Genomic DNA, 241,984 nt, shown 5'->3' on the forward strand with positions numbered 1-241,984 from the left:
GATTCCTGTGAATTTTAAATAAGGTAATTCAGTGTCCACAGCCTCTCGTCACAGGGACAGGCACCTAGTCCCTGAGAGGCCACATGGCTTCCTTCAAGCACACAACTGGTGAGTGGCACCTCTGGAATTAGGGTAAGACTCCCAACACCACGTCCACTTGTCACTCAGCCAAACCTGCAGTAAACTTCCTACTTTTAGTCAGTAAGTAGAGCACATTTATATCATATCCAGGCCGTAACTTTAAGTCTTAAAAGCCAATCTAGTACTTTTAATAATAAAGAATGACATATATATATATATATATAATACTAAAATGATTTAGAGTTCTTTATTTTCATGATATTGAGATCCTTCATGTTCCTCTTGCACAATTTTGCTGATCACAATATGAGCCTGGAATATTATTGCTTGCATTATTCATGCAATAGTAACTTGTCCTTAATTCATAAAGTAGGTATGTAAGACATGTTTACTGTTCCTACAGAAAAAAAAAAAAGTTTGTCTTAAAAAAAAATTCTAATGATTCACTAACTTGATCCTGCATGAAGGCAAATTTGTACTGCCAGATATTTTAGGAACCATTTAGGTTCAAACTATTGCTCCAACAGTCTCACAGGAAATGCATTATAATTAATAATAATCAACCACAGTCTATTCGATTTTGTTAATGTCCAGCTTCATTGCAGAATTCTCACATGGGGTACCAGTCAATGAGCATTTGAAATCACCAGGAAAACTTGAGAAACACAAGAACAAGATAAACATGCAGCCAGCTACCAGGGTTGACTGTGGAGATCCTGACCTGCCCTGAACTCTGCAGACACCATAGAAGCCCTCATTTCTAAAGGGTGGTCCATGAACGTGGTCAGCAAAGACAGTGCTCTGAGATTAGACAGACTGGGATACAAGTTCCAGATGTGCCACTTAGTAGTTGTGTGACCTTCAGCAAGTAGACATGTAAATGTCTCTAGTCGTTGTTGGGGGTACCATGAGGACTGGATAAGACAGTACTGGATACCATTTAGGAATCATGCAGCATGTGGTAAATGCTCAAGGAATGCCATGGCCTATGATGTGATGGTCTGTTTGTCTACACAGCTGTTTGGTGCCAAGTTGATTATTTATCCAGCTGACACACTCAGGAAACACAGATGTAATGGCCTCCAATCATCTTGTCTGGGTAGCTGGACATAACATAGTTAAATCTGGTCAAACCCTTTGGTGAATTTTTGCTAGCATTGTGAGAAGCAGCACTGGAGCATATGCACAGGACTTCCTAATTCAGACTACTGCCACAGATGAATTATAAAAGACATGGTGACCCTAGGTCTGGGCATGTGAACTGCACCACCACTGTAAGAAATCTAATCCCTAACCTATTTGGGACTAGCTAGGGAGAGGCTGTCTGAGTCGCCAGTCCTGTTTTCAGAATCAACACAGCACCAGGATACACTCCCACAGTGCAGAGCCTGGGGACCAGCAGAACCCATTGGAAATGGTACTTATAGGAAGCAAATGCAGTCATTTGCTGTAGCCCTAGAATCAACTAAATTTCCTTTAAAACTCCTTCAGCATCCAGGAAAATAATCATCTGAAAAGAAAAGCTACTCCTTATACCATGGAAAAATGCCATTTTCTATTACTGATGGGGTGGGAAGGCCTTGCACTACATAAAAGATGTTCCCATGTTCACAGCTTGCTTTAATTTGATGCTCAGCAGTGTCTGTTTTGACCACAGGAGGTTTCTCCTCTTCTCTCCTTTCCATGCTGCCAGGAAGGAGATGAAGTTCTTTGGAGAAATATTGTGTTGAGATTTTCTTGATACATGAGGCAGAAATGTCTTATTGAATTTTGCAACACCATAAAACCTGAATTAAAGTGTGAGTACTACCTGCTTACTAACTAATCCATCTTTCTGAAGCAGCACAGCATTTTTCTTGGTTATTTCAAAAGTCTTCTGTTTTGCCTACAATCTAATTTGGAAGCAGCAATTGTAAACAATCAGTAATAACTGGGTCTTTGTGATTCTGGGTCCAGCCACATGCTCATAGCTCACTCTGGCAGCGCAGCATCCATCAAATGAAGACTGTGAAAAAGTGGCCATTAACTGCCACAAGGATTCCTTCTCTATAACTTTCCACTCCTGGCACTAATGCCTTGGTTCAGGATATGTTATGAGGCCAGTAGAAATACCAGACAACCACTACAGGGTGTGTGTGGATTGTGTCCAATGGTAAAGCACCACGCCCTCACTAGAAAGGTGGAGTAAAAGGTCACCTAGAAGCTGTAAAAGTTATGCAATTTGGCAAATATGTGATGATTACCTTCTAGAACTACTCTGCTACCACCACCCACCCTTCCCAAGCTCCCATTGGAGATCATACAACCTAACACTAGATCTCCTTATAAGGTTCTTGTGTGGGTTAAATGAAATAATACATGTGCATAAATTAATATTTTAAGTTTTTAGATTTATGCTTGGCACGTGGCACATATTAAGTGCTGTATAAATGTTCGCTCATTTAAAAATATTTAGTCTACTGTCAGATACTTAGAAAGTGCTCAATAAATGGCGATGTTTCTGTCAATGTCATTGTCACCATCATGATGACAGGCACTATGCTAGGTGTAATGAGGGGCAAGCAAAGATTTAAAATAGAGTTACTCTTCTCAGGGACGCTTCAGTAGAGGAGAGAAACAACCACGGAGGAATGCACACCACTGGTCACTGATGTGGGGAGTAGATCCAGAAATTCTGAGAGCCCCTGCCTAGTCCTGTTATCCCACGGTCCTTCAAACAGCCCACTGAAGAACAAACACATTATCCATGTATCCTGATGATAACAGGAACACAACATCGATGGACATGTAAGGGGAAAACATTAACACTAAATGGCATTATTAGTAGATGCTTCACTGGAGAGGGAATATTTAAGAGAGTCCTTGGATGTGAGAAAAACGCAACATACACGCAAACACACAAACTGTTGTGCTATGTCTTCTGTTTCTAGCTATGATGGCATGATAGGCCTTGGATTAGGACTCCCACTGAGAACAACAATAAACATGAAGCAATTGTTTACACAGCCAGTGAAGCTACATGGTTCCTGAGGAAAGGAAAACTCATGAGGTAAGTCTTACAATGATCTCAGTCAGCCACTGGGGAATAACTTCCTGACTGCTGCACAGTGAGCCAGGGTCCAAGCAAAGCATGGCAATCCTACTGAGCTAATGAGAAAGAGATCCTTACAGATCCCAGACTCGAGGGCTGTGCAGAAGGAGCCTCCAAAATCCTGCTGAGGAGTTTCCAACAAGCCTTTGGCTGAGGCCTGGGCTCTCACGGAAGAGGGTGGGCAGCAGAAGCCTTGTTAGCTACTAGAGAGTTGAAATCAGAACAAAGACAACAGAGGTCAAGCAGGGCTATGTAATTTCAGTCTAGTCTGAAAGGATAAAACACAATAGTAACCCATTCACATCCCAGAAATCCTACTGAGACACCGAAAGATTGAACCTAAGGAGTAAGGACTACTCTACAATACACTACGTTCTGGACCTACTCTAGCAAAGCCTAACCCATGACTAGAACTGGAAAGAGATGTAAAGTCTAGATGCTGAGTCTCACCAACTTAGAATGGTCAGAGAGACAAATCTGGGATTCCACAGATCCAGCCTGAGGAAAGCATAAAACCAAGTCCACACAGGTTGAAGGTCAGTAAGTAAAATGCTTAGTGGAATAAAAACTAACACTCTTCAGAAAATAGGACAAGTGTGTTTCTTAAAGGCATACTGATTACATCTAGCATCCAATCAAAAATTACTGGAGAGAGAGAGAGAGAGAGAGAGAGAGAGAGAGAGACATCAATAAAAACCAAGTTTAGAAGTTGGATTCAGCAAAAATGTTAAATAACTTAGGATAAGTATGTTTAAATAACTAAATAAAGTTATGGTTAAAGAATTAAGCAGTATTTTAAAGCATAAATGAAGAGAAAATATCATTAGAGAAATAAAAATTATACAGTATAAAACTAAATAGTACACTAATCAAATGAATGCTTTCACTAGATGAGCTTAACAATATATTGAAGATGGCAAAGGGGAAATGACTCAGCTAACTCAAACACTGAGCAATAAAAAATATTCAACATGAAAACAAAGAGGAAAACAATCAGGAAAGTGATTATAGAATCGAGAATCTTTGGAAATCATCTAATTTATGGGTAATAAGAATCCATGAGAGTGAAGAATGAGGGCAAAATCTTTTAAGAAATAATATAGAAATATTCCTAAATTTTATTTTTAAAATCAATTTATAGCTCTGAGAATCTCAGCAAACTCCTAAATATATAAATGCAAAACAAAAATCACATCCAGGCACTTCATAGTACCAACATGCACACACACAATAAATAAATAAATAAAGAGAAAATATTGAAAGCAATTGGGGGAGGGGGGAGGCAGAAGACGATCATAAAAGAAAAGTACATGAACACTGACTTCTCAGAAACAATGGGCAATGGAGGCCTGAAATCAATTAACAACATCGTTAAAGTAGTAAAATAAAACAAAAAGCCAACAAATAGCTCCATATTCAGATAAAATGGCTAAGTGCTTGGGCCCCTGAACCTACCTGGGAGACCAGGGGGAGGCTTCTGACTCCTGGCTTCAGCCTAGCCCAGCCCCAGCTGTTGCAGCCATTTGGGGAGTGAACCAGCAGATGAAGACCTCACTCTGTCTCTCCTTTCGTCTTTCTGTAACTCTGCCATTCAGGTAAATAAGTAAATCTTTATTCACGCAAAAAAATAGAAGGAAAACTTGGATTTCCCATTTTAAAACTTAATGAAACTAAAGTATTCTGCTGCCCTGGCAGCAGAATAAAGTATCCAGAAATAAATCCATATACTTCTGGTCAATTGATTCTGAATAAAGGAGCCAAAAGCAATCATTGGGGAAAAATTAATCTCATCAATGAATGGCATTGTGACAACTGGACATCTGCATCTAAAGAATGAAACTGGGGGCCGGCCCTGTGGCATTTGGGTGCCAGTTCAAGTCCTGACTGCTCCACTTCCAATCCAGCTCTCTGCTATGGCCGGGGAAAGCAGCAGAAGATGGCCCAAGTCCTTGGGCCCTGCACCCACATGGGAGACTCGGAAGAAACTTCTGGCTCCTGGCTTCGGATCTGCGCAGCTCTGGTTGTTGCAGCCATTTGGAGAGTGAACCACTGGATGGAAGACCTCTCTCTCTCTCTCTTTCTCTCTCTCTCTGCCTTTCAAATAAATAAATCTTTAAAAAAAAAAAGAAACTGAATCTCCACCTCACACTGTATATAAAAATTTAAATTAAAATGAATGACAGACCTAAGTAAGAAAGAATTATACAAACTCTTAAGAGAAAATAAAGGAGTAAATATTCACAATGTTGGATTTTTCAATGATTTCTTATGAACACCATAAGAACAAAACCATAAACAGAAGATAAAACAGATAAATTGGACTACATCAAAATTAAAAGTTTTTGTGCATCAAATGACGTTATCAGGAAAATGAAAAGGCAAACTATTCAATGAGAAGAAACTACTTGCAAATTATACATCACATAAAGGTCCAGAATGCAATTTTAAAATCTTACAACTCTACAACAAGACACTCCAACTTTTTAAAAATGGACAAAAAGGTCTTCAACAGACATTTCTCTGCAGAAAATACACACGTGGCCAACAAGCACATGAAAAGAAACTCAAAACCATTAGTCATTAGAGAAAAGCAAATTAAAAACACAGTGTGATATTGGCAAAAGAATAGACTCATAGGTGAACTGAACAGACTACAGCCCGGAAATAGACCCACACAGAAACAATCAACTGATCTTTGACAAAGGAGCAAAGACAATTCAATGGAAATAGCATAATCTTTCCAATAATGATGCTGAAATGGTTGGATACCCACATGCAAACAAACGAACCTAGACATGGACATTATAGTTTTAACAAAAATTAGTTAAAAATGGATCACAAACCTAGATGTACATTGAAGATTTATAAAATGTTTTGCAAAAAAACAAATAAACTTTAGGAAACCTTGAGTTTGGTCATAATTTTAAGAGACAACACTAAAAGTATGATTCATCAAAGAAAAAAGTAAGTGGAGTCTACTAGAATTATAACTTTCTGTGTTGTGAAAGGTATGTAAGAGAATCAAAAGAAAAGCCAAAAACTGTATAAAAGTTTTCAAATTATAGTATCTAGAGAAGGATTTATATCCATAATGAACATGAGACTCTTACAAGTCCACAATTAGAAAACAACCAAACTGCCGGCGCCGTGGCTTAACAGGCTAATCCTCTGCCTTGCGGCGCCGGCACACCGGGTTCTAGTCCCGGTCGGGGCACCGATCCTGTCCCGGTTGCCCCTCTTCCAGGCCAGCTCTCTGCAGTGGAGTGCAGTGGAGGATGGCCCAAGTCCTTGGGCCCTGCACCCCATGGGAGACCAGGATAAGCACCTGGCTCCTGCCATCGGAACGGCGCGGTGCGCCGGCCGCAGCATGCCTACCGCAGTGGCCATTGGAGGGTGAACCAACGGCAAAAAGGAGGACCTTTCTCTCTGTCTCCCTCTACTGTCCACTCTCCCTGTCAAAAATAAAAAAAATAAATAAATAAATAAAAAAGAAAAAAACAACCAAACTAAAAGTGGGCAAAAGTTCTAAACAAACACCTCACTAAAGAAAATATACAGGTGGAAAATATCATTAAAAAGATGTTCAACATTCTATGTCATTACGGTATTACAAATTAAACCATGGCAATTTTTTTAAAACATACAACACCAACAGCTGCCAAGGATGTGGAATAAAGCAACTTCCATCAGTTAGTGAGCATGGTGACTAGGATCAATAAGAATGTATACTTGAAATTGCTAAGAGTAGACTGCAATTGTTCTGTCAAAAAAAGATAATTGTCTGAAATATGTGTATGTTAATTTGCTTTTTTGTGATCACATCATAATGTATTTATATTTCAAAAACATCATGTCATACATTATAAACACATGCAAATTTGTCAGTTATACTTCAACAAACCCAAGGAATAAATAGACCATAATGTAGCTCCAAAAGCTATTGTATTTTTCCTTTATAAATTGTAGTTTTTAGGGACCAGCACTGTGGCGTAGCGGGTAAAGCCACCGCCTGCAGTGCCAGCATCCCATATGGGCGCCAGTTTGAGTCCTGGCTGCTCCACCCTGATCCAGCTCACTGCTATGGCCTGGAAAAGCAACAGAAGATGGCCCAAGTCCTTGGGCCCCTACACCCTCCTGGGAGAGCCAGAGAAGCTCCTGGCTCCTGGCTTCAGATCAGTGCAGCCCCGCCCATCTGGAGCGTGAACCAGAAGATAGCAGACACCTCTCTCTCTTTCTCTTTCTCCCTCCCCCTTTTTCCCTCTCTCCCTCTCTCCCTCTTTCCCCCTCCCTCCTTCCCTCCCTCTCTGCCTCTCTGTAACTCTGCCTTTCAAATAAATAAATCTTTTTAAAAATTGTAGTTTTTAGAAAAAGGAATTATTGGCCGGCACCGTGGCTCACTTGGCTAATCCTCCACCTGCAGCGCTGGCACCCTGGGATTCTAGTCCTGACTGGGGCACCGGGTTCTAGTCCCAGTTGCTCCTCTTCCAGTCCAGCTCTCTGCTGTGGCTCAGGAGGGCAGTGGAGGATGGCCCAAGTGCTTGGGTCCCTGCACTCGCATGGGAGACTGGGAGGAAGTACCCAGCTACTGGCTTCAGATTGGCACAGCACCGGCCGTAGCGGCCATTAGGGGACTGAACCAACGGAGGGAAGACCTTTCTCTCTGTTTCTCTCTCACTGTCTACAACTCTCTCTGTCTCTCTCATTGTCTAACTCTGCCTGGCGAAAAAAAAAAAAAAAAGGAATTATCATTCATTATTGATGGCAAATCAAAATTGCAAAGCACTTTAGAAGACAATTTGGCTACTTCCTACAAAGCTAAACATAGCTTTACTATACAATCAGTGCTCATACTTCTAGTTTACCAAACTGACTTGTAACATAAATGCAAATGAAAACTGTACATAATGATGTATGGTAGTCTTATACTCTCCTTAATCGGGAAGCAACCATAAAGTTCTTCAGCAGGTGAAAGGATAGAGAAACAGGCACACCCATACAATGGAACATTATTCAACAACAAAAAGAAATGAATGATCACTTTATAAGAAAAACACAGTTGAGTCTCAAGTGTATGTTAGTAAATGAAAGGATTCAGTCTGAAAAGGCACATACTAGATGATTCCAATTAAATGGCATTCTGGGTAAAGCAAAATAATAGTAATGACACATATCACTGATTATGGGGGTACAAGGGAGGAGTAAGGCTAATAGGTGAAGCAGAGAGGATGTGTTAGCTAAGTGAAACTGTTCTGTATCACACCGCTATCATGGATACCTGACTATACATTCATAATGCTACAGCACAGAGTGAACCTTAACACATGCACATTTTAAAAATCAGTTAGGAAATTGGGAGATGCCAAGATGAAATGCAAACAAAATAATTAACTCTCTTCTAAACATATGAAACAACCTCACTGAAAAGGTTGGAAGGTAAAAGATGTTGACTTGGGGCCAGTGTTGTGGTGCAGTGGATTAAAGCTCCGGCCTGCAGTGCCATCCCACATAGGTACCGGTTTGAGTCCCAGCTGCTCCACTTCCAATCCAGCTCTCTGCTATGGCCTGGGAAAGCATTAGAAGATGGTCCAAGTCCTTGGACCCCTGCACCCACATGGGAGACCCAGAAGAAGCTCCTGGCTCCTGGCTTTGGATCAGTTCAGCTCTGGCCATTGCTCACTCTCTCGCTCTCTCTCTCTCTCTCTGGCTCTACCTCTTTATGTAACTCTGTCTTTCAAATAAATAAAATAAATCTTTAAAAAAAAGGTGTTGACCTAATTGAAATGTATGAAATATATAAGAAAATAGATCTTGGTAAAAATTAAGAGTGGGAGTAGGAAAGGGAGGAGGAAGAAGGGTGGGAGCATGGGTGGGAGGCACAGCAGAGTGCAAAGCATCACTATGTTCCTAAATTTGTACATATGAAATTTGTATACCCCAAATAAAATTTTTTTAAATATTTTTAAAATTAAAGAGGAATATTTCCACTAAAAAAAGACTACAGGCAAAGGAAGCTGTATGTAAGCACTGCTCCAGTAGATAAAGCTGCTCGCCATGGGAGTATAGGTTAACAGTTCTGTTACTGCTATATGTGGATGGTGGAATCAAATAATTCAGTTAACAGCTGGTAGGTGGTAGGATCCAAGTTTCTCATGGCTGGAGTGATGGACTACAGACAAGCAAGGGATAGAGAAGAGAATAATGTATGTTTCCATGAATGAGAGTTTGAGATACAAGTATGAGCTCAACTGAGTTACAGATGGCCATATAGAGAAATTCTTATAGGCATGTATAAATATTATATATATATATATATATATATATACACATACACATGCATTTCCATACTGTCTGCTGACAGAACCTAAAAATAGGAATATCTGGTAGCAAAAAGCATACCTTGTAATCAGATCTTAGTGTTTAATACCATTCTCCGAGCAAAGGAACCAGTGCCATTTGGACAAATGACTGACTCTACATCTGAGAAAGGAAATATATAAGGTGAGCCTTGAGCACTTCATAGAGGCCCAAAGTAAGGAATAGATTTAAAAAAAAGGGTGGACAATGATGCAGATGTCAAATGTGTCAAAGGGATGCACAGGGTGACAAACAGAGCCCCCAATGCCCAAGCCTATAAAACTTAAAGTAACATGATAAGTGATGCAGTACTAGATTAGCCCAAAGGAAAGGTAAATACACCCATACTGAAATAAATGATTAAATATATCAGTGGAACAAGAGAAAAATCTCCTATGAAGTATAATTCCAAATAATTAACAGAGATCCTTCACCCTCAAGGAAGTGGAGTATAAATCCCAACTCCTTAGGAGTGGCGCTGCATACTGTGATTTTATTTTGAACACCAAATGTGACGCTGAGGGAATGGCAGGGAGGAGAAAGCTGGCACACACCACCTCAATCATGATCAGGCTTGACATCAAGGGGCAGCTTGTAGCACAGCAGGTTAAGCCACCACCTGAAATGCCAGCATCCCACATGAGCACCAGCTTGAGTCCCAGCTGCTCCACTTCCAATCCAGCTCCTTGCTAATGCAGCAGGCCCTTGCAACCATATGAGAGACTCAGATGGAGTCCTGTTTCTTGGCTTCAGCCTGAGGTAGCCCCAGCCATTTAGGTCCTTTGGCAAGTTAAACAGCCGATGGGCACATGGACAATCTCTCTCTGTCTCTCCCTCTCTCTGTAACCCAGCCTTTCAAATAAATAAATATTTTTTAAAAATTGACAGCCAAGATGGCAGAATAGTGAGGACACACACTGATGGTCCAGGAAAAGATAGGTTAATAAAAGTGGAGTTACCGGCTGGTGCCGTGGCTCACTAGGCTAATCCTCCACCTTGCGGCACCGGCACACCAGGTTCTAGTCCCGGTCGGGGCACCGGATTCTGTCCCCGTTGCCCCTCTTCCAGGCCAGCTCTCTGCTGTGGCCAGGGAGTGCAGTGGAGGATGGCCCAAGTCCTTGGGCCCTGCACCCCATGGGAGACCAGGATAAGCCCCTGGCTCCTGCCATAGGATCAGCGCGGTGCGCCGGCCGCAGCGCGCCAGCCGCAGCGGCCATTGGAGGGTGAACCAACGGCAAAAGGAAGACCTTTCTCTCTGTCTCTCTCTCTGTCCACTCTGCCTGTCAAAAAAAAAAAAAGAAATATTAAAAAAAAAAAGTGGAGTTACAGTAATCTCAGGGAAAGGCTCGGGGAAAAAATTGCAGAGGAAACTCTTCCAGATCTAGTGGATGTGACACAGACGACCTGCAGGGAGAGCAAGGATGCCCATGGCTCGGAAGCCCAACAGTGGAGTCTACACATCTGCGCTGGAAGGGGACGGGAACTCAGTAACCCGAGACATCGGTGGGGAAACAGCTTGAAGCCCCGCTGGGGAAAATTCACCAGACTAACTACAGGAGAGAGGAAAAAAAAAAGGGATCAGTATGGTCTCTCTCCACCCACCTCACAAAGGCGAGCAGGAGAGGAAGAGCAGGCACCATTTTGGACATACGTAAAAGGTATGCCACCTCAGGGCTGTGTGCAACCTCAGAGCTGCGTCCACCCTCAGTCAGACAGAAAAACCTGACTCTGGGGGAGTGAAATAACGGGAGATTAGGACTTAGTGAATGGGTGGAGCTAATGAACTGAGGCGGTGAAAAAAAGAGACAGTGGGCAAGAGAATTCACGGAGTTCACGTGAACTCCGTGAGTTCTCTCTAGAGATGCTACAATTCTGTAACCTTGGCAACCCAGTGGGAGACTGCAGGAGAATTTGAGCCCACACTGAGGACAGCATAGATTCTTTGTGTGGTCCTTGGGAAGAAGCAGACGAATGATATACCCACAGAAGACAGAGATCAGAAGCTGACTACCTTCAATTCCGCTCAGCTATGCAGTATTACTTCTCTCCTGAATCAAATAAATAAATAAAGAAAGAAGAGAGAGAGAGAGAGAGAGAGAGAGAGAGAGAGAGAGAGATTGATTTACCAAGCCTAACCTGAGTATGTCACCTTTGGCACACCCTTAACCATGAAGAACCAAGCAGAGCTCTCTGGCCACACCCATCTCAAACCTCAAGCCTCAAGCCTCTAAGGCTCCTCCAAAAGCAGACAATCCACTTAACACAGTCATAGTATAACAAGAAAAAAAACCACAGTGAGGGAAGAAGAATTCAAAGAATATCTCCACAATGCCAAGCAACAAACACAGAAACTGAGGGAAGAAGAACAAGGAAGACATTATGATGCCCCCAAATGAACAAGACACCCAAGCCAAGATTATGAAGATGATGAGATAGAAGAAATGCAAGATATAGATTTCATAAAATTTATGATAAGAACATTCAGAAGTTTTCAAAAACAAATTCTTGAACTTCAGAAATCCTTACTGGACAGGAAAGAAAATCTCTCTCACACAGCAGACGCATAGAATGGCAAATGCCCAAAACAGCACTCCTGCCTCAGAATCAACCCTTGGAACATTCGGATCTGGCTAAAAGGTCCATGAGAGTCTCACAGGCATGGAAAGCCATGACACGGTGGCAAAAAACAATCTAAATGAAAGATTCTGGTGAACAAGACCCCAGCAGAAGGAACAGGCCATCAAGGAGAGAGGCAGCTTTCTCTGAAGGGAGGAAGGAACCTCCACTGTGACACGGCCTTGACTAAACAAGTTCAGAGTCGGTGAACTCAAGGGACTTCCATAGCCTAGACAGCTCATAGCAAGAGTCTCGGGTGATTGCTGACGTCATAAATAAGAGTGCCAATTGTGAAATCAACAACGGGAGTCACTGGGTACATGCTCCCCATGTAGGATCTCTGTCCTTAATGTGTTTTACTATGAAACTTAAAAACACTACTAATGGAACAATACCCTATACCTTGTGTGGTTGTGTGAATGCAGCCTGTTGAAATCCTTCCTTAGTATATTCTAAGTTGATCTTTAGTATATGAAGGTAATTGAAAATGAAACTCAATAAAGGGCGGGATGGGAGAGGGACAGGGGAGGGCCACGGGAGGGAGGGAGGTTGGGGGGGAAGCCACAACAGTACAAAAGTTGCACTTTGTAAATTCACATTTATGAAATAAAAAATAAAAAAATTTTAAAAAAAGAAAAACTCTCTTGTGAAAATGAAATATTAAGGAGGAATCAAAATGAAATGAAACAACTAGTAGAACAAGAAACTGTGATAGTGACGAGAAATCAAAATGAAATGAAGAATTCAATAGATCAAATGACAAACACATTAGAGAGCCTTAAAAACAGAGTCAGTGAGACAGAAGAGAGAATATTGGACTTAGAAGACAGAGCACAGGAAAGTATACAGTCAAACCAAATAAAAGAAGAGGAAATTAGAAATCTAAAAAATATGGTTGGGAATCTACAGGATACTATTAAAAAAACCAACATTCAAGTTCTAGGAGTTCCTGATGGCATGGAGAGAGATAAAGGATTAGAAGGCCTTTTTAGAGAAACTTGCAGAGAACTTCCTGGGTTTGGAGAAGGACAGAGACATCCTAGTACAGGAAGCTCACAGAACCCCTAATAAACATGACTAAAAGAGATCCTCACCACAACACGTTGTAATCAAACTCACCACAGTGAAACATAAAGAAAAGATCCTAAAATGCGCAAGAGAGAAACGTCATATTACTCTCAGAAGATCTCCAATTAGACTCACAGCAGATTTCTCATCAGAAACCCTACAGGCTAGGAGGGAATGGCAAGACATAGCCCACACGGTAAGAGAGAAACACTGCCAGCCCAGAATATTATATCCTGCAAAGCTCTCATTTGTGAATGAAGGTGAAATAAAGACTTCTCATAGCAAACAGAAATTGAAAGAATTTGTCGCCACTCGTCCAGCCCTGCAAAAGATACTTAAAGATGTGTTACACACAGAAACACAGAAACACAGTCATCAATATGAAAGAAGGTAAAGGAAGGAAACCCATCTATTTGCTGCTTACAAGAAACACATCTTTCCAACAAAGATGCATACAGACTGAAAGTGAAAGGCTGGAAAAAGATATACCATGCCAACAGAAATTTAAAAAGCATGGGCGTAGCCATCTTAATATCAGACAAAATAAACTTTAACACAAAAACTGTTAAGAGAGACAAAGAGGGGCATTATATAATGATTAAGGGATCAATTCAACAGGAAGATATAACGATTAGCAATGTATATGCACCTAATTACAGGGCACTGGTTTATTTAAAAGATATGTTAAGGGACTTAAAGGAAGACTTAGATTCCAATACAATAGTATTGGGGAACTTCAATACTCCACTCTCAGAAAAAGACAGATCAACCAGACAGAAGATCAACAAGGAAACAGTAGATTTAAACGACACTATTGCCCAAATGGATCTAACAGATATCTACAGAACTTTTCATCCTACACAGAAAGAATTTACATTCTTCTCAGCAGTACATGGAACCTTCTCTAGGATTGACCACATAATAGGCCATAAAGCAAATCTCAGCAAATTCAAAAGAATTAGAATCATACCATGCAGCTTCTCAGACCACAGTGGAATGAAGGTGGAAATTAGCAACTCAGGAATCCCTAGAGAGTATGCAAACACATGGAGATTGAACAACATGCTCCTGAATGAACACTGGGTCATAGAAGAAATCAAAAGAGAAATCAAAAACTTTATGGAACTAAATGAGGATAACAACACAACATATCAAAACTTATGGGATTTGGCAAAAGCAGTGTTAAGAGGAAAGTTTATATCAATAGGTGCCTACATCAAGAAATTGGAAAGGCACCAAATAAATGAGCTTTTAACACATCTCAAGGATTTAGAAAAACTGCAGCAAACCAGACCCAAATCTAGTAGAAGAGAAATAATTAAAATCAGAGAAGAAATCAACAGGATTGAATAAAAAAAAATTACAAAAAATCAGCCAAACGAGGAGTCAGTTTTTTGAAAAAAATAAACAAAATTGACACCCCATTGGCCCAACTAACGAAAAAAAGAAAAGACCCAAATCAATAGAATCAGAGATGAAAAAGGAAATGTAACGACACTACAGAAATAAAAAGAATCATCAGAAATTACTACAAGGACTTGTATGCCAGCAAACAGGGAAATCCAATAGAAATGGATAGATTCCTGGACACATACAACCTACCTAAACTGAACCAGGAAGACATAGAAAACCTAAATAGACCCATAACTAAGAAAGAAATTGAAACAGTAATAAAGGCCCTCCCAACAAAGAAAAGCCCAGGACCAGATGGATTCACTGCTGAATTCTACCAGACATTTAAAGAAGAACTAACTCCATTTCTTCTCAAACTATTCAGAACAATCGAAAAAGATGGAATCCTCCCAAATTCTTTCTATGAAGCCACCATCACCTTAATTCCTAAGCCAGAGAAAGATGAAGCATTGAAAGAAAATTACAGACCAATATCCCTGATGAACATAGATGCAAAAATCCTCAATAAAATTCTGGCCAATAGAATACAATAATACATCAGAAAGATCATCCACCCAGACCAAGTGGGATTTATCCCTGGTATGCAGGGATGGTTCAATGTTTGCAAAACAATCAATGTGATATAACACATTAACAAACTGCAGAAGAAAAACCATATGATTATCTCAACAGATGCAGAGAAAGCATTCGATAAAATTCAACACCCTTTCATGATGAAAACTCTAAGCAAATTGGGTATAGAAGGAACATTCCTTAATACAATCAAAGCAATTTATGAAAAACCCACGGCCAGCATCCTACTGAATGGAGAAAAGTTGGAAGCGTTTCCACTGAGATATGGTACCAGAGAGAGATGCCCACTCTCACCACTGCTATTCAATATAGTTCTGGAAGTTTTAGCCAGAGCCATCAGGCAAGAAAAAGAAATTAAAGAGATACAAATTGGGAAGGTAGAAGTCAAACTATCCCTCTTTGCAGACGATGTGATTCTTTATTTAGGGGATCCAAAAACTCTACTAAGAGACTATTGGAACTCATAGAAGAGTTTGGTAAAGTAGCAGGATATAAAATCACTGCACAAAAATCAACAGCCTTTGTATACACAGGCAATGCCATGGCTGAGAAAGAACTGCTAAGATCAATCCCATTCACAATAGCCACAAAACAATCAAATACCTTGGAATAAACCTAACCAAGGATGTTAAAAATCCCTACGATGAGAATTACAAAATTTTAAAGAAAGAAAAAGGATACCAAAAAATGGAAAAATCTTCCATGCTCATGGATTGGAAGAATCAACATCATCAAAATGTCCATTCTCCCAAAAGCAATTTATAGATTCAATGCAATACCAATCAAAATACCAAAGACATTCTTCTCAGATCTAGAAAAAATGATGCTGAAATTCATATGGAGAAACAGGAGATCTCGACTAGCTAAAGCTATCTTGTACAAAAAAAACAAAGCCAGAGGCATCACAATACCAGATTTACAGGGCAGTTGTATTCAAAACAGCATGATACTGGTACAGAAACAGATGGACAGACCAATGGAACAGAATAGAAACAGGAGAAATCATTCCAAATATCTACAGCCAACTTATATTTGATCAAGGATCCAAAATCAATCCCTGGCGTAATGAAAGCAATAAATGGTGATAGGAAAATTGGATTTCCATGTGCAGAAGCATGAAGCAAGACCCCTACCTTTCACCTTACACAAAAATCCACTCAACATGGATTAAAGACTTAAATCTACGACCCGACACCATCAAATTATTAGAGAACATTGGAGAAACCCTGCAAGATATAGGCACAGGCAAAGACTTCTTGGAAAAGACCCCGGAAGCACAGGCTGTCAAAGCCAAAATTAACATTTGGGATTGCATCAAATTGAGAAGTTTCTGTACTTCAAAAGAAACAGTCAGGAAAGTGAAGAGGCAACCGACAGAATGGGAAAAAATATTTGCAAACTATGCAACAGATAAAGGGTTGATAACCAGAATCTACAAAGAGATCGAGAAACTCCACAACAACAAAACAAATAACCCACTTAAGAGATGGGCCAAGGACCTCAACAGACATTTTTCAAAAGAGGAAATCCAAATGGCCAACAGACACATGAAAAAATGTTCAGGATCACTAGCCATCAGGGAAATGCAAATCAAAACTACAATGAGGTTTCACCTCACCCCGGTGAGAATGGCTCACATTCAGAAATCTACCAATAACAGATGCTGGCAAGCATGTGGGGGAAAAGGGACACTGACCCACTGTTGGTGGGAATGCAAACTGGTTAAGCCACTATAGAAGGCAGTCTGGAGATTCCTCAGAAACCTGAATATAACCCCACCATTCAACCCAGCCATCCCACTCCTTGGAATTTACCCAAAGGAAATTAAATTGGCAAACAAAAAAGCAGTCTGCACATTAATGTTTATTGCAGCTCAGTTCACAATAGCTAAGACCTGGAACCAACCCAAATGCCCATCAACAGTAGACTGGATAAAAAAATTATGGACATGTACTCTATAGAATACTATACAGCAGTCAGAAACAATGAAATCCAGTCATTTGCAACAAGATGGAGGAATCTGGAAAACATCATGCTGAGTGAATTAAGCCAGTCCCAAAGGGACAAATATCATATGTTCTCCCTGATCGGTGACAACTGACCAAGCACCAAAAAGGAAACCTGGTGAAGTGAAATGGACACTATGAGAAACAGTGACTTGATCAGCCCTTATCATCACTGTTGATGTACAATTTAATACTATATCCCTTTTAGTATTTTTGTTTGTTCTACTTAATACCATTGGTTGAGCTATGTAATTAACACACAGTTATTCTTAGGTGTTTAAAGTTAACTGAAAAGTGATCTCTGTTAAATATAAGAGTGGGAATAAGAGAGGGAGGGGATGTACAATTTGGGACATGCTCAAGCTGACTTGCCCCAAATGGTGGAGTTACAAATGTGCCAGGGGATTCCAATACAATCCCATCAAGGTTGCATGTACCAATGCCATCTCACCAGTCCAAGTGATCAATTTCAGGTCACAATAGACAATAATGATAGGTCTAAGAGTCAAAGGGATCACACAAACAAGACTAGTGTCTGCTAATACTAACTGATAGAATCAAAAAGGGAGAGAATGATCCAACATGGGAAGCAGGATACACAGCAGACTGGCAGATGCCCTAAACAGCACTCTGGTCTCAGAATCAGCCCTTAAGGCATTCGGATCTGGCTGAAGAGCCCATGAGAGTATTTTAGGCATGCAAAGCCAAGACACTCCAGCAAAAAACAAAACAAAACAAAACAAAAAACCCTAAATGAACGATCTCTGCGAGTGAGATCCCAGTGGAAAGAATGGGCCATCAAAGAAGGAGGTACCTCTCTCTGAAGGGAGGAGAGAACTCCGACTTTGACTATGGCCTTGTCGAAATAAGATCAAAGTCGGCAAGCTCAGGGGGCTTCCATGGCCTTGGCAACTCATGACTAGAGCCTGGGGAGATTGCTGACACCTTAAACAAGTGTGTTAATTTGTTAAGTCAACAACAGGAGTCACTGTGCACTTATTCCCCATGTAGGATCTCTGTCCTTAATGTGTAGTTCAATGTGAATTAATGATATGACTAGTGCTCAAACAGTATTTGGCACTTTGTGCTCTGTGTGGGGGCAAACTGATGAAATCTTTACTTAATATGTACTAAATTGATCTTCTGTATATAAAGATAATCGAAAATGAATCTTGATGTGAATGGAATGGGAGAGGGAGTGGGAGATGGGAGGGTTGCAGGTGGGAGGGAATTTATAGGGAGGAAAAAGTCATTGTAATCCATAAACTGTACTTTGGAAATGTGTATCTACTAAATAAAAGTTTTTTAAAAAAGAAAATATATTATTAAAATTAAAAAAAAATGTGACAGAGTTATAAGTCAGTTGCTTGGCTATGTGTGAGCTTGATGAGGCATGATGAACGTGGAATGCACCTCCATGGTCTGCTTTAGAAGAAGGAATCCCAGTCTGCTTGTGAGAAAAGCACTGCACAGATCTCAATGGAGGGACATTCTACAAATTACTTGACCATTGTTTATCAAAACTATCAAAGGCATTAAAATAAGGTAAACTGCATAGCTGTTACAGACAAGAAAGTCAAAGCTGGACCATTACCACTCATATATTGCAATGTGGGATCCTGGACTGGAACCTGGGACAAAAGGAGGATTTTATGTAAAACAAAAGGAATCCGAATGAAGTGTGGATTTCAGCTAATAGTGTATCCAACTGTTTTACTATTTATAAGGAATGTAAAAAGTTAATAACCTTGGAAACTGGAATGACATATATGGGAACTCACTGACCTATCTTTGTAATATTTCAGTAACTCCAAAACTGTCCTGAAATAAAACATTTTAAAAATGCAATACAATTTATAATAGTGCCAAAAACCACAAAATTTTTAGGAGTAAGTTCAACGAAAGAAGTATAACACCTCTCCTCTAAAAACTAAAACTCATTTCTATAGAAGTTTACCTATACAATTAATCATCTGATTCCAATCTAAATGTTATCAAAATTTTTAAAAATAGAAATTGTCCAGTTGATTTGTCTAAAACTAATATGCAAATTTAAAGAACATAGAATTCTAACCCTATTCTGAATAAGAACAAAATTAGAGGACTTTTACTATCTGATTTCAGGACTTTTGTAAGGCCACAATAATCACAAAACTGTGGTGTTTGTGGTGTCAGTGGAGCCAAGTAGATAGCCCACAGACCTACATGTATGTGAATATGGTAAGTTGCTCTATTTATCCATGTGCCAATCTAATTTAGTAGGGAAAGGGCAGCCCAGAAAAGAGAAAGAAACATCAATCCTTACCTCACACCACACACACAAAAACAAATTCAAAATGAATCACATATCTAAACTAAAAATGAGAACTTTAAAATTTCAGAAATGAAACAAATGAAAAAATATTCACCAAACAGAGGTCCTCAGGAATATTTTAAATAAGACACAGAACATTAATAAGAACATAAATAGAAGTGGATATTTGGTGCAGGGGTTAAAATGACACTTGTGAAGCTGCGTCGATTATCCAGTTGCCTGCATTTGAGTCCCAGCTGTGCACCCCAACTGCAACTTCTTGGTAATGTGAGCCCTGGAAAGCATCAGTTGTGGCTCAAGCAGTTGGATCTGTGCCACCCAAATGGGAAACCTAAGTCGAGTTTCAAGCTCCTAGTCTCAAGCCTGACCAAGCACCAACTGTTGTAAATATCAGGGGAGTATACAAGTACATGAAAATCAGTTTCTCTCTCTCTCTCTCTCTCTCTCTCCCCCTTTCAAAGAAATAAGCAGAACTTTTTAAAAATAATAATAAAATGTGCAATTCAAGGATTTAAGAAAAAGAAAAAATGAGACAAAGAACCCAATAAAATATGGGTAAAATTATTTGCAGACATATTACAAAAGAAGATATACAGACAATAAATGCATGAAAAGATTTCATTTCTACAGTCACAAGAGGCACCACTACACACTAGTTAAATAACTATAAATGGACTGATAGTACCAAGTGTTGGCAAAGTCACAGAGTAACTACATTTCTTACATATTGATAGAGGACATGGAAAATGAAACAGTCACTTCAGGAGCAATTTGCCTGCTTCTTGGAAAGCTAAACTGACACTTACTCTGTGACCCGGAAATTATTCCAGATATTTCTCTTAAGAAATATGAAAATGTGTGCCAGGAAAAAAAACCAATACAACAATATTTATAGCATCTTTATCCATAATAGCCCCAAACTGGCAGAACCCAGAAGTCCATCAATGGGTGTACAGTTAAGAAAAATGGAGTATATTTATGCAATGGAATCTTACTCAACAAATAAACTCACAATATAGATGACTTTACACACATTATGCCGAATGTAACAAACAGTACATACTGTGTGATTTCACTTACGTGAAGTTTAGATCCAGCAAACCTCATCCTTCAAGATAGGTGAGAGACAAGCACTTCTTGATAAGGGGAGTAACGGACTAAATGTAAAATGAACCAGCAAAGGGGAAACTTCCTGGAGTGTTTAAAATGTTCTACAGCTTACTGGATGGCAGTTACACTGATGGGTGCATTTTTCAAAACTCATACGCTTACAATGTATATACTTTATTGTTGGTAAATTATACCTAAAGGATTGACAAATAAATATGTAGAAAATTACTGTGCTGTTAGGAGAGACAAAGTGGTGACACACTCTGAGGCCCAGGGAATGCATGGAGCCAACCCTTGCCTCCTGCATCTCGTGTACTCTGCAAGGGACTTTCAAATAAATAAATAAATCTTACAAAAAAGAGAGAGACACAGAGTCTGTGAGAGAAAATCGAACACAGTCCTGCCCTCACTGACACCCCCAGAGAGTGAAGTGAGCACATAATCCAACATACTGAGGAAGATGCTCTGATAGGACTTGTCTAGGTATTAGGGGAACTCCACTCTGCCAGTGGGAGGGCTTCAAAGGAGAGGTGACAGTCTGGCTTTCCAAGGAAAAACATCAGATATGCAAATGAAGGAAGAATGCCAAGGGCAAGGAGGACACTGCAGGCAGAAGCCAAGGACAGAAAGCCTAGAAGCAAGTCCCAAGGCAGTTGTCTCTCTCCACCTGGAACTTGTCCTAACACCTCAGTCTCCTTCAGCCATTGAAAACTGCAATCTCCCAAATCCAGCAATGGAGCCAATAACCAGTCCCGAGCCTCACTGCGATTAGAAGGGAAGAGCCACACGTCTGTGCGCCAGCTCAGTCACACTCCCCTTCACAGCCAATGGACCTGGCTGCAGGTTCACCAGTGCCCCACACGAGTACTGCCTGCCTTTCTACAGTGTGTAGCACGTGAAATCCTCGTCTGTGACCCCACCCCTCACTCTTTCTTCACAGTTGACTGAAATGCCTGTTGCACATTGTAGCTGTGCATGAAGCTGCACCTTACACCTCGTCTTGCTGTTCGTTCTCCCCCATGAAAGAGCCCAGGCCGGCTCTCTTCACCTTCATGAGATCCAGACTGCAAAGCCACATCCTTCTATGCTACCTCTGGTGGCAGCCTGGATGGGCGGCTTTGTCCTTCCTGCCACAGCGTGTTTAACTACTCATATGAAAACATAGGTGGGGCGCTCACTCTGCATATGTAGGAGAAGCAAATGACCCCAGCAGTCCCTCCAGTGAGAGTCAGGAGAGTGAAGAAACAATCCAGGTTTATTGGAGGAGAGCGTGGAAGCAATCCCACCTCCAGCTTTCAAGAATTCACCCATCCAAGACAAAATCATGGAGCCCTACAGTGTCCTGGGCTCTGTGCAGTGTCCTGGGGGAACAGAGGGGGTGAGCAGAAGGCAGTTGCCACATGCCCATCAGAGCTCTCTGATGGTACTTCTCTGCCCTGGCAGAATGAGGATCTGGCTGGGCCCCAGGGGCATGGTAGGGCAGCACCTGCTGCATGCCCTGGGACTCAGAGTGCAGGCTCTCATCTCAGAGATTCTGATGTTCCGGTGCATTGACTTTGGGGGGCAGAGAGTCTTCTGCTCCTAGGAACTGCAGAGGAGATGGACTACTAACCCTGAGGCCAAAGGCCAAAAAGAGCGTGGACACGCTGACATGCCTTTTACCTCCCCTGCAGGGGGGCCTCCTTCCGCCTAGAGCGCATGCTCTCTGTCTCTCTCTGTCCAGGTTCTTAATCTGCTCAGATCCAGCTCCAACGGCACCTTCTCCACAAAGCCCTCCTGATAACCCAAAGCACACTGAGATGCTCCATCCTTAATGCGCTCACAGTTCTTTTATGTCACAGAGGAGATGACACTGTGCCTGGGCTGAAAGTGTGGGCTGGAATCTGGCAGCACTGTGCATACAAGATGCAAAGAAGGCTTGTCACAGTGAAGGCTGGAGGATGACGTGCGCACTCGCCTATTCATTCAACACACACTACTGAGCTCAAACTAGGTGCTAACTCAGAGCTCACAGTGCAAATTCAGTTGGGACCTTGGTAGATATGATTCTGGCCTGCAAAGAGAGGTGGGCTAGTGGCCAGTGCTGGTCTGTCACGTGTACACAGCAGTCTGCAGCATTGGCAACTGCAGCATCGGTGTCTTCCCGCCTTGCTGCTTCAGACTCAGCAAGAGCTGGGATTTTGTAGCAGATTAGTGGCTAAGCTCTTCACGTATTTGTATAAAGAAGAGAGACCACAATCTCTACCCTATTTTTATATATAAATAGGGTATTTTCTTTTCTGTTCTTACTAGAGACCAGATAAGAATCTGCTTAGAATCTGTAACCCTCTGCAGCAAATGGGATGCATTTTTCTGTATTGTGTTCCATTGCATTCTCTACACAAAGAAACATTTGTTTCTAGAAGAAAATCTAATGTCCTGATCAGTAAAGTGAACTATGACAACAGAGGTGAGCTGCATACTCTGACCAGGTTGAATTGCACGTATTAATCCCAGGGAAAGAACCAGAGAGTTTGGTTGTGGGATCACTTTGAAAATGAGTCCAGAGGGCCGGCGCTGTGGCTCACTTGGTTAATCCTCCGCCTGAAGCGCCAGCATCCCATATGGGCACCGGGTTCTAGTCCTGGTTGCTCCTCTTCCAGTCCAGCTCTCTGCTGTGGCCCAGGAGGGCAGTGGAGGATGGCCCAAGTGCTTTGGCCTCTGCACCAGCATGGGAGACCAGGAGGAAGCACCTGGCTCCTGGCTTCAGATCAGTACAGCATTGGCCGTGGCGGCCATTTGGGGAGTGAACCAACGGAAGGAAGACCTTTTTCTCTCTGTCTCTCTCTCACTGTCTGTAACTCTGCCTGTCAAATAAATAATTTTAAAAAAAAGAAAAGAAAGAAAACGAGTCCAGAAATTTGGAAGGGCTGGTGCTGCGGAGTAGCAGGTAAAGTCTCTGTCTGTGGCACCGGGCATCACATATGGAAACCAGTTCGAGGCCTGGCTACTTCACTTCTGATCTAGCTCCCTGCTAAAGTGCCTGGGAAAGAAGTGGAAGATGGCCCAAGTCCCTGCATACATGTGAAGAGACCCAGAAGAAGCTCCCAGCTCCTGGTTTTGGACTGGCTCAACTTGGGCCACTGCAGCCATTTGGGGAGTGAACCAGCAGATGGAAGATCTCGCACTCTGTCTGTGTCTCCCTCTCTCTCTCTCTGCAAGTGCCTTTCAAATAAATAAATAAATCTTAAAAAGAGAAAAGAAAGAAAACTTGGAGAAGGAATGTCATTTATTCATATCAATTCCTAGGCCTATGGTCTCCCAAATTTGGGTGCTTTTGTCCTCTGCCTGGTTTGCTATAGTTGTTTTCAGCCTCCTACTCAATGATTTATACATCTTCAAATACATCCCCTAATGTAGCTGTCTTAGGGATTAGTATGCGATACCTTCTGAAATAACAGCTGTTCCCTGGAGGGTCTCAGAATTGTCCTGGGGTGGAGGCCGTGGATCTAGGAGTTCAGAAGCCCCACCCAGTCAGCTGTGCTTAAGGCAAAGCTCAGTATCCACTGCCTGCTCAGCTTACGGAAACCCTCAGCTCTCAACCCATTTTGAGAGGCTGGGAGGCCATGGGCTCCAACTGGGAACAAAAACATGCCCTTGCTGATACAGGTGACAGCCAAGGACCTGCAAGACCTCAGATGTGCTGAGGGCCATGGGGAAGTGAACACAGATCCAGGGGATGGGGAAGGGAAGGAGCACCCACCCCAGCCCCAGGGAGGAGGGGGAGGGGCAGTGAAAAGAAGGAAGAGGGGAAAGGTGGGTAAATATCAATGGGGAGGTGTGAGTGGGCTTGAAGAGCCGGGCTACGGCAGAGCAGCAAGAAGAAACAGCATCTGCAAAACCACGGGGTGTGGACAGTTCACACTGCAAGCTGCAGATCACTCTGCTCCGCTGTGGTTAGTGGGGCATACACAGGAAAGAAAGGGCCCTGACCCTATTGTGAGTACCTGTTAAACCCTATGTTTAATGTTTACCAGAACTCAACTACCAACCAACACTGAAGTCTTCCTGGGAGGTCCTGAGTAACTCACTTCACTTTGATGAGCCTCAGTCTCCTCTGCAGAACAGGGCTAAGCAGCTGTGCCTGCCACACAGAGTGCTGAGTGCAACGGTGACCACAGCACACACGGCCTCCCACACAGAGTGCTGAGTGTGACAGTGACCACAGCACACACGGCCTGCCACACAGAGTGCTGAGTGCAACGGTGACCACAGCACGCACGGCCTCCCACACAGAGTGCTGAGTGTGACAGTGACCACAGCACGCACGGCCTGCCACACAGAGTGCTGAGTGTGACAGTGACCACAGCACACACGGCCTGCCACACAGAGTGCTGAGTGCGACGGTGACCACAGCACACACGGCCTGCCACACAGAGTGCAGAGTGCGACAGTGACCACAGCACGCACGGCCTGCCACGCAGAGCGCCGAGTGCGACAGTGACCACAGCACACACGGCCTGCCACACAGAGTGCTGAGTGTGACAGTGACCACAGCACGCACGGCCTGCCACGCAGAGCGCCGAGTGCGACACTGACCACAGCACGCACGGCCTCCCACACAGAGTGCTGAGTGTGACAGTGACCACAGCACACACGGCCTGCCACACAGAGTGCTGAGTGTGACAGTGACCACAGCACACACGGCCTGCCACACAGAGTGCTGAGTGCGACGGTGACCACAGCACACACGGCCTGCCACACAGAGTGCAGAGTGCGACAGTGACCACAGCACGCACGGCCTGCCACGCAGAGCGCCGAGTGCGACAGTGACCACAGCACACACGGCCTGCCACACAGAGTGCTGAGTGTGACAGTGACCACAGCACGCACGGCCTGCCACGCAGAGCGCCGAGTGCGACACTGACCACAGCACGCACGGCCTCCCACACAGAGTGCTGAGTGTGACAGTGACCACAGCACGCACGGCCTGCCACGCAGAGCGCCGAGTGCGACGGTGACCACAGCACGCATGGCCTGCCACACAGAGTGCAGAGTGCGACAGTGACCACAGCACACACGACCTCCCACACAGAGTGCTGAGTGTGACAGTGACCACAGCACACACGGCCTGCCATGCAGAGGGCTGAGTGCGACAGTGACCACAGCACGCACGGCCTCCCATGCAGAGTGCTGAGTGCGACAGTGACCACAGCACACACGGCCTCCCACACAGAGCGCTGAGTGCGACAGTGACCACAGCACACACGGCCTGCCACACAGAGCGCTGAGTGCGACAGTGACCACAGCACACACGGCCTGCCACACAGAGCGCTGAGTGCGACAGTGACCACAACACACACGGCCTCCCACACAGAGCGCCGAGTGCAACAGTGACCACAGCACGCATGGCCTGCCACGCAGAGCGCCGAGTGCGACAGTGACCACAGCACGCATGGCCTGCCACACAGAGTGCTGAGTGTGACAGTGAACACAACACACATGCTCTGTCCTCACAGAGAGCAGCAGAACGTAATTTGCTTGGCCCAGTGACTACTCAGAGTACACTTACAAGATACTACAACCGTTTCTGTCCTTTAGCTGTTCCTATTACTCTTGAGCTTTTCTCAACAGAGATTGTTCTTCCTATCAATCTGCATTACTTCGAGACTCAAAAAATAATGCTATGTAAAAGCCAATCAGATGACTCGGGCTTTCCTAATTTTTGCCCCAGTATAAAGATATTGCCTTTTGTGACTATTTTAGTGATAATGAGAAAGCACAATTATTGCCCTTTTAATTAGTAAGTTAAAGACATCCCATAGAAAAAAACACAAACACCACAGAAGAGTGAAACTATCTGCACAAGGAAACTGACCTCTAAATTAACAAGGAAATTAAATGGACTGGAAAGAACTTTTCATGCTTTCTGGAGTTTTAAGGAAATGGTCTGTCCAGACGATATTAACCAAAGTCATAAATAAAATACTAACAAATGGAATCAGCAATGGTTTTCAAGAATGACAACTGCTCTCAGTGCCAGAATGACCCCACATTAGGAAATGTATTAAAGTCGTTAATTACAACGATATATGGAGAGAAAAGGAGATGACTGTTTTGATAATGCCAGAGCAGTTTCCATTGAGTGGCAAGGCAACAGCTCTGAGTACCATGCGCCCAAGAGTGAATCAAACAAAGAATTGGAGACAGCAATTACAGGGGAGCTTCTCAATGAACACAGGATAGAGATGTGGAGGGAGCTTGAGACAAGCTCACAGATACAATGGAGAATGAGGGAGGGAGAGTCCAATATTAGACCACACTGATGGCCTGCAAGGAAGGGCTAATGTAAGGGTAGAGGTAAGTGTTAAGGAAGAAGGTGAACTCCCAAGCGGTAGGGAAATCCCGTAAGTGGCTAAGAGCAGGGACCATGACGCCAGGCTGACGGGCTTGCTGACTGTCTCCACCATTTTCTGGTGGTGTGACCCTGGGCAGATTACCTAACCTCTCTGTGCTTTATGCCCTCACCTATAAAAATGAAAATGATAATGGTACCTTCCTCATAGAGTTGCCATAAGGATTAAATGAATTTATATTGGGAAGGTGCTTAGACCAGTCTCTGGCAACGTCTATTATTGTCTTCTAAAGAGTATTTGATACCACTGCTACTTAGTACTACTAGATAGAGAAAAGCATCTATTACATGACATGATATCATAGAACAGATGTCATTCCTTTCCTACTGGGTACACAGAGAAGGGTGAAAGCACAGAGAAAGCCAGATGGGTAGAGGCAAAGCTGAGACCAAGAGTCGCTGATGTCACCTACAATCATCACCAAAAAGAGGGTCTTAGAGTGTTGAACATGAAGACTCACACAGAAACCCCCACACCCCATTTTGCCCCAACATCACCTTGGCTGTTACAACAAGACAAGAAAAAAGCCTAAGGGGAGTGGGAGCCACAACAAACTAAAGCAGGCACCAGGTGAGGACAGCCCAGAACAGCAATTAAACACAAGCCTTAAGGCCAGCAATGTGGCGTGGCAGGTTAAGCTGCTGCCTGCGGCGCCAGCATCCCATATGGGCACCAGTTCAAGTCCTGGCTGCTCCATTTCCAATCCTGCTCCCTGCTAATGCACCTGGGAAAGCAGCAGAAGATGGCCCAGTACTTGGGTCCCTGCATTCTCATGGAAGACTGAGATGAGGCTCCTGGCTTCAAACCAGCTCAGGCCTGGCCATTGCAGCCATCTGGGGAGTGAACAGTGGACAAAAGAAGATTTCTCTCTCTCTCTCTCTCTCTCTCTCTCTCTCTCTCTCTCTCTCTCTCTCCCTCTCTCTCTCTCTTTCTCTCTGACTCTTCCTAATAAATAATGTTAAAAACAAAAAACCACACACACACACACACACACACAAAGCCTTCTTATTTTCCTAAAGACAAGGGCACTGCAGAAAGTTCACGGACGATGGAATTAAAAGAAAACATGAATTTGCACAAACTTTCGAGTCCCTTTATACTTCAATAGTATTTAATCTACGACAAGGAGAGTGTTAACATGATGTTTTGGTAATTAAAAGATCATCAAGTGTAAGAGTTTCCAGCCATGAAAACTGTGTGTATGTGTTTGTGTGTGTGTGTGTGCAGTGAAACACAAGGGAGAGGTTGGCAAACGGTCTTTTGATAGCCTGCGCCTCTTTGCCTTGATCCGTGGTCTTTACACCGTTTTGCAGTTCAGAATCCTGGTACTGTCAGCGTGCTGAGAACTGACTGCTCTCATAAGTGGACACACAGAAGCCAAGTTCACAATGATGACAAATGAGCACAGGAAGCCAGCACAGCCTGGTCGCTACTATGTGTTTTGTTAAAAGGCAGTTTTGAGTTCACCCCTCACTTACTAGCTATGTGGCTTTGGGAATTCATCTCAGAGACCTCTCTGGGCCCCTGTTTCTCCATCTGTAATAATTAAAATATAATAGAACCATTTTATCCGGAAGATGAAAGACCTCAGGGTAAGTATGATGGATTGAGTACATTAATGTCCACTTCCTCCCAAAACTTTATTAAAATAATAATTATGGAATAAAGGATGCATGATATGAAAGGCCAAAGAGTAGACAACAGAGAGAGGAAGACAGATATCAGTAGTACTCTCAGTGCACAGAAAACTGTTGAAAGAAAGTAACAGTCCAGCAAGTTAAAAATCTGAAAGTGTGTATTCAGCCTTCCTTGAAAAAAATCATGGTAGGGGCCGGCACTGTGGCGCAGTGGGTTAAAGCCCTGGCCTGAAGCACTGGCATCCCATATGGGCAGCGGTTCAAGACCTGGCTGCTCCACTTCCGATCCAGCTCTCTGTTGTGGCCTGGGAAAGCAGTAGAAGATGGCCCAGGTCCTTGGGCCCCTGCACCCATGTGGGAGACCTGCAGGAAGCTCCTGGCTTCTGGCTTCAGATCGGCGCAGCTCCGGCCGTTGTGGCCAACTTGGGAGCAAACCATCAGATGGAAGACTTTTCTCTCTCTCTCTGCCTCTCCTTCTCTGTGTAACTCTGACTTCCAAATAAATAAATAAACCTTTTTAAAATAATTACAGTAGAAGAACCAAGAGGAATTCTAGCATTCAAGATTCTGTTTTGAAAAATGGGAAACTAAGACCCCAAAAGGACAGCAACTTGTCCAGGGAGACAGACCAGTGAGTGGCAGAGCCTGGAAGGACCCCACTTCCTGACTCAGAGCCTAAGCTGTGGCATCTAAGTGGGAGCTTCAGGGATTTCTATTTTTCTGAGTCTCAGGCTCTAGGGACCTGGAGGCAAAAACCAGAAGGTGACTGAGATGTGAAGGGGCGAAAGGGTCCTAGGAATATGGAGGAACCCAGGGCACTTCTGTAGCCGCACAGCATCTTGGTCATCTGTCTGACTTTTCCACGTTGCATCTGCAAAGGCAGAGAGGTGCTGCAGACGACAGCAACATGGAGGAGGCCGTTATCCACTTTCTGAAGCCAGTGTAAGTTGAAAACAAATTTGCTGCTTCGCAGGTCCCAGGTGATGGCACTGCTGGCAGCCTGAATGAAGTTCGGCATTAATCTTGCATATTTTATGGGTCCTGAATGCTGAATACACAGCACTCAGCATCGCAGATGTTGATTACCACTCTGCGAGTGCAGGGAGGCAGGGGGGTTGTTTGATGATGGATTCAATTATGGATAACCCTTATATTCAGAATCACACAGCACTTGGCTGTAAACCAGATCTTGATAGGTGTGCAAGCTATCAAAGGCCAAGGGCTGCCCAACACATGCTTTTAATTTAAAGGTGAGGAGAGAATAGTTTTGTGTGCCTTCCATTCAGCCCTGACCCCAATGAGGATCGGGAGTGACACAGAAATGGAATTGCTGCCTGTGTGTTCTGGCTCCTACTTGGAATAAGGGGCATTTTAACACTTTATTTGGTATGCAAGTTGGGGAAATGACCCAGCAGTCAGGGCACTCTCAAGATGAATTCTCTGTGCTATACAACAGATTACTGGCCTCCACAGGTGACAGGGTGGACCCCAGAAACAGAGGGAGGGGCTGCAGGGAGACAGAGGGAGTGAGGCTGCACTGCTGAGCAGACCTGGGGCACTGAAAGTCATGTGGGCGTGGCCAGGGGCATGGCTCTGCGCATCTCCATCTGAGAGACACCAGGTGCGGCAGCCACTGAAGGCCTGCAGCATCACCTTGGGAAAGGAGCAGGGGCTGATTCTGACCTTCATTTCACTGGGGGGAAACTGGGGTGGGGCAGGGTCTTCCTCAAAGTCACAGGAATTAGCATCTCACCTCAGACCAAAACCAGGCCACAGGGCTCCAGGTCCAAGACTGAGCTGCAAAGCCTTTTATGTGTATATTCTTCCTGGGTCCTCACCTCAGAATATCGGAGGTGGCAAATGTATGTGAACTTGTCCCTGCGGTCACCACACCTTCCTGCTCCTACACTGTCCACCACATCCCATCTTGAAGAAAGCCACGATGTTAGGTTCTACTTTTCTTTCGAAGACCTGGCAGCCAGCCCTGTGGCGCCTGTGCCCCACGAACGCTGGCTTGCAGTACAGTGAAGTGGCAGACAGCCAGCCCCACCACTGCCCAGCATGGGGCAATGAACAGGGCACACGCTTCTCTCTTCGACTGTACTTGCATGGGTCTGACCCCGAGCACAGCAGTATGAAACGCTCTTAGCACTGTCTTCTGTCCAAGGGGTGCTCTCTGCATTTTTCCATTCCAGAGGCCTGGCATGAGTCCCACATATTTTGATTTTTATGAAGAGAAACAATCTATTGTTGAGATTTGTGGGAATCCCCATAGAAACCGGGAGTCCACATCCTCCCCAGCTTGTGACTAAGAACAAGGTTACTGCTTTGTAATATGCAAATGACTACAGAGTATAAACCCCACTTAAACAAAGTCCTGTAGCAAAGTCTCAATACTTTCTCCAAGCTCTTCCTGTCGCAGCTTCTTGTCTGTCCAGACATAACTGCCTCTTCCGCCCAGCCTCGGCTTGGTGATGACCGTGTCATCCCACCTTTTGGGCAAGGGCCCTACGCCTTCTAATTCCTCACAACACAGCACTGATGTTAAGACAGCCAAGACCAGAGAACACAGTTCCTCCAAAAGGGAAACCATATTCACCTGGAACTGGCCATTCGGAAGCCCTGGATTCTGCCTCATAGGGTGTATGGATAGAGCAACTTGTCCCTGCCCCTCTCCCAGTCTGTCCCAGATGGCAAGGCCCCACTTGCAGCCTGCACCAGGATGCTCCAGGCATCTTCATGTCCTCAGTTCCCCAAGCCCTCTTCACTCTTGGCCCCAGATTAAGGACAAAGTCCCTCTATGCTCCCATCAATGCCAGCATCTTCCTTCTCCAGAATCAACTTCTTTCCAGGCAGTGGAAGCATCTACTTCCTCAGGGAAGACACCTGCCACTAAACATCAGAGAAGAAAGTCGTAATTGCCAAGAGTAAGTTTAGTAACATCTGGTCGCTTGTTACAGTAAATAACAGCACAAGAGCCAGCCCAAATCGCTCAGTCTGCCCTGTGTCAGCAGTGCTTCTTGCTGATCTTTCCTCCCCAGAAAGAGATGAGCTGAGGCCTGTGCTCCTTCTGCCCTTGTCTGCTCCTAGCTTCCTTTAAGTGAGCAGATGCCAGAGGGAGAAGACTCCAGTGTTTTCCAAGAACAGGCCTAGGCAGCCCAAACCCAGAGGTGAGAGCCAAACAAGACTCAGCAAAGCAGGTCCCCGACTCTGATGGGACACACTGCCAGTGGCATCAGCTGAAGTACTTCCATTTTGCTCTTTGCTATACACAGGAGCTTCCTCGGGAAAAATGAGGGAGTTACATCACCCTGTACCTCCAAGACTTTCAGAGTCTCCACCAAAGGGCTATGCCTCCCAGAAATTTAGGAAGTTCTGCCTACTTTTTGCAAGACAAATTACAGTGATCATTCAGAAATGCTGGCAGCGCCTCCAGCTCTGCAAATGGCATTATTTCCGTCTTCTAAAACAATGCAGTGTCCCAGACCTCCTGCTGCCTTTAGATGACACTCTCAGTGCTGTTCACCGCACAAATGATTTGCTGAAAACGCAGCTCTGTTTTCAAAACTGGAGTGCGATGGCAGGGCCACAGCAGGAGCAAGTGTTGGAGTACAGTCTTCAGTAAGTCGAAGCCTTTAAAGATAAATGCTGTCATAACCATGATGGCCCAATTTAGCACACCAGTTCCTTGAAAACGCTTTATCATTTTTTTTTTCTCCAAATAAAGAAAGAGACTTCTGGAGCTAAATTAATAGGAGAAAAAAAACGAATATTCTCCATTATGTGGACAGCTGAGAAGACAAGGGTCCCAATGCAACACTGCCCCAGATGTGGAGAAGGCCCTTGAGGTAGTTTGGACATTGGTTTGGTGCCCCCAGCAGCCCATGTGTTAGGAGCTTGGGCTCCCAAGTCTTATGATAATGGTTAATGTGGTTAATGGGTAAAGCATGGAGAATTAATTTGATTGTGGTAACAGAGGTATGGTAAGAAAAGGACGTGGTTGGACCAGACTGAGATGCCCACAACTGAATGGTGATTTTATAAAGAAACACAATGAAATTTCAAACCTGTGACCCAAAATAAGCCTTCTTCCTTCCTAAGTGGCTCCACTCGGGTAATTGGTATAGTGGCGAAAAGCTGACCAGCACAGCTCTCAGGTGCTTTAAAGGCAAACGGGAGTAGATTCGTTCCATCGGGAACGTGACACCCTGTGACTTGAGCTGAGAACCACCTCTCCACTTCTACTCTGTGACTTGAGCTGAGCTCCACTTCTTCCACTTCCACTTCCCTTAAGGCATCACGTTTCCCACAGGTGGCACCATGTTTCTGCACATGGCCTAGCTCGGCCCCTGCGGCCACTTCTAAGGGGATGCTTCTGTGTGGGAGGTCCTTTGGACACTCAGACTGGCCCAATGGTTATGACTGGGCCCAGGGAGTGGGGCTGGCTCCACTTGCTCTCAGAGGTGGTCCAGAACAGTGCTCCTTGGTCACCTCCTTTACACTCATCTCTAGCTCCCTGCTCACCCCAGAATTTAGTCACACATCAAATGGAGGCACAAGGCAAAAGACAAAAAAGGGAGAAGACCTTTTCACTTCAAGGTTATACTGCATGATTCCTTTAGGACGACTTTACTCTGAGACACTGGGCTGGTTGACCACCTGATCCGACTGGTAAGAGTCTGATGCACAGTGGGCATTAAGCTTGTGTGGCCCAGACATATGTAGGATACACCAGCTTGGAGGGAAAAGTGCCTGTGTTTGCCCTTGCAGCCATGCACACTGGCCTCCCACTTCCCATTTTAGGACCCACTGTTACCTCAGGACAGGGCAGCCGCTGGCTGAATGGACTGTTCTCTAGTGGTGCAGTTCAGAACTCGGCACCCAGGATCGTGTTCAAGAGGGCTGGCTGCCGGAACACCCGTTCTCCCAGCCGCTGGGATTGCTCAGGGCTCTACAGAGGAGATAACAACTGCTCGTTCCTCCCTTCCCCACTGACTCTCTGTGGGCCACTGTTTATGTGGGTGGCTGTCTCAGAAAGAGCTGAAAGGGGTCCTTCAAGTAGCAAACCCAGAGTGATGCCTGACACATAATAGGCCCTGACCCAAACACAGTCATTCAGACAGAAAGCTTTAGAATGCCTTAAGTCCCCACTGCTACCTTAGATTGCAAAAACCACCAGAGGCAAAACTTCACAAATCTCATACAGGTAACTATCAGGAAGACAGCTTCAGCAGAATATTCTCCTTGGCCCCAGAAGCAGCCACTCCCCTGGACATGTCGTTTTAGAGCCAGCTTTTCCTTTTTCTTGGGTGAATTTAACTTTGTTTCTTTTGTTGATGGCTTCTGGGTGCCCTACGGTTCTGCCTGAGTTGAGAAGGAAGTAGGCTAAGGGTGTAATCTTCCAATAAAGAGAGCACATATGGGAACATATGCTGGCTCTGTAAACCCACAGTCTCCATCGTGAGCATTAAGTGATTATTTTCTATATTTCCTTAAATGCTCCATGGGGAAGCTACCAACACGAGTGACAGGGTGTGAGGGTGGAAATCAGACCCAAGGCAAAGCAAATACTCTCCCTTCCCTCATTTGCCAATGTCACTGCATTTATTGATGGCATAATTGGAAAGTTGGGCTCTTTGCCAAGAGTTGGTATCTGAATGAGGGGCAGATAGTGGAGGAGCTATAAAACGCTGATTGCTCTAAAGCAAGTTCAGGGCCACCTGCCCCATGCTCCTATGCCATATCACTCATCACACCCACTAGCCGTCCCAAGCAATGGGGCTTCACCAGTACGAGGTATAATAAACACTGACTTCCTCAGGTGTCTGCAGCTCCTGCTTGCACGGTTAGCATTTGAAGTATGAGCTTTAAATCATTTCCAACAGTCTGGAAACTCCACTCCGCAGAGTGAGAAACTAGGGGTCCCTCTGTCCCTGAGAGTACGGAATGAAGCAGTACCTTGGACTGCCAAGCCAATGGTTCCACAAAGACAGACCCCAGTCCCTGCCCTGGCCATCTGTCACCACTGAATACTTCATCCACAACACAGAGAGAAGCTCAATAAGCACCCACGGCTACTTTCCTCTGACTGCTACCATCACTTCTCCCCCACCCCCAACACACACACACACACACACACAGCTGCACATGAAGACTCAGCCAGACAACTCTGTGACCATGCTTCAAAAAATTCGTGGAAAAATGGAAAGAAAAGATAAGTTAGAGAAGCAGCCTTGTGGCTCAGTGCCACAGTGTGACAGCAGCAGCCCAATACCAGAATGAGGGTTTGAGTCCTGGCTGCTCTGCTGCTGATCCAATTTCATTCTAATGCACCTGGAAAAGCAGTGGAAAATGGGCAAGTACTTGGGCCCCTGTTACCCATATGGGAGACCTGAATGGAGTTCCTGATTCCTGGCTTTGGCCTGGCCCAATCGCAGGTATTGAGACCATTTGAGAAGTGAACCAGCAGAGAGGAGATTGATCTCTCTCTCTTTTTCTCTCTGTCACTATGCCTTTTAGAAATAAAGGCTTCTAAAAATGAAAAATAAAAGAAGATTGTTTTGGTGCAAAAAGTAAAATCCATGCACAGTTATTTTATAACATACATTTTCCATAATCTTTTTGAAGACCTCATGTATGAAAAGAGTTCAAAAATTCTTTGGAATCTTTTAATTCCATTTTCCACAAATTTCTTGAAGTACTCCTGCAGATATAGGCACATGTAAACATGCACGTGCACATAACCCAAACACAAACATCCTTCCCTAACTAAGACTGGGGCTCAAATTTCCATAATTTCATTCAACAGTTTGACACCGCACTTTGCTGGTAAGAATACAGCAGTTTACACCAAAGGGGATTATTGTGTTTCACTAATTTCCCAGTTAAATCACAAGAGCCCTTAGAGTTTTCTAGGCCAATCTCTTCATTTAAAGGCCGGAACACTAAGTCCCCCATGGGGAGAAGAATTGCTGAAATGAATTCGAGATTGTCAGGAATGAATCCGATTCTAGGTTTCCTAAGTGAAGCCGTCCTGAGTTCCTTCCATAGAGGACTTCTCAGCCACAACACCCACCATGGTTAACATGATGATGGAAGGGATGGCCATTGCTGGGCATGGGCCTTTACCACACATTCTGTCTAATCTCAGTGCCAATACTGCAGGTTTTATAGCATTACCTGCATCTGAGAATGGAAAAACCAAGGTTTGCAGAGGAAAAATATCCAATTGAATCACATGCAATTAACACTATTCAAGCATATTTGTCTAAGAAATATGGCACATTACTGATTTTCCACAAGCCTCAAAGCAGGTGGGTAGCTGAGCCATGCTAAGCCTGCAGAGCCTTCTCCTCTCCTACAGTCTCCGTGAGAGCACAGCCCAGGGCCCAGGCCCTCTGCTCGCCAGGAGACAGGCCTTCCTCTCCATCACCTCACCTTGGCTGGCTCTGCTCACCTGCTTTACCACAGGAGCCCTGCACCCTGCACCCTGCACCCAGTCTCCATCGCAGCTGTCCCTGTGGTTTCCAACCACGGCTCTCTTTGTGCGGCACTCCTCTCTCATCAGGCCTCTGACCATCTCTGTGACTCCCTGATGCTGGAGGACCCTTGTGCCCACACTGACCCTCACATCTTTGAAGTTTGTGTGGAGTTTTAAAAACGCATCCACAATGTTTAGCTGCTCCAGCCTCAAGAGGTGAAGCTTCACTTCCCTCCTCCTAAGTATAGCCTGGACTCAGGGATTCACCTCTTTTTACTTATTTTTTTAATTTCTCTTTACTTCATTTTACCTAAGAGACAGTGAAAGAGGGAGAGGGAGAAGGAAGGAGAAGATGTGGGGGAGGGGAAGGGAGAGAAGGAGAGGGAGACAGAGTGAGATGGAGAAAGAGGGAGGGAAAGAGAGAGGGAGATGAAGGCAGAAAGAGGAAGAGCGAGCAATCCCATCTGCTGGTTCACGTCCTGATGTCCTGGAGCCAGGAACTCCATGTGAGTCTCCCACATGGGTGGCAGGGACCCAACTACTTGAGTCATTACTGCTGCTCCCAAAGGTACACATCAGCAGGACGCTGGAATTGCGAACAGAACCAGATTCAAATCCATGCACTCCAATATGGAATGTAGGCATCCACTCAGTGGTTTAACCACTGTGCCAAATGTCATGTGTGACAAAAACAATATAGCAGAGTGATGGTCCACAGCTCCCAAGATCAGGTGAGGAAAAGACCGTGGCTTCTGGATTCCCTCTCACATCACCTGCCCGGGAGGAAGCCAGATCATATACAGCTCTGTGGAGAAGCCCACATGTGAGGCACTAAATATTTTTGCTAATAGCCACATGAGTGACCTTGGACAAGGAACCTCCAGCCCAGTAGAGCCTCATCAACTATAGTCTGGCCAACAGCATGACTTACCAGAGACTAAGTCAGAACCCCCAGATAATTTGCTCCTGCATTCCTGACCCACAAAAACGGTAGGATAGTAAATGTTTTAAGTAACTAAGGTTTCAGTAATGGAATAACTAACAAAGGCCCCTTTGACCTTAATTGGCCGACACTCATGTGGTGGAGATGGGCTTCCTTATCAACTTTCCCTCGTCATTCTCCACACAACCTCAGCAGCTGAAAACTGGCATATCCATGCCTCTCCCCAGGATTCTTCTGCCAGGTGCCTACTGCTTCTAAGATCCAAGCTAATGAATATTTTCAGTACAACTTGTTTTCAGTTCCAATTACCTCAAAAGCAAGCAAAGTAATGAAAAAATGAAACTACAATAGTAAAATTCCAAGAGATAGGAATCTGGTATGTGTAAGCTGCTTCAAAATTACTTACATGGCTACAGCACCACTCAAATACAGCATCTTGCTGCTTTGTGCTTGTTCTGAGATTTGGAGCTACAAGATGAGGATTATCCAGCCCACTGAAATGCATGCTGACATTAAAAATGTGTCAGAGTGGGGACAGCTACACAAGACTTGAATGTCATAAAACTGAGTTTAATTCTCAAGAGTGTGCACCTTGGCTTTGTGTGAACAAATTATTTGGGACATTAATGTAGGGACAAAATCTCACAGCTATGACTGTGTAAGTCCCTCTGGGTTATCTGGCGGCCATGGAATTCTATTGACTAGAAGTTGACTTAATGTAAGCAGACTTTGAAGCCCTGTGAGAACTGAGAGACGTTTGCTGTTGTTGTTTTTAATCGCAGGAGTGCTGCTGTTAGGCAGCTTGTTCTGTCTTTAGGACACTCAGCTGGACACACATGGAATTTTCTTCTCATTCCTTACATTTCCTTTTGTTCCATTCCTGGTTCAGACGCCCTTTGCTGGATGTTAAGTCAATTCTAGTCTTTTCTGAAGAGTTAGGAACAAGTTTTATTACTTGTGGCAGGTCTATAACCGTGAAATCCAAGGTGCTAACCTTTCCTTGTTTGTGGCATGCGTATTAGGTCTTTAAATTGATGGGAAACAGACAAGAAAATCAAGTGGAGGTGTAAAGCTATTTTGAAAATAGTTCATAGCAAATAGGTTTGATTGTGGGCCCCATCAATTCTGTCTTGATTTCACTGCCCAGCTCTGCCTGCTCCAAGTGAACAGTTAACATCATGTGCATCTTCAGGAATCCAGGACATTGGGGGAGGGCTAGTGTTGAAGATCTACTCCTCCTTGAAGCCACCAGGCCTAAATCACTTCTCATCATAGCAGTCCCCTGAGAACATTTCCAGCTTCAAAGTTAAATTCTCCAGTGTGTCAGGCCTCAGGCTCATGGCAACCAAGATGGAAGATTATCTTACAGAAGAGGTGACATCGTTTAAGGTAAGACATGGCTAGAAGAGGCCACATGAAGCAGATAAAAGCAAACCTTAATTAGAGACAAAATAGGCCCTGTTGGCTTTGATTCTGGAATTACAGATAACAGAATGTCAAAGCACAGTTAGTATGGGCCTCTTCCACTCATCGATTCCACTCACTAAATGGATTTCTGAAGCAGCCAACTGGAAATGTAATCTGTATTTCAAGAAAGCAAAATCAGCTTTCATCATTCAAATTTGATGATTGAGTGTCACCATTCATGCTACAGCATGAAAAAGAACAAAACAATTTGAGATCAAATCCTGAAAGCATGCAGACGGCCAGAATAAAAAGCCACTAGGTCCACACCAGGGAGGCCATTTATTGTTCCAACTGTCAACAAATTCTGAGACTTCAGTTTTGTTACATACCCTCCCCGTGCCACAGTTTCATCACCAGTAAAATGGAGATACTGACAAGCTGCTTCAGAGGGCTGTTGTGAGAATGGAATAGGAATAAGATCATACATTAGAACAAACTCCTGTCATGTATGAAGCGCACAATATCAGCTACTACTGTTGGTGTTACCTAGGTTAACATTCCACTCTAACTCTGCTGGCAGGGAGGGCCACGTGGGAGAGCCACATGGTACTGCTAGGTGGGAATGGGGTCTGCACATTAGGATGAATCCAGCGTTTAATGGCATTAGCCAAGAAGGCCTGGTGCCCCCGTGTATGTTATATGAGGAAGGTTTTATCAGTAAGGCCAGGATATTCCACGTCTGTCACTGGAAGCCTCTTCTATTCTGGTCAGATGAACACTATCTGTGCATCTTTTTGTCTCTCTCCTCTTCCTTTCTTCCTTTTTAATAAATCAAACCCTCTAGACAGTCTTTCTGAATGGAGACCCACGGTTTCTCCTTCAGCTCTCAATCTTTCCATTAGGACCAACTTGCATGAATCTTAATATTTTCCCCTTAAGGAGCTCTCTCCTTTCCTTCACTTCCTATTTCCTGAAGACAAATCTCATAATCACAAAAAAAATTTTGAAATATGTAGAATTATCCAAAATATTCAATTTAAATACTTTACAGGTTATCCACGATCTGGTAAAATATCCTCTTTTCTGAATTTAGTGGAAGCAACTTGCCTTGAGCTTCAATACTGTTGTTCATATCCACTTAAAGTGGAGTGAGGAGGATATCATCCACAATGCCTTATTTCTGAGGAGAAGTGAAAATACTGTCATTATTATATGTTATCCTACTAGCGTTTAGGTTGGCTGTGGGCATTACAGCACAACAAGGAAACATATGTGAGATCAGTAAAAGCAACTGAGCAACACCCATAGTAACAGTGTTTATTAATTTTTAGTGATATTTTTCATTATTTTTTAAATCTGTCCTTGTAAATAAATAAATGATTCCACTTAATTGTATCCAAGGGATACTTCAAGCCTGATTAGACTCTCATATCAGTTGTAAACAATGAATCCAATTTCTCTGGAATGGCAACCTAACATTGCTGACCTGGTCAAAGGGTCTTGGCTAATAACAGACGAGAACTCTGCACGTGCCTTGTACTCTGTATGTACTGCACCAATCCGTCTGCACAGCAAACCTTTGAGCTAGGTATTAGACAGATGAGACAGGGGCCTATTCATTTAACCAAGCACTTGGATGTGCAAGAGAGTGGGGATTTTTCTTTTTGAGACATAATTCGATCTGAAAAGCAGAAGCCATTGTAAGTACTTCAAATAGAGAAGGATTTAGTACACAGAATTAAATTATGAAACTGTTGGGAGGCCTGGAGGAGCAAAAGAGGGTCATGGCGTGACCTGAAGAAGAGGAATGACAGGGAATCACTGCTCCACTCCAGAGCCTGCCCTTTTCTGCTCTACGCCCCTTGGCCATTGCACTGCCAGTGTGGCTGCCACAGGCCTCAAGCCTGTGCTGTTACAGCTGTCTGTCGGTGCCACTGCTGCAGCACTCGACGAAGTTCATTCCTCCCTGCCTGCACCAAAGTGTCCAAGCCTTATCCCATTAGAACTCAGATAAGATCCCTGAAGAAAAGACAGTTTGCAAGACAGTTTGTGGTACACTGGGCCAAAGGGCTTGTAGATAGAATTCAGGGGGCTCATGCATTTAGATGAGGAAAAATAATGACATCACCAATTTCACCAACTTCTTGCTGAAATTTAGCATATACTGCAATTATGAATGTAGGCATCTACACACAGAATTAACATTTTTGCCAATAAAAGCTGCAGATAACCATTAATAAAGAAGCATACATATTTCTATATCACAAATTTAGTTTTATCTATTCTCCTAGCCAGTATAACTAGTTTCCTATGAAAACTTACAAATTTTATTTTATTCTGTTAAAAACATTACTCTTAAAAGAGTCCACAGGCTCCATCTGATGTGGAAAGATCTGTGGCACAGAAACATTAATTACTCTCCGTCTGGAAGGATGGGGATGATTCTGAGGCCTAACACACAGAATCCAAGATCTGAACCCCTTCCTGTAAGACTCCAGAAACTGTGCTTTAATCATCATACTCTACTGTGCTCTGAGAGTTAGTGTAATTAATCCTATTAGGTTTTCTGGATGCCATCAAAAACCCCAGTGTCTCCAGCTTGCTTGGCGATGACGTGGCCTCTGGTGCCCCCAGCGAACACTGCAGGAGTACTTCTTTCATCCAGATGATCACTCCTTTTTGAGAAGTGGGGAGGAGCATCACTTTCATCATTCTTAGAGAATTCCACTCTACTTCCCCACACATTCATGGCCTTTCTGTTTGCAAGGTGTCTACTGCACAGACTTCGTTAAGACACCTCAGAACTATGTAGCGGGCTGCTTTTCAACAGGCAGACTAATGATGTACAAAAAGATTGAATGTTAGATGTGCTCAAAAGATGAGATAAAGGTGCTATCCCAAGACTTTTTCTATGAGGTATCCACCTCAACATGCATGTGTGTAGTATTTTCCTCCCTGTTGTCTTCAATCTGCAAGTGTGGCTAAAAATATAGATCTGTTTGTTCTCATGCATCTGAGAAGGACAGAGAAGACATCTCATTTAACAGATAAAAACATCAATAGAATTACTGTAGTAGGTAAGCACTCAACTGTAGACTCAAATGGACTTGGGTTTGAACACTTAGTTTGTTCACACAATTTGTGTGACAGGGGGTTCTCACTGGGTTCATCTCTGGGTTAGCTGGTTAGACATGGGTTCAACTATGAAATGGTGAGAACTTACTTGTCAAGGTATTTTCTTTTTTGAGGATAAATGAGGTAAAATATGTGAGATGCACGCACACATAGTGCACACATAGTTCACACATAGTGAATATTATTAGCACAGAGTCAAGGCTACTAACGGTCTCCGATTCAGGAATTCTGTTTATTTCCACATGTTCTTTTCTGCACAAAGATCTCGTATTGGACAGCTTTCTTTCCTCGAGGACTTAGCTGGACATCTGGTAAACTGCCAGACCCCTTTCTAGATTGTGTCCAGCAAAGGAAATAAAGAAAAACAGCATGTTTATATAATAAGCAAAGTCCCCACAAACAAGACTGGCTTCTTTAATCATCAGAAATTAAAGAATAATAGATCAGCTGAAGACACGTCAAGGGAGCTTTTCATCCTGCACCTGCCAGCAATCTGATTTTCTGGACCTGATGCTCCCTCTGATACACTGGTTGTTCTCTCCTCACATCTCCATCACCCATCTGTGGCATATACTCAGTCAGTGCTTCCACTCAAATCATAATCATCTTTGGCAAATTCATTTCCAGGTGATTCAGCAGGCCCCGAGAGATAACATTTCTAAAGTCACCCTGTCACTTGGGGCTCACTATCCCACCCACTTAGCTGAGCTGGCTCAAAGGGGAGCGTACTGGGCAGAGTTCGTGCGTTCAGGGATCTCACAGGGCAGAGGACAGTAGAGGCAGACAGGCTGCCATGGACAAACCCAGGATTCAAGAGGAGTATATGGCAGCAGGGCTGATCTGAATGGAAGAGGCAGTCAGGGAAATCACTTATACAAAGAAGCAGTTCTGCAACTGAAGAAAAAGAAGAAGAAAGTCCAGACAAGAAACAAAATATTCCAAGCCCCAGAAATGAAATGGGTAGAGTGGAAATGAAAAATGAAGAAAAAAAAAAAAAGAAAATGACGATGAGTGTAGACACTGAGGAGAAAGAAACTTTAAGGCCAGAAGTAGATGGAAGGAAGAGCCACAGGATGTCAGCTAAAGGTCTGGACTTTCTCCTTAGGGCAAGGGGACGCCACTATCAGGCATGAGCAGGGAAAATGCCAGCCTTAAGGGAAAGAGAGGTATGAAAGAGAAGAGCTCCAAGCTTGAGCTGATCTAGATTGCAAGGCCAACCAAACAGAGCACTTGGGACACTTCTGGTGGATTTGATCTGGCAGGTCAAATGTCCATCAGTCTCTCATTTCACTCTCAGCTCTATTCTTCCTTCCACTGAACCATAAAGGTATCTCCTGGTCACCTAATGTCCTCAGCACATTGGCTCTCTCTTTTCCTGACACCCTCAATGGTTCCCTGTTAGAAAGCAAAGATCTGGGCCTGCAGGGCCAATAAGACCATCTACTCGGTCCCAACCTCCTTTTGAATCTTTTTTTAGCTCATGAATAACAAGGTCTCACAAAACTCATGTTCTCTTGCTTCTGGTCTCCATGTCTTTATCCCTGCACTCCCTTCCTGGGAAAAACTCCAGTGCTCTAATACCTGGGCCATTCTTACTCATCTGTCAAGACTAGCTCAGAGTCCATCTCCCACGAAGTCTGTATGCGTCCTTCTCTAAATCTACACACTTCAGTTAATGTTTCATCACTATAATGAAATAAACATCTGAGGAAGCCTAACTTTGTAGAGGAGAGTTTATTTTCATACACAATCGTAGAGGTCCACCCTCCAATACTGGGCATGCTCTATTGGCTTGGGCCTTGGTGATGGTGTTCTCACTGGGAGAGTCACAAAAGCAGTGCAGAGCATCACATGGCAAGAGACAGGAAGTGTGCTTGCTGCTTATGTCATGTGGTCTCCTATGAAGCCACCAGGATTTAATCATGGGGGTTCTACCCTAATGACACATTCCAATCCAATCATGCTCCATAGACCCCATCCACAATCACCATAACTGGATTGAGTTTCTACCCTTTTAGCATCATTACCAGAGACTCTGGCAGCTAGCCTTTAACACATACCCCTTTGGGAGAAACTAAACATTCAAGCTACTATCCAAACCATAGCACTGCAGAAGCATTAACCTGGACCTCTCCAGCAGCATTCATCATGTTCTACCTTGTATACTTATTCACACCTTGCTTTTCTGTCCCCTGGAAAATAACTAATTCCTTAACACTAAAGCCATGTCTTTCAGATCAAAAATATTTTTTAATCTTACCCAAACCTTGGAGAGAATAGATACTCTGCCAAATCAAAGTTTTAATTCTGTGAGATTCTAGGTCTTGCAAACATTCAATAAAATCACATTTTGGACTAAGAAGGCTTTTGTTTTATGCTACATGGCCATGGAACCAGCCATTTTCGTGGTGAAAGGTCATGCTGTGGACTTCGAGCTCACAGCTGAGCCAGTGACGAAGGGCACCACCAGCCACTGGGGTTTGTGCTGAGACCTAGCAAGGAGCTCTGGCTAGCCCTGACAGCTGGAAGGGCCTCGCTGTACCTTTATCACTCAGAAAGAATGGAGGGGAAAGACAGCACTTTCACTGATGGTGCCCCCAAAAGACTCCCTGCTGGAGGGTTTTTTCTTTCTTTTTTTAAAGATGTTATTTATTTATTTATTTATTTAAGAGGAAGAGTTACATACAGTAAGAGGGAGAGACAGAGGGAAAGGTCCTCCTCCCACTGCTTCACTTCCCAGATGGCCGCAATGGCTGGAGCTGCGCCAATCCAAAGCCAGGAGCCAAGTGCTTCTTCCCAGTCTCTCATGCAGGTGCAGGGGTCCAAGGACTTGGGGCATCTTCTACTGCCTTCCCAGGCCATAGCAGAGAGCTGGAATGGAAGAGGGGCAGCTGGGACTAGAACTGGCACCCATATGGGATGCTGGCGCCACAGGCAGAGGATGAACCTACTCCACCACAGCACCAGCCCCACCAGCTAGAGGATTTCAATAAATGTGGAATTGGATTTCAACTCAGCCATTCCCTTATTCTCTCTCACACTCCTGACTGCTGAAGGCAAGAAACATATGATTTTGTTGATTTAGCCTCGGATGTCAATTAGTTCAGTATTCCTGTGACTCAGGGCTTTAGGGAACATGAGAATTCTGGCGCTAAATCAGAAAAGTGACAGACAAACCAAGACGAGTTGGTCACCATACTTCCGTCCAAGACAAATGCACTACTCTGTGCTGGGCATTAGGCTAGACCCCATGGCCATGGAAATGGGAAAGTAGAGCTCCTGTCTTCAAGAATTTCATAGTATAATGGAAAACACAAATGAGCAACCAAAACAAATGCTGACACTTCCATGCAGTCCTATCTTAAGTGATGAGTTCAAAGAAGGCCAACAATTAAAAGCAATCACAATATAATTTTAATTCTGTGTGTCTCAAAGAATATCAAAGGGATCCAGTTCATCACCCACATTCTCTTTTTTGAATCCTTTTATAAATCTCTCATCCACTAGTTACTAGGACCTTCCTTCCTTCTCTTCTTCCTGAACATGAATACCATATCCCTACTAGAATTACCTGCAGGGACGATCAGCTCCCTGGGTCATTCCAGAAAGAATGGGGCCCAGCAACTCCACAGCCCAGTCTCCCTCCAGCCCAGAGAGAAACCTCTGGGAAGTAAGTTTTTTCTTTACTGTGACTGCTTTTCTTGCAAGAAATTATTTCCCTCATTTCACTTGCATAAGAAGACCTTTTCAAATGGCTCTGTCAAGTGCCTTGATGGGGATAATGTGTGCACATGGAGGTGAATAGCTGCAGAAGCGAGCAGGTAGCTTGAGAACAAAGCAGACACTTGGTCACTGGAACTAGAGTGGGCTGTGCCCGACAGATTTGGGTTTCTCCCCATTCAAGACCCATAGGAGCTCTAACTACAGAGAAGGACGGCCCTAAAGACTCCACTTACCCAACTCACAAGCAAATGAACTTGAAAACAAAGTGAAATGCACGAATCAAGCTCATGGTGCTCTATCTTCTGGACCACTCAAGAAAAACAGCTCATTAAAGGGAAACCCCCTGAAGCTGCAGGAGATCGGCCTTTGGTCACTAGAACTGTGGATTAACTCTATCACTGAAGTAACGCAAGAAATTGCCACAGTAAGTGATAGCAACATTTCAGCCAGCCAGGGCAGGGAGGTACATTCCGCCTTAGAGTTCATATCTATACTTTCTTTCTTTTTTTTTTTTTTTTTTTTTTTTTACAGGCAGAGTGGACAGTGAGAGAGAGACAGAGAGAAAGGTCTTCCTTTACTGTTGGTTCACCCTCCAATGGCCACTGCAGCCGGCGCGCTGCGGCCGGCGCACCGCGCTGATTCAAAGGCAGGAGCCAGGTGCTTCTCTTGGTCTCCCATGGGGTGCAGGGCCCAAGCACTTGGGCCATCCTCCACTGCACTCCCAGGCCATAGCAGAGAGCTGGCCTGGAAGAGGGGCAACTGGGACAGAATCCGGTCCCCGGCCGGGACTAGAACCCAATGTGCCAGCACCGCAAAGTGGAGGATTAGCCTATTGAGCCACGGCACCGGCCCATATCTATACTTTCATAGCCCTTCACTGGTGTGCTTTGTGAAACATTATTATCACCATAAGATTGTACAGCTAAGATGGAGCCAGACTGCCTGGATGCGAATCCACTGCCTGGCTGTGAGATCTTAAACAAGTTATTTCCCTTCTCTGAGCTTCAGTTTCTATCTCCAGAAAATCAACAAAATAAGGCTATCTACTTCATAAGGTTACTTAGCATAAGGTCACTTGGATTAAATGAGGTGTTGTTACCCACCATCTACTTAGAAAAGTTTCTGGTACATGGTGAGCACCATATAAATGCTGGTTAAGTGACTTTACCATTTTAAATATCATTTCATGTGCAATTACTCTGAACCTAGCACTACACTCACCAAAGTTCTAAAAGGCAGGCAGGAGCTTAAAATCATCTCTGGCTCACAGTCAAGGAAACTAAGGCGTGGAGAAGGAGGTAACTCTCCCAGGTCACAGGGATGACCCGATGGCAAAGCTGAGGACGAAGTCCAGCTTGGTCTGTCTTCCAAGCCCTTGGTTCTTCTGCCACTCTGACTTCCCTCCACGAGTTTCTGAGAACTACCCTTGGAGAGCTTGTCTGATATCTCCACCTAGTACCTGTCTCCCCGTGAAGTTCCTCAAAAATCAAAGAACCTCCGGAAGTTACAGAGTGTCTAAGGAAGGACACACCCCCGGGGTCAACTGGCCTTCACCTGGATCCTTGCAGGGCAAGGCTCGGGCCAGACCCGTTGCCTGTTTATCAGCATAAGCCCCTAGCAGAGCATACAGGTGGGAGCCAGCAATGTCAATTCTGCTCCCAGTGTCAGTTCAGCAGTCTGTCACCTTCCAGCCACCCTGAGCACCACAAGAGTACCTCCATGGTAACATACTGCCCACCTTCACTGTCTCTCTGAGGACCAACAAGAAGGGTAGTAAATAGAATAACAAATGTGATGCTGACCCAGGAACTGACATGAGTCCAGGTGAATACAGGGTGCTATCTGAGCCACTTTCAGGTGTCACTCCATAGCCTCCTCATAGCAGCCCTCAAACACTACTAATAACCCCACTGACAACATGAATGAAAGCCAGAAAGGAGAGGTCACATAATGAAGTACCCACAGCCAGTGAGCAGCAGAGCAGGGATGAAGGCCCAGGTCTCTGACCCAAGTCTTCAAGTCCCTCCTCCCTGCTCCAAGATACCTAGCCTGAAGCATCCACCAGCCCATTTCCCCCTAGTTCTATGGATCCAACTTGTCAGCAAAACGTTTTGTTTCATTGCTCCACCCTCATGCCCCAACCCATGTCTTCCTGGCCTTGTTGAAATGGACCAAGAATTCTCTAGAGTGCATCTCACCAAAGCAAGGACTACCCAATGCAAATAATGTTTCAGAGATAATTTACATGAGCAGATGGATCTGCTCCAAGGTCACAGACCGTATTACAGCTTCTCATGGGGAACATTAGCCTGGCTTTGCAAGCTCAGCAGTCCAGCAGAATCCCACTGCTCTGTAAAATGCCTGCTTTCCTCCTTAAGTGACTTTGGCTGTGATCCAAACTGCCTCACTAGGGCTTCCGCACTCAGCCCTGGGCCCTGGGCTGAGAGGTGTGTCGCTGGGGCCACTTGTATTCTCTGTGTTCTCATACACAGCCTCTGAGACTGCTGGGGACTTCTCTGCTCCACTCTGAGAATCTGCCCAGGGCTCTCCTGGGGATACTGAGGCAGGGTAGCAGGAGTTTCCATGACAACTGGCCCCTCTCAGTGCAACATTTGGAGCTGGATGGTGCAACTCAGTCCCACAATCCACCTTGTCGGCAGTGACCACGTGTGGCTGTTTATAATAGGTTGGATAGAGCCTCTGAAATAAGGAGGAGTCCACTAGCAGACGAGAACCAATCTTCGCCAAAGACATCCCAGCAGATGAATAGACAGTTACACTCCCAGCACAGCCACCTCCTTTCCCCTGGAGCTGATGCTCCAATTCTTAACTCACTTTCCCTGGATGCCCCAGGGTTGGGTCATGCATGGTTACAAGCAAGGGTTTTGAAACTAGACAGTCACACCTGACTCCAACTAGCCCCCAGGTTGGTCCTGTCACAGCAAACAGGTTGTTCGGCCTCTCTGAACCTTTATTTCTTCATCTGAAAAAGGGAGCCAATACTGGCGCTCTCTTCATTGAGCTGTTACAGTGTTAAGTACCTTAATGCACAGTAAGTTTAGCACAAAACTGGAACAGAAGAAGCATTTAGATGTGTTGATTGGCAACTGCTCAAAAACCAGCTTCCTCTTCCAGGATGATGGCTCTCAAGTCTGTAGCTCCATCACTTCTTGCTCCTGGGTCTCTAACTGGGAATATACAGGTACCACAGCCTCAAATTATTCACAAGGGCACTCTCCACGTTTTACCAAGCTGGCATAATACATAAGATATCTCCCAGGTTGGTATGCGCCTGCCCTGCTACACATAGCTTCAACTGTCACTGTTCAGGGTCAGCTACACTCCTTGCCACGCACACTCAAAATGATGGCTCATGCCATCTCTTGCCTGGCTTCTTGGGATAACTCAACCCTATTTTTTTCCCATTCAATCATCACTTTGTCTGAAAGCCTCACCAAAACTCCCTCCCACCCCAATCTGGATCAAGTGATGTCTTATGAGCATCCACAGCCCTTGTCCTCCCATCATGGTCTATATCACATATAGACCTAACCTAATAGAGCTAACATTAGTTAATTAAGTTAACTAAGACTTTCTCAGCCAATGTGGACTCTACCATAGTCCTCACAGCTTCCCTAGCTTGAGCCTGGGATCTGAGGGTCTCATACAGTGTTGTGGCATCAGTGGAGTATGAAGAGAAACGAGCCATCTGTTCCTCAGCTGTCATCATTAACTTATGCCAGCATTTACTGAGACACAGCCCACCCTCTAATCCTCTATATCAATCTACAGAGATCTTAGTCTGCCCCAAGATCTGCCTCTCCAAGTCCAGCATTATCTTTGGTTACTTTTATGTCTGTATGGGTGCAGAAAAATCATTTACCTGTTCTCCATGCAATGCTGAACTCAAGGAGATGTCTCAAGGCCATCCACCCTAGACACTCTGCATACGCATCTCCACTGTCCCATTGTGTCAGGATAACCAAATTACAACTCAACGGGTCCTATCACCTGCCCAAGCTCCACCCATGAATTCAGATGCAGACACCTTCCTGCTTACCGACCTGAATATGCTCTCGATTCCCTCACAGCACATCCCTGAGAGTCACAGGACCATTTCTAAAGGAATAGTCCCAAAGTGTATTTCTTTTGCTTTCCTCTCAACTCATCACCACTATTGACTCAGGAAATATCTTAGGGAAGAAGAAAACAAATAACAAAACAAAACAATTGTCCAACTGATCTTATATTCTCTAGACCCTGGATTCCTTCAAGGCCAAGATTTTTGGAATCCCAGGTCCCTAAGCTCTTGAATTTCAAGTCTTTTTTTTTTTTTTTTGAATGATCTTATTTATTTATTTGAGATGTTGAGTTACAATGACAGGGAGAGACAGAGAAAAAGGTTTTATGTCGGCTGGTTCATTCCCCAAATGGCCACAATGGCCGGAGCTGCACCAATCCAAAGCCAGGAGCCAGGAGCTTCTTCCGGTCTCCCATGCAGGTGCAGGGGCCCAAGGACTTGAGCCACCTTCTACTGATTTCCAAAGCCATAGCAGAGAGCTAGACTGGAAGAAGAGCATCCAGGACTAGAACCGGCGCCTATATGGGATGCCAGCACCACAGGTGGAGGATTAACCTACTGCGCCACAGCGCCAGCCCCTCAAATCTTTTCTTTCAAACTGCTGTCTGTCCCCCAAGTTTTCAAACACATTTTGGAACTCAAAATCCAAGACCTGACTTTTGTATCTTTCTGTGTTCTGCTGTAACACCCCTTTCCTGAGGCAAACAACTCCTCAAGGAACAGCAATGAGGGGGAAGAGGAAATGTAGGAACTCGAGAGCTCAAGAGTAGTAAATACAGTGAAATGGTATCTTACTGCTTCTGTCAACTTGTCTGATTCTCCAACAGACTAAACTCTGTGAAAGTGACCATTGATTTACTGGGGATTACCATGTGCTCATTGAATGTCAGTTGAAAATAAATATATGAAACATTTTTACTCATTAAATAGTCACAGCAACTACTAAATGGGATTTGGATGAATACAACAAAGAGAACAAAGCTCCTTGAAAAAGCTATTAAGAAAGTGAAGGCTTCAGGCCGGCGCTGTGGTGTAGTGGGTAAAGCCTCCGCCTGCAGTGCCAGCATCCCATATGGGTACCAGTTGGAGATCTGACTGTTCCACTTCTGGTCTGGCTCTCTGCTGTGGCCTGGGAAAGCAGTGGAAGATGGTCCAGGTGCTTGGGCCCCTGCACCCACGTGGGAGACCCAGAAGGAGCTTCTGGCTCCTGGATTCCGATCGGTGCAACTCTGGCCACGGCAGCCATTTGGGGAGTAAACCAGCAGGTGGAAGATTCTCTCTTTGCCTCTACCTCTCTGTAACTCTTCCTTTCAAATAAATAAACAAATCTTTTTAAAAAAATAAAATAAAGATGGTGAAGGCAACAGATTGACTACTCTTGATTCTTCTACAAGACTTTTTTCCTTTTGGAAGCATTTCCTAAGCAATTACCAAATTACCATGAATCAGACACTTTAGATGCTTTACATACCTTATCTCATCCAATTCCCATCTTAGAAGAAAATGGAATCTCCTGAGAACAAGTCTCCTTGTCTTAGGGGCCCACTTTACCGTGAAATGAGAGGACACTCTTCCCACAGAATGGCTTCCCCACTCAGAGCTCATCAGCTCAGGTAGTGATAGAGGGGCAGATGGGAAGTCTCTGGCACTGAGCATCCTTCCCAGCATCTGTGGCACTGACCTCATTAGATCTTCAAATGAAAAACCTGAGAACATATTTATCATTGCATTTCCTGTTGTTATGATCGACTTCTGCACTGAGCTAAATTCAGAGGTTAATATGGAGAAACTGATCATGATTTCAGGAAGACTCGTGGAAACCTCATATTGCAATTGCCCTGAGGCTCATAATTTGACTTTCAATCAACACAGCTAAAATACGTGGCATGAAAATTTTATAGCAAAAGGAAAATCTGTGTGCCAGAAGGTAACCTCCTTTATGAGTTAATCATTTACTTTTAAAGGGAAAATATCCCAATGTAAATTACAGGTGCATCATTTCTTGTTTTCCGCCTACAGTCTGAGAATGGCTATGCTCTCTAAAACCACATACAGTCATTTATTCAGATTCATTCCAGAGCTACTGCTGTCCAGCTATCTCAACAAACTGGAAACTAAGAAAGAGGCTACTGGGTGCAGGGAAATGACTATTAGACTTGGCCCCAAGATTCGAATTCCAAAGGACTCCCCCCTCCTCACCTGATAAGCCAATGAGTGATCTGAACTGGTCTTAGCCCTGGAGCTAACACTGACCCTTCCTATAGCACACGGTGTGGCTGATGCATGTGGACAGCATGTGCACACTGTGAGATGGCCCGCCCATGTGAAAGGAGGGAAGGCAGCTGACTGCCAGGCTTGCCCTCCCTGTCCCTCTTACACAAAAAAGAAAACAACACCTGACACTTCTGTGTGCTCTTCTTATACCAGCACTACTCTACATAGTTACAAATAGTAACTCATTTAATCCTCAAACAATCCTGAAGTGCAGTTACTATTATTATTCCCATCTTACAGATAAGGAAACTAAGTCACAGAGAGGCTAAGACACTTGCCCAAAATAGCACCCTAAAAATCTGGATTCTAACCCAGGCCATATGGCTCCAGAATCTCTGTTCCCAATGCCCTGAGTGAGGATGACTTCTACCCCACCTTCCAGCCTCCCCTGAGGTCAACTGTAAAGCCAGACTTCTTGGGCCGTAAAAGAGCTGACAGAAGTACCTCTCTCCAGAAGAGGGTCCACCATGGGTCTGGTACCACTGCCCAACTTAAAACTGAACCTAAACATCCTACAGAGGCACAGCACCTGGTAGCTGATCCACCCTCCGCCCTCTGGGGTCATGCAGAGCAGCTAAGTACCTCAAGGGGCGGGTCAAATACTGAAGATGATCCCTCAATTACCTGTAGGGCTGGCTCTGTGGCACAGTGGGTTAAACCACCATCTGCAGTGCCTGCATCCCATATGGGCACTGGTTCGAGTCCCAGATAGTCCACTTCTGATCCAGCTCCCTGCTTATGAGCCTGGAAAAGCAGCAGAAGATGGCCCCAGTCCGTGGGCCCCTACACACAGGTGAAGACCTGGAAGAAGCTCCCGGATCCTGGCTTTCGCCTGGCTCAGCATGGCTGCTGTGGCCATTTGGGGCAGAAGATCTCTCTCTGTGTCTCCTTCTCCCTTTCTCTGTAACTCTGCCTTTCAAACAAATAAACAAATCTTTTAAAAATAAACATCCCAGGCCGGCGCCGTGGCTTAACAGGCTAATCCTCCACCTTGCGGCGCCGGCACACCGGGTTCTAGTCCCGGTCGGGGTGCCGCATTCTATCCCGGTTGCCCCTCTTCCAGGCCAGCTCTCTGCTGTGGCCCGGGAAGGCAGTGGAGGATGGCCCAAGTCCTTGGGCCCTGCACCCCATGGGAGACCAGGAGAAGCACCTGGCTCCTGGCTTCGGATCAGCGAGATGCGCCGGCCGCAGCGGCCATTGGAGGGTGAACCAACAGCAAAAAGGAAGACCTTTCTCTCTGTCTCTCTCTCTCTCACTATCCACTCTGCCTGTCAAAAAAATTAAAAATTAAAAAAATTTAAAAAAATAAACATCCCAGACTTCTCGATTTTTTTATCCCATGGGATGTTCCTAGGACTCTTCCGGATGCTCACCACCCACCACATGTGCCTCTGCCTTTGTCCCTAGAATGGACTACATGTGATTGGACATTCAAGCACAAAGGCAGGCTGTCCAGGACAGAGGCTAGCACAGCCATTTCCTGTAGCAGGCTGTGCCCCACACCTTCCAAGTACAGCTAAGAGTCAGGCTTGCTTTTGAGTCTCTACATGTCCTTCCAAGCCCAGCTTCCCTCCAAGTCTGGTGTTTGAAGGCTCTAAGATATGGACGCTCCTCCTGGGAGGGAACTATTCTCCATACTGAGGACGGCTCAGCCAGCTCCCTTCACCAGCAGGGGATCAACATGTCTGTATATTATTCTCCCTCTCTCTCCCATAACCACATCGATCTCTCTTCTCACTCTCCTTCCTGTAGACACTGCTGTGTCAGCCTCTCCAGTCATTTGTTGACTCATTCATTCAACAAACATATATGCGGACACCTCCAAAGAAGAAACTGGGGTTAGAAAACATTAGGACTGTTTAAGAGTTCTGAAGAAAGTAAAGAGTCACTATTGGTGTTTAATATTTTGGAGTATCTGCATAAAGATAATTAATCCAGACTGTCTCCCTGCTTATCACAAATAAGGCTCTATCTTTACTGACAGTAGGAGTTCAGGAAGTGCTGGTCCAATTTAAATAAAGGTGTGTATGTGTATGAAGTACATATATATTACACCTTGTAATATTTTCAAATGCCTGGCACAAGGAAGGCAAGGCAGGGGTGCACCCACCTCACTTTGTGGGCTGTACCTTATGTTTTCATCTTGCAACTTTCTCTTGCAGCAGGCTCCCCAACCACCTCTCTGCTTCTCTGATTTTGTCCCTGGGACAAAATTAACAGAGTAACAAATCTGGCAATTATCAAAGAAACATCTCAATAAAGAAAATCATTTGTAGATTTTTTTTTTCTCAAGGACATCCTTTATTCTGGATTTGCTGTTGACTTTGGGGAAATGTTGAGTGCCAAATGGTTTATTTTAATAATAATTGCCTTAGATGAATGGTTTTCTTCTATTTCCTTTGAGTTTGTATCATCTTTCTCTGCAACAAATTATTTAACTCTGAACCAAGAACAAATAGTGAAACTGTTGAGTGAATCTATTCTCTTAAAGAATTATTAAAAATTTTACATCAGCTCTTAGCCTCTCCCTGCATATATCGCATCATGCATCACTTTGAAACTCTGTCTTTGCTGCTGATTCTGTGGGTTGACTGGGATCAATGTGGCTGGGCTGTGTCTGCCCCTCATGGAGTCAGCTGAGATAATTTAGCTTGCAAGAGAAACCCAAGTCTTGTTCAGTGTCGGGGAGCTTGGCACTGGCAACAAGCTGGTGCATCAGTGCCCCTTCTGGTAGCCTCCTCCTCTGTACCTCTCTGGAGCAGGACTTCCTAGATTCCTTCCCACAGTGCATGGGTTATGAGAGCAAAATCAGAAGCCACAAGGGCACTTAGGGGCCTGGACTGGAAAGTTCCAGAACATCACTTCCACTACATTATCTTGGTCAAAGCAAATCACAAGGTCAGTCCAGATTCAAGAGGTGGGGAAATAAAAGCTGCCTCTTGATGGGAAAGAGCAAAGGCAGATTGCAGAGGAGCATAAACACACAAAGGCATAATTCACTGGGTGCTGCTCTGAAGAATCCTCCACACACAGGCATCCCAGGGAAGGTAAGAGCAACTCTCCTCTCCAAATCCTGGGCAGAGGTGATGCGGAGAGCTTTGCCAAGCCAGGGTATGTCCAGCAAGGAGGAACACGTGCCTGCCAGATGTGCTCCGCAAGGCTCGGTTGAGTTCAGTGGAAAGGGGCTAGTGTTCAAGGTCCAGTGCATGGGTTCTGTGGCCAGACTGACCTGGGTTCAAATCCCAGTTTTGCTATTTGCTAGTCCTGGGCAAGTCTTCATCCTCTATTCACCTTTTTCCTCAAGCACAAAATGAGTGAAATATTATTAAAAGCCTCACAAAAGGCTTTGGGAGAATTAAATAAAGTGCTCTGGGGAGACCGTCAGGCTAGTACCTGACAGCGAACAAGTATTTTAATGAATGATGGCTCCCCATTTCCTCTGGAGAGGAAGTTCCTTCTACTGAAAATGCTCCTCCTATCTCAATGGGCCTGCTGAGAGGACACGCTGGGCTTTCCTGTGCCTAGAAGGAAGACAGTCCAAGAATTTAACAACCTGCAACTTTCACTGCCCTGGACCAACCAAGCAGATCTGAAGGAAGTTTTATGGCTGGGGAAGCGTCTGAGGCCTCCTGAACACTGAGCACTAACGCCTGAGTTATTGGATTTGGAGGAAATCCAGGAGATCCTGGGAGACAGGCCAGGGAAGGTGGGGTGGCAGGGGAGCCTGCAACGAGTTTGGAGCCACGACTGTTTAAAGAGATATTTCAGTACTGCAACCCTAAGTACAGCCACGCAGGTGTGGACCACCTAAGCAATAACCCTGACCCAGAACAAGAACTGTCAAGGCCCCTCTTGTACAGGAATTAATTAGTGCAGTCAGGATGAGAGGAGCTCAAATATTACCATTCGAGTGCAAGGAATGGTATTTATAGAACAACTGACACCCAACAATGATTCAAAGCAGGGAACAAAAGTACAATTCTGAAATTTTGTCAGAACACTCTACTGCATCTGATAGCCTAAAATCCAGGAATAGCAGAAAAATAGCAGCCAAGAAACAAGTGAAAACAGGCATGTGAGCAAGCAGGTGAAAAGTGTGCAAAGGTTCTGATATGGACAAAACATAGTAAGGTACAGACACAAAGTACAGCCAGCCCCCTGTGTCCTTGGCCCTAACTGTGGATCTAACATGCTAAAATCTAATAATAATTGCATCTGTACTGAACATGTGTGTTTTTTCCCTGTCATTATTCCCTAATCCATACAGTATAACAACTATTTACATAGCATTCACACTGTATTAGATATTCTAAGTCATTCAGAGATGATATAAAGGATACGGGAGGGTGCACATGGCTCCTATGCAAATATTACACCATTTTATATAAGGGATTTCAGCACCTGTGGATTTTGGCACCCATGGGCACACTGGATCCAATCCCCCATTGATATCAAGGTATGACTGTACCAGAGGCCAGGTCAAATAGGTAGAGCTCCTTAAATTGAGTAAACTGAAGGATCATGGGAGATCTTCAGAAAATGCTCACACAACCATTGCCAAGTGCAGAGGACCAATATCAGTGTTGCAGGGGCCCAAAACCTGGCTGCCTCTGAGCAGCTCTTGTGCTCAGTGACCACAATGCTCACTATCACGCGCCATAAGAGGAGGTCTGGTCTCGGGATAGAAAGGACAAGATGGAGATGCAGACATGATCTCAGCAAGAATACAGTGCATGAGGAAGCTTGCATTAATTAGAGGCCTGGCAAATAGAACAATTTTGCCTGGAATTTGTCAAGCAACTGGGGTAAAAGTCCCATAAGCCCATTCAACAAAGTCCATTTCCCAAGACTACCAGTCGAGATCCTCCACAGTTTGGCTCCAAAATACTTGACCTACATCCCCCACTCCCGAATACGGAACTGCATGGAATGGGACAACGAACGGCAAAGATGGCAAGGGGCAGCTATGAGCACTGAGCTTTAAAAGTGGTGTCCAGGTGAAGCATGAACACAGACCCAGATCCATAATCCACACGTGGTAAATGTTATGATTGTTGCTGTCACCATGTGCAGCTGACCACTGCTCAAAGCTGCTCTGTTGCTCCAAGCCGTGTTCCCATGAGGTGTTCCTGTCCCAAGGGTGCTATTTTCTCATTCTCCAAAAGCACTGTATGGGCTGGCACAGTCCAAATTCCATCATAAAGCTCTGTGAGAGAGGCCAGTGCCATAGCACAGTGGGTTAAAGCCCCGGCCTACAATGCCGGCATCCTACATGGGTGCTGGTTCGAGTCCTGGAAGCTGCACTTCCAATCCAGCTCTCTGCAATGGCCTGGGAAAGCAGTAGAAGATGGCACAAGTCCTTGGGCCCCTGTACCACCATGGGAGACCCGGAAGAAGTTCCTGGCTCCTGGCTTTGGATCAGCTCAGCTCTCCCCACTGAGGCACTTGGTAAGTGAACCAGCAGATGGAAGATCAATCAATCTCTCTCTCTCTCACGCTCGCTCTACCTCTCTCTGTTACTCTTTCAAATAAATAAAAATAAATCTTTTTTAAAAAGTTCTGTGAGAATTAAGTGAGATTATGATTGTATGCTTAGCTCAGTGTCTGACAAAGATCATGTGTCTGACAAATGTTGGCTCTCATTGATTTACTGTTGCTGCTACTGCATCTCCAATTCCTACCCCAAGAAAATGTTCCTTCCTGGCAAACTGGTTTACCCAGTGCCTGCTGAACCCAGTGTATGCTGCCCCTCCAAGCCTGTGCTGGACCTGCTTTGCCCCCTCGGACTTCCTTTTTGGTGGCTGCATGCCTTCCCAACCTCCACAGCCCTCTTCAGTTCCCGCATCCTCTGTAAATCCTTCCCTGACAGCCCTCACCTTCCTCTTTTGAACCCCAAAAGCATCAGCTGTCAGCGTAATTCACTTGGCAGTTAATCAGGCTGCGCCTTGACATGGCTCCCCTGCAGTAGCTGAAGTGCTTCCACCGACTGCATGTGCCCCCACTCCCAATTCTCGGACGCAGAAGTGCTGCAGCACCTAGCCCAAGATGGGGCACCTAAGGCACTAGGTGGATTCATTTGGGGACTCAAATGAGATACAGGAGTGGCTTAAGAGTGAAGAGCAAAGTGCCTATGGAAGGTGCTGGGAAGGTTATTAAGGAATGCCAAAAAAGAGACTTGGTACATTAATTAATGAAAAAATATACTTCAAGGTGACTGTGTAGACAGACTGAGCAAGTGGTTCAGGCCTATGTCTGGCTTATTTTCCCAAGCTACTCTGAAATAAAACGCTGCTCCTGCTGAGCCTCTTTGAACTTCCCAGCACAGCTCCAAGGCTCTGCATGTGAGCTAAGGTACCATGGGGCCTGGGGTCTACTTAGCAATCTGTTTAAAATTGAACAGTGATGAAATCCTACTCCACACCTGCCCGCCCCCCTCGCCTGAGGCCCTATCCATTGAATAAACATGCATGAACCTCTGGCAAGATGAACGAGTTCCACATCCTGACCTGAAGACACAGAATGTGCACCCTTCCCACACCAACAGCAGTTTGTCAGACAGCCCAAAGTGTCAGAGCCCCATCCACCCACAGAAGAGCCAAAAACGGACTACAGCACAGAGAAGACGGATGGTCCAGGAGCCCTCCCACCCCCAAACATACAACATGCTTATCCCTTTCTCCAACAAATCCTCTCCCACCTCCAAGACATCCCCGTCCCACCTTCTTCTGGAGTTTTCCTGGATTTGCCAGCCACAGGGCTCATCCCCCTGTTCTGGTCACTGGGCCCTTTCTGTGGATTCCAAACTGGCTCACGGTACATGGCATGTGATGCTGCCAAGACCCCAACAAGGTTGGCTGCAATTTCACAAAACGCCAAAGTCAATGTGAGTCTAAGAGTGCCACAATAATGTCCTACTTCAAACATTTATATTCGGGGCTGGAACTGTGGCATAGCAGATAAAGCCACTGCCTGCAGTGCCAGCATCCCATATGGGCACTCGTTCAAGTTCCAGCTGCTCCACTTCCAGCTCTCTGCTGTGGCCTGGGAAAGCAGGACAAGATGGCCCAAGTGCTTGGGCCCCTGCACCCACGTAGGAGACCAGGAGGAAGCTCTTGGCTCCTGGCTTCAGATTGGCGCAGTTCCAGCCATTGCAGCCAGTTGGGGAGTGAACCAGCAGATGGAAGACAGACTCTCTGACTCACTCTCTCTCTCTCTCTCTCTCTCTCTCTCTCTGCCTCTCCTTCTCTCTGTGTAACTCCGACTTCCAAATAAATAAAGCTTTAAAACAAACATTTCTGTTCATCAAAGGGGTCACAGAGAGAGACTATCTTCATAAATGAATGGTATAAACACGAATGTAAAATCAACCTGTATTAACCAAAGTCCACTTCCTCTGTTTTAAAATATGGGCAAGTGGGGCCAGCGCTGTGGCGGCTATGGCTGAAGCACTGGCATTCCATATGGGCACCGGTTCTGGTCCCAGCTGTTCCTCTTCTAATCCATCTCTCTTCTATGACCTGGGAAATCAACAGAAGATGCTCTAAGTTCTTGGACCCCTGCACCTGTGTGGGAGACCCAGAGGAAGCTCCTGGATCCTGACTTCAGATCAGCTCAGTTCCAGCCATTGTGGTCATTTGGGGAGGGAACCAGCAGATGTAAGACCTCTCTCTCTCTCCCTCTCTACTTTTATCTCTCTCTATAATTTTACCTCTGAAATAAAAAGAAATCTTTTTTAAAAAGTGTATAGTCTGTTTGAAAATGAGTTCCACTACCAAAAGCAATACAAAACAATACAAGTTTGATAAAGACCTACTTCCTGACTGGGAGTTAGCCCTGAATGTCTTGAAGAATTTCTGACACTGTTGGATTTTCAATACATCATGGCCAATAGTGTTAATTATTAATTATGGTGGGTTTTATATTTTAAAATATTCTGGAAAATTGGTTCCCATTCCAGAAGCAGCAGGGAGCCAAAGCTGTGGGTCCTGTCATTCACAGACAGTAGTTTAAGTTCTCTCCACTTTCCCCTAACTAGGGAAACTGGACCTGCTCACTTCAGAGGGGTGTGCACAGGAGGTGGGAAACAGAGCCTCTCTGCTCTTTCCCCAATCCTTCTTGACACTCATCAAATCAGTTATCCCCAAGGGGCCACTGGGGTCCCCTCCCCTGGCTGAGAGGGCTCTTCCTAATCCGGCACTGGTACAGATCCTCTTCTCCTAAAAGCCTACAGTCTGTTTTGCAGACTCCCTCTGAGAACGGTTGGGGGTTGTGGCCATAAGAGTCCTTTCATGCAACAACAGATCAAGCCCCACTGGCTGCCATGATCTGTTTCTGGGTATGTTTCAAGTCATTTAACACCAGAAATGCAGTAGTACATGCTGAAATACTAGAAGGTAATTTAGCATAGAAGGTAAGCACATGCTGGAGTCAGACTGATTCTTATTCCCTATTTCTCCACTGACTTGCTGCATGACCTTGGGAAAATGCCTTAACCTCTTTGAGGTTCAGCTTCCCCATTTTCTAAAAGGATAATATGAATACCTGCCTCTCAGGAATTCTGATGATTAATTAGAACAATATATGCAAAGCACTCAGAGTATCTGGCACTCAATAAATGTTAGCTATTATTTTTCATTAGTGAAGTTTACAAATTATTTGCTTTCATAAAGTTAACAAGGCATCACTGTCACTGACTCACTTTCTAGAAAGACAGGGAAAGGTTAAAATTATGGTTAGGCTAGGGAAACTGCTCATCTCAGAAATACCAAGCAGAGTCCAGGCACATGCAAACATCATTCAGCATGTGCTGGTGGGAAGGGGCTTCAGACCAGCTCCCCTGGGGAGAGCCAGGGACTTTTCTTCAGAGGGAATCCCCAAGGCCTAGTGCTAATTTATTTTCCTCTCCCTTCCTACCTCCATTCCCTCCTTTCTCTCTTCTTTCAAATCAATCCTCTCTCCCTTCCTTATTTTTTTTTATTTTTCATTTGTTTTATTTATTCATTTATTTGAGAGATGGAACACACTGAGAGTGAGCAACAGACACAGACAGACAGCTCCTATTTGCTGGTTTACTCCTCAAATGCCTATAACAGAGTCAGGCAGAAGCCAGAGTCCAGAAGTCAGTGTGGGTTTCCCACATGGAGGGCAGGGACTCAAGTACTCAGCATATCGCCTGTGACCTCCCAAGGTGTACAGTACAGGAGGAAGCTGGACTCTGGCATGGAGCTGGGACTTGAACCTAGGTCCTCCCACATGGGACGTTAGGCCAAACACTAGCCTGTTCTTTTTTTTAAAGGACACTATATCTAGAGTCCAAAAACGTCAAAATGCTCACACAAGAAGACACAAGTTTTGGAGTCAGAGATATGGGTCAGAATCCAGTTTCATGGCAAACCACGTAACCACAGACAAGTTCTCATTTTTTTCCTTCTGTGAATGAGTCAACATAGACCTTGGTGAATTGCTATCAAAATTAAATCAAAATACATAAAGCACTTAAGCTGGCTTTTTTTTTCTCTTGTATGATACTTAGCAAAATAACTCCTCTGTACAGCCATTTCCTTATAAACATAAGAATTAAAATAACCCGTTGGGGTTTTTTCAATACTTTTATTGAGTCCTAATTGGCATAGGACAGACTTTTATCTGTTTAATGTGTGAATGTGTGAGTTGTGATATATCTGCACCCATGAAACCAGCACCAGAGTCAAAATAAGGAGCATATGTCCATCACCCCCAAAGTTGCCTCCTGCATCTTTGCAATTCTTATTTCCCACTCCTCTCCATCCTACTCTCACCTATGAATTCAGATTCTGATGAATTGATTTGTGTAATTATATACTTTCCTAGAATTTTAGATAAATGATAGCATATGATGTCTTACTCTTTTCACTCAGGATAATTATTTCAATAATCATCCAAACGTCTACCTACAGTTTGAATTTTTATTGCTGAGTAGTATTCCCTGGTATGGACATAGTACCAGCAGCTTATTTTTGCCTGTTCATTATATTTGGATTGCAGCTATTCCAACTAAAGTTGCTTTAAACATTTGCACAGATGTCTGGCTGGACCTGGGCTTTCATTCCTCTTGCATAAATTCCACTCCTAAGGGCAAAATGCTGCACCGCAGAGTCTAGGTGATGGTTAACTTATTAAAAAAAAAAAAAAAAAAAAAAAAAACCTTCTTTCTGAGGTGGTTTTATCATTTTACATTCATGCCAGCAGTGCCTGATAGTTCCAGCTCTTCTACCTCCTCACCAACATCAGATACAGTCATTCATATTCATTTTATCCATTGCAGGGATCAACATTGTGGCATGGCAGGTTAAGCCTCTGCTCACAAAGCCACCATCCCATATGGATGCTGGTTCAAGTCCCAGCTGTTCCATTTCCAAGCCAGCTCCCCGCTAATGTGCCTGGGAAAGCAGTTGAAGGTGGCCCATGTGCTTGGGCCCCTGCACTCGCATGGGAGAGTCAGAGGAAGCTCCAGGCTCCTAGCTTCAGCCTGGTCCAGCCCCTGCTATTGCAGACATTTGGGCAATCAACCAACAGATCAAAGATCTCTCTCTCTCTGTTTCTCCTCTCTCTATAACTCTGCCTTTGAAATAAATAAAAAATAAATATTTTTTTAAAATGTATCCACTGTAATCAGTGCATAGTAGTCTCTCATCATTGTAGTCTTTCCTGCATTTCCCTAATAACTGAACTCATGGCTCAGCTTTCCCAGCACTCATTTGCCAACGTGTCTTCATGGGAGTGGATGATCACACCTTTGTGCCCATGTTGTTGTTGGGTGATTTGTTTTCTTATTTGTAAGGCTTCAGAGTTTTTCTGAGATTCTGAATACAAGCACTTTATTAGATACAGGTTTTGCATGTACGGTGTTCTCAGACTTTTACTTCTCCTTTCTTTCTCCTAAAGTGTTTTTCAATGAGCAGAAATTTTCATTTTGATGAAATGCAGTTTGTCATTGTTTTTATTTTATGGATCATGCTTTTGGTATCTTATTTAAAATATGTTCCATTTAATAGAAGTTCACAAAGGTTTCCAAGTATATTTTCTCCTATAACCTTTATAGATTTAGATTTTATTTTTAGGTTCCTGATCCATTTTCAGTTAATGTTTTGTATGTGGTGTGAGACAGAATCAAAGTCTCTCTTTTGTTTTCACACTGGGATGTCAATGTGTTCTAGCACCTTTGTTGGAAAGACTACTGTTCCTTCACAGAACTGCTTTTGCACTTTTGTGAAAAATTAGTTCTTCATATATGTGCAGGTCTAATTCTGGATTCTCTGTTCTGTCCCATTTTTCCACTTGTCTGTCTTTGCAATGATCCCATACAGCAGCTTCACAATGTCTGAAAAGAGTAGCACATTTTCCACTGGATTTTCTACAAAGTTAAAAATGTTATCTGTGAATAAAGATGATTTTATTTTTTTTCTAATATGGATGTTTTTTACCTCTTCCTCTTGCCTGTTTGCATTGGCTAGAACAACTAGCACAATGCTGAAAATGCATGAGAAGAGTAGACATCTTTGCCATGTTCCTGTCATCACAGAGAAAACCCTCAGTCTTTCTCTGCTAAGTATGTGCTGGTTGTAGGTATTTTGTGGTTACATTTTCAGTTGAGGAAGTTCTACCATGTTCTATTCCTACTGTGATGAAATCATTTTCAGCAAAAATAGATTTTGGATTTTATCAAATGTGTCTGTTTACTCACATAGTGAATAGATCATTTCCTTTTTCAGTTTTAGTTTATTAATACAACAAAATACATTAACTAATTTTTGAGCATTAAACCAATTTTGAATCCCTGGGAAAAAGTCCACTTGGTTACAATAGGTTATTCTTTTTATATACTGTTGGGTACACCATGATCAAATTTTCTTTATAATACCTATGTGCATAATCATAAAGGATATCAGTCTGTAATTTTCTTTCCTTGTAATGTTTTCATTGATTTTTGCTCTCAAATTAATGCTGGTCCCACAGAACTAGATAGGAAGTACTCCCTCTTCTACAAGTTTACAAAAGAATTTGTGTAAAATGGGTACTATTCTCCTTAACTGTTCAGAAGAATTCACCAGAAACTCATCTGATTATTGATTTTTCTTTAGAGAAAAAGTTTTTAACTAAAAATTCAGTATCTTGGGTAGGGCTACTCAAATTATCTCTTTCTTCTTGAATGAAAATAATTCGAGTCTTAATATCAATTTTCAAATTTATAAACATGAAATTATGAATAATATTTCTGCAGTATCACTGTAATAGCTGTTGAATCTGTACTTCCATCACCTCTCTGACTTCTTATATTAGTAATGTGTGTCTTCTTCCCTTTCACACAAATGGTCCAGCCACAGATTAAATTTCACTGATTTTCTCAAAATATATGCATTTTATCTTTATTTTCCTCTGCTTTTTGTTTGTTTTCAGTTTCAGTAATTTCTGCTTTGAACTTTATTATTTCTTTGCCTTTCCATACTCTCGTTTAATTTGCTCTTCTTTTTCTATTTTTTTTTAAGGTGATAGTTGAGTTCATTCCTTTGTGAGTTTTATTGTTTCCTACTACAGGATTTGAGTGTTACAAATAATACTAAATACTATGTAGCAGAATCTCACAATTTGATACATCGGGTTTTTTTACCTTAACTCATTCAAAATAATTTCTATTTTCTTTTTTGCCTTCTTCCTTGACACATGCATTATTTAGAAATATGTAACTAGGCCGGCATCGAGGCTCACTTGGCTAATCCTCCACCTGCAGCACTGGCACCCTGGGTTCTAGTACTGGTTGGGGTGCCAGATTCTGTCCCAGTTGCTCCTCTTCCAGTCCAGCTCTCTGCTGTGGTCCAGGAGTGCGGTGGAGGATGGCCCAAGTGCTTGGGCCCTGCACCTGCATGGGAGACCAGGAGGAAGCACCTGGCTCCTGGCTTTGGATTGGTGTGGCGTGCCGCGCCGGCCACACATAGCGGCCATTTTGGGGGTTGAACCAATGGAAAAGGAAGACCTTTCTCTCTGTCTCTCTCTCTCACTAATTCTGCCTGTCAAAAAAAAAAAATACATAACTTAATTTCCAGATATTCGGGGACTTGTCAGAGGTCCCTCTGTTACTGATTTCTAACTCAATTCCATTGTGATCAGCAACACAGCAGAATCTTCTTATATTTATTAAGATTTCTTTTATTGCCCAGTGTATAGTTTGTCTTGGTAATTTGTTTTATGTGCACTTGGAAAGAATGTGCATTCTATTCATGTTGGGAGGAAAACTACCAAGCAACTCAGGTCAACTAATAGTGTTGTTCATGATTAATAAATTGTTGCCTATTTATTCTGTCAAATCAATTACTTAGTAGGGTATTAAAAACCCTGGATTTGCTGACATTCTTGCTAATTTTCCCCACAATCCATGTACTTTGAAACTGTGTTATTAGGGTGTATGAGCAGTGAAAACTGTTAGGTTCTTTTACGCATGGGCCACTTTATCATTATGAAATCTTGTTCTTTATTCCAGGTAACATTACTTTCCCTGAAATACATTTTGTCTTATATTAATATTGCCACTCCATCTTTCATTTTATGAGTTACTAAGATGCTTATTTTGCCATTCTTTAACTTTAACCTGTTTGTGCCTTATACTTCATGTAAGTAGCATATTATTGGGTCTTCCTTTTTCCCCAATCTCTGCTTTTTAATTGCAATAATTTCATTTGATGTGATAATTGATAGGTGAGGCTTAAGCTACTTGTTTTCTATTTGTTCCTTTTTTCTTTGTTTCTTTTTCAGCCTTTTCTTGGATTGAGTAATTTTTAACATTTTAATTTCTTTTCTGGCTTATTAGTTATTGCTTCTGTGATTTTAGTAGTTTCTTCAGGGTTTATAGTATTCATTTTTAATGTATCACAGTTTACTTACAACTGAGATAGAGCAATGTACACGTCACACATAGTTTAAGACGCTCAAATAGCAAGCTTCCTATTCTCACATATCAGCTGTCATATTAACATTGACACATTTACATATTTATGTATAAAATTCATTACATATTATTATTATTTCTGCTTAAACAGTCAAATATCTTTTAAAGAGACCTAAATAATAAATACTCTTACATACTTACCTATGTAAATACCATTTGTTGTACTACTTATCCATGGATATACATTCAGATTCTCACCTGGCATCATTATTCTCCTATCTGAACAGTTTCCTTTAACATTTCTTGCTGATGGTGAACTTTTTCAACTTCTATATGCTAGAAATTTCATTATTTTGCCTTCATTTTTGAAGGCTATCTTTACCAGGTATAGAATGCTAGGCTGGTGGTATTTTCCTGTCAGTACCTCAAAGATGTGTTTCCACTCTCTTCTCATTTGCATTGTTTCTGAAAGAAACTGCTTTTGACTTTTTTAACTCTTTTTTTTTTTTCTGTACTCAGTGTCTTCATTTCCTCTGACTTCTTTTTTACTGACTTGGAAAAATATGTTTAGAATTTGCTTTCCTGTAGTTTTATTTATATTTATTTTTCTTGCACTTCATTTAGCTTCTTCGATTTTTGGTTGTCACAGGAGGAACACTTGGTCTGGACATTAAAGTGAGGTCATCATCTCCACAAGCCAGAAGACACTAAATACAAGGCAGCTGCCTGCCAGTCTACTGCCTGCCAGTCTGGCAAAGCTTCCCTTTTAGCCCTCCATGACCAACAGCTAGACTCAGAGATGGTACCTGGCAAATGGGTCAGTGTCTCACAACTTTGATTTTGATCATTTGTGTAGAACAAGGATTCATATTAAAGGAAGACATCTCAAGCAGACAAGACTGGAGAAGTTTCCAAGACAAGTTAGAGAAAAAGACAGAAAACTGCAAATAAAGCAATGCATAAGTCCCAGCAATTTGCTACACTAAAGGCAATTTATCCTACCTTAGATGTCTCAATAATGCATCCCTAGACTGGGCAATTTATCTAATTTTTCCATGAATGTGTTCTGTAGGCTAGTCTTTTCTAAGGGTTTTAGAGTACACAGAAAAAAAAAATCATAAAGCAAAATGAAGGAGAAAGAGAAAGAGAGAAGGATATGGATGGGAGGAGAAAGAAAAAGAAAAGAAAAGTGCAAATATCCAGGCCTGTGACTGCACTCTCAAGTCCTGGTTTCACACATGTGACTACAGGGTACCTCTGTTAGCATTCCTAGTACTTTCACACAAATCTATACTTGGTCCCTTAGAAGAGCTGGAAGTGATTCCCCAGATACATCTGGATAACTAACAGGAAAAAAAAAAGACTTTTAAAAATGCCTATATTGCAGTACAACATAGACTGATGTGGAAATAACAGCACTAGGTCTAAAAGAGGAGAAACAGTAATTTTTATAAATTGTAAAATTTTTATGTGCTTTCTGAGCATGAGGAGCAAAGTTACAAGTAAAGGAGAATGCTAAAAGTATTTCATGAAGAACCCATGGCTGCCTGCTGACAGACACAAGAAATGACCTTGGGCAAAGCAATATGGTTGTGGCAAAGCACTGAATCCTAGGACAGGCAGAATCAACACAGAGGGCAAACTTGGCTTTTGTGACACTGCTGATGCAGGTAGGCTTCCTCCCACTGCAAGGTAAGTGGGAAAGAAAGAAGAGGAAGTCCCCAAGTACCAGCCACAAAGAGGTCAAGCAGAGAAGGGGAAGAGACGGTCACGGTGGCTCAAGGGAAGGCAGCACCAGATACAGATGCTAGGGTCTTGGGATTGGAGTTTTACAACCCACACATGAACTCAGAGCCACACAGGACCTAGCCATTATAGGGATGTTGTGCCCCAGGGGACACAGGGACACAGGATCACACAACACCTCTCCTTCACAGGGATGTAGAATCCCTGCACCTAGTAGTATTGTGTAACTATACCAGATTTTATTCATCCATTCTCCAAATGCCAGGTATTTGAGTTATTTCTGATCTTTATTAATACTGACAGTTTTCCCATGAAAAACCTTAGGTCTCCTGGTGCAATAAAACAAATATGTCTTTACACTCCAGATCTAGGAGTAGAACTGCAAGGTCATGTTTTACAAAATGTAACATTTTCAGATGTTTTCCCTTAGAATAACTGATAGTAGAGCAAAGCCATTTGGTGCCCCTCTTCTGTAATGCACCAGAACACACCAGTTCTGAGTTTTTGAGATGATATTTTGATATTCTAGACATGAATTTGTTAAATATGTACCTTATGAATATGTTCTCATTTTCTTAATATTTGTACTTTACAGTAGTTATGAAGAACAAAATATTTTAATTTTACCACCGTTAATATGGCAATTTTTCCTCAGTAGCTTAGAAATTTGGTTAGCATTGTGAAAATCTTTTCCTACTCTAAGAACACAATATATTTTCCTATATCATGTCGAAAGGTTAAGGATGAATTTTCACCTTAACTTTTGGCTGGATGTTAGGAAAGAATCCAAATATATATAATATGTATTTGAGAGGCAGACACAGAGACAGATAAAGCGATTTCATCTCCTGATCCACTCCTTAAATGTCCTAGATAGCCAGGGCTGACCTAGGCTGAAACTAGGAGCCAAGATTCCAATCCAGATCTCCCACATGGGTGGCAGGAACTAAATTACTTGAGCCAAAACTTTGCTTCTATGTTCTCCATTAGCAGGAAATTGGAGTCAGGAGCCAGAGTCAATAATCATACTCAAGTATTCTACTGTAAGATATGTGTCAAAACCATCGGGCCAATGCCCAACCTCAAGTTTATATTTTTTATATGTAAATCATCCCAACACCATTTCTTGAAATGCTAATCCATTCTCCCACTAACATTAAAATCCTATTTTGCCTGAAGTTAAGCCCTCACATATAAGAAATATATTCACATTTATATCCACATGATTATTGTTCTATTCATATTCCAGTGTTCCATTATTTCATTTCCTTTAGTTTTTAAGTAAATCTTGGGATCTGCTATGCCAACCATGTCTCATATATTTCCTTTGGAAGTTTGTCTATCATTGGCCTTTTGCTCTTCTGAATAAATTTTAGAAGTAATTTAATTCCCTAAACCAAAGAAAACATGTTCTCTATGTGTTCCAAATACATATACACAGAGACACACACAAACACATGCACACAAACTTATTTTTTACATGTTTTAGGCTTAGTAAAGAAAGATAAGTAAAGAAAGTGCTAACAAAAAGGTGATACAATAATGTTAAAATCAAATTAGACGAAGTCAAAACTTATCTTTAGGAATTACACAGGGTGATACTTAATGATGAATAATAAAACTCACCAGGAAAATATGCCAATTTTGATTCAATATAAATGCAATGACACAATCTAAAAATGTGTAAGAAAAATAAGTAAACTATAGGATTATTTATGGAAAAATGGTAGGGCCAAATTATCACTCATCAATAATAAACTTAAATGTAAATGGCCTAAATTTCTCCAATTAAAAGATACAGATTGGGGCCCACACTTTGGCGTAGCAGGTAAAGCCGCCACCCACAGTGCCGGTTCGAGTCCTGGCTGCTCCAGTTCTGATCCAGCTCTCTGCTATGGCTTGGGAAAACAGAAGAATATGGCCCAAGTCCTTAGGCCCCTGCACCCACGTGGGAGACCCAGAAGAAGCTCCTGGCTCTTGGCTTCGGGTTGGCAAAGCTCCAGCAGTTGCAGCCAACTGGAGAATGAACCAGCAGATGAAAGACCTCTCTCTCTCTCTCTGCCTCTGTTTCTCTCTGTGTGTAACTCTGACTTTCAAATAAATAAATAAATCTTTAAAAAATAGATACAGATTGACTGAATGGATGAAAAAATAAGACCCATCTACTACCTACAAGAAACACATCTCAGTAACAAAGATACATGCAGACTTCAAGTAAAAGGATGGAAGATATTCCATGCTAACAGAAAGATACTCCTAAAGAAATATCATACTGAAGAAAAAGATATTCCAGCTAGCAGAGAGCAAAAATGAGCAGGTGTAGCCACCCTAACATCAGACAAAACACAAAAAAAGGGCATTAGGTAATTAATAAGGGATCAATTCAACAGGAAGATGTGGCTGTAATAAACTTATACACCCCCAATGCCAGGGTGTGTGGCTATTTAAAACAAATGTTTATCAATCTAAAGGGAGACAAAGACTCCAATACAACAGTAATGGGCGACTTCAACACGCCACTTTCATCAACAGAAAAATCAACTAGACAGAAAATCAACAAAGAAAAAACAGAGCTAAACTACACTATAGACCAAATAGAAATAACTGAAATCTACAGAACATTTCATCGACAGTTGAAGAATACACATTCTTTTCATCAGCACATGGAGCTTTCTCTAGAACAGATCATATGCTACAGCCATTAAGAAAGTTATCAACAAATTTAAAAAAAATTGAAATCACACCATGTATCTTTTCTGACCACAATGGAATGAAGCTGGGAATTAACAACCTAAGAATCTCTTAAAAATATGCAAACACATCTAGACCAAGCAACACAGTCCTGTTGAACAAAAGAGAAATCAAAAAAATTCCTGGAAGTGTATGAATATGACAATACAACATATCAAAATTTATGATATATGGAAAAGCAGTATTAAGAGGGAAGTATATAGAAATTAGTGTCTACACCAAGAAACTGGAAAGGCATCAAATAAATGAACTATCAGGGCAACTCAAAGACCTAAACAAAAATTAGTAGGAGAGAAATATTTAAAAATAGAGAAGGGGGCCCAGCACTGTGGCGTAGCAGGTAAAGCCACAGCCTGCAGTGCCGACACCCCATATGGGTGCCAGTTTGAGTCCCAGCTGTTCCACTTCCCATCAAGCTCCCTGATGATGTACCTAGGAAAGCAGCAGAAGATGGACAAGGTCCTTGGGTCCATGTACCCACAGGGGAGACCCAGAAGAAGCTCTAGTCTCTTGGCTTTGGATAGGCTCAGCTCTGGCCATTGTGGCCATTTGGGGAGTGAACCAGTGGATGGAAGACCTCCATCTCTCTCTGTCTCTGCCTCTGCCTCTCTATAACATTGCCTTACAATTAAATAAGTAACTCTTTTTTAAAAATTAGAGAATAATAAAATCAAAACCAAAGAAACAATGAAAAAGATAAGTGAAATGAACAGCTTTATTTTTGAAAAAAATAAAAAAAGAGGGAGAAGACTCAAATCAATAAAATCAGAGATGAAAAAGGAAATTTAACAACAGATACCACAGAAATAAAAAGAATAATCAGGAATTACTACAAAGAGCTATATGCCAACAAACTGGAAAATCTAGAGGAAACAGATAGATTCCTGGGCACATACATTCTATCAAACTGACTCATGTGACACAGAAAACCTAAAACTAAACAGACTAATAACAAAGACAGAGATTTAATCAGTAATAACGACCCACCAAATAAAGAAAAGCCCAGGACTAGATGGATTCACTGTGAAATTCTATGAGACATTTAAATAATTAATTCCAATTCTTTTCAAACTATTCAACACAACTGAAAGGGAGGGAATCCTCCAAACTCCTTTTATGATACCAGTAGCACCTTAACTACAAAATCAGAAAAAGATACAACAAAGAAAAAGAACTATAGACCAATATCCCTGATGTACATGGATGCAAAAATCCTCACCAAAATACTAGCTAATTGAATCCAACAACACAGCAGAAAGATCATTCACCCAGATCAAGAGAAATTTATCCCTGGTATGCAGGGATGTTTTAACATGCACAAATCAATGAAAATGATACATCATGGGGCCGGCGCTGTGGCATTGTAGGTTAAGCCTCTGCCTACAGCACAGGCATCATGTATGGGTACCAGTTCAAGTCTTGGCTGCTCAACTTCTGATCCAGCTCCCTGCTGATGGCTTGGTAAAGCAGCGGGAGATGACCCAACTGTTTGAATCCCTGCACCCATGTGGGAGACTCAGAAGAAGCTTCTGGCTCCTGGCTTCAGATTAGCCCAGCTCTGGCCATTGCAGCTATTTGGGGAATGAACCATAGGATGGAAGACCTCTCTCTCTTTCTCTCTCTCTCTCTCTCTCTCTCTCTCTCTTTCACTCACTCACTCACTCACTCACTCTCTGTGTCTGTAACTCTAACTCTGCCTCTCAAGTAAATAAACAAATCTTTTTGAAAAAGTGATGCATCACATTAACAAATTAAAGAATCAAAACCATATGAATACCTCAATAGCTGCAGAGAAAGCATTTGATAATATATAAGATCCTTTCATGATAAAAAAAAAAACTTCAGTAAATTGAGTATATAAGGAACTTTCCTCAACACAATCAAGACAATACATGGTAAACCCACGGCCATCTAGTTGAATGGTGAAAAGTTGGAAGCATTTCCACTAAGATGCAGAACCAGACACGTTGCCCATTCTCACAACTGCTAGTCAATATAGTTCTTGAAGTTTTAGCCAGAACTATTAGATAAGAAAAAAAATCAAAGGGATACAAATTGGAAAGGAGGAGTCAAATTACATCTGTTTGCAGATGACACGATTCTATATACAGGTGAGCCAACAGACTCAACTAAGCGACTATTGAAATTCATAGGAGAGTTTGGTAAAGTTGCAGGATATAAGATCAACCCACAAAAATCAATAGACTTTGTAAACACAGACAATGTTATGGCTTAGAAACAACTTGTAAGATCAGTCCCATTCAAAGTAGCTACAAAAATAACTTTGGATAAATTTAACCAAGGACAGTAAAGGTCTCTACAAAGAAAATTGTAAAACATTAAAGAAATAGATGACACAGAAAATGCAAAAAAAAAAAAAACTTACATGTTCATGGATTGGAAGAATTCATATCATCAAAATGTCCATACTCCCAAAAGTAATTTGCAAATTCAATGCTATCCCAATCAAAATACCAATGACATTCTTCTTAGATCTAGGAAACCATGCCAAAATTCATATGGAAACTCAAGAGATCCCGAATAGCTAAAACAATCTTAAACTACAAAAACAAAGCTGGAGGCATGAAAATATCACCTTTCAAGACATACAACAGGGCAGGTACAATCAAAACATCTTGGTAGCATCACAAAAATACATATACAGATCAATGGAACAGTACAGAAACCCCAGAAATTAATCCACACATCTATAACCAACTAATTTTGACAAAGGAGCTAAAATCAATCCCTTCAACAAATGGTGCTAGGAAAATTGGATCTCTGCATAAAGAAGAATAAAACCAGATCCCTACCTTACACCTTATACAAAAATCAACTCAAAACAGATCAAGGATATAAATCTACTTTCTGATCCCATCAAATTACTAGAGAAGAACCTCAGGGAAACTCTGCAAGACATTGGAATAGGCAAAGATTTCCTGGAAAAGAACCCAGAAGCACAGGCAATAAAAGCAAAAACAGACAAATGGGATTATATTGAGCTAAGAAGTTTTGCATTGCAAAGGAAACACTCAACACAGTGAAGATGCAACTGACAGAATGGGAGAAAATATTTGCAAACTATGCAGCTGATAAAGGATTACTATTCAGACTCTATAAAGAGCTCAAGAAACAATTCAATTAAGAAATGGGCAGGGGCCAGCACTGTGGCGAAGCATATAAAGCCACCTCCTGCAATGCCAGAATCCCATATGGATTCCGGTTTGAGTCCCAGCTGCTCTACTTTTTTTTTTCAACTTTTATTTAATAAATATAAGTTTCCAAAGTACAACTTTTGGATTATAGTGGCTTTTCCCTCCAGAACCTCCCTCTCACCTGCAACTATCCCATCTCCCACTCCCTCTCCCATCCCATTCACATCAAGACTCATTTTCAATTATTTTTATATACAGAAGATCAACTTAGTATCTACTAAGTAAAGATTTCAACAGACTGCACCCACACAGACACACAAAGTATAGAGTACTGAGTAGTAGTTTTATCGTTAATTCGCACAGTACAACACATTAAGAACAGGGATCCTACATGGGGAATAGGTGCACAGTGACTCTGTTGTTGATTTAACAACTGACACTCATATCTATATATATATATATATATATATATATATATATATATGCATGCATACACACACACCATGTAATATTACCCAGTGTTAAAAAAAAAAGAATGAAATCCTATCTTTCATGATAAAAAACAACTTTTCTGGTAAAAATCTCTTTTTCAAAGATCAAGCAATATCAGGAGAAAGCTTGTGATAAAATATATATGTAAGTGGGCAATGCGTTGTGATCAATATTTTCTTTATTTTACTGTATGTCTACCCCATTTTACACCATAACCATCTGCCACTTCTAACATCATAGGCTGAAGGCTAACTACAGAGGGTCATGAATGCCAAGGCTAAACACTAGAATTGCCTGTGTTTCAGTCTCCCACAGAGGCTGATGAACTCTCTGGCAAGAGAAAGTGGATATAATTTTTCACTTTATTCCAAGTGCCTAGACCATAACCTGAGCTTGCAGGGTGCTCAGAAAATGCCTATCCAAGAGAATGAAAGATGACATGAATAAAGGAAGAAGTGGGAAAGAATTTGAATTTTGTGAACCATAAGGTTCATAAACAAGAATGGGATATAAATCAGCCTTTCATATCTCTGGGTTCCTGAGTCATGGTTGACTCAATCAACCATGGATCAAAAATATTCAAAAGAGCAGGCACTGGGCAGAGCAGTAAGATGTCACTTATGAGACATGCATCCCCTATAAGAGTGCCTAGCTGCCGGTGCTGCGGCTCAATAGGCTAATCCTCCGCCTTGTGGCGCCGGCACACCGGGTTCTAGTCCCGGTCAGGGCGCCGGATTCTGTCCTGGTTGCCCCTCTTCCAGGCCAGCTCTCTGCTGTGGCCAGGGAGTGCAGTGGAGGATGGCCCAAGTGCTTGGGCTCTGCATCCCATGGGAGACCAGGATAAGCACCTGGCTCCTGCCTTCAGATCAGCGCGGTGCGCCGGTTGCAGCGCGCCGGCCGCGGCGGCCATTGGAGGGTGAACCAATGGCAAAAAGGAAGACCTTTCTCTCTGTCTCTCTCTCTCTCACTGTACACTCTGCCTGTCAAAAAAAAAAAAAAAAAGAGTGCCTAACTTCAAGTCCTAGTTCTGCTCCTGATTCCAGCTTCTTAATAACGTATAACTTGGGAGCCACAGGCAATGATCCTTGGCTCATGTAGTTGGGACCCTGCCACACATCTGGGAGAACAGACTTGTGTTCCTTGTCCCTGACAGTAGTTTGGCCTATCCTTAGTTACTGTGGACATTTGGGAAGTGAACCAGCAAATGGGAAGGGTCTCCTATCTCTCTGCCTTTCAAGTAATTTACTTAGGAAAGAAACGAAAGAAAGAAACGAAAGAAACGAAAGAAACGAAAGAAAGGAAGGAAGGAAGGAAGGAAGGAAGGAAGGAAGGAAGGAAGGAAGGAAGGAAGGAAGGAAGAAGGAGGGAGGGAGAGATAAGAGAAGGGAAGGGAAGGGAGGAAGGAAGGAAGGATTGATTTAAAAAATAAACTAGGGGCTGGTGCTGTGGCGTATAGAGTAAAGCTGCTGCCTACAGTGCCGGCATCCCATATGGACACCAGTTCCAACCACGGCTGCTCCACTTCTGATCCAGCTCTCTGCTGTGGCCTGGAAATCAGTGGAAGATGGCCCAAGTCCTTGGGCCCCTGTACCCACGTGGGAGACCTGGAAGAAGCTCCCTGCTCCTGGCTTCAGATCGGCTCAGCTCCAGCCACTGCAGCTATATGGGGAGTGAACCAGTGGATGGAAGACTTTGTCTCCCTCCCTCCCTCCCTTTCCCTCCCTCTCTCTCTCTCTCTCTCTCTCTCTCTGCCTCTCTGTTACTCTACCTTCAAATAAATAATCTTTTAAATAAATAAATAAATAAACTCTATTGAACACATAGGCTTTTTCTTGTCATTATTCTAAACACAATTCAATAAAACAGGTAGTAACACAGCATTTACACTGTACTATGTAGTATAAGTAATCTAGACATAGGGAGATGTATGTAGCTTAATATGCAAATAGTATACTATTTTATATAAGGGACTTGAGGATCTACAGATTTGATTTAACACAGGGGCCCTAGCAGCAATCCCAGGATATCAAGGGAACTTAAATGAAAGCATGTAAACAATACACTAGATGAGCAATAATGTGGAGGTGACCCCAAAATATTTTATTTCTTTTCTTCCATTGTTCCTCTATTTTTTCATTTTTGTATGAAAAGTTGTACTTATAAAAAGTTGTACTTATGAAAGTACAACTGATTTTTTAAAAGATTTTATTTATTTATTTATTTATTTGAGAGGCAAAGTTATAGAGAGAAAGGGCTTCCATCCACTAGTTCACTCCCCAAATGGCTGCAAAGGCCAGAGCTGAGCTGATCTGAAGCCAGGAGCCAGGAGCTTCTCCTATGTGGGTGCAGTGGCCAAGCACTGGGGCATCTCCCACTGCTTTCCCAAGCCATAAGCCAAGGGACTGGCAGCCACATGGGACGCCAATGCCACAGGCAGAGGCTCAACCTATAATGCCACAGTGCCTGTCCCAGTACAACTGATTTAAAATAAACTTCAAGTATTTAATTGAGCAATTTCATGAAGTTTAGATGTATGTACATCCCCATTTAACATCATCACAACTAACATAGTGAACATATCCATCACCACCAATAGCTTCCTCCTTGTGCCCCTTTGGAAAGCTTTGAGATGGAAGTCTATGTGCAGGCATGTTTAGTAGCACTCTCAGAACAACACCTGTCTGATGATGAGGGCAGCAGGCCTGCAGAGAGACGGGGTTTCACTGTGATGCTCATACCACAGATGCCCAGCCCACCCTCTATGGAGCTCTGGCACTTTCACAGATCTTCTGAGTGCCCTGCATTAAGACAAATGGATGGAGCCTTTGTACCTCCACATCCACCAGTCATCAGACACCACTATTCCCCTTGGAGAACCTCAATCTTTACAGAGCCCTTTGACCCAAGGCAAATCCTAGGCAAGGACTCAACTACGAACCTCAGAGGGAAACAGCAGCTATAGGAATAAGTACCCGCATCCTAAAGAGAGATCAGGTTGGGCACCACAGCATCCACCTCCCAAGGTCAGGCAAAGAGACCCAGTGGCAGACAGGAGTAGTCCTTGCCCTGGTGAAGTGAAGAAATCAACAGTTTCTCTTTACAAGAGAGAATCCAGTACAAGCAAACAAAAGTTTCTGCCCATGTCCTGCTTCACACTGTACTTTACATTGGTTATCTCACTATGCCCCAGAGCAGCACAGGATGTAACTGAGGCACATAGAGGCCACATGACCAACCAAAGTAACCTGATTTTCTCAGAGGCAACACTCAAAACTGCAGGCAGCTTGGTCCTATACTACATTTCCAACTACTACAATCTACTGCATTTCTGAGCTTGCATTTCCACTGACATTTTCATATTATATTTATATTGCATATGTTATCCTTTTAAAAGGTACTATTTTTGCATGTTATGCTCAAAATGTGAAAATCAGCAGCAAGATACATACTGACTTGATGAATCACTCAATGCTTGTATTAGAAATTACCAAAGTGACATTTGCAAAGTTACGTGATATTTTGTCACCACATTAGGAAAGGCTATCATTATAGCTCATAGTCGTTGATGGAGTGAAAACACCATCCTACAATTAGTCTGACTCAAAGAGATTAGAAATCAGAAAAATACAGATATATGCTAAAAAAAAGGAAGGAAAACTTGCTAGCCTGGGAACACAGCCTCGTTCTTATTTCCCGGGAAATGATCACCTTTTACTGAATTATCCTCACAATTGAGATGTCAAGTTTGAGCTCTGCCAATCAAATGTATTACCTATTGCATCTGACAAAGTTCAATCAGAAAAGCAAAACCACTAAGGCATGTTAGATAGATTAAGAGATGCATACTAGGGGACTGACTTTACACAATTAATGGAGTTAATAAAATAGTCTCTATGAAACTATTCTATGTGCTTCCAGTACTAGAGCCTGAAGTCGACAGACAAGGTCATTAGGAAGAGAAGACGAATTGTGAAATGGGGAAAGAATAACTGGAATATGTGTGGATGAGTCACAAAGGCCTGGTACCTACTTCCTCCAAGCCTCCTACTTCATGATGGAGGCTCCTGCAAGGGAAGCTGGAACCCTTCATACAGAGCCAAGCACATGACTGGTCCAAGAGTAAGAGCAGTGGTCAGAAGAAATGCAGTAGCAGCCTGATGCGAGCCAGCAGAGCAGCTACGACATGGGCAAACGTGCTCTGAACAGCAGCGGCACCACATGCCCTGGCACCAAGAATATGGCTGCTGCTTTACTGGCACCTCCACAGCTCCAGAAAAATGCCCCCTTACAGCCTAATTGACTCAGAATTCTGCAGGGAAAGAAATTCTAAGAAATGTAGTTCTAGCTAAGATGATACAATACAAACCTCCCACAGCTATTCTTGAGGACAGACCTAGCACAGGAGGGGAACAATCAGATGTTCTGCCTAGGAAAATGTTACCTTAGATATGCTCAAAGAAATCATTTATATCATATGGGCAAAGGCACAGGTTTTTCAAAGAACAGTGACCTGACTTTGTGTTAACTGTTTTCTACCCATGACCATCATTAACTCTAATGATCAGTACTATGGTTGTGACCCTTATTTTGGAGGCAAATGAGCTGAAGCTTAGAGGGCAACCAGTTTACTCAAAGCAGCACAGTAAATTGAAAATCTAGAACCTAAGACTCTGATTCCACAACTCTTGCCTGCTATCAGTTCACTGTATTATTAGTGATAAAATGATAAATGACAAATCATTGAAAGTGTACACTGGATGCAGTCATTATTGCAATCACAAAACCTAAGTGCTCCTATGGTATCAGTTACAGAAAATCTGTGAAGGGCTACGCTCTCTTTGGTTGCACTGGTGTAGGCATACTTTTTCTCAGATGGACCCTGAGAGTGAGCCAGAGACACATGTGGAATGAGATGTGGAAAGGAGCCACAATGCTTTATGACCTCCCCCCCCCAAAAAAAGCTGTGTAAAAGAGAATCTAAAGAATCAGGGGAAACATTGAGAGAAGGGCCACAGGTTTCTAAAGGGAATGGCCAGCAAAACTAAGGTGGAAAGAAAGGTAAGTGAGCAGAAGAAGCAAAGTATGCATGCACTGAGCAATGGGTCTGCCAGGGTGATGGACAGTCGAAGACAAGTCAGATGTTTTAGTGAGGCTAGGATAGGATCACTGAGTGAGACCCCAGTACATCTGCATCAGCATGAACCATAGAGCCTTGACTTCTTCCCAATGCCACCCTGTGCCCTTCCCTTTTCTTAGAACTTTAGCATAAAAAAAATTGATTTTATAAATCTTCTCTCCTTCCACTTTGCTTATGGCCTTGTCTAAATACTGATGGAGGAGTTTGCAGATTAAAAAGGCTTCCATAGCCTAGGCAGCTCAAGTCAAGAGCCTCCGGTGATCACTGATGTCATACAAAAGAGTGTTAATTACTAAATTAACAACAAGAGTCACTGTGCACTAACTTCCCACGGAGAACCTCTGCCCTCAAAGAGCTGTATTATAACTATGTCTAAGTGTTCCCAAAAGATGTATCATTCTTGGGTGCTTCGTTAAAGTTAATTAAGTTTCTGGGGCTGGCCTGTGGTGCAGCGGGTTAATGCGCTTGCTTGGAGCACTGGCATCCCACATGGGCACCAGTTCGAGACCCAGCTGCTCCACTTCCAATCCAGCTCTCTGCTATGGCCTGGGAAAGCAGTAAAAGATGGCCCACGTCCTTGGGCCCCTGCACCCATGTGGGAGACACGGAGGAAGCTCCTGGCTCCTGGCTTTGGATCGGCACAGCTCCAGCCGTTGCGGCCAACTGGGGAGTGAACCATTGGATGGGAGATGTATATCTCTCTGCCTCTCCTCTCTCTGTGTAACTCTGACTTTCAAATAAATAAACCTTTAAAAAAAAAGTTAATTAAGTCTCTAGAAAAAAAAAAAAGAAGTGAAATTAACTTCAAGATGCAATGACTTTGAACAGTCTTTGAGAAACAGTTTTTTGCTTTGTTTGTTGTTTTTCTATTCTTGGGGTTTTTTTTCTGTGAAAATTGTTGAACTCTTTACTTACTATACAGTTGGTCTTCTGTGTATAAAGTTAATCAAAAATGGATCTCAGTGGAGAATGGGACTGGGAATGGGAAAAGGAGTAGGAGGAGGGGTGAGAGAGTGGGTGGGAGGTCAGGTATGGCGGGAAGAATTACTACATTCCTAAAGTTGTACTTATGAAATACATGAAGTCTATATTCCTTAAATAGGATTCTTTAGGGGGGAAATAGAAAAATAAAAATAAAAATAAATCTTCTCTCTGTTCCTTTCAGATATAAATCTTTCAAAACATTCATACTGTTATAACCCTACAACATCTTTTTCAAGGATCTGAGGGCTATCCCTTTGAATGAAAATATCAAGGGAGTTAGTGCCCCTACTTTCCAGTTTTCAAGGAAGGACAGAAATCTAAATTCCATGGGACACCAAGCTCCAAGTTGTAAAACTACCTCCTGTCATGAAGATACAGAACATCTTCTTTGGGTAAGCACAGTTAGCAACACAGATGTCCTCGAGTCCCCCATCTCAGCTCTTAGAAACTCCCCAGCCCTTTGTTTCAGCACAGAGCTCTCACTACAACTCTTGACAAGTCCTTGACTGGATTCTGACTCTTCTCCTCTATGACAATAGCCTTGACATAAGTTTTCCTTGCCTGGTGACCTTTATTCAGTGACATTTTTGTTTTGATAGTCATACAAGCCAATGTGCAATGGGAAACCTTTAAGTTTGGTCTACATGTGAGAGAAATATTTATTATGCAAGGAAAGATAATAACATTAACCAGAAAATGAGTAGTACAAGCACATGCACATCCTTACTTAGAGTCACAGTTGTTCACACTTTGCTCTCTCCTATCTGAAAATAAATTGCAGACATCATGCCTAAATTCCTCACTCCCAATGCTTCAGCATCCATTTCTAGAAAATAAAGACATTTCTTGCATGACTTAAATGCATCATCACCCTACAGCATTCGGCAATATCATAAGTTATGTACTCCACATCTAAATTCCTGCAGCTATTCTCAAAATGTCAGTTATTATTTTATATTGTCATCTGATCCAGGGTCCACTCAATGCTTATACTTCTCTTGATTATTCTGCCTCTTTCATCCTTTTAAATCTAGGCAAGTCTACATGGATTTGTAGATTAAGTTCTTTTTTTTTAATAATAATGACTTTTTTAAAGACTTCAGGCCAATTATTCAGTAGAATAAGTCATATTGTAGATATGCCTGTTACTTTATTATTAGATTAAGGTTTCTCAGTAGCTTTACAACACACATTCTGTTTTTATTAAAGATTTATTTGTTTTGTTTGAAAGGCAAAGTGACAGAGAAAGGAAAAAACCATCATCTCCCACCTCCCTGATACATGAGCAAGAAGCTGATGGGAAGTGCGGAGCAGCCAGGATTTGAACCAGCACCTGGATACGGAATGAAGGTATCCCAAGCAGTGGCATAACCCATAGCACCATGCTGTACACCTCAGAATACACATTCTTTTCAAGTACACACGCAAATCCCCCAATGTAGGCCATAAAACAAGTATCAAAAATGTTAAAGAGCAGAAACGTCACAGAAGATGTCCTCTGACCACATCAGAAATTCACAGAAAGAGCTGGTGTTAAGGCATAGTGGGTTAAGCTGCCTCCTGTGATGCCAGAATTCCAGATGGGTGCCAGTTTGAGTCCCAACTGCTCCAATTCTGATCCAGTTCCTCACTAATGGCCTGGGAAAATCAGCAGAAGATGGCCCAACTGTTTGGGTTCCTGCACCCACATGGGAGACCCAGATGAAGCTCCTTGCTCCAGGCTTCCACCTGGCTCAGCCCTGGCCGTTGCAGCCATCTGAGGAGTAAATCAATAGATGGAAGATGTCTATCTCTTCCTCCTTCTATGTAGTTTTGACTTTCACATAAATAAATGAAGTCTTTATAAAAAAGAAATTAATAGCAATAAGGTATCTAGAAAATCCTCCAGGTTCTTATGAATTAGGCAACACATCTTAATGACCCATAGGTCAAGGAAGAATTATAGAAAGAAAGAAAGAGAGAGAGAGTGAGAGAGAGAGAGAGAGAATAAAGTTAATGAAACTGAAAAACAACTCTCAAAAATCTGTGGCATGCAGATAAATGCTGCTTAAAGGGAAATGCATAATTCTGTATACTTACCAAGGAGGAAAGTCTCAAATCTGTGAGGTAAGTAAGCTATAAGCTAAAACCCAAAGTAAACAGAAAGAAGAAAATAACAAATATGAGAGGGAATCTAAATGACAAAAATTGGCTAAGGTCTGGAAAGGCAGTGAAACATGGCCCAAGTACTTGGGCCCGACACCCATGTGGGTAACCAGGATAGAGTTCCTGGCTCCTGACTTCAGCTTGGCACAGACTTGGTTGTTGCAGACATTTGGGAGTAAATCAGTGAATGGAAAATTGAATGATCTTTCCACTTCTCTCCTTCCCGCCCTCCCTCTGTCTCTCTCCCCAATTTTTATTTAAATAAATACATTTTTTGTAAAGAATAAATGGGTTCAGGTGTGGAACATCAGATCTGCTCATGGCAAAACTATCTTTCCCGTTATCCCAATTGAAACTGAATATGAGAGAAAATCAATAATTAGAAAATTCCTCGACTGGCGCCATGGCTCACTTGGCTAATCCTCCACCTGCGGCGCCGGCACCTCAGGTTCTAGTCCCAGTTGGGGCACCGGATTCTGTCCCAGTTGCTCCTCATCCAGTCCAGCTCTCTGCTGTGGCCCGGGAAGGCAGTGGAGGATGGCTCAAGTGTTTGGGCCCTGCACCCGTGTGGGAGACCAGGAGGAAGCACCCGGCTCCTGGCTTCGGATCGGCGCAGCACGCCGGCCATGGCGGCCATTTGGGGGATGAACCAACGGAAAAGGAAGACCTTTCTCTCTGTCTGTCTCTCTCTCACTGTCTAACTCTGCCTGTCAAAAAAAGAAAGAAAGAAAAGAAAAAGAAAATTCCTAGAGGGAGCATTTAGCCTATGGATTAAGATGCCTATGTCCCACATTAGTGCCTAGGTTGAGCCTGGCTCTGTCTTATGACTCCAGCTTCCTGCAATGCAGGTGCTGAAAGAAACACAGCACCAGTGATGTCGCAAGTGACTGGGTTCCTGCTACCCATCAGGTTCCCAGCTTCAGCCACAGCCCAGAACCAGCTACTGTGGGCATTAGAACCAGTGGACGAGGACACATGCACTCCCTCTTCCTCTCCTTCTCCATTAAATAAATAAATAAATTTTATTACTGAGACTAATTGAGGAAAATAATAAAGAAATACAAATAACCAATATTACGAAGAAAAAGAAATACACTACTAAAAAATTTACCTACGTTAAAAGAATGAAAAGATAGTATTACTAAGGCTTCCTGCTAATTCACCTGGGAGGCAGATGAAGGTCCAAGTACTTGGGTTCCTGCCACCCACACAGAAGACCTGGATGGAATTCCTGCCTCCTGGCTTCAGAATGGCCCAGCTTCAGCTATTGTAGGCATTTGGAGAGGGAACTAGCAGATGGAAGATATCTTTCCACTCCCTCCCATTTTTTCTCTCCCACCCCCAGCACCTTTTCCAATAAATAAATAAATCCTTTTCAAAAAATATTATGAAGAACATTATGCCAATAAATTGGACCACTTCTTGAATGGAAAAGTACTTCAAAAACTACACTAAGCCAACATTTATGTTAAGTATTTAGCAAACATACTACCTGATGACAGGCTGCACTTCTTAGTGCATTTTGTCAAGAAGTTCATATTAGACTATACAACTCTTAGAGACACTAGGTTTGATTACTCAGTTAAGACATGGAACATCAGAGCTGTCCATTGTAACACTGCATTTTCTCTTTTATTGCAAATAACCTCTGGGGTGATACTTTGCAACTGTATAAATATTCTGTTCCCCTAATAGTCTTTTACCTAATGAGTTCAGCATTCACTAGCCATGCTTGTTTGAATCAATTAGTATACTGAGATGGAAAATCTTCATTTTCTAATTATATTATTCCATTTAGCATTATTTTATAAAAACTTTTCTTCTCTGTCTCTCTGCTCTCTTCTCTCACCACTATGAATCATTTTTTCTCAATATGTTAGTTGTAATCAATTATCATCATTCCTTGTGATGTGTAACTTGTCCCAAGCCAGCTTTTGTATTTTTCTTTTTAATGAACCCATTTGTCTCTGTGCACTTACTGCTATTGTGACACGACATTTTTCAGACTTACCTTGTAAATTTCCTGTTCTGGGTCTGGCAATAATCATTTCTCTAAGGAGTTCTTTAGTGGTAGCTGGTATTTACAAATTCAGACGCCTACTGTGTTCTTTTTGCTATTGAAGTGGCACTGCTTCTAAGTCTGCTCAGCAGAACAAGCCAGTACGTATGCGTATGTATCTGTGTTATCTATTTATTCATCTGTCTATGCATGATATGGCCTCACACCTGTGACACCTGTGGCTAGAATCCAACCCTAGGAAAGTAAAACTACTTCCCAAAAACATCAATATGTTTATACATTTGTTCTACCCTATTAAAAATCCACAAAGTAGTTTTAGAATTATACCACCACTATTACTAACAAAAACAAACCTGCTAAGTAAATCTCAATAGTCTTTGACAGTTCTTTTGGCTTTATAATACATTCTATTTAGAGTATATACAGCTCTGTGTTCAAATGTTGCTGGGCTTAATCTTTTTTCTGTGTGATTCTTATCAATCTGATATACAGTTAGGTTATGTTTTCTATCGATATTCACACTTAGTGTCTGCCTTTTCATATTTTATTATACTTCTGAATGTTTAATATATTTACATGTTCAAAATCAAAATTCTTTAAAATGTCTACTAAGAGATATCACATGTATCCCTCTAATCTCTATATCCTCCTTCCACACCCTGTAAGTAATATTTTCATTAATTTCTGGGTTATATTTCCTGTTTCATTTTATAAGAATAACCAATTTCCCCTTCCTTTTTACACAGTAGTATCCTATTATCTGTACTCCATGGCAACTTGTTTTATTTCATTAAGCAATATATCCTGGATTCAAAGAACACTGTCCTATCCTTCCACACGGCTGCATTGTGCTCCATTGTGTGCAGTCCTACAACTAAATCCACTATTCTCCTGTGAGTAACCACTTGCATTCACTGCAATGCTTTGTTATTACAAATTATCACTAATGAATAACTTTGTGCATCTGCTGTTTTATATTTGTGGAGGTGTGTCTTCAAGGCAAATTTCTAGATCAGACTCTGAGTCAGAAACTAAATGCAAATAGAGTTTTGTGACATATTGTGAAAATCCTCCTCAAAAATATTGTATCATCTTTCATCTTACCAGAAAATGTATGAAAGTATCAACTTCCACAGCCTTGGCAGGTGAGTTATCCAGATTTTGAACTTTACATCAATCTAGTAGGTGAGAAAAGGTCTCTCCATGATGTCCTCTTTTGTCTTTTATTATGATTTAAAAGTTGAATATCTTATATTTCTTATACAAAGAGAGAGCAACAGGACACCCTGAAGATTGTCAACAACAGGAAACCACCATTACTTCCCAGCTAACGTATCAAATGGAGAAGGTAATGTTCCTGAAGTCCAAGGTTAAGGGCCACCAAGTACGCTAAAATCATGGTAGTCTACCCAACAAGACTTGAAGCCATAACGGAGCTACAGTTTCTGTCCACACATGGAGAAGAGGATGGAAATGCCTCCTTTCCTTAAGCACACCAGTCTCCCACAGATGAATTCCATTGGCCAATGCCAGACAAAAGCTAATTGATAGTGGAGCATGGAAAATGCATCCTACAGAGTTTAGATCCCTTGCAAGAGAGAACAGAGCTGAGAGGACAGAAGGAGACTGCTCTGAAGGCAAAGGACCAGTACAACACTCAACACAAAACCTATCGGAAATTCTTGACCTTTTATTTAAAACAAATTCCCAGAAGATACCATATAGTAGTAACACTCCAGTAGCCACATGCCTGTAACTAAATTTTTGAAAGGTATACAGTGGTTTGAAGATAGAATGTAACACAGTCTTCTTATTAGTTCAAACAAACAAAATTATCCTGCAAATAATCTGAATCTGTAAATTTTTTTATTATTATTATGTGTGCCTTTTGGATAAAAAAGGATTAAGGAAATCAAGAGTGTAGGGATGGAACTAGGAAGACTAAAGTAAATATTATTAGTCCTGCAGAAACAACCAAAACATTGAGACTGAGATCAAACTGAAAACAACTGAAAAAATAGATTTAAATCTTATTTTACAATAATTAAATAAAAGTGAATTTAAACAGAACAAAGAAAAATAACAAGCCAAACATAATGGATGTAGGCATTTAGACACTCAGAAGAAGCAAAAGTTTCTCTTTTGATACTTATTAACTTCTATAAGTTCTGTATTTTAATATAACAATTTTAGAAACATGAACTTTTTATTAATCTATCATTCTATTTTATATCATAAGAAATCCAGAATGCTATTCAGCATCCTAACCTAGCAAAATCTAAAAATAAACTCAGTGTTGAAAATTTATTATTCAATGCAAAAGATATAAAGGAAATGGTTTGGTTTTTTGAGTAATGATTTATTCCCAGAACTAATCCAATGAGACAAGGTTACTTTTCTGTAAGGAAAATTAATAACATACCTGTTCAATCTTCTAGAAAATCAAGGACTTGAACACCTTGCTAATGTGCGATTCAGATATTCAGGAAAGAACTCTCCAGTTGGAGTAATACTAGGCTCTTCAGCATTCCATTTATTTTTTCTTCTCTTCTTTCCTCTCATCTTCTTCTTGCCAACATCCTCTTCCGCACTGGACAGCATCAACATTTTAGGAAAAAAGAGTCAAAAGAGAAATAAATCAGCTCATGTAACAACATCCTAATACCCACAAGAAAAAAAATAAACACCATAACTGTGTGGGACACCGTCAGTCAGCATCATCCTGCATATACCATCTCCAATAAAAGCATTTTAACCACACACCCTTGGATAATTGGTTCCCATGACTAATACATACCCACTGATCCACAGCCTAGGGAGTGTGAGTGACAAATAATAAAAATGCTTAGGATAATGTGACTGATTGTAATTCCATAATTCCATTTGAAATAAATGTAACAAATGGCAATGATCCATCTAGTTAACCATCCAGCACAACTGTAATTGTTAAGGTTGTTCATTTCATTACACAGTGTCCTTTGTCAAAAAAAAAAAAATCTGCTCATAGTATGAGGAAGTGTTGTCCTCAACTGTCACAAGGTTTCCACCTGTCACTTGGCTTGTTTTTATTGCACTCTGTCTTCTGGAAAAACATGAAACCTGTCTATAGTCGGCAGATTATATATGCATGTTAGCTTAAATCAAGCAGTTTTGTGTCCCTGTCCTTTAATATTGCCCTATTCTTTTTCATTTATTTCTAATTTATTTCACACATTTGTTTTACACACATCTTTAAGCTATCTGTTGGATTCTGAATAAGCTAGTAATAGTTACAGAGATTGAGTCTGAAGCATAAGATGTCTGTTTGTAATCGACACTGGTGACAGTAATAGGGAGGGAGAAGGATTGGGCAGGACAAGAATGCAGGCCTTTTTGAAACTTGGCCAACCTACCAGGATGCTTGGAAGTAAGTATTACTCATTAAGAGTGGCCTGTGTCAAGCCAACATGTCCATCATGCATGACCTTCACCGAGTCCCAAACAAAGGCTGCCCCAGCAAGGATAGGAATTCAGACCAGGTGAATCTCTGGGACTGAGGCAGACTCTGGAGGAACTGAAATACTATCATTGGAGATAGGACCTGGAGCTGAGCAGCAAGTTCTTCCTCAAGGGAAGCTGTATGGCGTATCTCTGGGTCTACCATAGCAAAATCTCAAATACTGAATGGAAGACAATTTCCTCCATACCCAATGTCCTTTCTTCCTGAAGGGAAACTTAGAAAAAATGCCACGTCTAAAGCTGAAGTGAGTCTCAGAGTCCAAACGATACTCATTGTCTCATTCCTTCACTACCCGTTAATCCTAAGCTACTTTTTTTTTTTTTTTTTTTTGACAGGCAGAGTGGACAGTGAGAGAGAGAGAGACAGAGAGAAAGGTCTTCCTTTTGCCGTTGGTTCACCCTCCAATGGCCGCCGCGGCCAGCGTGCTGCGCTGATCCATGGCAGAAGCCAAGTGCTTCTCCTGGTCTCCCATGGGGTGCAGGGCCCAAGGACTTGGGCCATCCTCCACTGCACTCCCGGGCCACAGCAGAGAGCTGGCCTGGAAGAGGGGCAACCGGGACAGAATCCGGCGCCCCGACCGGGACTCAAACCCAGTGTACTGGCACCGCAAGGCGGAGGATTAGCCTGTTGAGCCCCGGCGCCAGCCAACCCTACGCTACTACTTCTGCTGGCCTGGCTGTTTACTTTTCAGTATGACCCAGACCGTTAGCCATGGTCGCCATGCTCTTTGGCTGAAGTCACTGTGCTAGTCACTTTACAGTCATAACTGGGAAAAGGGAGTACTCAGATAGGCCCAAGTAAATCAGCTGAATTCCACAAATTCCTCCCTGTGTCTACTGTGTAACAGCATCACTGCCCCTGTTAATGATCAGTCAAGTATCCTGCCAAGATGGTGACTCCTTGTCTGATTCCTGGACCCATGAATGTCAAAGTGCCCAAATGACAATCAAAGCTTCTAAATCAATGGAACTATTGCTGTGTCCCCTTGAGAATGTGTACCAGTAGACATTGTATACTTTGGTGACTATAACCTCTAATGCAGAAGAACCCAGAATTATGGCAAAAGGGAAATAACGACCTTCAGTGGGCTGCTGGGCGTGATAGTTTTTTACCCCGTGATTCTTGTGTCCATGTACTCTTCCTACTGATGACACAACATCATATAAATGTCATCAATTTGAAACATCTTCTGCATTCTAGAAGATGGTACTCCATCTGTATTACATCAGAGTATTAATACTGAGTCTCCAATGCTAGCAGTTTCTCAGGAGAGCAATATGTGATATAACATGAATGCCAGGGTCACAGGCCAACTCATAAGCCTCCTTTGATATGAAATCAGCTCCTGAGATCACAAGGGCAGGAAAGGCAAACCCATACCCAGAGCACAAGTCCATTCCTATGAGACATATGGAAATAAATCACTAACCCTTCCAGGATGAAATGAGCCCAGTCTAGTCAACCTGACACCTAGAGACTGGCTGGTTTTCTTGAGCACTAATGGCATTTTAACACCAGTCTCTGTTGCTGGCATAATGGATATCAAGCAGTGATCACAGCTAACAGGCAGTCCGGGATGTTATGGTCATGCAAATCTTTCATCACTACTACCATCATTTATGTGGCTGGGGACAGGTTGGCTGATGTCAGCTGGAGAGGTTACTTTGTCTACTTGGTTGATTATTGTCATCTCCCTGCTATTTGGATTGCATTAACATGTGAAACAAAGATCTTCACAATTCATATCCATTTGTATACACTGATTCACATACTTCTTTCCCACTTTCTGGTCATCAAGCTTCCAGTCTTTCTTGCTCCAGGCCCCTGATCAATTGGGCAGGACATTTATCACTATCCATGAGTTTCTGTACAGCTACCTTCAGTTTAGCTCTCTTTCCATACAAAGGGGATGAACAGATCTACCTTTAGGCACATTATAGTCCCTCCCTGTAGAAACCATCCATTTTTCACTTGTCAAATACTAAGCCAACCACTATGTACACAAAGCTCAGGTGTCTTTTCCTCTTCCTTTCACTGATACATTAAATTCTCCATATAACCATAAGTACAAGCTGAACGAGATCCACTGGTATCGCCATAGGGTTTGGAGCCACTTATTTATACTTAAAGCAGCCAGGTCCTCCTAGCACTCAGTCCTAGCCATACTATTTCCATTTTACAATGAATTGTTTCTGGACCCATATGACCATATAACATGATGGATCTGACAGAACCCAGTTCATTATGGACAATTCTAGACATATGATCACTAACGTTCTTAGTTGGGTCCAGTAGCATGCCAGAATTTGCTTTGTAAAAGGCATATACTTCTTCACTACGAATGGCATAACATAGCAAGGCACTGCTCCAGACCCCCACAAAGCTATACTGTGGTTCTTTCAGTGGAAACTGACACAAGTGGTGCACGACATCTTTGTCTACTTCTAATAACCTCCAGCAGTATTTGTTCTGTCAGGTTGTATGATTCTAGCAGCAGGGCTGCTTGCATCACCACCTCATCCTGCTGGAGAGCCTGTTTCAGCTGGGGACTTCACTCAAAGCTTGCAACCTTTCATGCTTCCCAGGATATAAGTTGGGATAGAATACAGATATGTAGTCTTTGCTGTCTCCAGGACCCAAAAATGGCATTGTGCTTCTTTATTTGGGTAGGAGATTGCAAGACACAGTGATTTATCATTTACTTTTGAGGGGATATACCAGAACCCTGCTGATTCCAAACTAAAAATTTTGGACTCAGCAAACCAATAAATCTTCCGTTCTATAAGGTTTTATTCCCTACCTTCTGGAGTACACGTGCCTTACTAAAGACATCCAGCATGCAGACCACCTGTTGCTCATTTGGACGATTCAACATAATATCACCAGTGAAATAACTCACCACAATGTTCTGCAATGTGCCCCGACAGTCCAAATCTCTTTGTACTTTCTTATGACAGAGGGCAGGACATTTAACATAACCTCTTAAAAACGGAATATATACTTTGTTCATTCCACATGAGTGTGAATAATATTTAATTCTCTTTTATGATTAGAATAGAAAATGTTTTCCAAACCAATGACAATACATCTGAGGCCTAGTAATCTATCCAAAGACACTACATCTAGCACAATGGCTATGATCAGAGCTACTATTTGATTGGATTTGGAATAATCTGAAGCCTTGATTCTATGGCCATTGGTTTCTGAAGGTACCAGATGCACCCATTAAGTGAGGATGTCTCAGGGATTATCATCCCTGTGAATTTTCACCTCTGTGATTCAGATTTAGATTTAAATCCCTAAAGGTATCACTAATTCCCATCACTTTCCTTTCCCAACATGCCATAACATCTTTTACTTTAATATCTTGGCTGGGAGGGGATTGCAGTTTAAGAACCTCCTACTTGGTTTTTTCTGACTTTATAATTCTAAGCCCATATTACTAGGATTCGTTGTGGAGGCTGCACCATTAAGTATGCCAAACTCACTTAACATTCTGTGATGAGGACAATTACCATCAAGTTTGTTCATGGATCCAGTGGACCTCTTGTACTTCCAACAATTTCCAGAATTCCATTTATTACCTGGTGGCCATATGTCACTACTCTAACAAGAGGGTAAAGATGAAGCTTTCAGACTCTGACTATTAATGTCAACTCAAACTTGTATTCAGCTGAGCCCCCAAGTGCCCAGACCTTCCCCCTTATCTTTTCCTCAGTGTAAAATTACTCTAATAAATGGCCATAGGACCCAATGGGAAAGGACTAAGGAAATAATCACAAAGGAAAGAACCAAGGAGTTTTTCTCTACAGAACTGCCCCAACCTCTTCAATTAGTTCCAGAAACTGGACCAGATCCAGAAACTGGCCACCGAATCATGATATTTTAAGAATAGACTATATTTTAAAGCAGTTTTAGGTTCACAGCAAAACTGACCACCCCTGTTCCTCCACACAAAGTCTCTGTTATCAACATCACACACCTGAGTGGTATATTGGTTACAACAAATGAACCTACACTGATATATCATTATCACCCAAAGTCCATAATTTATCTTATAGTTCCCTCTTGGCATCGTGTACTGTACAGGTTTTGACAAATGTGTATAATGTATTATATCTACCATTAATTATGGTATAATACAGAATAGTTTTACTGCTCTAAAAATCCTCTGCGTTCCACTTGTCAATCCCTCCCCAACTCCAATGCCTGGCAACCACTAGTTATTCTACTTTTTCCTAGCTTTTCCTTTTCCAGAATATCACATAGGTGGAATCACACAGAATGGCACCTTTTCAGACTGCCTTGTTTCATTTACTAATATGCAATTATGGCCTGAAATGACTTTTTATTGGAGTACCATCCTCAGCCTACCAGCCATTCTTCCTATATTTTTCCACACGCACTAACTGAATAGTATCCTAGACAGCTATTTATCTATTAAGTCCCTAGGAATGCTAAGTTCTATTAACCATTTCTGTAACTCTGTGGTTTGACCCTTTGGGCTCTCTCTTCAGTTTTTCTGCTCATTACAATAATTAGAACAGCTTGGTTTAGGATGTTTAAGCATCACTACCTGCCCTTTATTATTTCAGGGTTGTTTTGTGTCCACTGTTATCAGTGAGTAAAGTTCTACAATAGATTATCCCACTGTCTGCCATGCCATGGCCTACAGAGAACTGAAAAGCTATTCTGGTGATCCTCTGCCCGATGCATTTGCTATGACTTGTTAACATATTGTCCTCCAGTTCCCATGGACATAATTCTCTCATAGGCCTTCTAGCAAAACAGGGAATACTTATTTCAACATCTCCACATTATAAGCCTTTTATCTCGTTCCTCCATCTTCTGTCACAGAACTTCTGTCGCCAAAATAAACATTTATTTTAATTCCCTTGTTCGTGACTTTTTGAAATACCCTCATAAACAATTATTTCATATTGGTTTCTTTTTACTTTTAAAAAATTTTTGATTTATTTATTTAAGAGGTAGAGTTACAGACAGAGAAAAGGATAGACAGAGAGAAAGATCTTCCATCCACTGGTTCACTTCCCAAATGACCACAACAGCTGGAACTAGGGCAATTTGAAGTCAGGAGCCAGGAGCTTCTTCCAGGTTTCCCACATGGGTGGGTGCAGGGGGCCGTGCAGTTGGCCAGGCCATAGCAGAGAGATGGACTGGAAGAAGAGCAGCCAGGACTAGAACTGGTGCCCACATGGGATGCTGGCACGCAGGTGGAGGCTTAGCCCACTATGCTGCAGTGCTGACCCTCCTCTTTATTTTTTAAAGAAACTTTTAATGGGCTACAGGCCAATTATATTTATGGAAATTCTGTAAACGCAAAACCAGTGAAATCCACAAAATTGCAGCCTAAACTGGAAGACCCATAATTTTCCATAAAACATAACTAGGAATAGAATTGACTTAGCATCATTCTGCTCATCACTTTGAGATACAGTGCTATTTCTAGTCTCCCCATGCCTGTTTACATAAACACAATTTTTCATTACTTTACAACAGTCTTGCGCACAGGATTTTTGACGTATCTTGTGTTCATTCTAGACAAGCTTAGCAGTAATATTGACATCAATTAAGATGAGAGAGGGGCCGGCATGTGGCATAGCAGGTTAATGCCCTGGCCTCAAGTGCCGGCATCCCATATGGGTGCCGGTTCGAGTCCTGGCTGCTCCTCTTCCAATCCAGCTCTCTGCTATGGCCTGGGAAAGCAGTACAAGAAGGCCCAAGTCCTTGGGCCCCTACACCCGCGTGGGAGACCCGGAAGAAGCTCCTGACTCCAGATCGGTGCAGCTCCAGCCGTTGCAGCCAGTTGGGGAGTGAACCATCGGATAGAAGACCTCTCTCTCTCTCTCTCTCTGCCTCTCCTCTCTCTATGTAACTCTGACTTTCAAATAAATAAATCTTTAAAAAAAAAAAGATGAGAGAGATTTACTGTTTTTACAGATAGGGCAACACCGTGGCTTCTAGCCATTTCAATTAGCATTTTTTTCTAAGGAAACTGATTTGTACTAATTTTTTTTCCTTTCTTTTTTTCCCATTTTTATTTAGTGAATGAATTTTTACACTGATACAACTTTAGAGATATAATGGTTCTTTCCCTCATACCCCCCCTCCCCTGTAAGCTCCCATCCTACCTCCATACCCTCTCCCATCTTCATTATGGATCATTTTTAGTATGACTTTATATACAGAGGACCAACTCCATGCTAATCATAGATTTCAACAATTTGCACCCATGCCCACAAACAACATATAGAGTATATTTGCAGGGAGAATTTGCAGTCAATTCTCATATTACAATTCAATAGGGACAGAGGTCCTACCTGGGGAGCAAGTGCACAGTGACAACTGACACTTTTTATGATGTCAGTGATCATCCGAGGCTCTTGCCATGGGCTGCCAAGGCTATGGAAGCCTTTTGTGACCATAGACTCCATTGGTATTTGGACACGCCCATAAGCAAAGTGTATGTTCTCTTTTCCCTTCAGAGAAGAGTGTCTCCTTCTTTGATGACCCTTTCTTTCCTCTGAGGTCTCACAGAGATCCTCTGTGTAGGATATTTTTTGGTCAGAGTCTTGTCTTTGCATGCCTGAAATGCTCTCACAGGTTTTTAGCCCGACCAGGAAGCCTTAAGGGGTGATACTTTTTTTTTTTTTTTGACAGGCAGATTTAGACAGTGAGAGAGAGACAGACAGAGAGAAAGGTCTTCCTTCCATTGCTTCACCCCCCAAATGGCCACTACAGCCAGCATGATGCGCCGATCCGAAGCCAGCAGCCAGGTGCTTCCTCCTGCTCTCCCATGCGGGTGCAGGGCCCAAGCACTTGGGCCATACTCCACTGCTCTCCCAGACCACAGCAGAGAGCTGGACTAGAAGAGGAGCAATGGGGACATAATCCGGCACCCCGCCCGGGAATGGAACCCAGGGTGCCGGCGCCACAGGCGGAAGGAAGATTAGCCAAGTGAGCCATGGCACCGGCCAAGGGTTGACTCTAGGGTCAGAGTGTTATTTACTGCAAATGTCATTCTAGGAGTCTGTTGTGTGGACTGCTTCCCATGTTGGTCCTTCCTTCCTTTTTAATTGTTTTTTTTTTTTTTTACCGGATACTTGATGTTATTTATATTATCTCTTTTAAACTTAGACCAATCTATCTGTTGCCTTTAACATTTAATATGATCATTTTAACAGTGAAGATGGCATTTATACCACCGATTCTTATGGATATGGAGCCCCATGACTAGTTCTTAAGCTGTACCCTTAGAGGTAAGTCTACATGACTGTATGCAGAACTAGACTTTTTTACAGTTTAGACTACCTCCTCCATCTCTTATTCCCTCTCTTATTTTTAACTGGGATCTTTTTCCAAAAGCCTTAAAATACATATAATTAACTCTGTGTTACATAGAGAGTTCAGCATACAGTATAAAGTAGAGAAATGAGAAAGAAAAGAAACAAAAAAACAACAAAACAAAACAAAAAGGATATACACAGTAAAAAGTAACAATGGTAAACTGTCCCTCAACAATCAGGTCAAGGATTCTTGAAGGCATTGATTCTAATAGTGACAATTTTGCTTGTATAGCTTTCATTTTAGCTGCGCTATTAATTCTCCCAAATCAGGGAGAACATACGGTGTTTGTCTTTTTGGGACTGGGTTATTTCACTAAGTATGAGGTTTTCCAGCTTGCTCCATTTTGTTGCAAAGGACTGTATTTCACCTTTTTTTTACTGCTGTAGTATTCCATATTATTGTACTAATTTCTGAAGACAAAACTTTAAGAAGCCTGTTTAATATATTTCTATATAGGAGAAAGAGCCAGATCTGTCCAGGTTCCAAAAATGCAGTATATACTATTAAAGAATATTGGGGGGGGGGGAGGCCAGTGTCTCAAAGGATTCATTTATTTGTAATAGATTTTTATACTCATGGCTAAAATAACTTGGTCTTCCAATTGACAAGAGCAGTGTTTCATCAAAGCATCATTTATGAATTAGCAGCACTTGCAGTGTTGGGGGGAAAAGTGCAATTTCTCCAGGAAAGGGTCACCAGGAATTTGTGTTTTTATATTTTTGTCAGACTGGTTAGATGATGCCAGAGCAAAGTCTAAGAACTACAGACTAGTGGTTTATTCACTATTCAGTGACAGAGTGAGCTATTCAGCAACAGTGAAAGCCATCATAGATATATGCTGAGCCCTGACCATGTGCCAGGCACTCCTCTAAGCTCTTTGTCTGAGCTGTCTCATTTTATCCTCACAATAACTCTGTAACAAAATTTAGGGATACATTTGGAGAAAGGAAGATCTGGAGTGAAAACACAGAAAAAAAAAAGTTTGACAGGAAGACATATGCACTCTACTCACCAAAACTCTACTCTGAGCCTTTGTCAGGTTCAGACTGGCAGAAATCAAACCTCAGGACCCTGCACAGAAACCTTGGATGTCTTCTGGTCCAAGAGATGTGAGTCTGCTGAACTTTTACTGTTGGTAGTGAAGACCCAACTTCTTTGTGTTTTATAAATTGAAAACGATGCTTTGAAATGATGCAACAATTTTCACATTACAAGTATTTACCCACTGGTTCAAATGTCTGTGTATGACCCTGTGGACTGGCACCTTCACAAAATATCACCGTCTCCTATCACCTCTGAAGAGTGAGCAGCCTGGCTTGATTCTGACCTATCTTTAATGAATATACCTATGAAATAATTAGCTTATTTCCTTTCTGTGTGTGCCTCTATAAAATTATATACAGTGTTATACATAACATTGTTATATAATTGCTCTATGTATATATAAAGTTAAATATATATAATTGTATTATCATTAACACATTTCTGAAACATGTTTTGGTTTTTCAATGCGTGTTTATCATGAGCAAAACCAAAAACATAGTCCATGTAACAATTTCATGAAACTATGCTCTTAACTATTTATTAAAAACAGAATATAATAAGATTGTGTTCCATTATGATGAACTACAAGCCACAACCCAGCAGTCTCAAGAAAATATTTCATAATTAAGAGTAGCTGACTCTATACTGCTTCACTAATCATGATAATGAGGATCCTAATCAAAAGGATGTTATGAATGTCAGAGTTAATCTTCTAACATTTTGGTTGTATTAGGTACTCACCTCACATATCATATTTTGTTCTATACTTCGGTGTAATACTATCTACTTATTTATTTATTTTAGTGTTATTTGAAAGGCAGAGGGAAGTCTTCCATCTACTGCTTAACTTTCCAAATGCCAGCAGGGCCAGACTGTAGCCAGCAGCCTGGAACTCAGTCTGGGTCTCCCATCTGAACGGCATGGATGTAAGTGCTTGACCCATCACTTTCTGTCTTTCTGCTTCCCAGGATATGCATTAAGATCAAGCTCAGTTGGAAGTGGAAGAGTTTGGACTGAAACCAAGCACTCTAATATGGGAAGCTAGCGCCTCAACTGGCAACTTAACCACTGTGCCAAATGCCTGCCCCACTCAGTATAATACTAAAGACCTCTTCATTCATTAGCATTTTGTTCAAATGAGTTAAACTTCTTTGTTTCTAATTCTAATGAAAAATAAAATTCCCTCATCTTTTAGGACTAAAATGTTTTAAAGGAAAAAGTCTTAATTTTAAGAAATTTTCTTTTAAAGGTACTGTATCCAAAATCAATTAACAACAAATGCTGGCAAGGATGTGGCGGAAAAGGTGCCCTAATACACTGTAGGAATGTAAACTTCCACAGCCCCTGTGGAAGACAACATGGAGTTGCCTTTGCAATCTGAACATAGACCTATCATATGATCTAGCCATCCCACATTTAGAAATTTACCCAAATGAAAAGAAGTCAGCATTTGAAAGAGTTACCTGTATACCCATGTTTACAACAGCCTGATTCACAATAGTTAAGATATGGAATCAACCCAGATGTCCATCAACTGATGACTAGATCAAGAAATTATGGTTTATATACACTAAGGAGTACTACTCAGAAGGGAAAAAATCTTATCTTTTGCAACAAAATGGATGCAACTGGAAACCATAATATTTTAAATAAGCCAGTCCCAAAACCACAAATACTATATGTTTTCCCTGAACCAGAGTAACTAAAAAGAATACAAAAAATGTAATATATTGGAGTGAAATGGACATTTTAAGATTTGATGACAGCTTACAACTCTTGGTTCAACTGTTGAGGAACAGTGTTTTGTTTTTTGTTTGTTTGTTTGTTTGTTTTCATACTATTTGTTGAACTTTACTTAGTGTAGGGTAAACCTTAGGAGTGAAAGTAAACAGAAAACAGATCTTAGCAAAAGTTAAGAGTGGGGACAGGAGAGGGAAGAAGAAGAAGGGTTGGAGTGTGGGAAGGAGGGACAGTAGGATCCGAAGTATCACTATGTTTCTAAATCTGAATGTATAAAATACAAGAAATTTGTACACCTTAAATACAATTTTTAAAATGTGTTTTAAAAAGTACTGCATCCAACAAAGTACAATCATCAATATTGGAAAATTTGTGTAGAGATTACAGGAGTAAAAATTTGGTGTCAACCTTTTTAAAGAGTTTTAACTAGAGATCTACCCTAACTTCCCTTGAATACAGAGAAGAACATTCAAATGTGTCACACATGCCTTAAAGACCAACCTTTTTGGGTGCCTTATTTGATTTTGTTGTTGTTGTTGTTGGTTGTTTTTGTTTTTTGTTGTTGTTGTTTGTTTGTTTGTTTGTTTGGCAGATAAAGTTAGACAGTGAGGGAGAGAGACAGAGAGAAAGGTCTTCCTTCCATTGCTTCACCCCCCAAATGGCCGCTACGGCCGGCGCACTGCACCGATCTGAAGCCAGGAGCTGGGTGCTTCCTCCTGGTCTCCCATGCGGATGCAGGGCCCAAGCACTTGGGCCATTTTCCACTGCCTTCCCCGGCCGCAGCAGAGAGCTGGACTGGAAGAGGAGCAACTGGGACTAGAACTCGGCTCCCATATTGGATGCCGGCGCTGCAGGCAGAGGATTAACCTAGTGAGCCATGGCGCCGGCCCCCTTGGGTGCCTTGTGTATACTGCCTCAATTAATTTTCACCACAACTCCTGGAAAAAGGCATTAGTCATCCCTTTAATTATTCAACATTTACATGTGAAGAGACTGAGATTCCATGAGGTTAAGTATCATATCCAAAGCCACACAGTCAATAAGTGAATCAAAATCCCGGGGTCTTTCCCCACACATATGTTATCTCCAGAGAAAATGCTAGTAGAATATTAATGAACTAATGCAATCTTATTTGCATATAAAACTATAATGGCAGTGTGCAAAATGCATTGTGAGCCAACTCTTTAATCTAAAGTATTGCATTTGCAGTCTTTTTATAGTGTCAATTATTACGCCAAAAGTCGGTTTCAAAGAATAAGCACTCTGATTCACTGTTTAGCAGCCAATGTAAGTCCTGGAAACAATCATGGCTTTTATCTTTGTCAGGCAATATTTCAACTAAGGAGGTTTCCTTACAATGCTGTTTTTTAAACACCTTAGTGTTTAAGAATCATAGACCATTTGGTAATGCAGCAGCTGCTGAGATTCTTGAAGACTGTTGGAGAAACAGCTTTTCACATTGGGAATTTCCTTCAAAAAAAAAAACAGTTGCAAATTCTGGGTAATCCTTTTAAAGTCTTCCTTTATTAATGTCCGACTTGATCTACACAGATGACCTCTTTCTAATTCTAGGCAGTGAAAGTATCACCATGCTCCTAAATCAATATATAGAAATTTGTTCACCTTAAAAATAATAAACAAAATAATAAATTTTTAAAATAAAGGGTAAAGTTAGAAGATGCATTTCTCAAAAGACAAAGTGGGGTGTGGCCTTAAGGCTTAGTAAAGAAAACTACTCTGTCACACTTTGAGCTACTCTGGTTTTAGTTTTCTTCTCAACTCTCTCCTGTAAACACACAAACCCAACAGGTAGAAAACCAACTCATTCCTTGTTTTTCATCTGTTTAAATTGACGAATATTCTACCTCAGGAGCCAGAACACACTGCATTATATAACCTAGGGGTGTATGTGTGTGCGCGTGTGCTGTGCAATATTCTGGGAGTGAGGAGGGGTAGATGGGAATTCCAAGGGGCTAGGGTGAGAAGACAGAATTACTGCCTCCCTTTCAAAGCTACATCTGGCAGAGGGGTGGGGACTGTACCAAGCCATCACCACGCTGTATGCCAGTCTCACACACGGATGCTTCTCCGTCACGTTCTCTGGGAAATTTCCCCCGGATTAGGAAAAGGACCATAACGCGGATCTGCTCTGCAAGGCGAGTTTTTACCCTTGCAGCACAAAGAACAGGGGAGCGCGTTCGCATCTCCGCAACTCCACTCCCTGGACCAGCTCCGCGCTTCAGCACCTCGGAGAGCGGCGCTGCACCGCAGCCGCCCATGGGGAACCGGATTCCCGCGGCCGGGCGCCGGCTTCCGGGCATCTAGAAGGGGACAAGCCTGCGCATTTTACCCTCATGTAAGCAGCTATGACGATTCCTTCTATCGATTTTTCCAGTAGAGGTGGTTTTCTCGCTGAAATACGGAAATAAACTTTTATTTATTAGCCCTCTCTCTCTGGGCTTTGCTTAGATTTTTAGATGTGAGTCAGGATCTGGAAATCTTTCTAATGTGTTGAGTTGCTAGGGAATTTTTTTTTCCTTTTATTGGAGGTTTAAGTTTACAAAGCCATTTAGAAATAGACAACTACTCCTGGTAGTCTAGTCCTTTTGTGCTGTAGTAGTACAGTTTCATTCCTAGAGGAGAGTGTGTGAGTTGTCTCTTTTTTACTAATGACAGCTTTCTAAATGGGTGTTTTCATGGCTGTGTTTATTTTCATATTTAAATATAGAGGTGAGAGGAGGAGGAGAATGGCTATATTCTAATAACAGTCACCATTAAAGAACTACAGGTGGCAAGAAGAGGTTGCTATGTGTCTCTTTTCCTTGTTAAATAATACAGTGTGAGCTATATATTTCCTTTAGATATCCATTTCAAAATATCAGATATGCTCTTTACAAGAGAGATGCAGTCTGGCAGGGCTTTGACATGAGCTTTAAGACTCTGGATAACAGAATCTCTCCTTTAAGTTTAAAGTTGTAAATTCACTTATGTATGATTGAGTAGACAGAACCAAGATCCTATTGCCATTAATTGTAATTTAAAGGCTTAATGGATTCAGGGTAGATTTGAAAAAAGGCAATAATGATTGACTCTGGTGACACTCAAGTGAATTTTTTGCCTGAGAATGCCACCTGCTGGTGGCTCCTATTTCTGAAGCACAGGGCACACATCCGATTTATGAATGAACTCACATTAAATCCAGAATATTCATTATGGATATGATGCAAAAACCATTCTTTGAGATATTTTTAACAATAGCATTGACTCAGTTATTTAATACCTTACCAAGTTTCTATGTCACAATTATAACTTCATAAATGGTTATTTCCAAAACTATTTGTTCCTAAGCTTAGAGGAGACTAGATAATTCCCTTAGGCAGTAATTAACCCAGAAAAAAAATTAGAAATATGTGGGAACTTACTGAGGATAACTGCAGAATGCATGTGGTATCTTGCATGAGCACCTATCAGGAGCTCTTGCTTAGTAAAAGCAACCAGCATCTCCCCCTATATAAAAACTCAGCATGTTACTTTTTTCAATGTTGTCATTTCACAACTTAAGGGCCTCTCTTACTTTGCTGAAATAGATGTTCACTTTCCTCTTTCCTCACAGAGGTCAATGAAATAATCAAAAGGTTACACATATCTATTTTATTCCAAGGCCAATCTTTTTTTTTTTAATGCAACTATTAGAACATGTTTCAGCTCCATCTGGAGCTATACACAACCAGATGCTGACATCCAGTTTCTTAATTCCCCTGTATCAAATAGGCAATGAGAATTTTAAAAGAGAAAAGCAATAGCACACACAAAGCACTAGTTAAATCTAGAAAACATTGAGAATAACTTCTCTAAATGGTATTATTTGGTGGAAAATGAATTACTAAAATAATTATTTAGTAACATTGACTAACACTATATTTTGCAATCCAAGATGCATTGGAAAAAGTATCTCACGTCAGCAGAATTGTTTGTAAAGTGTATCTTAATATAATATATGCTAATGAGTAGCAGAGGGATAGCTTGCTTGTTTCCTTTAGTATCTGACTGGTATGTCATGGGGGTAATTACGTAGTATTTGTGTGTGTGTGTGTGTGTGTGAATACATACATACCTACATACACACATATGTTGGACAAACAAGTTCCTGTCACTAGCTTAGTTGGGAATTTGAATGCCTTAGCCTCACAATTAACAAAGTTGTGATAAACTAAATTTACTATCTTTTGTCAATAAAGCCCTTATTAAGTACTGCTAAGTCATTTATATGCACAATCTCATTTCAACCTCAACAGAATAAGAAAGATGATACTTGGCAAGAAGCTGGATGCTTTTGTAAATATGTAAATTTTTTAGTATTATGAAGCAGTGGGGATGTCTCAATTTTCTGACCCAGTCACTCAAGGGACTTAATATACCATCTGATATTAGCTGTCTCATCTAGCATCTTTTGAGACATCATTCTATTGGAGCTAACTGGAAACTGGTTTTACTCTGCAACTCACGTCTTCTTTCTAAAGTTGTCAGTCAGAAATAGAAAAGAACAGTTGTGGGACAATACAGCTCCTGCACTGATAAAAAGAAGGATTTTGGTAAACGTTAACATCTCTATTTTGCTGATCTTCTTAAATGACCAAGTGAGAACAAGTATTCAAGGAGTAATTAGGCCGGCGCCGTGGCTTAACAGGCTGATCCTCCGCCTTGCGGCGCCGGCACACTGGGTTCTAGTCCCGGTTGGGGTGCCAGATTCTGTCCCGGTTGCCCTTCTTCCAGGCCAGCTCTCTGCTGTGGACCGGGAGTGCAGTGGAGGATGGCCCAAGTGCTTGGGCCCTGCACCCGCATGGGAGACCGGGAGAGGCACCTGGCTCCTGGCTTCGGATCAGCGCGATGCGCCGGCCACAGCGGCCATTGGAGTGTGAATCAACGGCAAAAAGGAAGACCTTTCTATAAAAAAAAAAAAAAAAAAAAAAAAAAAAAAAAAAAAGGAGTAATTAGGTTTATGACTGTGTATCACATATCAGGTCTCAGGGGTATTAGATGCCATTTAAACAAGTCACTCTCCTGCCCTCAAGGATCCTGCATTCTAATGGAACAACTCACAGTCTAAAGAAACTTAGGAAAAAATGCAGGAAGAAAGACAGATAGTGGTGGTATACCAGCCAAAAGCATGGGCTTTGAAATCAAACAGACTAGCCTCCTATACACTCACAAGCTGTGTATCTTCAGAAATTTATCAGTGAATTTATCTGAGCCTCATTTTATCATCCATTAAATGGAAAGTACAATGATACACAATCATGCAGGAGTTTGTGAAAATCTTAAATGGCAACGCATGTAAATCCAGGATAGTGGCAGGCAAGTGGTTAATGTTAATAAATTTTAATCATTATGATTAAAAGAATCATTTAGGAAAATAGCCAAACTTATCACATAATTTATTTAAGAAAATATTTCATATAAAGCACTTAGCACAGGGCCTGGCATATGGCAAATGTATAATGTATGCTAACTATTATTATTATATAATCACTTTTAAAAATAGCTGAGTGTATCAGTATAGAATGAAATGTGGGCCAATTTAAATAATTGTGTACTTAAGTGTATTAATGTGTAAGATTTCATCACTACTGCCATGGACATTTGAGGCTCTCTAGTATCCCAAGTGTCTGGCATAGATTATCAAATCCTCACTGTGGTCCTCAGGAACATGAGGTATGGATTCTATTATTCCCTTTAAATTGATGAAATAACTGAGATTTAGGGGAAGACTCCAAATAACTAACTACTCCATTCTTGTTCCTCTGGACTAACAGTCAGAATAGAAACACTTGGGAGAGGACACGTGGACCAGAGCTGGGTTTTCCTCAGTACTTGATCTGACTCCTGGATTTTGTTTGGTGCTACACACAGTTGAGAAATGTTACAGGCTGAATTGATTTCAGGCTTGGATAATTTCCACAGAGACTTTTGACGCATGTAGCAATCTTAGGAAAAAAAAGACCACAAATATCTCTAAAAAGACATTTGATTAAGTGGCCTTTTCTTCACCAGTAATTAGCCGCAATCCCTGTCTCCAGAAGACCTTATGGTCATGTTCATTTGCAGTCAGATTTAAGGTACAAGATTCATATTTTCATGGATTACTGACATCTGGCTTCCTTCAAACTGGCTGATGCATCTGTAAGAGCAGCTTGGTAAAAATAGAAATGGAGAGATCAAGAGGGAGTTCAATAATCAGTCCTCCTCTCAAATATGGCTTTGTTTTCCCTGGAACCCTTCTTCTCAATGACATGAAATGTCAATGTATGCATTTCTGGAAAATGAAAAACAGTATCCTAATTGAGGTGTTTGATGAGTCTGATCACTCATTATCTCAATAATATATGCAAATAAAAAGGCATTTGCATTCAACGTTCATTTTTAAGAAAAATGCTAAAGTAAGGGCAATCAAATGCCAACTGCATTTTAGGGAGAACTACTTTACTCATTACTGGCCCTAAAACTGTGGTAAGATCACGAGAGCCCAGCAGTGCAACTCTTTGGATTCATGAACATAAGCTCTATCACCAGCTGTTGTGAACCAAATCACTTTATCTTTCTGACACATCATCCTTTGTGGGTTCTTTCCAACTCATGTGATATATATGGCTGGTGTGAATATCTGTAACATAAAAATTAAATGTCAAACATACATGACTAAGTATAATCATAGGTGTATAAATGTTTTAAAAGCCTCATTAAAGGGCTATCAGGGCAACAGGGAGTCAGAGCTAACAAAAAAACCCACAGAGAGATTAAAAGGCTTCCATCAAAGTGAGTGGCTGCAGGATCTCCTGTGGCAACTCCCATGCTGGAAGCAATCTCATTGTGTAGCCTGTCCTGTTACATGCTGCTATGCATACATGACTTGAGGTTCATAAGGCTCCATCTGTAATGCCAAATTCTACCAGTCAAGAAAGGAGCAGAACTGACAATTTTGTAAGCATTTCAATGCATCTCAAAGCTAAGGTTTAAAGACTGAAAGAGAGGCTTGTTTACTTCTTACAGCATCTGGGTGTCTGCTTTCAAGGTCATTCAGAAAAATACATGACAACCGGTAAGGACATTTTAATTTCTGAAAAGTACTAGCCATACAGATATATTTTTCTTTGATAAAACATAATTACAGCAGGAACAACAAGATGTACATAGTGCTCTATCCTCATGCAAAAATTATTTCCCCCACAGCTTAGTCTTCCCATTTCACCAACTTCAGTTTGTTTCTTCACCTGAAAGATGAGAATGCTGATCCCTTGCTTTTCATGTTTTGTTTTTTTAAAGAGGGGAATTAACAAACAATGCTTGTACAACCTTTAAGTTTTTAGGCTGAAGCATCTATATGAACTCTGAATTAAGATTATTTACACGTTCCTTGTGAAATGTTTCTCTGCTGTCTGGGTTTAGTAGTCATTGTATTTCCTTCAAATTAATACCTCCCAAGGCTTGTTGCCATGTAATAGCTGCACACCCTTGACCCTGTGATCTGAACTATTCTCCCTCTTAGGCAGACTTCTACTGGAAAGTGACCTGGAATCCAGCTAAAGTGCCCGCCTCTTCTAGGACTGCTGAGTTTTCATATCTGACAGACTGCTCACACATGCTGTTGAGAGGAAACTGATTTTTCTTGGGTTGCATTGTGATGGCTAAGCCCAGAGAGATGCTTCAGAGAGGGGCAGAAACCTATCAAAGGGCAAGCTGAGTAATTCCACTAGAAAAATTACTAGTCTACTGTGGGCTCAACCTTCACCTATGTGTGGCTGTATCATTGGATCACCTGAAACAAGGTCCTTTGGGCACACAAAGAGAATTACTGCTCAGTTTTCAACTCACTCGTCTCTCCTGAAATCCAGTTAGTAAACCCTTCTCTCCTATAAAGGTTTCTGTGGGATTCCCAATCTATGGTCTACCTTTGGCACCAAAAAGCAGCCACTATCCCTGGAATGATGACAGGGCTGAAAGAAATGGGGCTCATAAAGAGCTCAGGAACTTCAACCCTGACCATCTTTCCTCAGCAATCTTTTCTCAAAGTGCACTTCAGCTTAGTCGCTCTTTTTAAGGACAGAGTCTCTATGAGGATTAATTACTCACAGTTGCTCAGAATTACTCCTTTTAATTTTTTGCAGTTGAAGAAGCTGCTCCCCTGTATAGTTTAGTAGCTGTTCCCATGAGAAGCATGGCTCAGCCCCAGGCTGGATTAAAATACCATGCTCAACTTCCAGTCTTGCATTGCGCCAGAGAACAAGCCTCTTAAAAAGCTTTTAAAATAAAAGGGGTTTGTGCAGGTCAAAGGGTAAAATGAGCAGAAAAACTTAACAGAGACCAAAATTTAAAAATTCAGAGCTCTATGATATGAGATATTTTAAATCTGAAAGCATTAGATTTCATTTACAAGCCTCCTTCTGTGGTTACTTCCGCACTTTTCTTCACACATGGAGATATAACCAAGAACAAAAGACAGTTATATGAGACCATGAAAAATAGTTAAAAACAAATCCTAATGTACTTAATATCATATACTCTCTTGCTAAAATTTATGCCATTCTAATATTATCTGAATAATGTGATAAGGCTAGACTAGAAAAGGCAAGTAGAAAATACACATAGGACCAACTGGAGAATCAGACAAGTTGAACATGTCCAAGCTGGTGAAGGCTTAGGAAACAGCTGGTGCAGGCCCTGTATTTTACAGTTCAGTTATCTGAAACCTAGAAGCTGGTGACCTGCTTAAGGTCTCAAGGCTAGCTGGAGATGGAATATCTATAACTGAGCTCAAATTGCACAATACTTGGCATTCTCTCTCTACTTTCCCATTTAAAAACCTATTTAAACTAAGGTTAGGTAATTTTTCCAGGGTCACAAGTCAGGCATATGATAAAGCCAGGATTTCTACTCCAAGCCTGTTGAATTCAAAACCTGTTTTTCAGCCCCCCTTTCTCTCAGTGTCTTCATCTAAGATGAGGACAGTTACAGGACCTTTCTCATAGGTTCGGTACAAAGAACCAAATAGGTTAATGTTTGTGAAATGCTTATCACATGGCATATAATAGGTACTTAATAAACATTACCTGCTATTATTTGTAGTATTAGTATTAACCTCTACACTATGCCACAGTAGGAAAGGGCAACAAGTTAGAAGCAAATCTGTCATGTAAACTGCCCTATCTCTTCCACCCACATAAAAACTCAGGTTCAATTTAAGAAGTCTTGGCTGAACTCCCTTAGGAGTGCTGATTCCCTAGCAATGACTCTAGAACTCACTCTACCACACTCAACCCTTTAGTTGGTACTTAAACTGCATGAGAATCAGAAAACACAGTCTCCATGAGGAATATCATCAAATGGAGAAACAGTCATTCAGGCATTGCTGAAGTTTTCACCAGTGTGGGAGCTCATTGATGGGGATTCATCGGAATCAAAGGAAGAAATAACTAAAGGCTTGCCACCATATAGCCCTAGGAGAACTGAGCATCACAGGAAGGAAAAGAATAAAACTAACAATGACCAAGTACTTTCCACATGCAACTGACCCCATGTAGACCTCCTACAGACCCTATGGTGCACAAAAAGTTACTCATGTTGTGTGGCTAAGAAAACTAAAGTGAATAGGGATCAAGCAACTTTTTGAAGTTTATGTAAAAGGAAGTAAAACCAACAACCACCTGTCTCACACTTCCCCACTCCCACCTGCCATCACACTCCACCTAAACCAAGAGATGGAGAGGCTGGATAAGGAAGTCAGAGTACATCCAGTTCAAAAACCAGTTCAGGTGATCCAATTTGCCTTAATCACAATGATTCAGACTATGCTCCCTAATCAGGTTCCATAATTTCTTAAAAGGCTCCAATCAAGATATTCTTTTTACTTCAACAATTTTTGCTTGCTCCATGCCTGGGGAGCAACCTGCAGGCCTCTAAGAGAGTAACTGAGTGCCTTTGCCTTGTCACCCGCAGGTTGGGGAGTAGCAACTTCAAAAACATGCAGCGCCGGCATACGACGCTGAGAGAGAAGGGTCGCCGCCAGGCCATCCGAGGTCCTGCCTACATGTTCAACGAGAAGGGCACGAGTCTGACACCCGAGGAGGAGCGGTTCCTGGACTCGGCTGAGTATGGCAACATCCCAGTGGTCCGGAAAATGCTGGAGGAGTCCAAGACCCTCAACTTCAACTGTGTGGACTACATGGGGCAGAACGCACTGCAGCTGGCAGTGGGCAACGAGCATCTAGAGGTCACCGAGCTACTGCTCAAAAAGGAGAACCTGGCGCGAGTGGGGGACGCGCTGCTACTGGCCATCAGCAAAGGCTATGTGCGCATCGTGGAAGCCATCCTCAACCACCCGGCCTTCGCACAGGGCCAGCGCCTAACGCTCAGCCCACTGGAGCAGGAGCTGCGGGACGATGACTTCTATGCCTATGATGAGGATGGCACACGCTTCTCCCACGACATCACGCCCATCATCCTCGCAGCCCATTGCCAGGAGTATGAGATCGTGCACATCCTGCTGCTCAAGGGTGCACGCATTGAGCGGCCCCACGACTACTTCTGTAAATGCAATGAGTGCACTGAGAAGCAGCGCAAGGACTCCTTCAGTCACTCGCGCTCACGCATGAACGCCTACAAGGGCCTGGCAAGCGCTGCCTACTTGTCCCTGTCTAGCGAAGACCCTGTCCTCACCGCACTGGAGCTAAGCAACGAGTTAGCCAGACTAGCCAACATTGAGACTGAATTCAAGGTAACTCCCACTCACCACCTCGTGGGCAGAGTGCCCTGTGGGCTCCTCAGGTGTGTCTAGTCACAAGAGGGTTATCATCCTACAGAATCAAAGGGTGGGTTATTCCTGGAAAGGAAGCAAGGGACATACCTCATTTGTGGTAGATGGAGGCTGAGGGAAAAGCAGCCCATTAGGAGGAATATTCTAGCCTACATAATTGCAGCAAAGAAGTGACTTCAGGACAAATCCATACAGTTAAGAGAAAAGCAACACACAGGCAGAGTTATACTGTAGCTCGGTTGTACATACCTCTGCTCTCCTCCAAGGAGCTTAGTAGTGTTGGGGACATCCAGCCACCTGAGGTCGGTCCCTAGTGCAGATCTAAGCCGTCTTGTTTCACCTGCATGCTTTTGATCTGTCTTGTTCATATCTCTATGCCATCCTGGGCTGTATTGACATTAGATTTAGTCTCAGTCTAAAGCTAGAAAGATTTGGCTGCAGCCTTTCCTAAGCCTGGCAAGCTATTGCTATAGTCCTAAAAATAAGCTGAGGAGGGAGTACATGAAAACAAAAATGAAACTCTCCCAGGAGAATTGAGCTTGTTACCCACCCCCTGCCCCTGCTCCCATAGATAGGCCCAGGGCAAGGTCCTGTAATCAGACACCTTATGATTCCTTGGGAGAGAGCCTCATCTCCAAAGTCCATGCATCAATTGTGATCTTGTGCTCTCCCAATAGAGAAGACTGGGACTTACTGTAGGAAAGTCTTTTGACACCATGTGTAATAATGATAAAAGCAAACACTAAGTGGGCACTTAATGTGCATCAAGCACTAACTGCCTTACCTAAATGATCTTATTTAATATTCTCAACATTCCTATGGCATGATTACTGTCATTACCTCCATTCTATATGTGGGTACAGAGGTAAACAGAGCTCATATATAGCTAACATGAGGCCCTCAGATCCCACAGCCAATTCAACCAGGAAACCAGGAACCAAAGGCCTTGCTTAGGTACTGGCTATTCAGAGTCTCAATTATCTTTATCTGAATGACAAAGGGACTTCTCACCAGAGATGGTGAGGCTGAGAGAGTAGGAACCACAACTGAGATCACTATTTCTCATCCTGCCACCTGACCAGAGACTATATGCCTAGGTGCCATGGCACATACAAATAGATATTACACATGCTTGACACTCAACTGGAGAAAATATGTCATTAGCAAGTGAAACGTCATCATCCAAAAAAGGGATCAGTGCAAGAACTGTCCCTCTAAAGGACATAGGAAAATAGCCAAGGATGGGTACCTACTCCAAGCAAAGGAGAACCCACCCCACCCCTACCCAGGACTTGTTGTTCAGGGAGATCTCAAAGGAGGAGATGGGGTTGAGTTTGGCTTCACTAAGCAAAAGAAACAAGATCGGTGGAAAGAGAGAGGTGAGTATTTGAAAGAGGCAACTGAAGACAAGGTCTAGGATGGCCCAGGGCAGAGAGGAGACGATGAGAAACCCTGTGTGATAAGAACACAGACTCCTCGTGAGGCACACAGGAGAAGACTAAAGATGAATTAGGGGCAGACCTCAGAGGGTCCTGCATGTCAGGCTGAGCACTCTGAATGTTATCTTATAGGAAAAAGAGTATCATTAAAAGATTATGATTTGGGGACTAATGTGATAAAAAGTAGGGTTTGGGAAACTTACTTGACTGGAGATGAACTGGAGTAAGTGAACTGTAAGGAACCGGGACTAAAGAGGGAGAACATTCAGTTGTATATACATGAGGCCATGGAAGTCTCTCTGTGTGCTGAAATCACCCAAAAGCCAGCAACAGAAAGACCAGGCCAACAGGAAGCTGCAGGGTACCACAAACTGTGAATAAAGAATCCTAGAATTAAGCTAATTTTATTTCTTTTGTCCTCCCATCACAGATCCATCCACTAAATTGGAGACACTTTCCTAAACCCATCATTGTTCATGAATTCATCCATAAATTGGTGAACTTGATATATGTAGATGTAAAAATCACCCAGTGGCATTCCCAAGAATGTAGCTGTTCCTCTTGTTTTTGGACAAGAAACCTCATCTATCAACATCATAGCCAATGATGTCCTAGGAAAGTTGGGTGCAACCTTGCTTACTCCCCAGTCTTCAGACTGACTGTTCACAAGCCATATTGAAAGGAACAGCTAAGCCAATTAATTCAGATATTTCTGGCCACGATAAAAAAATTCAAGTGATAAATGTTTTTTGGATCAGATTATGTGGATAATTGTACAATTCTCTACTTATATCAGGGAGCATACCAGCCTTACTAAATAAAACAATGCTAGAAATACATTTAGAAATACATCTGAGCCATTTGTTTCCTTTGCTAAAACCCAAAGTCTGGCATATCTTAGAATATATAACATCTAAAACTAGAAGTTTGTTGAAAGCCTGCCTACACCACTATGATGTTTTAATTTTAAAAAGTAAGTTATGAAAATTGTGGACAATTAAGGATATACTCAACATGAGGACAAATCTTCCCTACAGTCATTTACATAGAATAAGAGTTAAGATAAATACATTTGCTGACTCTTTACATCCCCCAAGTTAGCTCTGTTGGAAATAATGTCTTTCAGATTGTCAACAAATGCTGCATTATAAAAGAACATAACGGTTCCTTCAGAACTTTATCACTTACTCAGCTGTTCTTGTGTATGCATTCCTGACATTATAAATCATCTGAGAGAAGAGAGCAGCATAGCAGGAGAGAAGTCAGATTGTAATAAAAGAATAAAGTGCAAGTGGAAGTGTTCTGATGAGTCTGTACTACTTTCAAGGGACAGGATGCTGCTGCTTATAGCCACATGTTATGGTGACAATCCAGTGTCATCAATTGTATACAAAGCTATCAGAGTCTCACTGGAAATATCATATGTCATCCCCCACATCTTCTAAAATACTCACTTGGGAGTGACTTCCTGCTGAGGAAACATCCATGAAAAAACCTGGATTCAGTTGCCCTGGCTGTTGTTTTCAAGTCCTTTTAATTCATTACCAAAATAGAGTCTAGTCACTAATAAGAAGAGCAGCCAGTGTCAAGGCCTCTAGTAAACTGTGGCAGATGTCTGATGCCTAATAGCAAGTCATTATTTTTGGTGTGGAAATTATATAGCTGTTCAATGATTTCTTATGTCTCTCTAATCTTCTTGGGTTTAGAAAGATATTAAAACTTGATATGGCCACTGGGGCCTCCCTATTACCTTGAATGGTCCCTGCAAAGCTGGTTCACACTCTAGAAATGCCTGATGAAGGGAAGGAGAGAAACCCCAAAAGGACAGTAACTTCAACTGGTGAAGCAAGCGATGATGTTTACCTATTGTGTCAACTCTTCTTACACATATGAACTCAACAGAGGCATTTGACTATGGTTTTGGTTATGGTGAAATGGGGAAGCTCTAAAGAGTGCAGACTGGTTGGAGGAATGAAACCCACACACACTGAAGAACTGCAGATTAGCCATTTGCTAAACTGTACGGTGTATAGAGGCCAGAGTGTGTGTTCTAGATCTTACCCACGGTATCTAAAATGGGGTTTGGGTGCACTGCCAGCCAGTGACATTTTGGTTTACTGGCTTACTGATGTGGTCAGAGCTGGAGAACAGGAAGACTGGTGTGTCCTGTATGATTCAGAGGTGCTTCATTCTGATAGAACAAGCTCTTTCTCTGCAGAAGCACCTAGAGTACCAAAGAAAAATAAAGAATTTGTTGATGTCGGTAGGTAACGGTTCTCACTGCCAAGAATATAATAACATCGCTGCAGCTCTTTTGAATTAGTCTTCTTAGTTTTCTTCACTAATCATCCCTCTGATAAAATTACCTAGGATCCCTTTTATCTCTTTTATTTTGCTGGTTTCTTCCCAAATTCCTCAGCACTGTGTCCATCTGTTGTGAGATGTTTATCATTCTTCCAACTCAGTTATGGCAGCAGCAATGTCTGATGGGTCAGAAAGAGGTTGGGAGAAAAGTATGACAAAGAAATATTGGATACTGAGATTTAGGGCTTTGGAGGAAAAGAGACAGCAGGATAGGAGGAAGGATCCCTTTTCACTGTCTCACTTTTTACTTCAATTTAAAAGCATCCAATATTCCCAAGTCAGAAAACTATAGAAGTCCAACACACATAGCATCTTGGCTATTTAACACTTGGTCTTTCCAGAGAACAGCAAAACTACAACTGAAAGTCTTTTCCTGGTGATACAATGTCAGCATGGAATCTGCCTGTGCTTCAGTTACAAGGAATCTCTACTTACAGGCCTCAGAGGGGGGAGGAAGCAAGAGGGCTGAAGCTGTAAGTTCACCCTACTAAAAGGGTTAATGGTTTTTCTGTTCATCAGTTGGTTGCTACCCAAGTGTATTACGAAAAACAGGTGATGAATTATGTATCAATGTTTATGCTGTCATTTTAAGACCCATAAAAAACTTTCTAGGCCTAAAATATCACAAATTAAAAATGCAAATAATGATAAATCAGACCAATTTGCCACCTGCTGTGATTTCTAGTGAGAACTCATTGTGGAAGGTAAAGCTGTTGAGATGACAGTTTGTAATCTGCTTGCAAACTTATCCAATGGACTGGGAAAGAGGAGGGGAAGAAGAGGAGTGACTTTGTATTGGGGGGCAGGGTGGAGGCTCAGAGCACATTTGCATTCTGGTGGTCTGAAGCCAGGGAGATGGGAAGCTTCAGTGAAGCCCAGCCTGGGTTGGAGGCAGCACTGAAACCCAGAGAAGACTGTTGCTCCCAACTCCCATTGCTACTGTTTGCACCAGTTTCTCATGGGCTTTGAATATTTTCAGGATTTTAAAAATGTATAGATCAACACCGCAGGAAAATACATTGCCTTGCTGTTTGAAAGCTTGGCTGATAGGATAAACAAATGTCTGCTCAACATGCAAGGAATGAGTTGAAAATCGTTTGCTTTTCCATTGGGAAAATATTATTTAAGCTGTGAAGGCTACAGATCTTAAAAGGAAGTTTGTGTGTGTGTGTGTGTGTGAGAGAGAGAGAGAGAGACAGAGACAGAGAGAGAGAAAGGGAAAGAGAGAGAGAGGTGTATGTGTGTGTGTGTAAGAAAATTTGGCAGGCCATTCTTCAAAGCAGGTGTATTGAGCTGTGTCATTCTAGTCCTGTGCCATCAGGTGATTCAGAACATGAGGAGAGGTAAGGAAGATCACAGATACTCAGTGACCCCTCACTAAACATGTGCAGGTGAGCTGCAGTCAGAGCATGTGTGTCTACTGGCAGGTCCACACTAGAACCATGGTTATGGATCACATACCTGAAGGCAAGACCCAGGGACTGGCTTATCTCTGGAAAAGGGACAAAGGTAGTTTCTATCCATGGTATATTTGTCTTTTTCTACTTTTCTGCCTAAGTGAATGGAGGAACACACTTGCCAGAGCACTCATTAGTGAGTCATCACAAGAAAGTAAGCTAATTAATTTGTCCTTTAATGACAATTTTTCATTGGGTCACAAATAATGCCTAAAATCAGATGATATTCCTCTTCCACGGTTTGTGCCAAAGGTATCAGCATTCACAATACAGGGAGATAGCATACACTGTGCGACAGGTATTCAGGTGGCAAACAGGAGGTCATTTTGCTAGAAGAAGATAATGGCAGGGACAGTCTCTGGTAAGCCAGACTTCACTTCAAAGCTAGGGAGAGCACAGCACAGGGTTTGGCCCCAGAATCAGACTGACCTGAGCTCCATGACCTACCAACCATGCAATCTTAGGCATCTATAAGAAGTTAACTTTCGTATTTGAAAAACAAGGGGTAGGAAGGAGGGAATACTTCAGTTGTAATCTGTCCAAACTGAATGCTTGTTTCCCCATCCAAAAATTTGCTCTTGCTCTATCTGTTCATCTCTGTGACATCATGAATCACCAATCTGCTAAAACCTTTCTACATCTCATCCTGTTTTAACCTCCATAAAGTCTAGGTACATATTAAATATTCAGCAAACATTAGCTCAGTAAATAAATGAGTTGCTGAGTGAATTAATGAACAGTGACCTCTCAGAGTCTTAGTGAGATAAAGGATTAAGTAAGATCAAGAATATGAAAACTCTTCACAGGGAATCTGACACAATTAAGCACTATCAAGTTTTCACCAGAGAGCCCAACAGTGATCCCTTTTGGTTTTCCAAAGCCCACTGGATTTTTCAGAGCCACAACTTTTCCTCCCAATAAACACGGCTTAAATTTCAGCACCTCCTGTATTCTGAAAGTCTTGCTGATTTCTACTAAGCTTCTCAACCACTCAGATCTTTCTAGAAGAAAGGAAAAAAAAAAAAAACCCAGGCTGTACATACGAGCTCCATGGTTAAAAACAGACCATGGGAATATTTTCCAATTAGAAAAATGCAGACCACTGAAACTGAGAAGCCAAGAGTTCCACTAAAACTTGACAGTGAAAAGAAGTAACGTGGGCTTGCAAGACAGAGAAGCAGAGGCAGAGGAGGGAGGAAATGGGCAGGCACAGCCCTTGCCAAATAAAGACAGAGATTATGTTTTGAAAAATATCTACGTCACTACACACAAAACAAAATGGAAAAATCATTTCCTACACAAGTACAACTATCAATCAAAAATATCAGAGATACACAGAAAACCAACACAGTTCTCTGAGAAAATTAACCAAGGGGTAGTAGTGCAAATTACATCAAATGGAAATTCAGTGATTTTTCTCTGACAAACTCACAGCATTGTGTAAATTAATCCAGGAGGGTAGCACTCATCAAGCATGCTGTACACACCACCAACATGGAAGCTCTGTTAGCAGCAAGTTCACATTCAGAATGAATGCAGAAAACACATGCCAGCATAGGGAGATGCGGACAGGGTCTGCAGACTCACAAAACAAAGAGCAAGGGGCAGCCTAGTTACGGAACTAACTGGAGATTCAGCACTCATATGACAAATACTTAGTGACCAAGGCTTGGTTTGGGTGCTGAGACAAAATGATGAACATGATAAAGTCCCTGCCTTCCAAGAGCACTTTGTCTTCTGAAAGAGGTCGGCCTTCTTCATATACTCACACACTCAAAAAGGGCAGCATTAAAAATCATGCTAGGAAATAAAAATGCAGCTGCCAAAGGGCTGACTTAGAGGAGCAGCTGTGTGTGTCAGAATACCCCTCAGAGGAAGCCGTGTTTAAACTGAAAGCCATGGGTATAAAAGAGATAAAAAGACAACAGGACATGGGAATAGCAGTTCTAGGCATAGAAATAGCACATGAAAGAAGGTGGTGCAGAGAGGGAGAAGAGAGGCCCAGAGAAATGTGAGTAGCCAAGCACAGGCCATTTGCAGGAATAAGTGTTAGTAAAAATGGCACAGTCTTTTCTGTGGTGTGATTTATGTCCTGGACACCATCCTAGGCTCTAGCCCCCACCGCCATTGCTGGAAGCCTGGTGACCAGATGGCCCAATCACAGGTGTCAGCTCCACCCCCACCTTAATGGGATTTGCTGCTCCTACTTCCCTGCCCCCGACCCAGCAAAGGTTTAACAGGACCTGATTCCTGCACACATGCTCTCTCTCTTGATCTTTTTCTCTGGACCCCTCTCTCTTTCTTCTTCACGTCTTGCCTCTTCCCTTCGGCCTATCAGATTTCCCTCATCAATAAACCCTTTCCCTTACTCTAGTGTTTGGTGTGTTTTGCGCTGGCCTTACCTTGGTGCCAAGACTCAGATCCAGGCTTTCCCATGCCATCAACCGTGCTCTCCCCCCAGGGATTTGAGCTGCTCTGGGATCCTGGATTTCTGCCAGCCACAAAACACACCTTGAATCCTCCTTCCAAACCTCCAAATGCTCAATGATCTCCATCCACTCACCAGACTTTCAAATTCCTGAGGTAAGATGGGGTGGGCAGAGGATCCTTTCAGTGTGACTTTCTATGGATTGTGGTTCTACTTGACTTCACCATGAAGTCCTGGTACCAGGCACTACAACTCCTATGGCCTCGTGCCTCAACAGACTCTGTGTCCAGGCAAAGGTGTGGGTGATGACTCAACACATTTCCCTTCTACAAGCTATGTCCTGAGCTCCAGTGGGTGCATGGATGATGACCTCCACTCTCTCTGTTCCCATATCCTCCCGTTGGACAGCGGTGATCTCGGGGATGCCTGATATCCACCAATCTGACTCCACCGGTCACCATGGGAGCTTCTTCCCACATTCGATCTGATCCTCCTCTCAATGTCAACAACTCAGTCCAAATGTCTGCTTAATGACACACTTAACCCTAACATTATCAGGATCTCAAACACTTCCTTGAGCATTCGGAAAATGAAGATTTCCTATGTCTAAGCCTTTGTCTCCACTAGTGTTCTCCAGCTCAAACTCTCTTATTTCCAAAGCTCTCACTAAAAAGCAAAAACTCCAGCTCTCACAGTCTTGCTCATTGTACCTCCCCTTCCTGCCTGGGAATTCCAACCTTATCTCAGAATTAGCCTTTGCCCACAGTTTACTCCCCCTGCCTTATCCATTATCCTCTCTAACACCCTCTTCTTGGAGAAGCAAAGGCAAGTTTCAGAACAGGCCCTCTCTCCATGTCATCACCCTCTGACCCTTATCCTCCAACTGGTCTTTGCCCTTCTCCCTCCTGTTCCAATTTTACCATAAGAATAGCAAGGGAGTGGTGATTCCATCCTTCTGAGCTCCCAGTTTACTGCAAAACAAAGTAGGTATCCCACCCTTTTGATGGCTCTTTTGTTTTATCATGAGCAAGCCAGACAGGATAATCAGGTCTTTTGATGGGTTTTGTCCCCACCTTAGAACTGACTATCAAGCTGACCTCACCAGGTCTCAATTCTTACAAACTTGATTTCATGGTTCCATTAGGGAGCATTTCCTAGATACTTTGTTCATTAGCTCTGGGTTAACAGCCAAAGCCAACGTTGCCTCTCTCTCTTCCTCAACCTCCCTCCTAACCTAGCCACACTGGCATCTCTCCCACCCTGCACCAAGAGGGCCATAATGCCAGCAATGTTCACATTGAGAGATCTCTCCCAACTTACGTGAAATAATGATCAAGACTACTGGACCTTCAAACCAGCCAACTCACCCAAATACTATTTCCAGACATATCACCTTTTCCCTAATTGTCCTTACTCTCATCTATCAGATTCTCCTTAAAACACTCTCTCCACAGCCAGAAGGGTGTCCATCTACTCAGATGGATGCCCTCTCCCATTAAACCTAACACAATGATAAACAATCTCCAGTGGGCTTCTTGTGGCTGGCACATCAGCCCCTAGCCCACAGTCATCCATGGGAACCATCTGGCCACTGCCTGAACTTTTGTTTCAGATGCAGTCCCAAGTAGCTGACTGCTGACTAGGGCATCATTGGCCTAAGGTGTTCTTTGTGTGTGTGTGTGTGTGTGTGTAAAAAGAAAATTAGACCCAAAATCAATTAAAAGCTAAAAGATGTCTTTGGTAAAGAATAATCTCATGCATGAAAATTTGGATTAGCTGTAGCTGGACATTGGATTTAAAGGAATTTCTCTCTTTGAATCTAGGAACATTATTGCCTTTAAAAGTATTGCTTTGTAACTTACCAAACTTGTTTTGCAATTTTTTTAGCAGGTTTCTGATTATATAGCAATGGGTAATCAGCACTCATTATAGCCCCTAAGTTGGATTTTCTAGTCTCTAGTTTAACATCACTGATTTACAGCTGAAGTTTATAAAAGGAGTAGAATTCCATATGAATGTAATTTTGACCGTAATTCAGATAGAGGTATAGTACAATATAAGCATTGTCAGTCATCCAGGTGTAACTGCTAAATGCAAACTGGGTAAAGCAAATGAGATAATGTGTCTAAATGTAAACTTTGGTACTCTTAGCACCTTATATCCTATGGAGAAACTATTTGGGTTTGCTAACATATTTTCATAAATCGTCCATATGAAAATAGTTCATCACCACTTTAAAGTAACTGAGGTTGAAATTTGATGTGTTATCTTATTTAGAAAATGTTGTCTTCATTTGGAGATTTCTAAACAGCTATTTCAAATGTAAATCAAAGAAATCAGCAGATGGAAAGCAAAAACTATTAGTCTATTTGACATAGAACTAGAATCTGATCCTCTATTAAAGCAATGAGGTTTTATGCAATGTATATATATTAGTAAATATTTTGAAATAGTCTAAAAAATCTGTTTAAAACCTGTAACATCTCCTTTTAATAGTTTTATTTAACTGGTAACTCTGTCAGTTTTCTAGCCAACTCCAGTAAGCTATTTTCTCTTCCCTAGTTCTGACTCTTAAAATTGTTCCAAGTTATGGGATAATTCCATGTGCTAAGTGGGAGGTGATAGGGACGGGGACGAGGATCTCAGCCATGGCCTTACCTGTAATTAGCTGCACTTTGCTATAAAGTGAACAGTCATTGGATGCTTTCAGCAGGTGCATAGGTGACTCTTACCTGAAGTTTGGAAAGATTCACTCCTCCTACTGTCAAAAATGGACTAGAGAGGACAATAATGAAAGGGGTTGGAAGATGACATGTGAATATGAGACCTTCCTAGGAGGGTGAAAGGCCTATGAGTGCAAAAGAACAAGTGCATCTCAACCATAGGTGACTTTTTACAAAAGGAGCCACAGCAGCACTGGCAGGCGGTGACTGATTCCTGTTTCCAGGACAGCTTTCTTCTCAATGAAGAACTTGATTCTCCTATGGCAGAGACAAGAGAGTCAGCTTTTTACCTTCTCCTCCTCCAAAGCAGAAAGTAATCTCAGTGAAACAGGAGGAGGGTAGGGCAGTGATGTGGATTCCATTTGTGTAACCTGACCTTTGGAGGTAGAAAAGGATGTGTCCCAGGCTTGGCCAAATTGATCACTGCAAAGCACCAGCACTAAGGGTTTACTTGGAAATGGGTTTGGAAATGATAACCTCAGAATGGAAAGGATTCCATTGGCTTTTAATCTTCCACTACATTTTCCAGATTTCAGAGACCCATTTCTCCCCCTGTTGGCTGCAGGATCAAGAAAACTTTTCAACAGAGGAGGGGTATCACTGACTCTTAGCTCTGATTTGTACTAAACTGGAGCTTGTTTTCATATAAATAAAGGCTTGGGATAGGTCCCTGCTCCTTCCTTCCCTCCTCCCATTCTTGGGATTTTGAGAATGACAGGCTAAGAAGAGACTAGATGCAGGCAAGGCTTTCCTGGGCTCCCAGAATCCTTCCTGATGGACACCCAATTCAGTCTGGCTGTGTGTCTTGGTTTCTTAGTGCCGCTGTAGTAAGTACTGTGAGCTTGGTGACCTAAGACAACAGAACCTTATTGTCTCAAGTACCAAGGACTAGAAGTCCAAAACCAAGGTGTCAGCAGAGTCATGCACTCGCTGAAGGCTCTACTACAGGAAGATCCTTCCTTGCCACCTCCCAGTTTCTGGCAGTTGCCACTGATCCTTGGATTGCCAACGTCTCACCCCAGTCTCTGCCTTTGTCATCATATGGTAATCTGTGTGCTTTTGTGCCTCTTTGCTTCTTATAGAGACACCAGTTATTTTGGATTAAGAGCCCAACCTGTTCTAGTAGGACTTCATTTTAAAAATTACACCTGTTGGCCAGTGCTGCAGCTCACTAGGCTAATCCTCCACCTGCGGTGCCAGCACCTCAGGTTGTAGTCCCGGTCGGGGTGCCAGATTCTGTCCCGGCTGCTCCTCTTCCAGTCCAGCTCTCTGCTGTGGCCCGGGAAGGCAGTGGAGGATGCCCTAAGTGCTTGGGCCCCACACCCGTATGGGAGACCAGGAGGAAGCACCTGGCTCCTGGCTTTGGATCAGCACAGCGCGCCGGCCATAGTGGCCGTTTGGGGGGGTGAACCAACAGAAGGAAGACCTTTCTCTCTGTCTCTCTCCCTCACTGTCTAACTCTGCCTGTCAAAAAAAAAAAATTACACCTGTAACTACCCTATTTTCCAAAGAGGTTCCAGGAAGGACATGCATTAGGTGTAGCGGAGAGGACACTCTATTCAACCCAGTACAGTGGAGGAGCACCACATAAAGATGAACTGGAGAAGGCTGAGACCAGGAATCCAGGAAGACTCTCAGAGTGGGACAGGATAGAAAACCAGATGTCAGTTATTATGGGAAGCCAAATACAGTCCTAAACCAGGAGGTCAGTCTGGAAGAAAAGAACAGAGTTGATGTTTTCTTTGAAGCACAAGTCAAGCCAGAGATACAAGAATTCCATAAAAGTATCTGTATGTGTATATGTAGTGTCTATGGGAAGCAGATAGGTAACAGGTGAGAGGGTAGCTGATGGAAGCACTCTTTCTCTCAAGTATGAGAAAAATATTTTTGTCTAAGGTGATAAAATGAAACACTACTCATATAATTTTTAAAAAATACAGAAAAGCAAAGGAAATTTAAATAGCATTAATCCTACCATCCAAGAGTAATTCATATTTTGGTGTATTTCCTCCTTTGCCCCTTCTACTCCCAGTCATAAAACTTGGAAGTAATGCTGTAATTCAGTTGATAGAAGATTATCAACCATATCTTTGTTCTCTTTCATGATTTATCACCACTCCAATTCCCCCCTCCTTACTCAAACACCCCACTTCAACATATTTATTGTATTTAGATATATATGTATGATTGTGTGTGTGTGTGTGTGTATCTTTCAAGAAAAACTGTTCCTCAACAGCAAGACAAGGGCTGTTCAAGTCATTGCTTCTCAAAGTCTCAATTTCACTTCTGCAGATTTCTTTTTAGGTACTCTACTAGTTATCATATTTTCCAGATTCATCCATTTTGTTGCAAATGACTGGATTTCATTTTTTAAACTGCTGTATAATATTTCATAGAGTACCTATCCTATAATTTCTTTATCCAGTCTTCTGTTGATAGGCATGTAGGTTGATTCCATGTCTTAGTTACTCTGACTTGAGCTACAATAAACAAGGGGATGAACATAACTCTCTTATTTGCTGACTTCATTTCTCTTGGGTAAATTCCCAGGAGTGAGATGGCTGGGTCACATGGTAGGTCTATATTTAGATTTCTGAAGTATCTCCAAACTGATTTCCATAGATGTTTTATGAGTTTACATTCCCACCAACAGTGGATTAGGGTACATTTCCCCCCACATCCTCACCAGCATTTGTTGTTTATAGAATTCTGTATGAAAGCCATTCTAACTAGGGTGAGGTACAACCTCATTGTGATTTTGATTTGCATTTCCCTGAGGGCTAATGATCCTGCACATTTTTCATGTGTCTACTGGCCACTTGGATTTCCTCTTTTGAAAAAATGTCTATTGAGGTCCTTGGACCATCTCTTAAGTGGGTTGTTTTGTTGTTGTGAAATTTCTTGATCTCTTTGTAGATTCTGGTTATTAATCCTTTATCAGTTGCATTGCTTGCAAATAATTTCTTCCATTCTGTTGGTTGCCTCTTCACTTTCCTGACTGTTTCTTTTCCAGTACAGAAGCTTCTCAATTTGATGTAATCCAATTTGTTAATTTTGGCTTTGACTGACTGTGCCTCTGGGATATTTTCCAAGAACTAGTTGCCTCTGCCAATGTCTTATAGGGTTTCCCCAATGTTCTCTAATAATTTGATGGTATCCGGTCATATATTTAGGTCTTTAATCCATCTGGAATGGATTTTTGTGTAAGGTTGAGGTAGGGGTCTTGCTTTATACTTCTGCATGTGGAAATCCAGTTGTCCCAGCAAAATTTGTTGAAGACTGTCCTTGCTCCATAGACTGATTTTACCTCCTTGGTCAAATAGAAGTTGGTTGTAGAGGCTTGGGTTGATTTCTAGCGTTTCTATTCTGTTACTCTGGTCTATCCATCTGTTTTTGTACCAGTACCAGGCTGTTCTGATTATAACTGCCTTGTAGTATGTCTTTAAATCTGGTATTGTGATGCCTCCAGCTTTGTTTCTGTTGCATAAGATTATTTAGCTAATCGAGATATCCTGTGTTTCCATATGAATTTCAACATCATTTTTTCTAGATCTGAGAATATCTTTGGTATTTTGATTGGTATCACGTTGAATCTGTAAACTGCTTTTGAAAGAATGAACATTTTGATGATATTGATTCTTCCAATCCATGAACATGGAAGATTTTTCCATTTGTTTGTATCTTCTTCTATTTCATTAACATTTTGTAATTGTCATTGTAGAGATCTTTGACATTGCTGGTTAAATTTATTCCAAGGTATTTGATTTTTTTTTCTTTTTGTAGCTACTGAGAACGTGATTGATCTTAGATGGTTTTTCTCAGCCATGGCACTCTCTGTGCATACAAAAGCTGTTGATTTTTGTGTATTGATTTTATATCCTCCAACTTTATCAAACTCATAGTCTATGAGTTTCAAGAGTCTCTTGGTGGAATTTTTTGGATCTCCTATATATAAAATCATATAATCTGCAAGTAGGGATAGTTTGACTTCCTCTTTCCCAAACTTGAATCCCTTTGATTTGTCTGTCCTAATGGTTCAAGCTAACAATTCCAAGACTATATTGAATAGCAATGGCAAGAGTGGACATCCATATCTGGTTCCAGATCTCAATGGGAATGCTTCAACTTTTCCCCATTCAATAGGACGCTGGCCATGGGTTTGTCATAAATCACCTTGATTGTGCTGAGGAATTTTCCTTCTATACCCAATTTGCTTAGTATTTTCATAATGAAAGGGTATTCTATTTTATCAAATGCTTTTTCTTCATCTATTGAGATAATCATGTTTTTTGTTCTTCGGTTTGTTAATGTGATTTTATCACATTGACTGATTTGCGAATGTTGAAACATCCTTGCATACCAGGGATTAATCCAACGGGGTCTGGGTGAATGATCTTTCTGATGTGTTGCTAGATTTGGTTGGCCAGAACTTTAGTGAGGATTTTTCTGTCTATGTTTATCAGGGAAATTGATCTGTAGTTCTCTATGTTTTGTCTTTTCCAAGTTTGGGAATTAAGGTGATGCTGGCTTCATCGAAAGAATTTGGGATGATTTCTTCCCTTTTCAATTGTTTTGAATAACTTGAGAAGAAGTGGAGTTAGTTCTTTAAATTTCTGGTAGAATTCAGCAGTGAATCCATCCAGTCCTGGGCTTTTTTTGGTTGGGAGGGTCTTTATTACTGATTCAATTTCTGTCTTGGTAATGGGTTTAGGTTTTCTATGTCTTCATGGCTCAGTTTAGATAGGTTGTATGTGTCCAGGAATCTATAAATTTCTTCTAGGTTTCCCAGTTTGTTGGCATACAGCTCTTTGTAGTAATTTCTGATTATTCTTTTCATTTCTGTGGTGTCTGTTGTTACATTTCCTTTTTCATCAATAATTTTATTGATATGGGTCTTCTCCTTTCCTGTTTTTGGTTAGTTTGGCCAAAGATGTGTCAGTTTTATTTTTTCAAAAAACCAGCTCTTTGTTTTGTTGATCTTTTGTATTGTTTTATTGGTTTCAATTGTGTTGATTTCTTCTCTAATTTTAATTATTTCTTTTCCCGTATTAGTTTTGGGTTTGGTTTGCTGTTGTTTTTCTAGATCATGGAGATGCATTGATAGTGCATTTATTTTGTGTCTTTCCAATTTCTTTTTTTTTAAAAGATTTATTTTATTTATTTGAAAGACAGAGTTATAGAGAGAGGTAGAGACAGAGAGAGAGGTCTTCCATCTGCTGGTTCACTCCCCAGATGGCCATAATGGCTAGAACTATGCCAATCCGAAGCCAGGAGCCAGGAGTTTTTTCCGGGTCTCCCACGTGGGTGCAGGGGCCCAACCACTTGAGCCATTTTCTACTGCTATTCCAGGTCATAACAGAGAGCTGGATTGGAAGAGGAACAGCCAGGACAAGAACCAGCACCCATATGGGATGCCAGAGCTTCAGGCGAGGGCTTTAACCTGCTGCGCCGCAGCACAAGCCCCTCCAATTTCTTGACGAAGGCACCAATTGCTATAAACTTTCCTCTTACCACTATGTTTGCTGTACCCCATAAGTTTTGATATGTTGTACTGCTATCTTTTGTTTCCAGAAATTTTTTGATTTCTCTTTTGATTTCTTATATGACCATTGTTCATTCAAGAGCATGTTGTTCAGTCTCCATGTGTTTGCATATGTCCTAGAGATTCCTGAGTTGCTGATTTCTAGCTTCATTGCACTGTGATAAGAGAAGATGCATGATATGATTTTGATTGTTTTGAATTTGCTGAGACTTGCTTTACGTAGTAAATTTATGGCCTAGTGTGTGGTCAATCCTAGAGAAAGTTCCATGCCCAGGTGAGAAGAATGTGCATTCTGCAACCATAGGATGAAAAGTTTGGTAGATATCTGTTAGGTCCATTTGGTATATAGTGTCAATTAACTCTGTTGTTTACTTGCTGATTGTCTAATTGGTCTGTCCATTGTAAAAGTGGGTTATTTTTTTTTTTTTTGGACAGGCAGAGTGGACAGTGAGAGAGAGAGAAAGGTCTTCCTTTGCCATTGGTTCACCCTCCAATGGCCACCGCAGCTGGCGCGCTGCGGCCGGCGCACCGCGCTGATCTGAAGCCAGGAGCCAGGTGCTTCTCCTGGTCTCCCACGCAGGTGCAGGGCCCAAGCACTTGGGCCATCCTCCACTGCACTCCCGGGCCATAGCAGAGAGCTAGCCTGGAAGAAGGGCAACCGGGAGAGAATCCGGCGCCCCAACCGGGACTAGAACCCAGTGTGCCGGCGCCACTAGGCAGAGGATTAGCCTGTTGAGCCACAGGCGCCAGCCAAAAGTGGGTTATTGAAAACCCCCATTACTACTGTATTTGAGTCTATGTCTCCCTTTGCATCCCTTAACATTTCGTTTAAATAGCCAGGTGCTCTGTAATTAGGTGAGTATACATTTATAATAGTTATATCTTCCTGTTGATTTGACCCTTTTCAATAACCCACTTTTAACAGTTTTTGTGTTAAAGTCTATTTTGTCTGATATTAGGATGGCTACACCAGCTCTTTTTTGGTTTCTGTTGACATGGAATAATTTTTTCCATCCTTTCACTTTTAGTCTGTGTGCATCTTTGTTCCTGATATGTGTTTCCAGTAGGCAGCAAATAGATGGGCTTTGTTTTTTACTCCATTCAGCCAATCTGTGTCTTTCAACTAGAGAGTTAAGGTCATTGACATTCAAGGTGACTATTGATAAGTAACAATTTTGCCCTGCCATTTTTCCATAAATATTCCTATTTTTTACTTTGGGTTTCCTTTGTACTTTTACTGGGAGATTTCCTCTTTTATCTTCTTCTGTAGTGATGACCATGTTTTTGTGTTTCCATGTGCAGCACATCCTTAAGTATCTTCTACAGGGCTGGATGGGTAGTGACAAATTCTTTCAGTTTCTATTTTTCATGGAAGGTGTTTATTTCACTTTCGTTCATAAATGAGAGCTTTAAAGGGTATAGTATTCTGCATTGACAGTTCTTTTCTCTTAAGACTTGGAATATATCTTGCCATTCTCTCCTAGCCTGTGCAGCTTCTGATGAGAAGTCAGCTGTAAGTCTAATTGGAGATCCTCTGAAAGTAATCTGTCATTTCTCTCATCACATTTTAGAATCTTTTCTTTATGTTTTACTGTGGAGAGTTTGATTTCAATGTGTAATGGTGAAAATCTTTTCCAGTCATGACTATTAGGAGTTCTACGTGTATCCTGTACTTGGATGTCCCTCTCTTTCTCCAAACTGGGGAAATTTTCTGTTATTATTTCACTAAAAAGGTCTTCTAACCCTTTCTGTTTTTCCACACCTTCAGGATATCCTAGAACCCATATGTCGAGTCATTTGATAGTATCCTGTAGATTCCCAACAGTGTATTTTAGTTATCTAATTTCTTCTAATTTCAGTATTTGGTCTGACTCTATAATTTCCTGTGCTTTGTCTTCTAAGTTGGATATTCCTTCTTCTGCTTTATCAATTCTGTTGTTAAAGTTTACTACCGTATTTTTCACTTGTTCTATTGAATTCTTCATTTCCAAGATTTCATTTTGACTTCTCAATTTCATGGAAGAAATTTTCTTTCATGTTATGTATGGATTTCATTAGTTCATGCATTTGCTTCTGATTACTTTTTTTTTTTTTTTTTTTTTTTTTTTTTTGGACAGGCAGAGTTAGACAGTGAGAGAGAAAGGTCTTCCTTCCATTGGTTCACCCCCCAAATGGCTGCTATGGCCAGTGTGCTGCGCCAATCCAAAGCCAGGAGCCAGGTGCTTCCTCCTGGTCTCCCATACAGGTGCAGGGCGCAAGCACTTGGGCCATCCTCCACTGCTCTCCTGGGCCACAGCAGAGAGCTAGACTGGAAGAGGAGCAGCCGGGACAGAATCCGGCACCCCGACTGGGACTACAACCCAGGTGCCAGCACCGCAGGTGGAGGATTAGCCAAGTGAGCCACGGTGCCAGCCTCTGATTACTTCTAAGTAATCCTATGATCAATGTTTTGAATTCCATTTCTGTCATTTCTTCAATCTCATCATCTTCACAATCTAGTATCAAAAGTGTTGTGGTCTTTTGGGGGCATCACGTTGTCTTCCTTATTCTTGTTTCTTGAATTGCTACATTTGTTATTTGGCATTTGTGGAGATACTCATTGGTTTCTTCTTTGTTTTTTCACTGTGGCAACTTTTATCCTTGGACTACGTCTGAGTGGGTTAGAGCAATGTCTGCTTTCATGGATTAACTAGAGACATGTTGTAGGTGTGGCCAGGGAGTTCTGTTCAGTGCTCCAGGGTGGAGGATGTGTCTGAGGTAATACACCCAGGCTTGTCATGGTTAATCTTTTTTTAATCAGAGGGGAGGTTTCTTCTTGTCTGTTGGCATAGACTCAGCTAAGCTCCTCTCTTCAAAGGAGACCAGTGCCTAGATCCTAGCCCCAGTGAGTATATTATACATCTGCTCTGCCACAACCACACAAAAGTTCTGTGCAGTCTGCAATGTAAGCTCAGATTCCCCAGCAATGTCCCTCACCAGGGAACCAGGAAGCCCTGACCATGTGAAGCCTCCTATACTGACTGCCCTATGTCCCAACCATGAAGCCTCAGTGTTTTCACTGTACTGGCACACAAGCCCCCCACAGTCCCTAGCACCCAGCTCCCTATCTGTTCTCCCCAGCAGACTCAGGATTCTCTGCTTGGCTCATTGCTGGGCTTGGACATGAGCTGGCACAGTTGTTAAATATTTCCAAAATGGCATCTGCTTCATGTCAGCTTATTACTGGAAGCCTTTGCATCACGATCAGGGAGACAGAAAATGTGCCCGTCTCTTTGTTTTTTCTCCTCTGGTTTGGCAGGTACATTATCCCCCACAGGGCTCCAAGCTGGATTCCCTCTAGGCTCTTCCTGCAGCTTTTTGCCAGTGGCTTGGGATGCTGCAGTCTGATCTCACCTCACACTCCAATGATGGTACAGAGGCTCTCAGCTGTTGGAGTTCTAAATTGTACACGTCCTCACCTCCACGTAGGTCCACTGTGTTCCTCCAATTTGTGTAGAGCTTCCTCTGCTGTTTTTTCCCTAACTCTTCCCTGAGACTGCATTATTTCCACTATTTATTTATTTATTTATTGACAGGCAGAGTGGACAGTGAGAGAGAGAGACAGAGAGAAAGGTCTTCCTTTTTGCCATTGGTTCACCCTCCAATGGCCGCCACGGCTGGCGCGCTGATCTGATGGCAGGAGCCAGGTGCTTTATCCTGGTCTCCCATGGGGTGCAGGGCCCAAGGACTTAGGCCATCCTCCACTGTACTCCCTGGCCACAGCAGAGAGCTGGCCTGGAAGAGGGGCAACCGGGACAGAATCCGGTGCCCCGACCGGAACTAGAACCCGGTGTGCCGGCGCCGCAAGGTGGAGGATTAGCCTAGTGAGCCGCAGCGCCCGCTGTATTATTTCCACTTTTTAAAAACTATCTCCTCCTAGACTCGAACAGCAAGCTCTCTCCCTACTCCACCATCTTAATCTAATCCCTACATATTTTGAAAATGGCAGTTTAAACCTGTTGCCATTTTACTTAGGAAAAGTGGACCAAACGTCTTTCAGATGACAATTTGTCTTCCCTGATGGTTTTTCATTTTTTTGGAGGAATACTCCAAAGAATTTACAAAATTCCTTCCAACAACACATCAGAAACTTGAGGCTTTATATGCCTAAAACCAATATTTTAACATAAGCATAGAAATGAGCTCTAGCAAATGTGCAGTTACAGGAAAAAATATTTAAATCAATATGAAAAAATCAGGAGCAAAAATTTATTCCTCTAGATAATATCTCCTCTAAAACTGCAAATTTAGAAACCAGATTTTTTTTTAATTTTTTTAAATTTTATTATTTGACAGATAGAGTTAGACAGTGAGAGAGACAGACAGACAGACAGAGAGAAAGATCTTCCTTTTGTTGGTTCACCCCCCAAATGGCTGCTACAGCCAGAACTATGCCGATCTGAAGCCAGGAGCCAGGTGCTTCCTCCTGGTCTCCCAAGCGGGTGCAGGGGCCCAAGCACTTGGGCCATCCTCCACTGCTCTCCTGGGCCACAGCAGAGAGCTGGACTGGAAGAGGAGCAGCTGGAACTACAACCTGGTGCCCATATGGGATCCTGGTGCTGCAAGCAGAGGATTAACCAAGTGAGCCACAGTGTCAGCCCAAGAAACTAGATTTTAAGCATTGTGTGGGATCTGTTCTTCATCCAAAGCCAATATTTGAGGTGTTCCCTCATGCCAGTCAGATTTGGAGGGTCACCTGAGGGAAACAAATCTCTGTAGCCTTGTGGTCAGATTCTCCCCAGGACATGGCACATGTCACAGGTGATATGGAATCATAAAGTAAGATCCTTTATATAGCCTTCACAGGTGAACCACCAGAAGCAGAGAGAACAAAGAGACTGCACAAAGTCAAGAGATCCCAGCTTGGCCATGAAGTTCCATGTGATTTTGGCTTAATCATTTCACCACTCTGCAGCTCACCTTCTTCATTCACAAAGCTGGGTATCTGGACTAAATAATCCCTTAATGACTTTTCACTTCCACAGCAATTTCTGTTTCTCATATCTATAGAACATTTTCATAAACAACATCTAAATTGAAATTTAAAAAGAGATTGTTATTCCCATTTTACAGATCAGCAAACAGTCTGACAGTGGTTAAAATACCTATCAGCAAATGGTATTCTTCCTTCTGTGTACCAGATCCTGTATTAGCATTAAGGCTACAAGAGGAAATGAGTTTTAGACCCTATCCTCAAAGCAGGGAAGAGGCTGGATGCAAAGAGATCATGACCATGTGACAGAAAATGAGCAAAAAGCTATGAGAACACAGGAAAGAAAGCAGAGAATGTCCTGGTAATATAAGAGAACAAAGGATGTTTTACACGTGATTCTTGAAGGATGTATAAAAATTTGGCAAATGGAGGAGACAGAACAGCTACACACAGAAAAGTGAGTGAACAAAGGAGCACGAATAGCTCATAACTCAGGGACAGGTGTGGCTGCAGGAGAGCTGAGTTGATGTGATGCCGTTCATGTCAGTGAGGTAGGTTGAAGCATGGTAAGAAAGATCTTGGGTTTTCTCTTGTCTTTTTAATTAACTGAATGACAGAATGGCATCTGAGGAGAAGAGATTGCTCTTAAACAGACCACTAATCCAAAGGCTGGTGCAAAAGCCTAGACACTAAATGACAAGGAATGAAGACCTCAGCTGTGTACAAGAGAAGTCAAACGTAAGAGACACTTTCTTTCAGGATCCACAGGTCTTGGTAACAAAATGACAGAGGCCCAGAGGAACCCAGGGTTTCTAGCTCTGGAAGCTGAGTGGATGGGGACTCTATTTCTTGAAACGCAAAGTGGCAAGCAGGTTTTGGTGCTTCAAGGAAGACTCCTACGTTCATTTGGAGCATGCAGATTTTGAAGCACCTGCAGAATTTACCAGTGATGACCACAGCTGGATATTCAAGTCAGCTCCTTAGACTACAGGTTGAAGGTGAAGGTAAAACCTGGGGATCTTCACTACATATGTGAGAGAACTGTGAAGATAAATGAAATCATGTCAAAGCCTCAGTCTCTTTACAAAACAAGTATAAGTCCTACTTCCTAGTGTTATTCAGTCATTTGTCAGATATATCAGTTTTAAATAAAAAAGTAGAATCTGATTTTCCAGATTAAACATACCTATGTCTTCCAGACTTTTAAACTCACGGCAGTCTTCTATGCACAAGATAATGGGCCTTTAACAGTCAGCTGCTTCCAGACCATTTCTTTAAGCCAAATATATCTCCTTAACTGAACATAGATCAATTCCCTGGTAGGCAAATTTGAGTACTTACTCTTTGGCTTTTATATAAATAAGACTGTTGAATCAGAACATGGGTATTAACATAGGTACTATATTGTAGTATATCCTGGGCAGGAATATACAAATGGATGTAACGGATTAGTCAAGTATCACAGTGCTGAAAGTGCAGTGAGTGCTTTGACAGGGCTCCTGGACCCTAAGAATGAAATGCTGTGGGATCCCAGAGCAGGAAACTGGATTTCCCCAGGGATATCCCTGGCCAAGCCAAAGCCAACATCAAGCTGGTCTGAAGAAGGAGCAGAGTTCTTCGAGGTAGCAAAGGGGAGCATCAGTCCAGGTTGGAGTACAGTGAACAGAGACACCAAAGTAAAATGTGTGCAGTGCTCCTTGTGCAGAGAAATAACCACTGATTTGCCTAATTTGAGTTTCGGTTTTTGTTTTATAATTAGCAGGGCCCAACATTTTTTTTAATTGCTACTTTGACATCTAGCTATTAGCCCTTCTTAATCAATAGCAATCGGAAGCAATTTTTAAAATTTATTTCTATACAAATGCTGCACTTTAAATGTTCTTTGAAATGAGCCTCATACACATTTCTTATTCTGAAATTGGGTGAGTCATGACATAATCCTTCAGAAGGGTATGTTACCTAGTGATGCCAATTGCAAATTAGTGTTTATCTGCAATGTTTTCACAATATACAGTTAGTACAAATAAGATGCATAGTTCACATTTGATCTGAACTTCTTTTTAGATATTTATATTAGTTATTTTAAAAAACCAAAGTTATCAGGAATCAAGTAGAGCAAACAGTAACCATGGCCAATGGAGCATCAAAGGAGGGTGCCCCTGTCCAACATAGATGTTGAGGCCCAGCAACTTGAGCCCAAGAAAAACAGGCAAATTTAAACACCAAAACTTTTTTTCTGATTATACTGGTAATGTATGATCAATGTAGAAAATGGGTTTGTATATAAGAAGGAAAATCACCTATAATCCCATCAGACAGTAACATGCTAAGCTAATTAATTCCTTCCAGCTATCCCAAGCACACCACATATTGAGTGCTCAGTTTCCCTCTGTACTTTAAATCCTACTGGTATTGAAACTTAAATGTTTGCCCAATCCATCTTCATCCCTTCCACTACTGCACTTGCATGAATTATCAGAACAGATCATACCTGATCTGTAGGCTACAGCACTCCACAAAGGTGTCCTCTACATATGGCTAGAAGGATTGCACCTAGATTAGAATCAGACCATGACTTTCTCCCACTTTGAGCCATCTATCCCACTTCTCAGGATATTTCCAAAGCAAATGAAATCAGCATGTCAAACAGCTGTACTCTGTTTATGCCAGCCCTATTCACAGTAAATAAGATAGAGTATCAATGTGGGTATCCATTGGTAGATGGGTGGAAAAAGAAAATGTCGTATAGATACACAATGGAATATTATTCAGCCATAAAAACAAATTATATCCTGATATTTGCAGCAAAATGGATAGAACTGCAGTCACTGTGTTAAGTAAAAAAAAGTCATACACATTCAGAAAAAAAAAGGGGTACATGTTCTTAGAAATATGTGGAAGATTAACAACAAAAAAAAAGTTGATCTGAACTTAGAATAGTGATTAGTCAAGTAGTAGATAGAGTCTGGGAAGGGGAGGGGAGGGAGGACAGAAGGAGGTTAGATAAAGGGTACCAAAACACAGTCGGATGGAAGTAATTGGTTCTGATGGTCCACAACACAGTGAGGCAACTACAGAACACAATAATGTATTACAACTGTATAAAGATCTAGGCTAGGGGACAGGAGCTAGTGAGCTCCAAACCTGGAGAAAGCGTGAAAGGTGGAGATGCAGATTGCCTAACTGGATCAGTTTATGTTGCATGCATGTGTTTAAACATTGCAATGTGCCCCACATTGCTTTAAATAAAAATAAAATAATGCATTTATAAGATGCAAATACCGCTGAATTGTGAACATTTCCTCCCAAACCTGCTACATTAAAAGGAGACAGAGAGATCTTTGGTGATCCAAGCTTCTCATCAGGGAAGACAACCCCCTGCATGATCCTGATCCTGTTTATTTCTTCAAATTCATTATTTTCTGCCATCCCCTGCTCCTACTTGCACAGTTCCCTGTATATTCATATATCAAGCTTTTTGGGCCTCTATTTGCCTTTGCTTATGCCAAGTCCTCAGCTTGGAATGCTCCTCCTCTGCTTGAATTGAGCAACTCTCATTCAGCCTTCAAGATTTAGCAATGAGTTATTTCCTCTAGGGCAACTTCCCTATTGCCCAGGCAAAGATAAGAGTCTGCCTCTGATGTTGATGTCCCAAGGTATTAAGCTTTTGTCCTTTAATCAGTCAGTCATTGCCCCAATAAGGCTGTGTAACAAACAACCCCAAAACTCAACAGTCTACACAATTACCATTTACTTTCATGTTCACAAGTCTGAGGGCTAATAGAGGAGACTGCTTTAAGTATATATCACTCTGGGGCCCAAGATGGACAAATAGCTACCTAGGGCACACTCCTCTTGGCAGCAGTCGAAAACTTCAACGTGGGAAAATGCATGATGTCTCTTAAGGTCTATGCTTAGAGCTCTGCCTATCATTTCCACCCACATTTCAACAGCTAATGCAAGGCCTGTGACCAAACCCAACATCAATGACAAGAATCTATATTCTTCTCAAGGAGACAGAGAAGGAGGGAGGTAATATTTGCTAAACAATTATCTTACCTATTCTCATGCTCATTTCATTAAGTGCTAATTCTGTCTTTCTATGGCCTAGGCCAAAATCTTCAGAATTATCTTCATCTCTTTTCCTTTCTTTCTCACTTTATACACAAATTTTTAAAATATCTATTTATTTATTTATTTGAAAGGCAGAGATACAGAGAGATAATGAGAGAGAGAGAGATGTTCCATCTGCTGGTTCACTCCCCAAATGGCTGGGCCTGGGCCAGGCCAAAGCTTCTTTCAGGTCTCCCACATAGGTGGCAGGGGCTCAAGAACTTGGGCCATCCTCTGCTGCCATCCCAGGTGCATTAGCAGGGAACCAGATTGGAAGTAGAGCAGCCAGGACTTGAACCAGTGCCCATGTGGGATGCTGGTACTGCAGGCAGTGGCTTAACCTTCTATGCCACAGCACAGGCCCCTTATACCCAATTTATCTATAAATCCTCTTGACTCTTTCAAAGACACCCAGAATTCTATCATCCTAACTTCCGTGGCCTTTTCGGACCAAGCTACATTACATTTCCTCTGGGTAACTGAATCAGACTCTTTGGCTGTTGGTCTTTATTCTTCTGCTCTTGCCTCTTACAATTTATCACACCCTGGCAACCAGAATGATTTCCTTTGAACATAAATCAGATCACATCAACTCATCTCACCTGAGGAAATCACAGTCCTGACACTGCCCGCTGGACTCTGCCATCCACCCCTGCAGCTCCCAGTCCTGACACTGCCCGCTCGACTCTGCCATCCACCCCTGCAGCTCCCAGTCCTGACACTGCCCGCTCGACTCTGCCATCCACCCCTGCAGCTCCCAGTCCTGACACTGCCCGCTCGACTCTGCCATCCACCCCTGCAGCTCCCAGTCCTGACACTGCCCGCTGGACTCTGCCATCCACCCCTGCAGCTCCCAGTCCTGACACTGCCCGCTCGACTCTGCCATCCACCCCTGCAGCTCCCAGTCCTGACACTGCCCGCTCGACTCTGCCATCCACCCCTGCAGCTCCCAGTCCTGACACTGCCCGCTCGACTCTGCCATCCACCCCTGCAGCTCCCAGTCCTGACACTGCCCGCTCGACTCTGCCATCCACCCCTGCAGCTCCCAGTCCTGACACTGCCCGCTCGACTCTGCCATCCACCCCTGCAGCTCCCAGTCCTGACACTGCCCGCTCGACTCTGCCATCCACCCCTGCAGCTCCCAGTCCTGACACTGCCCGCTGGACTCTGCCATCCACCCCTGCAGCTCCCAGTCCTGACACTGCCCGCTCGACTCTGCCATCCACCCCTGCAGCTCCCAGTCCTGACACTGCCCGCTGGACTCTGCCATCCACCCCTGCAGCTCCCAGTCCTGACACTGCCCGCTCGACTCTGCCATCTACCCCTGCAGCTCCCAGTCCTGACACTGCCCGCTCGACTCTGCCATCTATCCCTGTAGCTCCCCTGGCCTCATCTTCCCCTGTTTTCCTCTCCTCCCCTTTGCCCCTGCAGCCAGCCTCTCATATTCTTCAAAAACCCCTGAAGCTCTCCCATTTCATTTCTTGTGCTCTTCTCCCTCTCTGCATTGGTGATTCTCTGTATGGAACATTCCTTCTCAAAAGTCTGCATAAATTGGGGCCTGGCACCATGGTGCACTAGGTTAATCCTCCACCTACAGTGCCAGCATCCCATATGGGTGCCGGTTCTAGTCGCAGCTGCTCCTCTTCCAATCCAGCTCTCTGCTGTGGCCTGGGAAAGCAGCAGAGGATGGCCCAGGTGATTGGGCCCCTTCACCCATGTGGGAGACCACGAAGAAGCACCTGACTCCTGGTTTTGGATCGGCGCAGCTCCAGCCGTTTGGCCATTTGGGGAGTGAACCAATGGAAGGAAGACCTTTCTCTCTGTCTCTCTTCACTGTCTGTAATTCTGCCCCTCAAATAAATACATAAAATATTTAAAAAAAAAAAAAAGTCTACATAACTCCCTCCTTCAGCTCTCTACTCAAAACCACCTCCTCAGGGAGTTCCTTCCTCACCATCTACTTAAAACAGCACTGCACCCTCTGCAGCCTCTACTTCCACAGGAAAACACAAGTTTTCTTAGTGGGGAGACTTTTGCTTATGGCTGACTCTCAAAGATCTGGAGCAGCTCATGGGTACAGGAGGTCCTTGATGAACATTTGTTGGGTGACTGACGAGCACTCACTTCATGAAATTAAATGACTGGCCTATGTGTTGTCTCCTTGGATGAGCAGCAACCCCTTCTTCTTGCATCTCCAGGGGAGGTGTACAGCTCCGAACACACAAAGGCTCGGAAAGCACATGCTGAACTTGGTGGGACATCTCTGTAAAGCTGGATTCCTGGAAATCACTCGTGCACTGGAGCTAACACTCATCCCCAGTATCTGCAGCTTACTACTAGGATTTATTTCAAATGAAATACTGTCCTAGAAATTGTTACGAGGCCAGATGTAACAGAACTCAGATCTTTTGCATAAAAAGGACAGCTCATCATTTCACCTCATTGCAGGACCTTCACCTGACTTTCGGATTACTGGCTACCTGCTGGTAACTTACAATGTGGAACATTCAGTTCCCCATGCCCAACCAGCCTCATCTTCCCCTGCCTGTTAAAATTCAAGGTACTGCCTTACATGGTTTCAGCACCTTTGCCCGGTAACAGGCCCTTACTTCTTTCTTTGCACCAGGAAGGACCTAGGATACCACTTGCACACCCTGCCCTTCAAGGTCATGTTCAAAGTTTCAGAGCAAGTGCCAAGGCAGTGGGCATTTTCAGCAAGTGGGCTCTTATCCATTTGTTAGGATTATGGATTTTAGAGGCAGTCATGCCTGAGAGTAGATCCCAGCTGCCACTGGAGTCTCCTGGTTCCAGTTCCCCTATCTACAAACAGAAGGGATGTACTGTCTACTCCCTGGGCTTGCAGGATTTTAAAAGTAAAATACTTAGGCTGAGACTTACACAAGGAGTACTCAATAAGTAATAATTAATAGTGGTGGCCGGTACCGCAGCTCAATAGGCTAATCCTCCGCCTTGCAGCGCCAGCACACTGGGTTCTAGTCCCGGTCAGGGCACCGGATTCTGTCCCGGTTGCCCCTCTCCCAGGCCAGCTCTCTGCTGTGGCCCGGGAGGGCAGTGGAGGATGACCCAAATGCTTGGGCCCTGCACCCCATGGGAGACCAAGAGAAGCACCTGGCTCCTGCCTTCGGATCAGCACGGTGCGCCAGCCGCGGCGGCCATTGGAGGGTGAACCAACAGCAAAGGAAGACCTTTCTGTCTCCTCTGCCTGTAAAAAAAAAAAAAAAAAAAAAAAAAAAAAAAAAAAAAAAAAAAATTAATAGTGGTTAAAACAGTAACAGTCCTAGCTTTTAATCCTGTTTCCCATTCTAGTAGCTGCAGAGATCAAGCATAAGGGAGCAGGATGGGGAGGCACAGGAAAGGTGGGGCTACCTCTATGTGAGTGAACACAGGGCTTCCTGCAGTCTCTCTTCCTCTTCCAACTCACACATCCTGACCAATTTCCTGAGTAATGCCCTAGAGCACTAACTCTGCCTACAGTACTGATCTATGGTTGACAAAGTAGTGTGTGTGTGAGAGTATACATGAGTTCCTCCTCAGATACATAACTGCTTCCATATGTGTTTAATTGTGAGAAATCATGTAAAGTATGAAACACGTACATAACCTCTGCATGTGTGCATGCTGTGGTTTCTGTCAGCCAATAACCACCACAATCCACATGTGAGTGAATGTGTTCTCCCCATGGAACCTGGCACCTGCTGGTCACTCCTGCTGAAATGTCCCCTACCTAGTACTCTCCTCACCCCTGCTTCAGCCCTGTCAGCCTCCGTGCATCCTCAGGTTTCCGTTTACACCCTGCCTCCTCTTGGAAGCCCTCTGACACCTGCAGCTCAGGTGGCATGACCCAATACTTTTCTTTGATACTTCTGTCACGCTGTGGTCTTCACCTGATTACTTGTATTCTCTCTTGAAAGATGCTGAACTCTTCAAGGGAAAGGACTATGTTTTATTTAGGTCTGTATTTCTAGTTCCTGGCACACAGTGGGTGCTCAAACATACCTGCTGAATTCATGGGTATAATCCTTGAGTTACTCATAAAGTACCTGACTTGTTTCCTTGATAGACAGCCTCTGTCCTTGGGCAAATATCTGAATCTATCAGAAGTGATATGGTTAAAAAAAAAAAAAAAAAAAAAAAAAAAAAAAAAAAACACCACCACCACCACCAGAGCAATCCATTACTCTGGGATTTCACAACTGTCATGCTGATGTGCTAAGAGCCCCTCGCAATGTCAGTGGCTGCCAATTAGGCAATCCAAACACCAGGTTAGAAACCAAAGTGCCAACAAAGGCGGCAGTGCAGAGTCCCTGCAGACTCAATGCTCAGCGTCCAGGGGCTTGAAACTGACTTGTGAGTGGTCAGGACTCTTCCCCAGTCCCTGTGCCCCAGGCTCCTGTCCTGCTGTGTATACCTTCTACCTGAGAACCCCACACAGAGAAGCTGCGGAACTGAATCCACAGCTGTTAATCTTCTCTCACCACTCTGTTAGATGTGTCTCCTGTTTGAAGATCAATCCCGAACAGCTAATCATCATGCCCATGTTCTCTGCTAATCTACAAACCCAATGTCATCATAATATTGTCAAATACCTGTTAACTATTGTGTTAACCAACCTATGTGGATTATCTTTTTCAGTTTTCTCTTTGCAACAACTCAAAATGTAGATGAAATTACCATCCTCATTACATAAATTGAACTGGAACATACAGCAAGATTAAATTATACACTCAAAATACGCACAAGAGTTGAGATTTGAACCCAGGCATTGATCATCCAGTCACCCTTCTCAGGCAGGTGCCCAACAGGCATGTGGTAAAAAACTCACCAATGACACACACACAATCATTTTTCTCAAATCCTGAAACACAGAGACCCCTTTGGAAAATGCAGGGAACACATATGGGATGAATAAAGAAAGGCCTCCTGCAAAGAGCAAGTAAATGAACTCAGGTCAACAATGGGTAGTCAGTGGCAGACTTGGGAAGCAAGATTTCTGTGGGCGTCACTTGGACAAGGAGCCACAGCTACCTCACCACCCACCAGGGCAAAACCCTGGACTCTGAGAAGCACAGAGCTGTCTAAACATCCCTGAGAAAGCTTAGGCAGGAAACAATCACTATCCCATGGATTAAACTTGAAACATCTTCCTTGAATCTACATTCCTAATTGGAGACTAAATGTTGAAGGATATTTGCCTTGATGATCCTTTATATCATGGACTTAACTGATATGGTGAAAGTCAAAGAAACAATTAATGGCATGCGCAAAAGCTAGAACATGGAATGAAGCTTTTCAATTTTCATCTGCAGTTAGGAGCATCAGGTTCAGGTACTTACTCAGCATTTCACAGCCATTAATTATTTCAAGTGATTCCAGTTATAATTAAGAATTCATCCATGTGTGTTACATCTTAACATTTAGTTTTCTCATCCATCAACCCAGTAGAGAATATGCAGAATGAACGGTAGTAGGGCAGGATGTCCTGTGTTAGCCACAGTGCCCTCCCTGTCACTGAACTCTGAGAGACCGACTGCAGCTAAGGATACAGCTCCTCTGCAGCTTTGTCAATTGGACTGGGTTTGCACCCTTGGTCTTGAAAGCATTGCATCTGCAGAGGATGAAGGCAATCCCCTCCTTAAGAACATCCTTCTTGGAATCACAGTTCATCAGATGATATCACCAGTATCTCTCATTGCTGCAGCCTACAGCAATGCATCACTCTCCATCATTTTGGTTCCTGCTGTTTAAATTCTTATTTTAAATCTTATTTTAAATTTTATTAATATACAATACTTTTGGACAGTTTTATGGGGTACAGTGCAATATTTCAACACACATACACAATGTAAACAATCAAACTAAGCAACTAGACTTTTCATTTCCTGATATTTGCTTTGTGTGTGCAGCCTACTCTTCCAGATCTTTATACAATACATAGCATCTAAATTCTTGACACTTCAATATATACATGGATTGGCTGGGTTTTGTGGACTGGCCTTTCCAGTGGTCTTATCCTCCACCCCACTTCAGTTACCCTGAGCCCACCTAACCCTGCTCGTGTCATGATCAATAAATGCAAAGTCCGCATGATGTAAGCATCACAAAGCACACTATCAAAGCCTACTGCTCCATTTTGTTTCCATCTCCCTTGAATGCCCAAGCTCTGTCAATCCTTTGCCTCCCTCCAAGACCTCTAACTCACTGATCTACATATTTTCACTTTCTTTGTCACTGTCAAAGTCCTGTCTTCCCTTCATACCAGCTTAAGTTCCATGAGCTGTCACTAATCACTCCCTCATGTACACCTCAATTCCTCTGAGAGAGGAACAGAGAAAGAGAGTGAGGCAAGGCGAAAGAGAGGAAGGGAAGAAAACAAAGAAAGGGGTAGGCAAGAAAGGGGTTCTTATCACTACTTCTAACACTGTTGCCAGACAATATTCCAAACTGGTTGGAGGTATTGCTATAGAACCCCCAAATCTGCGTCTGCTCTCCTGATATACAGAAAGCCAATCAATGACATCAAGTAAGCATTTATTGCAAAGTGAGAGGCAAGGAGCTAGGAGAAATGTTCTTTTTTTTTTTTAAGCTACCTCCCTTCTTACATCAGTATTTCATTCATTCATTCATTCATTCATTTGAAATGCAGAGTTACAGAGACAAGCTTTTCTACCTGCTAGTTAATGCCCCAGATGGCCACAGCCAAAGCTGGGCCGATCAAAAGTCAAGAGCCAGAAGCTTCTTCCAGGTCTTCCACATGGGTGCAGAGGCCCAAGCACTTGGGCCATCTCCCACTGCTTTCCCAGGCATGTTAGCAGGCAGCTGGATAGGAAGCAGATGAAACTTGAGCCAGCACCCATATGAGGTGCTGGCATCATAGGCAGTGGTAGCTTTACCCACTACACCACAATGCCAGCTCCAGAAAGTTATTACAGATTGACACTGGAGCTGAGAGATGATAATCAGCTTGTGTTCAAGTTCCAGGTTGGTCAGTGGTGCCTGTGACCATCCTCTGATTGTTCAGTGATGCGGTGCTCTTTATGGAATTTATGATAGCCAGGTGGCTCCAGTGGTCTGGGGGGTAACATGCAAGTGGTAGTTACCTTTGGCCCCAGACCTGCAAGTTCCCTTGAAAAAAAAAAAATCCTATGGACAATACTGGCCAATAAGAGTTTATCTATTGGAGAAGCAAGTAGCTTCTTAAGTCTGGTAATTAGAACCTTCTAGGACCAGTTGTATAATCTTTTCAATTCAGTGAATTCCTTTTGATAACAGACACACATAGACAACTTGGACTAAGGGAAAAAGATGAGAGGCTGGGTCCTGCTTTTAAATCATAGGGGCTCAATCTCAACATCAGCTACTTAACCATTTCTCTGATCTCTTTTACAATAAAACTTATCAAAGGAGCTCTCTACATCACTAGCTCCAAAGTCCCTCCTCCCATTCTCTTTTTTTTAACTTTTATTTAATGAATATAAATTTCCAAAGTACAGCTTATGGATTACAACGGCTTTCCCCACCCCCCATACTTCCCTCCCACCCACAACCCTCCCCTTTCCCGCTCCCTCTTCCCTTACATTCACATCAAGATTCATTTTCAATTCTCTTTATATACAGGAGATCAGTTTAGTATCAGTTTAGTAGTATATATTAAGTAAAGATTTCAACAGTTTGCCCCACATAGTAACACAAAGTGAAAAATACTGTTGGAGTACTAGTTGTAGCATTAAATCACAATATACAGCCCATTAAGGACAGAGATCCTACATGATATTTTTGAAAAATTGATTAATTTTCTATGCAATTTCCAATTTAAAACCAAGGGTTTTTTTTCATTTTCAATTATCTTTATATACAGGAGATCAATTCAGTATATACTAAGTAAGGATTTGCACCCACACAGAAACACAAAATAAAAAAATACTGTTTCAGTACTAGTTATAGCATTACTTCACATTGGACAACACAATAAGGACAGATCCCACATGAGACATAAGTACACAGTGACTTGTTTATGGCGTCAGTAATCTCCCTAGGCTCTAGTCATATGAGTTTCCAAGACTATGGAAGCCTTTAGGGTTCGCCGACTTCGATCTTATTCCGACAGGGTCATAGTCAAAGTGGAAGTTCTCTCCTCCCTTCAGAGAAAGGTATCTCCTTCTTTGATGGCCCCATTCTTTCCCCTGGGATCTCACTCCCAGAGATCTTTCATTTAGTTTATTTGTTTGTTTGTTTGGTTGGTTGGTTTTTTTTTGTTTTTGTTTTTGTTTTTTGTTTTTTTGACAGAGTATCTTGGCTTTCCATGCCTAAAATACTCTCATGGGCTCTTGAGCCAGATCCGAATGCCTTAAGGGCTGATTCTGAGGCCAGAGTGCTATTTCGGACATCTGCTATTCTATGGGTCTACTGTGTCTCCCGCTTCCCATGTTGGATCATTCTCTCCCTTTTTGATTCTATCAGTTAGTATTAGCAGACACTAGTTTTGTTTGTGTGATCCCTTTGACTCTTAGACCTATCAGTGTGATCAATTGTGAACTGAAATTGATCACTTGGACTAGTGAGATGGCATTGGTACATGCCACCTTGATGCCTCCCATTCCCTTTTAATTCTCTTGTTACTTCTACTCTCCCAGAACTGCTCCAGTCAATGACCTCCAATGGTCAACTCTCAGTCCTCTTATAGATACTACTACTATCAGCCCAATAGGACAGTTGTGGCCAGTTAATGAAGTATTAATATGTTTAGAACACTTTCATTACAACTTTTACATTTGTGAAAACATGTCTTAATCTCTGCCTAAATATCAAAAGCAGCAATACCTCCCAGGTTTACAGCAATCATGCTACTGCTGATTATCTCCATTTGTATTTCAGTTGGAGCTTGTGATGAACATTCCTTCACCATAACTGGGTCCCTGAAGGGAGAGGAGAGGGGGAACATATTTGAAGCCTGAGCTCTTTTTTAATGTAATTTCCAAGGTCTCCATTGGGGAATGAGTGTTAATTATCCTGCATTGTGTGGGTGTCTCCACAGCACCCATCTGAGAAATTCATTTAACTTCTGACCCATCAGCGTTAATAAGCTCCTCTCTCTCTCCTGATTTAAGCCTGTCAATAGCTTTGAAAAAAATCGGAGAGCTGGGATTTTTAACCAAAGTCAAACAAACTAATAATTTCCTGAAATTGATGCTGTCAAAACAACAACCTAAGCAGCAAAAGCTCAGTGTACCAATATATCTTGTTAGATGGTTTTCGTTTGTCTTCTGTGTTAGGACCAGAATTTTATCTCAATAATAAATGAACTTTTGAGGTTTATGGGCTAAAAGGAAAAGGAAGAGATTCTGGGCTAGTTAAGAACCAACGAATTTCTGTTAACATCTGTGTTGAACAAGGAATAAGAAATAAATGGAGGGTGAATATTCTATAAACTACTCAATATATTTACCTAAAAGGCTCTGAGCCAATAAATTTTGTGTTGAAAGCTTGCAAAAATTTTATGGCAATATATTTAAAAGATAATACTTTTAAAATCTTCAAAGTAATGTCCAAGTATGTTACTGAGCATTTTATCCACCATCTTAATAAATGCATCTCAGCTAGGGACTCAGTCAGGGTTAAAAATACAAACTTTCAGATAACAAGCTTGTCTATGTAGGAAATCTAAAGGAATCTAGAAAGCACCAATAAGTGAGCTTATCAAGGTCACAGAATATAAGGCCAACATACAAAAATCAGAAAAAAAATTTTTAAAATTCCAACAGTAATAGTTGAAAAAATAAAATACTGAGATAAAATCTTAGAAAATATTAAATATTAATAGACAAAAGCTAAACACACTCAAATAAATGGAGAGCCATATCATATTTATGGTATAAAGGACTCAACAGAATCAATACATCGTTTCTCCCAAAACTGATGTATAGAAATGTTACCAGAGAAGCAAAGGGTCCTTGTCTTCGCACAACAAAGAATTCAGACGTGAGACAGAGAGCAAGGGAAAGCACAGTAGCAAGGTTTATTAGGATAGGGACATTCGTAAGAACGGATGGGCACATCTCGAGACAGAACCTGAGAGAGTGTGTAGTTCACATTTAGACTAGGGTTTTTAAAGGGATGGGTCTTGCCTTCCCGTCTTTTCCCTCCCCCTCTCCTTCTTCTCCTCCAGAGCAAAGGACTTGTTGGGTGTAAATACGAAAAATTCATTTCTGAGTTTTTCCCATTGAGTTATCAGACAGGGGAGCCCAGCTGGCATCACCTCGCCTTAGAGGAAGGATGTTTATCAGGCCAGGTAGAAGGGGCAGGACTCCCTGGAAGATCATCAGAATCCAGCGAGAACTTTTGAAGTGCAGACTGGGCTCCACCTGGAAGGTTATCAGGATGACTTTGAGATGCGGATGCTGGACCACTGTAGATGTCAAATGCTTAGGCCTTTGTCACACACACGCATAAGCTCATTTCTAACTTCCTACCTAACAGATTTAGCACAGTTCCAATAAAAATCTCAGCAGGAATTCTACTAGATATGAACATACTATTCCTAAATTTATATGATAAAGGAAAGAAGGAGAAAATCCAAAAACAATTTGAACAAGAAGTGCAAAGTTGGAGGACCAAAAGTACCTAGTTTATGGGAGTTGGCATTGTCACGTAGTGGTTAAAGCCACTGTTGCATGCAATGCCAGCATCCCATATGGGCACTGGCTTGAGTCCTAGCTGTTCCACTTCTAATCCAGCTCCCTACTAAAGTGCCTGGGAAAGCAATGGAAGATGGCCCAAGTCTTTATGCCACTGCACCCACATGGGAGACCTGGAAGAAGCTCCTGGCTCCTGGCTTCAGAACAACCCAGCTCTGGACTGCTGCAGCCATTTGGGTAGTAAACCAGCAGATGGAAAATGTCTGTCTGTCTGTCTCTCTCTCTCTCTCTCTCTCTGTCACTGTCACTGTCAATGCCTATCTCTGTAACTCTGCCTTTCAAATAAATAAATAAATCTTTAAAAAAAAGACTCAAAAAAATTTTTAAAAAATTTAAAAGACTCATTATGAATCTACAAAATGAAGACAGTATTAATGAATACAAAAACAAAGACAGTGGATAATGGTGAAAGAAGAGGCTTATACAAGAAGATCTAGGAAAAAGAATATGAGGGTTCCTCAATAAGTTCATGGGAAATACATAACATGAAAAACTATGAACAGATTTCAAAAGCTTTGCACCAAAATGAACACATATTTTAATTCCACTTTCCGTGAGTTTTTTGAAGTGCCCTCACAAAGAGCACAGAAATATATATATGGTCAATATTTTTTTAACAATTGTACAATAACAATGTGACAAAGCAGTCTTTTCCACAAACAAGGCAGGAACAAATGAACATTCATGTGCAATTTAAAGGTTCTTCACACATTATAAAAAGTCAGCTTGGGGCTGGTGATGTGGCACAGTAGGCTAAGCCACTGTCTGCAATGCTGGCATCCCATATAGGCAATGGTTTGTGTTCCGGCTATCCCTCTTCCTATCTAGCTTTCTTCTGTGGCCTGGGAAAGCAGTGGAAGATGGCCCAAGTGTTTGGGCCCAGGAACCCTTGTGGCAGACCTGGAAGAAGTTCCTGGCTCCTGGCTTTGATTTGGCCCAGCTCCACCTGTTGTGCCATTTGGGACGTGAACCAGCAGATGGAAGGCCTTTCTCTCTGTCTCTCCCTCTCTCTCTCTCTCTCCCTGTCAATTAAATAAATAAATCTTTAAAAAAAAAAAGTGAGCTTATACCCAAAATTATACAAAATGGGTCACAGACAGAAATAGAAAATCTAAACTATAAAACTATAGAGAAACATAGAACACACTTATAACCTTGTATTAAAGAAAAATTTCTTAGTCATGACACCAAAAGCAAAACCCTAACAGAAAAAATGATAAATTGCCCTTTGGAGCTTACTGTTAAGACAATGAGAAAATAAATCACGTACACACGATTATTTCCCATATATGGGAAAATAGAATTAAAAGGTAAATTTATTTGGGTGCAAAAAAATTTTGAAATCATGCATACCTTTTTTTTCATAACATAAACTGTTTGAAGACCCCCATATATTAGTACAGATGGAAAACTGAGATACAGAAGAGTGCAGATTTGCACAGTTTGCCAGTTTTACTGGCAATAGGCGCTTACACCTCAGGTCCATCACACTTCAAAACCTGTGTGCTCACCTATCTGTGCAATTTTGGGGGGATTCAAACATCCATATGCCTAGCTACCCCTTATCCTCCCTGACATTAGTTGAGAGTCTGCTCCAATTGGGCCTCTAGTTTGTAGCATTTGCTAAGTAGGAGACATGTCAGACCAATCTGTTTTGAATCTTGGCTCTGCCATTCAGTAGCCATATTAGGCAAGTTCACTGCTCTGATTCATTCAACAACCATCTATTGAATTCATGTCATGTTTTAGGAATGTCCCTATTCAGGAAATGTTCCAAGACCTTAGGATAGACATCTTTGAGTAAAAAAGAAAAATCATCCTGCCTTCAACAAGCTTACATTCTACTTGGGGACATGGGCATAAATATAATCAATTGGTTAAACATGTAGTATATCAGATGATCATAGTACTATGAGCAAAACAAAAGGTAGGGAAGGATGATTAGGAAGGCTAAATTGAGTGACATTTGAGCAAAGACCTAAAGGAGGTAAGAAGGTGTTCACGCACACATCCAAAGAAACAGCATTCCAAGCAAACAGAGCAGCCAGTGCAAAGATCTAGTCCAAGCAGGGGCGCCACAGTGGCCAGAGCAGACTGAATGAGGAGGGAGGAACAAAATGAGAAAGAGAATGGGATGGCTGGAGACTTAGGACAGCACTTTTACTTCAGATAGGGGAGCCACTGGAGGTTTTGAGCAGAGTGACACAATGATCTGACCTCTTCTGCGAAGTATATCTCTGAGAACAGACTATAATAGACAATAGTCAGCTAGGATGACGGTTTGGATGCAGGTTGAAATAAAGTAATTGGTGAAAAAGAGATCAGAGTGTGAATATGTTCATAGGTACAGATTGCAGGATTTGCTACCAAATTATTTGTGGGTTTTGAAATAAGATAAAAACCAAAGATAAATCTGGGATTTAGTGAGTACTGCAACTGAAAGAGAAGACTAATTTATGTGGAAAAAAACTAGATCCAGAGCTGGCTGGGTGAAAACTGAAACTCTATTAGACATTTAAGTATAGATACAGGTTGGCAACTGGATATACAAGTGAGTCTTGAATTCAAGGGCAAAGGTTGGATTAAGAATATAAATTTTGGGTTCATCAGCATATGGGAGATATTGAAAGACAGGACAGAAAATAAGATCATGAAGACAAATAGTAGCACTCCAAGGAATAGACACATCTTTGGGGTATTCCAAAATTAAGAAATAAAAGAAATGGGAATGAATCAATAAAAACTGCAAAACAGGTTATTCAGGAAGAAAAATCACCAAAGGGTATTTTATGCTGGAAAGCAAGGAAAGAATATGTATCAAGGAGGAAGAAGTGATCAACTATGCCAAAGCACTTGATAGGTCATGTAAAATGAGGACTGAGAGACAACCGTAGAATTTAGCAACATGAAAAGTCATTTGTGACCCTAACAAGAGCCATCACAGTAGAGTCCATGGGTGTCCCTTATTGAACGGGACAATAAAAAGAGTGCACAGAAGGCAACTGGAGACAATGAGTGTAGACAACTCGATTGAGAAGTTTTCCTATAAAACAGAAAATCAGAGTATAATTGGAGGAGGAAGTAGGGTCAATAGACATTACTTTTAAGACAAGAGAAATGGCTGGTGTCGTGGCTCACTTGGCTAATCCTCCACCTGCAGCGCTGGCACCCTGGGATTCTAGTCCCGGTTGGGGCACCAGGTACTAGTCCTGGTTTCTCCTCTTCCAGTCCAGCTCTCTACTATGGCTCAGGAGGGCAGTGGAGGATGGCCCAAGTGCTTGGGTCCCTGCACCCACACAGGAGACTGGGAGGAAGCACCTGGCTCCTGGCTTCAGATCAGCACAGTGCCTGCCGTAGCGGCCACTAGGGGAGTGAGTGAATCAATGGAAGGAAGACCTTTCTCTCTGTCTCTCTCTCACTGTCTAACTCTGCCTGTCAAAAAAAAAAAAAAAAAACAAGAGAAATAACAGCATTTTTATAAGCTGAACCAGTAGGGACAAGGAGAAACTGACAAAGCAGAAGACAGAATGGAAGACTGCAGGAACCCTGCCCTTGAGTAGGTATAAGAGGTTGATTTCAACACACACGCAGAGGAACTGACCTTGGAGAGAAGCAGGGTTGTTTGCCCACAATAAGAGGGAACACAGAGTATGTGAGTACACATGTATGTAGAAGGATATATGTGATGGTGTGAGCATGTGTTATTTCTCTTCTGATGACTTCTCTTTTCTTAAGGAAACAGGAAACAAGGTATCATCTGAGAGTTGGGAGTGAGGGAGATGTCAGAAGGTAGGGCATAAAGTACAAAATGCTTGTTTAGGACAGGAGGAGAGTAAGTTGCCCTAAACACTGAAGACCACCTGAGGTTGGAGTTAGTTTACAGCTGTGTGTTCTCAGCCACACTTACAGTGCAGAGGCAGGATCAGAGTAGTGGAAAGTTAGAGTCAACCAAGATCAGGCTTTTATCCAATGAGGACAATGAAATAAGAGGAGCTCAAGAGAGGTGATGATATACACAGTCAAGATTTATAATGATTGACTGTAAAATAAAAACCATCAAAATGTAAGGCAGTGACCTAAGAGAGTGAAAATCAGTGAAAAGGAAATACGGTCAATAGTTTGTACGCCTGTTGGAATCAAAGGAGTGCTTGAGTTGGGATTTCAGAGGTACATACAAGAAGTGAAGTCATCTTCCAGTCTGAGTGTCTAATGCAGAAAGCAGAAAGCAATATACCTGCTTTGGCTGTGCTAGTGCATCCCCTTTTGATGGCAGCCTGGCTAAAAGAGTCCAAGGAAGTGGCATTCTACAATGAAGTGGAACATTTCTGTTTTCTGAACTGGGCTGAACCTAGGTATTCATAGAGGCTCTGGGCAGCACAGTTGGACTTGTTTCTGGCAGGGAGAACTTTGGGCCAAGGCCTAGGTGAAGTCCTTTCTACTTCCTTTCCTATAGCCATCCATGTATGCGACTCCAAAGAGAAGTTCCCATCAGGAGATGAGTTCTGATCAAACCAATAGTGTCCTTCTTACCAAGAACAGGCAATAACATTCAGGGAAACTTCTTGTTCTCAAGAAATGGATGATAAAGTTGCCAGGGTGGGGATCAGAGACTCAAGGAACCTGAGCTGTAGCAGAGCGACTGCCGGGGTTGAAAGGGATCATGTGGCGAGGAAACTCACCTTGTCTATTTTGCTGATCCTGGTGTAACTTAAGCCTCCCACCTCTGGCTCATAAGGGTGATGCAGGATATCTTAGCCAGGACAAGGTCTAAGCAAGCTTTCTTTAGCATTTCTTTTACACAGGCCTAAGGGTGGGTTCTCAGCCACCTCAACTCACACATCACCCACAGACCACATTTGCCTTGTTCAGAATTTATTTTTCATTGCTTGGTACATAACATATCCTCAACAAATGAGTGGATAGATAGATGTGTGAATGTTATGGATGGAGAAGCACACAGAACATCTCTTCATGTCGCTCCCCAGCTCTGTGTTTGGTGCCAAAATCTAAAACACTTCAAGTGTTTTTACCTAATTTTTCTCCAAGACAATGTGCCTTAGCTGAGTGGCCATTTTTCTATCTAATTTTCTATCCTTCTTCTGCCTAAATTCTATATCAAAATGAAGGACAGCCATTTTCACCCGAAAACATTTTCTTGATCCTCTCCTTCTTTCAGCCATCACTTACTTACTTCTTTCTCTAACACAAAGTGACACTTTGATGCAGCAGCCCTGGAAGGAGACAAAAATCATTAACTCAGAAAAATGGCTAAGCTCCTGCAGCTCGCCAGGCTCCCCCTTACTCACTGAGGAATCCAGGTTCTGGAAAAGCAAAACTACACTCTTGTTTGCCAACCACTATTTACAGTCTGAGGGTTGTAGACAATCATTAACATCGAAAGTGACATTTGACTCTTGTGTAGCTTCTGAATAGACTCATTTCAACTGAAAAACCAACAAGGAGTCCTCCAGGGGAAAACATTATGTGGAGTAGTGGGATTAGAGTGACATAAGACGTTCAGTAGTTCGGATCATTACCTGGAATCTAAGCAGCCTGGCTAGGGAAGAGAGAAGTCGTGAAGTCACTAGGAACAGAAGTCAGAATCTCAAAGATACTCAGACAGGTGTACCCAGGGGAAGGAGGAAGGAAAACCAGGAGCAACTCATTAAAAACCAATGAAGCAATGACAAAAAAAAAAAAAAATGTCAAGACCTGAAAATGTTTATTCAACAGGCAGGTAATTTAAGGAGCCATGATTTGCCATACAAATGGATATGCAGTAAGAAAAATCCTGATAGATTTAAATTACTTTGATTTTAAAATGCATAATTTACAGACAGGCTGTTAGCCCATAACATGTACATTTCATCCCCAGTGTTAGCACAGCAGCCATATATCTCCAGCAAGCTTCCTATAGGGAGCCATCACCACTGTAGGCTAGTGCTAAGGGAGGGGAGTGTTATTTCTGCCATCCTCAGTTCAGTTCATGTCCTAATTACTCTTCTCCCAGTATTGGCTCAGAATTGGACACAGAAAGCTGCTGTCATGAAAGAGCACAGTGTACAGTGTGCCTGGCACTCAAATCACTTACAGAGCAAGGTTAAAAGATAGATTCTTGGATCTGTCATCAGAAATTCTGACTCAGTAAGTCTGGGGTGGGGCCTGACAATCTGCAACAAATGTGACACAGGTGGCCTCTGGACCACACTTTGACAAGTGCTGACTTAGGGAAGGTGTCCTCTAGGTTGTACGTTAGAAGAAACTATCCTGCTTCTGGATCTAGCATCCCCTTTGTTCCAGGGTGCTCCATAAGCTCACACTTGGTGAACAGTTGCTGATCAACACTGCTGTACTGGACAAGCCAATCTATGGGGCTCACTGTGCCACACCCCTGATTTCTCTTTATTCTGTTAGAACGATTACAGGAAGTTATCTATGCAGTGCAAGGATTTTGTGGTGGGTGTGCTGGACCTGTGCCGAGACACAGAAGAGGTGGAAGCAATTTTAAATGGTGATGTGAACTTTCAAGTCTGGCCCGACCACCACCGTCCCAGTCTGAGCCGGATCAAACTCGCCATTAAATATGAAGTCAAGAAGGTAAGCTTCCCTATCCCTGCTGGCCATCCTGCCTTTCTGTACAGGGCTGCTGGTGTAGCTTTGTGTTCATGTGTATTTTATGCACCCACAAGGTGACTATGAGGACACTGAGTTCCCTTTAGTTGGGGAAATGCCTCCCTTGCAGAGCTGTTCAGAGTCTTTCTCACCAGCTCCTATGACCTCAAGCCCCAGCCCACCAGGAGAAAGAGAGAAATCACGATCATCAGTCCATGAGCAGATCTTGAACCTGGACCAACAGAAGAGAATTTCAGCTTCTAAACCAATGGCAGAGACATTACAGTGACGGCTCCCATTAGTTAGTAGCCATTTCCTAAGTCTTACATGAGAAACATGTCACTAGGGCCTTTCAATATCATTTATTGAGTTTCTTCTGTGTGCCTGGGAACTAATTGTGTTGAAAATATTTTAGTATAGAAGGTCTGTGGAATCCATGGTTCTGGGAGGCTTAGAGGAATTTCAGTCCAATAGGGTATGAAAGCTCTTACTAAGAAGTTCAAGTAGATTTTGCCAAGAGCAAGCTGGATCCACTTCCTTGATACACTTCAAGGTATCTTTAATAGCCATTTTCACTCAGAAGCCCTCACATCCACAGTAGTTGGTCAAAATGAAGTCCAGAGGAGCCAAAGTCTATTATATTTCCATTTTGACTGTACTCTGGATTCTCTTTTGTTACCCAACATGATTCATACTAATGCAAACTGAAGAGCTCCAAAGACCCATCTGTTCAAATATCAATGTGCTTTTCACATAAGCAAGGCAGCCAATCAGTTTTTGAGGAGTCTTATGTTTTTCACCTATTTTTCATATTTTCTTATGGTCCAAACTGACTGGTATTTTAAATGCCCTTGGGCTGAACTCTGGGCATTTCTCCTCTTCCCAGATTATCTTAATTGGTGTGGGATAAACTAGCCTTCAACAAACCATATATATCACTGTCACTGATCTCAGGAGACCTTCCAAATTTGATGGAAAAAAAAAAAACTTCCTGTCCTTTTACTTTAATAATAATAATATATCCTAAGAAAAACAGCTTTTAGAGTCCCAAAGGTAAAAGTGATGAACCATGGGAAAGGTGGCCTTAGAGATTAATATTAGAAAGCACAGAGTTGGGGATGGGTAATTTGTGGAAGTCAGGATACAGTTTCAAGTGTAATCCTATCTTCTTAGCTCAGGGAAACTCATTTTTTAGCCTAAACCAAGAGCTTACTGAGACTTTTCACCAAAGCACAGCAACCATGTCCTGAAATTGCTGTGATATCAAACAAACGCAAACCAGCTGGGTAATAGCAATGTTGAAATACTAAAAAAAGAGCTGGAGCTTCCAAAACTACAAATATTCCCTTTCTTCTCCAAGCCACAGAATTCTCCTGCCTCCTAATAGAGGGTAAAGGTAAAAACAGCTTGGAAACCCAGAGCACAGGAGATCTTGGCATTCACAGATTGATAGCCAGTTTTGGCTATTCATGAACAATTCCAACATTCTAAGGATTGGAGGCATTCACCATTTTCTTGAAACATAAAATAAAATACTCTAGCAACACTGCCATTTATGGCACACTCAGTCTAAAAGTCTCGCCTTCCATAGCTATATGATCCCTTACTACACGTTCCCTCTTATTGTTCATTACCAAGTACAAAATGGTCCTGGTAATGAATGAAAAGAAAAAGTGAAGCCCACCATGAACATGACAATTTAGGTCACAATAAAAAGGTTTCATGAGGGAAATTATTTGTTCTAGTGGTTTTTGCCAATTAGGAGAGTCTTAAAATCTCAGGAAATACCCATCATGAACGTCAAGTGTCTACTACAATCCATAGGTAGGAAGGTGATAAATGTTCTGCATAAAATGCCAGTCTTATTCATTTCAAGGAGATCCACTGGACAGATTTTCTCAAACCATGTATGCCATTGTGCAACAACAGACTCCTGGCCTTCCTTGACAACTTATTCCACCATGAATTACCAGTGAAAATACCTAATATAAAAAAGGCCTGTTAGTATTTTAATGAACTTCCATTTTTAATTTATGAACTTTAGCATGCTTAGATGAACACAACATAATCCTGAGTATTTGCCTAATGAAATGCCTACCACTATGGCCTATTTACAAACACATTGCCTTGTCGATGGCCATACCACTCTAAACGTACCCAATCTCATCTGATCTCGGAAGCTAAGCAGGGTCAAGCATGGTTAGTCCTTGGAAAGGATACAAATATCTTGCTATTTACAAATGAGACACAGAGACAGAGAGATATCATGAGTCTTGAGTCTGGAATATATACCTTAAAAAAACTCCTAAGGCTGTGCGCACATGTCAAATAAACCCATTAATTCAGCAATTAAAGTAAACTAGTTGTTCTTGGAAGCTCCATGGATAAGTAGTAGGTGTTCCCTTACAAAGAAAAGAAAAAACATTTTGTGTTCAAATAAATTAGGAGACCTTGAATAAAACAGTCAACACATTCCTTTGCTTCAAAATCTTATAGCATCCTTAATATGCATCACTACTTTAGAAGAAAGGTATCGTAAGTATTACTGAGCACATAACTATTTCTTCTGGAAAACTAGGTTTTCACATGTCAGTCTTTGAGAAGTTCTCATAGAACCACCCTGCATGTCCACAAAATGCCTGGATCTCAATGAAGTGGGTGCTACTTTGGCTGGCACTGTGCCCAGGTCATGTCTTTCATTTGGATGTTGCTTCTTTCCAAGCTGCACTCTAATGTCTCACTCTTTGGCTGGCTTAGCCACGATGTCAGTTTCCTTTATAGGAGGATGGGCACTGTGCCCACCATCACACAGGAGAGCACCTGGCAAAGGGGAAAGAACCCTGAAATGGATGCCAGGTGATCAGATTTCTAGCCTGATTCATACACTTACTACTCATGTTGTACTGGGCAAGTCAGGGAAGCTATCTGGGTCTCATTCGGCATCTGCAACAAGAACATAGAAGATTCTACTCTGTGAGCCGAGCTTTCGTGAACTTTCAAACAAACTGATATAAGAAGGGCTCTATAAACAACAAAACTCCCTGCAGCTCCAGGAACAAGCACCACTACTGTCATCTAGTATTGACTTTCCTTGGGACTCTGGAAGTCCTTTCACCTCTGAGACAGTCCCATATCCTTGTAAAGAAAAATAAAACTTTCTAGTTCACTAAACCTAAAATGTGAAATTTTAAGGTTTTTAAAATTGCTTTTAATTGATAGTTTGGCTAAAACTCATTTCTAGTAGAAGTTACAATTGGGTTTAAGGATCTTGAGAATGTCCTCTTTTCCCCTGTTATCTCTTGAAAGAATTCTAGCAATGTCCCCCAAGGAAGGACATCATTCATATAGCCCAACATTCCTCCCAGGAAGACAAAAAAGTTTGAGGATATGGTTGTTCTCCCTGACTTCTGTCTTAAGAGGACCACGCTGCTCAGGAGGCATGTCAGAGATGTGGCTAGGGGATGCCCATTAGGGTCAATCCTGCGTCCAACTACTCGTTAGAGGCCACTCAAGTAATTCACTTATCCTTCAACCCCCAAGGTTTCTCACTTATGTCATCTGTAAAACTGGGATACTAATGTCTACTTCAAAGTGTTATTTTAAAAATCATGTGGAATCACATGTGTGCCTCAAATGTCTCTGCAGGCCTCATGAGCCTGTGAGTTTAACCGAGGAAGTACAAAAGTACATGTTGCACTAGCTTATACTTAATGCTCACATCACTTCAGGATGTTTGTGTTAACCACCTGAGTCCAGGCTAGCTCTCAGGAGCCACAGTTCCTTCCAAAGCCAAGCTGGCCTCTGGAGAAGCAAGAATAAGACCCTCTGCCCCATGCTGAGTCACACCTAAGCGCATAAGCAACTCTGTGTGTGGCCCACAACTGAAGAAAACAATCCTTCCAGCTCTGGCCTGCAGTTCCTCTGTATAAACAGTCTTTGGCCTTCTCCTTCAGGGCCCTGTTGAGTGAGAGACATCTGGCTGTGTTCTCCATCTCCATTTCTTTCTTTCTCTCCCCGCCCTCCCTCCCTCCCTCCCTCCCCCGGAACTGGGCCTAAATATCCTTCTCAAAAGCCCTCTTCTCGCTCTACATCAACTATAAACAAATGCTTAGAGGACTTCCAGTCCCAGTAACTGGGAAAACACAGCCAATCTGTAAATCAAGTTTAAGCTCAGTAGGGCACAGGTTGTACCCACAAAGGGTACACACTCAGATGCAATCCTTGCTGCTCTATTCTTCTTGATAAGTACAAGACATACTCCTTTCTTCTCTTCCTCTCTCTCTCTCCTCTCTTCACCTCTGGGCTTAGAGGGATTATCTTTTCCTTCCTTCCCCTACATCATCTCTTCCTCCTTTCTAACTTCCGTGGGTCTTAACATGGATCAAATGTACCTCCTATTCACTGCAGAAGAGGACTGTGGGCATCAATCCCTCAGGCTCAATTGTCAGAGGACAGTGAGACAAAGAGAAAGTCCTATTTTGCATGATACAGACCTTAACTCCTCTTGAAAAGGAGATGGGGCTTCTTTGGATATAACTAAGCAAAGGTGTGCTGCTGACAAAACAAAAACCAAACACATGAACATTTTTTTCCAAAATATATTACGCCCATAGCAGAAAGCACATCTATTATCACATAGTATGGCAGTATCACCAACAAGGGAGATTGGTTCCCTCTGACAAATTGCTTTTGCCACCACCATGAGCTCTGCAACAAATTCAGACTGACAGGAAACCCAAGAGGAAGCCATAGTCTTGCCCTCAAAGAGCTATGAGTCGCCTGGGTGAAACGAACAGGCAACCCATGATGTGACCTCATCAGCTTCTGCACAGGGCGTGCCTATAAGCATTTCACTCACTGAGCAAAGTAGAAGTCACAGATGCAACCTCTTCCAAAGTCCTAGAAGGTCCCTAGTTCTAGCACCCATAGAATGTGCTCTGATGTGGATGCCTCTGATAATGGCTCCAGCCATCTTTCCTTTCATCTGTAAGACACCACTCCCAAATACTCCTCAGGAAGCAGCTGTGGTCCTCCCAGGCCTAGCAGGCCCAGGAACCTTAGAGGTGCCCTTTCTTGGCTCTATCACACTTCCTGGGTTATTCTTGACTGAGAAAGTTGGTTTCACATGCAATGAAGACCCAATACAGGACCATGGAGAGGGAGGAAGCAAGAAGATAGTTGAGAGGACCCTTACAAGCCCCACCACAGTGACATCGTTCCCTTCTCTCCATGCTGCTGTATTAAGAAAATAATACACCCATGCTCTTCACCAAATATTCACTGATTATTTATTAAACATTCCTTGATGTTCACCACTTCACCATTGCTCAGGGGTGAAGATACTGAGAAGACCAAGAGCCAGACCCTGCCCTTGAGCAGCAGTGGAGAGAGTATTAACAAAGGTTTCAATCCTTTCTGAGCAGGACATACAGGAGAGAAAACGGGGCCCAACGAGGCTCTGGTCAGCTCTGTTTCAGACCCTGGCAAAAGTTTTCCCCAGCAGAAATGCTGATAGTAGGATTTAGTGGATGAGAGCCAGATGGATTGGCAATGTAGACAGAGAGAGGTGAAGGGTACAAGCCATAGCCCATGAGGAAGAGGGTATGTCAGGGAACATAGTCAGTGGGGGATGAGCATTTCCCTGGGCCTGTGTCACTGTGAGGAAAGAAACAAGTTTAAAAGATTGCTTACCAAGAACCTGATCCTAGAGGGCATTACAGGCCATGCATAGGCCCCTGCCAGCACACCAACAGAGCTTGATGCAAACATTCTGTTTTCTACTGTCAGGTATGGTAGGCATGAGCCTCATGTGGCTAATTAGCCCTTGCTATGTGGCCAGTGTGATTATGCAACTGAATTTATAAAGTAATTAACTAAAAAAAAGTAATTAACTGACAATTCAATAGCCATGTAGAGCCAAGAGTCACCAAATTGGACAGCACAGCTATATATCTTTATTTATGCATTCAACAAGGTTCTTCTGAGTGACTACAAAGTATACTTGGTATACTTGGCCAATCACTGAGGACATTGAAGTGAATGAAAATGACATGATCTCAGCCATCGTGGGGATGGCAGACAGAAATCAAAATGTCACACAAGTAACTTATAATTCTGCAATTATAGCAAATGCTATGGGGTAGACAAACATGAAATTGTGCAACTTCTCAAAGTAGATGTGACCTAAGCAGGGAGGTCAGTAAAGGCTCTCCAAGGAACTCATGCTTTCCCTGAGAGCTAAAGAATGAGGAAAGTTACCAAACGTAGGGAGGGCATTTCTGGCAGAGGGCACACATTCCAAGCATGTTCAAAGGCCCTGTGGTGAGAAGAATTAGCAACTGAAAGGAGAATGCCACCACGTGAGAGCGCATGCAGAGGAGCAGGATGTGGGATGAGCCTACAGAAAGGGACTAGCCCATGCAGAGCCTTGCAGGCCTTGCTGAAGGATTTTACCTTTTTTAAAAACAAACAAAAGGAAGTCATTTAAGGACTGTAATCAAGGGTGCCTGTGAAGATCAGGATAGATGGAAAGAGAGTTCTTCCGCTGAGAAAAGGCTGGAAGACAAAATGGGACAGGATTGCTGCAGCAAATTTCCTGGGTAAAGGGCCAGGCTGTCACTCAAGATCGGCTAAGTCATGCTGGGATGACAACCAAAATCCAAGTGGCAGTGGCTTTTCATAAAAGAAGCGCTCTTCACTGCCCATCTTATGTCCATCTTGGAATGGCATTTACTCAAAAACAGAAACTGGTATACAACCACCAATTCAAATGGTTCCTCCATGCCAGAAGGAAACTCAGTTCTGGAGAGTCTCACCCCAGCAATAGCATGTTTTCACCTGATGCTGCTTATTAAAACTCCCTGTGAAAATTAGCCCTGCCTTCCACCTGGTCAAAGAAGGCCCAGGAAGTGTAATCCTGTCACAGGTCTGAAAGGAGAAGAAACCAGAGCTGTTGGGCAAACAGCACTAGTGATGACCACAGAGAAACACTGAGGGTGATCATACTGATGACTTCACCTTCTCTGTAAACAGGCAGCAGAATCCCCCTGCGAGGTCAAAGCCAGCCTGAAGAAGCACAAAAATATTTGGGAAAAATTCTGTGGGAGCAGTAGGGAGCCAGACAGTGGATCCCACAGTCCAGGCAATACTGTGGATTCTAAATCCATTGGCAATGGTCTGCATCCTTTTTTTTTTTTCAATCATACGTCATTGGGCTTATACTTATTGTTTGTTTGTTTGTTTGTTTGTTTGAAAGGCAGGGAGAGAAAGAGAATGATACTTCCATTCACTGTCTCACTTCCCAAATGCCCACAACAGCCATGGCTGGGCCAGGACCTCCATCTGGGTCTCCAATGTGGGTGGCAGGGACCCAAGTTCTTGGGCCATCACCTGCTGCACATTAGCAAGAAGCTGGAGCCAGAAGCCAGAGCAGGGTACTGAACCCAGGTACTCTGACAAGAGATACAGGCATCCCAAGTGACAGTTTATCCCAGTGCTCCACAGCACCTGCCCTTGGCCTGCATTCTTAATAAAAGTAGATCTCCATAAACATTGGTAACACACCAAACCAGTGTCCTCCTTAAACTTTAATTCTCTGCTATAAGCTTCAAGATTCAGGGTGAGAAGCAAACAAAATGTACTCTCAGAGAAGAATGCCAAGGAAGGAGCGGACAAGCTTGGAAGAGACAGTGGTAGGGGCACCATTCCCCATATCACCATTCTGTCTAAAATTAGATCAGGGCCTCTAACCTCATCAAAGTCTCTGCTTCTTTTTTCTGTGACCATTTTGTGCATACTTTATAGACTGGCCATAAAGGGGCCTCTCTTTCTATCTGGAAAAAGTTGTAGGAGAAGAAAATAGGACTTGTCAGGTAGCAGTACAGTTATGGCTAGGAGCCGGCCTGTTTTTTGCAGATATGCCCTGCTTGATGTGTGGGCTTACAAGGGCCTCATGGGTACCATGGACCTTGCTCCAATTCTGCAGAGCCTCTGACCTGTGTGCTCAGAGAGACAGTGATGCCCAGCAGTGGGAGCAACCCTGGTTGGTAGTCTCTCCCTGATGCGGTGACCATAGGGAGGAACACCCGAGAGAGGGTGAATGCCTTCTGCTGGGTACTCTCATTTCCTCTGTCTGCACAAGGCACAGGCAGGGCCAGTGAGCAAAGGGGACCTGGGGACATCAGGGCTTTCTGGAGGACAACTGCGGGCCTGTCAGACGCTCACATGCTCTGAGCAGCCGTTCTCCCACTGTGTTTTCCTGCAGAGGCATCACTCTAACAGATGCTCAGAGTTAGGAAGATCAGAGTTGTCACAAACACAGTCTGGCTGGCCAGGCACTACCCCAAACTGCACTGCATGGTGCCCACAAGCTGCCAAACACTACTGGAATCTTCTTGTATTGAAAGCATCCTTCATCACCCTCTTTGGAAATCCCTCTTAGTACTTCTGTAGCTCCACCTTGGCCACAAAACTGATCAACGTCCATTACTCTCTGGCTCAGAAAGGCTCTCTTTGGCATGAGGAGGTTTTGTTCTGCTCAAGCAGCCACTCTTTAGAAGAGAAGGAATAATCTGAGTGCTAAGCATGAACTGGGATCCCTTTTCTGCCACGAAAAGACCCCAAGACCCTTCTGGGCAGCAGTATAGTGTGGTAGCCAGGAGCCTGACTCAAGTCCCAAGTCTTTCACTTACTAGACACGTGGCTTTACATAAATTATCTAACTTGTGCAAATTACTTATAGCTTTTGGGCCTAATTTGCTCATCCATATAATGGGAATAAATGATAAATAATAGTCAGTGTTTATTATCACATTTAATGTACTTAGAATGTGGTAAGTGTACAATAAATCAGCTATAGGAAGCTGTGTGCCATTTTGTATGCAGAACTACTTTTACAGCTAAATCAGCACTTGCCAAAATCAGCACTATTTAATAGTTGGAGCCAGGTAACTGCTGTGAGAACTGTCCTGTGTATCACAGGCTGTTTAGTAACATCCTTGGCCTTACCCAGCAAGACCCTGTTCCCAGCTAGGATCAATCAAAACTGTTCCAGAGACATCATCTCTAATGCCTTGGGGACAAGGAAGGGGTTTGCAAAATCACCCCCTGCTGAGACCTCTGGGTTGCTTTCTCAGGGCCTGTGCCCTAATGAGAACACCGACTACAGTTACCAAAATCATGCTGGATCTTTGTAGACGGTGATTCTCCAACTTCTAATGAACCTTGCAAGCCTGGTAGAAATCACCAATGCCTGTGCCTCACTCAGTTTCCAGTGCAGCTTGTCTGGATGGCATCATGGCCAGTGTGTGTTAGAGGCTCTCTCATGGTTCTGGTTTTCTACAAAAGATGGAGCTCCTGGAAGGTAGCAGGAGCTGTGTGCATTTGTTCCAGGAGGACCTGTATATTGAGGGGGGAAGCAGCGGCACCTTTCCCCTGAGGAGGGAGCTCAGATTACCAAGGCTCCACAGTGGGTCTCAGGGGTGCTCCCTCTACTCAATAATGAGAGCCAGCCCCCCCCCCCCCCAGTCCAGCTCACTCTAAGCTGGGGGAAAGCAGGGTGCCTAAGGTGTCCTCTGGCCCTCAGGCAAGCCGCACATTGTCTGGCAAGACTTTCTCTTGTGCACATTTGCAAAAGAGATTTCAGATCCTCCAAACAAGGGTTGTCACAACACAGAAGAACCCAACTGCCTTTTTGGTCATTTTGCAACTTTTGGTTCACCTCTTTCAATACATAAATATTTTCACAAAAGGATAAATATTCAGTGCATTTTTCTTCTTCTTGGTTATCATGTTCCCTGGGAAGCCTTAGCTGTGTAACTATCATCATATTCCTCATGTGCTGCATTTGTTAGAACAATCAGAGTCTGACTATCAGTAAATTCTGTTGCAGGGATTAACAAGTAGGGAGGAGTTTGAGGAGCATCTGAGTGAGGAACATAAACTTCCCTGTCCCCCTGAGAAACTGACACAGATCAGATCCCATTTACAACCCCGAATGCACAGAATAACAAGAGCCATTTTCAAATTGCCACTTTTATCCCAGAGTCAAACAGATCTTAGAAATTACAGTCTCCCGCCGGCACCGCAGCTCACTAGGCTAATCCTCCGCCTGCGGTGCTGGCACCCCGGGTTCTAGTCCCGGTTGGGGCACCGGATTCTGTTCTGGTTGCCCTTCCAGGCCAGCTCTTTGCTGTGACCTGGGAGTGCAGTGGAGGATGGCCCAAGTGCTTGGGCCCTGCACCCGCATGGGAGACCAGGAGGAAGCACCTGGCTCCTGGCTTCAGATCAGCGCAGTACACCGGCTGCAGCGCACCGGCTGCAGCGGCCATTGGGGGGTGAACCAACAGAAAAAAGGAAGACCTTTCTCTCTGTATCTCTCTCTCACTGTCCAGTCTGTCTGCTTTTATATATATATATATATATATATATATATATATATATATGAAAGGAAATTACAGTCTCCCTCAGGGCCCAGTGACTAACTCCAATAAGTTAAGCTAAAAAACCACTACACCACTACACATTTCTGTCTCATTGCTTCTATGGTAAATGTTCATATATAGATTCAGAGTTTTAATGAGCATTTGATCTTTCATATATTCCTCTCATTATGTACCATAATACATTTTTTTAATTAACATTCACTTGCTTAAAATCACTTGCAAATTTTCTTGATGGAAGGGGAGCTTTGTAAGTTTAACTGCAGATGAAAATTTTTGCTTAAGAGAGTTGCTTTAATTTGTGAAACCAAGACAGTTATATATTGATTCCAATACAATCTAACTGGTCTATCTACCTCTTCTCTCTCCTCCCCCTCATCCTCCTTGCCCACACATAAAAGCACACAGGCAACAGTCAGAGAATTTTTTAAATAATCAGATCATGTCTTGCCCCCACTGAAATCCTCCACCTATGGATGAACAAGCCAGGCATAGTCACTGTCCTCGGGAAGCTCATAGCCTATTAGCTCTCAGTATTATAAGCACAGCTTGAGACAAGAGTTCTCCAGCTAGTGCCTTACGAAAAGTGGGATCTCAGGAGAAACCTGCAAACAGGTGCAGAACCAGGATGGGCCAGAAGCAGCAGCTAAGCTCAGACATGGTCTTCAGGAAGTCCAGGATCAACTTGACTTCATGAGAAGCCTTGGAATGTGAGTAGCACCACAGAGTTGTTCCAGATGAAGGCTGGGGAATAACCTTTGTACACCTGTATCTGTCAGTCATTAGCTAAAGTCTACTCCCAAGGGGAGGGTATAACATCCTAGCCATTTCTGGGTCCAGCAGGTTCACAGGCTGAGAGGAATTTCTGGAGAAGGGTGTGCCTATGAACTTCGATAGCCAATAGCCCTAGCAGCTAGGGATGGACACACTTTCCTAGTAAGGGGGATCCTGGCAGAGCAGGAACACCTTCTTGCCCCTAAAGCACTTTCAGTCCATCCATTAACTGGAGCCCACATGGTACTGCCCGGCCTGCTGCTGTCCTCCTCTCTACCTTGCCTCACAACTCTCTCCTGCTCCCTGACCTCCAGCCACACCAGCCTCTCTTTTCTCCAACACTCTTGCTCCTGGCCAGTGCTGGAACCAAGGGAGGGATGGGTCCCTTCCCCTCAGCTCTATGAGGACCGTATCCCCCTTAGAATTCCAGGGGGTCTCCAGACCCCCAATCCATTCATAGCCAGCATCCTGCTCCCTCCCTCAATAGCCCTCTTTGTAATGAAGACCACTCTTTGTTTACTTGTTCAAGAGAACTCTGTGGTGGTAGCTCACACACTTCCAGCCTAGAGCAGGTCTAGACAAGAAGATTCTCAAAAACAATTGTTAAACGAGTGACTCAAGGAGTAAATGTACCACACCTGAGTTTTCTCCTAGTTTTTATTTTTCTGAAATATAGCAAACAACGACATGAGATATATAACATGAGAAATATAACAATCAACAACATGAGGTGCATTCCTAAAAGCTTATTAAGGAAACTCAGAATTCTCTTGAGGATCAAAGTGAGATAAACAGGAAAATATCCCAGAATGAATGACTAGATTAGGCACTGTCTCTTCCTTAAACTCCTACAACTATCACTGAGTCCGTGAAAACCTGGTTTATGGCTGATGGCCTTATTTTACTTAAAAACACAAAGAAATCACTTAAATATAAAATACCATTTAACTTGTGATAATTTGGTCTCCAAATCACATCAGAAGAAATTTAAAATTAATCTTCTTATAGTTATTACACACTTAATAGGACACTTATCATAGTTTGCTTGTTTAATAAGTATACTTACTATAGAAGTGTTATCATTTGTAATCTGTAAGTGTTGTAATTTTTCTTTGTATAGTTATTATACACTTATTAGCATACTTATACAGGGTACTTGAAAAAGTCCTTGGGAATGCAATTAAAAGATAGTTAAAACTTTGCAAATGCTGCATAAGAGGGGTCATGATAATGTGTATTAGTAAAAAACTAGACATGGATTTCAAAAATTTTCTGCACCAACATAAACATCTTTTAATTCTATTTTCCAAGACCTTGTTCAAATACTCATGTATTTGAGTAATACTTATTATGAATTAATTAGTCATTGTACACTTACTATTCCACAGGAAGCCCATGTGCTGTTTTGCTTGCTCCTCTCCTCATCCATGTAACCAGCTAGAGGAGGCTTGAAGGACAGGATAATCAAGTAACACCTATTCCCAGCTAAATCTGGATAACAGAAAGACAAGACAGACCCAGACCCAGGTCCTGCTGCTCAGGAGCTCGAAGCCCACAGGATTTCACAGCTTGAAGCCCACTCTTTATCAAACAAGTAAACAAAGATTAATTCAGACACAAATGGCCTGGGAGGTCTTCATGGAGGAGGAGGCGGTAACCTCTGAGAGCTCAGGTGAAAAGGGAGAATACAGAGGGCACAGGGGACTTGCAGTTGCTCTAGGAGTGGGTATGTGGGCAGAGAGGAGCCTGGAGGGGAGGGGACAACAGGACAAGAGCAAGCAGGAGCCTGAGGTAGAGAGAGAGAGGGCTGGCTAGGGAGGCTGGGCCAGCCCAGAGCACTGAGGCATGAGGCTGTCATTGCAAAATGTCAAGGGCTGTTCCAGCGGTCTCGGCAGTCTGTATTTCTAATTATCCTGCACAACCAACATTATAAAAATAAGGAAGATATTTGAAAGGAAAACAATAATGTTCAATCCTATGCCCCCTACATCAATTGTTTTCTTACAGTCTTTGAATTCTTTCCCAAATGCAGATATGTATTTACATATTTTATAGCTATAGGGCAAATAATTTTGTGATGTGATTCACCAAGCATTTGAATGTGAACATTTTCTATGTTTTCAATAGTTACTGTTTTTATGCTCGCATAAAATATATATCCCATAGTTTGTGTTTTCTCTACTACTGAACATTGACTTTTTCAACATATTTATGTGGAACTATTATCTCCACATATACAGCCTTCTTTCCTTCTTTTCCACTGTTTCCTTAAATTGGATCAAAAAAACATAAATATCTGTTATGCTTCTACAAACGCACTGCAAAATTATTTTCCCAAAGAGCTATACTGGTTTTCAGTGCAGTCAGTGGTATTCATCTGAACTAGTTTCTTCGTACTTTTCAAATATTTGGAACTATTAATATTGTTGCCCTGATTTAATAACTGTAAAATACTTTCTTACACCTATTGCAAAATGCCTTCTTCTGATTACTAGGTAGATGAGCATTTTTCTATGTGAATCACAACCCTACTCCCCAGACTCCACACACCACCCTTTCAGTATCCTCTAGCATTTTCACACTGGAGCATTAATACTGTCCTTTTGATTTCTAAGACTCTTGTGTGACACAGAACTTTCTATACATCTGTGACCACACTTGTGGTGTGTCGTGACTACAGGTAGTCTCACTTCAGTAAAAGAGGTCAAAAGTAGCAAGGTTTGATGGTATAAACAGGAAAGGGAAGTAGCTAAAATGAGCGGAGTAGTCCAGGAGAAAGGATGAGTAATTATAGGACACGGCTATGCTCAAAGAAGGAACCTGTGTGACTACCATTTTGGAGGTATACAACAGGGTTTTGCAATTAATTCAGTCTATCTGCTTCTCTGAGATGCTGGTTTTCCAACCACAGGACAAGGGACTGATTCCTCAACTACACTAACAGAGACTTAATTTAGATGAGAGAGGGAATTCTATGTCATTTGGGAGCCTGGAGGGCTTCATGGTAGGATGGGGCAGCACAGAGCTCTAAACATCCCAGAGGAGAGTTGGGCCCACAGTAGAGGGGGAAGGGTTACAGCAGAGGACAAGGGGAGAGGAATCAGGGCTTGACAGAAAAACTGAGAAGACGGAAGGGGCAATATCCCTGCTCTTCACATGCATGCTGCATCCTCATGCAACCCCACCTTGTCTCCACCATTTTACTGATGAAGGAACCAAGGTCCAGAGAAGGGGAGCAAATCACATAAGTTGCACAGCTGGTAGAAAGTCAAGCAGGTACTGAAACTGCCATCTGTCTGGTTCCAAAGCATCTGTTCTGAGCTCTGTTCTTTGCCACCACACTGCACTGGGACCCACAGGTTAAGATAAGCTCCCCATCCAAGAGGCTGCCAGAGACACTTCCCTAATGGGGAGGACCAAGGGAGCCCACAGATCCTAGGGGCACTAAACTCTCAGCTAGCCCTTTCAACTCAGTTTCCTTTGAGTATTTTCAACGACAGCAACATAATACTTGTTGTTCTAAGAATTACCTTCGCTTAGTGGGCAAAAAAGAAATGTTAAAGTGTTGGCTAATTTGGAGGCTGCTTTCAGTGACCATCAAGCTAAAATTTAATGAAATTAAGACCCATTAGGGAGGATTTACAAAGACAAAGTTCCAACAGCCAAATCCATTAGCACTCAGTTACAGAGCCTTAGCAGATAATAAACCACTGCCCAGAGAAAACGAACTTTGTTCTGTGGGGGCAAGGGACACAGAGAGATACATCACGTTCTATCAGAATTTTAAATGCTTATTGTAGCTATAAAGGGCGCAAAAATATGCTGAAGGTTCTTCACAGGTTTTTAAAGATTTGTTCCTGAAATAACTGACTCCCTTCCATACAATCCAAAAATGCATGTTTCTGTTGAAAACACAGACCTTTCAACCCGATTTCACAAAAGACTCAATATAGAGTAGTGGTTAGACTCATAAGGTCTGGAGGGAGACAGCTCAAGGTCACCTTAGGCAAACCATTTCCTTTTGCTTTTCCCTCTTCTCTACTATAAGGATAACAGCACTTGCCCTAGACAGCTCCAGCACATAGTCAATGCTGGATAAATTCAGGGTATGAGTACGTTACCAATGCTATCTTTCAGGAATTGTTTTGGTCCATAATAGGTAATAGTTAGGGAGCTAGTGGCTGTGTATTATTTGGTGGCAGGAAAAGCATAGACCATTTCATGTTGTCATACCCTGTGACTTTAAAATGTCTCTACTGCTAACCTTAATCTATTTTGTCAGATTTTATTCTATTAGTAAATTATTTTGTATATAACTTATACATGTATATATATATATATATATATATATATATATATATATAACATTATTTAGATAATTACCAGAGAAATGGGCATAATCAGTATGAATTTGCTTCAGGAATCCCTGGGAACAGAAATACCACATCTTAACTGTTACTTTATTTAAGTCAAGCTCTGAAGCAAGTGTGTCTGGGTTCACATTCTGACTGAGACCTCAGATAAATTACTTAGTCTTTTTGTGCTTCTGTTTACTCACTTGTTCAAAAAGAGAGAGAAAGAGAGAGCACCAGTAAGTGTGTCTATGTCATAGAACTGTTACAAGGATTAAATTATTCAATATATGAAAATCATTTAAAATGCTGAGAATATGTGAAATCAGGCACATAGTAAGAACTTAAATGCTGGTCTCTACCATCTTTTAATTGTTCCAAATCCTATGAGATCTGGCTCAGTGTCTCTTGAGCAGGTTGCTAGGAAACTCTGTGTCTCAGTCACTCTGGGGCATCCTGCTCCGTGACACAACAGAGTCCTGAGGACTCACCTATGGACCCTAAGTGGAGTTTGTGGCCTTTGACCTTCTCTGGACACTTGATGCCACTAACAAGTTCTAATCATCACCATCTGTCCCAAGATGGGGCTCCATCTTACTGATCCAACACTTTTCTGTGCACCCACTACGGCTCAGACATTAGAGCAGGTGCTGGGAATACAACAAATATAGAAAAACAGACGAGACTCCCTTCATGAAGCTTCCAATGAAGCAAGATCTCTGGACTAGAATGGCACTGGGACCCTCCCCGAACTTCCACAAAAAAGAATCATGGTATTGGTCAGTCCCCTGGACACTGTGAAATGACCCTCATTTCAGGCTCCATCTACCTCCAGGACAGAGTACAAGTGGCTATCTGCCACCTGATGGAGACTCCCAAACCCCACTCCCCTCTCACAGACTCAGGAAGCCTCTCTCCAACATCAAGTACTCTCCTCCAGCCTCTCCCCTTCACTGGGCTGCAATCTCCCAAAAAGCCAACATGTGGTCAACAGAAATCCAGACACCAATCCCCCAGAAACGTTTAGCTTCTTCTTAAGCCAGGACCAGCAGAGAACAGAGCCCTCATGGTCACTCTCTCAGGCACAAAGGAAGAACGGCACTCACACTCCTATAACAAGTCTTTGGCTAGGAAACTGAAACGGACCCATCTCTCAGGAAGGTTACTCAGACACCAGCCACAGAGATGGGGTGAAGGAGGCAGGTGTGTGTGGTTCAGTGAGTGGTGGCAGCATCTGGACTACAGAGATGTCAGAGAGGAGGAGAATACAGAACAGACCTGTAGGGGCTGACAGCTAGAGGAAATTAACAAGATTCTGAGAGTGTGATTACAGCAGAGAGCAGTAGCCAAATTTCAAATAATCAGGAGGCCTAGGAAAACCAAAATCACAGGTTAGAACATCTCGATTAGAAGGGATGTTTCTACCTCTGAGGAGGAAGATGAGCATCAAGGTAGAGAATAGGTGAAGACCAAGGAAGGAGCTCCTGTCCAACAGTCCCAGAGAGGAAACAAGACAGAATACTGGGGACTGGAAACTGAAGACAGGTGTTCAACTTATCTTTGGTGCATAAAACTTAGGGAATTAGAAAAAAAATCAATCATTTTATTTGTTCACAATTCTATATATCAGGAAATCACAGAGCTCAGCAGGGAAGTTCTTATGCTAGAATTATTTACTCAGCTGTCTTCAATTGGTCAGTGAGTTGGGATGGAGATGCCAGAAGGTGACACCCACATTGCTGGCACATCAATGCTCCCTCATATGTTCTCTTTCCTGCATGTGGCTGCACTGAGTTTCCTCACAGTGTAGTGCCCTCAGAGGATTTGGACTCTTGCATGGTGGTGTGTGGGAAGACAGAGGGTAGAAGGGTCGGGGGGACTTTCCCAGGAGTGTAAGTAGGTGCTGGAGATCTCTAAGGCCATTCTTGGAAAGTTTTTGTTGCATCACATCTGCTATATTCTTGCGACAAAAATATGTCATTGAGAGCTAGCCCAGCTTCCCAGTCAGATCAACACACCCCTCCTCTTGATGAGGTACCATCATTGTCCCACTCTACAGAATGTGGGATGGGAGATACTGTTGCCACCACCTTTGGAAATACCATCTACCTCAGAAGGAGAGAAGAATTACAGCTGTCATTTGTGGGACTACACTATGGAGCTAAGGAGATGAAGCAAAGGATTCATTCATGAGTTAATTCAACATATATATGTGGAAAGTCTTCTAGGTCCTGAACACTGTTCCAGGACCACAGATACAACACAGTAAAAACATAGAGCTTACTCTTATGTAGCTGACATTCGAGTACAGAGTTTAGATAATAAATGCATAACAAATTCTGATGGTTGTTAGGTGATATAGATAAAGAATAATAAGAAAATAGGAAGGGACTGCATGGAGCTGGGGGAAGACATCTGTTTTGGACAGGATGGCCAAGGAAGGCCTTGGTGAATTTCAGGCATTGCCAAGAGGAAAGCTAGATCATAGTGAACAAAGGGGAAAGTGAAAGGCAAGAACCAAATCATCAAAAGCCTTATTGACGTGGAAAGAAATGTGATGGTTTTGTTTTTTTTTTTTTAAGCACAATAAACGATCTTTCATTTGGCTTGCTGTGCAGCTGAATGAGGCACAGTTCTTAGAAACCCACCCTCACTAGCCAAATAATGGCCCTGCCTGCCCCTGAGAAAGTGGGACAAGGGGAGGTTTTAAAATCCACCTCAGGGGCCAGCACTGTGGTGCAGCAGGCATCCCTCATGGGCGCTGGTTCGTGCCTCTGCTGCTCCTCTTCCAATCCATCTCTCTGCTATGGCCTGGGAAAGCAGTAAAAGTTGTCTAAGTGCTTGGGCCCCTGCACCCATGTGGGAGACCCGGAAGAGGCTTTTGGCTCTTGGTTTGAATCAGTCCCACTCCGGCCACTGTGGCCATTTTGATCAGTAAACCAGCAGATGGAAGACCTTTCTCTCTATCTATAACTCCCTCTCTCAAATAAACAAATAAAAACCTCTTTAAAAAATTTTTAAAAAGCCACCATCAGCCCTGCACCCTCTAATTCATTCTCAAACCAATGGGCTTCCCTTCTGGCAGAGCTGGGAGAGGTGTCTTTCTAATAGGCTCGACATAACAGTGACTAGAAGACATCCAAGTTTTTCTTGGGGAAAAAAATGTGAAAAAAGAATTCTGCATAGCTCCAGATGGCTTTTTAAATTAAATTAAACCACAACTGGCCCAGGAACTTTCCCCATCATAATTACATTATTGATCATTAACATTTAAAGAGGCTGCAAACAGAAGACTGGACATTATAATAAATTATCATTGTCCACTAGGCAGGTTCCATGAATCAAGTGCCCCTGGAGCCTTCTGAGACTGTCTGATGCTGTAATTCAAAGGGAAGATGTTGTTTTGCTCTTTAGTCCATGGGGTACAGTGAGGGCAGGAGTGAGGGAAAGTACATATGCACACAAAAAAATCTACAATATGGATATCTGGCCCATAGAACTAAAAATAAAATTCTGTTACAACTTCCCTAGCTCCCAAGGCCCCTTCCTTTTCTGATTCATGTTTGGTCTTCCTCTTAGCATGAATCACAGACCCTTCAGGGCCTCCCATCTCCCACTACACCTTGAAGGGCAAGCCAGCCTGAGCTACCTGCACCTCCCCTGACATGCCAGGCTCTGAGGCTTCAGTAATAACAGCAACAACAACGATTTATTAAGTGCTTAGCCCATGCCCTTTGTCATGCCAAGTGCTGTGAGCATATTCATTCAGTACAGCATCAATATTGTTGTCCCCACTTTGCAGATGACACAGACATAGCTCAGAGGAAGGCAACTTGCTCAGTATCACACAGCCAATCACAGGCACAGGCCAAGTTTAATCCAGAATCTGTGCGACTCTAGAACCCAAACGCTTTGCAGCTCCCTTTCCCCACCATGGCCTTCCTGACTTTCTTGATTGCCTGGGAATAGCATTCATGGTTCAGCACAGAAACCCCTCCCTCAGCAAGCCTTTCCTCACAGCCCCTCCACCTCCCAGCTGGGCTGCGTGCCTCTTCCCTGCTGTTCCATGGCACCCCTGGCCAATCCTGTTACAGCACTCTTTGAACTACTTTGTGCCTAATTAGCTGCCTTCCTGACAGGTTTGGGGTACCCTAGAAAAGAGGACAATATGGACCGTTGTGTTCCTGGCATCTGGCTCAGGGGAATCTTGTTGAATAAATGAACACAGATACAGAAATATAAATCTGAGTGTGCACAGATGTGACTTTAAACATTCACATCTTAGGAGACTCAGCTTCAGCTTCTGAAGAACATGAACATGCTAGGAGCAAGAGCAAGAGTTTTATTTGCCATGGAATGATATAGGGCAGCAAAGTGTGGCCAAACTGACCCAACCCATCACAAAATTTCCTATATATGTCACGGCATGGAAGTTGGCCCCTGAGGCCAAAGATGACTTCCTCTTCAAACAGCAGACTCAAGTGCTCAGGGGACCTTGGCACTGAATACTGAATAGCCACATCCTCTGAATATTTCAAACAGGTGCTAGAGGTCATCTGCATTACCACAATTTGCTGTCACCAGAAAGTCTTTCAGTATTCAGGGTGTGGCAAACGTCTCAGAGAAGTGAAGAATACAGCTGAAATTGTCCAGACTAGAAGCCCTGGGTGGCAGAGTAGACCCAGATACCACCAAAAAAAATAAGTCAACATTTACTGATTGTCTCACTTTGATTGTGCCAGGCCCCTCATCTAAGTAACTAAGTCCCTTAAAGCACTAAGAGTAAGGAGGGGCAGCAGGAGACTTATGGAATTGGGAGGCACCCTGATGAGTGCTTATGAGGCGGCACTATGGCCTAGCAGGTAAAGCCGCCACGTGCAGTGCTGGCATTCCATATGGACACCGGTTCGAGTCCTGGCTGCTCCATTTCCAATCCAGCTCTCTGCTATGGCGTGGGAAGGCAGAAGAAAATGACCCAAGTCCTTAGACCCTTGCACATGCATGGGAAACCCGGAAGAAGATCCAGGCTCCTGGCTTCAGAATGGCGCAGCTCCAGCTGTTGTGGCCATTTAGGGAGTGAACTAGCGGATGGAATCAATCAATCAATCAATCTCTCTCTTTCTCTCTCCCTCCTCTCTCCTTTCGCCTTTCTCCCATTGCCTCTCTGTAACTCTGCCTTTCAAATAAATGGATAACTCTTAAAAAAAAAAAAAAAAAAAGAATGAGACTCAAAGGAAAAACTTAGGTTTTAAAAAAAAGTGTTTAGTGTGCTCTACATGTGAAGAATGATGCTGGCTGTGAGAAGAGAGGGGTGAGGTGTATCAATTGGTACGCCCTACTGTGCCAAGGACCCAGAACTACAGGAAAAACAAACTTGAACTCTGTCTATGCTGGGTCTTTGCCAATCAGGCTGGTGCTAAAAGCTGAAAGAACCAGAAATAAAGTCAATTTTTAAGGAAAATATGAAAGAAAAATTCCCAAAAGATGGAACTCTGGACAAGACTTAAATGCGGGTGATAAGCAAGGGTTCTGAGGCCAATAAGATGTGGCAATTAGGCCCCTCAATCTTTCTTCTTGTGACCCGAGATGAGTTATGTATAGGGAACTAAGAGTACTGGTTCAGGATTTTACATCTTTCTCTCCATCCAGCCTTAGTGGGAGGCTGACTCATGTACCCAAAGGGAGGTAAAATGAAATTGGAAAAGTAATCCTCCATTTGAGATCATCAGAAACAGAAATATGCAGGCCTGAACCCAAGAAAGAAGAAGCTACGGAACAATGGAAGGCATTGCTTCACCCTGGGTATTACTCCAGGCATTCTGCTGGAGGACTGCCCTTAGGAAAGATGGGCATGAAAAGAGACCTACATTTCTGTGATAAACAGATAGAGAGCTGGAAACTGCAGCTGTAGAGAATAAGTGACTGCCTTTGTGGAGAAAGTAGATGCCCACACTCAAGGAGGCATAGAGGTTCAGAGGAATTCAGCAACCAATACCACCTAGAACATACTGGCCCATCAACAGAACTGCAAGAGAAAGTGAGCCCCCGAGGGCACTGCAGATGGCAGAGGGCTAGTCATACTCAGCAGCAGTATGGAACAGACCAGTGCAAGAAGATTCTATGTGAACAGGGATGCTAAAATGTAGCAGTGGCCAGGCCTAAAGCGCAGGACTGGTCAACAGGGCTCTCAGAGAATGGGAAGTGAGCAGCTGAGGTTCTGCACTGGGTACATTTAGTGACAGGAAAAATGACTAATCTAAGAGATAATCCTCAAGTCAAGTATGGGTATCTGAATCAAATAGAAATACATAGGAGGAGGCTATCATTTAAAAAAATTCCCTGCCATTCAGTCTGAAAGAGCTCAGAACTTAACAAGATACCCAAAGGCAAGAGCCTTGACCATCTTGTTCACTGGGTCTCCATGCTTGGTACCTAGTATCAACAGGCATTTGATAGAGATCTTGAGGAAAGATAACTACCAGTGGAATTAGGTCTCTACTCACCAGATGCCAACCCTTGGAACACTTGAGTTACATACACATTATTTTTAATTCTTGAACAAATGACTGTGACACTATTTCAGCATGTATGTGTCATAATATCAAAATATTGGCAATAACAATGTTTTATAAGTTGAGAAATTAAAAATTACAAGTTAAAATCAGTGACACTAAACCTCAAGTGTTTTTCAAACATAAAACCATGTACACAAAAACATCAAGTAAAAACCAAATATGGGCAAAATACATTTCACATGCATCAGCATTATAATGAAAGTTCAGAGTAAATGAAATTTGTGTTAAAGTATTACTATTAAATAATCACTTAAAAATAAAATTTTAAAAATGATTTTTAAAAAGTGAGGAATATCAAATACATTATTGCTGAGTTATCAGCACATTTCTCTCTAAGAGAGATTTGGAAAATTTGGAATCAGACAATTATAAATAAACTCCAAATATTTCCCTCTGGTTCCTTTAACTCCTTGCAACTGACTGAAATCTTTTCAAAAAATGTGTGACCACTCCACCCCACCACAACTCCATCAACCTAGAACAACAATTTTTATGTTGGTTTGAAGATACGATTCATATTTGAAAAGAACATCTCCAGTTTATTTTGATCCTTTTTCACTTAATTTAATATAGATATAGATTCATTTGCAGAGTCCCTATATCAATACAAATATCTCTGGGTGAATGTTCTCCTTGTTGACAAAGCCTTTGAACTAGAGGAAGAATTATTCTTGCAAGAAAAGCTTTATTTCTACTTAAGGACTTCAAACAAAATAGGTGTTCAACATATATTAGTTATTCCTTATTATTATTGTATCAATATTTTCTGAATTGATGTTACTTTATGGCAGTACACAGTACATATAGAAATTAAATAATCCTCATCTAATCTAGGAGATAATCCTCAAATCCCACTTTAGAATCGTATCTCAATCTTTCAAATAAGAAGACAGAGCCTAGTTTAGCTTTCATCACCTGTCCTTGTCTGCCTTTTAGTAAAGATGTGAAGACAGTTAAGTGTTCATAAGACCCTAAGTGAAAGAGGATTTTCTATATTTAGAAATTATTCTAGGGTGATGAGTCACAGGAAAATTATGAAGCAGATCGTAGAGGACTTGGAAGAGTGCTCAGTTTATCAATCTCAACAAAGTTTACTGAACACCTCCTACATGTAAAACAAGGATGCACCTCTTGGCGGTACAGAGTCAGCTGGGTCTCTCAAGGAGATGAGAAATAGCAGCAAACATCATAGGTAAACACAATAGTAAAGCCAGTCACAGGCTGACTCATGAACCATGACTGTCAGGTGAGTGGGCCACAGAATGAGACCCAAAGGAGTCCAAGACATCTCTGGAGGCCAAAGGATTCTGTAGGACTTGGAGGTGTAAGGAAGTTTGGTCTCAAATTCTGTTTAGGAGTTGGGCCATCTTGGAGCAGGACTGGCCTTCTTTGCACACAAATATGTACACTGTCATGTTCAGGGGCAGTATAAAGAGCTGACTGACTACAAGGAAAGGCTCAGGAAGAGAGAAGTGGAAAGCAATCCAAAATGGTTTGCTGTAAGAATCTTCCACTTCTTTGGTCTCAATTAGGGCTTAACAGTCACCAGGTAGGGTGGAGAGTCTCTGCCCAGGTGTAGAGCGTGGCCTGTTTCTGACACTGTAAAACAGCAGAGGCACTCACCTGGAGCCAGCTATGCGCTGACTCCCAGCCTTCAAAGGGACTCTGGCCATAGCAATGTAGTCAGAGTGGAAACCAAGTCACTTCAACAGCACCCTCTGGGCTCACTGCACAAAAGGATTCCTATCTGGGAAATCACAACATTCGGCATCCCCCTGCAGGAAAGCCAGCCACAACCCCTGCCCTGGCACCTGCCCTTGGCAAACAGCTCACCCATAGCTCTAGGAGAAAACTCTCAGTGCTATTTGTTTTGGTTCCTATGCCTGAGAATGAGGCACAGGCTGGTTTGTGACTGACTTTATTCTGATAAGAGAGATACTGCTGAGTCATGGGTACAGTCTTCAGAACAACTCCCCAAATGGGACATTTGTATAAGTAATCCCTGTTGGCTTAGAAAACAGCAGGTATGCCCTAAAGAGAGGTGGGAGACTTTGACATGTTCTCCTGGCCCTGGGAAACGGGAACAGAAAGCTGTTCCTGACAATGATTGAGCGCACTACCTAACTGAGTAAGTGGTAACAAATATCCGTGTGAGTGAAGAGACTTCAGGGTTGCCCACCTCCTCTTCCTGCCTGGTACACTTTCAGAATGGCTCAGTGAGCATCTGCCCAGCAGGACTCTCAGCAGTGGAAATAAGCAAGCAACTTTGTCAGTGTACAAGCGGAAGAGGAGGCAGGGGAGACGAACTGACTGACATCCATCCAGCCATCCATGTGGAGTCTCTCATCAAGGAGGGGGACACCTGACTGATGCTCAAGTGGTGAGAAAAGGGGAAGTTTCAAAGGCAGTGCTGCAAAAAAAGTGGTGGGGAGGGAAGGCGGACAGTACGCCTTGGCATAGCTCATGAAATTCTCATTTGCGGCCAAAAATCCCCTTGATCTAAGTTCCAATTCCTGTTCTTGGCTCATTTCTTGGAGCACCTCCTCCAGATGACAGTATAAATCTTTTCCTAATAAGCTCTGTATATCTGCAGCCCAACTGCCTTTGGGAACTAAGGAAGTTGCTGTTTTCCAATATCCTGGCACTTCTAACATGAATATAAACTTAGACAAAACGTGAATTCCATCATTTATCTGTTCATCGTGTCTCCTGGAGAAGAAGCAAACTCCCAGCCTCTCGTACTCATGTGCCTCTTTCAGATGTGGTGACACAGCCTGAAGTGCTGGAAATCTGCCACATGGCAGGAACGGTGGGTGGGAGGTTCACTTCGCTTCTGTGGACAGCACCAGGTTCGCAGTCTGGAAGCAAAGAACATGTAGCTGTGCCACTTACTCCTTCAAATGGCTCCTGCTCATTCAGTACCACACTCTGAACTAAAGCAACCCTCCAGGAGGAACTGGCTCCCCAGTAGAGAATCACACAGGCATATAACTGTAATAAAAGGGAGAGACTAAGAATTCCATGAGAACAAAGAATGAGGGATCTCATCTGAGTGAAGAAGACGGTCTCTGAGCTGACGAACCTTGGACATGTAAAGAGGAGAGGAGAAGCAACCTAAGTAGCAGAGATGGCTTGAGCAAAGGCTCGGGATGGAAAAGCTGGGGCAGGCTCTGGGGCTGGCTTCGCTGCAGTTTTCCCAGAGACTAGGGATGAGAAAGTAAAGAGTAACATCAAATTGTAACCGTTGGAGGTCACGTCTCCAGTTCTCCCTTCCCTTGCATTGTTCTCCTCTTCTGTTTCCTTCCTTTCATTCCCTTTCAGTTGTTCCCTTTCTCCTCAAGAAAACTTCTGCCCATCTATACCTCCATCCTTCCAACAGCATAGATGCGGTATTGGATGCGGTATTAGCACAGCAATATCTCCTACTCTGGGGAGGAAAGAGCCCAGATGTTCTCTCCAAGAGGACATAGCTCACTGTCACAGAGTGAAAAGAGACACCCAGGGCACAGGCTCAAAAATCAGACAACCTCACCATGACAGTAAGAAATGCCATGGCTCACAGAGATGCCTTCCTGTTCGGCAGACATAAGGGGAAACTGCTGATGGGAGAGGCACCATAAGGAAGTGGCTAGAATATCCACTCTGGAGCCAAGTCTGAATTTTAATCTGGACTCTACCTCCTATCAACAGTCATGTACCATCATCTTTTGAATGGACAAGAGAATAGGTCCCACCTCCTAGTGCAATAAGGGTTAAATGAGAAAATACCCATGAGCTCACCATGGTGAACACTCCATAACTGTTAGCTTTTTATCATCTTCCTAATGACAAGGAACTAAGATCAGGAAAGGTTACCAACCAAGCCAAGAAAACCAAGAGAACGTAAGAGGGCACTAATGTAATGGAAAGAATGCAGGTGTCAGAGTCAGAGCAGAGCTGGAACCTTGACTTGCTAGCCATGGGACTGTGGGCAACTTGAGATGATCCAGCCTCAGTCCCCTCAACTGAAAAATGGAGTGACAACAACATCTTTATTTGTATCTGGGGATGTAAATACTCCATCCATTTTTTGGAAAGTTCTTGTGAAAATTATAGATAATGTAAAGTTTCTTCCATGGGAGATCCTCAATAAAAATGAGAACACTTAAGCTCTGCCTTTAAGCTTTTCGTTTTTCCTGGGGCCCATGTCTGGAGGCTAATTCTGGAGGTGGGTTCTGCCAGCAACACCAGTGGATACTTCCCCCTCACCACCACCATCTTCCAGGCACTATCATGGATTACCTTCTGGTGGTGGTCACCCTGGAGCTATATAGAGCTAACTAAATAGGTTCAATGAGCATGTTGACAACTCTGATCCCATACCAGAATGTCCCATAAATTTAGAACCTACTAAAAACAATGTCATTGTTTGCCTTCTTTTTTATTGTAAATCAAGAAACTGATTCCCCAAGAGAGTTTAACTTTCTTTTTTTTTTTTTTTTTTTTTTTTTTACAGGCAGAGTTAGACAGTGAGAGAGAGAGAGAGAAAGGTCTTCTTTTTTCCGTTGGTTCACCCCCCAAGTGGCCGCTACAGCTGGTGCATTGGGGCCAGCACGCTGTGCTGATCCGAAGCCAGGAGCCAGGAGCTTCCTCCTGGTCTCCCATGCAGGTGCAGGGCCCAAGGACCTGGGCCATCCTCCACTGCCTTCCTGGGCCACAGCAGAGAGCTGGACTGGAAGAGGAGCAACCGGGACTAGGACCCGGGGTGCCGGCGCCACAGGCGGAGGATTAGCCTAATGAGCCGCAGCGCCAGCCAGAGTTTAACTCTTAAAATCATAGCCATACAACACTCTCTACTGAGAGCATAAACTTAACAAAGGGTACAAGTAAAAGAACTACTAAAACAGTCCTGGAGAGGGTTGGAATAAGTAGCAGTAGAAATTACAGCAGCATTAATACCCACTTTCAATTCTGACTATAAGCACCAGGCTGTATGTGGAGCACCCAGCACACATTTTCTTCTCTTGTGGATCATAAGCTAAGAGCAATGAAGTGATTTGCTTATGCTCACAAACCTAGAAAATGGCAGATCTGTAATCTGAACCTGTGCAATCCAACCTCAGGATCTGAGTACTTAATCACTCTGCTAGCACAGCAAACAGCAGTCTGGGGCATAAGCTAAAACATGGAGGCAACACAGCTAGTGGCTCCATGGATGTGGAGCTCACAACAGTTTCACAAAACAAGAATAAACAACACAGGAGAAGTGGGACCCAAGGGGCCCACTGATGACTGGATGAGCATTTGGTTTTCATTCATTCACCCATCACAGTGGGCCTGCTTAGGAACTGGCAGAGCATTATTACCAAGCCACACCCCACTTCTAGACTCATAAAGCTGACGGTTCCACATGGACAAGATTGCTGACTTCCATCTCCAGTGCTGAGCAAGCACAGTGCCTGGTGACAGGGATCATGAGGAAAAGCTTGTTGAATGATGGATGAACACATGAATGAGCCAACAGATCATAATAGTAAATGACTGACCTTTCCATGTCTTTCCATCCCTCCCACCTCCCATGACTTGAGAATGTTGCCAACACAAAACGGAAGAGAAGAACTTTAGCATCACTGAGCCCAAGCCTATGAGATGCCCCAAACAAGAAATGGCATCACACAATTAGTCTAATTTCAATCAACCATCTACACTGAGAACAGCCACCTAATGACTGACATAGTGTCAGTCTCTTTTTGCCTATGCAGACAGTTTACAGAAGACAAGACTTCCATAAGCAAATGCCAGTGATAACCCAAGAAAAAATTCCTGGCCACAGTCACTTCAGACAGCAGTGAGGCCTTTGATGGTCTAACTATATAAAACAAAGTTATTTTCTCTATATGCATTTTGACTTTCATGAAAATTTTCTCCAGCTAAGTTCTTCTTCAGCTTATCAAATCATGCACTGACACATCTCATTACTGTGTAAATGTGGCCTGGCATCAAAGAGAAAAATCTGTGCTTAAGAGCTGTGGAAACCATACAGCCTGCAAGATAGCCGCCTTCTCCTCTCCCTAAAAAGGGGAAATGTAGGACTTAAGCGCTTTGAAGGTGGGGAAAGAAGGGCATCGAGGGAGGAAACGTGCTCTCTGCAAGTCCAGTAGCCTCCAGCTCTCCTCACTGATAGAGGGCTCCATAATCAGTAGAAGGTAGACCTCAGTGTCTGATGAATGGACTTGATGGTGACCCGGACTGCCCTAGCAGAGAACAGCCTGTTTTGAACTCATAGCCTGGATAAATCAAGTTTATTATCAGTGGAGGATGAGGAGGGGAGGAAACTGGATAGACAGGAAGTGGCCCAACCCACCTGGCTAGGTTAAACGAACCTTTCCAACTTTGGCTATGTGGAGATTTCCAAAGATACCAGCACTTCGTGAAATGTCTGCTGAAATCACATGCAGGTCAGAAACAAAGACTGCCAGACAGGGTGGAGTGGCAGGGAGCAGGAGGGAAGAAACGAGAAACAAGATGAATGGGGGAGAAAAACTGGAAAGAAAGGTAATGTATTGGTTTATTTTTATCTGCCCAATATTAATTTCTACTTTTTATTATTTTTTAAATTTATATTTACTTGAAAGGCAGAGAGAGAAAAAGACAGATAAACAGATCTTTCATCTACTGGGTCACTCCTCAAATGACTGCAATAACTGGAGCTGGGCCACACCAAAGCCAGGGGTCATGAACACAATCCAGATCTAACATGGGTAGCCGAGGCCCAAGGATTTGAGCTATTACCTGCTGCTGCCCAGGTGGGCATTATCAGGAAGCTGGACTCAGACGTGGAACTCATACTCAGATTCAGGAACTCCAATAGGGAATGCAGACATCCCAAGCGGTATCTTAACCAGGACTCCGATGCCTACCCCTATCCAGTATTAATACAAATAAAGTACACACTATTTTTCAGGTACTGTTCTTAGAACTTTATAAGTATCAACTCACTTAATCCTCATTATTTTTAGATAAGAGGAAAGCTAAGCATGGGAAGAGTTAACAATGACCTACCAGCTGGCCAGCATGTGACAGGGCTGGGACTTTGAACCCAGCCAGCCTTGTGGCACTCTATGCACTTAACCACCTCTCAGAGGACTCTTATACCCTGTCATATATGGGTATCCAAGCCATGAGTGTTAGCATCTCATGAAACAGCCCTAAAAATACTCAAGAGCTAGTTAATAAACGTTCACAGCTCTTCAATGACTATTTTTTTTTTAATATTAGACATTTTCTTATGCAGGAATATAAAGCTGGGGAAAGAGGAGATGTTTTCTCTCTATAAAATAAAAACAAAACATAAAATAAAATAAGAATAGTAGCTCTTGGGCCAATTAAAAGCAAAAGAAGATGGGGCCTAAGTGACACAGGCACCCCATATGAGCGCCAGTTCCAATCCTGGCTTCCCACTTCCGATTTAGCTCCTTGCTATTCCACCTGGGAAAGCAACAGAAGGCAGCACAAATTGGGCCTCTGCCACCCACATGGGAGACACAGATGGAGTTCCTGGATCCTAGCTTTGGCCTGGTTTAGCCCCAGTCAATGAAGTCATTTGGGGAGTGAGCCAGTGGACAGAAGGTCTCCTTCTCTCTCTGTCTCTCCCTCCCATTCTATAACTTTGCCTTTCAAATAAATGAAACACATCTTTTTTTAAAAAAAAGGGAAAACAAGAACCAAGATTTGGCCAACTGTCCAAAAGTCCCCACCAGTCACTCATATTGTCAGTCGGTCACCAGTGGCTGGGGGACAAGAGGTTCAGATGAACTACTAGCAGAAACCAGCTTTGGGTACAAAGGTTGTCACATGCACCAAGATGGCTTGGGATGGAAAGTGCCACCAAGATAACTGGCTTGGGATGGAATCAAGAATCAGCAGCCATGTGCATTCTGGTCCTTCCTGCCCCTTGGCTCTTGTTTCCCAGTCTGGCTCATCGCACAGTCACATTTCTATTATGGAAAAATCTGTTCCCCCATCTCTTACAGCTCTACTTCTCTTCATTCCCTCTCTCACCCAGCTCACTGGGCAGCCCATCCAAGTTGCAGATTTGCTGCCTAGCCCCATGTAACATCACCTTGACATATTCTCAGCTCCAGGCTATTCTGAAATCCCTGGCTATGAAGAGTGAGTCTTCCATTGGGAAAATGAAGGCAGTCACAAAGGCTCTTCCCTTGGTGGATTTTCCTGAAAGTGTGCTATGTTCTGAAATGGCTTGGGGCACAAGAGGCCTGGGCAAAGCTCTTGGTGACATCCATCCTCTCTGATCATTCCATCCTTTGTGAGCTTGCTGCCAAAGAAAGCAAGCCACAGACAGTATTACTGTACTGAGTTCTCATTCTGCTGTAGCTGTGGACTTTTCTTCCATTTGTTCCTCTCTGACCTTGCTTTTGAAAATCCTCCTCCCACCTGAGTTCTTCCTGCCTTTGTTCCTTGGCCATGTGCCTGCCTTCTTAGGCTTTCTCTGTGTCCTGTTCGTGTGCTTCATTTACTGCTTTCATCTTCCATGGGTCAGGGATGACAATTTTCTGTGCTTCAAAAATCATAATGGAAAGAATTCTCTGAACCATATGTCAGGAAGTTGTCTTCCAAGGCCTGCCGAAGTCCAGAAAAGTGCCCGTAATAGAAGTAAATGCCAGTTTGGGCTCTGGCTCCCAGCTGCTGCTGACTTTCTGGGAGTACTATATCATAAAGTCCATTTACAAATAAACAGCATGCTTGCAGCTAAGCTGCTTGGTTATAGAGGAAAAATGTACCTGTGGAAATTTGCAAGGTCTACTGAGCAGAAGACAGAGCCCAAAGAGAAACCGTCTATTTTACCTGAAGCTCTGTCTTCCTCTGAGAACTGGAAGGGACAATGCAGGTGGTCCCCACTGTGGTCTCTCTGACTCCTGCAGCAAGTGCTGGCTCGTCTGCAAAGAGGCAGCAGTGGAAGCGTACGTGGGCGCTTCCTTACACAGACGAGAGGTCAGTGGTGGGGACTGTGACAAGGGTCCCTCCAGAGCAGCTATGGCGCAGGGAGTCATGGGAAGTAATCACCTGCGTGTGTTCCACTTTCTGAGCAGGCTATGTCTCCACAGCAGGGCACCTCTAGAAGGCGGCTGGCTGTTGAAAATGAAATCGCCTGCCCTGTGCCCCACTCTGGGACTGTGTTAGGACCAAACTCCAAGAACCACGGTAAACATCTGTGTGGTTTTCATTTGCTGTGTGAGCCAAAAAAGGGCCAGGATATCATAACACCTTCTAGCCCAGATATTCCTCCCTGCATTGAGGAGAATTCGCTGCATTTATTTTGAAGGGAAAGACCATAATAGTTGGTATGAATACAATAATGTTGTAGGAAAGCCTTGTTTGCATCTAATATCTGAGTAATTGCATTGCTAGAGTCTGCAGGGCCAAATAAATCCTTGAGAGTGCCCTCATCTCTGCAAACTATAGGGGGTTCTGAGAGACTGCAAACATGAATACAACGCCATCTGCATTAATTTTAAAACAGCTCTAATTTACATTGTTCTTATAATGAAAAGCGAATGTTTCACATTTCCCAGGAATCACTGTACATTCAGACCCCTTAATACCCACTGAGGTGGATGGGATGGAAATTGGCACTTTATGCTCTGGGGTCATCAGCCGAGAAATCAACGCCTTTGAAAACTGGTCAACCTATCTTTCCCAGTCCACAGCCCATGACGCTCCTGCAGTACAGGGGTACCCTGAATAGAGCCTGCCCAAGGCAAACCATGGCTTCCTCTGACCACAGGGGAAAAATAAGCTCATGTGTATACTTTTCACAAATTAACGCTTTATTCCCACATATTTTACCTAAATATTGCCTAATGACTAAGACCTAGGGACAACTTAACAAATGACCAAGTAGCATCAACTACTTGCAGAAAAGGGATGTTTTCACTACAGCAACTCAAGCCAATGTGCTAATGAAGCAGAATGTGATAGGTTTATCTGTTTATATAAGGCTATCACATGGGCCACACAGGCAGAGCAGAGCGGGGCCCCAGAAAGGGTCACACACTATCTCATCCTCTTTCTGCACATCTTCATTTTCCTCCTTTCTTCTAAACTGAGCTATTTGGCTGCTTAGTCCACAGAGCGTAAGACAACTTCCCAGATTTCCCAGGATTACATGTTAACTTCCCTGCTAAATAAAGAGACTGCTTCTCTCATCATAGTCTCAAATAAATATTATACCAGGGAGAGAATACCTGACAGGCACAGCTTGAATCTAGGTTCCATTCTAATAAACTATGGAGAGGGGGGTTGGGAGAGGGGGAGACAATGCTACATGGTATAAAACAGCCACAAGAACTCCATACTGTAACCTAAGCACAAGAGCAAGACAGTTCCAAGGGAGGGAGGTGGTAGTACGCAGGGTGCCTATGTCCCAAAAGGAAGACACCTCATGGGGTCATGGAGCACGCAAAGTATCAGTGCCCCAGCTGTCCCAGCATGTTCCTTAAAATCTTCATGGGCTCAGGCTAAACACCACCAGGATCCAGTAAGGAAATGCTGAGAAATGTGAACAACTCCTCTGGAAACACTATAAGCATTTTCCCCTAGACTACATAGGAACAGAGAGTGAATATTTTTACAATATCTCATGTAATCCTCCAAGACAATGTGATAGGCTGTTTTGCAGATTAGAATGCCGAAGCTCAAAGAGGTTAAGGAGCCGACCCAAGGTCACCTAGCTAGTAAATGGTAGAGCAAATCTCAAACCCATACCCAACTCCAAAATCTTCCATACTCCATTCACTCCTCTCTGTGTCGCTTCCCAAACAAACTCTGCCCAGAGCTAAGTGTCCCTGATAAACTGAACAGCCCGAGTTGGAGACAAGCTCCTACCCGATAGATGACATCTTCTACACCTGAGATGTCTCCAGCCCTCAGTGGGCAAAGCAGCAATTCAGCCAGTCCTGTGAGGATCCTGGCCACAGCACAAGCTCCCCTGCATCCCCACTCCCCTCTGCAGGTATGGACCCCAGCTGCTCTGATTCTAACATTCAGGATACCCCACAGGTGGAACAGTTCACCCCTGAGCTACACCTAGGTTGTTTACAATCCAACTACAATCGATGCCATTTTCCTGTTTTTGTTTTGTTTGTTTTTGTTTTGTTTTTACAGTTCGTTGCTCATCCTAACTGTCAGCAGCAATTGCTTACCATGTGGTATGAAAATCTCTCAGGCTTACGTCAACAGTCTATCGCTGTGAAATTCCTGGCTGTCTTTGGAGTCTCCATAGGCCTCCCTTTTCTCGCCATAGCCTATTGGATTGCTCCGTGCAGCAAGGTACAGACTGCTTAAAGGTGCATGTCGTTTGCGGTTATTTCTTCTCTCTTCTTAGCATGACCTGAAGACTATTTTGTTCAAATCAGCAGCTGATCTGTTCCTATATTTAAAGATAACAGTCCTAAGATACTTAGCAGAAGCAGAGAACTAAACAAGAGGAAAAATGTGATGACTTTTTAAAATCATTTTTAAAAAGAAAGAGAGGAGCAATAAAATGGGAAATTTTAAACGCATGAGAGTTCATCTGAAAGGATCAATAACAGAATAGAGAGAGAATGAAAGCACATTTCATCTTCCAATTACTCAATACGCTTAGCATGTCCTCCAACCCATCATACAGTCATTATAATCATGGTAATGTTAACAGCCACCACTCCGTGCTTTCTCTTTGCTAAGTCCATTTCATGGAGTATCTCATTTCACTCCCTCAAGTACGTGACATGTACATGCTTCATGAAGTAGGTTCAGACGTGAGAAATACCTGCTGGGTGCTACACATCAGTGATGACATCGTCTGCTTTCTCTGACTTCTTTGATGGGGTTTGTGCCCACATGGGCAGCTAGTCAGGTTACAAGAAGGAAAAAGGCAAGGAAATAGAAGGACAAAAAAGATGCCACGACTGGGTTCTTTTCTCGAAAGGGAGTGCCAAGTGCATGCTGGTGATTGGAGGAGTGAACCCTGCAGGTACATCACTCTGCTGCCTGATCCACATCCTCAGAGCCCAGCCATTTGGCCCAAAGCCACGGAAAATACCAGTGCTCCAGCTTCAGGAAAGAGTTAGTGCATAAAATACTAAGCTATGCAGAAATTTTGGAATATATTTCAAGAGTTTAAGATTGTCATTAAAGGTTCCAAAGCTGTACTCACCTAGTGATATATTTAAAAAGGAATTAAGCTTAAGTAATCAACATTCAGCAGAAAAAAAATGTAACTACAGAAGGATTCATTCCACAAAGAATTTCATCACTAATGAGGTTAATAGAAGTGTCACCAGTGAGCTGACCCTCTTGTCAACTCCACTTAGAGGGAACTAATGCCAGAATGATGGGCTCAAGACTCCAGGGCTGCTATGGAGGCCACCAAATTAGACAGGCAGTGAACTGACTGCCTCTGAGTGAGTGAGGGGGTCACAGAGAGAGGTCAGGCCTTGAACTCCTGCTTCTATAAAACGGAATTAAAAATGAAAGGCCTCATACTGAATATCTGCAGTATTCATCTATCAAGGACTTCATTTTTAGAACAGTCTATCATGCCATGGACTTCTAAATGAGAATTTCCAAAAAACACAATGACACTTCAAACATCTCATGAAAATAATGGAATTAAGCAATAAATTCATTTATGTGCAGAAAAACTTACATCTATACAGAGTTGTTTCATATTACATTTACCATGAACGTTTTAAAGACCCTACAGACAAGTAGGTGAAGGCAGTTTATTCCTGTCCCTCATTATGAGATGAAAAAGCACAGTGAGTACAAAAACTAATGAGGAGAGCTGGGCTGGAGCCTGTGGTTGCTTTTAGGCCCATGTGTTGATGCTGGGATTATAGAGCCTGCACTGGAAGCCAGACCCTTGCCTTTACCAGGGGACTGGATGGTTCTCTCTAAGCCCCAAAACTAATTCTAGGCTGTTCAATCATTTAAAAAAACAACTATTTGGTGGAGAAAATGCTGCCAATTTTCACTTTTGCTGCAAAGCTAAATGTGACAGCTTCCAGGAACCTGAGGCTAGCCAGCACCAGCAAACCAGGGTGCCTCTGTCTGCCTGCTGGCACAGAGAAGGATTCATAAAGAGATAAGATGCCAGCTGCTGGGTAATTCTTTTACTTTTTTGGTAGGCCTGAGAAGAACAATCTTGCAAAATATGCAGATACGATTTTTAAAAAATGAAAAAAGCAGGGAGGAATTCTGGAATGCCCTGGGCCCAGTAAATCAATCCAGGAAGATGGTAACCACCATGGGACATAACAGCCAGACTTACAATAGTCGTCTGAGTTCTGGAACATTCATGAGGAAGTGATTGCAGGAAACTCTGGCCTACAACTGGGGTTTCCTCCCTTCTGTTCGGATGTTTGTCTGATTGGCATTTGGTATACCTAGAACTTCCAGTAAAACTAAAAAGGTAAAGTGCTCAAGATAAATATGATCTGATCATTGAACCACCAGTCACCTCCATGCAGTTTCTAGATTCGAAGTCTGACCTTAGTGCAAGAGAGGGCGGTTCAAGGACTGAGTGACAAGTCCTAGTCAATGGCAGGGGATGACTGCCCATGGCCCTGCTCATTATGGGCAAGGATTCCCTCATGAAAGTGCTTGTCGAATCTGTTCTGAGGCAGCCAAAGGACACATAAAACAGTCAAGATATTTTTAGCTTTCATTTCACCATTTAGAAAGAAATCTTTTCAAGGTTGGCAGAGATACTACTGGGGTCTACAAAGAGGTCACATCTGCCATGTGACAAAACCAGCCCTCTCGATTGGCTCCTGATGCCCACAACACCACATCCTCCCAAGAGGAGGGCACCACAGAGAAGTCTGCTAATAGGCTGGGATCCCACTTTCCAAGGGGTCACTGCTTTTGTAGCCCTCTGTATCTGTAATCTCATCAAAAAGCCAATGCCCCTCCAGGGATCCCAGATTCTAATAACATTATTACACTTCCCTCTAAGGAATCAAACCTCACTATTCTTTTATAAATATATTCATAAATGTCTCTGCCAAACTGTATCAACTGGCTAATGCCCATCAATGTCTAGCGAATGTTAAAATTTCTGTTCCCAATCTAATGGTACACTCACTTCCTAATAGTTGCTGTAGTAATTCAGGAAGTACTGGAAACATCAAAATTCACCTGATCAGCCTGCCAAAACAATCTCATCACTCCTTTCATACTGCATTCCCAAGGCTGTCAATCCTATTTTTACATCATTTTAAGTTTCCAGGAATCCCTAAGAAAAATAATTCAATAAGGATATTATAAGGCTAAAGGGATCAACAGAAGTTCAGCTTACCAGTAAGTTAGTTGAAGAGTGTAACCAAGTCACAGATGTGTACATATAATGACAAATGAAAGCATGGAGCACGGAACAGGTGTGTTGGTGTCAAGAAAAAGAGCAGGACTCTATTAATTATTTTTCATTGTCATCACCAACATCATTGAAGTCAGGCAGTCAACTGGGAGACCACTGAGTTCTCATCCGCAGGGAGGCCAGGTCTTTTCCCAGAAACATCTTTATCCCAGGGTTCCACTGCCACGGGGTCTTTATGGATGATCAGGATGTTTCCCATCCTTCGCTATTTCATTGTGATTCATAATTTAGACTGCTTGCTTGTCAAAACCTCAGAGCTAAAAGAATAAAAGCCATCCTCGGGTGGTTCAAATAGTATCTCTAAAGCAGGTGGATGGGGGCCAAAGTCAGCACCAAGGCAATGTGGAAGAACCACACAAGTTCTAATTATAAAACTGTGACAGGAGGTGCTGACTTCCTTTACTACCTGTTAGCCTTCACTGCTCATTATCCTTAAAATTAGTGCCAGGACTCAGGCAGGGAGAACTAGAAACAACTTCAGAATCTCACCTGTTATCTTTGTAGTACATGATCTATCAGTCCTTACTGCCACATAACCGTTGCTTGGAAAAATATCAAAGTGTCAGTCATTTTCCTTTCTCCACCAGCTCAAACAACAGCATCTAGTGAGGACCATGTGAGGGGTGGAACAGCTTTTGAAGATCTCTGCTTTGCCTTGCCAAAGCCAACAGTTTGAAACAGGGCTCCTCCAAACATGTGGTCTAGGGGCCAAGGAAGAGTGGGCAGTTCCTCCAAAGGCCAGTTTCTCCCACTACTGTCTCTACCACAAAGCTGTACTAAAGAATATCATGATGCAATTTTTGAAGGGCTACCATGGTTGGGGGGGGGGGCTCGAAATTGTAGCATGAAATAAAGCACTGATGCTCTTGGTTACCAGTGTTTCTGCTCCCAAGTCCAAAAAGACACTCCAGCACCTCTCGCTCTGCTGGGACAGAACTGAAGAGTGCCAGAAGCTGCTCACTTTCATGCTCGGTCAAGAGAGCCCTGCAGCATGCCTTCCCATCTCTCCATCTAGTTCCTACCCAGTGGTTAGCTTGTGCCTCTCCTCACAAGAAAACCAGCAACTCTGAAGGGAAGGTCCACTTTTATAACCATATGACAAAATCTGCCCTTCCCTTTTCTTTCATTACAGCCCAACCTTGTAAATCCCACTATTATCAAATATCTCTTCAGCCTTCAGGACAAAGCATGGATTCACACCATAATATGAGAACACACTCCCTCCCCCACTCCAATTCTGGAATTCTAGGTTAGACACTTTGAACAAGAAGTCTGGGGATAGCATATTAAGAAGTCCATCATTAATTTAACCAAAAGCACACACATTTCTTCCCGGAAGGCCACATCCCAAGTTTGCCTCCATTCAGCTTTACAACTTGCAAACTCAGTCCTGCCGGAGACCACTGGCAGAGATGAGCATGGCACTTGGGAAGGGGACTCTGGTAGCACAAGACTAGGATGGGGTGCAGGAAACATTTTCTTTAGGATGGCTCGCACACACAATCATAGCCCTATCTTGTCAGGATGTGGGGACCCACAGGCTACCAGGTCCATTAGGTGCTTTTGCTTGTGGTTCAGTGACATGAAACAGAATTATACAAACCAAAAAGAGTAGCTGCCCACTCCCCAAGGGTCCACGGATGCAATTCACTTGAAGCTGATTTAGGAGCACTACTCACACTTGTATATTTCCCAGAATGGTACCCAAGAGGTTTGGGGTGAGCCACAGACTGGGATTCTGTAAGCTTGGATTCCTAAAATGTTCTCAACTCACATGGTCCTCGTAACGATTGAGCTTCTGTAGCTTGTATTTTAGACTCTGCAGTTCTGCACTCAAGGCAGAGCAGACTGTGGTCTACAACTCCTGAAGCTCTACCACCTCTTTCTATACCTAAAGCTGTTATCTGACCCATCTGTAATGATTCTCTAGCTTAGAGCTGCTAGAAAACATTAGTTGACTTTTCTCCTTTCTTTTGGCTCATCTGGTTGCTTTGTGGAAAGAAGGATGTTTTCCCCAAGGGTAATTTGCTTCAAAAATAATCTTGGTGAATAAAATGGGAGATATCACAAAAAATGAAAAGGAAAATTGACTGGAACTCATCTGAGCTTTATCCAAGTTTTACCACTTAACACACTGAAGCTCAGGAGAACAGGAAGAGAGCCTCACTTCCTCAGCTCATGTTCTGTCTCTGTGACCTGGATCAAGTGGGAGCTGAGCCCAGAGGAAACTTCCATATTATCTTGGGGCATTATCAGGGGTGTTTCTTTTTTAAATTAGAATTTTCAGTAAATATGACAATGTTTACTGACTCATCCTGTGCTGGTAGCTAACAACTTAGAGGAGGTACCAAGGAAGCATTAAACTCCTCAAACCAGGTCTGCTGGGAAATTCCCACACCACTTTGGGATCAGTCGCAGGCAGATCCCAGCATTCAGATGCCCCATCCTGATGGGAAGATGGTGAGGGGCACTCTATAGCCTCATCCAGGTAGAACCAAGAAGACACCATGTAGATATGGATAAAGGATCAGGAAAACTGGCCAACTATCCTAAAAAAGCTGTCTCTGTGTCAGAGCTTTTCAACTATTTCTGACATTCCTGGGACACTTCTGGACACAGGATGCCTGGCTCCTTAACTGCCACCCAACCTTCTCCCAGAGGTCATTCTCCATCTTCCCTCAAGTCCTTTCACCCCCTCGGTCAGGACAGTAACAAGAAACAAGGCACTGAGAATATCTCAAGAATACACCAAAGTATTCTAAGGTCTTAGCTGGGAAACAGAGCTCCAGGATGGCAACACTATCAGTGAAAATGTTGAAACATTCAGAGCTCACAGGTGCTGACATAAACAAAAGGCAATGGAAATGCTAATGACCTGATCTGATCACTTTATGCTGTAAAGATATTACACGGCACCCCATAAAGATGTTTCAGTATTACATGTTAATTTTTTAAATTTAAAATAAATTAAAATGTAAAAAATTCAAATTAGCTATTTGATATCAATATAAATCAAAATGAGCCACAGAAAGTTCCATTTTTTTTTACTGAATTTATGTGAGGTATTTTATGTGTCCTCACATTTAATCTGCATTCTGAAATCATCACCTTTGACTCTTTCTCCCACCAAAAAATCCACAGCTAAGATGTAGGTTTAAAAAAAAAAAAAAAAAAGGTTCAAAACTAGTTTTCTTATTTCAATAGATGGGTTCTAAATAAAAGAAACAGAATAAATCACACTAATCACTTGAATAATTAGATTATCACTATACCAAAGTACATTAAAAGAACATTATCAAGCCATCTGATTTACAAATATTATGTTGAACAGTCACTATTCGGGGAATTTTACCTAAAGAAACTGCTGTAATTGATCTTCTGTTGAGCCAATACTCTCTCTCCTGGGTGACATTTCACTCTAGGACTACTGAATGAGGCCAAATGTGAATATCAATAAATCAGCCAATGGTTATAATTGAATATCTACCCTGGAGAAGCGACTGAACTTTGGAAAATATTTCCCTCTTTTGTCTTATTAATACACCTGAGTAAGGCATAAGGTCTGGTGACTAGGCAAGGGCGATGTCAGTAATAAAGAAGATTCAAGTGAGTTCATTAAAAGGGCTCAGCAAGGACTCAATATGCAGCCCACAGTTTAGTCCTCAAAGATCCACAGCACACCATGAACTAAAGAAGATGGGACCAACATTTTTTCCCTGACAGTACGTCTCCTGGGCCATTTCATGTTCATATGAAACAAGTATACAAATAACACCAGGCCACAAGGAAAAACTCAATAAATTTTATAGTAGTGTCACAGACGTTATGTTCTATAAACAAACTGCAATAAAATTGGACTTTTTAAAAGCAGGAAAAAATATCCTATATGTCTGGAAGTTAAATCCCTGAGTTAAAAATAAGATCACAAGTCAGCATTGTGGTAAGGCAGGTTAAGACTCAGCCTGTGATGCCAGGATCCCATACAGGTGCCAGTTCAAGTCTCGGCTCTGCACTTTGGTTCCAGCTCCCTGATAATGGCCTGGGAAAGCAGCAGAAGATGGCCCTAGTCCTTGGGCTACTGCACCCACGTGAGAGGCCTAGAAGAAGCCCTGGGCTCCTGGCTTTGGCCTGGCCCAGCTGCACCCATTGCAGCCATTTGGGGAGTGAATCAGCAGAAGGAAGATCTCTTTCTCTCTCTCTCTGTCTCTCCTAACTCTGCCTTTCAAATAAATAATAAATCAATCTTTAAAAAAAAATAAGATCAAAAGAGAAATTATAAAATATTTATAACTAGATATTCATGAAAATTTTAAGTGTCAAATTTTAGGGGATCACAGCCACAGCAATATCCAGCAGGAAAGGTATAGTTTTAAATAAATTTATCAGGAAAAAATTGAAATCAGTAGAAAAAAGATTTGGTTAAGCAGCATCTCCCATATAAAAGCAAGGGAAAATGTTGTTTGGATTCAAATAGCAATACATGTTCAAGATAGGGGATTCTCCAGTTAAACTTTGGTGAATACAATGTTTTAAACAGAGACCTGCAGTCACGGAGAGTTGTCACTTTAACATGTCTCATATGCCTTATGTTTCCAGCTAGGACGAACCCTAAGGAGCCCCTTCATGAAGTTTGTAGCCCATGCAGTTTCGTTTACAATCTTTTTGGGATTATTAGTTGTGAACGCATCGGACAGATTTGAAGGCGTTAAAACTCTACCAAATGAAACCTTTACGGACTACCCAAAACAGATCTTCAGGGTGAAAACCACACAGTTCTCCTGGACGGAAATGCTCATCATGAAGTGGGTGCTAGGTAAGCAAGTGGCTCTTTGCCCCTCCTCTCCCAGTTTCAACGAAGTGTTACCACACTCTGACTTCTGGATTCGCCCTCTCGGGGGTGTTCCTGGCAGGCACAACGGTGAGTGGTGACCAATAACAAAGTCAAAGTCACGTTCTGTAGGTGCTGGTGTATAAGATGTCCTGAATATATTATAAATCCCAATGTTGAAAGAAAATGTTTGGGGGAATATTTGTTAGGTACTTTTCATTAAACACTACTGAAAGTGCCTGAAAAGTGGTTTTGCATGGGAAATATATCATTTTAATCATTTAAAAATAGTCTCCTGGAAGCTTTAGGAAATCAAGTTCTATTTCTGAAAAAAGTATAAAATTCCCCAGCTAAAAGATTTATTTTTATCACTGAATACTGCTAAATAGAATTTTGATAATGAGCACAAATCTAGAAAGTTAGGGGAAGAACATTTTCTCATTATTTGTACATGTGTACATACTGAAAGGCCACAAAATTCCTCCTTGTGCTGATATTCATGCTGCTGAGGCCTGCCACTGAATTGCCCAGGAAACTGTTCCCAGTGTGCTCACTGATTAGTTAAGAACAGCTACCCCTCTTTTACCCAGTTCATAAGAAGGAGTACAGTGGTAACCAGCAAAATAAAATAAAACTGGAAATGGCTAAAACTGAGTAGGAAAAACTGAAAACTGCAAAATTTGGCAAAAAAGGTAAGTCTCAATAGAAAAACAAAAAATTGCAAAACCTGTAATCAGTGATTTCACATATAAGCAAAACCTTCTCAATAAGTTGTAATATTTACATCAACAACTTTTAATTTTATGGGAGTATTTTGAGTAAAACCATAGCTTTCTAAAAAAACTGAAATTTTTAATTATACGATATCAAAATTTGACCAATTAATTGAATTGATTCAATGGTATTCATGCCAAATTTTGAATACATATTTATATTCACTAACATTGAGTAAAACGTATACAAGATCAAAATGTCTGTGCCAGCAATCAATAAAATCACAAAAGAACAAATACTTGAAAAAATAATACCACACATGATGTGTGCTAAGTGAAAAAGCATAAGAGCTACAAGAGCTGAACCACTAGAGAGCATGTGATGATGTATGAGAGTGAAATGAGACCAATGGTTTGATCCAAAGGGCGGAGGCAAGACAGCACACCATGCCTCACAGGACTATTAGCCAACCAGCAAGCCAGTGATCCAAGCCTCATACTAGAGAGCCATGGACAGGCACTACAGAAGGGGAGGAACTATGAAGACTGTTCCAGAGTGAGTTCTGTGGCCTAGTTCTCTTAGTTCAGAATCTGTCTCAATTATCCCTAGGACATCCCACATGGTTTAACTAAAGTAACACTTTAACAACAGGCACATTAAAAAAGAAACTCACATGTTGGATTTACAGATCAAAATTTTAAGTGTTAATGGCACCAGTCACCCACCCTACGTTCCCGCCTGGACCCCAGGTAGAAGACTCAGGTGACTGCAACATTGTTTAGTTTGAGCAAGTGGAGCTACCCTATGTTATGGTTCCTAGGGAACCATGACTTCATCTCAAGTCCTCAGTGTCACAGTATTATCCCAGTAAGAAGGAAGTACCTCCATCTGAAGGACCCAGACTTGTAATGCTTTGTCCCAGCTTCTGGCCATCAAAGGAGGGTTGAGTTTTCAAGACAGTTACATCAGAAATACTGTACAAGAAGGGTTTGCCTCTCACTGACCTCATTCCAAAAAGTTTCAGACAGAATCAAGAGTCTTTCTTAAAGAGAATTTTTTCAAACTTTTTATTACAAATTATTCTAAGAAAACATAAAACTCAACAGAAGAGCATATGAAGCCCAAGGAGCTACTTCTTATCTTCAAAAGCAGCAATTCATGGCCAGCCTCTGCTTCAGCTGTTCTCCCCCATTTCCCTTCTCCTTAGTCTGAATTATGTTGAGGCACATACCAAGAATCATACAACTGCATCTGTAAACATTTTTGTGCCTTTCACTAAAAGGTAAATTCTCTTTTTCCTTTTTTTAATCTTTTTGCGCTGTGTGCTTTATATTTACTGTTCTTTGTAGTGTCTGTGATTTTAATCCCAAGTAGTGAATTTTTCATTGCAGACATTACATATTTAAATCTTTGAAATTTTATTTAGTTCTCTATCTCCTATTTTCTTCTTCACAATGTTTGTATTTTCCTTTAAACCTTTGAACATGTTGTATTATAGTAACTGTTTTAAGGTCTTAACCTCCAACACCTCTGTCACTGCTGAGTTGGTTTCTATTGTCTAATATTTCTGTTGGTTATGGATCACATTCTACTTCTTGACATTTCTGATTGAATGATGGGCACTTTCTATGTTATGTTGTTGATTTTGTTGTCTTCCTGAAAGAGTTTCTTGCTTTATTCTGACAGGTTGTTGCATTATTTGCAGATCTGCCTGATCCTTTTTAAGCTTTCTTACAGAGGATCTGGTGACACTTTACCGTAAGGATTATTTATCTTAGTCCTGTGATGACATCCTGCCAGGGTCTCCACTGTCAACTCTGGGTAGTCAGAGCTCAAACTGTTCAGCTTACAGCTCCCTGGCTACTGTTAGTGAAATCTCACTATGTGTTCATGACTTAATAGTCAGCAAACATTCAAAAGAACTCCTATTTAAATTTCTGGGGTCTTATTTTTGTTGTTAGTTTTGTAGTTTTTGTTTGCTTGCTTGCTTGCTTGCTTTTGCATAATATCCTCCTCTCTGGAGCTGTGCCACACAACACCTTACCATCTCCTCTTTCCTGAACTCTAATCTCAACCTCTTCAACTCAGTAAGACAGCCTGACATGCTGTGGGGACTGAGCTGCGCCTCCAGAGAGACAGGGTGATCATACAGCTTACCTTAGTTGTTCATCTTTTATTGGGAATAGCAGTCCTCTGCTGAAATTCTGAAAATAGCTGTTTGCTTGTTCTTCTGTTTGTTACTCTCATCACAGCTGGTAACAGAAATCAGGACATGTTTTCTAAAGCAGAACCAAAAAACTATTGTCAAACATAGAAGAAAATTATTGTCTCAAATATCTAGTCAGTAATCAAATTTCTTTCATTGATAGACGTAGGCTGAATGAAAACTACACAACTTGCTTCCTTTTTTCAGCCCTCTGTTCAAATTTCAGCTTATCAAAAATAGTTAAACAGGTAAAAGCATGATCTTGCCTACTGTGGCAAGATGAAAAACATTCCAGACAAAAGGAAGAGCATGTGGTAAAGCCTGGATTTGGGAGCAAGCTGGACATTTTCAAGGAACATAGTAGTATGGCTGGAACAGATGAATAAGAGGGAGAGAGGGAGAAATGAGGTCACAGGGGTAGCCTCCACAGAATTTTGAGCACAAAGGCAATATCATCTTACTTCAGTTCTTAAAGGGTCACTGACTTTTGTGTAGAGAACAAATAATTATGGGACAAAGCAGAAGCAAGGAGACCAGGTTGGAGACTTCTGCAATAATTCAGACAGGAAATGACTGGTTTGAAGCGGCTGTAAATGATGATTATATTCTGAAGGCAAAAATTAGTAATATTCACTAACAGAGTATTAGAAACAGAGCAGTCAAGGACAATATCAAGCACTGTAGCTCAAGCAATGGTAGACTATAAAGTCATTCAAGACAGGAAAGATGCAGAAAGGAGCTCTGAAGAGGGAACAGAGATGGAAATAAAGAACTCAATTTGAGATCAATATATATTAGACACTCAAGTGGAAATGTCAAGTAGCAAATGGATATGCAAGCCTGAAATTCAGAGTAAAGGTTTGGGCTGAAAACATAAAAAAAGTACTTTTTAAAGTTCATGAAAATGCATATTATAAAAAACTATGCATGGACTTCAAAAATTTTCTGCACCAAAATAAACTTATTTTTTAATTCCATTTTTCAAAACCTTTTAGAAGGTCCCTCATAAACTTAGGCATATCAGTGCATTTAAAGTAAATGATACCAGATCACCTTGACTACAAATGTGTACAGATGAACTGATGACCAAGCCCTAGGGTACAACAATGTTTAAACTATGGAACGATAAGAAGTAGCCAGCAGCCGGCGCCGCGGCTCAATAGGCTAATCCTCAGGCTAATCCTCTGCCTAGCGGTGCTGGCACCCCGGGTTCTAGTCCCGGTCGGGGTGCCGCAGAGAGCTGGCCTGGAAGAGGGGCAACCAGGACAGAATCTGGAGCCCTGACCGGGACTAGAACCCGGTGTGCCGGTGCTGCAGGCAGAGGATTAGCCTACTGAGCCACAGTGCCGGCCTAGATTAAAAAATACTTGAGGGCAGAGCTGAATCTTAGCTCCAGAATCACACATTTAGGTTTAGCCAAGAGTAAAATTATAAAATCATGGGCGTTGGTTTCTAATCTAATGCATTCTTATAACGGTGTCTTCATTTATTTAGGCAAGAATCCCAAACAGACCACCCAAATACTCACCAGAGTCTCTCCCAGTTTCAAGCAAGGCAAGTTGGTGCCCTCTTCATCACTTTTGGGGGCTGCCTAGATGCAGGGTGAGCCCGAGTCTTGTCAGCACGAACTAAAGTAGAACCCTGTTAGCGTCCACTGTGCCTTCACTAGCTCACCTGCAGACATGCCCCAACCCCACTCCTTGACCTTTGAATGATACTGAATACCTTACAATGCCTAGAAGGGCCCCTCTCCCTCACTTCCAGGGTCACCATCTGGAACACTCTGCCAGTGCCTCCCCAATGACCTAGCTAAATCCTGCTTCCTCACCCCAAGTGTCACCTCCTCCATGAATCCACCCCTTCAGTGAGTCAACAGATACACGGCACACCCGACACCCTGCTGGGTTCCATGACCACAGTGCTGACCCAGTTAACTCTGTCACTCTGAGAACAGTCCCCAGGGTACTTGTCATTACAGCATTGCCACCCTCTAGCTCTGCTGTCCGTGGACACATGTGTGTGCAGCACTAGACTGAGTTTGCCGGGAAGGTAGTCATCATCCCGGTTATTATATCCCAGAATGGCGGCTGGCACAGAAGTATAACTCAACCATGTCAATCAGGTGGGAAGTGAGTTCCTGACCACTGGGAGTAAGCCTGTGCCTTACTGAGGACAAGGTAGGAGACAGGACGGTAGACAGCAAGGGTCCCAGACTGCTGGTGTGATTCTGAACAATTCACATTCCTCCTTCATCTATGAGTTTCTTCAACTTTAAAGTGGGGTGCATTACAGTAGCTATCTACCAGATTAATATGGAAAGTGTTGAGCACAGGGCGTGGTACCTAAGGCAGTCAATAATTCTGGCTACTATAATCAGAAAAAAGGAGGAGGAAGAGGAACTTCACTATTTTTTTTTTTTAATATACTACTGTCGTGAATCTGGAATATGTCTGAGGCCAAATTTGTTCCCAAGGATCTACCACTGAGGTGGTGTTTGGATGCTAGGCCTTGTTGGGTGAGAGCTTCTGGACTTATTTTGCATCCTGTGAATTCACAAAACATCCATGTCTTGGACCAAAGTGGATAAGTTGGCCTGGGGAAACAGAGAGGTAGATGCAGGGGCCGGGGACAGTGTGGAGGAAGCCCCAGGGGCCATGATCATTTACGGGACACACATTTAAGTTTCACAGGACTCTGAAGAGGAGCCCTGCTCAATATCCGAGTCAGGAATGGGGAAAGCCGCCCTCTGGGCCATCAGGCTCCATCTCCACAGCCTGCAGGCCATCACTCAGAACCTGCCTACATCAAGCTACTCATTGCCCTTGAGGATCCCTGGAACTTTCCAAACTGTGCCTGTGCCAGGCCCCCTCTTTAATTATCAGTGACCTTGTTCTTGAGCTCCAAGAATGCCTGACTGAAGGAAATACTGCCTAAAGGAGGCTCAAATACCCAGCATCTTCAACCCCTGAGCCCCTGGGCTCTAAACACTTGTCTGATTGACATGCTAGAGGCAAAAGACCATGGAGCTCAGCTTGGATACAAAATGCTGAGCTAACCTTAGCACCTTAGAAGCAAGGGGCCTAATTTCACTCACTAAAGTACTTAATTTCACACATTTCTTTTTTCATTAAGCATTCCTGCTGCTCAAATCCTTGGGCCCTTGTTACCTTTACTTATGGCCAGGGACTAATTTAAATTAGTCTGGGTGAGTTTATATTTAAATCAAGGAAGACTGATACAGGCATTTGACCGTGGAGGAAGAGATTTGCAATGCCCAAGGAGATGCTACTGTATCTGTCAGGAAAGTGCATTTTCTGTAAATAATTTACATTTCAGATTCATGGATCTTTCAGTGTTTGAAGTTACCCTAAAACCTCAATTCACTCATTGCCCAAGTATAAACTCCAAGGCCCACGAAAAAGCAAGAGACTTATCCAAAATCACACAGCCAGTAGTAAGTGGCCAAGCCAGAACTTGAACCCAGGGTTTCCCAAATTAAAGCCAATCACCTAAATGACAGCCTGTGGTTCTCGAATGCCCAGCTAAAAGCAGTCCCACTAAGCCATTAGGAATTTTAACTTGGCAGAAGAGGAAAGCAACAAACATTTCTTCTGGTCTGAAATGGTTTTTCTAATAACGCTTTTAAAATGCCTATCCGAATAGGCACAGATGAAAGTAGATTTCAGAAGTAAGAAAACTATTACTTCATTGAATTATCACACAAATTTTGATAGGGCACGCTTAAGAAAGGGCTCCATTACAAAAAAAGACTGGGGGGTAGGGTGTGGTTGGAGCATCTTTCAAACAAACCTGCAATGTTAATGGTATTTCCAACTATGGGGACTGCAATTTGATAGAGACATGCTGATCTTCATCAGACAAAACCATGACACTTGTCTCAACAGCTGCTCTGAGATTACTTTTCTCCTTAGAAAAACATTTTGATTCCTTTCATTTGCTGGGCCATCTTCACCGGAAAAGGAAAAATTCTGATGCAAACAGTCCCTGGAAGAGTCCCAGCTTACCAAACAGATGTGCCCAGATGTGGGTCTGTGACCAGGCCGGTCATGCTGTGGCCAGAACAGAGCACCCATGACTACCTGTCTCTCCCCAGTGTCATCTGTGACTCCAGGCTTTTTCAGCACCTGGGCCCTCCAAAGCCACTGCTTGATAATGTGAGCATTTGTCAAGATGTTTGGGCTTGAGGTCTGGGACAAAGGAAGCACGTAACATACACAAATGGTTTAGGCATAGACCTGTCCGCAGGAGTACAGGCTGTATGGAGACAGTGAAGATCACAAGGTTTGACAGCCTGGCTTGGGAGTCTGTTCTGTATCTGGGGGTTACGAGGAAGACACTGCAAGTGTCTGAAGAGGGAAGTGACCACGATACGACCTGTACTTTCTCAGTGACGAGAATGGAATAGAAAACTGAAAAGGCAAGATATATCTGGGAATATACCAGAATGAATTGGCAGAACTGGGACGATCCCTGGTAGCAGCTGCAGGAGTCAGGAGTACAAGAGAAGGGAGTAGGAGGCCGTGGTGGGACAAAGTGGAAGTGAGAGGGAGGCGAAGGACAGTCTGCCATATGTGTACTTCCGACACTGGCAAGACACCACTACCAGCAGTCTCTCTGCATGGTGGGAATTTGGCTTTGAAGCAATTAAAAAAAAACAGGATACTCATCCATGAGACACAATTTCAGAGTTGTATGCATTCACTCAAGGTCATAAGGAAGAATGATAACGGCCACACACCTGAGAACCAGCAGCCTTGAACACTGGGCAGCAGAAGATGGAACAGGTTGGGGGCAGCTGGGCAGGCCGACCATCAGGTCTGAGGCTCGGGGCAAGGAAGGGCCTGGAGAGGTTAGCAGGGGTAGCCTTCTGGATTACACCGTCAGTGAGCTGGAACTGCTTCACTCACTCATCAGCCAGTACTTCTTCCCCCACATTAACCCCCTCTAAACACACAGGCTAAGCATTAACACGGTTCTGCATCAAATCTTCCCCAGGCCAGAGTAGCTGCAGGACCCCCTGAGGCCTTTTACAAACTGTTCAAGAGTCTTTTCTGCACATGAACTACTTTGAACCCAATTTTATTTCCTGGAGAGCCAGAAGAACACAGTGATCAAGAGCACAGACTCTAGGGCCAGACATTTTGGATTCCAATTCCGGGTCTGCTGCTTCCCAGCCGGGCACATTACCGCCCTCTGTGCTTCCGCTTCGTTATCCGTAAAGCTGGGATAATCACAGGATTTCTTCCTGGAGCTCTTGCAAAGATTCAAAGGAGTTAACACAAGAGGGCACTTCAAAAATGTTGTGGAATACCTGAATTAAAAGCTACTTTTTAATACCAAAATGTTATGAAATCCATGCACAGTTTTTCATAAGATGTATTTTCTCTGAACATTTCGAAGATACCTCATATGCACGAGTTTCATTTTATGGACCAAAATAGACTTACCTTTTCATTATATTTTCCATAAACTTTTGAAGTACATATACATAAATATGCCTACATAGACATATATAAAAAGCACTAAGTAGGTGCTAGCACTTAGTAGGTGTCCAAACTAACTCTACGGCTAAGTTTAATAATTTGAGTCAATTTAACTTTATTAATATAAAGGCACAAATCAGCACTATTCAATAAAAATATACTGCAAGCCACTGCTGCAAGCCACATAGTATGTTAAATTTTCTAAAGCCACGTTATAAAAACAAACAGGTGAGATCAGTCATACATCCCATTTAACCTACCCAAAGCAGTATCACTGCAACCCGTAACTGATAAAAGCATTCCGATATTTGATATTTGTCACAGAAAATCTGTGAAGTCTGGTGTGCACTGCACACCCACCACGCATCTCAGCCGCTCGGTGTCCACACACGGCTGCCATCCTGGACAGTGCAGGTCTGGACGGACTCGCAGCTCACGGAGCTGCCTGGGGGCGCAGTGACATCTTGTCTGTATACCTCTACAGATTTACTGTGTCACAACGAAGACAGATGCCCTTAAAATCCGACAGACGTCAAAGGGGTAAGAAAAGAATCTAACAGCCCCGAACCGACGCTCACCGGCAAAGTCACAGAGAGCAGCGTCTTACTCAGGAGTTAGGGGAACCGGGATCTTCGCATAGCAGACCTTGAAAGCTCTTTCCCGTGAGCGGCCCTCCATTTTCCTCTAGTTAACTCCTAACTGAATGATTCCTTAAGACCTGCCAGTTTTAAAAATTTTGAAACCCACGCATACGAGGAGTCTTCCAACAACGTTCTCGGAAAATCTGTATTAAAAAAAAAAAAAAGCGATGCATGGATTTCAAATTTTCTGCACCAAAGTAAACGTATCTTTTAATTCCATTTTCCCATGAGCCTTCTGAAGTAGCCTCCCATGCCTCCAAGCACCCAGCGACGGGTGCGAGGGCGTCCTCCGTTCCGGGGAGGACTCGCGAGGACAGGCGGCACAGGCGTCCCCTCACGGGCGGAGCGGCCTCTGGCCAACATCTGTCTCCATCTGTCCCCTGCTTGGTCCGAGCCCTCTGGGGCTCACGAGCGTCACGGACCCCCACCCAAGAGCCCGGCCTTCTCCCCCGCCCGCAGGAATGATCTGGTCCGAGTGCAAGGAGATCTGGGAGGAGGGCCCGCGGGAGTACGTGCTGCACCTGTGGAACCTGCTGGACTTCGGGATGCTGTCCATCTTCGTGGCCTCCTTCACCGCGCGCTTCATGGCCTTCCTCAAGGCCAGCGAGGCCCAGCTGTACGTGGACCAGCACGTGCCGGACGACACGCTGCACAACGTCTCGCTTCCGCCGGAAGTGGCCTACTTCACCTACGGTGAGTCGGAGGGGCCGCTCGCTCCCGTTCTGCCCCGCGCGGTCCCGGATGCCAGGTCCCGGATGTGTCACGGGGCTGACTTCCGTGGTGTCCGCTGCCGGGCCGCGGCCCCCTTGCCCCTCAAAATCCCTAGCCCCTGCAGGGCAGGAACACGAGTTAGTAACGGGGAGTCTGCTCTGGGAGTATTTCTGCCGAGTTTGATTACTCACCTTTTGGGGTTTCTGTAAATTATTTAAGCTCCATTTTAGAGGGGGGAGAGAGAGAGTACGCCCAGCTGCTGGATCCCAGAGGTCAGAGCTGGACTGGCCAGAGCCTGATGCGGGGAACTCAATCTGCTTGGGCAGTAGAGGGTCTCCGTTAGCGGGCTTTCATGGCAGGGCTCATACTGCTCCCAGGAATACGAGTTTGCCTTGCGTAGCAAAGACACCTGGTCTGGCTGGCGCGAATGGGAAAAGCATGCCCAGTAGCACAGCATCGATGTCCAGGCTTTGAATTCAGCTTGTTGTGCAACCTTGTGTTGCTTCACTTTTCTGAGCTTCCATTTGCTCGTGTAAAAACGAGGATAATAATACCCATGCCACACAATTTGAGTATCAAATAAGATACAACAGATGGAAGAGGTTTGCACTACGCTCTGAAAATGCGGAGTGCTCACTAAACGCTAACAGTTATCATTAGTACCTTTTCATTTTCTTAAACACCGTAATTTCTGTACTGAAAGAGAAAGGTGAGCGGGTGAAGGAACAGTAGGTATGGGTTGTGTTGTAAATAGTAGCTGGACACTTAGTACTGAGTGCCACATCTCCCTATTGCATGAAGCCGGATAGCCGCTGTGGCCGCAGAATCCCTTCCGTCAGCTCCAACAGTGGTTTGCAGAGAGCTGGCCACTTCATGCAATAGCTGAATTGCTGCTCACTGTCAGTGTAGATTATGCTTCCTGTAAATGTGGTAGAAAACCCCCAGCAAGAAACGCAGAGTCTTGTAGTATTACAAATCCACCTCCCACCCCCACTGTTTGTTGGTTTAGCAAATCCAGAATTTCTTACAGCAAAACAGGCTTGTGTGCTCTCTGTGCTGCACAGGGTTCACGGAGGAAAGATGAGAATCTTGATACTGCATGACAAACCTGCTACAGACGCGATTCCAGCTGCAGTGTTATGAGCAGGGACTTCTATTCCTTTGTGAATTGCGTTCCTTACCCAATCCAAAGCAGACCACGCTATTGCCCTTGCTTTTGTGGTTCACCCCGTGCCCTTGGAAATGTGGCGTCTCTCAGTAGTCACTTGGGCTCCAGTCGTGGAGGAAGAGCGCCCTCTTGTGGTCAGCTGGGCAGTCGCTGTCCAACCGCCACAGGATACCAATGTTTCATACTCTAAGAAGGCATTTTTTTCTCTTGCAAACAGCTCCAAGAAGAGAATCTCTGTCTGAATCAGCACAGTGCTGTTTGCTTTATCCATCACAATACCAACCAGAATATCCAAGGAAAATATTTTTCACAGAGAGTGTTTCCCTGGTCACCAACACCTGCCAACAGCTAAACCTATCTTAATAGATTGTAGCAGTGGCTTTTATGATTATAACTAAGGTTTCAGATAAGGAATTATAGGCATCGGAAAAAAGTAATTCCTCTTTGATGTCTTTTTACTTGCGGAAGCCATCTCCTATTTCCTGTTACCCAAATCTGCTGTTTATCCACAGAGTGACAGATAGATTGGAAATCACACCATTTGTTCTCCTGGGTTGTCTTTCATGGGCTTCTAAGTTACGTCCTTGATGAGAACAAAGAGTGTGTCACATTACTATATTTTCAAATGTAACTGCAAATGCACTACATGAAACTTTGTGACCTGGCTTTTCTTATTAAGGGTCTCTTACTGCTCTTGATTATGATAACCGTTTAACAGAGTCTAGCTTTGAAAATAAAGAATAAAATTCTTTTCCTCCATCTCCCTTGGGGTGCCAAGAATTGCCATGTAATATCCTTGTGATCTGCATTTGCTGGGCTCTGAAAAGGACCCCATACCCCAAATCCAATCTTAAAGATGGCAATAATAATATCCACTCCGCAGGGCTGTTGTGAAAATTGCAGCTAATGTAAGTGTAAGGGCTAATTTAGCTTTCTCAATGTTTCGCAACTGAAGCTTCACTTAGTGTTTCTCACCAGGGACACCACTGGCTTTTCCAGTAGGGCAGTTGTCCTCTGCAGGACTGTCTGGGGCATCCCAGGACATGAGCATCCCAATGATGCTCCTGCCCTGTAGTCATGACAACCACATACTTCCCCAGGAGGGTAGCTCCACCCTCTCTTGGGAATTGTTGCATGTCCTGACTCACAGTGGGTGATGGACTTGAGATAGATGCTGTTCCTTGTCCTGTTAGAACAGCAGTAGGGGCCGGCGCCGTGGCTCACTAGGCTAATCCTCCGCCTGCAGCACCAGCACCCCCGGTTCTAGTCCCGGTTGCTCCTCTTCCAGTCCAGTCTGTCCCAGTTGCTCCTCTTCCAGTCCAGCTCTCTGCTGTGGCCTGGGAAGGCAATGGATGATGGCTCAGGTACTTGGGCCCTGCACCCATATGGAAGATGAGGAGGAAGCACCTGGCTCCTAGCTTCAGATTGGTGCAGCGCACTGGCCGTAGTAGCCACTTGGGGGATGAACCAATAGAAAGAAGACCTTTCTCTCTGCCTCTCTCTCTCACTGACTTGCCTGTCCAAAAAAAAAAAAAAAGAAAGAACAGCAGTAGGAACATTGGGCAGGTTTGCTCAGCGGCAGGAATACTCACAGGGCAGCTGGGACCCTGGTGGTCACCAGTGACCAGCAGCAGAGTCCCCCGGCTCAGAATGGGTTCCTGGACTCTCGTGGCTGCCCTGCCTGCCTGGCCCCACTCTGGAGGCCTTGCCACAGCCGGGGAGCAAGTTTCTCAGCACTCAGCAGCTCAGGAACAAAGCCCCAGAGGACTTTCTCAAGTCAGGTCCTGCAAACTCCCGGTCCCCATGTGAGCTCCTGTGTTCTGCTTGTGGCTCATCTAATCCTATGTTTAAAAGCTCGTTCCGTTGTTTAACAAGGAGTGTCTGCCATGTGTGCCAGACCCTATGCTTGTACCAAGTGGTTGATGATATTGTCCCCACTTCACAGGCGATGAAATGGGGCTCAAGCAGTGAGCTGTCTACCTCAGAGTCACACAGTCAGTGTATACAGAAGCCACTTTGAACCTCAGTCTGCCTGTCCCCGCACCCAGGCTCTTGGCTGCCACCTCCTCGGGCTGTGGACAGCGCCCGAGTGTGGAGCTGGAATGCTGGGGAGGGGTACAGGACAGCAGGCGGCATGGCAGGCCCGTGACAGGTGTGCACAGGATACCCTGGGAACATGGGGGTGGAGACAGGGAACCTGCCCAGGTATGAGAGTCGCAGACGGCGCCTGAAACAGGTGACGCCCAAGCAAGGGGCACTTAGGAAGGACCCAGATGGGAGGAAAGGGCATTCCCTCCCACACTCCGAGCAAGGGTGGCACCATGCAGGTCCTGGGGTCATTTAAGAACGAGGGCAGGTGTGGCCAGTGACGCACTCAACACCTCTAAGGGGCAGATCCCACCCCCAGTGAGGAACCGGCTGTTTTCTTTTAGCCAGGGACAAGTGGTGGCCTTCCGACCCTCAGATCATATCGGAAGGGCTGTACGCCATAGCCGTTGTGCTGAGCTTCTCCCGCATCGCCTACATCCTGCCGGCCAACGAGAGCTTCGGGCCCCTGCAGATCTCCCTGGGGAGAACGGTGAAGGATATCTTCAAGTTCATGGTCATTTTCATCATGGTGTTTGTGGCCTTCATGATTGGGATGTTCAACCTGTACTCCTACTACCGAGGTGCAAAGTACAACCCAGCGTTCACAACGTGAGTAACCCAGGCCTCCGCCCTGAGGGTCTCTGGGCTTCCTTGGTGGGGCGGGGGGTGGAGGGGTCTCGTGCAGGTGGCCTCTTGCACAAGTTTTGATTTCCTTGGTGCTTCTCAGGGCGGCTCAGAGTCTAGGCTCTTGCATGGAAGGGCGGAAGACCTGAGTTAAATCCTCATGGGGGCACCGTAATGGCAGGGGCCATGGCATCAGGTCATTCCCACGGGAAACTCTGAACACATGCAAGGAATTATTATGGTAATTATTCCTGCCTTTACCTGTTTCACCTGGAAAATAGAACCCCGGGGGAGACTGTCATGCCAGCAGCACCGGGGAGCTGCAAGCCCAGAGAAATCAGACAACAGAAACAGAAAGCGAAGTCTGGGGTGGGGGGCGGGCAGGCACAAGGTGCCACTGCCCTGGCCGCTGTCTGCCAGGACACACAGCCCAGGCAGAAGGAGTCTCCCAGGGACCAGAGGGTGCGGGGGGGGGGGGGGGGGTGCGTCACAGCTCAGAGCCTCCCACAGGGCAAGAGAGAATGTATGCGCCAGATCTTTCCCGGCCGCTGCCTCAGGAGCAGGAGGCATCCACAGGTCGCTGACTCCCCTGCACCTCCAGAGCAGCCCTGGGGAAGCCACAGCCACGCGGCGTGGGGGGAGAGGGTCCGAGCGCAAGAGCAGATGAGCAGCCTGTGCCCGGGGAGCTCTGTAGCATCACCTGCCTCCAGGGCAGGAGGGAGGCCCAGGCTGAGGAGGTGAGTGGCCGGCCAGCGAGGTGCTGAGCCCGGGCCCGGGGGAGCTGCAGCAGGGACTCCAGCCAGTGAAGCAGGCACAGAAACACGGTGATGCCTCACTGAACAAGGACCCAGCGCCCCTCCCTGGGGGGCAGCGGGGTGCCGGGCGGTCTCCTGGAGGGCCACCAGTGGCACTGAGCAGGGTCTGGTGCGAGGTCTGGCAGGCCTGAATGTCCACCCGGACACAGGCATTTACGGGCTGATGGCCTTGAGCAGGCTGCCTGGCCCAGGTCCCTGGGTCTCTCCTCTAACGTGGAAAGACTTCCCGCCTTACCCACATGTATCCCCACGGGCAGAAACATGATGTGCTTGCACACTGAGGGTTTCCCCTCTACGTCTCCTGGTCCTCACCACGCTCCTGCCCAGGGTCTTTAGAGTAGGAGAGTTGGGCGTCCAGCCCCAGCACGGAACCTCCGGGGCTGGGCATTTCCTGGCGTGTGTGCCGGCATGCCCCGAGAGGCCAGGAAGTCACATCTCCCAGCCAGTGGAAGGGGCTCCAAGCCTCAGCCATGCAGGCCCCCCGGGGAGCACAGCCTCGCCCCGCCCTGCGTCTGCAGAGATCACCTTTGAGGGGAGACATTTGTCTCTGAGAACAAACCGCCATGAGCTCTGGGCCTCTCCCCTCAGGACCAGGGACTGGGTGGCCTCACCCAGCTGGAGCTACCTAGAAGGTACCGCCCAGAAGGCTGCGTCCCCTGCTTCTCTCTGAGGCAGAGAAGATGGTACCCCCCCCACCACGAAGTGCCCCACCCAAAGGTGCTAGCGCCGCCCCTGGCCCACAGGCTGCGCTGGAGGCTGAGCGCCACGTGGATCGCACAGCCTAGGCAGATGGCCTGGAGCAATGGCTTCGACCCCTCCAGCTTCCCTAGGTCTGAGATGAGAACACACACTGAGAGGGCCAGCCTCACAGGAGCCCGTAAGGAGCAGGGTCAGATATGGTGCCTGGCACTGAATAAGCCTTCAGCAGGTGGAAATGGGGCTCGTGGAGCTGGGCTGACTGCAGGCAGACACCAGGGTATTGATTCCCCCCTCTGGGTCCCTTCCTGGGCAGAGGCCGGCAGGGCTGACAAACTGCACCAGCGAGCGCCAAGCCCATTACTGAGTCTGCTGGCCACTTTATATCACCCCAACTCTCCATGAGTAACTGTTGACAGACTGGAATAAAGAAGCTCGAACCGCCCAAAAGTAAATTTGCTGTCGATAGAGCAGAGGCAGAGCTCGAAGTGCCCACTCAGCACGGGACTGTGCATGGTTACCCAACAAGGGAAAATGCCAGTCCTCCGCCTCCAGTGCCAGTGTCCCTGCCTGTGCACTGCTCGCCCAGTGTTTGCCTGCTAAATGCTTCATGAACAAGAATGAGGGAACACACAGGACAAAGGAAGCCAGGTCCAACGCAGAGGGGAAAGCAGCGGCCGGCACGTCTGACAACGTGGACTCAGGGTCCTTCTCCACACCCGGACTGTTCTGGGCAGCCCCCACCCCTGCAGAGTGCCCAGCCCACAGCCCCCCCCCCGGGGGGGGGAGGGACACAGACTTAGATTAGCACTTCCTGGCCACACAGTTCTCAGTGACCTGCGGCACAGATGGTCTAAACAGGGAGTAAGTGTGTGGCCCGGGCTGGGGTCTTTGGGAACAAGTAAGGTCACGGGGACAGGTGAGATCAGAAAGAGGCAGAGCAGTCAGCTTGTCCCGTAGGCCAGTGGGCAGATGAAGACTGTGTAGGCAGGAGGGACCCAGAATGTCCAGGAGGGGGAAGAGGAGGGGAGGCCGGCAGGCAGCAGGTGCAATGAATGCCGCACACAGTTTCCTTGCCTCCCCGCCCAGTGCCTGACATGGGATGTGTAGGTGTAAATAGGATCTGATTGAACACAGAAAGTCAATAGAGCAGCAAAGCAGAGAGAGGAAAAAACGGCTTTTTGTCAATGCTATCTTTGACCTTTGGACTGCTCTCTGGAGCGTGTCAGCCCCCAGAGCTCCCCAGCCACATAAAAGCCTTAGGAGGCATACTGAGTGCAGCCACGCCCATAATGAAGTCAAAGGCCCCTCAGGTGCGTGTCTGCCACCCAGCAGCACATGCCCAGGCTGTCCTCCCAGTGAGAGTCACACGGGGCTGCTCTCAGGAGCCAGCCCACAACAGCCAGTCCACCTGAGTCTCACCAAGTTGCAGTTTCTGTCCCAGTGGGGAACTGGGGACAGGGGCAGGGCAGGGGGAGACACTCTAGAACAAAAGTAAAGAGGAAGAACAGAAAGGTTCCTCTACCATCAGCAGCCCCCAACCCTCAGCCAAGCCCTCCCTAATGCCGGGTGGCCACCAGTTCCAGAATCACATTCCTCCCCTCCCATCCCCAGGTAGCCATTTCCTCCCTTCAGCAAACCTCAGAGAAGAGGCTAGAAAGAAATCGATGACGTCAGCTCCATCAGCCCAAGGCATGGACAAACACACAGAATGAGCAGCCTTAGCGAAAAGCAGTGGTTTCAAACCACATGTGGCGGCAGAGTCACCCAGAAGTGTGGCTGCATTGGGGACGCCCCAAGCCCCACCCCTTAGAGTGTCCCAGGGTAGAGCTTAGAAAACTGCTTTAAAAAGCCACTGGGAGGCCAGTGCCGTGGCTCACTAGGCTAATTCTCCACCTGCGGCGCCAGCACCCCAGGTTCTAGTCCCGGTCGGGGCATCGGATTCTGTCCCGGTTGCCCCTCTTCCAGCCCAGCTCTCTGCTGTGGCCCAGGAGTGCAGTGCAGGATGGCCCAGGTCCTTGGGCCCTGCACCCACATGGGAGACCAGGAGAAGCACCTGGCTCCTGGCTTCGGATCGGCAGTGTGCCGGCTGTAGCAGCCACATGGGGGGTGAACCAACGGAAAAGGAAGACCTTTCTCTCTGTCTCTCCCTCTCACTGTCTAACTCTGCCTGTCCAAAAAAAAAAAAAAAAAAGCCACTGGGAGATTTTGACACCTGTACTCTCAGGACCATAGGGTAAGAAACACAGATCTTGTCCAATCTCTCATTCCCCTACTGGGGATACAGAAGCCACTCTCAGCTCTGTGTATTTCAAAAGCAAGGAGCCTGTTAACCTCAGCAAGTCTCTTAATGGCACATTGCTGGTCCTGTGCAGGCCGGACTTTTTAAGCACAAGTTATTCCAGACAGCCTGACATAGCAGGAATGAGGCCTGGAGTCAGCCCATGAGCGTCCCTGGTTTTCAGAGTCCTTCCACTTCGGAAGCAAGGATTCTCATGGTTGCACAGCCACTCCTGTGTCGGGTTTGGTCTGAAGGGGAGGAGCAGGTTGCATGCGTGAGTGCCTGGCTGGTGAGCCGGGGCTGTCCCGGTGTGACAGACAGCATTCCTGCTGGCAGCTCATCACCTCCAAGCCACTTCCGTTAGAAACTGCAGATGAGCGAGGGGGATGAAGAGAACGTGTCAGGATCAGCTTTATGGCCTCAGAGTAGGAAATCAGAGTATCCCAAACGTGAATGAGGAAGCAGGAGGAGGACGCCCTCCTCCAAGGACACACTTGCTGAGAGACAGCGCCCCCTTCAGCCTATTAGGAATTCTGCACTCTCTGGGAGCACCTCTGATTATATCATGGAAGTGGCTAGACAACTAGGCTTTGCATTTGGACACTTGTTTTATAGCCAACTTTGCTGAAATACCCATTGTCCAAAAAGCAAGGGGTCTCTGGGGATTGCATGAAAGTCCTGGGGTCCCAGCACTGTGGTTACAGTGTTAGAAACACAGGGTCCCTAGCTCACAGGTGAAGTACAGGGTCATAGGACTTGGGAGGGAAGGCTCCCTGCCTTACCTCTGGTAGGTGACCACAGCTGGATGGGTACCCAGAGACGAAGCGGGTGGGGGCAGGGGTCAACAACTTGACCCAGGGCAGAGGGAAGTGGAGGGCCCTGTACCATGGCACACCAAAGGCCCTTGGTTTCCCATGTGCATGGGCACAGCCTCCCACATTTAGTTCTGATGGGAGATGAAGTGTGGGCTGTGTCCACCGAAAGTGGAGCCCAGCTGGTCTTTCCTGCAGGCCACTGCGGTATCAGCATCATCAGGCAGCTGGGTTGAGACTTCTCCAAGCAAAAGTAATACCTCTCTTAAGGTTGTACTGTCTCCCCAGGAATGCTTTCACTGGAAGACGCTTCCGCAGTGCTGGGCAAAATTAGAAGCTTCCATTCTCTGTGATACTTATGGAAAATTCCCACACTCTACAAGGCAGGCAGGGATTCCTGTGCCTACGAGGAGCAAGAGGCACTGATTGAGCCCCCACCCTGCTTGTCTGGGTCATGGGAAAGCCAGCTTCTCTCTCCTGCAATCCTGGAGGGGCACTGGGGCCGGGAGACAGCCCCTAGGACAAGCCCACCTACCCACAGAGCACAGCCCCGTCCTCCCTGCCAGGGCCACCCAAGCCTAGAGCCTGAGCTCCACATACTCGTGGCTTTAGCTCTGAAACGAGACTTGAGACACTCCTTTTGGAGTCGGTAAGGGACAGGGATAATAATACGTGTCATTTATTGAACAACTCGTGATGACAGACACATGGCAGCTGCTCTCTCGCTTATCCCCACAGTGAGATGAGGCAGGGAGCTGCAGCTCACAGAGGGGCTGGACTTGCCCCACATCCCAGAGCCAGTAAGAGGATCCAAACCCAGGGGTGCAGGACCCAGGCCCACCCTCCCAGAGCCAGTAAGAGGATCCAAACCCAGGGGTGCAGGACCCAGGCCCACCCTCCCAGAGCCAGTAAGAGGATCCAAACCCAGGGGTGCAGGACCCAGGCCCACCCTCCCAGAGCCAGTAAGAGGATCCAAACCCAGGGGTGCAGGACCCAGGCCCACCCTCCACCTTCTGAGCTGATTTCGAAGGTGGAGGCCGAGTCCCTCTCGAGGTTCTGTCCCTTTCCTGTGCTCCTCAGTCCAAGCTGTGACTGTCACGAGAACCTGATGACTCTGCCATCTCCGCTCTCAGCCTGCAGCCTGGGCTGCCCTGGGTAAGGCCAGTCCCTGCCTGAAGAAGGCTCACTCACTTAACAACCTGCACAGAGCAGCCACTCTGGGCCAGCCTCTACGTTCCACCCTTGGCTCGTACAGATTAGTTAGCAAATTTTCTGACTTCTGGACAAATAGAGATTCGGAGGTAGAAAAAAAAATAGTAAGTAGCGGCTATTGCATCACGTGATTGTATCAAGGACACGTGGGCAGCATGGCGAGGAGGAAGCAGGGCTGGGAGCGCTGCAGGTAGGGTCAGGAAGGCTCTGTGCCCAGGGGACCCTCAGTGCAGGAGTTGGAGGATGGGAGAAGGCATTCTGGCCTGTCTTGGCCATTTCTGAATCCCATGTAGGGAAGACTGTGGGGAGAGAGAGAACTGGGAGATCCAAGAGTCCAGTAGGAGCCAGGCTGTGGAGCCCTTTAAGTCCTCATAGGTGTTGGTGTCTCTGCAGAGGCCTTCGTAAAAACAGAAAGACGTGGTCAGAGCCGCCTTGAGAAAGACTGCTGTGGCAACCGGGTGAAGGGTGAGTTGGGAGAGTCAGGGTGGAGCCCGAGCTTGGCCCAAGCTGGGTGCCAGGGAGGCTGCGGTGAGATGCAGCCCCACCCCCACGTACCGTACAGACCGGCTGCACAGACAGACCTTAACCCAGCCTTCACAGGAGTGTGGCTGTGTTTACAAATTGAGAAAGTGTTCTGAAAGAAAGGAACTTGAAAGGCAGGCAGCTCCAAAGGGAATGGAGCTAGCTCCACCAGGAGGCTGTGGCTGGACGGCACCTGGGAGGGCGTGCTGCTGGCTGAGGGGCGTCCAGGAGGTGGAATGGAAGCACCTGGTGGCCCAAGGGTCCTTCCAGGCAGCCAGCACCGGGCTATGTCATAAAACTCAGATCAGTGACCCTTCAGGAGAAACCAGGGACAGCTCACCCCGCGGCCTCAGGCCTGCTGTGTTTTTGCTGTACAGGACGTGTGAGGTGTTTGCAGGTGGGGAACTGGACATGGACTCAGCTGCCCAGGGTTCCAAAAGACAGATTTTTCCCAGGCCTTGGGTCAGCACTGGATATGGGCAGCTCTGAAACAGAAGCTCCACCTGTCTCAGCTCATCATTGCACCTGACCACGTTGTGAAAGTCATCACCTGTGCCTTACTGCACATCAGCCGTCAGAGTGGTAGGGGAGCCAGCACACGAACTGTACCCATTTTCTTGTGGGGGACCAGCACAGAGATGTTCTGAGGCTGCTGGAGGCACAGCCCAGGCTCAGAGATGCCTGATGCATCACCAAGTGCAGTTTGAGTTTAATTCTTAGCTTGGCTTAACCCTCCAGCAGGCTAGATCATTTCCGGGACTATGCCAGGATAATTCAGCCTATTGCAACAGATTCCACGATTATATAACTGCCATTTTTATGCTCTCCATGTTTGTGCTTGACATGAATGTTAAAAAGCCTGCTACCTTTGAGCCTCTGCACCAACCAAGAAGAGAGGCTGCAGAGTTTTGAGGGGAGGCCCATCAGACCATGGCTGCTGATGCTGGCTCCTTCCTGCCACACCCAAGGCTCCACTCAGCTCCTCCCTCTTTGCTCTCAGACTGACCAGCAAGAAATCTTTCACTTTTACTCAGCAAGGTTCAGTTCCGGGATGCAAATAAGGTTTAACCTATTGCTCCTCCAGGTCACAGAGGGCCAGGAGACAGCACCGCCAAGGCCTAGCTCTTGACACATGATCAGCAGACATGGTTCTCAGGCAGCTCTGCGGTAAGCTGGGTAAGACCCAGGCCCCTCGTGCCTACCTCCGCACTTCAGCTCTTCAGCATCTGTCCTGTGGCTGGGCTGTTCCTGGGCTGTGTAAAGCTAACTCCTCATTCAGGACCCAGGACAGCAGCAGCCAGCGGTTGAGAGAGAGAAGAGCCTAGCAAGGCCGTGGCAGGCGTGAGGTTCAGACTTCTCAGCCACTGGACTGTGTCCCTGGCCTTCCTCCAGCCGGGTCCCAGGCTTCTGGGCTGTGGGTCTGGGTCATGGAGAAATACAGCCCACTGGCAAGCTCCTTCTGTGTTCCAAACACCTTCCACCATCACAGGTGGATGGCAGGCAGGTGACCCTTGCAACAGAGCGCCTCGCACCACGCCAGCTATTGTCTTCTGAACTTGAGAAACAGCCCTTTGAGATGGCTGAGCCTCCCGCTTAATTTTAGCTTGCTCTGTGCAGACTGGGGAAGGTAACGGAACAGAACCGTTCAGCGGGGGAGCAGAGGGAGTCGCTGCGTTCTGAAGCAGCAGCAATTTTCCTGACAATGGCCCTAGCCCCTCACACTGTTGATCAGCTCATTCTCCGAGCCCATACACAGTGCAGCACACTCTTCAGGAACCTGTTATTAAAGTCTCATTATGCAGGCGAGACAGCCCCGGGGGAGAACTGATTACCTCGCTCCCCTCTCCCGCATGACAAGTGAGCCCGGGACTCCCCGCACACACAGCCAGAGGCAGGGGCTCACTGTCTAACCCCTGGGCACTGTCCCTCTCTGCCTTCATCAGCAGCACTTGTTATGCTTGGGTGGCCCATTGATTACCCTCAGTCCCTTCCACTGCCAGCCGAGAGTCACAGATAAAAAGACAGCATGGGCTGGAGAAATCAGAGGATTTGCATGAAATCAAGGGTTTGTGATGATATTTGCAGGTAGGAAGGAAAAGGAGGCTTGCTGACGAAAGTCAATAAGGCAGCAGCTCACTTTACTCAGCCCTGTGGGAAGCACCGGAGGGGCTGCGAAGGCAGAGACAGAGCATCCTTGCTTTCAATTTTCTAGGACTTTTTGATCTTCTTAAATCTAGGCTGAGACCACCAAAAGGGCAGAATGTGTTTGCTGTGGACACCAGCGTATTCTCCGCACCTGGCGGAGTGCCTGGCACCTAGGCACAATTCAGTAACTAAACAGGTGACTCAGAAGAATAGCCAGTATCTACTGGGCTCTTCCTAGGCAGTTTACACGAGCTGCTCATTTAATCTTCAGGAGTAAACGGGGACCCAGACAGGCTTCGGAACATGCCCAAGCTCACACAGCCACCGCACAATGTTGCTGAGACTAGAACCCAGGCAAACACCTTTGCTCTTACTCCTCCAGCTGTCTCTGTGATGCCTCCCGTGATTGATACAGTGGAAGGGCTCTCTGGCAAACTTGACAGCTAGCCAGAGTGAGTTGGAGAAGGATGTGCAGTCAGTGGCTGCCACCTGTATCAGTCCAGAACCTCCAGTACCAGCTAGTTGACGGGGGCTTGTGTGAGACAAGTGGCTCCAAGGGAAAGGTCAGATAAGCCCATTCTGAGACACTCTCTTCCCGAAAGGCAGCCCAAGATCTCCCCAGGGCCTGGCCTTCTGCACCATTCCTGGCTTCCATAGCTTCTGGGCAATGATAACCTCACAGCTCCAAAGCCCATGCCCTTGGGATCAGTAATGTACTACTGACTGCTCTCCAAGACCAGCCTTCTCTGGGAATGTATTATTGTAGGCTTCCAAGGTCAAAGAAATGCAAATCTTTACTTCCTGCCACCTGTTAAACTAGAAGATGACACTATGTCCTCAGGCAACTGCACATTTCCTGTCACCATGAAAAACTAGCAGGCTGCCACTGAACATTTTTTCCCTTTTTCTTTCTCCTGGGATGTCTGTCATTTTCATGTTGAATTACAAGAGCTGTTTATATAAGAAGGACACCATCCATTATCTCTCCCATATTTGTAAAACCAAATTCTGTCCTTACCTGATCTTTTGCCTTCTGTTTTTATTTACTGTGTCTTTTGGTGTATATAAGTTATACATAATCCAATCTCTCAGTGTTATCATTTCTGAAACTCCCTAGCCCAACATTATAAATACTCATCAATATTTTATTCTAGTTTATAATCATACAGTTTTTTTTAACATTTAACTCTTCAGTTCCATTCAGAATGTATCTAGTTATATGGTTTGAACTATAGGCTAAAATGTTGCTTACAGTTTAGCCCAGCTAATTGCTTGTAACTCAGTCCCCAGAGTCTCCTCCCACAAATACACAACAGCAGCAGACTGGGTCTCTTCATTTACTCCACTGTTTGCGTCAGAGCCCTGAGAAAAAGTGGCGACTCTAGCCACACTGGGTGATGCAAGCCAGTGAACCCACCTTCTGTAACGAGCACCTTGGTTACCTCAGCTCATCTTGTCCCATACAAAGGAGCAAAGCCCCAGACACTCTCCCTGAAGGCTTAGAAGAAAGCATTAGAAAAGCATCCTTTGGCTAGGACCTCCTTCTACCCACCTACCCAGTAGTATATAGCTCGCTATTGCTCTGAAGGGGTGGCTTTCACTCTGGCCCCAAGGAGTCTGGGCCTCTTGTGATTAAAGTCTCCTGGAGATCATGGCCACGTCCAAGGCCAGAGACTAATCCCTAGATCATGGGATAGAAATGAAACAGGTGTGTGGTCATGAAGACCATCTGGAAGGCATACAACAAACCCAAGACATCAGCCTTCTGAGAGAGGCAATTGTCCTCAGCCTGGGGGGCGGAGATGGGCAGAGGTCAGGTCACCACATCACCGAGAGCCCAAGGCACAGGTTTAGAGAGATTTTAAATATTCCTTTACATGAATACATACTGCTTAGCGAGCTACTTCTGTCTTCTTCAGATTATTAGGATATAATGCTTAAAATCAGGGCTCAGTAGCAAAATTCAAGACAAGAAGAAAATGGGAAGAAAAAAAAAAAACACACACACACGCTGAGTCTAGGCCCGTTTTCCCTGATCAAAATGCAGCAGGTTTTCGCTGCATGTGTTCTTGAATTGCCTGCCTCATTCGAGTCAGCCAGAGGTTTGCAGGGTTAGCCAGGAAAGAGAGGGAAGATGAGCTGGAGTGGAAATGTCTCAGTTGCAAGCATGCTCCATGTCTTCCACGGTGCGTGGCAAGTGCATGATGGGAGACTGGCATCTGTCTGCCCAGCACCTCCCTCAGACCCTGTGACCTCTGCTTCTCTGTCACTCCTACCAGGAAGGCAGCAGCTGTCATAGAGGTTGAAGCCCTGCCATCTCCTTCCGGTATGGGATTAGGGCTCTTCCAATGATCTGGGGCTCTTCCTGCCACTGTGCCCTCCCGCTAGGGGGGCAACCAGAACATGCTTCTACAGTGGGACACAGTGCCACAGTGAGTCATGCCACACCGTGAGTGACATGGATCCTGCAGCTCCCATGGCAAAACTGCTCTCCCCTTTTTTTTTTTTTTTTGACAGGCAGAGTGGACAGTGAGAGAGAGACAGAGAGAAAGGTCTTCCTTTTGCCTTTGGTTCACCCCCCAATGGTTGCCGCGGCTGGCGTGCTGCGGCCGGCGCACTGCGCTGATCCAATGGCAGGAGCCAGGTGCTTCTCCTGGTCTCCCATGGGGTGCAGGGCCCAAGGACTTGGGCCATCCTCCACTGTACTCCCTGGCCATAGCAGAGAGCTGGCCTGGAAGAGGGGCAACAGGGACAGAATCCGGTGCCCCAACCGGGACTCGAACCCGGTGTGCTGCCGCAGCGCCGGCTATGCTCTCCCCTCCTTCTCAGAACAGCATCAGGGCAGGAACTCTGTGGCCATGGCTTGGTCCCCAGTCATTAGCTTCCAAAACCCCAACTAAATTCCTTCTCACTATCACAAATAGGGATGAACTGTTCAAAACTCACAGTTTTCAAAGACACCAGAAACAAATAATGACAACACAAGCCCACTTCCAATATCTGTTTTTCAGGTTCCAGAATGTATCAGGGATGAGCTAGACAGCTGGCTTCACACACACCTCACCCACACAGCCCGCACCCTCGCACTCAGGAGTGTAAATGCATGCAAGCCAGGAGTTGGCTTTTTTAATCCACACTCTGCGTACTAGGATTTTTTGTACATCTTGTCAAGTAAATACCAGTCGTTCCAAAACAGACTTCTGGAAAATGCTTTTTGAGACCTAGCTATTCCTGGCCATTTGTGGGTGGGGTTGAAAGCCTGGAGAAAAGAGTGCTTTATCACAATGGTCCCAAAAACCTGCATGCAAACTGAAAGAAGCACACTTAACCAGTCAGGGGCCAGCAGCTCCCACTGCATGTTCGAAAGCACCCCACCCACCCAGCTTCAGCCTGGGTTCTGTGTCAGCAGCCCTACCCAGGGCTCACAGCCATAAAGCAGGGACTATGACAGGCACTTGAGCCTTCGACTAAAAACCATCATATTTCAGTAACCTCAGGATCTCAAGAGGTCAAAGAGCAGCTCCCTAAAAGCCAGGTCTTACCTGACCTGCCCTCAAAAAGCACACTCCATCTCCCTCGGTGAGCTGAGAGGACGGAACCTACACGACTGGCTCAGGTATGCAGCATGGAGGGAGTGAGTGAGCACACTGCAGAGGGGCATGAGGCTTAGGGCGCTGCTCTGGGTCAAGGACCCAGCAGGTGCAAGGCGCCAAGGATGCCAGCTCCCTCCCTGGGCACCTCCCACATCCACAGAGCTCCCCTTCACGTGGAGCTGTGTCCCCTGAGACACTGCCGAGCCTATTGACGGAAGAGCATGAGGCTAATAACACCTAAGAACAAACATTTGCTGTGGTGCCCTGGTGTTTAATTTTAAATTTTTCATTAATTAGAGCAAGATGAAAATGATAACCACAGCCAGGAGTCCCAAGAAATGGACTGAGTGACAAAGAAGGAGGCTGCCTTGTCTAATACTCTGCAGAGATCTGAAGGGCTCCTTATTTGAGCGTGCAGCCCACCCCCAGCCGTCCCAGCCCCGCTCCAGCAGACACCAACTCTACACTGGTGGCAACTTTCACGGAAGAAGCGTGAGCCCCGTGCAAACTGTAAAAGGACTGTCTGCTTCCTTGTAGGGTTGAAGAAAGTTTTAAAACCTTATTTTGGTCCATATTCGGCTTATCGGAAGTGATCTCGGTGGTGCTGAAATACGACCACAAGTTCATTGAGAACATCGGCTACGTTCTCTACGGCGTTTATAACGTCACCATGGTGGTAGTGCTGCTCAACATGCTGATCGCCATGATCAACAACTCCTATCAGGAAATCGAGGTAAGGCCAGTGCACGGGAAACGCGCTCTCCCCCTTGGCTTGGCTGACACTGACGTGGGCAGCCATGAGCATGACGTGTGTTGTTAAAACTGAAGCCAGCACAACAAACCACGGGCGTTCTTCCTGCTGGCAGCCCAGGGCATGGCGGAACAGCTCTTTCAGCCCCCACCCCTTCTGCCTCTCACGTATCTTCTGTTAAGTGCGTGCTGTGTGCCAAGACCGTGCTAGGCGCCAGCGACAGAGATGGACTAAGACACTGTCCCTGTGCTGGAGGAGGTCACAGATGTGGCCATCAACAAATTACCATGCCCCGGGGCCAGGGCTGCAATGGCCAGGTGCGGACAAGCAAAGACAGTACTTGACACGCAGTGGGGAGTAAGGTTCCAGAGGTGACACTCAAAGGCCATTTACAAATGAAAACAATTTTTCCAGACAAACAGGGAGGTCAAGAGACTGTATCAGGAGGCAATTAATCAAAATCCAAAGCATACAAACCATAAGCTACTGACTTAAGCTTTGTTTAGAGCAGCAACGAATGAAGACAAGCGAAGTGACGCTCTATTGGAGACCTCGTTAGGCTCCTGACTTATCAGAACAACAGGATATCCTATGTGCTGCTGGGGAAAGAGAGCCAAGCAGCAGTGTTGGGAGGACAGAATCAGGTTGCAGCACAATGCACACAGTGTAAGGGAGGAAGATACAGGGAAGCACGCTCGTGTGTGACTGAAGGCAGAAAACCTGTGCAGGGCCCAAGAGGAAGGCACCTGCTGAGAGGGGAGGGGAGGGGCGCCTTCGCCAGAGGCCCTTCCGCTCATACCCTCTGTGCTCTGTAAAGCATGCTATGGGTTCACTGATTATAAAACTAAATAAGTAGGCTCCAAACTGTAAATGAACTACACTGACTGAGCAATTCCAATCCTGGGAATAGATCCATGCATGCATGCATGCATATGACGTTCCATCGGTGGCATTCCAACACCTGGAAATAGCCTATCGGTACCAGAATGTTCGAGACACAGTTCACAATGCTGTACATTCAGGCAGAAAACCCTTTTTATAATAGTGTGGGAGACCCTCCTAAGATATAATTAAGTGAAGAAAATGTAAGTTGTAAAGTAATATCTACCGGAAAGCTTCACTTATATAGCAATGCAAATGGAGACACACAAATACACACCTGTGTACTAAAATTAGAAGAAACCATCATTTGTGTTTTCTTAATTCAAATTCTACTCAATGTCTTGTTGCTTTGTTTATTTGAAAGGCAGAGAGCAAGAGAGAGAGAAAGACCTTCCATCCCCTGGTTCACTCCCCAAATGCCTGCAACAGCCAGGGCTGGGTCAGGCCCAAGCCAGGAGCTAGGAACTCAATGCAGGTCTCCACATGGGGGAAACCCATGACTTGCTTCCCCCCTGGGTGTGCATTAGCAGGAAGCAGGGATTCAAAGTAAAGTCAAATCTTGAACCCAGGCTTTCCAGTAGTGGATGTGAGCATCCCAAATGGTATCTTAACCACTACACCAAACACTGGCCCTGTGTGTTTCTCAGAGAGAAAAAAATGAAGGCCTCTATATATGAGTTTTCTGTAGCTGTCATAGAAAGTACTGCCAACTATGTGGCTTGAAGATCGGAAGTTTATCTCCTGGTCCTGAAGGCTGGAGCAAGATCAAGGTGTTAGTACCTGGAGTTTCTTCTGAAGCCTCTCTCCTTGGCCTAGTGTGTGCTCACCATGGCATTTCCATGGGTTCTGTTGGATTAGAGTCCCACCATACGACTTCACTTAGCCTTCATCACTTCTGTCAAAGTTCCATCTCCAAACAGTCACAACCCAAGGTGTCAGGCATTAGGGCTTCCACACATGGATCTCACGAGCAAGCCCCAAAGGAGAATTTTCCAAATGGCAGGAGCGGCCATGCCGAGGCAGGGCAGGGTGAAACCGCATGGTATTGCTCAGCACTGCCCAGCACGGGTGGAGCAGCAAGAGCAACACAGTGAGAGGACGGTGAAAGGACCACCGGCCCCGCCCCTCCCCCCTGGGAGAATGTAGCCCTGTGCAGGTGGGCCAATGGCCTAAGGTTTTGAAACTGTGTTTACCTGTTTGGAAACCCATGCAGATAAAGGGCTGCCACCAGCTGGTCTCCCTGCCCTGCTGGGCCTCAGTTTCCACAAGTGCAAGAGAAAGCTAGATGGCGCCTAGAAAATCCTTGCCTCTCTGTCCCGTCACCCTGGGCAGCGTGCCACCCGCCAGCAAGCATGCCCTGCTTTGACCCCGATGACTGTACCATGGGAACTGCGTGGTTGGCTGTGAAAGACAGGATCAAGGCAAGCCCTCCAACTCATGTTCAAGTCCTCCCACCACAGAGCAGTGCTGGAGATGGGGCAAGCTCACCGCTGCCCACAGCACCCCTGCAGGCTCTGGACAGCTCCTGCGCCGGGCGAAAGCACACGGCCCCGCCTGTCTCAGTGGACCTGAGAGGTAGCACCAGGAAGGGCAGGGACGCGTGAGCACACTTAGCTTTGAGGAGGTGAAGGTTTGTAAATCGTCCCCCGAGCACTCGGGGCTCGCCTCCCCCTGCCTCCGCCACCACAGTAGCCCTGCCTGGGGCCCTGGCTCTCTTCTTTTAGCCCCCCCAGCAGCCAGACCCTGTGCCTTAGCCCTGCCCCGCCCACATCTTCATCTCTCCCTAATCCTTCCTCTTGGCATTTAAGTAAGTCTCTTGATCGTACAAAAAAGGAACCTAACATTCTCCCTCCATCTCACTTCCCAGCCCCCAGCCTCTCTCCCCTGCCTGTTCCTGCCAGCTTTCTCGAGTCTCCGACTTCTCACCGCCTCTCCCACTACTTAACTCCCGCTTGTTCTCAAGCCCCCACCCTCGCACACCTGACCTGGCTGAGAAAGACAGCTCAAACCACCGCCATGAGGCAGCCTGCCCCAACCCCAGGCCAGGCGGGGCCGCCTCGGAGAACCTCCCCAGCTCTTTACACAGCTCGAGGTCAAGGCCAGCTGCCGAGCTGCCGAGCTGCCAAGCAGACTCAGGCCACTGGCCAGACAGTGTGTTCCACCCAGGTGTGGGCTGTGAGCACAGGCACTGGATAAACGTGAGCTAAATGACTCCAGGTGGACTGCTGGCCTGAGCTAGGCCACAGAGGTGAAAATCGCATTTACTAAGAGCTTCCTAAATGCCTGGCACTGTTAAGTGTCTCTTAGGCATTAACTCTTTTAACCCTCACAACCGTGTCAGGAAGATTATCATCCTCATTGCCCAGAAGAGACAACTGAGACCCGGGGGGCCAAGGCACCTGCCATGGGTGGGACACAGCTAGTAAGGAACCCAAGTGCGCTCCGGAACCCATGCGCTCACCACCGCACCACCCTTCCTCTCAGGTGCACTGTGCAGGGAGACCAGGCATGTCCTCTGCCCTCACAAAGCTTCTGACTCAAAAAGACGCCCCCAGATAGATCAGGCCAGGTGTCACTCCTAAGCAAAGCAAACCCAGTGGTCTTCATCGTGACCTTTTCCTTATGGGGTACCCGGTGCTACCTTGCTGTGTAACCATTATCTGTGGGAATGAGCACAGGCCCAGTGCCAACCTCAGGGCTGTCCGTTGCACGGATGAGCGAGCCCAAGGCTGGCCTAAAGCCACACAGTTAAATAAGGGCTTTGCAAGCCAGGCCTGATTCCTAATCCCACCCTCCTGCCAGGCCTCAAACTGCCCTCCAAAGACAGCGGTCCACGGAGGCTTCTCTGGAAAAACTCCTGCTGTATCTCAGTGGTCACTCAGCACTCTGTGTGACCCAGACAGAGGAGCTGACCCTGGGCTGGAAGCTAAGCCCTCCAGCAGGGAAGAGAACTTGGCTGGACCTCCCCCTACAAACCACAGTCAGGCTTGCTCTCCTTGAACCACATCCTCACAGGCAGCTTTCTGACCAACAAGGAATGCACTGATAAATACACTGTGTTGTCCAATACGGTCGTCTCGAACCCTGCGTCCCTGTTCAGTACTTCAGATGTGTTTCCTCGTGGCTGGCGTTTGGCATCATGGTTAATTTGCTGCTTGGAAGGCCTGCATTCCATAACGGAGGGCCTGAGTGGAGGGCTGGCTCCTCGGCCAATGCCAGGTTCCTGCTGAGGTGCACGCCGGGAGGCATCAGGTGATGGCTCAAGTAACTGCATCCCAGCCATCCACGTGGGAGACCCAGACTGAGTGCCAGGCTCCTGGCTTTGGCCTGGCCCAGCCCTAGCTGTTGTGAGCATTTGTGAAGTGAACCAGCAGGTGGTGGAAGAGCTCTGTGTGTGTGTGTGTGTGTGTAAAATAAAATGAAAGTAAACAAATTTTCAAAAAAAGTTAAAACATGGCTATTCCAGATTGAGATATGCTTTACGTAAAAACACCATGTTGGATTTCAAAAACATAGCACGTGGAAGAAAAAAAGGCAGGCTACCTCCTCAATATTTTTTATAACAGTTACATGTTAACAAAACGTTTGAATCTGATAGACTAAACCCCATTACATCACTGAAATTAATTTTTCTTATTACAATGTGACAAGCAGAAAACTGAAACTCACCTGGTGGCTCCGCCTCGTGGCCTGCGTTTCTGCTGGGCAGCGCCTCTCTAAAGCACACACACGTCAGTGCAGTGGCGGGCAGTGAGCCAGCCAGCACAGCTGGAGAAATCAGAGGGTAACACGCTGAACTGGCAGTGGGGGAAGCTGCAAACGTACAACGGCGGGGCGTGTGTCCCGGGCAGAACACGGCGCGTGGCGTGAGCTGGCTGAGGGTTTTCAGCGCTGAGTCCCAAGGAGGCCGGCAGAGAACTTTAGGAGGCCCTGGGTGCCTGTGGAGAGCAAAGGCCCCGTGCTTAGACTGTGCGGAGGGTGACGGCCCCAGAGGCGGCGGCGCGCGCCCCCGGCTCAGCTGGTGGATGGTGGCCTTTGATGGTGTGCTGTGGTTTCCCTTGCCCACAGGAGGATGCAGACGTGGAGTGGAAGTTTGCCCGCGCGAAGCTCTGGCTGTCTTACTTTGACGAAGGAAGAACGCTACCTGCTCCCTTTAACCTAGTGCCAAGTCCTAAATCGTTCTATTATCTCATAATGAGAATCAAGAGGTGCCTCATAAAACTCTGCAAATCTAAGGCCAAAAGCTGTGAAAATGACCTTGAAATGGGCATGCTGAATTCTAAATTCAGGGTAGGTGGCACGGGTGGGTGGGGCGAGAGGAGGCCGCAGGTGGCGGGGAGGAGGGAGTCGTGTGTGTTTGGCAGGCCCTGGCGCGAAGGAAGCAGGAGCTGGAGGAGCTGTGGCTTCGTGGAGTCTGCTGGGCACAGCAGCAAAGCCCCTTCTCCTTGAAGGTCCTTGGAGAAGTCACCTGGGCCTTAGCGGGCTGCCTGGCTGAGCCGCGGCCCCAGGGAAGGGAACTTCTCAGCCGGCTGGGTGTGCAGTAGCCCTTCCCAGGAAGGAGCTGAGAAAAAGCTTCCCCGGCCCAGCACCTGCCCCTGCTGCAGAGTTTTAGTGTTTGTTAGTGTAGCCGAGCGTCTCAGGAGGCCTCTGGAGAGACACCCACACAGCTTTACCCCAGGGCTTCCTGAACAGAGCTGGCCAAACGCTGCCCCGCAGCCCTAGTTAACATCCACAGAGCAGAGTCTCCAGAACTGTGTGCTGGGAAGAACCCCTGGAGAGGCAGCCCCCTATGTGCACAGTGCTCAGGCCCCACTGTGTGCGCATGTGTGTAATCAAGCACGCATGTAAGTATGCATGTATGTTTCTATTTTTCCCCAGAAGACTCGCTACCAAGCCGGCATGAGGAATTCTGAGAACCTGACAGCAAACAACACTTTCAGCAAGCCCACCAGATACCAGGTAACCACCCCTTTCCCACGCGTGGACGGAAGTGGATGCCACCAGGACACGGAGCTAGTCACACGGCTGGGTCACCCCCAGCACACAGCATGCCCGGAGCAGAATGTTCTGAGTGGCTACCACAAGCCAGGCACTTACTGTGGCTGCAAACGTGGTTCCTCCCTCGGTGGCACCTGTGTCTAGGAAGGAGAGACAGTGAACACGGGAACACACAGAGAATATGTAATTCGGATTAGGCAGAGTGCCAAGAACACAGCCTTCGAAATGGCGAGAAACAGGGAGCCCCTGCTTAGACACAGCCTTCAGAGCGAGAGGATGGGAAGCAGGACCTCACAGGTGGGAAGGGGTCGCAGGTAGAGGATAGAAGCATGAGAGGCCCGAGGGGAGACACGTGACCAGTGCCGAGCAGCTGGGGCCAGGGAGCCGAGGAGAGCAGGAGAGCGGGCAGGAGGGCAGGGCCAGGCCAGCATCCGCACGTGGATCAGGTGCATTCAATCTAACTTCTCTAGGAGGGGGCGCAGGGGGAACACTGAAGGGCTGGATACGGGGGTCTCCCGTGGGCGGCTAGCCTTCGACTGCCAGCCTGCTACAGCTGTGGGGGAGAGATTTTTACCAGCCCTTTCCTGCTTGCAGCACTGGCGCTACTTTGCAAGTGAGCGCCAGAGCTCCAGGCCGGAGCGCAGTGGCCCGGGAGCCCCTGATCAGTGGCAGCTGTGGCTATGGAGTCCAGAAGCGCAGCCCACGCGTTCCCTGCCGCCCTCCTCTCCAGGATCAGCAGTTTCATCCATGCTGATCATTTCTTACCAGATGTCAATCTGAATCTGTCCCAAGCTTTCCTTTGGGCCTGGGGGACTGTCCCTGGTGCCCCCTTCCCAAAAGGAGCGATTACAAAGCCGGCATCTTGCAGACAGCTAACCCTCCAGGTTTCAGAAGCCAGCTGTGCAGTTAGAAGGATTTAATTGTACAATTAAGAAACAGCTCAGCCCTCAAAGCACTTAAGAGTTTTATCGGATGACACAGGCTAAAAATCGGCCATGAGCAAATCTTATACTTAATCGTGCACAAAATTGCAACTGCCCAGTATGATCTGCTTTGAGTTATGTTACAGGCGGCCAAATCCTTTGATCACTGGAGGGATTGTTATTTCTCAACTTCTCAGGGAGAAGTATAGATTATTCGTGTCATGGAAAAGATAGAGAACCCTGGACGGGTTAGGGCCAAATCTCTCCTGGGTTCAGAGCACAATCAGCCTCTGAGATAACAGAAGACTGATGATGTGTGAACGTCCTGTACCCAGGATGAATCCTCCCTCAACGAGACCATTTTCCCAATCAGCTTCCATCATCGCCGGTTGAGTCTCTGCTGCCTTAACTCTCCCCTGCACTTCCTGCCCTGATTACAGAGATCCGGAGGTGTGCAGCCTCAGGCTAGCGATGACCTTGGAAAATTCTGCTCACCTTGCTATGTTATGAATCCATGCAGGAAGGCCTGGGGCTACTTATTCATAGTTGTCACAGAAAAGAAGAAAGAAAAAACCGAGCCAGCAGGCATCAGAGGCAAAGGGCTGAGGGCACAGCAGCCAGGGGCTGGGAGTACCCTGCATCCGCACAGGGGCCCTCGGCTCAGCCCTGCCTGGTTACTTCCCAGCGTCTTCCTGTCTGCTCACGTTGGGAATAAACCTTGAGACAATGCTGAAAGACAGCAGAGAGCATGCTAACCCCCAGGCCAGGGGTAGCCTCGCCAATCCCTGGGAGAGAGGCACTTCCTTAAACCCATTTAACAGATGAGGGAACCGAGGCTGCATGGCCAAGGTCACACAGCCGGCTGAACTGTGATGCAGCCCCTGCAGACCTCCTGGCGGCAGCACGGGCATCTTGGCCTTGCAGATCCCAGCTTGTCTAACGTGCGTGCACCGGCGAGAAGGAAGAGCCCTAGGAGAGCTTGAGGTTGCTAAGAACCAGCCGGCGGCCACGCTGCTCTCCCTGCTGCCTTTACAGTGACCTGGGGTAGGGCGGCCAGTCAGCGTCCCCGCACTTCTTCAGCTCATCGGATTCTGCTTCCACTGGAAGCACCTATGATCGTAATACGTGCTGAGGGTTTGACTGTGAACGAGCACCGAGTCTGCAGAACCCTAGCTCGTGCAAGCATCCAGTGGTCCAGAGTGGGCCATGAGCCCTGGTGCCAATGCCATGCCAGTGGCTCCCTTCCCCCAGCAGGGACCACCCTGTGAGGCCTAGCAAGGCTTCCTCCTGCGTGCACACAAAGACTTGGTACCAGAAGGGGCTCGAATCCTCTCTTGACTAATGGGAGCCGGGGACTGAGTACTGCATCTCATTCCCTTACCATGTGCACCTAGCCTTTCTCAGAAGCTGTAGAAACCCCAGCTTTGGTTTCCACCTTGGTTAGGTCCCAAACCTGCCACTTCTTGGCTGTGTGACCTTGGAGAATTCAGCTCCCTCTCTGAGCCTAACAGCTGCCCTCTCACTCTGATTCTGGGAGGCCTGGATGAGACCATTTTTTGTGACTGAGGCTAACACAGCCCTGGCCCGCAGGAAGCATTCAATGCTTTGTTTCTTTGCTTCTTTTCCACCGTTTCTTCCTGCCCCTGGAGGAGGCTGGTGAGCAGGCTCTCACCTACTCAGAACATGTAGGGCTTGAGGGGCACATTCTGCACTTGGGGTAAACGCTGCCGGCTATTTTTACTCTAGCTGCTCAGGAACACAGGGAGCATGGTAGACAGGAGACACTGGGATTGCGGCTGCCGCTGGGAAGGTTCCGCCCAGTGCCGGTTCTCCGCCCGCCTCCGGTGCTCCGCTGTACACCATACACCCTCAGTGTTGGGACTCGCTCACTGACGAAGCCCCAAACTCCTCATTCTTGAGGTTTTCTCTGAAGAGGCAGTAGAATGGAGCTAGATCGCTTTAACCTGTGCCACCCTGAAAGTTTGCAGAGGAAGAACACGCGCGAGTCACACAGTGACAAGGACAGAGATTTAGATATGGGGGCTGGGGCGGCGGGGGGCTTCGACCCTGAAGACACTTTGGTTTTGTTTTCACAACTCAAAGTGAAAACAGCGCCAGGCATCCTGGAACGCTCTCTGCCCATCCGACCCGGACAATCCGCGTTATCGGCTGGCAGAATGCCCACGGAGGCTCTAGCACTCATCTGACCAGACCCAGGCCTCCCTGAGAAGGAGCAGCTCGAAGGCAGCTTGCTGCTGTCCCACGGGAAGTTAGACGGCAGCACAGAGCCGGGGGTCTGGGAGCAGGGGGTGCGGCTCAGGGCTGAGCGCCTTCGCACAAACCCGGGAGTCGCGGAAGCACAGGCTAGAGCCGGCTCCTGGGTGCAGTCCTCACTGGAGCGATGGCCACGGCTCGGTGATGGTCCGTGAACCCCCCTGGTTCCGTCCTAGGCATCCAGACCCTTGCCCCTGTTTTGTCTTGAACCCGACTAGTCAGAGAGAACTGAGCAGGCTGCTCAACTTCACGCACCAAAGCAAGGTCAGACTCCAGGTCCCTGTGGGTTCTTCCGTGTGCAAAACGCTCTGCTCCGTCCTCAGGTGCTGACACACGGGCAGGCCCAGGGAGCAGGGAAATCCCACCCTCTCGTCCCTGCTGCTCAGCTCTTGGCGTCAGCAGGCCCAGCCAGCAGGCACTTTTAACTCGTGTGATTTCACAGGAACCCTGGAACGAGGAGCTGGCAAAATCCAAAGTTCAGCTCCTGTAGTCACTCTTACACTTGGCTGTATTCTTGGCATGTGCTGAGCGTTTATTCCTGCCTCGTTTGCTTAAAGAGCACAGCTTCTGCGCAATAAATAGAACCACCCTTCTCCAGCATGGCCGGAAGTGCAGTGCCAGGCCTAAGGGGCTTCGTGGGAAGCGGCATCTCCGTGCAGTTTCCAGAGGCCACCCTCTGCACCCCACCCCCGGGCTGCAGGCGCTGCTGCTTCTAGTGGGAATTTTCCGAGAACCAGGGCCTGATTTCTGTAGATGTCCGCTCACGGGCAGTGCACCTGCCGGCCGTCACCTCCAAGGGATGCAGCTGTGTCTGACTGGCTGGCTGGCTGCGACCTCCCCAGGGTGGAGCAGGACCATGGAACCCAGATGACTCATATCCCCACCCTCCATCAGCTTGGCTCAGGACAGGTGTTCTGGTCTTAACCCCAGTGTTAGGTGGACACTGGCTCCTGGGCGGAGGGGTTGGTAAGCAGCCAGGCTGGCCAGGCTCCCCACCCTCCCCCAAAGGCAGGCCACCCCTGCAGAGGGAGGTGCCACAGGGGGAGGCGGCATGGCGCTGCCCGGGCCAGGCTTCTATGATCCCCTCTCTCCTTCACGTTTCAGAAAATCATGAAACGCCTCATCAAAAGGTACGTCCTGAAGGCCCAAGTGGACAGAGAAAATGACGAGGTCAATGAAGGTGAGTGGCCAGTGCCCGCAGCATCCGCTCTGTGGCCTGGGCATCAGATGGGGTCTCAGGGCATGGAGGTCCCGGGGGTCCCGGCGTTGCTGGGAGACCGCATCATTCAGCCTCCCCTCATTCTAATGCCCCTAAGAGGCTTCTGGCTCCGGCATCTGGAGGTGCCGCTCTGTCTCACCGTGGTGGGGGTGGGGACAGCCCTGTCTGTGGGCCCCACTCCCTCTTCCCGCACCGCCACGGGATTCAGTCACACAGCCTCCACCCTGGCGACCTAACCGGATCACCATGAGCCCAGGACTAGGGGGCGCAAGTGAGCTCGTGAGTTCAGCAAACGGTTCTTGTTCCAACCACAGCAGGCAGCGGGCAGTTTCCGTGCCCAGGAGGGCGTCTGCATGATGCAGGGTTGTGGGCCTGCAGTCTCCGTTTTCCTAGCCGGCAGCCTCCAGGGCTGCCCTGGCCTGGTCCACACCTCAGAGCCTGCAGCCTGCTGCTCCTGCCACCCCCGCCTCACTTGCCTGGGCCTCCCACTGCTCCGCCCCGCTCTGCCGCCTTCCTCCCCTACTTCCGAGGATTCCGGCGTTAGACTGGGCCCACCAGATGACCCAGAATGGCCACCTTGCTCGCTGATGTCGCCACTCTAGCAGGTGGATTGCCAGTCAGGAGGATGTGGACCCACTGCACAGGGCGGGGGGACACAACGTGGCTACCACAGTGACAGCCGTTCTGAGTCGGCCTCCTGTCCCAGAATCCCGTGCCCACCTGCGCCCCATGGACGCACACGCAGAGGGCAGGCGGCTCACTGCCTGTGGGTCTGCCCTTGGCTCGGCCCCCTGTCTGCGGCTGTGACAGCCAGCAGCATGTCTCAGGGTGCCGACCACCTCCAAGCCGGCTGTCAGAACTACAGACTCCAGACCTGACCATGGCCCCGGGGTGGGGGCTGGGGTCTGCACGGGGCTCCCGCCTGGAGGGGACTCAGAGGCACACTGAACGTCCAAAGGACATTATCTTCAAGGCTGGGGTGATTTTCCAGTCAATTTTTAAGAGTGACTTCACCCCAGGCCATTAATCTCCATCAGACACTGAGGGTAAATGTTCACTACCTAGATGGGGCCCCATCCCCATCCATACCGCAGCCTTCCTCCTGTGTGGCCCATGTGGCCGGAGCCTGGCCACCAGCTGGTCCTCCTCTGTGTCCCGGGCGCAGCCTGACGCTGCAGGTGGCTGACTGGCAGCCATGGTCCCGCCCCTGCTGCTGCGGCTCGCACATAAGATGCCTGGGTGTCCGCCCACCAGCCTCAGGCGGTGTGTGACCGTGACTGAAGCCACTGTGGATGGGTATAGAAAAGTGAGAGACCCGGGTGCCATGCCACTTAAATGCCACTGTGAAACCAGGGCTTGGTGAAGCACCTGATGCAAAGGAAATTGGGGTGTTTGCATCTGTCAGACGGATCCAACCGCAGCATTAAGTCTCTCGAGAAGCATCCCTGAAAAGCAGCCCCAAATAGTGCGTCAAGACAGCGGCTCCGCCCCAGGCAGGCTCAGCAAAGATGCTGCCGACCCCTCCTCATGGTTCTTGAAAATGGTCCCCAAGCCCCTGGGCTTCTGCCCATGTGGCTCCCATGGCTCACTGTGGTAGTCAAGCGTGAAAGGCCCGCTTGGTGGCCCGGTGCTGCGGAAGCAGGCAGCTCTGATGGCTGGCGCGGCAAGGCTGTGTGGCTGGGCTCCCTCCCGGGAGGTGGCCGTCTCCAAGGCTGCTCAGGCTCCTGGGGTTTCTCCCCCGCCCCCGACCCCGTAAATGACAGCAGAGCACAGTCCCTGAGGGTGCGGCTCGGAGAGCGGGGATCCCACGAGCCCACCATGAAATGTGTGCCGCCTCACAGCTCTCAGGGAGCAGAGGGGCTGTGATGGACACCTCGCCCTTCCGAGGGCGGTGGGGCTGGCATCAAAACACATCTCCCGCGGCCTCGCCTCCACCCTGGGGGCTGCGTGACCCCCATGCCCGAGGCCTGGGCCCCTTCCTGCTCACACTCAGCCAAATGCTGTCTGTCCTCGCAGGCGAGCTCAAGGAGATCAAGCAAGACATCTCCAGCCTGCGCTACGAGCTGCTGGAGGAGAAGTCGCAGGCCACCGGCGAGCTGGCGGATCTCATCCAACAGCTCAGCGACAAGTTCGGCAAGAACCTAAACAAAGACCACCTCCGCGTCAACAAGGGCAAGGACATCTAGCAGCCCTCCGCCCCTGCGACTTCTACCAGCATTCCACGGCCAGGCTGCCCCCAGGACACAGAGGGGACCCGCTGGCGACTCCTCGGGCCCAGCGGCCTGCCTGGGCCCAGCAGTGGTGTCGGTCGAGGCCGTGGGGTAAGCCAAGCTGCCACACGAGGAGGGGATGTGCCCCGACACCGGTGAGACCTCCAGTCCCGACACAGTGAGCTGCATCCCTGTGTCCACAGCAGGCAAAGGCCATCCTGGATGCACACACGTGCCCTCCCACCACCCTGGGCCACAGCTCTGCGTGTCGGGGACGACCAAGACCTCATCCCATGCCCCTCCCCCACCCCACCCCCAAACTGCAGAACCGGGAGGTGACCTGTGACCTACTCTTAAGTGCCAGACGAGAACACAGATAGCCTAATAGCAACATAGTTCTATTTGTTTATAAAAAAAAAGTTTAAAAATCCTAAATCAAAAATTGTACTGTAGGTAGTGCTGTTTAGAAAACAACACCAAATTCCAAATGATGTATTTTTACCTTTATTATCTTGTATTTACTATTTTTACCTAAAATGGAAAGAAATAAAAATTACCTCATCCTCGCCTGGGGAGATGCTGTGCCCTGTCTGGGAGTGACCTGGAAACCCTGGCCCTGGACGCCCTGGTGAGGGGGGCCACCCCACAGAGCCTGCAGCCAGGACCCCCAGCGAGTTGCTGGCCCCAGCCACCACCTCCAAGCCCCGCCTCCTATCCCAAGTTTGCAAAGGTCAGGAAGAAGGCACAGGGATGGGGAGGGAAGTGGGAGGTCACCCTCCCCCACCCAGCCTTCCTGGAAAGCATCCTCCCCTGGGAATGGAGGGGCCCAGCTGTGGGTGGAGAGGCGGCCACCAGAGGGCGCCCGGTCCCAGACAATGCCACCATGCTCAGGTTAGAGAAGCGACCACCATCACCCAGGAGTCATGGTGCCCAGATGAGCAGCAGGGTCTGCACCCAGGGCTCCATGCCCCGGACCAGGGACCAGGGGATGCTCAGCAGCCCTGGGAGGAGGGTCTCGGTGACAAATACAGATGCCTTGCAGATGCTGGAGAGGAGAACAATTAGCACGCACACACACACACACACACCCCTGCACGTGTGTGATGCTTGTATTTAGATGTATACCAGCCATCTTTAGAAAGCTCAGATCTAGGCACAGCCTTCAAATTTTTTTTTTTTTGAAAAAAAATTTACAGGATAAAATTTGTAAATGTGATTTTTGTTATCTTGATAAACAAAACTTTACTACTTCAGTCCCATTCTCCAGGTTTAAAGTCCAGTGGTAACTGGAGCAAAAAGACCCTGAGATAGGATTTGAGCTTAACTACCAGGTCTAGAGTGTCTACTAATGTTACTCTATGATGTCATTTGTGTCTGACAGGTCCTCAGTTACACAAATCTACAAAATCTCAAATCGTTTTTGCCCCAAAATGAAATCTTTTAATTCCATTTTCCTACACATTTTCTCAAGTACCTTCTTATACCTCCAGGGGCACACGCTTCTCCCTTACTGTGCTACAAGAAAACAGCAGATCCGAGGAGGTGGCAGACAGAAGTGCAGCTGGTGCCAGCCCTGAGGGGGTAGGAGGGCTCCCACAAGCTAGGCACTCGGCCCAGCCCTCTGCGGCCACAGGCATCCAGGTCCCGCCTCGCCAGATCTCCTCATATCTGGGGGCCCAAGGCCCTGAGAAGATGTAGCTGAGCTGTGGCTCACTGCCCTGTGCGCAAACACAACAGAAGCAAGGCGTCCGGCAGGGGCAGTGGGCAGGCCCCGTGCACGGGTGTTTACCTGACTCTGGCCCAGGAGCTTTGCGCCTGGGGTCCGTGGGGGACCGCGGATGGATTTCCAAGAACATTCGAGTTCTCCAGTGCCCTTCCGAGGCTGTGCTTGTCCTGTGCTATTCTGCTCCGCGAGTCTCAGCTACTCGCCACACCCCGAGGCCTACAGATGGCTGCGGAGTGGATTCATCCGGCCGGCATCTGCTCAGCCCCTGGCCGAGTTCGGGGGCGGAGCTCGATGTGGCCAGCAGGGCTCCTTTTCCAGCCTGGCCCACGCGCGTCGTGGAAAGCGCACGGGCTGTCTCCGGCGTTTCTGGGAGATTTTCCTTCAGATCTCCCACTACCTTCATTCGAATGCTGATAAAGTCATCTGCGACACATTATTCAATTTCCCTATCTGCCTTCAACCAGAGACAGCTGGCAACCCCATTTTCAAACTGTGGGCACCCTTTTCCTATTAAACCTAAGTCTCAAATCTGCTCCTTGCAGAGATAAAGGAAAACAAGTCCCAGTGCGTAATTAAAAACCGGGCCAGAAAACTGGCACCATCCCTGAGGCTTTCGATTCCACGGCAGCGGGACAAGGTGGCCCAGGGACCCGTGCAGGGCTGCCGGGCGGATGGAGCAGGCAGGGCTGGCAGCCTCTTTGCTGGAGAGCTGTGCAGAGGCCGGGGACGATGGCTGGTGGAGCTCAGGAGCCTGCAGCCGGGATGACTCGAGGGTGTTTTTCCAGGCACTGACATCCCTCACCTCCCATCTCAGGGCGGTGCTGAAAGAGCCAGGTAGGGAAACCAAGCCAGAGGATGGAGAATGATAGCAGCCCAGGGCCTCAGGCCAGAGAGGGGAGGATGTAGAGGACCCCGCCCACGTGTGCATACTGCCCCTGTCCGTGCCATCCCAACCACAGGTGTGTGCAGTGTCTGCTGGGGGAGCCCAGTGTGGTGGCTGGGTGTACTTAATTCCCCGCTGGGGACTGGCACAGGACAAGGAGGAGGCACCAATGGACCTGAAAAACTCCAGGGGGTTAGCAAAAACTGCAGGCCACTGCTGCTGCTGCTGCCGCCGCCGCCACCACCACCTCTCAGCCCAGGCGTGGCTGCACCTGCGCCCCATCTCCCTCCCAGACACAGCCCAGAGGAGGCCTCGCCCCTTCCCCAGCAGGGGTCACTGTGCTTGGGGCTTGGGAGGAGCAGCCCCCTGGCCAGGCCTCTGGGGTAAGCAGCGGTTAGGCAGTGAGTTCTGCCGTCACAAATCATCTTCTGGTGGTTCCCGCTAGGCCCCGGCAAATCCCCGAGAGTCTGCCCCGGTAGTGCTGGGAGCTGCTGCTAAAGTGCTCACACTGGGGGGACTGCAGCAGCAGCCTGCACCCACCCAGGACCAGCTCCTGCCCTCCCTGACAGGTACCAGGTCCCAAGGCGAAACCCTGGCTGCCACCGCCAGGCCCAGGGAAGCCGTGACCACACACCTTCATCCCTCCCCCTGCCCGGGAGCACTCAGTGTCTGGTGGCCAGTCAGCGGGCCCTGGGCCCACCCTCTCCTCCCAGGCTGATTGATGCCTGTGGGGAAGGCAGGGTTTGAGGGGCCCCTGAGGCCAGATGGCAAGGAGGTGGGATCTGCTCCCTGCTCATCCTCACCCTCCCCTACCCGCTAGCAGTGCGGATGCACCTGCGGGAAGGCACTCTTGCAAGCCGGCCAGGTATGGAACCCACCACCCACCCTGGTTACCGATGCATAGCAAGCCCCCACACCAACCTAACCTCATCCACATCCTAGGAGCAGAAGATCTGAGGATGTGTCACACTGTGGGAAATCCTACTAACTTTTGTAAAATATTTATTTGAAAGGCACAGTGGAGGCCAGCACTAGGCTAAGCCTCTACCTGCTGTGCCGGCATCCCATATGGTTTGTCTTGACTGCTCCTCTTCCAGTCTGGATCTCTGCTTATGGCCTGGAAAAGCAGCAGAAGATGGCCCAAGTACTTGAACACCTGTGCTCATGTGGGAGACCAGGAAGAAGCTCCTGGCTCCTGGCTTTGGCTTGGCCCAGCCCAACCATTGCGACCATTTGGAGAGTGAACAAGCAGATGGAGGGCCCACCTCCCCCACTTCCCTCTGTCTCTAATTCTGCCCTTCAAATAAATAAAATAAATCTTAAAGAGAGATAGAAAGGCACAGTTGTGTTTATGTATGGGGCAGGGTGGGGGGGATCTTCTATCAGCAGGTTCGCTCCCCAAATGGCTGCAACAGTCAGGTTAGGCCAGACTGAAGCCAGGAACCAGGAACTCCATCTGGGTCTCCCACATGGGTACAGAGGCCCAAACAGTTGGACATCTTCTGCTACTTTCCCAGGTACATTAGCAGGGAGCTGGATTGGAAAAAGCAGCAGCCTAGGACTTGAACTGGAGCTTCAATACAGAATGCAAGCAGCAGCTTAATGCATTGTACCATGGCACCAGCCCCAACCTACCAACATCAGCCCCACACAGCACCAGCCCCAACCTACCAACATCAGCCCCATGCTGTACCACAGCACCAGCCCCAACCTACAACATCAGCCCCACACAGCACCAGCCCCAACCTACCAACATCAGCCCCATGCTGTACCACAGCACCAGCCCCAACCTACAACATCAGCCCCACACAGCGCCAGCCCCAACCTACAACATCAGCCCCACACAGCACCAGCCCCAACCTACCAACATCAGCCCCACACAGCACCAGCCCCAACCTACAACATCAGCCCCACACAGCGCCAGCCCCAACCTACAACATCAGCCCCACACAGCACCAGCCCCAACCTACAACATCAGCCCCACACAGCACCAGCCCCAACCTACAACATCAGCCCCATGCTGTACCACAGCACCAGCCCCAACCTACAACATCAGCCCCAAACAGCACCAGCCCCAACCTACAACATCAGCCCCATGCTGTACCACAGCACCAGCCCCAACCTACAACATCAGCCCCAAACAGCACCAGCCCCAACCTACAACATCAGCCCCACACAGCGCCAGCCCCAACCTACAACATCAGCCCCATGCTGTACCACAGCACCAGCCCCAACCTACAACATCAGCCCCACACAGCACCAGCCCCAACCTACCATCATCAGCCCCACACAGCACCAGCCCCAACCTACAACATCAGCCCCACACAGCACCAGCCCCAACCTACCAACATCAGCCCCATGCTGTACCACAGCACCAGCCCCAACCTACAACATCAGCCCCACACAGCACCAGCCCCAACCTACAACATCAGCCCCACACAGCACCAGCCCCAACCTACCAACATCAGCCCCATGCTGTACCACAGCACCAGCCCCAACCTACAACATCAGCCCCAAACAGCACCAGCCCCAACCTACAACATCAGCCCCACACAGCGCCAGCCCCAACCTACAACATCAGCCCCATGCTGTACCACAGCACCAGCCCCAACCTACAACATCAGCCCCACACAGTGCCAGCCCCAACCTACACCATCAGCCCACACTGCACCAGAGCACCAGCCCCAGCTACCAACTTTAGCCCCAGTACTGCTCCTCTGCTTCCCCAGGCCAGCGGGCGGCGAGGACACCCTGTGCACTGTGCTTCGTGGGGAGTGGCAGAGAAAGCAGGAGGAGTGACAGGTGAGGACTCTGCCTTTTGAAGGCCCAGGTCTTTAGCCAAGAGGCCGATGGGGTAAAGACGGAGCAGCTTGGGAGAAATGTGATCTGGGAGCACGGCACTATGCGGTGTCCCTAGGGCTGGGACAGAGAGAAATGCAGGAAGGGTCATGAGCTCAAGAGGTGTCAAGGTGGCCACAGACAGGGCTGGGCCCCAGGGTCCCGCATCTCAGCAAAAGGGTCTGATGGGAGCAGCGCCCCCACATCCCTAGCAGTTGCCAGGATGAGCTGAAGGCCAGCCCCACCCACACCTCCTGACAGCCCCTGCCCTGCCCATGGGAAGGGATGTGCAGGAAGAGGGGTGGAGCCTCAGCCCCCCCAGCTGGGACGGGGCAAAGTGTTCTCTGGTGACCATAAGCTTATAAAGTGCTGGCCGCAGGCCCACAGAGTGCCTGAGTCAGAAGACAGGGTCCCCACGCCTGCACATGGAGGCTTCAGCTGCGCCACTCACAGGCCCCTGTGCGCTGGGGCAGCTGACGGGTGGAGGCTGCAAGCTGGGCAGCAGGCCCTGTGTCCCCACCCCACCCAGCCCACAGGCAGCACGTCGGGGAAGCAGAAAGCAAGGAAGGCAACTTGAACCTGCAGACAAACGCTCCCAGAACGCTCGGGTCTGCACTCACAGGGCACACAACTCTTCCAACAGCTCCTGCCACACAGGAGAGCAGAAAGGTGGCAGGTGCAGAGGCCAAGGCCGGGAGGAGGACAGGAGATAAGGAGCGTAGAGGTCTGGACTGGCTAGGAACGGGTCCCACCCGACCCCAAACACAGGGCAGCACCTAAGCCGGCAATAGCCGAGCAGAGGACCAGAGCCAATCGTGCTGCTTCCTAGGCTGCCAGATGCGGCCTGTTTGAGTAGGGCTGCTGGATGGCAGAATGCAGCGCTGGGTCACCTGTGGACGCCTCCCTGCCCACACAGAAGTGGCCAGCCGATGAAGTCGGTCAGGGGAAGTGACAGGGGGAAGAAAAGAAGTGGGGAGTATGCCAGGGGCAGTGGCTGGGGCCCAGCCCTGCCACCTGCTTCCTGTAGCTCATCCTTGGATCTGGTGACTCTTTCCAGAAGCAAATCCCATCACCCATCGTGTCCGTGCCAGTTTGCATGGGGGTCCATTGTCTGCGGATGAACACGGGAATGATGCCGTGGGACTGGTTTTGAGCTTCTGGGGTTTGCAGGCGCAAGGGCCAGAACCTGCCAGGACTGCTGTTCCTGAGATGCGGTCAGATTCTCGATCGTGGGCGCTGGCCAGCAGCTGGGCCACACTGCTGTAGAGAGAGCCTGCAGGTCTCTGTGTGGTGAGGCACAGCTGGGCTGCCCTGGGGCCCAGGGGGCATCTGCCCCTGGAGACCAGGAGAGGGGGGTCTTCCTGCTGTGCCAGGCTCCCATTTTGGACAGATCCAGAATTGGCTTGTGGGCCGTTTCTGGGAAAGCAGTAGTCCAGGGAGGCATCTCTCAACAGCCAAGGTCACGGCAGGTCAAACGGAGGGCAGTGGGGAGGCAAGGCAGGACGGGAGGACCAAGGCAGCCAGCGGGGTAACCACAGTTACCAAAATACAGCTAATACTGGGTCTGGGGACTTCTGAGCATGGAACCCTGAGGGCAGCGGGACCCGAGCAGTTGTGGCACTGACACGGAGGGTCTTCCGACTGGTGATGTCAGCAGAAGGGCCGTGGCCAGCAGATCTGAGTGCAGACGAGAAGTGGCTCCCGGGATCATTTCAAGGATAGAACAGAACAGCGCCCCGGGGTTTCCTACTTGACTCCAGTCAATCACAGGATGGACACTGGAGCAGCCCCTGGTGTCTTCCCCAGCTGCAGAGCCAAGCCCTTCTGCAGGTGCGCACTCTGCCCGCGAGCCGAGGCTGGCTTTGTAGACACGGGCTCCCGTCACGACGCTCACAGCACTGTCGCTGTCTGTCACCAGCAGTGTGAGCAGAATGTATATTCCAGGCTCCCGCAGAGGCCAGGGCATGTCTCCTCCTGATAGCTCTCCTTCAAAGACACGCAGATGTTTTCGCTTGTCCTGGAACTTCCGAGCCTGTCTGTCCCCAAGCACCGCTCAGAGGTGATTTCCATTGCCCAGGCTGCGGGAAGGACGGTGTTGACGGATCAGTATTCCCATCACTCTGGACAGGTTTCCAATTTTTCTCTCAAAACGTAGAAACACCATTTTCCTAACTCTGAAAGACCTTGCAGCCTGTGCACCCCTGCATATAGAAGACATGGAAAGTTCAGCCAGAGCGGGTGACAGCAGGGACTTCCTGGAAAAGGGAGCTAACAGTCTGATACAAGAACGCAGGTGTGTGGGGAAACCAAACCACGGGATGGACACCCCCACCGCCCCCAACATGAGTAGGCACCTACCCTTGGGGTCTTGGAGCAGGTGCTCAGTGATGCTAAAGACCAGGGGTAGGTACCTGGCACAGCATTTTAGGTATCACTTGTGATGTCTGCATGCCATGGAGGAGTGCCTGGGATAAGTCCTGGCTCCTCTGCTTCCAATGCCGCTTCCTGCTGATGTGCACACTAGGAGGCCGCAGGTGATCCCTCAAGTACTTTGGTCCCTGCCACCCTCATGGGTGATTGAATTATGCACTCCTGGCTTCAGCTGGCTCAGCCCTGGCTCTTGTGGGCACTTGAGGAATGAACCAGCAGATGGAACATCTTTCTTTGTTTCTCTCTCCCTCTGTTTCAAAATAAAATGAAAACAAAAAGAATTTTTTAAAAATATATTTATTTGTGGCCGGCACCACAGCTCACTAGGCTAATCCTCCACCTGCGGCGCCGGCACACCGGGTTCTAGTCCCAGTCGGGGTGCCAGATCCTGTCCCGGTTGCCCCTCTTCCAGGCCAGCTCTCTGCTGTGGCCAGGGAGAGCAGTGGAGGATGGCCCAAGTGCTTGGGCCCTGCACCCCATGGGAGACCAAGAGGAAGCACCTGGCTCCTGGCTTCAGATTGGCGAAGCGCCAGCCGCAGCGGCCATTTTGGGGGTGAACCATCGGAAGGAAGACCTTTCTCTCTGTCTCTCTGTCTCTCACTGTCTAACTCTGCCTATCAAAATACATATATATATATAATATATATTTGAAATATATATATATATATATATATATATATATATTTCAAAGTCACAGTTATAGAGAGAGAGGGAGAGACACAAAGAGAGAGGTATCTTCCACCTGCTGATTCACTCCTCAGATGGCTGCAATGGTCAGGGCTGGGCCAGGCCAAGGCCAGGAGCCAGGAGCTTCTTCTAGGTTTCCCACTGGGGTGCAAGGAGCCAAGCACTTGGGCCATCTTCCACTGATTTCCCATGCACATCAGCAGAGAGCTGGATCAGAAGTGGAACAGCCAGGACATGAACCAGTACCCATACGGGATGTTGAAGAGGGGGATTTGGAGGCCAGAATGAGGGGCCCAGGCACAGGGGTTGAGGAGGAGAAAGTGGGGCAGGGTTCCACAGCTGCTCCCTCGTGGGCTCCCTTCAACCAACGAGATGTGGAGGGGACATTCATGGCTTCCTCTGTTTGTAGTGCAGGGACTGCCAAGCCCTCTCTGGAGGCCACGCCAGACATCAGTGAAGCCCAGGCAACACCCCTACCACAGCGGGAACGCCATATAGGAACGGCCAACAGCCAGGCCTCAGTGCCTCCACCTTAGCAGCTATGCTTGCCCAGGGGCATAAACAACCACAGACATGAGCAGCGAGGCTGGGTCTGCGTAGCCCCCACCACAGGCCTCCACGCACAGGGAAGGGCAGCAGCACTGGGTCACAGCTGAAAGACACGCAGTGTTCTGGGGCAGAGGCTCTACTTCCCCTGCATGCACGAATCACAGCTGCCGAGCTGTGCTGTGGAACATGTGGGGCCTTCCTAACAGAGAAGGGTAACCTACAACACCTACAGCCTTGTGCACTCCCCTCCCGTGGTGACAGCCAGGACTGGTCACGTGATTTGCTTTAGCCAATGGGACACCAGCAAGGGTACCACAAGCAGCCACTTGATAAGCACATGCGCACTGGGACCTGTCTACAGCAAGCCGGCCGCCATGGTGGAAGGGAGCTCAGATGGACTGCTGACTGGTAGGGGTCCCAAACTTTCCAGGCTTAGCCAAGCTCTCAGCAGAGTGCAGCTGCCTGTGGAGCAGAAGAACCTGCCTGCTAAGCCTTGTCAACCGCAGAATCGTGAGGAATAATGAAGTGTTACTGCTTTAGGCCACTGTTAGATAATCCAGGAACTTCTCAGACCATCCCCAGCCCTTCCATGGGAGGGCAATCTCACTCGTTCATCCCAAAAGGGTGGTCTGCTCCTGAGTTATAAGGCCTGGTGCCTCAAGGAACAGTACCCTAGGAACACAAGTCAGCAGGTGTTATTGGAACCCAGCTCAACTGTGCTCTACTTAGCAAGAAGCCGTGCTTCTAGAATCCAGTAGAACCCACTCCACTCCCCAAAATGAGATGAGCAAGATGCACGCAGCCAGGAAGCTGTCCGCCTCAGCTCCTATGGGGGACAGCCTAAGACTCACAGAACAATGGAACTGGAAGTTAAGTTTGATTGCAAATAATTTTGAAATCCATTTTCCATGAACTTTTTGATGATCTCTCAGACACTGCAATGAGCCCAAGATGGGAAGGACCCTAAGGAGGCCAGCTCTGAGAAGGTTACGGTCTCACAGGAGAAAAAGGACACAAGCCCAGGAATGGGAAAGCAGAGTGCTTCCAGGAGAGCGGAGGGCACCACGGAAGAGATGTTGCTCAGTAACAGTGCCTGGTGCCCAGTGCCCAGTGGACAATGGTAATGGATGCCTCAGAGGCCCAGTCTCACTGCTCTCTGTGCACTTTCACAGCCCTCACCTCTTTTAATTAAACCAACTTCACCAGGTAGGCAGGGCAGGACACAGGACCCCCTTCAAAGAGCTTAAGGAGAGCAGGGGTCCCACTGAGTGGGGCACCCCATGAAACTCAACCCCAGGGGCCCATGCAATGCACTGGGTGCAGAGTGGGGGCCAATGAACAGAACCAAAAGGGAGGAATGCCCCGGGCAGGACGACCAGTGTGGAAAGGCTGGCCCTGCCTTTCCTGGCCAGTGTGGATGGCCTGGACAGGAGGGACGTTCTTTGCAGGGTCCTTCTCAGTGTGGCCCTGGGACTTCCTCCTTCAGGATCCCCTGGGATGCATGTTGCTAAGCAGATTACAGATGGAAGGTGAGAGCTAGGCACCAGTATTTCTGTGCTCCCAGGCCACTGCTCTCAAATGCAGAGGACTCACAGATCCCTTGCTGGGAGCCTGCTCACTGCTGGG

At 44.8% G+C, this 241,984-nt stretch overlaps 1 protein-coding gene across 1 annotated transcript; it reads left to right on the forward strand.

Moving 5' to 3' along the window:
- The first annotated feature begins 58,168 nt into the window (after positions 1-58,168).
- TRPC7 (transient receptor potential cation channel subfamily C member 7) lies at positions 58,169-231,221 on the forward strand. Its single transcript, XM_062189952.1, has 12 exons — positions 58,169-58,584; positions 107,691-108,468; positions 150,672-150,854; positions 184,173-184,337; positions 192,025-192,241; positions 201,781-202,014; positions 205,633-205,897; positions 218,526-218,721; positions 223,690-223,911; positions 224,500-224,580; positions 228,921-228,996; positions 231,052-231,221. The coding sequence occupies exons 1-12, from the start codon at positions 58,169-58,171 to the stop codon at positions 231,219-231,221; spliced, it is 3,003 nt and encodes a 1,000-aa protein (XP_062045936.1).
- The last annotated feature ends 10,763 nt before the right edge of the window (positions 231,222-241,984 follow it).

This window comes from Lepus europaeus, chromosome 4 (genome assembly GCF_033115175.1).
Source record: "Lepus europaeus isolate LE1 chromosome 4, mLepTim1.pri, whole genome shotgun sequence".
In the NCBI taxonomy this organism is placed as follows: Eukaryota; Metazoa; Chordata; class Mammalia; order Lagomorpha; family Leporidae; genus Lepus; species Lepus europaeus.

Excerpts from the sequence above, each read along its gene's own strand:
- TRPC7 (XM_062189952.1), top strand. The coding sequence starts at position 58,169 with ATGAACCTCTGGCAAGATGAACGAGTTCCACATCCTGACCTGAAGACA. Across the intron at positions 108,469-150,671 it reads ACATTGAGACTGAATTCAAG|AACGATTACAGGAAGTTATC; the intron begins GTAACTCCCACT and ends TTATTCTGTTAG. Across the intron at positions 184,338-192,024 it reads GGATTGCTCCGTGCAGCAAG|CTAGGACGAACCCTAAGGAG; the intron begins GTACAGACTGCT and ends TTATGTTTCCAG.